This window comes from Urocitellus parryii, chromosome 2 (genome assembly GCF_045843805.1).
Source record: "Urocitellus parryii isolate mUroPar1 chromosome 2, mUroPar1.hap1, whole genome shotgun sequence".
Classification (NCBI taxonomy): Eukaryota; Metazoa; Chordata; class Mammalia; order Rodentia; family Sciuridae; genus Urocitellus; species Urocitellus parryii.
In genome coordinates this window covers 127738733-128027090 of record NC_135532.1, presented here as the reverse complement: position 1 = coordinate 128027090, position 288358 = coordinate 127738733, and the positions used below count along the sequence as shown (strand labels likewise).

The 288358-nt window shown below is 34.8% G+C and overlaps 2 protein-coding genes and 1 pseudogene across 2 annotated transcripts in view; 2 read left to right on the top strand and 1 right to left on the bottom strand.

Annotated features, from left to right (window-relative positions):
• Serpini2 (serpin family I member 2) overlaps positions 1-6952 on the top strand; it is a 27494-nt gene extending 20542 nt beyond the window's left edge. Inside the window, exons 6-8 of the mRNA XM_026403658.2 lie at positions 239-325; positions 2900-2989; positions 6876-6952. Coding sequence (XP_026259443.2) covers positions 239-325; positions 2900-2989; positions 6876-6952 — 254 coding nt within the window. The remainder of the gene's footprint in view (positions 1-238; positions 326-2899; positions 2990-6875) is intronic.
• A 57245-nt stretch (positions 6953-64197) lies between these two features.
• Zbbx (zinc finger B-box domain containing) lies at positions 64198-188757 on the top strand. Its single transcript, XM_026403647.2, has 19 exons — positions 64198-64265; positions 67369-67482; positions 69749-69839; positions 79482-79530; positions 80484-80593; positions 90738-90833; positions 114531-114689; positions 119560-119731; positions 127387-127507; positions 134382-134491; positions 134852-134952; positions 136348-136427; positions 138237-138379; positions 149930-150237; positions 158303-158456; positions 162993-163109; positions 169432-169689; positions 186756-186897; positions 188634-188757. Exons 1-19 carry the CDS (start codon positions 64198-64200, stop codon positions 188755-188757), a joined length of 2517 nt encoding a protein of 838 aa, XP_026259432.2.
• Positions 188758-221614: 32857 nt separating this feature from the next.
• Positions 221615-222335, bottom strand: LOC113193241 (14-3-3 protein beta/alpha pseudogene; annotated as a pseudogene).
• Between the last annotated feature and the right edge of the window lie 66023 nt (positions 222336-288358).

The window sequence follows — 288358 nt, the reverse complement described above, 5'->3', positions numbered from 1 at the left end:
TTGATGCTTATCTTCTTCAATCTTTACCTCATATATCAGGGAGAAACCTAAACTCCATCTGTGTCATGCCTATATGAGCTAAAGTCAAACCATTTTTATCTCTAGAAAATTGACTGAATAAAGAGGAATTCATTATGTTTGATTTCTGTTCTTTGTTCATTTGAAATAAAATTAATCTGGGACTTAATAGGTAATGACTCTTGATTTTAATCTTTAAATATTTAATGTGTTTCATCAGATTCATCTGAGCTGTATGTTTCTCATGTCGTGCAGAAAGTTTTCTTTGAGATAAATGAAGATGGCAGTGAGGCTGCAACATCAACTGGTAGGACAAATGGTCTCTCAGCAGACTGGGATGAAGGATGCTGGTCATTTGGTGGTGTTCTGATCTCTCTTTTCTTTGTATCATACTGCAGGGAACAAAAAAGGACAATTCTTTTATAAGTTGTTCATACGTCTGTTCACTAACAGGGTTATGCAAAAGGGAAGGGATTTGATTAGGACTTGAGGCTCATCTACTGATATTTGTTCATTTGCAAATTATATTACCTGCCAATTAGCAGATACGACTGATGGAGAAAACCTTAGGGCTCACATACAAAGTCATTATTATTTAAGAGTGCTCAGTCGTAAGTGCTTGTGTTTAATTTCATTCTTTTATTACACAAAGTTTGTCTTAATTTTTTTTCTAATTTGATTGTTGTTATTATATCCATGGCAGGGACTCTCAAACTTAGCTGAATATTAGAATCATCTGGGAACTGTAAAAAAATAAATCCTATGCCCAGACTACACTTCAAAATAATTGAATCATATGTCTGTAGGTAAGATCCAGCTTCTAATATTTTCTTGTTTCCCTAAGTGATTCCATTGTGCATCAAGGTTGAGAACTAGTTCTTTCTCCTTGTGGCTTGTGTCTGCCTTTACTGCTACAGATGCAGTGCATAGAATAAGGGCAATGGCATCACACAAGAGCCATTGTTAGAAAGGCAGAGTCGTAGGTTTAACTCCAGACCTACTGAATCAGAATCTGAGTTTTCCAAACTCACCATGTAGTTCTGTGTACATTCCAGGTTAAGAATCATTCCTCTATATTTCACTTCCTTGAACAAACAATATTTTGAATAATATTTATACTGAATATAAGTAATACTTGAAAAAAATGGGGAAAACTCTTAAAGTCAATTAAAAATGGGAAAGGAACTGGGCATTTTGATGCACACTTTAATCTTAGCCACTATGGACACTGAGAGAGGAAGATAGCAAGTTCAAGGCCAGCCTTGGCAATTTAGTCAGACCTGTCTCAAAATAAAAATTAAAAGGGCTGGGGGATGTAGCTCAGTAGCAGAGTACCCCTGGGCTCATTCAACTCCCAGTACTGAAAAAAAATTATATCCACTTAGTAATTTCTTGATTAAATTGTAAAGCTGCTTAGGGCCAATGGATTTTGGCATCTGGGTGGGACACACTGCACTCTTGCTTCCATTTTGTCATCTCCTAAAGGCTTTGCATTGCTGTGCTCAAGAAACTAAGATTGTAGGGGATGAGCTGTATCAATCCTTGGAGAGATCAGAAGAATGCATTTGGATGAAGTTGCTGGCCCATGTAAAAAAAAATTCTCCAGCTGCTTTTACATAGATCTGGAAAAGTTCTTCTAGGTCATTGTTGGATCCTCTCAAAATATTGGTGAAGACAAAGATCCAGCAATATGAAGTGATTTTCCTTGGGTCATGCTGTTGATTAATAACAGAGTTTGAACTAAAATCATGATTTTTGGCTTCAAATTCAGAGCTATTTCTCCTAGTTTCCATTGCTTCTCTTTAGGAGGATGCAGCGAGCATTAAGGGAAGACAATAAGAGCCCACAGTGATCCTGTTGAATTACACCTCAGCATAGTTGGCCTGAGTTTCCTGACTTTGGAAGAAGACTTGCTTACGGGCTGCTCAGGAAGCAAAGTCCAGACATTCATTGTAAATGAGAATGGGAGTCAAACTGACTTGACTTTTCTGATTCTTCTCACTAATTCAAACATTAGCCTATATTCACTGGTAATTTAGGCAGTACAGCCCTGATGTTCCAGATAGAAGAATGCCCTTGTTGTTATATTAGTAATGTTATATTTGACTTGTTTTCTGATTCTGGTTATACATGCTAATTTTGTTTTCCTTTGGGTCTGAAAAAAATTATACAAAACCCTTGCATTATTGGTAAAGAAAGTAACTGATTAAGTGCCAACATATTTCATCTGCAAGAAAAGCCATCCAACCATTTAATTTTTCCCATCCAAAATATTGACAAATGCCATAATGGATCAACATGATACAATTATCATTGTAAATAATTTTTAAGGTAGCAAATCTCTGCTTCTAATATTTTAACAAAAATCTCATGTACATTCACTACATGAATCCTAAAAGCTCTGAGCTCATGGAATAATTTTGAAAGAGTAAGCACAAAATAAATTTGAACTCAGATGTGATTACCACAAGCTTGTAGTATAAAAATGAATTGCAAACATATCTGGATCAAAATTAAAAATTGAAAACATTGTAAGAATAAATCATATAATGTAAATAAAAAGTGAGCAGAAAATTACTGTTTAAAAGATGACATTTTCTAACTGCTTCCACCAAATTGAATCTAGTATCTGACTTTCTTCTTCACTGAACATAAATGTGAAGCTAGGATTATTCGATGAATGATCTAATATTTATTCTTCTGCACTTTGGTTTTTAAATTTATTGCAGATTTCCCAGCATTTAGAAAATGGTTATTTTTTCCACATGTTAACTCCTTAACCAAAATGACCTTTCTTGTCTGTGAAAAGTGTTTTGGATTTATTTTCTTTCCTGAGCTTTTAAAAGTGAATATCTAAATAACTGCTGTCTCTATTTTGTAGGCATACATACCCCTGTGATCATGAGTCTGACTCCAAATCAATTTATAGCAAATCACCCATTTCTGTTCATTATGAAGAATAACCCAACAGGTATGTTTCTGGAAAATTCTTTGCGGTACTGCCTAAGTTAAGCTGCCAATTGGTGTCTACATATCTGAAATTATTTGTTCTTTCAATAGATGCTGTTAGGTATATATTAGGTACCAGGCATTATGTTTTTAGGGAGGATGAGGGCCTAAAATAGGGTAATGGTAATCATGGCTTCCACCCTAGTAATTTTATGGCTAAAATGGAATGGAGCCAGTTTATATTCCTATCTCCAAAGTTGACACCATGCTAGTAGGTAAGATAATTGACTAATAATGACATACAGGCTCAGAGAAAGGTATGTTTTGCCTAAGATCATGTAACTAGACAATGGCAGAGTAGGAACTGAGGTTAGCTCTCTTTCTATGATATCACAATGGAATGGAAATAGATAGTTGTGGAGTTGAGAGAATAAGTGAGGGGTTGAATATAATTTTATATTCGATCAATCTGGGCAATTGGTGAAAGATGAGTTGGTTACATACAAAGAACACAAAAGATTCTGTGGTGGAGTAGCTTGGCATTTGGCATACTGTTGACATATAAAAATCCAGAGGTTTTGGCCCTTGCTTTTATGAATGAGAAAGGCCAGGAATGTGAGTGCAGTGGGAAAATGGTCTCTAGGCATGTATGTAGGACTTCACAGCAGTCATAATAGCCATGTGAGAGTCATAAACCCCACGAGAGCAGAAAGTATATTTTAATCAGCTCAGTATTTGGCAAAATACCTTGCAGAAAACATCAGTGTCCCTAAAAGTTGAGAACATGGACTTACTTGGATGTCAAAAATTCCACCTCAATTAACTAGCAGTGGTTAGATATGTTGTTTACACTTTCTAAGCTACATTTTCTTTATTATCAATCTGAAAATAACATCAGCACTCATGGAATTAAATTTAGGGACACCTGAGGGGCTGGGAATGTAGCTCAGTGGTTGTCTGTCTTGCAAAAGCCTGTGGGTTTGCTCTCCAAAACCAGAAAAACAAACAAACAACAAACAGAAAAGAATATGTGAAGACTGTCATACTATGCCTGACACATACTAAATTTTCATAACAAATGAATCAATAAATTTAAATAAGTGAATGACTGAATGAATGAAGGAAGGAAAATTGAAAAAGTTTCTCTCTATAAACTGGTTTACAAGCAAAAGAGACATCGTTAATCTCAGAATCTGAATCTGTTAGATTAAATAGAGTCAGTGATACTGGTCCACTCAGGGATGTATTAATATCTCTTTCTAACTCAATGAAACTAGTGCTGACAGATCCTTTTGAAAGTTATATCTCAGAGATAATGGAACAGTCTGAGAATTGCTGAGATTGTATTAATACAACTCCGATTCTAGCGGTGGATGTCAGTGTTCAAATACATTCTGAGTATGTCATTTGATCTATCTATCTTTAACCTTTGGATAACTCTAATTTCTTACACTTACTATGTAATTATTGAGTATAAAGAAGAGAAAGAAATGAAGCTGCATTAAAGCACGTAAATAGTGACATTTAGAATAATTATGTTTGACTCTATTTTCCAAGTTGATGACTTATTGTATTCTAAGGCTATGTAATAGCTTTTAGTAAAACAGCACTGAAAGCCCAAAACCCAAAATAATCCACTAATTTATTTATTTGTGATAATGTTTAATTATCAAACCTTAATGACATTTTCCACTGTTTTATGATCTTTATTGTAATGAGAGTTTCTAGAGTTACTCCTTTAAAGTATTATTTAAAACAAATGGCCATGCATGTATTAACAGTTATAAATTGTTGTTATACAAAATGTAGATAGGCTATTATCTTAAAATAATATACACTTAGTGACTTATCTATTTTTTCTCACAAATGAACTCAAGAAACCAGTGAGATTAACGAAGATGGTGATTTAGCATCACTACAGTGGACTATTAAAGGGCTTCAGACTTTACATAAAATGCATTCAGTTGACTCTTTCTGAAGCTCGAGGATAAATGACTTTAGGAGGTTTAGTGCAACCAATTTTTATCTAGATTTAAATTTTTCTTTTGGCCGAACAGCCCTCTTGTGCAAACTCTATATATTATTTGGAGTTTCCTATCAGGCAAGTTGTACATTGCAGTATATTTATGTAAAGCTCTAAGTTAAACTTCCAGTAAAATGAAGAACTTTTTTTTTTCTTTTTCTAGGCTATGGAAGTAGGTTTGCTTTATAGACTTTGAGAAAATTGTGAAAGATGTTACATGAAATGTGCCATTTCTGAGAAAGCAGTGAATTATGATTTTGAAGTAGAACTTCACACATAATAAAAACTATTGCATTAAGAACTCTTTCAGGTCTTTGGTCAAAGGGAGAATGGACTATAGGATATGGAATTTTTTATTCTGATCATTAACTTTGGTTATGCTATGTATTTTAATATTACGAGATAAAAGGTGCCCACATTTGACACAGCTGCTGCATAAATATGTTGATTAAAATGTTTTAAATGCTTCCTATTTTAAAAGGAGGCATGGAGAGGAAAAGAAGAAAAAGATAGTGGTTTCTGCTTTGCCCTACCTCCCAAGTCCGTTGCTATTGTCAGGAGACATTTCAGTAATCTCCCCAATTTAGTGGTGACTGGATTGGTGACTGTGTGAAGATTTGATTCAAAATGTGGTCTCACTGGTGAAAGAAATGGATTGAGAAGGCTGGGACAAATGGCTGTGTGCAATGCCCTGCACTTCTGAATGTCTAAGTTTTTAAACTATGGCTTCAATTATACGACCAGTGTCTGTGAAAGTGACTTTAAAGAATTCCCAAACAATTCTGAAAAGCACTTCATGCCAAAGCATAATGAAGATACCAGAGTTACTGCTGGTTCCTAGTGTGACTAAATGTTATCATTCACCCTGCGAAAAGGGTATGTGTATCTTTATCTCTCTGAAAAATAGGAGTATTTACTTTCTTTTTCCCAGAATAATTTTAAGATTTTGAGGCAAGGCATGATTGAGTATAATTATTTATAAAAAGAAAAATAACACCTTGGATATTTTATGTCTATTTCCACATTATTGGCCCTTCTACAAGTGTGTCTTTTGACCGAACAGGGAAGAGTTAATTAAATAGGGCACTCCCACTATAATGTCAAATACATTTGAATATATCATTTTAATTAGCTTTCAAAGGATGCAAAATATATTTTATCTTTCTTGAAATTAATCTTTATTACATCCAACTATAAGGAATTTATTTGACATTGACCTCTAGCCACTTTCCTTTCCCCATTTTTTTAAAAAGAAAAAGGTGAATAGATTTGATACATCATTTATTTCTACTCTGCCCTCTACTTTTTTGTTCCTTTTCACTTGCAAACACAGAATGTCTGGAAACAGGTGTTTGCATTTATGCTCTATACTATATCATCTTTGTGAAGGTTTGAAAGTAGTTGCGATATGAAAATATTGTCTTTAGCAGGAAAGTAAGCTTTGATTCAGAGCTGAAGGGGGAGAACTGGTGAGATGCACTTTTAACCCTGAGGCTTACATTACGTGCATGAGAGATGACTGCTGATGCCTGCGATTTGAAACTCCACTGTGCTCATCACCATTTTATTATGCTATGTTTGCCTGACTGGGTCTCTATATTTAGAAGAGCACTTCTCTCTCACTTTATTTTTGCTTTCCTACATGAAAACCAGTGCTAACGCCATTTCCATGATGAGATGTGGTGGAAGTTAATTTTCTTCATAAATTACCAGAAAATGATTAATAATGATCTAGTTATGTATTTTAGACAAAGAAGAGGGTTCCGTTATTAGACATTGCCTATAGAGAAAAAGACTAAATGATTCTTAAAATATTAAAAAATATTTTTCTTCAGAAATACCTAAAGTGTGTGTATGTGTATGTATTTTTTTTTTCTTTTCCTAGAATCAATTTTGTTTATGGGAAGGGTGACAAATCCTGACACCCAAAACGTGAAGAGAAGAGACTTAGATTCATTGTAAATGAGAAGCACAGCCTCAGAATACAAGAGTGTTCCTGGAAAAGAGTTGATTTGCAAAATATCATCAATTTGAAAATATCTTCTTGGTATCATTTTTCTCTTTAAAGCTATGCCTGTATTAACCTGTATTAGTATAGCCCTGTATTAATGAATGAGTGAATTCAGATACGTGTCTGTTTCTTTTTTTTTTTCTTTAGGTTTTATAAAACCTATATGAATCAAAAGCAGAGAGCTTACATAAAAGATAACTGTTAATGCTAGAACAATCCTAAAATGGCTTAAATATCAAAGTCCTGTGTTGGATACCAAATTCCCCACATTCCTAGAAGACTGGTCTATCACATCCCCAAACATTATCCAGCCCAAGGGGAGGTAAAAATCAAGGAAGCCTGGGCTGGGGATGTGGCTCAAGCGGTAGCGCGCTCGCCTGGCATGCGTGCGGCCCGGGTTCGATCCTCAGCACCACATACCAACAAAGATGTTGTGTCTGCCAAGAACTAAAAAATAAATATTAAAAATTCTCTCTCTCTCTCTCTCTCTCTCTCTCTCTCTCTCTCTCTCTCTCTCTCTCTCTCTCCTATCTCTCTTTAAAAAAAAAAAAAATCAAGGAAGCCTGGGCATGGTGTATGTCTGAGATGCAGCTTAGGACACTAAGGCTCAGTATCTATGAGAGTTGACAAACTTTGGGTACTTTTAATCTTCACTTGTTCTTCCAGGTGTGGCATTTAATGTCAGCCTTGCTTCGATACCGCTTGGAACATATCATTTTTTTTTCCTGCTGATTTATACTTTAAACATGTACAGAAAGTGGAAATGCTAAGAACTTTTATAGAGCTTTTCTATTTGCTTAGGCAAAAGTGGCAGCCAAATTAGCGTGATTCAGGACGGTAACCTTCCACCATCCTATAATACCAAGCTAAGGAAGTGTTAGAGCCAAGCATGTACTATATAAAGATTAAAAGCAGAACCTTTCCTCTGAATACCTTGAAATATCTTATATGCACATCAAAAATAATACTGCATTACCATATGTCTTCATGTGACTTGCTTCATAGTTTTTTTTTTTTCTCCCCATTTTCTTGCTAACAGTGTAAAATGTTATTTTGTTTGTAATGGCAATTTTGGGCAGGGACCTTACTGATAATTTCTACCTCTTATTGAGCCCTCATTATGTATCTGGTACTTTATGGACATTATGCTAAATATGCCCTAAATTCAATGAAACAATTTACCTTTCTTTCAGATAAAGAAACTGAGACTCAAATAAGTTATTTAAATCAGTCAAGGACACAAAATAAATTACAGAAATACGGTGGGTAGATTTGAACTCGAGTCCATTTGATCTAGAAGACCCATTGTAGGGAAGGAAGAAAATAATTTTTCCTTTATTCTTCATAGTTCTTAGTTGGGACCTTCTGTAGCCAATTAGAGATTAACAATAGAAAAACAGAAATTTTTAACATTTATATTTCATACTTATGTGAGAGACACCCAGGGGAAAAAATTGAAAAACCTCAAAGATGAGGCTTACACAGCACCTTCCATAAAGAACAATACCATCTTTTGGAATTGACAAGACAAAAGAAAAGGACCTTTGCTTGGTAGGGGTGGAAAATTGTGGGAAGGCAAATATATCATAGATAAAGCCTAGTTAGTAAAGTTTTTTTAAATAGATGTCTGTGGTAATATCCCCCGTCTGATAAGTATCTGCAGTTGTCTTCAATGATCAACTTTTGTCATTCCTAATAGGAGAAGGGGGACACTTTTGTATATTTGTGTCCTGCTTTTAGGCAAATATAGGGAGGGCAGAGACGTTTCATTTTATCTACTTATTCTCAATTGCCTTTAGTTCAAAATAATACTCATGCCAGAGTGGCATATTTTGGGGTGGCACACTCTGCTACATTTCTCCTTCTATTTAAGTGTAGTCTTCAAAGTCTAGGTATCACATACATCAAAGCCTAGAATAATACTGTAAGATAGTATGAAGACAACTTTAAGATGGTGATTGCTTAAATCCATAACACAATTAAAAATAATGTCCATTCCTCTACTGTCAACTCAAGATAACTGACATATAGGAAAGGCTAATCTGTATGATAATGCTACACTAGACATTTGTGGCGTAAATATCTAGCTCTTCCTTATGAAGGAAGTGGTTTAAAAATACACTTTGTTGATTCAGAAGAAGAGAATGAGTTAAGACGAGAGTGATTTTATTCAGTATGGTACAAGTTCCTGTTTTCTTGGATTGCCCGAGTTCCTCTTCCATGTATCATTGGTCTTCTCTGGGGCTCCATTCATTCACCAAAATTATTAACATAGTAGTGAGAACATTAATTGAGCTTACAGGAGGTTCCAAGGCAGTGTTCTAGATACTGGAGATATGCCAGTGAATGTAACTTACAAGATCTGTGCTCTCACGGAGCTGACATCATGTTGGTGATAAGCCAGTGAAGAAACACAAAAACAAGTTAATTCAAAATCCTGATAAATGATGACATTAATAAAGCAAGATAGGAAAATAAAAGGAGTTTTAATAATTGAGATGACACAATTAGGTGATTCCTACGTTTCCATTTAAGAGCATGTTCTTACCATGTATTCCTAACATATTTGCTTTTCTTTAGTAAGGTTTGCTAAATGTCTGATTCAAATTTCCAACTATTGATTCTGACTGAATTATATGAAACTTTCGATTATTTTATTCTATGATTTCCACAGTCTTCATGTGGTCTGTTATTTAGCTGAAAAAAATGAGATTTTAAGTTTTTATGGAAGGAAGAGTAGTTTTCTGGTGTAGGATCAAGGTAAAAATCTCTAGAAACTTAGTTGCCCAAGCACTTCCCAAATTAACACCATTAATTTTAACCTCCAGTTGCAACTAACATTATATTTCCATATCATGAGGTTAAAATGCCTGGAATATATTTATAAAGCATATATCTAATGCTGGGCATAGTGGTACATGCCCATAATCCCAGCAATTCAGAAGACTGAGGCAGGAAGATGCAAATTAGAGGCCAGCCTCAACAATTTAGCAAGACTCTAAGCAATTTAGTGATACACTATCTCAAAACACAAATTAAGAAGGGCTGGGGATGTGGTTCAGTGGTCAAGGGCTCTGGTTTAATCCCTGGTACCAAACACACACACACACACACACACACACACACACACACACAAAACATATATCATTCAATGAAAGAAAGTAAGTATGAAATAATTTTCTTGGCAAAGAAATCTTTGCACAATTTTTAGGATATATTATCTATATGGGATAAAATGTTGAAAAATTCATATACATGTATCTCATATATATCTTTCTTCCTGAGGCAAAATGGTCATTCGGGGAGTAGAATTCCAATGGAAACTTTGGAATTGAATTTATTTGACATCATATATTTATAATTCATGACATATTTTAGAGGAGTCTGCTGTATGACATATTTTAGAGGCAGTGAGAATCAGGAGCTCCAAGGCCTGAGATAAGAAACAATTTCTTCTTTTGGGAGAGGTATATGAAATTCTCCTGAATTGAATAATAAAGAGCTAGAAACCTTGAAAGATACAGAGAAAACTTTAGGCAGGTTTCATTAGAATTCAGTGCTTTGGACCCTTGAAAATCAGACATTTCCCCACAATATGGCCTCCAACCACTTAAATTCATTCTCTGAGGGGCCCTGAGATGGGCTCCATACAGATGGTGGAGAGGTGGGTGTTCTTTAATCTGTTTGCTTGCTAGGAGCAATGTTTCCATCACATCTCTCTCCCTTTTTCTTCCCTGGTTTCTTATGTGATGATGTGTGAATCTGAAGCCTGATATTGAAGAGGTAAAAAAAAAAAAAAATCTAGTTTCTTTCTTCTTTTGATGCCTGAGGTGACCACCCTGATGGCGTAACATAAAGGAATTGAAAGAGGAGATACTTTTTACTGCCTAACATTATACCTCTGGGCTTGTCACCTCAGTTCTCTGGGGCTTCAGTGTCCTCACCTATACAATGAAAGGTTAGACAAATGCTATGTAAAGTCTTTATTCCAGATGCCCATCGTTGTAAATCTTTTGACTTCACAGTTAAGAGGCATCTTTGAAATAATGTCTTTTGAGCCATTACTGACATAAGCAGCACTTTCCCACAAAACAATATAAATTCCAGAATGTGCCTCTCACTAGGATCTTGGTCCAAAATACATTATTTATAGTTGTCTATGGGTTTGAGATTTAATTTTTAAAACCAATGCATGTAGGAACATTTTCACTATTGGGGTAGAGACCTCTGTCTCGTAAAGTTTTTTTGACTATGGATTCACCATGTAGGCCTGTGCTGGGCAGTGTCAGCCTAGCCAGGGACTTCGCTTCATCCATGCTTGCAATTTTCCAAGTGGAGCTTAGTAACTGGTTCTCATCAGCAGAATGTGAAGGCAGGCCAGTTCATCCCTTGTGAGCCCAAATGGTGAAGAAACAACCATAGCTCTCCACTTGCTCTCTTATCCAGCCATTTTGATGCCAACGTGACTCTCTAATTCATGTCTAGAAGATGACAGATCTTCTGTTAGCCCCAGTTCTTCTATGAATGTGTGCCACAGAGATCCTCTGCAGCCTGACCTCAAATCAGCCAGGAATTCCTGCATTGGACTATGACATGAGCAGAGATCTATTTTTGTGGTATTTGAGAGATTATTTGTGACAAGAGTTAGTGTTAACTTGGTACCTCTAATAGGGTACTTCTATAACACAAAGTATGTGGCGTTATTTGAAACTGGACAGCAAAAACAATACTACCAACCTAACACAGACTATAGCAGGTTGAAAGAGAGGAAAGCTTATTAAACTGGAAATATTTAAAAAAATGGTTGCCAATGATAAAGCAGACCATGTAAATACTGGCCCATTATCTACCCAAAGACTACATTTCGTGTCTCCCTAGAACTTGGCAGATTGCAGAACCAGTTTTTACCAGCAGAATATGAGAGGAAAGGATATGTGTTACCTGTGATTAGGAAAAACGTTTGCCTACTTTTCTTTCTCTTTTGCCCATTTGTTGACTAGATGTCAGCATTGCGAGCAACCACAGAAACCTTGTATGGAAAAGAGCAGAGATGCCATCAGCCATGATTCCTGAATGATGGCAAACATCACATTGATCCTATCTTCTGCACCACATGGGCTCTTCTAAGAGTGAGGAATACATTGTATGATACTAAAGCCATTGGAACTCGGTAGCCAGTACTCACCTAAATGATACAAGTATGTTCGTGTACATGTATCAGCACATAGTATATGTTTTCCAATCCTGGTGCCTGACACCTGGTAAAATGTTTTGGAATAATTTTTCAGCTTGCCTATTTCTGTGCAAAGTTCAGGAGTGACATTCTTGTACATTTTCCCATGCAAATTACTCAACTCCATGATAATAATTGAGAGATCAAAGACAAGAAAGAACAGAGAATGTCCACTAATGGGGTGCTTTGCTGACTGAATCACACAGCTTTTCTGGTGGTGAAAAGGACGCTTATTCTCTGAGTTTCTGAGTTATCTCTCTCTTTCTGGTTATACTGGAGGTGGAAGATATTTTGTATAAACAGTTGTCTCAGGTTTGGCTTTTTTTTTTTTTTTTTTGGTACTAGGGATTGAACACAGGTAAGCTTTAGCACTGCGCTACATCTCTAGTCCTTTATTATTATTATTATTATTTTTTTTTATTTTGAGACAGGGCCTCAGTAAATCGCTGATACTTGCCTCAAACATGTGATCCTCCTGTTTCAGCCTCCCCGTTGCTGGAATTACATGCATGTGTCACTGCACTTAACTCAAACAGATTTTTGATTAATAAAAATTATTCCCCCTTGCAAGGCATGAGGACATGGCCTTGCTAATAATATTTAAAAGCATATGCTTCAATGCTTCACAGAAAATTACAGAAGAAAAGCTGATCTGAGCAAGTTCTCAACAGGCATCTGCAGAGACCAAAACGGATTTTCCTCTGGATTATACACACTCATTGGTTTTGAATTATTTGGTTGTCATGATTCATGTCACACTATTCATATTCTTATATCCATCAAGGTATTCAGAGCAAAACTTCTCACAGGTTTCCTCTTTTGTAAATAACTATAGCTTATGTTTAGAAAGATCTTAACAATTTTGAGTGATATGTAGTGTCTTATATAATCCTCACATGTCTTTCACATCCATTATAAAAAGAGGAAATTGATTTTCCAAAAGGTTAAGGGGATTTGTTCAAGGGTCACATCTAGCAAATGGTAGAATTGTATTTAAACTCTAAAGCTTTGATTTTAAAGCTCACCTCTCAATCACAGAGACAGTAGTTCTTGCATTTGATGGAATCAGAATCACCTGTAGGGCTTGTTACAGCACAGGTGGCCGGCCCCAGCCCTAGATCTGGTGAGTCTGGGTTGGATTTGAGCACTTGCATTTCTGACAGGTTGACAGGTGATGCTGATGCTATTGGTCTGAAAACCACACCTTGAGCACTGCATTTTTTTCTTCTAAGATCTTTTTAATTTTTTTCTCTCTCTCTGGTATACTCAGAAAGATCTAATAATCAAGTAGAAAAAAAGCGCCACTGAATCCAATAAAGAAAGAGGACAATAAGAAAAGATAATCTTAAAAATCCAAATGAAAAAGCTACATAAATAATAAAGATTGGGCTGGGATTGTGGCTCAGCGGTAGAGCCTCACCTAGCATGGGAGGGACCCGGGTTCGAGACTCAGCACCACATTAAAAAAAAAAGGTATTGTATTGTATCCGTCTACATCTAAAAAATAAATATTAAAAAAATGATAATAAAGATGGTGATTCCTTACTGCACAGAAAAAAAAAAGCAAGACAAGACTCTTTAGTCAATATTCAAAGCCTTCCATAGTTTCATCCTCCATTTCCAATTCTCACTTACCTGTGCTTGATCTTCAAGTACAGACCCAGTCTCACCTGTTGGATGACTGCTTAAGCTGCTCCTTCTGCTTCTGCTGAATGTGTTTCTTTGCCCAGTGACATTTACCTTTTTTTTGACATTTTTTATTGGTTACTTTTAGTTATAATGACAGTAGAATCTGTTTTAACATAATCACAAAAGCATGGAATATATCATGTTCTAGTCCAGATCCCCATACTTCTCCTTTCCCCATCCCTTGCTCTCTTCCCTCTATTGATCTTTCTGCCATTTACCCAGTTATTTTTTAAAATTAATTTCTTGTGGATGTACATGATGGTGAGATTCACTGCGTTATATTCATGTATGTACGTAGGAAAGTTTTCTCAGGTTCATTCCACTGTCTTTCCTTTTCCCATCCTTCCTTTCCCTCAATCCCGATCGTCTACCCCACTGAATTTCTACTCCTCCTCCCCCAGAAGCTCTATAGACAGTATATGGTCTTTGCTTAAAGGCCAAGTTCAGATATATCATCTCCTGAAATGGCCATTTAAGGTGCTCTCAGTTTCTCCTTCTCATCAACGCTCTTCAACCATTTAATGATAGGTCTTTGTTTGAGGTACTCATAATAGAAGGAGTGCAGGATGAATTTGTGTTTTTTAAAAACTGTACCATATGGTCCTTATTCATCTTTTGTTTTCCCACAGGACCTAGGACTTTGCTGCTTCCTGGCAATTGCTCAGTGAAGGGTCACTGTATTGAAGTTGTCAAATTAGAAAAAATTTAAAAGCTTATTGTGATACAAAAATTATAGATCATGATCCTGGGGATTTCAAACCATGTTACAAAAAGCTTACCTCACAGTGGTTACAGCTCAGTTTACAAAGCAAAAAGAAGGAAGTGTTTTGACCTTTTCCCTTGCTGTTATACAATAACATTCTTTTCAAGTTAAAAAGGAGTCATGCATGTTGATTTGTCTGTAGCTGATTGGTTTAATTTCCCCGAATCATGCTGAAAAGAACATAAAGCTTATGATTTCTGTTTAGGATGAGGGATACCATTTCAGGAAATCAGAATGACTTCAGTTATAATTATATGAGCAACTTCCTAGAGGTATGTCTAATCTGTTGCCTCCATTTTTTTTTCTTTAACAAAGCAAATACAGAACTTTGTGTGAGTTGACAATTGCAGGAACATATTTGTATTTTTTGTCTGTTATGAGAACCTCAAAGTAATAAATATATAAAGTAGGGTGTGTTTCAAATGACTCCAAAAAGTGACTCAAAAAGTGATACTTTTTAATAAGTAAAATAAGTCTGCAGGTTGTCCGTATAGGATTGATTTTGTGGGTCCATAATAAACGTAGACTCAGTCTCTTACAACAACTCTATCCATGTGGCCTTATTTTTATCCTTGTGGTCTTGGGTGGTTGTGGAGAAACAGCCATCAAATCCACGCTCTACGGAGCAAGAAGGAAGCAGAAAGGAGAAAGATACTTTCCCTTCAGCAGGTTGCAGAAACCCTCAAAGGACACTTTGGCAGGGCTTAGTCACATTATCATTCCTAGCTTTGGGGGCTAAACAAGACCCAGGCTGAAAATAATCTGGGTTTAATTAACTGGAAGAGAAAGTGCAAAAATAGGTAATAGCTTGGCCACACACCAAGTCTCTGCCACAATATTCAAATCCATACCTCACCAAAGTAAAAAATAGACGTTTTCCAATATTCTGTTCAAAATAAAATGAAATTTGCAATATTTTGGCCACAATTTCACAAAATTTCTTTATATTTTCTGGTTTTCAGATACAATTATGGTAGATGGTATTATATCCCTCCACAGGACACTGTAGCTTTGTTAATGTTTTTCTCTGTGCATGAATTTGTATAGTTTCTATTGTAATATCTTCAGGTTTATTAATTTTTTTCTGTTGTATCTAACTTTTCATTTTAAATATATATTTTTGGAAATGTTATTTTAAAATGTCCTTTATTTCTAACTTTTATTCAGGTTTTCCTTTAAGTCTTTAAATATATAGTTGTAACTATTTTAAGTCCTTGTTGTCTAAATCCATTATCATTATATTTTTTTAAAGAGCGAGAGAGAGAGAGAGAGAGAGAGAGAGAGAGAGAGAATATTTTAATATTTATTTTTTAATTTTCGGTGGACACAACATTTTTATGTGGTGCTGAGGATCGAACCCAGAGCCCCGTGCATGCCAGACGAGCACATTACCACTTGAGCCACATCCCCAGCCCTCTCATTATAATTTTTGAAGTCTGTTTTTCTATTGATTGATTTTCTTTTATTTATGTATAACAATTTCTGCTTCTTCTTATAAGTAGTATTTTTTTAGGGTGCTGGACATTATCGTTAATATTATTTTGTGATTCTGGGTTTTGTTGTTTTCCTTTAAAGTAAATTGAATTTGTTTTAGTATCCAGTGAAATCATTTTCAGATGAGCTCGATCATTTTAAGACTAAAGACATAAAATTCACCTATGTACAGAAAAAAATGATAACGTGAGAAAGAAAGGAGTAATTTGGATGTAAAATTTTTATCTTGAGAGAACTTGGAAACCACTGACCCAAACTGCTTTTTCTGTTGGTTGTTACACTCAATATAAAGAATGATTTATTTAGTTTTGTATCCACATTTTCTCACTTTGTCTTTAAACTGTCACAACTCCTTGAGAGAAGAGAGCAGAACACTAGAACTCAGCAGGGAAAAAGGAGATACACGTGTCCCCAGTGCCCTTTGCCCTGCTTCCGTGAAGTCTATGCAGCTTGCTTTAGTGGCTTTCCCTGCCCTTAATGTCACCTTGGGGCTTGTGTGTGTCCAAAATGGAGAAAAGAGCAAGCAGATAGCTTTAGATGTGGTAAATACTGGATCTGACTTGGGACTAATCATCTAAGAGAAGGTAGACTATGATTAAGTGAGCTCTGCCCTGGTGCATTTTCAGAAGATTATAAGAGGAAATTTTTTCTTAATCATATTATCTAGAGATTATTAAAGAAAGATAATGTGGAACTCGAGGTATTTGAACTTTCTCAACTATTCCAAATCCTTGCATGCATTCATTTTTTTTTCTGGTTTGTAGACTTTGGCAATTTGATTTTGACTAAATTTTATTATACATGGAGTTCAGGATAAAAAAAATATACCAAGCCTGAAAAATACTAGTTTCATTCAATTATATATGTGGGTGTTCAAAGGGAAAAGCAATGTGAATAATCAGACATTTATGCAAAGTCAGTTACTGATTTATTTTCATTTTATCTACTTGGTGATGAAAACTTAAACTGGTATGCTATCCAGATCAATATGGAGGCAATTTCAGATTCAATTTAAAAATCACCAAAATATAGTCTGGCAATTTTAAAGTAGGAATGTGATTCTTCTTTCAGAAGTTTTGATAAAAGATGTCCCCAATACATAAATTTGGTGAGCTCAGTTAAAGGTCACAACAAAAATTTGTTTTAAAATATTTAACCTTTTACTGATTGATCATTAGGCTGATCTGATTAGATATATCACAGGAGCACTTGTGAAATTTTGGTCAGGAATTCCTGGGGATGCCTGAAACTCTATGATGTCAAACTATCTACTAAATAATATTAAGAAGTGTTTGCCCATTGAACCCTCAGTCTCTTATGAATGATAAGACATAAGATGTATGATATTGTGACAGATTAAATGCAGATATAGAAATGAGACTATAGCTTCCTTCTACTAACCAGGATGTTAAAGAAACAGGGTTCTAAAAAAATGTTATTTATGTTAACACGCAAAAGGTTTGTTATTATGACTTTAAAATAAATTAGTATAAATATATTTAAAGTCAGTTCTGTTTTCTAATATGACAAATATATCTTTGGCATGCTCAATGATTTTAAGAGTACAAATGTATCTTGAGACCAGAAATTTGCAAAACCACAATGTTTGTTTATATAGAGCACATTGACATAAGAGAGATAAAAATTACAAAAATGCCTAATAAAGGAAAAGAGAAGTGGAAGTGAGACTGCGCAACCAGGAGCGTGTGATGCTATGACATTAGCACATCGCAGACTTAAAGACATCTGCACAGTTTCAAGTAGCACAGTGCCAATGACTTTCTCTCAAACCAGAAAAGAAATCAGAATAGCTACAAAGTCTTTTACAAGATTGATGGGAGAGAGCAGAATACAGCCATAAAGAAGGTCACCGAGTATCAATGATGATTTTTTAAAACATCTTTTTCAATGGAAGAAAAAAATCATTTCTATCATATAAAAATTATAGAAATTATTTTTTAGAGAACATGCATTAGGAGAACAGTGAAACTCCTTTCATTTTTTTCAGTGTTCACAGAGATCTTTACAGGGTAAATTAGAAATTCTAGCCATATTTTGTCAAGGCTTTCTGACCATAGAGACAAACTCATGCTTATCGAAGAAAGAAGAATTTATCTGAACACACAAGAATATTTGATTACTAAGGAAGAAAGTGTAACTGAGGTTCTGGAGGACCAGAACCTGGAGAGGACCCACATTAAGTCCTCAGAAGGCTATAAGATATTGTAATTTTGGAAGATTGTGGTTTTCATTCTTTCTTCTCTATGGGGTACTGACAAGTTAATTTGTCTCTATAGATGAACTTTTTTGCTTCTCCATTTTTTTTTTTTAGTCAGCTTTTTTACTGCTGTGACCAAAAGACCTAACAAGAACAATTTTAGAGGAGGAAAATTTATTTGGCACTCACACTTTCAGTGGTCTCAGTCCAGAGATGGCTGACTGTATTCCTCAGGGCCTAAGGTGAGGCAGAACATCATGGAGGAAGAGTGTGGTGGAGGAAATCAGCTCAGAACATGGCCACTAGGAGAAAGAGAGAGAGAGAGAGAGAGAGAGAGAGAGAGAGAGAGAGAGAGAGAGAGAGAGAGAGAGAGCTTCCTTCATCAAAGACAAAATATAGATCCCAAAGACGCTCTTCCAATTACCAACCTCTTCCAGCCATACCCTACCTCTCTACAGTTACCACACAGTTAATCCCTATCAGTGGGTTAATGCAACAATTAGGTTAAAGCTCTCATAACCCAATTATTTCACTTGCATCGTCTTATACATGAGTTTTTTGGGGGTCACCTCATATCTTAACCATGACATCCATATATAGGACTTAATATGACCTATGTAAATTCTCTTATTTACAAGCCAACCTATCAACAGAGATTGACTAGCATCATTGAATTCCAACTTCAAATGCTCAGAATAATCTGGCATAATTTGGGGTACATGTCCAGTCCTGACCAAGACAGTTATTGCCTTGAGGTTTGGGGTAACTCACAAAGGAATATGTTAATTTTCAGAAAAGTGGCTTATGCATTGGAGAAGAAATATGATGTGTAAATACAACCCCCAAATTTTCATTTATTTCCAGATAACTTACTTCCCAACCCAGGTTTTAGCCAAATCAGATTTCAGCACAGAGTCACCCCAGCTTTAGTATATGGTTTCAACATCCTCTTTCATATTATTGTAGGTAACTGTCTTGGTAGTATTTCCCTGAACACTTCTTTTTATGAAGTCTGGGGTTTCCCAAGCAATTGCTGCTCTGAAATGAAATTTCTTTCTTTGGGGATCAGATGCTTACTTAAATTAATCCAAACCTATATATAAATGGGGACAGTTGCAATTTGAGAAAATAACTGTGGATGTATGAATGTATGTGATGGAAGTATGTAGTTGCATTGGGAACAATTAGCATTGGGAACAATTTAAAAATACTGGGTTCAGAAGGCTCTTTGTCCAAAGGCCTGATCACTCTTTGTGTATTAGACCTACCCAGTTACCCCCGTGGGATGCAACTAGACCATTCCTAGAACAGCCAAAAGATGGGCTTGTTTTCTTGGGAGTGGGATTTGCTTCCCTTGAACCCTGCTTAGGAAATGCTGAGAAAAATATAACATTTTGTTCTCATTTTTGGTGATGCACCTTGTCTTTTATTCCCCTAGTTAATGGGAGAGATTGGAAGCTTGCTTGTGCCTTATCCAGGTCTGTGAACCTGTACTGCTATGTAAATATTCATTTTATTTAGAGGGAAAAATCATTTGTATAGTCCTACAATTGAACGAGAGTTAGATATTAATCAGACTTATTTAACTAGGTCAATATGGTATAGGCTGCTGTGATGGTTCTTTTTATAAACAATTAAATTGAAATCCCTGTTGATCTCCTACAAACCCCCTAAGATAAACTAGGCTTATTAAAGCTGTGCCTAGAAATCATTTTTTCCATATCTTAGTGACTCAGTATGATGTGACGAATCTCCATGTCATCATACAGCACTGCAAACAGTTGGTATATTCAAAGATACTTTTTGAATGTTGAAATTGAATGGCAATCACAGGAAACAGGATCAAATCCCTACTCCAAATCTCCTGGCTGCCTACTGCTGTCCTGGATCCAGAGCCATCCTTAGACCTAGGTAAATGGGTTTGATCCCATATTATAAGCCTCCTCTCACCTTCCTCTAGCCATTTCTTCTCTCTAGAGAGCTAAAAGGCTGCAAAGTCAGCCGAATTCTATTCGGATGGACCATGGGCCTCTCTTTTTACACCATGTTTTAGATACATAAAGCCTTAGAATTCATTTCCCAAATAGCCCTCAAGCATTCTTCCAGGGTGTGCATAAGGGCACTTCCTGGACTGTAACATCTTTAGAACATATTACACTCATAGAGGGCCTATCCCAAGACCCAGAAAGAGACCAAAGAACTGTGTATACAGGGACAGATGGAGTTGGGACTTAAATGTTGAGATAGGCATGCAATCAGGCCGCTGGCAGTGTGGGATAGAGGTTAAGGTGAAAGAGAAAGAAGCAAGTTACTCATTTCTGGGGACTAAGAAGTGTTCTTCTCATGCTGCCATGTTTTACTGTAGGAATTCAGTGAATGCAAGAGTTCTTTTCTTTTCTTTCTTTCTTTTTTTTTTTTTTTTTGGAGGGGGACACCAGGGATGGAACTCAGGGGTTGTTAACCTCTGAGCCACATCCCCAGCCATATTTTGTATTTTATTTTGAGATAGGGTCTCACTGAGTTTCTTAGTGCCTCACTTTTGCTTAGGTTGGCTTTGAACTCAAGATCCTCCCATCTCAGCCTCCTGATTCATTGGGATTTCAGGCATGTGCCACTGTACCGGCTGGAATGCAAGAATTCTAATTGGCTTATTACAAAGACTTATTTACTGAAGAAGGAGGAGGTGGAAGAGGAAGAAGAGGAGAAGGAGAAGCAGGAAGAGGAGGAGCAGGAGAAGGAAGAGAAATTATTTCCTTTAAGTTTGTGTCATGATTTACAACTTTTAAATATTCATAGCATTTGAGCCTTTATTTGCACTCCTGTCTAGGGACCCACAAATGTTGCAGTCTTTGTCCAGATTCTAAAGAATTTCCAGAAAACTTTAAGTCTTTTATTAATACACAACTGTTTGCCCTAACCCTAAAATATTCGTTTCATAGGCTAAGTTGGACAGGAAGAGACAAAAACAAAATTTTTCCATCTTATGATAGGACAACTTAAACTAGAATGAAACCAGGTTGGGGAGCTTGTTTATGTCTCTTCTAAGCCCAGACCAATTTTTCATCTGGTTTTATTCAATCTTCAAAAGCAAAAGAAAGTAAATCTAAAGGAATGCCTGCTAACGGGGAGTGGAAAAGAAATGGTTCACTTTAAGACTTACAGAATAGCCGACACAATTCATCTATTCTAGAATGTTTTTCTCTGAGACCTAGTTCTGAGTTCCTAATAGGCATTGCTCTCTATGCACTTGGGTATGATTTCTTAGAGAAGAGGCATTGGATGTTATCATTGAGGCAGTATTTGCATTTGGCAGAAATATATTAGGTTAAAAAGCTATCGATTTCTTTCTTCCATGAGTTATTTTGCTGTTATGACTATGTTGAGAACAAAAATCCTTTGCAAGTATTGTTATGGATGGGCACTCAGACGTGGCAGACCAAACATAAAACTGTAGCTAAAATTACTGTGCATAGAGCAGTCTGAGTGATGCTGTTTAGCAGTGCCCCTTCCAGAGTGATGCTTCAGTAATGTCAGTGTCTCCCCTGGTGTGCCCTAACTTGCACAAACAGAGCCTTAGATGAGGCTTCAGGGACATCCAGGATTGCCATTACACAGTGTCCAGGTAGTACCAAGAATATTAACGATCTCAGTTCCTTATTATCCTTCATCTGAAAAATTAATCCCAGAATGTTCTTCTGGTTTGTTTTTAGTAAGCTTGGGCATCTCACTGTTCATGAAATTTTATGACACCTAATATTAAAGCACTGTTCAGATGTCAATAAAGTTAGTAATGTCAATATTATTCACTGCTGATCTTCTAATGAACTGCCACATTTTCTGGCAGGCCAGAATGTGGAAGCCAGTTAAACATTAGCCATACACTCTGTTTTCAAGGTCGATATTATATACAGGTATGCAGCCATGTTACAGCTTATAAAGATTAACATTTTCAGGGCTCATCCTCTGTGGAAACAGGTTAGTTAGCTTCCTATGTCTGCTGATTTTAGAAGCTGTGAGTATTTTTTATATCCGTTTTTAAATATCTGTGGTGCACCTAAGTTTATTCCTAAACCTGTGTTATGCTAGAACTAGAAAGACAGTGCTTGACTTCCAAGTCATTAGAGCTGTGAGAGTCGCAGACATAGCTGGCTTGCCAAGGTGTGGAGAATTCTTGCAGTCAAGGTGTGCCTTGTCATTAAGTAACTAGGTCTCCATGCTGATAGTGTTAAAAATGCAAACGTGGAAGAAGAAACTCACTAGTCTATTAACATCAGTAGTAGCTAGATAAAGGCTAGGCTGCTATTTTGGAAAGTAGGTCCCCAATACAATAGCTTCATAAGATTTGTAATTTCCTAGGAAATGTCTTCACCTACATGATTGAAGCTGAGCAAAAGAATAGAACAAAGTCCTCGGCCAGCAATTTTCTTTTAAAACCAATGAGGCAGAAATTTCACTTATCACTCCTGCTCATGTTCCCTTGGTAAAAACGAAGTCACATCCCAGAGAGAACTGCAAAGGGGTCTGGAAAATGTAGTCTCTAGCTGGATGATTGCCTATCTAGTTTGAACTCTTTTATTATAGAAGAGTAGAGCAAAGTATATTTGGATAGACAACTAACGATCTCTACCAAAGAATCATTCAAAACTTCAGGGTTTCCCACAGAGTCCATTCATCAAGGTAGCTATTACTCGAGTAAAATCTTTAAATTTGGGGACATCGAACAGGAATATTTTCAACGGGGCAATGGTAGATAGGCACTCTGCAGGATAGCTGTGCCTAATTGTGAGTAAATGTGAAGATGAGACAATGATTCCCTATAATAAGCTTGAAGGAGAATGTGAAAGCCAAAAGCAGACTCAAAAGCTCTATAGGGATCACCTGGGGGCACCTTGGAGCTCTCATCTGACAAGGGAAAGATCATCTCACAGTTGTCTACAAGGACATCAATAATGATAATGTCATATATTCTGTTTTTTGCAAATATTATTATCTTTGCTATCTGCTTTTCTATCTGGAAAAATCATACAGGTAGGGAGACTTGTTTGGGACATATAAAATATTTTAGAATTAATATCAGAAAAAGTCATTTTAAATTGTATTTATAGTCGAATTATCTCATACTATTTTAAATTCTTGGTATCTTTTTTTCTGGATTTTTGTTTAGAGAAATTTAAAATACATCGTGAAGGTCATGAGTATATATTTATTTATTTGAGGTTTTGTGAAAAGCTTGATGCTTCTGGGATCTATGGTTATGTTATGATCTGGCGCCACCCAGCAGAACAAATGAACATTTGTTTTTGCTGCCACTTGTAAAACCAGCTAAGAATGGAGAAAAGAGTATTTGCAGGGGTGGAAGAGATCTCAAAATGTAGCCTGTCCTCCTAGTTCTCGTAGGCAGTCAGGCTATTCAGAGCTACTAGGAGAAAACTGACTGTTTTAAATGGCTGTTTTACAAACAGAAAATCCTGCCCACAAAATTAAAAAAAAAATTTTTTTCCCTTATTTTCAAGACCAGAGTTAGGGTTAGGTTCTTCATTTGCCTCCCTGTGGTTCATTCCTCTATATTTCTAGAGGTTACAGTAGAGAACTGAGAAGACTTTCCAATTTGCAATGGAATTTGAGTTGTGTAGCTTGTGTAGTTTGTAGTTGTGTTGTGAAAATTATAAGTAGGCTTTTGTCTAGATTGCTTTATGTTTTTCACAATTTTCTTTATAGATGCCTTTCCTAGACCATTTGCACAGACAGCGCTACTCATAAAAACATGCTATTATTTATTTAGCTAGTTATCTCTGAAGATGTCATTTGAGTTGAAATCCAACAAAATATAAAAGAAGTAGAAAAATCAAATCTAGTGATTTATCTCTAGTTGGAAAGAATTTATTAGTTGCTTAAATTAAAACAAGTACCTACTTCATCTTCCTTACAATTCAAATAAATGACACCAAATCACTAGGAAAACCTTCTTCAATTAGTATATCCAGGTCAGGAGTTTCTATTTAATTTAAAAGCCATGTTCCCTAAGAATAACCTATAATAACTTTTTCTTCACGTTTATCTCTCATTCAGTTTTCAGTTCAATGAAATCAGGTTTCCATCCCACTTCTTAAAAACTGTTGGAGTTGGGAGCAACCTTTCACTTACCAAATGCAATGAAATTCTTTCAGACTTGGCTTTCTCTGCAGCACTTGCATGTTTGATCATTGATCCCGTTCTTGAGTTCCTGTTTCTCTTTGATTTTTATTATATACCTTTTCTGCTTACACTGTCTTTTTCTCATTTGCCTCTTAGTCTCCATGGTAGTTTCCTCTTCCTCTGCACTGTTTATGTCAGAGCTGACAGGTTGATTCTGTTTTTGACTTTCTATCTGTTCTCACTGGTGTATTTCAACCATTCCAATGACTTCAACCATTGCAACTATTTTTATTTGGATCTTTTCCTGACTCCACACTCTCATACTCAATTGCCCAACAATGCCCTGCAGAAGTACTGCAAAGGAAACTCATTACCTTTCTTCTCAGAGATGATTTTCTTCCTTCACATTGTTTTGATGAAAATCATCCATCCAGACTCTAGCTAGAAAACTTGCAGATTTGGGGTTGCTTCTTATTGCATCCTCTTGCCTGCGCCAAACATCTAATAAGTGAGGAGTTACCGTCAGTTTTAGATACTAAATATATCTCCTTGCCATTTCTCTGTCCCCAGGGTTTCCGCATTAATTAATTAATCCCCTCATCTTTTCATAATGACTGCTGTTTGGCAGTCTTTTTCTCTCTATACCCACACCTTTATTCCATCCCTTTCTTTCAAGACTTCTTGACAATTCCAGCAGAATGAAAAAATGGAAGCCTGATCACATTATTTCCATAGTAAGAGATTATTCAATTAATTATTGACTGAAGAGTATTGAAATTATCTACTACAATCATAAATTTGTTGATTTCTACTTCAAGGAATGTTTAAAGTCTCCTAGGGATTTGACTATGTGCATATATATATATTTTTTTTTTTTAAATAAAAATTTACTGTACTTACATTTAAACTCTTTTAGGAGCATGTGTTTTTGGAAATATCATGAATGAAATAACCTACTTATCATTATAAAGTACCCCTCTTTACTGCTGGTAACACTGCTTTATTTGAAGGACACTTTGTTTTATATTAATTAGCCATACCAGGTCTCCTGTGGTGGGGTTTGCATGGTATGCCTTTTATTTTTTATATTGTTTAAAATGTATTTTTTTAGTTTTAGATGAATATAATACCTTTATTTTATTTATTCATTTTTTTTATGTGGTGCTGAGGATCAAACCCACTGTCTCACACATGTGAGATAAGCACTCTACCACTGAGCCACAACCCCAACCCCTCATCCTTTTATTTTTAACCTATTGATTCTATATTTAAAATAAAATTTATGTGGTAAAGAGATTATTAGGTTTAATTTGTTTTTAATTCTTTGTGATAATATTCTTTTTTCTTTGGAATGCTTGGTCAATTTGCATTTGATTATTGATATGGTTTGCTTAATGTTTGACATCTTATTATTTTTTTTTAATTAATTTATTTAAAAATTTTTTTTAATTAGTTACACATGACAGTACAATGACCTTGACATATCATACATTTGAATCAGATGGGATATAATTTCTCATTTTTCTGAGTATACAGGTTGCAGAATCACATTGGTCATGCAGTCACATATGCACACACAGTAATAATAATGTCTGCTTCATTCTACTGTCCTTCCTATCTCCCCGTCCCCTCCCCTCCTATCACTTCTCTCTACCTAATCTAGGGTAACGCTATTCTTTTTTTCCCTCACATTTTCATACATCTATTTTGTATAAAAATGAGGGTCTCCTTCCACCATCCATGCAACTCTCTTTCTCCCTCCCTTTCTCTCCTACCCCTCTTCCCTATGTAGAGGTAATCTTCTTCCCATGCTCTTTCTCTCTTCCCCATTTTGAGTCACCCTCCTTATATCAGAGAAGACATTCGGCATTTGTTTTTTAGGGATTGGCTAACTCCACTTAGCATAATCTGCTCTAATACCATCCATTTCCCTGCAAATGCCACGACCTTATTATTTTTTAGTGCTGAGTAATATTCCATTGTGTATATTTGCCACATTTTTTATCCATTGACATCTTATTTTTATCTTTCAATTGTTTCCTCTGTTTGTTCCCTTGATCTTTTTTTACTGCTTTAATTAAAATTAATCTAAAATTTTTTACACTCTATTTTACATAAGTATTTGAATATATATTTTACCTTTTTATTTTATTTTTAAAGTGGAGTTGACCCTTGAATTACATGACTTTGAATTGTGTTGGCCCTTTTATGCATGAATTTATTTATTATTATTTCCTCCTCCTCCTCCTTCTCTTCTCCTTCTTCTCCTCTCCTTTTCTTCCTTCTCCTCCTTTTCCTCCTTCTCCTTCTCCTTCTTCTTCTTCCCCTCCTCCTTCTACTTAAGATTTGCAAAAAATTGAAAAAACTCACAAATGAACCATGTAGTCTAGAAATATTAAAAAACTGAAAAAAGGTATAGCATGAATGCAAGAAACATTACTTACATAATAGTCTATCTTATCATTTACTATCATAAAATATGTAGAAATCTATTTTAAAAGTTAAATATAATCTTAAATAAGGCACACACATAGGATGTGCATAGTGCCTTTTTTAGTGAGGAGAAATATAAATTAACATAAACAGGCAGTATACAAGCATAAGTGTATAAAATTAGCTGTACTATAGATATAATAATGTTAATAATTTTATAGCCACCTTTTGTTATTGTGGTGAGATCAAGTACCCACTTACAGCACTGTATAATACTTTGAATAAGTAGTTAAGTTTCCCAGTAAATTACTCATTGGGGTAAAAAGTTATCATTTTCTATAATTTTTATGATTCATAATACATATAAGACACAAAATATTGCATTTATAGACTGTTGTTGGTAAGGCTTCTGGTCAAAATCAAGCTATTAGTAGTTAAGTTTTCACAGAGTCAAAAGTCAAAAACAGATTTATAACAGGGGTAATTGTCAGTTCCCCGAAATTCCATATTGTTTAAAGGTCAACTCTAGTTGCCCTAGGGGCTAAAGCATGCACATTAACCCATCACATTGTAATTTTCTAATTTTGATCATTGAATTAATTACATATGTTAACTCTATAATACAGTTGTTTTTACTTTAGCAGAAAAATGGTTTCCAAGAAACTGGGAGGAAGTCTTTCATATTTACCTCCTTATTTACCTTTTTTTTTCCCCATTGTTTGGTTCTCCTTGTAGATTTACATTTTCAAGTGCTATCATTTCTCGTCAGACTAAAAAACTTCTTTTAAGTATTTGTTAAGGTGCAGATCTGAGGGTGAGAAATTCTCTCAATTTTCATTTATTATTCATTCACTTATCTAAAAATATAATATTTTGTCTTTGACTTCAATTAGGAAGGATATTTTTGCTGGATATATCTTTGATGGCATTATTTTTATGGTTTCCTTTTATTACTTTAAAATGCCGATCCATTGTGTTCTGGTTTGCATTTCTTATCTATCTATCTATCTATCTATCTATCTATCTATCATCTATCTATTTGAGATGGAGTCTTACTGTGTTGCTCTGACTAGTCTTGAACTTAGGAGCTCCAGTGATACTCTGGCTTCAGCCTCTGGAGTAGCTGGGACTAACTAGGCTTATGCCACCACATCTGGTTGGCTTCCATTTCTTTTGATAAGACTGGTCCTTCTTCATGTGTGAAGTACTTTTTATTCTGGCTACTTATAGTGCTTTTCATTTTTCCTTTGGATTTCAGTTGTTTTGACAATGACCTGCCAAGTGCATTTTCTATGAATGTATTCCACTTGAGTTTTACTGGGTTTCATAGATTTGTAGATTTATGTATTCTTAATCATAAAGATAAAATTTGCATTTACTGTTTCCCCAAGTTCAGTTTTCCTCTCAGTGCCCAGTTCTCTCTTATTGTTCTGGGGATTTACTTGAATATTTGAGTGCTTAGGTCAGCTAATGCTCTGTTTGATTTTTTTTTTTTTTTTTTTTGAAGAGGGTGTCTATTCTTTTTGCTTCATGCCTTATTTGGATAAATTCCCTTAACTTGTCTTCAAGGTCACCAATAATTTAATTGCTTTGTTAACTTTCCTGCACATCCCATTGAGTTTTTTATATACTGTATTTTTCAGATAAATAATATCTCTATATTTTTTCTAATATTTATCATTTCTTTTCTGAAATGACTCATCTACTTATCTATTCTTCCCATTTTTTTTCTATTTGAGATAATGTTTTTAATTTAAAAAAAATTTCTTAGTTGTAATTGGATACCATACCTTTATTTTATTTATTTTTATGTGGTGCTGAGGATCGAACCCAGCGCCTCACACATGCTAAGTGCTACCGCTGAGCCACAACCCCAGCCCCTTTTTTAATTCTTTTCTGATAATTTCAGTGCCTGGATCATTTGTGGTTTGTTTCAGGTGTTTTTCCTTCCTTGTAACTCTGATTCCTGACTCTTTTTAGGTCTTGTAGATTCTTTATTGCATCTTGGAAATTACATATGGAAGAAAAGCGGGGATTAAGGAATAATACCCCCCCCTCAAGAAATTTCCAATTCCTTCACCAAGGAGGTGATTGTTCAGAGTTCACTATGGGTTTATCTGAGCTGGGATCAGCTGATGCTCATATCTGATTAGCCTAGACTTCCCAATATCTAGTTTGCTGAAGAAGGGCTTGTCTCATTGCTCTTATCAGGACTGAGAATTTCATGTGTTCCTCAGTCCTTTGGGTTCCTCAATTTCAGGCACAAGGAGAAGACGGGAGATGGGGCAGACTGAATGATTTATTTGTTCTTATCAGTCAGCTTTCACTTTCATTTTTCTCAGCAAATTTAGGTGGAATAGAGTAGATTGCTGTGCTGAGCTTATTATTATTGTGCTTTCAGACTCCAGTGCATCTCACCCATCTCCACCCTTGCTGATAGCTCAGCTGGTGTCATCTCTACTCCGGAAAGTTTGGGGCTTGAGCAGCCTTCTGCCTTCCCTGCATCCATACCTGCCAATCTCACTGTTCACCTATAAAGGTCTCCTCTGCCTGGAAAGCAGTCCGTCAGGACTTTCGTTCATTATTCTTTGATTGTTCCATACAAGAATGATTTTGTATACCTACTTTTAAAATTTTTTATTTTATATATACATATATTTATTTGTTCTAGTTATACATGACAGTAGAATGCATTTTGAGACATTATACATAGATGGAGTATAATTTCTCATTCTTCTGGTTGTACATAATGTAGAATTACACTGGTGGTGTAATCATATATATACACATATGGTAATAATGTCTGGTTCATTCTACTATCATTCCTGCCCTCATACTCTCTCCCCTCTCTTCACTCCCTTCTCTAGTACAAAGTGCCCCCCCACACACATTGTGAATTAATATCTGCATATAGGAGAAAATATTTGGCTTTTGGTTCTTTGAGATTGGCTTATTTCATTTACATGATATTCTCCCGCTCCATCTATTTACCAGCAAATGCCATAATTCCATTCTTTTTTAAGGCTGAGTAATATTCCATTGTGTACATGTAACTGAAAACTTGGTCCGTGTCCCCAGTGCCAATCAATGCCAATTTAATAATGAGGACATGATTTTGAGGCAAAGGAAAAAGAAGGTTTATTGTTTTGCTAGCAAAGGAGAAACACAGGGGACTCTTGTCTCAAAGGCTGTGACTCTCCTGAACAGGAGGGATGGGGGGGTTTTAAGGAACCCTTCAAGGGCTGCATTCCAAGTGTACTCTGGTAGAGGGTCCCAGGGCACCCTATTGCCTGTGTGTTAAGGATTCGCTTGTTAATTTGGGAGATATTCACTTCCTGGATCCTCAGCAGGCATCTCCTTCCTGTAGTGGGTGTGTTCAAGGGCAGTTAACTAGAGAAAGAAAAGATAACACTGTCTTCCTAATCTTGTTATGGAGGGGGAGAGGGGAGAAGTCAGAAAAAAAATTTTTTGGAAAAAAATAAGCCTTAGAGCAAAGAGGATTACATTCAGAAGGTAAAGGGACCACTTTTACATACATATATCACAATTTCTTTATCCATTCATCTGTTGAAGGGCACTTAGGTTGGTTCCATAGTTTAGCTATCTGAATTGTGCTGCTATAAACATTGATGTGGCTGTGTCCCTGTAGTAAGCTGATTTTTAAGTCCTTTGGGTATAAACCAAGTAGTGGGATAGCTGGGTCAAATGATGGTTCCATCCCAAATTTTCTGAGGAATATCCATACTGCTTTCCATAGTGGTTGCACTGATTTGCCGTCCCACCAGCAATGTGTGAATGTTGCTTTCCTCCCACATCCTTGCCAACATTTATTGTTGCTTGTATTCTTGGTAATTGCTATTCTGACTGGAATGAGATGGAATCTCAAGGTAGTTTTGATTTGCATTTCTCTAATTGCTAGTGATGTTGAACATTTTTTCATATATTTGTTGATCGACTGTATTTCTTCTTCTGTGAAGTGTTTGTTCAGTTTCTTTGGCCTTTTTTTTTTTTTTTTTTTTTTTTTTATTGGTGTTTCTATGGGAGCTCAGGTATTCTATGTCCTAATTGGAAACAGAATGTTCCTAGTGAACTTATAAACAATGTTGGGAGAATCATAAAATTCTTCATAGAACTTTCCCTTTGAAACGAATTCTGTTGTGGTCCTTGTGTACAATCTTATACAATCTTAAAATATCGGCTATGCCACTTTGGAGTACATAGTTGAATAGGATTTATCTTTTTGCAAGGTAATAAGATATTTGAGTGCAGGGGCTGCATTTTATTTGCCCAATTAGTTCCAATGAAGTGTAGATTCCCCCTCACAAGAGACATATAGTGAACATTATTGAGCATCCAGTTTATTCTTGTGCCTCTAAGACCTCACATATGCTAGAATCGGCCCCCTACCGCCCTCCACACCTACTGCATGAAATTCTCTTTTATTCCTTTACCTGGGAAACTGCAGCTCATACTCCAGCATCTAGTTCAATCTCTTTTTAGTCACACTTTCATAATCCTCTTTCAAAATTATATAACCTTGGCAAAACTACATAATTCTAAAAGTTTACATAACCTTACCAACTTATGTAGTAATTTTAAGCATGACCAGAGTACAAGGTATGGGAGACTGATGAAGGGAAGCAGCTTAGAGTGATTTGAAAGATGATGTGTTTAATTTCTTTTTTTGTTTGTTTGTTTGTTTGTTTTGGTGCCAGGGTCTCAATAACTTGCTTAGGGCCTTGCTAAATTGCTGACGTAGGCTTTGAACCTGTGATTCTCCTGCCTCAGCCTCCCAAGCCACTGGGATTACAAGCATGTACCTCTGCTCCCAGCCCATATGTGTCAGTTTTAAATGGAGTGAGTTTGTACTTCATAGCTCTAAAATCTTTAGCCAGCTTCTCTATTTTTCAATAGCTGTAGTGAGCCGAATAAACTCCTGGAAGCTTTAGTTTTACCTGTATAATCGCTATAAACTACTTTTTTTTTGTATCTGAGATTTTTTTCATTATCATCAGTTTAATAACTGCTCTTTTAACTGCTCCTGTACAAAGTTTAAATGAGGTATGTTGATCTGTGATAATACCCTGCCTCTATAAGAACAAATTATTTCTAGTGTCCTATATGCATTCAAGTTTTGATAAGAGTTTAAGAATTTCAGGACTCTTAAGATTTTCTTTCATTTGCCATCATAATTCCTTAAACAAAATTAATAAATACTGATATACTGATAATAATAAATAAATACTGATAAAACTGATACTAATACATATTAAATCTTTTTGTAGTAGACTTATACATAATACATAATTTGTAGTAGATTATATTACATAATAAAATTCACTAGGTACAGAAAATATTTTCTAGCTAATAGTACATGCATATCACAATTTATGGGCTGGGATTCTAAAGTTCATAAAAATTCAGGCTGGATATTTTTCTGAAGGATTGAGGATTTTTTATTTTCCCTAGTAAAAACATATTATTATGATGGTGTTATCTAGTCCTTTAGAAAATCTTATTCCTTTTTTTTTTTTGCAGGCTGACAATAATATATTTGACACTTCAAGATAAAAATTTGCATTTCAGTTATAATCATCCTCTCTTTTTTTCTGTGATAAAATTTTGAAAGTGGGAAAAAGAAAACTCAGTAGGATATCCTGACACATCTACATATTTCTGAAACATAAACAAAGCGAAGAATTTGAGAGCCCACAAATCAATTCTCCATTGTAGAGATTCATTATCTGTTATCTTGCTTGTCTGAATAGTCCTATGACTGAACAAGAATTAGAGCTCATTCATTTTTTTTTTCTTTTTCCTTGTAGCACATTCATGAAACTAGTGCCAGGGAGATATGGGCACCCTCCCACTCTGACCATTTTTCTCTTTGGTGTCAGGATGCCGTCAGCCCAAATGTTCTTTGTTGCTTTCCCCATCTCCTCTGCCTGATTTTCTCTTCTGCAATTTGCTAAGCTTAAACTCATTTTACAAGCAAACACATGTAATCTATTTTTTTTTTTTTTGGCTTGTGAGTTTGTTTAGTATTTCAAAAATCACTTAAGCTTTTTTTTTCCCCTCTCCAAATGCTGCTGATTCAGCAGGACATTTTTCCTTTTGAAAGGCAAAGCTATTTCAAATGAAAGTTCTCCTAAAGATGATTTGTTTTTTCTTAGTCTTATAAGTTTTGTCACCCTCTGCATTTCTCTCAGCCTAAAAGGCTCCCTTCTGCCTTTCCCTTTTATTTATTGGCTTTTGTACTAACAATAGTTTTCCTGGAAGCAGAGAAATTTCTTACCCTCTGACTTCTTGCTGGTCAACACAACTCTCTATTCTGACATATTACATCGGGGAATGAAATATTAATACGCGAGACCAGGCAATGTTTCAAGAAAGATAAAGTAAGGAAATAACATCTGAGAATTTTCTCATAATATTGAAAAAGAAAAAGTGTGTGTATGGGCATGTACGTAGGGTGAAATGGGAGTGATTTATTTATTATTAAAATAGCATTGTGGGCCAACCATACTCTATGTGCATGGAGACATGTGTACCTTTGCTGATCCAAAGTGGTGCTACCTCATTCAAATGAAATTTAGCAATTCATTTGGGGGATACAGATTAACCCCTGTGACCCAAATGCAAAGAAATTGTAGCCTTGGAAGACAAGTGAGATGTGAGAGAAGGCATTTGTAAAAAGCTGCCCAATATCTGTCTACCCATAAGAATCTATAATTGGTAATTAATATCTCATCAATTCCTCAGTAATCAAATTCTTAATATGTATGAATGAAACACTCAGGAACTTGATGATTAGGAAAGGTAAGCAGTGTCATGCTTGCCATGTCAGACAAAAGCACAGGGACTTTCTCCCTGGTCTTTATTCTCTCATAGCAATAACCGGGTCTGACATTGTGGTGATGTTTTATTTAAGTACTATGAAAAACAGAAAAAGGGTAAGCATTTTCTTTTTGAAAAAGGTATCACAAATGGCCTTTGCTTTTGCAGGACTTAAATTAAATAAAATGTCCCTGAAGTAATTTTGCAATATCCCAGTCTGTCTTTATCACCCTTTGCTTTTTGAAAGAAAAGGGCAAGAAAAATTGCTAATGGAATTTTTTCCCATTGAAATGGTCTTAGACAAAACTTTAAACTGCATCAACTTCATTATGTTTAATGTGAAAGGGCTTTGTCATTTGTACACTCACATTCATGATCTATAACTATTATATGCTCAAACTTTCATGCTTAGTTTTCACAAAACAAAACAAAATGAGGTGCTCCTTTTAAGAAATAGGCCAAATCTGGGCATATCAATTAACAAAAATTCTCTCTTTGTAAACTCCAGTTTTGTCCACTGATTTTAAAGTATACAAGAGCCCATTTAAATATTATATTATACATATTTGTTGCTATGTAAATATAGGGTGTTTCCAATATGACCAAAGTAAGATTTTTTTCATGAACCTTAATAGCATGACTTTTAAAAATGCGGTTCATGGCTGGGCTCAAACAGCAAGTTTGTAATCCAACCAGTGGCTAAGGAGGCTGAGGCTCAGGAGGATGGCAAGTGCAAAGCCAGCCTCAGCAAAAGTGAGGTGCTAAGCAACTCAGTGAGGCCCTTTCTCTTATTTATTTATTTATTTATTAGTTGCACAATACAATGATCTTGACATATCATGCATTTGAATCAAATGGGGTATAATTTCTCATTTTTCTTAGTGTACAGGTTGCAGAATCATATTGGTTATATAGACACGTATATACATACAGCAATACTAGTGTCTATTTTATTCTGCTGCCCTTCCTGTTACCCCACCCTCTCCCCTCCCCTCCCATCACTTTTCTCTACCTAATCTAAGGTGACACACTTCTCCCCCCCCCCCCGCACGCACGCACATCATCATATATGTATTTTGTATAACGATGAGGGTCTCCTTCCATCTTCCATGCAATTCCCCTTCTCCCTCCCATTCCCTCCCACCTCTGTTCCCTATTTAGTGGTAATCTTCTCATGCTCTTCCCCCCTACCCCTTTTTGAGTCACCTCCCTTATATCAAAGAAGGCATTTGGCATTTGTTTTTTAGGGATTGGCTAACTTCACTTAGCATAATCTGCTCTAATGTCATCCATTTCCTGGCAAATGCCATGATCTTGTTACTTTTTATGCTGTGTAATATTCATTGTGTATAAATGCCACATTTTTTTATCCATTCATCTATTGAAGGACATCTAGGTTGGTTCCACAGTGTAGCTATTAAGAATTGTGCTTCTATAAACATTGATGTGGCTGTGTCCCTGTAGTATGCTCTTTTTATGTCTTTTGGGTATAGTCCAAGAAGGGGAATAGCTGGTCAAATGGTGGTTCCATTCCCAGCTTTCCAAGGAATTTCCATACTGCTTTCCAAATTGGCTGCACCAATTTGCTGTCCCACCAGCAATGTATGAGTATACCTTTCCCCCCATATCCTCGCCAACACTTATTGTTGTTTGTATTCTTGATAGCTGCCATTCTTACTGGAGTGAGATGGTATCTTAGAATAGTTTTAATTTGCATTTCTCTGATTGCTAGAGATGGTGAGCATTTTTTCATGTATTTGTTGATCAACAAATTGGCCAAAGACCTGAACAGACACTTCTCAGAGGCCCTTTCTCTAAATAAAAATACAAAATAGGGCTGGGGATGTGGCTCAGTGGTTGAGTGCCCCGGAATTCAATCCCCAGTACAATAAATTTAATTCATGAACCACCTGCTTCAGAATTATCTAGATTGGGCTTCCTAAACTTGGGGTGATGGAGATTTTTTTTTCTTAATCTGTGGAGTACCAAAAATTTATGTTCTACACTCTGTTCACTGGATGTTGCAGTCATTTCAGATTACTAAAAATATTTCTGTCCTGTATTCTTAATATCTGCACTTCTTTTTTCCAGGAATGATAAGAAATAGTTTCACAAGCTCACACTGGTCCTCAGTGCACACTTGGAGTACCACTGAATCAGGAGGCTTGTGAAAGCCTTCAATCAGAATTTTGTAAGATGGTTTAAGAGTGGCATTTTTAACAATTCCTTCAGGTGGTATTTATACACCCTACAGTATAAGAACCAATGCCTCCAGATAAATCTAAATATTGCTAATGTTAGCAATCACAAACTCATTGAACACAAGAGCAATTACAATACTTTGTAAAACAAAGTGATGTATACAAGCATATGCTCCACAGCCAAGTATATTGTGCCCCCCCTCATTGCCCCTGTCACTTTTCCTCCCTATTAGTCACTTTTAGCCATTGTTTTCATGCTGCATCACCAAAGTTCCCTATTATCTTTACACATTAGGTGCATTTGATCATTTATTTTTCTCCTTAACTTTCTAAGCAATGCACAAAGTGATCCATCTACATTTATTTTACTTGTATATATTTTTTCCTGCAGTTAGTTTTGCTTTAAATTCCAACTCATCTCTGTTCTGTATTTAGATTCAGACTTTCTCCCTCCGTGACTTAATCCATTGTGATGGCCTTCCTCTAGCACCTCTATAACAGCTCCAGATTTTCCAGTTCTAATCCAGCATTCATCCCATTGCTCCTCCTAAAAGACTACTGTCCTTAAAACACTTTCTTCCTCTCATTCCGGTCTACATCAGTGCAGATCGCCTTCCACTTCATGCATTGAAAGTGACCCACAAATCACATTCTGTACATGTACGCTATGCGCCACCAGGCATACCTTAGTGCTAATGTTGGGGACAAAGTTTTGCACCCCAGCAGAATCAGATCCTGATTCTGGGCTTACAAAGACACAAACTTTGATTCTATCGTCATTCATTTACACATTCAGCAACAGAATCTGGGTGGGGGCTGACTGCTGATATGAAACCAGGAAAATGCCTCCCACAGCAGTCAGCCCCATTGCCAGAGAGTGTAGAGTAGATGAAAAATAAGGGTGGATCTGAGTGCAGACAAATCCTCCACGTAACTTCAATCCATGCAGGAACTGTGTTTCTACATGAATCAGATTGGTCCTATTAAAGGAAAAATTTGTCAGGAGAAGAGTGAATTCTGAAATCATGACATGACAACTATCTTCTTTCTCAGGTGATCCCTACGTAACAGACAAAGGAGATGAAACAACAAAAAATAATATTTTTTAATAGCTGAGATTGGCATCAACTAAACTAGGGTAAACCACACAGAATTTTTCTTATTTACCTGGTAAGCCAAACCCTCAAACCAAACCAGGCCATGTGGCGCTCTCTCTCAATTCCATACTCTTGTATTATCTCTTTCAAATTTGTAGATTATGATATGTATGACAATAAAGGCTAAATGGGCCAAAATCTCAGAAGGAGAGAGAGATAAAGTAGAGCCCACCGAGAAAGAGAGAGCTACTGTTTGCTCTAGTATGGTAAGCCTGGCTTGAGCAACCTCCTTGGTCAGCCTCATATGTGAAAGGAGGAAGCCAACTTGATGTTTCCTGTTCCTTCTTACTGATGGAGTGTCTGACATGGATGTGGTTGGTACTTTAAAAATGCCATGGGTGGGTTAATTGTCATAAAGGCATTTAATTAAGAAGTTGTCTACTTCTTGATGTTTGTGATTATGGAAGCATATTTATATGTGTCATCATTAACCTGGAAATGGATATTATTATGGTTTAGATATGAGGTATCCCCCAAAACTCATGTGTGACAATGCAAGAAAGCTTAGAGGTGAAATGATTGGGTTATGAGAGCTTTAACCTAATTAGTGCATTAATCCCTTATAGGAATTAGCTGGGTGGTAACTATAGGCAGGTAGGGTATGTGACTGGAGGAGGTAAGTCATTGGGGGAAATGCCTTTGGGGTATTTATTTTGTTCCTGGTGAGCACAGCTCTCTTTCTGCTTCTTGGTGCTAAATTCTGAGCTGCTTTCCACTGCCACATGTTTCCACCATGATGTATACTTCACCTGAGGCTCCTAGGAATGGAAATGGTCCTCTGTGGACTGAGACCTCTGAAATTGAGCCTCCTGGAAAACTTTTTCTCCTCTATATTGTTCTTGTCTGGTGTTTTGGTCATTATGGCAAAAAGCTAACTGAAACTTATTTTTGAGTATTTTTTTGTAAATATTTCTTTGAATAAAGGTGTCTGTACATAGCATTGGTGTGTATTATATTAAAAATCATCAATCATAATGCTTGCTACTATTTCACGTGAGTAATCTATTTTCCTCTTTGTTGACTGTTATACCAATACCAAACTATATTGCCCCTGAACACATGATCATTACTACTATAAAAAGATATTTTTTTGATTAATACTTTAATATTTACACAGTGCAGAAATTTAGAATAAAGTCATGGAGAAACAGTCTTTTAGGTTTTTTTTTCCTTGTGCATAACAAAGACCTGGGAATATATTTAAAAATGGTGATTCTCAAAGCTCTCAGAGATTCTAACTCAGAAAATATGCTCGGAGGCCAAGAAATTGGATTTGTTAAAAATTACTTCAAGTGAATCTGGTGATCAGAAAACACCTGTAAAGAATCCTTAATCTCTAATATTGTATAATTGTAGTATCAAGCTGCTTTTCTAACATTGGGCCTTCTCCTTGTTTTTATTTTACACCCAGCAGAAGAAAAATTATTACCTCATTTCTACATTAAAAAAAAAAGCCTGTATTATGGGTGAAACCAACTGGTACTAAAACTGATTACTGTTGTTTAGAAAATTTGAGACTAAAATATAGAATATTAAGGACGACTATGTCTTTCTAAGAAAGAATTTTAGTAATTCTTAAAGAGTCAAATAAAATACCCATTTAGAGTAGAGGCTCTAAGATGGTGGTCAGGTGAATCCACAATGTTACAGCAGCTCTCCAAGAGTAAATAAAATAATTAGTTTCACAGCAGCAAAGGGGACTAAGCAAGTTAGTATCCAGGAGAAAACCAAAAATTTTGGTTTGTAGAATAGAAAAATAATTTTAAAAGGCAACAGATGATGGTAGTGTCAGAAATGCTGTGATTCAGTGCAGAGGTGAGGGGGAACATGTTTCTATCAAGAAGAAAGATACTTTCCCACCAAGCTTAGGTGGGAAACATATCCACATATTGGAACATATCCACAATTGGAACCAATAATAAACTCATAAGGATTAGGCTCAAAAGACTAGCAGAGTGGATTACAAAACAAGATAGACTGTGATGTTCACCAGAGACTCATTTTTAAGCAAAGACATCACAGGCAGGAAGTAAAAGAATGGAAAAAGATATTCCATGGAAATAAAGTACAAAAACAAGCAGAAGTATGTATTCTCATAGTCAAGAATGAAGATTTTCAGCACAAACTTATCTGAAAGACAAGGAAGGTCCCTCCATACTGGTAGAGGGAATAATTCAACAAGAAGATATGATGATGATAAATATTTATGCCCCAAATGCTTCTTGACTTTGTCAGATAAACCCCAATACAATAATACTGGGCAATTTCAACATATTCTTCTCACTGTAGATGGGGTTTTCAGAAAATACAATATAGGTATTTCTGATCTAAACTACTAAAAAACCAATGGATGAAATAGACATCTGTAGAATATTTCATCTAACAACACTTGAATTCACTCTCTTCTCAGCAGCCCATGGATCCTTCTACAAAATAGAGTATATTTTAAGTCACAAAACAAGACTTCGTAAATTAAAAAAATAATTGATGCAATCACTTGCATCTCATCAGATCATGTAACAATGAAATTAGAAGTCAAGAACAAAAAATAATAGAATCCACATAAATACATGCGAAATTTTCTTTTAAATGAGGAATGAATCATAGAACAAATGACAGGATAAATTAAATATTACTCTAATCAAACATGAATAGTGAAACAATGAACAAAATATCTGGGATACGATTAACATAGTCTTAGAAGAAAAGTTTATAGTATTAAGTGCTTATATTAAAGAGAGAGAGAGAGAGAGAGAGAGAGAGAGAGAGAGAGATTGATTGATTCCAAATAAGCAATATAATGTTACATCTGAAGACCCTAAAAAAGTAGAAGCAAACTAATTCCCAAACCAATGAAAGGGTGGAAAAATTAAGATCAGAGCTGAAATTAATGAAACGAAGACTAAAGAAATAAAGCACTGATGTAACAAAAAAGTTGGTTTTGTGAAGACATTAACAAAACTGATAAGCCCTTAGTGGAACTAAACAAAAGAAAAAGAGAAAGAGCCCAAATCAACAAATTGGGGGTAAAAATGAGATATCATCACAGATATTTCTGAAATTTAGAGGATCATTAGGGACTATTTTGAAAACATATTTTAATAAATAGGAAACTCTGTAAGATATTGACAAATTTCTAGACTCATATGACTTACCCAAAATAAAACAAGAAGATACAGAATACTTTAACAGGACAATATCAAGCAACAAGACTGAAGCAGTAATAAACCTTCCAACAAAGAAAAACTCAAGACAAGATGGATTCTCAGCTCAGTTGTACCAGATTTTTAAGGAAGGACTAATGTTAATCCTTCTCAAATTATTCCATGAAATAGTGAGAAATAAAACATTTCTAAATTCATTCTATGAAGCCAGTATCACCCTGATACCAACACTGGACAAAGACATATCAAGGAAAGAAAACTACAGATCAATAGCCCTGATGAACATAAATGCAAAAATCCTTTATTACATATTACCAATTTATACTTGATAACATGAGAAGATTTTATACCATGACAATATGGGTTTTATCCTAGAAATGCAAGGTAGGCTCAACATACACAAATCAATAAATGTAATTCTTCACAAAAAGTGGAATTAAGAACAAATATTACATTATCATCTCAGTAGATGGAGAAAAAGCCTTCAACAAAATTTGGTATCCATTCATGTTAAATACATTGAAGAAACTAGGGACAGAAGGAACTTGCAACATCATAATGGTTATATATGACAAACCCCAAATAGACATTATAACAAATAAAAGAAAACTGAGAACCTTTCCTCCAAAACCAAGAACAAAATATGACATTCAATCCCACCTCTATTCTATATATTCTTTGAAATTCTAGCCAAAGCAATCAGGCAAGAGAAATAAACTAAAGGAATGCAAATAGAAAAAGAAGAGTTAAAATAGTCTCTGCTGATAACATGATCTTGTACTAAGTCTCAGAAAACTATATCAGAAGACTTCTAGAGATAATAAACAAATTCAGTGAAGTAGCAGGATAAAAGATCACCATAAAAAGATCAATAGTTTTCCTATACTGCAATAATAAATCTGTCAAAAAAATTATGAAAACAATTTCACTCACAATACCCTAAAAAAGTAATTGGGATTAAATTTAACCAAGAAAATTAAAAACCTCTACAACAAAAATTTTTAAAAAGTAAAGAAAGAAATTAAGGAATTTAGAAGTTGGAAAATTCTTCCTTATTATTAAGTAGAAAGAATTAATATTGTTAAAATGGGTGTATTATCAAAAACAATTTACAGATTTAATGTAGTCCTCATCAAAATACCAAGTTCAGGTATTTTGATGAGGACTACATTAAATCTGTAAATTAGAAGAAAGACCTAAAATGCTTATGAAAGAATAAAAGACCCAGAATAGCCAAAACTATACTGAGAAATAAGAGGAATGATGGTGTTATCATAACACCTGATCTCAAATTATATTTCAAAGCTCTAATAACAAAAAAACCCCATAGTATTGGCTTACAAACAAGGTTGAAGACCAATGGAATAGAAGACACAGAGACAACCTCACAAAAACACAGTCATCTGATCCTTGACAATGGTTCCAAAAACACACATTGGAGAAAAGATAACCTTTTAAACAAATGGTGCCAGAGAAATAGGATATCCATTCATAGAAGAATGGAACTAAATCCCTATCTTACCCTGAACAAAAATTAACTTAAAGTGAATCAAAGACCTAGGATTTGGACCAGAAACACTGAAACCTCTAGAAGAAAACAGGATCAGCACTCTAATACACTGACATAGGCATTGACTTTCTTAATAAAACTCCTAAAGCTCAAGAAATAAAACCAAGAATCAATAAGTGGGATGGAATCAAATGAAAAAGCTTCTGCACAGCAAAGGAAATGATTAAGAACATAGAGAAATGTACAGAACGGGAGAAAATCTTTGCCAGCTACTCCTCTAACAGGTGACTAATATCCAGAATTACATAAAGAATTCAAAAAAAACCTTGACACCAGAGTTAACAAATAACCCAATCAATAAATGAGCTAGTGTACTGAAGAGACATTTCTCAAAAGAAGAAATTCAAATGGACAACAAATATATGAAAAACTGTTCAACAACCTTATCTGTTGGGGAAATGCAAATCAAAACTACACTTAAATTTCATCTCATTCCAGATAGAATGACAATAATTAAAAATACATATATAATAATTGCTGGCAATCAAAAAGTTACATTTGTACTTTGTTGGTAGGTCTGCAAATTAGCACAACCACTTTGGGAAGTGATATGGAAATTCCTCAAAATATTAGGAATGGAGCTACCAGACTACCCAGCTATCCCCCTCCCCAGTAATTATCCAAAAGAACCAAAATCAGTATACTATAGTGATACATATTTGAAATATATATAATCAATGTTTATAGTAGTGCAATTCACAATAGCCAAAGTGTGTTTCAAGACACAAATGGATAAACAAAATGTGGTGTGAATCTACAATGGAGTTCTACTCAGCCATAAAGAAGAGTGAATTTATGTCATTTGCTGGTATGTAGATGGATTTGGAGGACATCGTGTAAAGTGAAATAAGCCAGACTCAGAAAGTCAAAGGTTGACTATTTCTTCTAATATGTGGAAACTAGAGTAAGAGAGAGAGAAAAAAAGGGGGATCTTAGGAAAATAGAAGGGAGACCAATAGAGTAGAGAAAGGGGATTGAGAGAGAGGGAAGAAGAGAAGGTTCAGTGAAGGACTGGGGAACAAAATTTACCAAATTATGCTATGTCCATGTATAGACAATGAATCCCATTTGCATATATAATTATATTGCACTAACTGACATTGTAATAATAATGGGAGATTAATAATGTAGAGCATATGGACCTGGGAGAGAGAGGAAAGGAAAGGGAAGGTGCTGGGGAAATGAGATTGATCAAATTATGCTATGCGCACATATATGAATCGGGCATAATGAATCCCACGATTATGTTTGATTATAATGTTCTAAAAACAAATGGATAAATAAACAAACCCAGTATGAAGAAAATTTACTACAAAATATCCCAAGTAGATCAAATGTGAAGTTGCCAAAATGAAAGAAAATACCCATTTAGTCCACTGTATAGACTCCATATCTCCTTATTTTCTCACCATGATTTTGATCTTCATTTTGTACAAAGCATAATAACTTGTCCATTACTATGGGGACTGGGGAATGAGCAGTAGAGAGGAAGAAATAATTTTAGGCTTCTCTGAAGGAATGAATGTATTAGAATTAGAGGGATAATTTTAATAAGCCTCTATATCCTTCTATGGTTTGATATTGGGAACTTATTCATGGCAAAATTGCCCTCTCTTTGTCCTTTCATCAGGGTGGTGCTTCTACATGATCCTTGGCCCATCACATATGCTTGCAAAATGTATAGTTTCTTGAGATCCACCTCTAATCCATTAAGTTAGAATTTTCAGGATTGGGTCCTTAATATTTCTGGTATTCAGAAATACTACCAGAGAGAGATTAACCTGATTGTGTATGTAGGACAAAACTTTCTGTGAGGGGCTAAGTATATGTCAAACTTTGACAGGTTTCTATAGCACCTATTAGAATGGATCAATGATAATGAAGACTTGCTTTCTTTAGGCATATAGTATTTTGACTTATGGGGCTGGAATGTGATCAGATACTTACCTTGCTTCCTGATGGCAGAAATAAACAAACAGGCAAACATGAGTTGAGAGATGAAAGGACAGAACAGCGATTTTTATCAACCTATTTGTCATTTTTCTACGTAATCTCTTTAATTTGCACATTTTTGAGGAAAACAGGCAGCTAAATGTTTGACAGGATTATTATGTATGTGCAGGAGTCTTGCACTTGATGCAATCAGAAATAACAACTAAGTCCCAAATCTCTAAACAGTGTTCACTGGGAATAATAATTTTTTCAAAGTCTTGAAGTAGAAATAGTTCTTAGCCATTAGCTATGTAAAGATTGGACAAAAAGTACAAAAAAAAAAGTTGAGAAACATTTTAAAATGTTAAGTTATAGGACAACTCCACCCAATGGATTTTTGTTGAATTTCACTTTTGTTAAGAAACACTATTCTGTATATACTAAATGCAATCTGAACTTATATTTAACTGATCACAGTTATGGGAAGAGTAAATAATTAGTGCTATAGACAGAGAAAGGAATGGAAGAAAATATATTTAGATATAAACAGATTTTGATGTGTGTGTGGAAAATGTGGAGTGAATATATTTTCTGTTTTGAACATATTTTCCGTATCTAACTTTTTATCATCTATCACATATCTCTCTATTTATAACTATGCAAGATTAATGGAAATGGTCAATAAACTTTATTTTATAGGAAACATTCATGAAATGCTGAAGGACAGTTTGGGGGCTATGTACATGTTAAAAAGGTTATGCTGCTTTAGCTCTTGTATCATGTTTATAATTGGTTGTGACTTGTAATCCAATAGTTCAATAGGACCAGAAGTGAGATAATTGCATTTTACTTGCACCTTTTCCATTAACTTGGTTTGCTATTATGGGTAAGTAATTTAATATATCTACTTCAGTTTCCTCTTTAGTGAAATGCAGACAGCCATTTTTTTTTTAAACTCTAGCATCAAAAATTAATTGAGGCAATAACTAGCTGGGAAGAATGGCAAATACTTGAAGAATATATTCATTAATATTCTGCAAAGATAATATCAGTACTTTATTTCCTGAAGCAGTTTAGAAATATTAGCGATCTCTTTTGAAAAATAAACCCAAATAAGCAATGATAAAAAATAAACAAGATTATGATAAAGTCAATAAAAATGAGTAAAATAAGTGGAACTGGAGATTCGTTTGGTTGAGTATAAGAAATAATTGTATATGCTTTGTAATCATTTAAAGTAAGCTGTAAGCTATGATAAATAGATTGCAAATATATGGCTTAAATAAGATGAAGTTAATTTTTTTCTTTTATACAAGGGTCTGTTCGGAGAGGGCATTCATACAAGGCAGAGAGGCAATGTCTCATGACAATGTTAAGAATTTAATATTGTAAAATTACAGTACTTTGCTTAAGGGAAGTTGGGAAATATAAACCCTAAGTGGTTCACTGTATCAACAGAAAAAAATTAGTAAAGGTGGCTTTGTTTTGATGTAGGCAAGCTAGCATTCTTTTAGTTATATGGATAACTTGTTCTCAGAAATTGGTCTGTGAAATCATTGCATCAATATGCAATGGAAAGTGTATCCAATTTTTTTCCTCCCTCTTTGCTCTTATCTTACCCCATGGTTTTAAATTCCATCCATAAGCTTATGGTTCCCAAATTTTTATTAACAGCTTTGATCTCTATCTTAAACTCTATCCAGATTGGTATAGTGAGGAATTACTTACCCATCCAATGAATGTCAAATATCTCAAATTTAGAATGTCAAATTAGTTAATGGCCCCAGTATTCACCCCAAATCTGGATTTAATTACTCCACTCAAACGAAGACAGTCCTTGATAATTCCTTTTAGTATTTCTTCCTTGTATAATAGATGGCACCTGTCATCCCAGCCGCAGACTATATTTTCAGCGTTCCTTGTGATCAGGTATTGTCCGATGACTAAGGTTTGCCGTATGGGACATAGACCAAGTCAGGCAGGCATGACATTCCAAGTCATGTACATGAAAGAAATGGGTCAGTAATTTCCACTCGTATACATTGCTGGTGGGAATGGCATGAAAAACAGTCTGGCAATTTCTTATAAAGTTAAATATGAATTCACCATAGGACCCAGCAATTCTAATTTTAGATGTTTATCAAAAGCAATGAAAATATTTACCCAAATAGAAATATTTCTTCACACAAAGACTGGCACAAAAATATTTATAGCTGTTATCTTCATAATAGGGAAAAACTGGAAACAATTAACTGCCCATTAAAAAGTGAATATATAAATAAATATGTGGTATATCTGTCCAATGGAATAGTCTTCAGTAACAAAAGGGAACAGACTGCTCACACAATGACTAAGACAGTCCCTAAACCATTGTTCTGAATGAAGAAAGGAGTACATAGAAATGTGCAAACCATTTCATTCCACTTAGTATAAATGCTACAACAGGCAACGTTATTCCACAGTGGCAGAAAGCAGATTAGTGATTACCTGGAGTTTCCAAAGGGTAGGAGTAGTGACCTCAGAGAGGTAAGCAGAGAATTTTGGGGGGATGACACACACACACATACACCCCATAGACACACCTTAATATTAGTGGTACTTTAAAAGATTCATTGAAACTTACCAGCACAGACCAAAGAGTAATAAATAAGAAATCGATCATTTTGAAAACAGATAATTCTCAAAAGCAGAAATACAAATGGACATTAGAACTGTGTAAGCTAATTATCTCGAAAGAAAGTTTAAGGTATAATTTTCACGTATCAATTGTTTAAAAAACAAAGAACCAAGGGAGTGCCTTCATTTTTCTTTCCCTTCTTTCTCCTTGAAGTCTCATGGGCTTGACTGTCAGCTTGATGATAAGAGCTAGGTGAATCTTAGACCCAGAATGAATGTCAAGTACTCAAAAGGCAGTTTCATTCTGGATTGCTTACATTGAGAAACTCAGTGTTTCCCGTGTTTGTTCTACTGTTGAGCGGGGTCTTCTCCTAGTAGCTATCCTGTATCTGAATACAGTTATTCAATCCTTAACACAGTCAATTTGTGAGTATCTGATCTAGCCATGGCATTACCCTTCTCTCTTGACTTCCATTTGCCCATTGGCCCCCTATATCTTTATTTTTTTTTAATTTATTTTTTGGGGGGTGCTGGGGATTGAACCCATGGCCTTGTGCATTTGAGGCAAGCATTCTACCAACTGAGCTGTATCCCCAGCCACGCCCCCTATATCTAATCTACCCTGGTCATTAATGTAATCGCAAAGATCATATCAATCTTTTATACCTCCTCTATCTAAAACTTGCTCATGACTTCCAATATTATTAGAAAAGGATGTGAATCCCTTCTTTTGGCCTTGTTTCTATTTTCTTGCCTATCACCTCTCTTTTTTATTTACCACATTGAAACCACATCCTCATTCTTCCCAACCCAGGGCAGGCTCTATTTCTAATGTAGGCTCACTGTACAAGTCACTTCCACAGGAAGGTTTTTCTCTGACTACATTATCCAAAATAGGATCCCATTCCAGGAGAGCGTCTCCTGTGGACCTGTCTCATTCTCTTCTTGAAATGAACCAGAATTAGTGTGTAAGTATATCACAGTTTTCTTTCCAATAAAATGTAAACTCAATGAAAACAAAAAGTTTGTTGGTTTTATTTAATACTCAGCCTCCTAAAACCACACTTGGTATGCATTTGGCATTCTACATTGTGCATTGAAGGAAAAAGAATGCTCCCTAATTCTATGTAGTTTATATCATTGTTCATTCAATTAACTGTGCCCGAAAATACTGGGGCCACCCTTCATTCCTCAGCCTCTCATCAAATTAATTCTAAGCACCCTGATGAATTTTTATGTATAAAGACTGGCTCCTTTCACTTTCTTTCACCCTTGTCTCTCTACCTTGACCTAGGCCACGAATAACCTTACAACGTTACAATGCCCTCTTAATTTCCCTCCCTGTTGCCAGCATTGTATGATTTCCTTCTACCTTTTCTTTCCTTCTCCCTTGAAAGTTTCAGTAGTGCTGGAAATTTTTATATTTTTGACCCTTACCACAATTTAATTTTTTTTTTCCTTGTGGTGCCATGGATGGAACCCAGAGTCTTGCAGGTGTTTAGCTGTGCTCTATGGCAGAGCTTCACCCCCAGCCTAAACCAACCATACTCTAACTCAGGCCAGGGAAAATTGTGTAGGCTTTTTCTGAACCTAGAGTACTCACTGCTTTCATTCCTCCCTAAAAAAACAGTCTGGTTGGGGCTGGGATTGTGGCTCAGTGGTAGAGCGCTGGCCTAGCACCGGTGAGACCCAGGTTCGATCCTCAGCACCACATTAAAAAATAAATAAATAAATAAATAAATAAATAAATAGTGTTGTGTCCATCTACACCTAAAAAAATAAATATTTAAAAAAAAATAGTCTGGTGTTCCTACTCAACCACCTGTGCCATAGTTAGACATGCATCACTTAGGCCAAGAAGCCTCTCTAGAGCCCCAACTTTGAGATATCATCTTTCCTCTGATCATGTTCTCAAAATTTTAGCAGTTGTTATTCTGAATTCTGTCCTATATCCCCTATCTAGACCATATTTTCCCCCAGAAATGGAATATAAATCTGTCTTCTTCATTCTTATAGATATTATTGGTCAGAATACTTGGAACACAGTACGTCCTCAATAAGCATGAATTGAATGTCTGCATGAGCACCATCTTCACCAAAGCTAGCTGTATTAGCTGCTTTATAATATTTGGAATTAATGTGAAGATAGGTACATGATAACATTAACTTGCAGTGGATCTGAGAAGGGTAACTCTGGTGTGCTCTCTAGTGGTAAGAGTTGTGGAAGCCTCTTTGGAATGTTTTGGGAGTAACTTCTGCAAAGGTAAGGCTATTATTATACAACGTTTGTTTCATAAAATCTAATGAAAAATCTGCCCCTGGGGATCAGAACTGTAGGAGAATAAAGTTGATGAAAGGAAATTGCTGTTAGACATCTTATGTCAAATAAACCTTGTAACTCTTGTTTTGTGCCTCCCAGCTTGAGTGCGCAAGAGAAAAATGCAAATTTTCCAAATGAAGTACAGCTAGCAGTGCATAAATCTCAAGAAGACAGTAGGATACACTTATTAAAACTTGGCAAGGATCAAAATTGAATGACTTTTTTTCTTTGAAATGCCAGTTTTTTCTTTTTAAGATTAGGTTTTCCCTAAAGCTACATCAATTATAAATAATTGTCTGCTAGCAAAACTGGCACAGTTAAACTTAAAGCGAATAAACTAAGAAATTAAACTGATTAAAAAATAAACAAGAGGTTTTAGTTTTTTTTTTTAAGTTGATGACTTCAATAGCATGCCAAAATGAGTTTTCCACGTCTGTGTAAGAATATTAATATTATGGGAGTCATAGATTAATGCTCTTTTGTTGTTAGGGAAAAATTCTGGGAATCTGTTTGGACTTGCTGTATAAAGAAAGTTACTCTATTTTTACTTTACAATTTTTCTTGGAGGCATTTTACTCAAGATTCTTTGTACTGCACAACCCAAGCCAGCCCAAGCTAATTTAATTAATAAAGTGGATTTTTAAAAATATGTATTATATAGAATGTAGTTAGTCCTCAGAAAAGCCATCTCTCATCTTTGCTTTACTCCCCCATTTCTTCCTCCTTTTTTCTTCCTAGTTCCCTTTTGTTTTTCTTTCTGTGGTTCATGTGGCAGAATACTGATATCCTGAGAATCTCTCTCTCCACCTCAATTCCACATTTTCAGAAGACAGAATTGGACTGGTCATTATAGGAGTCGACTGGATCATGCAGTACGGCATGGCTGCCAAGATGCACAGCTTCTTCCTTGGCCCCCTCTCTGTGAACTTGTTTCTTTTCCTGCTGTTTCAGAGTTGGGCATCAGCACCATATCCTCAGTCAACCAAGCTATGAAATCCAGAGATCAGCAGATTTACTCTCTGCTCCTGGCCAATCACGTTTCTCTGATCTCCAAGTACTGATGGGAGTTTACAAAATCACATTGAGTCTATTATGCTTGGCCTGTGTCCTCTAGATTGATCTGTTGCAGACTTGCAGACTCATCAATATAAGCATATTTTAAATTTGTCTTCATCTTCTGCCTTTGCATCCATCTTGTCAACAGAATGCCATTTGGAATATGTTATTATAAATAAACTGATTCATCTTTAAAAATAATTTGGGGGTCCACCCACAGATGACCAGGATAACATCTGACTTGTTTCTAAATCTGACTTCAACACAGCTTTTTATCCTTATTTCTCTGCTACCTATACTGTATACTATCTTTGAACCACCTGCCAATTTTGGCCAGGTCACAAACAAGTGATACTCCCATGTATTTTGAACACAGTATATTACATATTAATTGCTTGTAGACTTTTGTTTGAGTTCCTCAAGGACAGAGATGGCATTTTTGTTTATCTTTATATACATCTTAGATCAGTGCCTGGAACAGAGCAGATGTAGACTAAATGTTGATTGAATAAAGCTATGCCCATTCAGGAAGTCTATGCATCTATTTTTCATTGGAAGACATAGCAAGCACATCACAAGAATAGAAAATTTATCATATGCCCTGATGATTCTCCTTCACTTGTGAAGCATCAGTAATAATTGCCTTGTGTTATGGAAATGTATTTGCTGAAGAATTCTGTGTCATGGATGACAGCTAGAAATTAAAATGCTGAGAAAAATTACAGAAGGGCAATGTTACTTCCTTATAGTAAGTTCCTTCTTTTTTTCTTCTCAAGTTTAGCCACTGATATGTGTTTAGATGTTTGTATCATACTAATTTAGGTTTTTGAGAACTATTATTTATAATTTTATGTTGTCCCTAAAGCTCAGCTATCCTTGACAAGTTTAAAAACCCATACATATGAAATAGGATGTAATACTTCTAAACAACAGAGAATACAGATGCTCCATGTACAAGTTAGACCACATTGCAGGACTTATACAAAAAGTAGATTGTAGAATACTGGTTTTTAAATTCTGAACTAACTGCCAATTTCTGACTTTTGCAGAGTTATAGAGGCCAGGGAGTAGAAGAAAATTGAAAGGATACTTTTGAAGCCACTGGCATGCTGAGTCCCCTTTCCCTCCAAAGAAGGAAGGGTTGGTGCTATTAAAATTATTTCAGTAGTAAAAAAATGTGATGTTCTATAAATATGGAATATAAATGTGCTACAATTTATTTCATTCATTAAGGAATGATCTGTTGTCTGATGGAAAGCTAGTTCAAGGAAATTTTGGTTAGCTGACTATATCTAGGCTTTGAGAAAAAATATTGGCATAAGATACCTAGATGAAATGCAAAATTGGTTAATGTTGAATAGGGTAATAAAACTATCACTTTTTAATTGTTTTATTTAAAAGACATATTTTTATGCCTAGGTACAAAGTATATGAAAGGCAACTTAAAATCTAAAATAAACATATAACTTTATAAAATCAAAGCTTTAAATGATAATAAAACAAAGGGACATTTTGTTAGAGACTAAGAGTTACCTTACAGTGATCCAGTATGGTATTGAAAAGACAAACAGTTGTTCATTAATCTTATTTGCAAGCTTTTGATAATGTTTGTTGGCAATTCTTGACCCTCTTTTCAAATCTGGTAATATGTGCATCAATGGGTCCCTGTAGCTCTGGCCAAAGGGAGCTGTTGTTTGAGTGGTCAGAAGTGTGTGTCAGGCTGGCTGGCTGGCTGATAGGGTATGAGCCAAATAGAGATGACCATGTTGGCTGTCCTACAATCCCACAGCATAGAAAGGCAAAGCATGCAAGAGGATTTTTGAAGGTCAGACATAGAACATGTAAGAATGTGAGAAAGAGGGCCATTATAAATTCTGCCTAGGGGAACCACTGAGACTTCATTCAGAGGAGCGAGAACAATCAGGTGATGCCTGGGACCTCAGTACGTAAAAGTCAGAGAAGAAAGTATTATCTGCATCTAAAGGAAGGCAGGGGAGAAGGTTCCAGTCGGTAGGGGAGGGCTGGTGTCTGGAGAATGAACTGCTTTGAGCACTTGTCAGCCAGAATAGGACTTTTATGACTTATTCCTTGTCCTGTTCTGTGATTATAATGTAGGCAATTAATAAAACTGAAGCACCAATGGATAATGAAAAACAGAAACACAAACCTTTCTTAACAGGTTCCTGATTTGAGGATTCCTTAAACTCTGTAGTTCCACCACTGCAAAAGGCAAAAATCTCAATGCTAAATCATACAGAGTTTTGACAATTATGTGGGAGGACGATTTTTATTATTCACATAAAAGCTTTTATTACCTGTGACTGACCAGAAAAATCCTAGGGTCTGCCATAATTTTCCTCCAGGCTGCACTTCTACCAAGTACAAAAAAATTACTTAATGAATTGGGCTTATTCAATGGAATTGTGTGTGTGTGTGTGTGTGTGTGTGTGTGTGTGAGAGAGAGAGAGAGAGAGAGAGAGAGAGAGAGAGAGAGAGAGAGAATGAGAATGTTTTTAAGCATGACCTTGCAGCTATCTTTTAAACTCAATAAGTCTGTGCTTTAATTTCTGCATTATGGGGAATTTTTTTCTCTTTAAATTAAATATTCCTAGCTCAGAAAACTTGTGTTCAAATCTTGTCTTCACAGTGGCACAAAGAAGCATGCTTTTTTGCAAAAACCCTCAGGAATACTGTGCTCCTGATATAGATGTGGTAAACTATTTGCAGAATTGCTGGTGTGTCAGTTAAATGCATTCTGCTTCAGTGGAGAGAGTATCATCTCTCTAGAGGTGTCATTGTTTTTACATGTTTCATTTCATTTTGTCACTAATCATAGTTCTGAAAGACAAGTACTTTATATTTTGTATTTTACTGTGTGACTTGGCATGGATTATATTTTGGCTTTGCTTTTGTCTTTCCTACTTGTACATAAGCTATTTTTCTAAACATAAGCAAGATAATGTTATTTTGATGCTTTCAAAAATATCAGAATATCTCACACATTAATTTTTATGAATTTAATACTATTATGCCAGTAAATGCATTGAAATTATTATTTTTTGTTGAAGTAGAACTGAGTCCTATATAGATGTGATAAGAAGCTTGATGCAGAATACAGCTTTACATTGGGCCAGAATTGAAGTTAATTTATTGTTCCCTTTCTCTGGAATGTTCTTTGTCATGACTGCCCTTGTCTTCTTCTTTCGGAGACTTCTCTGACCATCTAATCTAAAATAAAACTCTTAGTTATTTTCTATTTCTTTATTATGCTTTTTCTTTATAATACTTGGTACATACTTGTATTTGTTTATTGCCTTGAAGGACTTTATTTTCTTTACTGCATCACTTTTCAGACCTAGAACAATGAACTTTCAATAAATACTTGTTGGTAAATAAATGAATACTGAGGACATCTTTCCTGGTAATTTGATGATTATACCTGTCTAAGAAACATAGCCAGCACAAGAAAAGTAACAGTATTAGACATCCCCTTGAAATTTATCACTGTAGTGGCATTAAGGGAAGGATTTGGTGAAGTCATATCATGAGCACATGAGAGTAACCCTTATTGGTACACCATCACCACCATTTCTTACAGTTTAAGGGCATGGCTTATAGCTAAAGACAGTGCCCTTGTGTTATCCACCATTTTGCCCATTACTGAGTGTGGAGTAAACTTTCAACCATGAGACTGGGCTTTACGGTTCACTTAGGCCACGCAGGAGGCAAGTGTAGCATGACCAGGACTCTTATTCAAATCTGCCTGACATCAAAACCTGAATATCCCCCCAAACCCATTGTCTTATCTTATTCATGGTGGTTATACTCTTACACATTTGAGTCTGCCAAAAGAAGACATTGAATGTTTTCTTAAATGGACATCTGCAGGCACACTAATGTGGGAAGTAAGGGTGCAAAGCTTATTGTGTTAACTATAATAGTTAAATTTATTAGTTTTGTACTGATATGGATGCAATATGGTTATTATAATGTCGGGAGTGACTGCAGAACCAACCACCTATGCCTGCTGTATATAAAAACAGAAATATAAAAAAATCCAACAGCATATTAAGAAGCCGAAAAATGAAATTAAGTTCCCCACAGAGGCTCTATTCATGGGTTGATTATGTGTGTGCAGCTGCATAAGTATTTGTTTTTGGTGGTTGATGTTTTGTTTCATGCACACATACATTTTATATTCACACATCTTCATGGGTCATATATAAAGAAAAAGAAAGTTCTGGACTTGCCAAAAGTCCTAGATTCTTATCTTAAGTTTGTCTTTTGTACGTTTTGATGAGCAAGAAAACAAAGGATATATGTGTAAGATCTGAGGCAGAACTGCTTGGGTAGATTCTTGGGTTTGCTATTTGCTAGCTTTTGCAATTTGGGGTTTAGTAATATTTTCGGTGCCGCAGTTTTCTGTTTTTTGATACCAGGGATTGGACCCAGAGGGGCTTAACCACTTAGCCACACTTCCATCCCTTTTAAATATTTTATTTAGAGACAGGGTCTCACTGAGTTGCTTTAGAACGTCGCTAAGTTGCTGAGGCTGGCTTTGAACTCGCGATCCTCCTACCTCAGCCTCCAGAGCCTCTGGGATTACAGGAGTGAGGCACCACACCTCACGCAGGGCCTCAGTTTTCTTAAATATCCATTAGGTTGTTGTGATGATGAAGCAAATATTACATCTAAAGCTCTTAGACTAGCGCTTGCAATGATGAGGAATGAATGTTACATGCCTCATTTCTAAGACCTCTTCTGCTGGAAAGCCTCCTGGATCTGTTACAGTTCCTTACCCTTTTCTTCCAGTGACCGCCTCTTGTCTCAAAATCCGGGGGGCTCTTTTGCTCCCTCTGCCGGCGGACAGCGGCAGGACCAAGCGTTCTGGTTGCTATGGGTACCGAGGTACGCGGTAACCAAGGAGACCAAGGCGGAAACTCTGGACAGCCTTGGCCCGCTGAGGAGGAAGCGGCTGGGGTCTCCCAGAAAGTTGGCAGGCTGCGGATGGAGGTGGGAGACTGGATTCTTGGGGTTGTGAGTGGGTCTGGGTGATGCTGAGAGTGGGGCGGCAAGACTGGAAAGGAGATTCTTTGCGGGGTGGAGCTGGGGGGCGTCGTCCTAGCAGGTTTGTTAAACCCTGCCGTGTGCCCACACAGTATCAAGCCTGGGAGCAGAAGACAGAGCGCTGGCCCAGGAGTTGAACATCTTGTGCTTTAGTAAGCAAAAGACTTAGCCCATAATGCTAATGTATGAAGGGGAACCCTAGATGGAGGAATCAGAGCCTTTATCAATTGCACTATCTACTATTTTTTTTTAAGTGCTAGCCCTCCTTTGAAGTAATTTGTGCACTGTGAAAAATTTAGTCTGGAGAGAAAACATCACTTTCTCTTTTGTAGCTTTCTTTCTGCCTTCCTGGCCACATGCACCCACTTTACCCTTGAAGTCCACTCCTCTCAAGTAAAGTTTATGGTAAGGTGTAAATGATCCTGAGAAAATGGACACTCTGGAAGTCCCCCCGCCCCCCGCAATAAGCATTAAAAGCACTGAAGTATATAGGTTGTGTGTATGTGTATGGCATATTCTCAATATGCACATACATATATGTAAGTGTGTGTATATATGCATGGCTTGCCTTCAACATACATAGAAATATGTAGAATATATGTGTGTGTATACATGTGGCTTGCCTTTTAAATTTAGTAAATCTCATTTAAAAAATTCTTAAAGCTGAAAAAACTGTACAAGATATATGCCTAGGGTAATCTAACAACTCCCTCCACCTCTTTGAATACTTAGAGGCTTGTACTGACCTCCTATTACATTGCCAGCTGTATTGCAAATAAATTATCTGAAAATAACTGCTTTGTTTACTTCCTTCAGGACACATAATACTTCATGCAATTAATTTACTTGCTTTTTCATTTTTTTCCCATTTCTCTCACCAGAGTTTAAATTCAGTGAGAACTGGTTCACCATGTTCATTGGTACTTACTTAACTTGATACAAGGCACAGTTTTCAATTTATATTTATCAGTTGCTCATTGAGGTCTGGTAGGAGACATGGGGAAATAAACCCATTATTGTGGGAAGAAAGGTATGTTTGTTTATTTTTTTCTCATTAGGTAGACTGTGTAATTTTTCAAAAAGAAAAATTGAAATACTTAAAACTTAGCACATTGTCAACATTGCACTGTGTGGAGACACTGTACTAATTGCTGGGGATTCAAAGATCAATGAAGGACTGCTGTCAAATATTTGGGCTACTTAGGGAAACAACATTTATATGAGCAATGATGTAAAAAAATAAAACCAGGTAGCATATAATAGCAAATTAACTTAATACACATGATGTCATTACAGAAAGGGAAGCTCTTTTTTTTGGAGGAAATCTTCCTTAGAAAGGTGACCTTTGAACTGTGTGTTGTATAGAATAAAATTTGGTGAGCAGAGAAGTGGAACATAAATCAGAAGACTTTGGAATATTGGGATGCCTATAAAATAGCTTAAGTGCTAAGCAGAGTATCTGGCAATTATTTTTTTCTATGTGTTTAGGCAATGATTTAGAGACAAAAAAAATTAGCCACTTCATATTACTTGGGAGAAATTTGATACTCAAAAGGTTTTAAATGGTGTTTAGAGATATTGCTATAAAATTTGGAAAATACTTAATATAAAATGGTTTCTTTTTCTAAATTTCCTATTTATGTATGACAGGTGGAAAGTGTAAAAGAGGGAAGGATGTATGCCAACAAATCTCCTAAATGATATGGATTAATCATTTTGAGTGTGTAAAACCATATTTAGATTTAAGCCTTTAGAGGAGCCAAGAGGACTGGGAAGAATATAGCAAATTTTGTTTTTTCCCCCATCTTAGATGCTTTCATTTTCAGATGCCTAAAATATTGTGAAGAGATACCCAGGGTAATAGTGGATTGTATGAGAATGAGTAGTATAGATAACATATTAACCTAAACAGGTTTCTGAGAGGTGTGAATTGGAAATACGTTACTTTCATTGTTGTTTATAATAATATGAAATTTTTAGTCGGTGTGGAATTAGTAAAATTGTACTTTTTAAAAACTATTTTGCCATTCACACAGTTTTAAGATAACTATTGACAAGTCTTGCTAGTCTAACTATGACATGGAGAATATTGCGTGAATATGTGTGAGCAGAGATCATTCTTATACAAAGGTGTTCTTAAATCTGGTGGACTTTGGGCATCATTTAGGGTCTTCTGACCTTAAACACCCAATCTTTGAATTATCACATCATTTTTAATTTGAAAGTATTTTAAAATAGCATCTCACCTCTTGAAATCTAAAGTCATTCTTTCTCAGTTGTTCTAGAAGGAACTAGCATATAGAGGGTAAATTGAGCTAGTCTGGCATGATTAGTGCCCTGAAATAGTGTTTCATTATCAGGTATCTTGGTTGGCTGAAAGATTGAAAGAAGTTTTAAGTCAATATTACCTGACTTACTTCAGTGCTTGTGCTTGGAGAACATGGCATATATTTATTTAGCATGCCACTAAAGCACAAGATGTTACGTTAGAGATCATGTATTATCAATATGTTCTTTAAATTATTAAAAGGGTTTAGAAATATATACATGTATAGTTAGAAAGAGGTTACTATTGGATGGATTAAGTGTCAGAAAGTAACATTATTTTAATAGCTTAAATCAAGCTTTTTAAATTAAATTAATTTTCATTTAATATTTCTTGCTTATATCTCTGATTTCCAAATACTGTGGTAGTAAGTGGCCTAAACATGTTAATCCATCCAAAAGTGTTTGTTGATTAGCTGCTTTAAAATTTTGCCCTGAAATACTTATGGTTATTAAGTTTTGTGGCCTAAAATGATCTGAGTTAGAACAATCTACCAATATAAGGTAAGTTTTTGTTCTTTATTATGGGGAATTTAATTCAGGTGCATTTTATCACTGAGATACAATTCTAGCCCTTTTTGTGTTGTTTTGAGACAGGTCTCACCAAGTTGCCAAGGCTTACCTGCAACTTGTGATCCTCCTCTCTCAGCCACTGGAGTTCCTGGAATATTAGGTGTTTGCCACAGCATCTGGCTTGGAAATATTTTTTAATGATGTAAGATTTGAATTTTTCTGTTCACTTTCTTGACATGTGGTGCTGTGGTAGGAATGTGCCCTGCTGAAATTAATATGTTGAAATCCTTACTCTCAAGGTGATGATTAGGAGGTGGGGCCTTTAAAAGTTGTTTAGCTCACAAGGGTTCCCCCACATCATTGAACTCAGTGCTCTAACTAAAAGACTCAAGCCAGGTGCCATGGAACATGCTTATAATCCCAAATATTAGGGAGTCTGAGGAATTAAGAAGGCTAAGGCAGCAGGATCACTGGTCTGAGGCCAGATTGGGTAAATTAGCAAAACTTTATCTCAAAATAAAGTAAAAGTAAAAATGGGCTGGCACATGCACATAATCCCAGCAGCTCAGGAGGCTGAGGCAGGAGGATAAAAAGTTCAAAGCCAGCCTCAGCAATTTAGTGAGGCCATAATCAATTTAGCAAGACACTGTCTCTAAATAAAATATAAATTGTGCTGGGAATGTGGCTCAGTGGCTATAAATGTCCCTGGGTTTGATCCTCATTAAAAAAAAAAAAAAAAGAACTATCTTGGGGCTGGGGATGTGGCTTAGTGGTAGAGCACTTGCCTGTTATGTGGAGGACCTCACCTGGATCCCCAACACTGCAAACTACTCCTCTAGGAAACACAGGGGTGTCTTGGATACTAGGTGTATTAGACTGCCTGTTTTTCACTGTTTCCATTATATGTGAATTGGTTAATGTTGACCAGGGAAGGAGCTATAATCTGATAAAAGGCAAATACCCACAAAAAAAAAAAAAATAAGGTAAGTTTTTGGTTGTAAAAAGTGGCTCACAGTGGAAACAGCTGTTTCTAAACCTTCTATTCTTCCAGTGGTGTGATGGTAAATCCTCTGGGACCTGTAGCATCTCTTGTTGATTGCTCTGAGCTTCGAGTTGTACAGATCACCAGAAATGCCTTTTTCTGTGGAGCAGGCCTTGATGCTTGGGTTGCTCCCAAATGGGAACATGTGTAGAAGGATCATCAAACCATCATGGACAATTTTGGGTCATATTGGATCTATATATGTGGGCAGAAATGGAATTGGGGACAGAAAAATGATGCCATCTAATAAATTAGTTAACCAGAAAAATCTCCAAATCCTACTAACCTTTGCTATTCAATTGTTAGAAAAGGAGAGAGGGGTGGGGAGAGGGAGTGAGATGTGGTGAGATTTGCATAACAGAGTTCACCTATTTCCCTGGCTTCAATGGATGATCAAAGTTTTGTGGTTTGCTCTTCATGCTGCTGACATTGTTATAGCCTTGCTGTCCCAAGAAAGGGGATTGATTCTCTGTTGATTTTACCAAAGGAAACAGGAAGAACAGCATGACTCACAAATTATAACCGTCCTTCTTTTTTCATACAAGAAAATTGGCTTATTCAAGTGAATTGATAAAACATTTAATTGAGAAGAAACCTTACTAATTGCATTCAATGGAGTGAAAATGCCCCCTGAAGAAGATCATTTATTGGTTAAATTACATTATCAGTGTGGGCTCACTCAGTCCAGCCGAAGCCCACAGAACAGCTGAGGAGGTTGTGGCGACAGAGTCGAAAAGAGACCTCTGGAGACCAGTTTCGTAGAACTTGATCCACTTGATCACTGCATAGGCAAGCCTTTTATGCATAGTCTGTTACTGGGCCAATTTAGCTGAGGGCCTTAATAATCCAAGGAGCTAGCAACACCTTTAAGACTGGCAACCAATGGGCTAAAAGGTCAGCCACAAAAAGCAGAAGGAAGGAAACATGCTGTGCACCTGAGGGTGGCCAGATTACCATGGTGATGGGGCTGGTCATAGTCAGTGTGCCAAACGAAAAATATCCAGCCCCTCACAAATGCAATATAAGCTGCTTTCTAGCTCATAGGCCCAACATATCAGCAGAGTTTTGAATCTGAATCATCTCATTCTAATGAGATTTACAGACATTCTTTCATTCTCTGTATGGGTAAACTCAATCATTGGGTATCAGTTTGGCTTGATGCTTAGATATACACATATAAAATTGAATTGTGTTTCTCAATGTGTAAATAAAGTTAGGGCAATTTAAGTTACTTTAGTGTGACAGGTTAACTTTGAGGATTCTTTTGTTTCATCTTTTTGATGCTAATGATAATATGAGATTTGTGTGTGTGTGTTTGTGTGTATGTGAAGTTGTCAATGTTAGACAAGAGTCCAGTGCTGGATTTCCTGATTAGGATCAGAAAGGGATAGAGATTCATGTTATTGGGCAGGATCATTCCTATAGACTTTTTTTTTTTAGATGATACCTTTTATAGCCTTTGTTCAGTGAAAATATACAAAGGTATTTCCTATAAACATGATTCCTAAACGTGAGAGAGTAGAAGAGAGTTCCATTTGAAAATGTTGCCACCCTGCTACCAAAAGAAATATAAATCATAATTTTCCTGTAGTGTCTTTGGTTCTTTTTGCCACTTATTTTTGCTTTGAGAGACAAGACATGGTAGCTGAAAAGTGAGTCTGATTCAGGCGAGTTTCCTCGAGGTACCACAATGTTAAAATTGTGTGTTTGGCTTTCCCCTTGGTTGTGAATTCCGTGAGGGAAGACACCATGTCTTACTTGCCAATTTAAATTCATCACCTTAATTGAAGGAAGAGCTAAATAAATAATTGGTGACCCAATGATCAAATATGATTGATGCTATAATACAATCACTATTGTTTAAAATATGAAATTATTTTGTGTAATTTAATTGTGCAATTGTCTTTATAGAATAATTTTTTTTAGAAATTTCTCCAAGGAGGCAAAAATCTACCTGTTTAGTTTAGATTTGATTTTTATAGTCCAAATAATTTGTTGCTGTATTTAAATGAAAAAAGTACTTACTTCTGCTACACAATCATTTTTATTTTTACTTAATTTTCCTTGTCAGCACTATATTTAAATTGATATGTAATATTTGTACATATTTAGAGGGTACAATATGATCACTTGATACATGTATACAATGCAGGGTAATTAGCATTTCTGCCTCCTCAAATGCTTATCATTTCTATGTGTTGCAAACCTTCAGACTCTTCTAGTTATTTTGAAATTTAATTGTTGTAGACTATGATTATCCTACGGTGCTAGAGAATACTAAATCTAATTCCTCCTATCTATCTGTTTTGGTATCTTTCTCCTTCCTTCTCCCTTTTCCCCTTCTTAGTCTCTAGTGGCCACTATTCTACTCATTTCTTCTATGAGATCAAAATTTTTAGCTCTTACCAATGAGTGAGAACATGTGGGATTTGCCTTTCTGTGCCTGGCTTGTTTCACTTACCATAGTATTGTCCAGTTCTATCCACATTCCCCAAAATGCTATAATTTATTATTCTTATGACTAATATTCTATTGTACATTCCATATATGCATAATTTTTAATTATACATTCATCAATTAATGGATAACCTGGTTGATTCCTTGTCTTGGCTATTGTGAATTGCACTGAAAAAATATGGGAGTGCAGGTATCTTTTTAATATGATAAATAGTGTGATAATTTTATTTCTTTTGATTATATACCCAGTAGTGGACTTTCTGGATCCCATGATAGTTCTATTATTAAGCTTTTGAGGAACCTTTGTACTGTTATCCTACCAACTATATAGAGAAGTTCCTCTTTCTCTGCCTCTTTGCCAGTATTAGTTATATTTTGGATTGTTGATTACAGCCATTCTAAATGGGGTGAGAGGATATCACATTGTGGCTTCGATTTGTATTTCCCTGAGGATTAGTTATACTTAATATTATTTATGTTAACATGTATAATTCTACATTTCTATGGAATTTCATGTAATATTTTGATACATTTATATATTATATAATGTTCTAATCAGGTATCTATCTACTCAACATTTACAATTTCTTTTTTCTATGGGGGTGGTACTGGGGATTGAACTGAGAGGTACTCAACCACAGAGCCATATCCTCAGCCCTGTTTTGTATTTTACCTAGAGATAGGGTCTCACTGAGTTGCTTAGAGCCTTGCTTTTGCTGAGGCTGGCTTTGAATTCTTGATCCTCCTCCTCAGCCTCCTGAGCCACTGGAATACAGTCTGTGTTCCATGGCTCCTGGCCACTTACAATTTCTTTGTGTTGTAAACATTCAAAGTTCTCTAGCTTTTTTCAAAATATACAGTACATTACTATTATCTAGAATCATTGGATATTTCAATAGAGCAATGGAACTTATTTCTCCTAACTACAACTTGGTACTCATTGATTAACCTTTCTTCATTCCTCTGTCGGCCTCCCCAGCCACTGATAACCACTTGACTCCAAAATGAGTATTTTTTCATATACATGTTGGCAATTTGTATGACTTCCTGTGAAAAATGCATGTTAAAATCATTTGCCCATTTTAAAAATCAGATTGTTTATTTTTTTGTGGTTGAGTTGTTAATTATTAGTCCCTCTTGGAGGCAAATTTCACAAGTATTTTATCAAGTTTTTTGGTTTCAATGAAGACAACAGAATGGATTTCATGTTTGCTCTGTGTATAATAGATTCTGCAGAGAGTTTTAGGAGGCATTCCAAAAGTGTTTTGATCAGTTGTTGTACCATTGAAATTGTGAGGTATGCTTCCAAAAGAAAAAAATTGAAAAACTAATCATTTTATTGTGTAGACTTCCATTGGTTGTTCAAATTTTGGTTTTGTCTTTCATAAGTCTTGTAGCAGTTTCTAGACATATCTTCTGGTTTTTCCTCTAAAAAAAGTCACTGATTCTTATTAGTTTCAATATAAATTCCAAATGATTGAACTTGACATTTTTAAAGTCACCAATTACTGAGCCTCAGCCTCTTCGTAAGCCTATATTTACTTTTGTCCTCCATGTACCTTGTACATCAACTAAATTAAACTAGTCATTAGTCCCCTCTTACTAGCTGTTTTTCCCCTCAATATGGAATATTTATTTAATCAATATTATCACCTATAAGAACCTTTTCTTTCAAGTTTTGTTGAGATGCTAACCAGCTTGAATTCTCCTCCTCTTACTTATTATATCATTACATCTATAAATTTTAAGGCCTTTATAATTTCTATCCTGTTTTATACACAAGTATCATATGTCCTATTTGACCCTAAGCCGTTTAAGCCCAGAAAACAAATCTCCTTGGTTCTTGACTTCTCCGTGCCTTTTAGAATGGAGCCTTGCATTATAACAGCCTTAATAAACATTTTTTTTTTAGGGTTCTGAACACATAGGAACTTATATATAAACTGACAACAGGATTTGGGCACTTAAGATTATGACCACTGTGATATTTCTTTAAAAGCTTTTGGAATGTAGAAATTTATTTATATAAAATGTAATGGTTGTGCATGTGATACCGTAGTTTGCAATACAGAGTAAATTACTATAGAAGCATGAATAATTGGGATACTCAGGAAACAGGGTGTTCTGAATAATTTAATTTTCTGGTTAGCTCAGAGTTAAGCAGAAAATCTTTTTTATTTCATTTTTTCTTGAAAAATTCTTTTTGAAATATGCTAATTTCAGATCTTAGCTAAAGAGCATTATTAAAATTTTCTTTGATAAATGAGGATACTAGAATGCCTTTGGGTAATTATTACATACCTTAATTTTTCATTTTACATTGCTATATAAGTAAAAAACCAGGGATTTTTTTGCTTTGGATTGTATCTTAAAAGTTCTTTTCATTTTACATTATATTGAAGCTCTTTGCATATTATTTTTGAATGGGAACAAATACCTCCTATACAGTCATGTATTGTGTAACAGTGGGGATATGTCTTGAGTAATAGCACATTAGGTGATTTTGTCATGTGGAAACATAATAGAGTGTACTTAGAGTAAGATGATCCTGATGCAAATAGGCAATATAAAATTAAGGGACTATGTTATACATGTAGTCTGTGATTGACTGAAATGTTATGGGGCACATGATAGTAGATACTTTCACCCTTTATTAATAGAAGGATCTAGTATATGTGATTTAGCTTCATTTTTAGTTGAATATTTCCCATCTTTTGTTATATATAAATATTGATGAAATATCAGTTTCATTAGATGTGCAATATACTTACATAATATGTAATATATTTAACCTATGATAATTTTTGCTATTAACTCTTTTTAGCCTTTTTCCCCAAATGATTTCTGTTTTTAAAGTTTTCCTTAATTATATGTAATTTTGAATTTGCAGTTTATACTGCTTTACCTCTGGCATAATTCTTTTGTCTTTTTTTTTCAGAAGTTTTCACAACTAGAATAATTAAAAATAATAATCATGAACACCAAAGATTTTGTAGTTATTCCATGGGGAAAGCCTGGAAATTCTGTAAAGCTAAAATATAAGTAAGTACATATATATTTATTTCTTAGATAGAAATAGTTGTTAGTTTTTTGTATATTTTAATTTAAACTCAAATTTTGTTTTTATCTACAAGAGAATAGGTTTTAAATATTATAAATCTATTATAGTTTTGAAAACACAGACTGTGTATTCCACAAGAACCAAAGTGAAAGGTATAAATAAAGTTGGGGCTCATTAGCCATTGAAGCATTATAACAGAAAATTAAAAAAATTTGTAACCCTTATTTAAAAGTTAAAAACGACCATTATGAAATAGAAGGAGAAACTTCAAATAGGAGACTATTAATATTGGAGACTTTAAACAGAGAATAGAAAGCACTTATCTTAGCCCTCTAAATGACTTTTTGTTGACTGCATCTTCCCAGAAAGAGTACTGTCTGTCCAAGATTGACATGCATATGCCTATAGCAAGAGCCACACAATTCTAGGTATCTTGGGAATTTCAGGACATTTTAGGGGTACAGGAAGGGTCAACACATTGGTTCCCTTTGAGGTCCCTAGAGTTACTGGAAATCCTTAGGGGCTTCCTCTCAAATATCACTAAGAGCCAATTAGCCCAACGTGGAGACAGAATGCCAATTTTAATCTGGATTTCTGAGTCCTCTGATTCAGATTAATTTCCTGTGGTTATTCCATGTCTTTAGAGTTTTCATAATGTTCTCTCCATATTTAAGATACTGGTTGTAAAAGCATTGTGGAAAGTGATACACAAATATATGGCATTATCATTATTATATTTTACCTTCTGTGTTGGTGGTAACGGGGGCCATCTAATTACTAGTTCTCCTTTTTTTTCTAGTAAAAGAGAAATGTCCTTTATACATTTAAAAAATATTTTAGTGATATGTTTCAATTCTATGTGTCCATATCTGTAAATATTCATAAAACGGATATTTATTAAGTACATGTTATACACACTGTACTGAGTAGTTAATATAAAAAGAAGTCAGTCTTTGCCCTCAAATAGAGTGCAGAGGATACAAAGAAGTAAAATTACATTGACAATATAGTATGAAGCATGGTATGACAAATAAACACTGGGAGAACATGGCCCTAGATTCTGGGGCAAGGAGATATCAAACTTTTGTCTGAGAGATGTGGCTTGTTGGGTAGCTATTTGATGAAATTTGTAGAGGTACATATACTATATAGTTTTGGGACTTTTCAGACATATCTGATTGGTTTATAGACATATCCAAGTTGGAGCGGAGGTCAAGGTCTAGATAATGACTAACTTGTAGGCTATAGTGAGGAGATTTTTCTCACCCCTACCCCTACTCCATCAGATTAGCATAACCTTTCTACTCTCTGGATTATTGGAACAGCCTCTTAACTAGCTATTTTGCTTCTGGCCTTGCACCTTCTTTTTTTAAAAAATTTAATTCTAAATTCTTATATTTCTTTTTTTAATGTAAATTTTAAAAATTTATATATGACAGCAGAATGCATTACAATTCTTGTTACGTATATAATCACAGTTTTTCATCTCTCTGGTTGTATACATAGTATATTCACACCAATTCGGCACCTTCTAATTGACAGTCCATGATACAGTCAGAATGATCTTTCTAAATAAATGCAAGTCTTATCAGCTCTATTAAGATCCCTTAATGATCCTCATTGTATCTATGATACAAATCCCAATTCCTCTTTGCTTACAAGGTTCTTCAAGATCTGAACACTTTCCATTTCAGCAGGTCCATTTCTTGCCACTTTTCTAAACCTATACTTAATTCCTGGTCAGAAGGAACTTTTACTTCCTTGACTTACATATTACGTTTTCCTACCTATATTCGAACTCTACCTTCTTCCTGGACCACTGCTCTCACTCCCTCCCTTTAACTGGCTCAGTTCTTTCTTCCTTTATGTCTCAGCTTACACCAGGAAGTGTTTCCGCTGTCCAGGGCTGGGCACATGACCTTTCTGTGTGCTTAGGCAGCCCCCTGCTTTTCCCTGATGAGAGCACCATCACACTATATCACAATAACTCATACTTGGCTGAATTCCCTTCCATTCAGGAAACTCCATTGTGTCTTATCTCCTTTCACCTATCTCAGTGCTTGTGTTTAGTAGAAGCTGAATGTCTCCTTCTGAAATAGATATAATGAAAACAAAGACTTTACCTCTATATTGGCCAGCTTCTCTTAACTCTCTGGACAGACTGTTCCTCTCATCATTTTTGAGCTATCTCCCTGGATTGTGTCAACTTGGGGAAATACAGTTGACATACTTGTTCTTTGGTGATGGCTTACCACCTCTTTAAGTGAGTTCCTTTCTCTGATTTCCATTATTTTTTTTGCTTTGGTTCCATGCTATAGTGTGCATGTTTTCCCTTACCACTTGAACTGAGAACACAAATGTAATTATGAAGGGTTTTATCATGATGAATAATAAAAGCTAGAAAATTAGGTTGGCTTCTATCTCTAAAAGAGACTCAATGACCAATGCTGATAGGAATCCACAATTGGGAAGTGAGGAAAATGTCTTATGTTGAAAGCTTGATGAGCTTCAGGTAGTGTTATCAAAATTTCTTGCACAACAATATTCTGTTCAAAACCTCAATAGAGGCTTCTTCCTAAGAAGTCCCAAATCTACTCTGCTGTTATTCTCCTAAACATGATATAAAAGTAAAAAATTATTTAAGGTTTTCAATCTGTCAGTTCAGCACAAGTGTATATTTTCCCTAGATGGAATAAATAACAGTTTTAAACTTCTTGAATTCAACTAGAAGAAAGTGAGCATGGAAATTAGAAAATACTTTTCTGTTCATGTGTAATAGATATTTGAATATATAAAGCCATGGTTCAATCATAAAATGAATCATGATTTTAAATTTCTAGCAATGTAATAGAAAAAGCAAAGTGTTAAAGAGATACCTTGTTTAAGGAGAATATTAATGAATGTCAAATGCTAACTTTATAAAGATCATGTTTCAAGAAATCTAAAGGAATTAGTTGAAATATTTCATCCTTTAATTATTAAACCTCTTAATTTAAGAGCAAAAGATCATATGAAATTATCTCGTCTGGAGTTTTACTTATTTACTTCAATTGAATATTCTATATATAAATCTCATATTTCCAGAAATGTTCAAGAACTTCGAATGGAGAAAGTACAGTTAGAATTGGAGAACCAAGAAATGGAGAAGAAATTACAAGAATTCCAATCAACAAGGAAAAAAGAAAAGGAAGAGACAAAGTGGGTGAAAATTTTAGAGAATTTTAGAAGATTAAACTCAGTTATGTAAAGAACTATTTTACAGTGTTATGCTCCATTAAAAATGTTTAGTGGATGGATATTTTCTGATTTTTCCTAATAAGAATATTAAATTCCCTCTACTTTTTGTTTCTGTGCAAGTTATATGAGGAACATCGCTTTTTGAATTACCATGATTTTGTTTCTTCTGAACTTCATTTGGTTTTATCCTTTCATATTTCTCTTTGGATATCACACTCCTCAGTAACTTTTGGTCTGAAATGGTTAGGGCAGCAATGGAAACTTTGACCTTTGCTCTCAGAAGATTGGTATTAAGAGTTCATGAAGATCAGTTTATTTTTAAGGCCATGTTTATTTATGAAAAAAAAAATGGGGGACAGGAGTTTGCATGAGCATCTGTTAGAATCATTTAAACCCACAGGTATGTCTAAAATGTCTTCAGCTAATACTAGTAAGCTGATAGTTTATTAATAAGAACTCTCTAATATAGTGTTTATATGTATGTTTTACTTTAACTGATACTATTATTTTATTGTAAAAATAATAAATAAAAATGATAAGGGTCAGAGCTGATAGCTGTGTGATGGTAATAATTTTCTTAGCTTGAGGCTGAATCCCAATGCATTTTTCTCATACCACTTTAATGATTAAAAAAATTTCCCCCAAATTATTTTCTTTGTACTTACACAAGTGGATTAACTTTCCAGTATTATGTGATCATAAGTGCTGTCATGGATATATTTCAATGTGTATTTTTCTTACATGTAAGGGCATCTATGGGATAAATTCCTATCCCTGTCATTTGAGCTCAATGTGTAGACAGGTGCTGAGAGATTGTTTTCAAAGTAGTCTTCAGCAATTTATAACCATCTTCTAAAGAATGTGAGAGTTTATATTTCCTGTGCCTTTGCTGATATGAAATATTATCAAAAATTTTTACATTAAATTTACTTTTGCTTGGTCATCAAAATGATGACCATTGAATGCCTACAATGTACCTTCGGAAAGTATTGTTTTTAGAGTCCACCTCTGAGCTGCACTCATGACACACATATATGCTGTAAAAATCAAAGCATTGGTCAAATCCAGGCATCACATACTTTCTGTCATCCAGATGACAGCGTTTATTATGTGTTTTACTATTTCCTCTTTATGATCATTTTTAACCTCCATCAATTTGTACTTAATTTGGACTTCTTAATGGATCATGGTATTCATCTGGGAATTGGAATCCCTGGAATCAGTCTCCAAGAACCAGTTTTTCTTAGCTGTGGAACCTTTTTTGGATGATTTTTTAAAAAGGTTCTAAGACTTGATTCAGGTTTTGGAATGCTTACACTCTTTTCTTTTCTTTTCTTTCTTTCTTTCTTTTTTTTTTTTTTAGAGAGAGACAGAGAATCTTTTTTTTTTTTTTTTTTTTTTTTTTTTGTAGATGGACACAACACAATGCCTTTATTTTTTATGTGGTTCTGAGAATCAAACCCGGGTCCCACCTGTGCTAAGCGAGTGCTCTACCACTGAGTCACAACCCCAGCCTGCTTACACTCTTTTCTAAGGTTACACAAATAATAAATATTATAGCTAGAGTGAGAACATGTCACCCTCTGGTCAGGAAGATTCAAACTACTGTTCTTCTGTTTCTCTTTATTATTTGTTACCTGTGTGAAGTTAGGCAAAGTGTTATATCATTATATTTTAAATAATAATTAGACTCCCTGTCCTGGTAATTTTGATAAATTTTGACGAGGCACAACTAATAATGCTTTGAAAAATTGTAAAACTAAAATTTGTCTTAGCAATCTCTGTCACCTTACAATGTGGGAGTTCATTTGAAGTCTTAATAAGAAATTCACAATTTATTAGATCTGCTGAATATATGTGAGTCTTGTTTTGCTTCCTTTTCGTATTTACATTTGTGGATGCTTAGTTTTTAAAACTGTATGACAATCTGTAAAGCTTCCTATAAACCAGTAAAATTATCTTTTGTCATTGTAAATGTCAAAAATGAAATTCTTCAGCTCTGTTTGGACATTTCACATCTCCACAAAAGTCACAGTATGACAGAGCTATATTTTAAAATTAGTAAGAATATTGGGCCATTATTGATATTTCATTTTCATTTTGTAGTGGTTTGTTACATGTTAACAGATGAATTTCTATTTCCTGAAACAGTAAATATATATTTGTTTTCATTAAAAGGAGAAATGTTTTCAGTAATTACATTTTGTCTTGTTTATATATATTGAAGGTCAAGTGGATATCATTGGAAATCTGGAAAAGTGAGCAAATTGGGTTATCAATCACCTGTGATGTCACAAAATAAGGGAAATGCCATTAAGGTAAGACGATACTATTGGATTCTCAGGCAATTTGCTAGGCAAGAAGAAATAAGTTATTATTTTAGTTTTTGCATTCTATTCTTTACTCAGGCATCCAGTATTCTTGTTTTATCAATTTTTCTAATATTAGATTTTGATTCATGGAAAGTATGCAACTTTCAACATTTAGATATGTTTTGTTTTTAATGTAGACATTGTTTTTCAAAAATTTACCTTAAAGTGTATATTTCCATTCCAAATTTCTCTAAATTCCAAACAAAATTTTTTTCATTCTGTTCAGGTTCAGCTTAAAGTATGTGGAATATAGTCATGTAGTTCTATATCAAGGTGAAGGTTAATGTTATTTGATATAATGAATGATAAACTTTATTCCTGCCATTAGATAATTTCATATTAGTTTATTGATTTATACTTCAATAATAATTATTCTTATATCATTAATGCCATGCATGAAGATACCCAAGAAAAAATGTGTTTCAGTTTCATAGCTACAGATTTGCTTTATCTTTACTGTGTGTTGTAAAATATATCATTGCACTATGTTGCAGATTAAAACCTGGCAAGTATGCTTATATAAAGAAAATAGCTTTGTTTGTGGATTCTTTAGTACAAGGCTCATGACTTTGTAAGTTTTAACTTGTTCAATTTTTTATTTTTTTATGTACCAATCATTAAACTTTCATTGGGTCACTTGGCATCTACAAACATCTTACTCAGTACCTCTAAACTTTTTGACTTCAAAAAAGTGTTTGATTCTATAATGTCACTATCTTAGTGAGATATGCTTCTTTATTTTTTGGGGGGGACAGTCAAAGGTGTATAATATACTTGTAATGTTTCATTATCTTTCTGACGTGGTGTTTTTATTTCAGATGATATTGTAAATATAATATTTAAAAATGCTTACTATGATAACTGAATGTGATTATTGACTTAGTTATTTATTAGCATTTATGAAATAAATGCTTTTATGGTCTTATAGTTCATCTTTGTTCTCAAGGATGTCCTTATGTAATGTAAAAGATGAAGTGTGTTAAAAATATTTATAGTAAATTCAATATGTAACTTTTGTATAATCATTTAGTATATGAATACTGTATGCATGAAAAATAATAGCTTAGTCCTAGAAATATTTGAAGGTTTACTATATTTGTAAGGAAAATTATGGATAATTTATAATTTCTGTTCTCAAAAACATTATAATTAAGGAGGGTGAGAGCATAGAGGGCTGGGTATTGTGGAAGGAGAGCTTAGAACAAGACTGGGCAGGAGATGGGAAGCCTTGAGAATTGTTGAGAATTGTTGGTGTTTTACTTGGTGAATGGAATTACCTATTTTTTGACAGTTTTTGAATAGGAGGATAACAAGATTAAGGCAATGATTTATGATGGTTTATCATGTTCAAGTATCCATTGTGTTTGGAGTTAATAGTGCATACAACAACTAGACTCTTAAGTGTTTTAGCATGTAGCACATGAGATAAGAATATATTTCAAGCACAAATGTCTTACACATGTACTTCTATTGATTCACATACATAAAAACTTACCAACATCATGTTAATTATAAAATAAAATATGGAAATTAGTCAAGGGTGAGATAAATATAAATAGATGCATCTTTTATACTTCCTATTTTTTCTGAGATCTCTTGGTCATACAAGATCACTTGGCTCTGCTACTAATTATCCTTAAACTATTCCATGAAGTAGAAAAGGAGGGAACCCTTTCAAACTTATTCTTGTTTATCTGATAACAAACCAGATAAAGATACATCAAGAAAACTTCATATTAATATCCCTGGTGAACATAGATGCAAAAAATTCTCAATAAAATACTGGCAAATTGCATACAAAAACACATTAAAAAGATACTGCATCATAATCAAGTGGAGTTCATCCCAGGGATGCAAGGTGGATTCAACATATGGAAATTGATAAATGTAATTCATCACATAAATAGACTTGAAGACAATAATCACATGATTATCTCAATAGAAGCAGAAATTTACTTTACAAAATACAGCACCCATTCATGTTCAAAACACTAGAAAAACTAGGGATAGTGGAAAAATACCTCAATATTGTGAAAGCTATATATGTTAAACCCAAGGCCAATATTATTCTAAATGGAGAAAACTGAAAGCATTTCCTTTAAAAACTGGAACAAGTAACAAGCCCTCTGTTACTGTTTCTATTCAACATAGTCCTTGAAATTCTATCCAGAGCAATTAGACAAAAGAAATTAAAGGGATACAAGTAGGAAAAGAGGAGCTCAAACTATCTCTGTTTGCCAAGGATATGCTCTTATATATAGAAGACTCAAAAAAAAATACTCCACCAAAAAACTTCTAGAACTTATAAATGAATTCAGCAAAGTATCAGGATATGAAAATTACACCTGTAAATCAATTGTGTTCAGAAATTAGGAATACTATTTTATTCACAATACACTAAAACAAACAACAAACAAAAAACACTTGGGAAGCAATCTAACAAAAGAGGTGTTACTTTTCTACAATGAAAACGACAGAACACTAAAGAAAGTAACTGAATAAGACTTTAAAAGATGAGAAGGTTTCCCATGTTTTTTAATAGATAGAATTAATATTGTCAAAATGGCCGTACTACCAAAAGTGCTATTCAGATTTAATGCAATTCCTACTAAAAATTCCTATTACATATTTCTGTTACATAGCAGTAGAAAAAGCAGTCATGAAATTAATTTGGAAAACTAAGAGTCCCAGAATAGCCAAAGCAATCCTTAATTAGAAAAAAATGAATCAGGGGCATCACCTACCAGACATTTAATTTTGCTAAAGAGCTATAGTAACAAAAACAGGATGGTATTGGCACCAAAACAGACATGAAGACCAATGGAATAACATAGAAGACACAGAGACAAACCCACATAAATACTGTTATCTTATATAGACAAAGCATCACAAACATACGTTGGAGAAAAAAAGATAGGCTCTTCGATAAATGGTGCTGGGAAAACTGGAAATCCACATGTAGTAGAATGAAATTTAACCCCTCTCACCCTGCAAAAAACTCAACTCAAAGTAGATTAAAGACCTAAGTATTAGACCAAAATCCCTGTTAGAGGAAAATGTAGGCCTAACACTCCAACATGTTGGCTTAGGAGCCGACTTCCTTAGTAAGACTCCTAACATGTAAGAGTATAATGAAAAATCAATAAATGGGATGGTATCAAACTAAAAAGATTCTTCACAGCAAAGGAAACAATCAAAAACATAAAGAGAGAGCCTACAGAATGGGGGAAAATCTCTGTAACTCACACCTTCAATAAGGACAGAAAGAAATCAAAAAGCTTAATACTGAAAAAAACAAGTAAGCCAATCAATAAATGGGCAAAGGAACCATACTTCTAAAAAGAAGAAATATTAATGGTCAACATATATATGAAAAAAATGTTAAAAATCTCTAGTAACTGGAGAAATTCAGATTAAAATTAATCTGAGATTTTACCTCGCTCAAATCAGAATTGTAATTAATCAAGAATATAAGTAACAATAAATGTTGGTGAGTATGTGGGGAAAATGTACACTTACACATTGCTGGCAGAACTACAAATTGGTACAACTACTCTGTAAAACAATATGCAGATTCCTCAAAAACTAGGAACGAAACCATCATTTGACCCAGTTATATACCATTCATTGGCATATATCTAAAGGAGTTAAAGTCAGCATACTACAGTGATGCAGCCACATCAATGTTTGTGGCAGTGCAATTTGCAATAGTTAAGCTATGGAGCCAACCTAGAAGCCCATCAACAGATGAATGGATGAAAAAATTGTGCTATATATACACAATGGAATATTACTCAGCCATTACTCAAAGAAGAATGACTTTATAACATTTGCAGGTCAATGGATGGATCTGGAAACTATCATACTAAGGTAAATAAGCCAATTCCAAAAAATTAAAGGTTGAATGTTTTCTTTGACATGTGGATGCTAAACCCCCAACAAGAGCTAGGAGAAGAACAGAAGTTCATTGGATTAGACCAAGAAGAATGAAGGGAAGGGAGGCAGGAATGGGAAAGACAGTAGAATAAATTTGATATAACTTTACTGGGTATATGTATGTATGTATGTGTGTGTATAGATTTATATATATATATATATATATACCACAATGAATCTCAACATCATGTACATATAGAAGAATGTGATCCTAATTAGAATAAGATATATTCCATGCTTCTATAAATATATTCAAATAGATTCTACTGTTATATAGCTCATGTGTAAAACAATGCAAGAAGGTTTAGAGATGAAATTATTGGGTTATGAGATTATTAACATAATCAGTGAATTCGTCCCCTGACAGGGATTAATTGAGTGGTAACTATACGCAGGTAGTTTGTGGCTGGAAGAACTGGGTCCCTGGGAGTGGGGCTATGGGGTTTAATTTTGTCCTGGTAAGGAGAGTGCTCCCTTCCCTGCCACCCCTTGTTCTTCCTAGTGTAATGACTTGAGCTGCTTTCCTCCACCACATTCTTCCACCGTGATGTTCTGCCTCACCTCAAGCTGTAAGGAATGGAGCCAGCTGTCTATGGACTATGACCTCTGAAACTAGGAGCCCCCCAATAAACTTTCCTCCTAAAATTGTTGCTGTCAGGTCTTTTAGTGACAGCAGTGAAAAAGCTGACTAAACACTATCTGCAAGTTTATTCAAAGAATCTGGAAATCAGATGAAAGGTGTATGAATTAGAATGGAAGCAGAAGAACTATAAAGGGAAATATTGAACCAAAAATCAGTGAGAAGTCAAACATAATTAATGTCACAATCAGGGTTTAGTAGGAGATAGCATAAAGAGGGGAAGAAAAAGTCTAGACTAAAATTTTAGAAGCTTGTTTGAATTTTCATGTGATAGTTGAAGCTGGGGGAGTGATTGTGTCCCAAAGAAATTGTATAAATCAAAGAGGTGGGATGAATAGGGATCAAAGAAAACGAGTATGTGGCGTATGGTGGCAAAAACCTTAATGTTGTACTAAATATGTTTATAAGTCAATAGTTAAGCTGTTTTTCCTTTTTAGAGCCTCATTAAGTGCTTATATAATAGCAGTTTATTATTCTCATGCCACAGAGGAAGTAACTTAACTTCAAAGAAGTGAAATAACTTGCTCAATGTCAAGCGTCAGTGTTAAGATTTGGATTGCCAGTTCTTAGGCTTGTTCTAAAACAATTTACCAACATCCTGGTGAAGAAGGCCAGAGAAGAAAAAGAAAGGCAGGAGCAGAATCTTAGTAGTACAATTTCACAGAAGATGAAAGTGAACGAGCGCATTTTTAGAAAATATGTAGATATCAATGTTGTCTACTGTGTAGTGAAAACCAAAAAAAAAAACCACTGCAGAGTACCGACTTTGACCAATGTTTCTCAAGGGGGCAATTTTGCCTTCCTGGAGAGACTTGGCAATGACTGAGGACATTTTCAGGTGTTACCACTGAAAAGTTTTGTTTTGTTTTGTTGTTGTTGTTGATTTGCTAATGTATGTAGTTAATACAAGCCAGGGGTGTTTCAAAACATCCTACAATGAACTAATGAACTGCCCAGTCCCCAGAACAAAAAAATCGTTTGTCCTAAAATGTCAGTGGTGCTGAGGTTGAGAAATCTTGTATTAAACTCTATAGATTAAAATTCTGATTCGGATCATTGGCTCTGTGATCTCAGGCAGGTCATTTAATCTTATATACCTCTGTTACCACATTCATAAACATGCCACATTTGTAACTACTTCACAGAGCTTAGAGCAGTTTGTGAGGCGATGTATGTGAAATCATTTTGTAATATTACTTAAAAATCAAACTAAATGTCTATTTATGGAAAATGAAAATTTTCAAAATGTGAATTTAATGATTAAGTCATTACTAGATGTGAAAGTAGACTTCAAGTAGTTTGAAAAAGTGTGGGAGGCAGTGAATAAAAACTTGTTATGCTGAACATGAGAGCAGAGAACAAATTTTAAGGGTTCAACAAGTTCAAGGAAATGCTTTAATATATTGCTTTTTAGGATTGGGGAAATGATGTAGTCCAGTTTAGAGGCTGAGTTATATGCCACTGGAGGAAAGACTGAAGATACAGATGAGAAGTGTCTGTTCCTGGGGGTATAGTCTTTGAAAAGGGGATTCATTTAAGAAGCCTTCACTAAGGAAAGAGAACACATTTTCTCTGAAGAAAGAAAGAAGAAAAAAATAAATGGAAATAGAAATAAAATTTAGAGTTTGGGTTTGGCAGGTGATAAGAAAAAATTCTGTGGAGGATTGCAATTGGAAGCTACCATTCTTGAATGTTGAAGGCAATATTGTTTTCTCAGATGAAGGAAAGGAAATAGGATAACTTTGAGGTTTTAGGATTGGAAAAAGTTTGGAGTAGCCACTGTAGGAATTGTGATTAGAGTTTAGCAGCAAATGAATAAATGGTTGCTGACACACCATAAGGGTCTACTGGAGTTATTCAGCATGGATTTGTAGGAAACCCCATGATAGTGTTTCATCACAATAGTTGGTAGACCTAGGAAGTCTAACAGAGGTGATGAGGAGTTAAGGTGAGCACTGAGAAACTCTTGAGTTTGAGATTTTGAAGGCGTGGCCATTCAGAATGCTGCTTGGTGCAGGATTTGGTCATAATGGTGGGGCAGCTGAAAAGGCATTCAGATGTACACAGTAGTCAGCATGCTGGTGGGAGGTCTTCAGTACCAAGATGTCAAGTAAACATGGACACCAAAGTGCCCAACATTATCATCCAGAAATATGATGAATAGAAACACTGAGCAGGTTGCTGAAGTTTAGGTGGAAAGTAATGCTAGGTATTGGTAAAGTCGACAAGTGGACGATGGGACCTTCAGTAGAGGTGACGTTGCTGAATGATGGTGGAACAATATTCTGGAAATAGCACTCTGGAGAAATTTTTCTCCTTGTCTGGTGAGCGAAATAAAGTGAAAAAGGAGCTAGTTCCTGTGGAAGTGCTTTGGAGAAACTGGTATTGATCAAAAGGTGGGTTTCAGTCAATGTGACACTTGGAGGGAAATATTTTTCAGGAAGGATTAAAGCACAAGATAGTTAAATGACTATTAATAGGGGTTCGGTGGATTAGTAAGTGTTTTAGTCAGCTTTCTTGCTGCTGTGATTCAAGGACCTGATTATCACAATTGTAGGAGAGGAAAAGTTTATTAGAGGGCTCACAGTTTTACAGTTCTTAGTCCATAGAAGACCAGCTCCATTCCTTAGGGCTCTAGGTGAGGCAGAGTATCTTGGCAGAAGAGTGTGGCACAGGGACACAGCTCACATGTTGATCAGAGAGCAGAGAGAAAATCCACTGAGCAGATACAAGTATATACCTAATACTGTGCCCCAATTCCCACTTCTTCCAGCCACACCCTACCACTTAAATTACCACTCAGTTAATCCCTATTAGGGGATTAAATCACCAATTGGTTTAACACTCTCACAACCCAATCATTTCTCCTCTGAACCTTCTTGCATTGTCTCACACATGAGCTTTTGGGGGAAACCTCACATCCAAACCATAACAGTAGGGGAGCCTGGATGGAAAAATTATCAGTAGACAGTGATAAACCTTCAGTAGCAAATTGGGCTGGGAATAAGTGAAAAGAAGGTGAGGAACAGGGAGACGGGCAAGGGAGAAATTAAAAATGGAGACCAGGCAGAGATACACATAGGAGTTATTTGTCAGAGTAGACAAATCAAAGCACATCTCTCCATAGAAAGAGAGAGGCAAAACAGGCTTGGGATTCTGGACTTTTATTGGGCAGGCTCAGGGATTAGAGCCAGGAGGTCCTCATGTGGGTGGTGAATGGTACGGTTGGTATGAGGGAGTGGGGAGCCTTTCTCAGAAAGACCCTTGGGTGGGAAAGCAAAATTTTTCTTAAAATGGCAGCTGACACTTATGATGGCTGTCCAGATGCTAAGCAAGGACCTTACAGTGAGACTATCTGAAAATGTGGCTTGGAGTTTGGGTCTAGTTGGGGACATTTGTGACACTAGGAGAATGAGGTCAACAGCATGGCTTGACTCTACTGGCTCAAACAAAATGTCCAGTTGTGCTGCCCTGGCTCCTAAAAGCACTCCTTCAGCACCCAATAGTAGAGGCACAAGTGGGTTAACAAGACATAGGACTAGATCATTAAATTCTTAATGCTGAGTATGTACATATATGTATGCACATAATTGTAAGTGTATATATATATATGTATGTGTATAAGTATGTATGTGAGCATGTACATATGTATCCTTAGTCTAATCCTACTCCACCACCCAACTGGTTCCCAAACAAATAAAAAATCAGACTTGAAGGGAATGTATTTACCTAAAAATAGCAGCTAGCAGCTAGTTTAGTGAAATATTTTTATGCAACTTTAATAAATTAAAGTATATATGGCTACATTCATAGAACAGAAAATATTAAACAAAAGAAATTATACAATTTTCTTCTAATAATTGTTTCATTTTGCTTTGACACATCCTTTCATTCTGTCCAAGTTGCCTAAGACCATGCTGTTCATATTGTAATTCAGATGTATCATTAAGGCAATCATATTGGATAATTTAGTTATGAAAATGAGATTAAATTATCTGTAACTTATATAACTTTACCAACTTAAAAATAAAAGTGTGATTCATATAAAAATTGATTATTTCAATCCTATTTTCTTTTCTGCTGTATTTGGTACAGAAAACATCTGAGTAGCTACTTCAAAGAATATGAACAATAAATGCCTCTTCGAAGCAAAACCACAGAGAATAATTAGGCTTAAATTTTCAAAAATGACTGCAGTTTGTACAGCCATAGATATGGAGGCAGCCATTGTTCTCATATTCTCATGTACAAATTGGGCAATTGAGCATGCAAATTGCAAATTGAAAACTGGGCATGAATTGACAGTGTCTGTATAAATGCAAAACATCCTCCATGCTCATTTGTGTACTTTAAATGTTGGTTTTAGTAAGACCAAGGCAAATACACTCAATTGGCAAGTCTGTGTTGTTTCATAAAATGTTAAAAACCAAGGATTTCAAGTGATTACTTACTTGAAATAATCAATAGTGAATCTTATTTACTCCATTTTTGAGATAAATGTGATAGATAGATGATAGATAATATATTTTAAGGTTAAGATTATTTTACTAAAACATGTGGTTTCTTAATGTTGGGCAAATAAGATAGTAGTATCGGCTTCTACAGTTTTGTAAGCAGAATAGCTCAGTCAGAATTCAGTTTAGATTCAGACTATACAAATATTAGACTGTGTGTGCTTCAGAAAGCACAGAAATAGAAAAGACTTACTGCACCTTTATGATATTTGAATACTAGCACTTTCTTAAAATCATTTCATGATGAAATATAATGGTTTTTGTTTAAAAATAATTTCTGGTATGTTTTCTAAAAACTGATTTATATGTACAGTATTTGTAAAATTTCTTTGCTTGTTTATGCATTTTCTCTGAAATTAGTTAAAAGATCAATATATGCTTTGATGATGATCTTCTGTTTTTTTATTTATCCTTTCACTATTAATTTTTGTACAAATGTACCAAAATGTTATAGCTTTCAAATATACCTGACAAATAATATTTATTTTATTATTACAGCTTTCTACAGGAAACGTGAAATTAAAATTACTGAAGCAGCAGATTCAAGGTAAACAGTTTACCACTGTATTATTAGATGCTAAAGATAGTTTCCATTTTCCTTCACAGTTGAATTACATATAAAGTTCTAAAATTGTTCATTCAGTATAAAATTTCACATCCCCAAAATGATGACATTTTGATTTCAAAATAAATTTTATTCAGATTTTTTCATGGGGCTTTATTTTATGTCAAAAAATGTCAAGTTTGAATATGATTATAATAATAATACTTTTCAAAAGTGAGGACTTTCATAGCTCTGTTCCTTAAACTTTAATGAGGTGATCTTTTAACAGGAAAGATAATTTAGCAGTATAAAATTATAAATTAAAATATCACTCTAAGACATTACAAGAACATTTTTAAATTGCTTTATATTTTAATAATTTCTTTAAAAATAGTAAAAAACCAAAATGCATTTATAACGATTTCAAAGGAAATAAGATGTTTTCTAGAGGATAAACTAATTTTTAGTAGTTAACATAATTTGGTAGAATAAATTCTAAATTTATATATATATATATATATATATGTATACATATTACATTATTTATAAATATGTTTATATAAATATAACATTTATTATAAATGTACAATATTATGCATGTTTAGAAACTTGTTCATGTGGGCTTTGGTTTGACCCACAGGAATGGGGAAATGTCATAGGAATTCTGTTAAGGACACTTTTTTTTTAGTATTCTGCGATTCTGAGTGTTTAGTTCAATGAATTTTAAGCAGAGTGGACATGGGTGGATCTATAAAGCCCCGAGCTCACAGGTGTAGGCAGGGGCTCCTGTGAGCTCTACAGTCAACTAACATTATATTTGACTACATGTTATTCTTACAGATAATATCTAAGTACTTTTTGAGAATTTAGAAATGTGCACAGTTAATTACTTTATTAATCAGAAAACTAAACAATGTATTTTAAAGTGATTGGCCTGATATTTCTTTTTTTTCAAGAACCAGTGAAACAACCAGCTAAGTATATAATGGACGATTCCTCTGGAAGTGAAAAACCCAAGATAAAAGGGAAGATTTGTGGACAGTGTGAAAACAAATCTGCTCTACTAGTATGTACATTATTATAAAGAGTTGGAATAGAACTTTCTTGAGTCCTTCTACACCTCCCAACTTCACCTGCTGTGGTAGCCATGTACCTTCTTCCCATTAGCGTGCATGCTGGCAGATAAGGTCAACAGCTCTCCTTTTCCCTGAATTGTATCCTCTCATTCTTATTTAAGGACACCTTAAATTTTGCCTAATCAACACATAAGCATGCTATAGTAGCTCCCATCTAAAATCAAAACTGACATCAAACCTACAACAAAAATTCTTTTTGACCTCCAAATCTTTCTCTGTGTCCTATTAGAATAAAACTCTTCTAAAAAATTATCCATTCTTGCCAGGCATGGTGGTGCATGCCTGTAATACCCACAGTTTGAGAGGTGGAGGCAGGAGGATTCGAAGTTCAAAACCAGCCTTAGCAGCTTAGTGAGGTCCTAAGCAACTCAGCAAGACCCGGTCTCTAAATAAAATACAGAAAAGGGCTGGGGATGTGGCTAAGAGTTTAGTGCCCTGGGTTCAATTCCTAGTGCCCACCCGCCCTGCCAAAAAAAAAGTTTTCCATTCTTGGTCTCATCATATCTCCCCTTATATTCTTCATTATTTTTATGAGGCATAATTTATTTTTATCATGTAGACAGACCAATGTATGCCTGTTGGCAAGCTTATTACAGAACATTTCCTTAACCCTCTGAAAGTGCCCACGTTCCTTTTCTAATACATTCCTAGACAACCACTATTCTGCTTTTTAATCCCACAGAGTTAGTTCCTGAATTTAGGTAAATAAAATTATATAATGTATATATATTTCTTGGTTTCTTTAGCTCCACATGGAGATAAATGCATGCTGTTAAACCAATTAGTAGTTTGTTCAATTTATATTGCTAAGTAGTCTTTCATTGTATTTGTTCATCCATTGTCATCTTGAATAACCTTTGGGTTTTAGGTTTTTTTTTTCTTTTTCTTTTTTTTCTTTTATGTTTAAGTCTGCTATGGATATTTATGTGCTAGTCTTTTTATTTCTCTTTCAAATAACATAATTTCTCTTAAAATTTGTGACATGAAATGAAAAAAGTACAGATAATAGTGCTTTTTGATAGTTCTCTAGCTCTTCATTAATGCCAATTTCTTGAACATTTAAAATATATGATAATAAATCATAAAATTTCCCCTCTGTGATAAGTGTCAGGTTCAGCGGTGTTAAGTACATGTTGTGCTGTCGTCACCACCATCTATCCCCATAGTTCACGTCCATCTTGCAAAACTGAAATTCCATTCCTAGTCAATAATAGCTCACCACTTTCCAATCCCCCCAGTCCTAATAAATACCATTTTGCTTTCTGTTTGTATGAATTTGACTATTCTGGGTTCCTCATGTAACGGAATCAAATAGTATCTGTCATTTGTTAACTTAGCATAATGTCCTGAAGATTCAACCATTTTGCAGCATGGCTCAGAATTTCCTTTCTTTTTAAGGTTGAATGCCATTCTACTCTCTGTGTGTACCATATTTGATTTATTAATTCACTGATGGGTACTTGGGTTGCATCTAGCTTTTGGCAATCATGAGTAATGCCACTAAGAACATGGGTGTACAAATATCTCTTCAAAATAATGCTTTCATTTCTTTTGGATCTGTACCTAGAAGTATAATTGCTGGATTTCCATTGTCTCTGGAACTCTCTTCATTCAGTCTTGACTCTCTGCTCATATCCACCAACTGTACCTATCAAGTGCTCCAGTGACTTCCACATTCTTGTGTTCAATTCTCAGCTCTTACTTTACTAGGAATATTTGACATGGTATTATTCTCCTCATCTGTGACTTTCTTCCCATGGCTTCCTGAGACTCCAGGCTTTCTTGGTTTTATTTCATTTTATAGGTGTTTATATTCTCCATCTTTTCTGAGGTTTTGTGTCCTTCTTGATGTCTTAGTGTTGACATGCCATAGGATTCAGTTCTCAAACTTCTCCTTTATCTATTCATATTCTTTAGGTGATTTGTTCCAAAGTCTTGGCTTTAAAGACCATTTCTACATTGATGATTCCCAAATTTACACATTTATTCCATACCTTGTTCCTGAATGTGTGACTCAAACTACTTTCTGAACATTTATGCTTGGATTTTTAATAGGCTCAAAATTGAACCCCTGACTTCTCTCCAACAAATATTCTTCTCCCAGTCTCCTCAAATCCACAAATATCAACTCCTGTTATCTATTCTGCAGCCTTTTATAAGAGCAAAAGCTGAGTTTCAGTCTCTAGTTTTGCAAGTCTACTTAATTCATCTACATAACATTTATCACCACTTCATACACATTTGTTTATTTTTTACCCACTGTGTGAATTTCATTATGGTAGGCGTTTAGTTATGTTCACTGCTGGATATCAGCCACCTGGAACTACACTTGCAGTGTGATAGGAACTCAACAAATACTTGTGGAATGACCAGTTCTTTACAACTATCCCCTCATATAGACTTGCCCTTCATTTGGATGTATTTTCCTTTTGGTTAACATTGAGGATACTATAGGGATCCTTTGCAATTTATAATATTATATAATATTAGAAGCACTTTCCCCCTTCACCAATTCAATGACTATAGCTGTATTATAATGTACTTTTGCACTATGTTTTGGTTTCAGAGAACTTACACATAATTATTTCTGACTTAAAGTTTTATTCTTAGGTTTATTTAATGGCAGTTTTAACTGCGTTTAAAGTGTTAGAATGCTTTACATCTAATAAAAAGCTAATAACAACCTTAAGCTGAAAGTCCTGGCTCTTGTTATAATGTTCTTACTATTACATTGTGTTTTCTCATTTGATAATGATGTTAGGCAATAATTTAAGGAATTAGAGAACTATGTAGAAATGTGTGAAAATATAAACAAATGCTAGTATTTCTCAATTGGAAACATGAGAGCTAAAAGAGACTTACTTGTTGATGTTGGGGTCTGCTGTTGATTTTAAAAAAAGATTTATGTAGGAGCTGTGAGTCAGTATCTCATGAGAATATGATACACTGTTAAGCATTTCTTTTTTTTCCCTCCTCCTTCTCTTCTTCCTCCTTCTCCTTCCTTTTCCCCTCCTCTCCTATTCTTTCTGTACTGGGGATTGAACCCACAGGTGTTGTGCCTTGGAATTACATCCTTTTGTATCTTGAGAGGATTTTTGCTAAGTTGCAGAGGCTGATCTGGAACTTGTGATCCTTGCCTCAGCCTCCCAAGTCACTGAGATCATAGGCATGCACCATTGTGCACTTTTTTAAAAACTTAAATTTATTTTAAGATAGATTAAAATACATCAAAACATTTAAAATATAAAACAAAAAATCATAGATATTTATGGGATATGATGTGATATTTTTACACATGTAAACATTTACAGTGTTTAAATTAGGGTAAAAATATATATTTTTACAAGCATTTCTCATTTTTTTAAAGCAAAAACATACCAAGTACTTTCTTTTAGCTTTTTGAAATATCCAGTACATTGTCATTAACTGGAGTCCTCTTACTGTGCAATGTCACACCAAAACTTAGTCTACCTAACTATGTTTTAGTAATTATTGGTGAACTTCTCCACATATATACCTCTCTCCTATTCTTCCTAGTCTCTATGCTATTCTCAAACATTCTCTTCTTTGATAAGATCAAATTTTTTAGGTTCCACATATGAATGTTATAGTGTGGTGCTTATTTCACTTAGAATAGTGCCTGGCTTATTTCACTTAGAATAATGATCCTTCTGTGCCTGGCTTATTTCACTTAGACTAATGATCCTTAGTTCCATCTATGATATTTCAAAGGACAGGATTTCTTTTTTTATGACTGACTAGTATTCTGTTATGTATATGTATGACATTTTTAAAATATATTCTTCATTTGATGGCAACAGTGTTTCCACTTACCTATTGTTAATAGTGCTTCAGTAAATATGGAAGCACAGATGTCTATTATACAATAATTTAATTTCTTTAAATACATCACCAGTAGTGGAATTGCTAAATCATACAATAGTCCTATTTTTAATTTTTTTAGGAGTCTCCATGCTGTTTTCCATAAAGGTGTATTAATTTGCACCCCCACTATTAGTGTGAAAGGTTTCCCTTTTTTTCCACATGCTCACCAACATTTGTTCTGCTTAGTTTATTTGATAATAGCCATTCTTACTACAGTAAAATGGTATAATTTTGGTTTTAAAATGATATGCATTTTCCTTGAGGATTAACGATGTTAAAATTTTTTCATATATCTGTTGGTTATTTGCATGTCTTTTGAGAAATGTCTACTTGAGGAGAGTGGCCATTTTTAAATCAGATTATTTGGTTTCACTTTTTGTTTGTTTTTGTTATTATATATTTTCATTTCCTTAAATATTTCATTTCCTTAAATATTCTTAAATATTTCATTTCCTTAAATATTTCATTTCCTTAAATATTAACTCCCGGTCAGATGAATGGCTTTGCGAACATTTTCCCTCATTCTGTAGGTTGTCTCTGTACTCATTGATTATTTTCCTTTTGCTGTAGAGAAAAGTTTTAGTTTGATATAATCACATTTGTCTACTTTTGCTTTCATTTTCTGAGCTTTGGGTATCTTGCCCAAGGGGGAAAAAAAAAAGCTTTGGGTATCTTTCCTGGGTCCTGAAGTATTTCTTTTATGTATTCTTCATAGTTAGTTTATTAGTTAGTTCATAGATCATTAGGTCATAGTCTTATAGTTTTATATCTTACATTGAAATTTTAAATTCATTTTGAATGGCTTCTTATACCTGGTTAGAGACTGGAGCATAGCTTTGTTACTGCATATGGATACGTAGTGTTCCCAACACAATTGAGAAGACTGTCCTTTTTCCAATGCGTGTTCTAGTATCTTCATAAAGAGTCTTATGGCTGTACATGTGTGGCTGTACTGCTAGGCTCTCTTTTCTGTTCCAGTGGTTTGTGTCTGGATTTATGCCAACAACATGCTGTTTTGATTACTACAGCTGTTTAGCATATTTTGAGTCAGGTAGTATAATGCCTCCTGCCTGGTTGATGCTTTTAAGAAGGCTGTAACTTTGGTTCTTTTTGTGGTTCCATACAAACTTTAATGTTCCCCAAAACCTTATTTTTGCTAATTCTGTGAAGAAGGTCATTGGTATTTTGAAAGGGTTTGCATTGACTCTGTAATTTGCCTTGGGTAGTATGGATATTTAAAAAATATTGGTTCTTGTAATCTATTAGCATAGGATGTCTTACCAATTTTTGTGTCCTTTCCAATATTTTTCATTGATGAATTGTATTTTTTAATTGTAGAGATCATTCATGTTTTTGGTTAAATTGATTCCTAGGTATTGTTTTGTATCTTTTGTAAATGGAATTGTTCTCTGGGTTTCTATTTTGATTTATTTATTAGCCTAAAATTTTTTAAATTTGGGGGCCTTTGGGGAGTATTCTCTATATGAGATCATATCATTTGCCAACAGTGACACCTCAACTTTCTCTTTTCCAGTTTGATTGCTCTTCATTTCTCTCTGGCCTGATTGCACTTCCAGGACTATGTTGAATAAAAGTGGTGCAATTGGACATCTTTGTTTTGTTTCAGATTTTAGAGAGAAAGCTTTCAACTTCCCCTCATTTGATATGATGTTAGCTGTTGGCTTATTATATGTGGCTTTTATTATATGCAGGCACATTCCTTCTATACATAATTTGTTCAGAATTTTTTTGTCATGGAGGGATGTTGAATTTTATCAAATATATCTTATGCCTCTATTGAGAAGATCCAGAAGATCGTCATCCTTCTGATGTGTTGTATTATGCTTTTTATTTACATATGTTGAACCATATTTGCATCACTAAGACAAATTCCATTTGACCATGGAGAGCAAACTTTTTAAAATGGGCTGTTATAATTGTCTTGCTTAGTATTTTGTTGACATTGTTTACATCTGTATTCATCAAGGACTGGCCTATAGTTTACTTTTTTTGTTGTGTCCTTGTCTAGTTTTGGTATCAGGGTAATGCTGAGCCCACAGAATGAGTTTGGAAGAATTTCCCTCTCTTCATTTTTGTTTTTTCATTTAAAAAGAATTGGTTCTTTAAATGTTTGGTAAAACTCAGGAGTTCAGCTGCTTGGTCCTAGGCTTTTCTTTACTACTGATTGAATATCATTACTTTTTATGGGTCTCTTTATGTCTTAGATGCCTTCATGATTCAATCTTGGTAAGGTGTATGCACCCATGAATTTGTCTATTTCTTCTTTTTATCCAGTCCTTTCATGTATGGTTTTTGACAGTAACCTCCGATGATCCCTTGTGTGGCTCTGTTATTATTTGTAACATCTCCCTTTTCATCTCTGATTTCATTTATTTTAGTCTTTTCTCTATTTTTCTTAGTCTAGCTGAGAATGTCTTAAAGGCTATGGAACTTGAATGCGATGGCTTAAGTAGATAAGACTTGACCTGAAAATAAAGGATCTATATTTTTTAGAGAAAAGAAAAAGTAATAAGAAGGAAATCTCACACAGGATACATGGCATGGGGCCTTGACTAGAGCGTAGATGGGTGTGACAGTGTGTGCCCTGTCAAGAGTGGATTGGCCTAAAAACTGCTTTATATAGTAGACAGGATCGAGGACCTAAACATTCTTGAAAGAGTTCATTAAGATTTTTTTGTTTGTTTGTTTTTTAGTTCTTTAAAATGTGTTGTTATAATTATCTTGCTAGTATTTTGTTGATGTTGTTTACATCTGTATTCATCAAGGACTGGCCTATAGTTTACTTTTTTTGTTGTGTCCTTGTCTAGTTTTGGTATCAGGGTAATGCTGCACCCATTGTTTTTTATGGGTCTCTTTATGTTTTAAGATTTTAAGAAGAATTTCCTCTTATTTGAAATGAAAACAATATTCCATGCTAAAAACCCAATTTACACATTCATATGAGGCTGGTATAATGAATAGTAGTGTTAAATTCTGAGGTTGTCTTATGTTATTAGCTTCTATCATATATAATTATGCATATCATTATGACTGAATACACACACACAAATGCATACACACATACACACAGGCAAAATCGTGTATGAGAGATAGGAGTTAAATAAGGTTTTGCATTTTGGAAGTTCAAATCTCAATCCTGTCATTAGCTATGGGCTCTTTAGCAAATGACTTCATCTCTCTAGCTCTGTATTCTCGTTTGTAAAAGCCCCCAGATAGGGATAACAGCACTTTACACAGTTACTGATGATTATGAGTTAGCATGTACAGCGTTTAGTGTTATGTCTGAAACACAGGGAAGAGAAAATGAATTGTGTGTTTTTATTATTGGCCCATTTTCTTATGATTTGATTTATTCACAAATACTGACAATGAAAAAAAAATCCAAAATTTCCAAATTGCTTGCTGTACAAGAAATTCCAATGGTTTTAGGCTATTTCTATACACCAAGAGTAAAGTGGACAGTTTTACAATTATATATTTGTTTGGCAAATGTGAGTCACTTAATTAAACTCAAATGGATTCTGAAGGCTTTGCCCAACAGATCTGTTGTTCATCGAATCAACAAGAGATTTGTTAAAATCACACTTGGGTATTCCATCACCGAAGAAGCATCTGTGGTGGAATGGAGTTCTTATCTATATTTTTTAGTATGTTACTGCCAGATACACAAACTGCCTGAAAAGATTTTCCAGTTGGCGGTCATTTTAATCCAATTTAAATCCAAATATGCTTGTATAACAAAATATATAAGCTTACTCTGCAATTCTAGATTTGATTTCTAGTCTACAAATATCTGTTTGGTTACTTTCATTAAAAGTCTGTTAACAAATACTTAGTTTAGAATCAATTATGTGCCGAAACTGATTTTTTAATTCCTATATTATTATGTTGTAGAAACTTACAACTACTTGTAATAAATGTATTAAAATATTAACAGGTATATTAAATAAAAATTATGCAGGATACATTTAGAAACATCATAATACTATCATATATTTATAGGAAATTATAGTTTTAAACTTTATTTTGTATTTAAAAAGATAGAATTATGATAATGTTTTTTTTTTAATATTTATTTTTTTAGTTGTTTTGGACACAATACCTTTATTTCACTCATTTATTTTTATGTGGTGTTGAGGATCGAACCCAGGGTCTTGCACTTGCGAGGTGAGCGCTCTACCGCTGAGCCACAACCCCAGCCCATAATCATGTTTTTTATCCTCATTTTCCTAAGAGATTGTAGTTCTTGAAGAAAGAGTAGAAAGGTAGGACTGGTCCCCATGCTAGAGACAGTGTTTATGTTTCTCCTTCATTAAGTAAAAACTCTAGTTCTGATGCACTAATAAAAAACAATGAAAATGAATAATAATAATTCAGTCTGTACAGCTAATCACATTTGAAAAAATGCATTAAGGACTTTGATAAATACCAGACCATACAGTGATTTGAAATACAGATTTATTTGATTGCAGATTTTATCAAGTTTTTTCAGTGCGATAGTACTGGAAATTAATGGTCAGTGATTGGCTAAACTGTTATTGATGAGTATCATATTTAAGAACTTGAGCTTTAAGCTGGATATTGAGGGTGAAATTCTGGCTCTACCTATGTTAGTTTACATGACTGAGGGAAAGTTCTAATCACTGTTCCTCTGTCACTTTTTCTTCATAATGGAGATTCATTAGAGTTGCTGTGAGAATTAATTGTTTTTGAACATCTGAAGCTCCTAGAACAGTAAGTGCCCATTAAAAGTTTTGGATAATTATTGTTATTTAACTGTAGCTTCCCCTTTCAACCCTTGAAAGTTTCATTTTAGTTATATAGAATTTTTTATACCTTTAACCTTTTGTTTGGAGAGGGGTTGTCCTAATAATTTTATATTAAATAAACCTGGCTATATTATTACATATAAGCATGTCATCATAAGGGGACTTAGAAATCTCCTGTTGGGATTATCATAGGGTTTAGCTTACTTTTCGTTGTCATATGCATCTCCTAGTGCTTTGTTACTCAATGTGTGGGCTCCCAGCAACAGCAGGAGCATCTGGAACTTGCTAGAACACAGAATCTCAGGTCTTACTCTAAACCTATGGAACCAGAGCCTGTACTGTCACAAAATCCCAGGTGTTTTTTGTGCATATTACAGTTGGAGATCTATAATTGCACCCTTCAGTCTGCTATTGACCAGGGAAAGATACTGACTTGCTAGCCTAATCCAGATGCTTTAATACTTACTGTTCCTTGAGAGAGAAGTAGGGTGGAGGGTACTGGACACTCTAAGGGCTCAAAGAAGGACTAGCTCCTTCACATAGATTTCCTGACCCCCTCCCCCAAGGTTTCATGCTATCTTTTGTGCTATTAGTTTATGAGGGACCTTAGCCATGTGCACTTCTGTTTATCATGTTGTCACTTATGTCCAAGCAGCACTACAACTGCACCATAGTAATTGCATTTATGGAAAAAAAAATCCGTTTGCTTTTCTCATTACTTTCAGTCTTGTTTGGGGCCACCATAGCTACAGGTATATTACATTGTTGGATGTATCTATACATACTACACATTACATTTTAAATATCAAAAAATTTTAACATTATGGTGCTGTTTCATTCATGTTCTTTTCCCCTTATTATTCTTTGCTTTGGGGAATCTTCTAAGAACATTTTCAAATATTTATTTTGAGAATCACTACTACCTTTCATGGAGAATATGGGGATTTTTGAGGGGAATAGTATACAGATTGTTTGAAACTAATTATGCCATGCATATATATACACACAGAAGAAAAAGTCAAAAAATGAAAACGATTTGATGTGGAGATATTTTTTAATCATGTCAAGAAGTTTTATCTTAGACTACTAGCTCTTTTGTGATTTATTCAGAAAAAAGCCTACACGCACATACATCTTAACATATAGACTTAATACCTAAATTAAAACTATTAAAATTAATTTTGACATGAAAATTATTAGCATTTACAGCTAGTTTTCTTTAAATGGTTAAATATTAAGATTTATCTTTTTGGTGGGGGAGTGGGCTTCTCAATTCAGATGACATGTAAGTATGTAATTTGAGGAATAGTGTGAAAACAGTGATTTCTTTATTCAAGCATTTTCTCAAATCCTACTATAATAAGATTGTGTGGTTTTTAATACATGTATGTATTTTAAGGTATGCCTTGAATGTGGTGAAGATTATTGTTCAGGATGCTTTGCTAAAATCCACCAGAAGGGGGCACTGAAGCTCCACAGAACAACACTTTTGCAGGTATGACCTTTTTCTAATGCTTTACTTGCAATGTATTTATAAAATGTTTCAATGTAAAGACATTTAAAACATGCTTAAATTAGAACTCAGAATGATTTACCTTAATTTCTAAAATTGTATTATGTACAGACAATCTTGACATATATCTTAAAATTATTTTACTGAACACTAATCTAGATTCTATTTTGCTATTTAAACTATGTTTTAATATAGTTCCTGAAACACTTAGCTTGATTGGAATCTTTAGATTATGCATTCAGTCCATGAACTTGACATTTTAAATTAGACAATATTTTTACCTATTGTAGTTTTAAATGAACACATGGTTTATTTTAAGTACTAATTGTAGCTAGTTTATGAGTAGAAATCTCTTATGTTTTCTTTTCATATTTATTTTTAAAATTTTATTTGTTATCACTTATAATTATTTAGATAAATTCAGCTCTCAGGTTTCTACATTTCCTTCAACATTGGAAATTTTTATTTATATAAACATTTATATATAAATAAATTTTTATTAATATGTTAGTATATTTATTAATATTATATTCATGTTTATTTATATGAATATATGAAAGCTAAATGAATGTATATGTGTATAATCATTGTCCCTTATTTTTAAATAAAATACCTCAACAGAAGCCCTGTCAAATGGCTTTAAAATTCAAATTACTTAAACGATAAATATGGTCAGATATATACATGACATCATTACTAGTTATATATAATAATGTGTGAATTCGTTATAGATTTAATTCAATTTACAGTAACTTATTTAATGCATATTAATAAATGCCCTCTAGAAAATAAGATATGTGCTAGGCAGGTACATTATATGGTTAATATTGATAGCATTTTGTTCCGAAGGACCTGGACATAAAAATGAGAACCAAAGACCTCATGTAATGGGTTAAGAATTTTAACATCTTGTAGACAAAGGGAAGGAGGGGATCTGATCTATATTTTAAAATATTACTGTTAAGATTTCAATTTTTACATTACGTCAATATAAATATTGGTAACTCTCAAAATGCTGTGACCTAAGTTATGATTATCACAAATTATCAAGTAGACTTAACTTACATTTATCAAAGTCAGTTATTTTTGAATTACCAATGTTTAGAATTCTCAAACAAAAGTAATCGAGGGAGAACAAAAACTAACCTGATTCTTCTCTCCCTCAGTATATTATAATTATATCATATTATTCTCTATAAAAGTGAGTCATTAAGATTCAAGGAGGAGGATTAGGGGCAACATGTCTTCACAAGTTAAAATCAAAGCAACAGAAGTATAGCTGCTTGATAGGGTGGATGTCCATGGGAGAGTGCTGGAATGTAATAGTCAAGAGACAGAGACTTGGAGACAACCAGAGTTTTTGGATAGTGGAAGCGTGGGAGAAACCAAGCATCCAGCTGGAGGGAAGGCACCCGTCATCTGTGGGGGTTGGATGTGTAAGTGAGGTTCTCCCTCTAGCACAGAATTTGCCATCCTACAGAAGAATAAACAGAGTTTGCATGGTGAGCTGGCTCTGGAGAGAGTTTCAGTACTTCCTGATATTTTCTCACAGTGCTATATCTGGCAGTCATCTGGAGAAGGGTCTTATTGTGTAAGTTATAGCCCTGAGGTTCAAGAGTTCCCTGCATTTTCCTATCTCCCGCCATCTGCCCCCTCCCCAGCAATATGTGGCAATATGTGGCTCAGCAGGTGGCCACTCTAAGAGTCAGTTCGCCCTGGAGGAGGGACTGTAACTTAGACCAACTGAGAATCCTATGTGATGAAAAATGAGGGGGAATGGAAGGCACTTTCTTTTAAAATCAGCAGTTTGGGCGTCCTGCTGTCAAGAGCCTGGGGTTGTGAATAGTCTTCTGTGATTTTCTGAGGGAACCAAGTCTGGTAGCACCAGTCATGCAAAGTGAATCTTGCAGATCCCACCTTTCCTTCTCCCAGTGCAGTTCTTTTGCCATTCCCTTGGCTGGTGGGGTTGGTGAGAGATTTGCTGCAGAGCCAGAGCTGGCCCCACTTTCAGAGAAAGCAGCCCACAAAGTTCTGGAGAGAATCCTAGGGGGATTCCTCATTCCAAGACAGTTGACAAAAGCTGCAGCACTGATGTGAACCTTGCCCTTGAAGACTGCAGCTCTAAAACCCCCAGAGTTTTTGCCAGGTGAGTTCAGCCTTCCGCTGGACCACTGACATACTGTGATATTGGCATTTTTCCCACCCCAGGAGTGTGCAGCTCAAAAAGTTCCAGAAGGAATCTTTATTCACTCTCTAAGTTAGCTTATTCCAGGAAGCAGATCAGCTGAGAGGAGTTGCAACTGGTTCAGCTACAAATCACTTCTGCTAGTCACCAGGCAAGAAAGAAAAGGGGGGTGAATAACTCCCAAATTTCACTCTGTCTATGGAATGAATGCACAGCCCAAGAAGACACAGAGAGAAGCTTTGATCTGCATAGGTGCCCAGGGTCCTTTCAAGTACCTGGATGGAGAGGAAGTTTTTGTTTTCTATTAATATTTTTATTCTTAATGTTGAAGCTGTTTTTGTTTGTTTGTTTGCTTGTTGTGTCTCTTTTTTCTCTCTAGTTTTTTTTTTAAATTTTTACTCCTTCATTATTTTTCTTTCCCTTTTATTCTTTGTTCCTAGTTCAGTTTCTCATCTGCTTTTCGTTTCTCTCTTTTTTTTTTCTTGGAAAATTTTAATTATTTTTTCTTTTTTCCCTTTAACAAATTTTTTTCTGTTATCATTTTAAATTTATTTTATTCTACATCACATTTTCCCCTGTATTTTCTATTTGTTTTTCTGTTGCTTTTTATTTATTTGTTTTTTCTTTTGCCGGGAATTGAGTCTGGGACTTTGGACCCATTGGGTGGGTCCTCTGCCACTGAACTACAATCCTGGCTCAACTGAGAGGAAGTACACTTTGTTGCAGGCACAACCTAGTCCTGCTCAAAACTTGGTGATACTTCAACTTAAAGAAAAGGTGTGTGTGGGCGGGGTGGGAAGTTCCCAGCCAATGACCTGTCCCTAAGCAGGCATAACAAGTGGAATCTTATGGCTTGCTTCTGGGCACTCATCCCCATAGCAATAACAGAAATATAACACAAAAACTGTCTGGACACTGAACTTATGAAGATCGTCACCATTGGTAACTGTTTCACCCTATTAGATTGCACATTTTTTAAAAGACTAGAGATAAGTGCCACAGAGGGGAGCGGTGACCCTGGACTCTGCATCTCCCCATGACACACCAGGGCACTAGTGTCTGTACAGAGAATAAAAGATTCAGGACCTTCATCATGACTGGAAAAGCCAGTACCAGAACTGTTTTCAAGTAACTCAATCAGTATCAACTGTATCTGAGAAACCCCTATCACCTGCTAGGTGCTTCCACTCCCAGAGTATCAAAGACAGGTTCACCCCACTTATTCCACTGCCTATACCACACCTGCCTGAATTACCAGAAGGACTCTCTCTTGTGAGACTGACAGAAAAAGGAGGCTTCTCATACCCTGACATTGTATATATTATGCCAAAAGACTCTCAATACAGCCTCAGAAGCCATAGGGAGACTGTACTACGAAGTCCAATTGGAGTAAAACTCAAAACTACACAGAAAACTGATACCCAAAGACACTTTCTCAAGAGAACATTGCTTACCAAGAGGATCCTCCCATAAAGGTGGAAGAGATAGCCATACCAACAGATGCACAAATTTCAACATAGGATCTAAAAAATATGAAAAAAACAGCATAAAATGACATGTCCTAAAGTTAAATAACACCATAGTAACAGATTTCAGAGGTACCAAAGTGGATGAAATGCTGGATAAAGAATTCAAATAATGATTTTGGAAAAGCTCAATGAAATCCAAGAGAAGAAAACAGCTGAATGACCTAAGAAAGACAGTGTAGAATGTGAATGAGCATTTCAATAGAAATTTTGAAAAGAGAAATTGAAGTCTTGGAAATGAAAAACTCAAGTCAGATTTAAAAAAAACAAACAAACTCAGTTGAAAGCCCCAACAATAGACTAAATCAATCAAAGGAATAGTGGAGCTTGAAAACTACTGAACACTAAATTTGCATTCAGATAGCAATAAAGAATAAAAACAAGAATGAAGAGAGCACTCAAGATATCTGAGCACCATTAAAGCCAAAGATCTGCTCTATTGGCATACTGGAGGGAGAAGAGCCACAGGCTGAGACAGAGATAACCTGCAGTGAAATAATAGTAGAATACTTCCCAAATTTTAAGAAAGATCTGGGCATCAAGAACTCTGGAAGAGATGACCAGAAAATAACCTGCCCATGACATATTATAGCTAAATTGCTAAAAGTATAGGACAAAGAAAAAATATTAAAAGGTACAAGAGGACCAAATCACATTTAAAAGCAAGACCATTAGATTAAAAACAGATTTCTTAGAAGAAACCCTAAAGGCAGGAAGGACATAGAAAATGTATTTCATGTCTTAAAAGAAAATAGTTGCAACCCAAGAGTAATATATCCAGCAATATTACCCTTCAGAAATAAGGACCTTCTAAGGTAAGCATAAATTAAGGGAATTCATGACCACTAACTCAGTATTTCAGAAGATACCATAGTGAACTCTACACGCTGATAAGGGGGGAAAAATAATGTACATAATCATGACAGCATGAGAACGAATAAATCTCACTAAAACAATGGACATGCAAATGGAATATAGGAGAGAAGCAAACATTACTAATATAGTCAGTCATCAAATGTAAAAGATGAATAAGAGAGAAACATATATAGAATATTCAAAACAACCAGAAAAAAAAATCAGTCAAGTGCTCAGAAGTCCACACCTTTCCATAATACTCCTGAATGTAAATCATCTCAATTTACCAATTAAAAGAGATTGATTGGATAAATCAGTCACAATGGGTTTAAAAAAACAAGAACCAACAATATGCTGTGTCTTAGTTACCTTTTTCAGCATTGTGATTAAACTACCCAACAAGAGCAACTCAGAGAAGGAAAAGTTTATTTTGGCTCAAGGTTTTAGAGGTTGAGTCCATGATTAACTGACCCCACTGGGTCTGAGATGAGGCAGAACCTCATGGTAGAAGGGAGTATTGGAAGATTACCTCTAGATAGGGGTGGGAGAGAAAGGTAGGGAGAAGGGGAATAGCATGGATGGTGGAAGGAGATCCTCATCATTATACAAAATACATGTATGAAGATGTGAATCTGGTGTCAACATACCTTATATACAAACAAAGATATGATAAATTGTAGTATAAAGATGTATTAAGAATTGTAATGCAAAAAAAGAGGGCTCATGTATAATGGCATAATTTGGTGTGAACATACTTTATATACAGAGTTACAAAAAATTGTGATGTGAATGGATAATTATGATTGTAATGCATTCCACTATTGTCATGTATGTAAGAAGTAAAAATAAATAGAGAACAAGGTGGGAAAAAAAAGGAAGCAATCAGCTCAGAACACGGCAACTGGGAAACAGAGAGCTCCACTCAGCAGGGACAAAATATAAACCCCAAAGGCATCCCCCAGTGACCTATTCCCCCCAGCCACATTTTACCTCCCTGTGTTTACCACCCAGTATAGTCCATATTTATTATATCAGTTGATATCCATTGGTTGATCCACTAATTAGGTTAAAATGTTCATAATCTAATCATTTCATCTCTGAACATTCTTGCATTGTCTCACACGTAAGTTTTTGGTGGACATCTCATATCTAAAGCATAACATGAAGCATGCAAGTTCACCTCAACTGCGAAGACAAATGCAGATTGAAAGTGAAATGATGTAAATGATATTTCAAGAAAATAAAATAAATGCACTGACAAAATAGATTTTATGAAAAAATCAGGAGGCAAAGGTGACTACATACCAATCATGAGAACAATTGGTCAAGAAGATATTTAATGACTATATACAATGAATGGCAGAGCACCCAATTTTCTGTAATAAGTACAACTTGACATAAAGAGAGATAGAACTGTATATAATGATTGTGAATGACTTCAATACACCACTTTTTAAAATATATTTTTTAGTTGTTGATAGACCTTTATTTTGTTTTTTTATATGTGGTGCTGAGAATTGAACCCAATGCCTTATATATGCCAGGCGAGTGTGCTACTGCTGAGCCCCAGCCCCAGCCCTCAGTATGCCACTTTTACCAATAGATAGGTCATCTAGACCCCCCCCCCCCAAAAAAAAATCAACAAACATCAGAATTAATTTGTACTATAGATCAAATGGACTTAATAGAAATCTACAGATTATTCGATTCAAATGATCCAGAATAATCCTTTATTTAAAATCAACATATGGAACTTCTTCCAAATGAGATTATACATTAGGCTGTATAAAAAGTTTTTAACAAATTAAAAAAATATAAATAATGTCTTATATTCCATCATATCAAAAGAGAATGAAGTGAGAAATCAACAGCAAGAGAAAAGTACAGAAATTCTGCAATCATATAGAGATTGAACAACATGCATTTTGAGCAAACAGTGTGTCATTGAAGAAACCAGAGAGGAAATTCAGAAATTTCTAAAATCAAACGAAATGGAATCTCAACATACTAAATGAAACCTGTGGTTTAGAGCAAAAGCAGTAATGAGAGGGAGGTTTATTGAAATGAATGCTTACATTAAAACAAAAACAAAAACCCCAAACCAAACAATAAGTAAATAAAGGCAGATGGTTTTATTTTATTTTATTTTTTTAGGATCATCAGCCAGATATATCATTTATTCATCAGAAAATACACACTGAGTTCAACCTGTGCCTCAGGTATGGCATCCTGTGCCAGGCACTTGGGAGGATGGTGGACAGGCATGGTTTCTTCTTCTTCTTTTAAACATTTAATTGATTTTATTATTTTAAATACATGACAGCAGATGCATTACAATTCTTATTACACATATAGAGCATGATTTTTCATATCTTTGTATATAAAGAATGTTCACACCAATTCATGTCTTTGTACATGTACTTTGTTGTTGTTGTTGGGTTTTTTTTTTTTTTTTGCATTACAAGGCAGAATTATTTTAAATAAACAGCTTAATAATGCATCTCAAGGTCTTAGCAAAAGAAGGACAAATTAAACCCAAAGTAGTAGATGGAAAGAGATAGCAAAGATCAGAGCATAAAATCAAATGGGGACTAAAAGAATAATGCAAGGGATCAATGAAAGAGTTGGTTCTTTGAAAAGATAAACAAAACTGACAAACTTTTAGCTTACGTAACCAAAAGAAAGGGGGAAAATAAAAATTTAAATCAAAGATGAAGAAGGAGATATTGCAATAGATGCCACTGAAATTCAAAAAATCATTAGAGAATATTTTGGAAAACTGTATTCCAGTAAATTGAAAAATCTAAAAGAAATGGGCAAATTTCTGGACATGTATGACCTACTAAAACTGAACCAAGAAAATTAAAAAAAAAAAAAAACAACAAAAAATCCACCAATAGCCAGAAACGAGACAGAATTAATAACAAAAATCTCTCAGCAAAGAAAATGCCAGGATTTCCCTGGACTTTCAAAGAACTAACAGCAAGCACACCAGTCTATCCTATGAAATAGAAAGGGAAGAAAGCCTTTTAAAGCCATTCCTATGAAACTATTATTAGCCTGCAACCAAAACCAGAACTACAGATCAATATCCCTGGTAAACTTAGATACAAAATTCCTCAATATCTTGGCTATTGGTATATACCTATAATTCAAAATACTTGGGAAGCTGAAGTAGAAGGATTACAAAATTGAGGCCAGCCTGGGCTACTTAATCAGACTGTGTCTCAAAGTTAAAAATTAATGAAAAGGGCTACATCACTCTATGGTATTGTGCTTGCTTTACATGCATGAATCCTTGTATTCAGTTATCAGTACTGAAAAACAAACCAACCTCAATAAAATACTTGGAAATCAAATTCAACAGCCCACTAAGGAGCATATGCTAGAATCAAATTGGTTTCACTCCAGGCAAGTAAAGATGGTTCAACCTACAAAAAATCAATAAATATAGCACATAAATAATATCAAGAATAAAATCTTGTGAACACTGTAGTAGATATACAATAAGCTTTGGGTGATATTCCACATCCCTTCATGATAAAAATTGTGATAAAATTAGTTACAGAAGGATCATACCTCAACAACAACAAAAAAGACTATATGTGACAAACCCATATCTAATACTGAAAGCCAGGGTGCCTACTCTCATCATTTATATGTATTAGAAATTTTAATACACATAAGAATTAAAGAACCAAATCATGTCATTTGCAGGATGGAGAGAACTAAGCAAAATAAACCAGACCTGGGAAAACAAAAAATTTCACATATGTTTTCTCTCATATGTGAAAACTAAAACCATAAAAATTAAAAATGAGACCTGAAAGTAGAAGAGGGACTATTAGTAAACAGGAAGAGGACTGGGAGAAGGTGGGGGAGATGGGAAGACATGGGAGGGTAGAAGCGATGGTGAACATGACTGATGCATGATATATACATATATGGAAACTTCACAATGAAATCTGTTGATTTGCACAATTTATATGTGTTAATTTCATAAAAGTTCAGTAGAGAAAAATTAAAACCTTAAAATTAAAACACAAATGCATCTTACTAATTAAAAAAGCGAGTCTAATATATAAATAATATAGAATTTAACTAAATGCCCTCAGCTTTGAAGGTAAATAGTAGGAGTACTCCACTGTATGATTTTACTGGGAATTTTTCATTTAACAATATATTTATTCAGCACATTTTCTGAGTTACCACTAGTAAATTGAAGTATTGTGCTTGCTTGTATGGAAGATTAAGAATAATGAGAACTGGCTCATTCCCTTAACTTCAGGATTTGAGCTTCAGAATATATCTGAGTTTGATTCTCCTTTCCCTTGTCTTCTTCCTCCCTTTCCTTTCTCTTTGCTCACCTCGTCACACACATACAACTGGACTTTGCTGTGATATTGCTTACTGTTATCCAGATGTAGATATAGTATGAGTCATACAACACTTACTAAAAGCAACATGACATAGAGGATGCTTTCTAAATATTTTTGAACATTTTTCTCTTTTATATTAGAATCACTAAAATGGGATGTTGTATATTACAATCTTATACAATTCTAAACATAAAATTGACTGGAAAGGTGAGAAAATGTTTCCTAAATGTGTATTAAGTGTCATTTGCTATGTAATTAAAATATGTAATTAAAAATATTCTTTCCTCCATAAAGTTTCTTTGGGTTAGGAAGTGTCTTTGCAGAATGTTTGTAGCAACCTGTAAACTATTTTTGCTCTCTTTATTGAGCAATAATTGACAGATACCAATTATATACAATTGGTGTGCAGGTATGCAATAGCATGTTTTGATATACATAAACTTTGTGAAACAATCTTCAAAGGCAAGCTAATGAGCATATCAATCACTTCACACCACCAATTTCTTTTTCTTTCTTTTTTTAAAGTTTTGTGGTAAGAACACTTGTAATTCTGTCAGCATCACATTTCCTAGTTTTGATTGCAGAAGAGGAAAGGTTGGCAAGCCACAAATAGTAAGATGATCTTTAAGTTCCCAGTGAATCTCAGATTATAGAACAAACATTCATCTCTAAAAGTTAGTATGAATGAATTACATAAGTATACAACTCAATGAGCATATAGCCTACGTGGATTCTGGACAGGTTTCTCCAAATATAGGGGTTCTTCTCTTACTTAATGTTATATATATGTACATAACATTATATAAATCATACATACATATATACGTATATATACATAATACATATATATATATATATATAAACATTAAGTAAGAATTTTAAAAAATGTCTATTTGATGTTTGTGTTGCTTTTTTATATTGCCCTCCTCTTAGTGGACAATACTCTCTTTGGGCAAGTCATGGGAAGTACATTTTCTACTAGGAAAGTGGAATGGTGTTATTGGTACTTGGCAAAACATGCACAGACCACCTGTACCAGAAACTAAACCTACGTTGCTCTTACTCTGTTTTTATATAACCATATTTCACCCACTAAGATAGCTAGGGAATGAAGGACTTTGAAGGAGACAATATTTTCCAGATAATTTAAGTAAGTTTGTCTATTCAGGAAACAAAGTTACAAATCAATAAGTTATTTTTTTTTAAGATTCCACATGTTAGTGAAATCAGGCAGTTTTTTTCTGTCTGTGCCTGGCTTATTTCACTTGCATAATGTCCTCTAGGTTTATCCCTGTCGTTGAGAATTACATTATCTCCTTTTTACGCTGAATGATATTCCACTATATGTATATTGTTGCTGTTACTACAAGTAAACATAAGAGTGTTAACTATATGAGGTAATGAGCATGTTGACACGATTGGCACCAGTATTCATTGCACTATGAATATATCTATTATATGTACACGTTTATATATTAAATCATGTATTCCTTAAATACAGGTAATGTTGAATGAATGAAATTTGTTTTTTGGAAAAATTATTTCAAAATGTTTGACATACTCTTATCTTAGTAGACAAAGTGCCGTGAATATAGTTCCACTCTTTATTAGTTAGCCATGCCCATGATTTTGATTTCCTGTGATTATAACAGTTAATAAGAAGAGGTCTCAACTAGCTGATGTCAATTGTATAACCCAACATCCCCCCTAAAAAGGTCACTGTTCTGGTTAGTGCTTCCCTGTTGTTTAATGTCATGGCCTTGCTTGTTCCCTGCCATCGCATCTTGGTTTCTGTTGTCCCTTTGGCTTTGTGTCCTTCTCCTCCTGTTACTGTTTGTCATTTAGCCTTGTAGTTTTTTTCAGTCACCTTGCCTTTATTCTCCCCTTATTTCTGTTATCTCCCCACCCACTACCTGCCTTGGCCTTGACAGTCACTTGGCTAGTCAACAAGGGGCCATTTATTTCAGCCTAGCTCTCTTTTGGCCAGTGATACTGTATTTGTGGTTTTCACCATTTTGGTAACTATTAAAGTCACGAGGCTTTGTTAACTTCTGAAACCTTACATAATTTGAGAAGTCAGGGCAGCTATCTTATGGGTGCATAGTAAGTATTACTGTATAAAAAGCAAGTTTTCTTGGCTAACGGCTGTTATACTTCTTTAACCTATGATGCCACTTCTAGTTATTATAAAATGTAGCTAAATTTGATAGTTGCAAACCTACAAACCATTTCAGCTACTATTCTATGGCCCAGTTAGTCTTGTGATTCAGTCACTACTGACCATTTTTTTTTTTTTGGTACCAGCATATCTTGTTTTACTTAAGAGATAAATCCCTGAAAAATTGAAAGCAAACAGTTACTATATCCATGTTGACTCACACTATAATTTCAAAGGGTGTTTCTTTTGACTTATGATTGATTTGTACTTGGCAGTGATCCAGAGCATTTCAAATTTATTTGCCTTCTCCAACCTCTGTTAAATAGTTAATTATCTGCAAAACAAAGCATAGATGCATGAGAGGAATTACTTAGTAAAAAAATTAACTTCTGTATTTAGAAAATCGTCAACACTGAGGGTTGAGATGAAGATTTTTTTTTCCCAGATGATAAATAAGTTCTTAATATGTGAGGCAATCCTATTTCCTTCTAACAACATATAATCATACAGAAGAGACAAAGTTAATCAGAGGGAAAAGAAGATTGGGAAAAACAAACAAAAGGCATTCTATTGTGAAAAGTATGGTATGCACAAGGGAGGTTAGGTTGGGAAATCATTAGTAGATTGTGGTATCTTTTCTTAATTGAAATGAAGATGTTCTTGACTGGATAAAGAAACCTTGAAAAAGGGGATGATTAGTAATGAGAGAGAAAATCAAGGTCAAATTCCCATGTTTTCGGGTATGAGCCCTTTTTTCTCAAAGGAATGCCTGTATAAATATGATCATAATTGGGAATGTTGGGAATGTATATTGAGCAAACTTGTAAGAATGTAATCACTGGACTCAGCCTCAGTTAATGTCAGAATACAGTTTACACATGGTAACTTTATAGATTTTTTTTTAACTGACAATGACCAATGTTGGCTTTTAGGCATCACATTATTAGTATCTTGTTAATATTAAGAACAACACAGCATTTTCAGATCATCACTAATCACTTGGGATAATATCATAATTACCTGGATGATCTTACCAGGACCAGTTTTAAATGCTATGTATATGCATCTGTAGATTTGATAGCAGACCCCAGGGCCTCAAGTACATTAAGTCCTCACTCCTCTGCTGCCAGAACATTGTCTGCTGATGGGCTACCATTGAAGACCTTCCCAGGAGTCTCCCTTTCCCAGAGGGAACTGCCTGCTGCTTCTTACATCATATCCCTCCTAGAGGCAGTCTTGTCTTTATTTTCTTTTACTATAACTTAATTCCATCGACTGGATAATTTGTAAAGAATAAAAATTTACTCAGCTCATGGTTTGGAGGCTGGATACTTGAAGGGGCTGCATCTGATGGGGGCTTTCTTGCTGACATGAACTCTCTCTAGAGTCCTGAGGTCATACAGGGCATTGTGTAGTAAGAGTGGTGCATGGAAGAGAGCCTCACCTGTTTTTATACTAAATCCAGACACAAGATACACCTGTTAGTGCATTAATCTTTTAATCAATGAATAGATTATTTCACCCATAAAGTCTCTGTCCTCAGGACCCAATCACCTCTTAAAGATCTCACAGGGTCCCACCTATTAATATTTCACAATGGGGATTAAGTTGCAACTTGAGTTTCAGTAGGAACACCCAAATCATAGTTCAGCCCAGTAGAATCCCAATAGCTCCCTCGCCTCCATTTGGCACAACTCTGATGGGCCTTTACAATTCCTCTTTTGTGATTGGCTTTGGAGTTCATCTTTCTCTTTGTCCAATACCCCTTCCTTTACTTGCTTACAAGTGTGGTTCTCAGAGCACTCTCTAGTAAAACTCAGGGAGGCAAATCTCAGCAGTTATTTTCTGTGAAAACTGGACACATGATGATACAGAGTTCAGAGTGAAATTACAGGTAATTGTTAGCATAATTTTAGAGTTCACTGGGATTTTTGAAGGTTAGTACATAGTATATTTTCCTTTGCTTTCCAAATCATGAACCAATTGAGAAATACATATTGGAGTCAGAAGGTAGAAATGAAAATATTTACTTTATTATTATTGACACAATCAGAATTGGTGTTTGACACATGGATATTAAAACAAATTTAACTTCCTGATGTTTTCTTGTATTGAATGTGTTTTCTCCAAGCTGTAGACATTTTCTATAGAAAGAGCCTACCCCAAATGTCATGGCTATCCAGATGATAATATCCTTGGCATGCAGCACTTAAGAGAACCCAGAAGGGGCGGAGCTGAGAATGCTCATTTCTTCTCTTAAAGTCATCAATAAAATAGAAATATGCAAATATTCCTCTCCAATTGAATTGTTATAATTCACATGATTTAAGAGTCCAGGTTACAAAAAATTTCTGAAAAAATGTAAAGCTGCTATTTATAAATACTAGATAATACTGTAATAAGAGCAAGTTAACATGTATACGAACTACTGAGGCTTCTCATTTTCAAACTGGTTTCTTTAATATGAATGAGGCTTATTCATTTCACTTTAGTCTGTGTGCACTGTCCTTCAGTATGATTGCTATCACTTTGTACTTCCTCTATCCAAGGATTTTTTGAAAGTATATTCCTACCGATTTCATTCTTTTGTACTTCTGATAAATTTTAAATCATGTTAGAAGGATTATTTCTGTCTTGTTCACCACTGTATTCTCAGTGTCTGTACCTGATCTACATAAATCAGTTTTTAAGTGAATTAAAATATGATTGAATCTCTAATGATATGATCAACCTCCTGAAAAAATTAAAATTATATTTTAGGTTGCAAAGTTTGGTTTTCTCTGAATTTTGAAATTTTTAGAATTCATTGACCAAATATTAATTAATATAATTTATGCTAATGTGCCATGTTGATGAAGGGTTTAAAACAAAATACATTCTCTTAAGGTTCAGAATTTGATCTTTAGTTGACTTTCTTATTCTTTTTCTGGGAAGCAGAAAAAGGTTCCTAGGTAATATACTTAATGTGAATAAAACTTCCGATTGAAAAATTTTGTCTGAACAGAAAAACTATGCATACATCCAAATGAGAGCTCCCTGAGTGTGATTAGCTTTGTAACTGGCACATCCACTGTGGGATTCTGGAAGCCATGAGATTGAGATGAACTCTAGTGGGAAGTGAGAATCATAAGCCTCATATATGCCTCTCATATATTACCTCATATATACCTCTCACTGTATGAGCTTTTCCTCTTCTTTATCTCCTGCAAGACTCCCACTAGAAATGAACAAGGGCTACTTTTCTGCTGGCCAGCTGATACTCCTGCCCTTATTCTTCAGAGTAGATAGATGCCAATAGAGGTTTGATGGTAGCTTTGAGAATTTGAAAGTTAGTTAACTGGGGCAGCAGTGCCTTTAAGTTTTTGATTGATTAGAATTTCAAAAGATAGATTGGGACACTCAAAAGATCAATGAAAAACAATTGTCCAGGATTCCCTACAAGATTTCTTTTAAAAAATGCTTTGGTAAGATATAATTTATATGCCATAAATTTATTCAAATTAAAGTAGGTTTTAGCATATTCACAGATATGTGAACTATCAGCACAAATCATTTTTGAACATTGTCACCTCAAAAAAAAAAAAAAAACACTTCATATCCTTTTGCTACTATCCTCATCCTCCCATTATCTGACCCTTCTGACATCCCACTTATCTAGTTTCTATCTCTATAGATTAACCTATATTGAACATTTTTGGGGGTGGGTGGATGAGTACTGAGGATTGAACTCAGGGGCACTCGACCACAATATACATCCCTAGCCCTATTGTATTTTATTTAGAGACAGGGTCTCACCGAGTTGCTTAGCATCTCGCCTTTGCTGAGGCTGGCTTTGAACTCAAGATCCTCCTGTCTCAAGCTCCCATACTGCTGGGATTACAGGTGTATGCCACCACCCCTGGCTATATATATTGAACATTTTATAAGAAAGGAATAATATATATGTAGTCTTTTATGATTGTTTTCTTTTACTTGCATAATGTTTTCTAGGTTTATTCATGTTGTAGCACATTTCAGTTTTACATTTATTTTTTGTGTCAAATGACATTCCATTGTATGGATATAACCATAATTCATTGATTCATCATATAATAGATATTTAGGTTGTTTCTACCTTTGAACTACTAGGAATATGCTGTTATGAATATGTGTAAAACAACGTTTTGCATGTACTTGTATTTCAAATTTTTCTTGACTACATCACTGGTAGTAGAAATACTGAATTATATGGTTGCTCGTTTTTTGACTGAGGAACTGTCAGACTATTTTCCAAAGTGACTACAACATTGGTAAAGAGTTGGGAGAACTTAAATGGCTTAGGGAATATATTATAGAAGCAAGTGACAGACAGACTAACTGATAAACCAGAGTGTAGCTAAAGTGTAAGGCCTGAATCAGTCAGAGATGACCTAACTTAATCTCAAAAGGAAAGGAGGGTGTCCCTGTGTTGTTTGTGTTAAGGGGAATCTTAGTAGATAGAACTCATATATGTATCTCAGAGCTCTGAAGGGCTACTATAAGGAACAGATTAAACAGCAACAGACATACAAGGATTCTGCTCATAGCAGGTGCTACTTATATCAAGCTTTATTAATCAGGATGAAGTAATAATAGAAATTCAACCCTTCACCTACACCATTTACATTAAATGCCTAGAAAACTAAATTACATTAGTGACCATGAATCCAAAGAATTACTAGTTTAAGGATTTTTCCCCCACAGTCTTACTGGATATAATTGAAATAAAAAATTTCATTTAATATATAAAAATAATATTTTGACATATGCATACACCCATGATATCATCACAATTATGAAATTAAACATATCTATTACCTCTACATGTTCTCTGTGTCCCCTTGTTGTGTGTGTGAACATGTGTGCATGTGGTAAGAACACAATGTGAACCTAGAAGGTGTGCTAAGTGGAATAAGTAAGGAACAAAAGAACAAATGTTGTATAATTCCACTTATGTGAGGTATCTAAAATAGATACCTTAGGGTGATATATCTAAATAAAACCTTACAGAAGCAGAATAAAATAGTGTTACTAATGAATAGGAGGGAGAAGAAATGGGAAGATTTTGTTCAATGGGAATGAAATTAAAGTTAACAAGATGAATAAGTCCTAGGGATCTGTTGGTCAACACAGTGCATGTAATTAACAATATAGCATTGTTGAAAACAACTTAGGGCTATTTTCAATAATGGTATAGTAATATACACATTGGAAGACTTTTGATATAAAACAGTGAATTAAAGTTTTAGAGCTCAATTTATCAGAGCATGTTTGGAAATAGTGACTTCCTCCTAATCCAAATAGAGGATAGTAGAATATCAAATTTGGAGGAGACTGTAAAGGTCATTAGTCTAACCAAATGTCTGAACTTTACTCAATCATATTGATGCTGGATATTTGAGGATCCTTTATAATTTGCAGGTGCTACCTATTTCGGCACTTGATATTTTTCCATGGAGTTTGGAAAGTTTTACAGGAGTTTTGTTTGCTATATTTTATGTTCATTGGTCTTTATGGAGTAAAAATTGTCCAATTGTGATGCATGAGCAATACTATATTTAAAAGCCAAATATGGCAAATTTTTGATTGCTATTTGTTAGTGAGTTTTCCCATCTATGTTGAAAAATCTGTTATTCAAATCATTGCATACAAAATCATTTGTTCCTCATGTAGCTCAAATATGAGTAATTGCTGAGAACAGCTAACTCATCTGGATGAATTATACATGTAATATTAGTTGAAAACAACAGTAAGTACTTTGGTAAGATAATTAATATAGTGCATAATTACATGGCATCAAAACTGCAAATAAAAGCAAGATTGCAGGTGTGAATTTCCTGCATGGCTTTTTTTTGCTATACTGACTTGATTTTAAGATCGGTAAGTAGAATTTTTTATTATTATAATCAAATTTAAAAGGCACAATTATTTATCTCTAAATCATGCTATTTTCCTTGATACGAGGTAATTAAAAATTTTGACAATACATTACTTTACAAGCTATTACATATTGTTAACTTGTCTTAATTTAAAATGTTTTAACTGGATTGTATGTGTTTTATTTCATTATTTTCTGGTATTATTTTATGATTGTACTAAATTGTAATAATGATTATACTTAATAGTTCAGATTAGTTATATTTGGCATCATTTATTGAATAATAAATTATATTTGTAGTAAAATGTATACATCCAAATCCTTGCTCATTTTCATTATCTCTTTTTGTGTCAAGGATGCATAATAATATGTAAATCATTGATTAATAAAACCTGATAAAAATCAGACCTTTACAGGAAAGGTAAATCTAAGGATCTTAAGTTCTGCTTCAACATAACTATGTTTCTGGAATAAGCAATAAACTTCAGCCACATGAATTTTACACTTCCAGGATATGATTCCTGTCTAGCTTGCCATAAGTTATTTCTATACCATTGATTTGTTGTACTATTCATGCAAATACCATATCTATTTTTATAAATATGATGAGCAGAACTAGATTTAAAAACATGATTCTGCTGTGAGTCCCCCCATCACAATTTTCTTTCACCATATAAATATTTAGTTTTCTCTTGTTTCTTTGTGAATTTATATAGAAAAATTTCCTCAACTTCTGTCTTTCTTTTTCAGCTTTCTGCTTTATGGAAATCCCCTCTTTTTGCTTTTCAACTTTTTACTTCTCTTCCTGGACCAAAGTTAACTTTTTCTTTTTTTTCCTTCTGTTCCTAATAGTAGATGAAACCTTTTATGGATATCTCTCTTTTTAAGCTTCATAGAATATTCAGAGTTGATTATGGGAAATCTATTTTTAGAGAATAAATTTATGCTAAGATTATCTGTAGAGTTTTTTTAAGATAAATAAGTCTTGAACACTGTTTTGGTGAGTTTTAATTTTTTAAAAAGTTTATTTTACTAAAAACTAAAATATAATTCTTCATTACATGTGTGTAGTTGGTTAACACAGCACTATTCCTAAACATCCTTTCATTCTGGAAACATCTTTTCATTCCCCACCTAATTAACAAGATTTGAAAGAAAATTAAGGTTCAGGGAAGGTCACTCAAATCCTGTGGTACTTTGTTCCTGGAACCCCAATAAAACAGGTTGGCAATACTAGTTAAAACATTAGCATACACCCTCAGGACTTCCTTCTCTGTGATGTAGATACTGTAGGACTTGCCTTCTAACAGATTATAACAACCTAAATTTTAAAAGAAAACATGTATCAAGATTTAATCTCCTTTATTAATCCATTATTTTGAATAGGGTGAGGTGTCTGCAATTTCTTATCTGCACTCATCTTTGCTAGATATCTCAACTTCATGGAAGCCATTAAAACAATCAGAACTTGTATTAAGAGTAGACTTTGCCATTTTCATCTTTTTAAAACTGTCTCCATATGTTGCTAAGGTTTTGGTTTAATTGTAAGAAAGCTTGTTCCTGATTATTTCAAAATAGTGAATTGCTGGAAAGGAAAAACTTAAGAACCAATAAGGACTCCAGAGTTTCGTAGTTATAATCCCCCTATTCCCCACTTGCGTGTGAAGTAATGCCCATCAAAGAAACCAGAACAAACTGTGGTTGGGAAAATATTTCCAACAAGAAGGAATATTTTCTCAAAAGTCTTGTTTTATTTTTTGTTGTTGTTGTTTAAGAATTATGTGTACATAATTTTTAAAATTTAAGTCAAGAATGGATAAAAATGTGGCATATATACACATGGAATATTACTCAGCAATAAAAGAGAATAAAATCATGGCATTTGCAAGTAAATGGATGGCATTGGAGAAGATAATGCTAAGTGAAGTTACCCAATCCCCCAAAAAACAAATGCCAAATTGCTGAGGGCCATTGCCAAGTAGGAATGAATGGGCTTGCCTTTGGACCCAGGTCATTTGCAGTGACATTGCTTGTATGCTTGAGTAAGGTGACCTTGCCCAAGGACCAGGGGGATCCAGGTTTAGGGTGTATTCTGCTGGGATTAGGGAGTATCCTGCTCCTTGGGTTTAGGGAGGTTCTAGGTTTAAGGTGTACCCTGCTGGGAATAGGGCATATCCTGCTGCCTCAGGCACGCCCGCTCCTTGAGTTCCAGTTGAGTTCTCGTGGGATTCAAAAAGTATTTGGGATTCGGAGCCTGGTTTTGCCCAGAACCTGTGTGTAGAGTGCAGGTGACAGTTCGAGAATAAAGAGTTGCTGTTTGAATCTACAAGGTGTGAGTGGCTCCTGATTTTGTGCCCAGCCAGACTGCGGCACCAAATGTTTTCTCTGATATAAGATGACTGACTCATAGTGGGGTAGGGAGGTGGGGAGCATGGGAGGAATAGATGAACTCTAGATAGGGCTGGGGGTGGGAGGGCAGGGGAGGGGGCAGCGGGTTAGAAAGGATGGTGGAATGTGATGGACATCATTATCCAAAGTACATGTATGAAGACATGAATTGGTGTGAACATATTTTATAAATAACCAGAGATATGAAAAATTGTGCTGTATATGTGTAACAAGAATTGTAATGCATCCTGCTGACATTTGTTTAAAAAAAAAAACAAGAAAAAGATTTAAATCAAGTAATTTTTTAAAGTCAAGTTTTAAATTTTAAATTTATTTTCACCTATACATAACATATAAAAGTTGTACTGATTTTTTTAAGTTTTACTTATTAATAGGTAAATTTAATATGTAACTTGATCTTCTTCAAATGATTTCATCTATTAAAGTCCCAACCATATTCAACAGTCACTGCCACCAATAGGTTTATAATGTTTTTCAAGTTCTTCTGTGACAATTTGTTTCTCTCTCTCTCTCTCTCTCTCTCTCTCTCTCTCTCTCTCTCTCTGTGTGTGTGTGTGTGTGTGTGTGTATGGGTGTATCTTTATAGTTATTTGCCAAGAAAAGTCAAATGATATAATAGTTCTTCTGCAGACTCTAGAATCTTCAGTTTTTAATGCAAGACTGTGTTTGCAATAAATCTTTCCTAAAATTTTACAACTAGAAAGTAGGTGAAAGTTAGCAATATAAAAGGAGAGATTCTCACTTTTCTTCAAACTTGCAAAGTAACATAGGTGTAAACTATGTGTGAACTTCTTTGAGCTGAAACTTCTGGATCACATAAGAAGGTATGGCTATGTCAACAGGATCATTAATATTTATTGCTGAATTGCTAGCAATTTGGATGATGATGGTAGTTACAGTTCTGAAACACTGACACGACCATAAAGTACATCATTTTTCTAACCAAACTGAAACTTTTGCTCTTGGACCTTAACTTTTACAAGGTGCCATCCATTCCAAAATGCTATACTCTTTACTTTGATTAATGATACATTGTCAGAGTGATGAATTCTTCTAGAGTGTAATTTGAAAGATAATATCATTCTAGGGGAAAAAAAGTTCAGGTAAGAATTTTAGAACAGTTACCAGATGAAATCCTACCATCACACAGTGTAGTGAAGGATGTGGGGAAATCTGGAAATACTTGCAGTAAATCATATTCTTTGGCTCTAGTTTAAGTTTCTATCCTACAGTGAAATACATGATTTACTATATGCCCTGAAACCTGTTTTGGTTTGATTTTAAAACACTTTTTTTAATATGTAGAGCAGTTGCACAGTTAATTTTATATACTTTCAGTATATAATCCTCCTATTGCTGCCTAGTAGTATTGCTATATTTAAATTTTCACATTTAGAAGATGAGAAGAAAAATGTCTTTGAGTTGAGTTTTAAAATTCAAAAGCATTTTGTTAATATATGGCATTGTGTTATACTTAATATAGTCTTTTATCTATTTTAAATATTGCAATAATATCTTTACATTCTTGTTCATTGGTTACTTATTACTTAAAATGATAGTTATATTACTGAGTGAAAGGTATTGTGTTTTGTAAATTTGTATGTGTCCTTTTAAATAGAGACAAAAACTTTTGGGACAGTGTCCCCAATGGCTGACAGTAATTCACCATGGGAATTACCTTTTATAAATTGGGAGAAACATCTATTTCCTACATTTTAATATGGGGGACTATAATTTATTTTTTATATCTGGTCAAATATAAAAATGGACAGGTGAAAATAAATTAAGAAGAACCCAAACTGTCTAATTTTTGCATAGGCTATCACATACAGAATAACAGTTTTATGAAGTTTTATTTTTTTAAAGTACTGAACAAGGTTTAAATATGTTAGACAAAAAATGTAACATGTCTGGTTTCAGGAAACCAAAGGTAAACTACATTTTTCTGTGTCATGAAAGTTAATGAAAATGCTAAAGAAAAAGTTAGGTTAGAAGATTTATTCTAATTCAAGCCCCAAGATTCTGCAGCCATTTGACATTGACCTAGGTCTTCTGAACTTCCCAGTCCTTGTGTATTTAATAGGGATCATAAATGTCAGCCCCCTCTCCTTGTATGAATATTTTAAAATTAAGAGAAAAAAGTATGCATACACAGTCTTCGAAGGAGAAAATTACATTTAAATGTATATGATGTTCTAGGAAAGAATATTCCCATTTACTGGATTTTATTTTTTTAGTTATTTGCCAAATTATAAGACTTTCAGATATTCAGATATAAAACTAAATTTTACCAATTACCCATATGTTTATCCTCTTTTTAGCAGGAGAACTGACTTAAAAGCCTTTGCTACTTCTGAGTTTTTTAACATGTTACCTAAAAATTATTAGAGTATTGAGAGCAGGATTCACTTTAAGACAGGACCAATCTTTTGGTTTGTGCTATTTAAAAATATATATTTGATAATTTTATCTTGGTAATTTTATGTAACATTAATACTATTGCTTTTGGTTTTATAACTAAAATGAAATTTAGACATCTTAAATATTTTTGAAATTGACAGATCTTTATTTTAGGCGATTTAAAATTAAGCTTATATGGATTACTGTGTTTTAAAAATATTGGTTAATATGTAGATATTTCTGGAAGCCTGGAGCATTAGCACTGGATTGAAATCCTGTTAAAAATGAGGACTGTATAGATCTATATATATATTTTTTTATAATCACTGGAACATTTTTGAGCAAATACCACAATACTGAGAGCAGTATATGTGAATAGGTCAAATTTTTCAGATTTTCATAGGTAATTCATTAATTCAGTGTGAAATAACACCAGTTAATTTGATGTTCACCAAATTTATTCCAGAATTAGATGGCATGAATCCTAATAGAGTTACAGAAGGTTATAACTGGATAGTTTCAGTGTAATTGTAGCTATTTAAATTGGTAACTAGATGAAAATTTTGAGAGTATTTCTATGGGAGAGTACAAAATAATTATTTCTGATCCCTGATGAATTTTTCCTCTGCCTTGCAGACATTTGCTAAGAAGTAAGATGTATTTCTTGTCTTCCTAATGCCAGGTTCTCTTAGAGCCTCTGAACAGCCTCAATCTTCCCCTGGGAATTTAGTTTGAGATCAGAAGGGGTCTGGAGGTCTGCAGACTAGCATAATTGCCGAGAGGAGACCTTTCAGAGAAAAAGACCTTTCCAAGAATTTCCTTTTCCTGGTCAGCCTCTCTGGAAGCATTCCCAAAGTCTCTTTTTTTTTTTAAAATTTTTTTTCTCAATTATTTTTTTTAATTCTATAGTTCTCCTTCTGTCCACACCATACTTTTTACTATTTTGTGATACACATATAAAGTTTTAAAAAACATTGCTTTTCTTTTTGTGAACTTATATATGAACTTATATGGTGTGACATACCAAAAGATGATGGAAAGGCACATCATGAGGGTTGGTACAGAGCTGTTCAGGGATTTACAGCTATAATGAGGGTGGAAACCTAAAACTGGGGAGGAGGAACATTCAGGGAAAGGTTTCTAGACCTGTGGGAGGCACTTGAAATGATTTCAGAAGGAGAAGTAAGAGTCTTCCAGGCAAAGATGAGGATGGAGGAGAGAAAGCTTTTCTGTAAGTGAACCTCATGAGCAGAGGCACAAAATGAGGAACAATTTGGAGTTAACTAGGAAACTGCAGATAGAGGCACTTCATGATGTGCACTTTTGAATAGTGTATAATTTCTAAAGATATTTTATCACCAAGGAAAACTCATTACTGCTTATTCAGGCTCCTACTAGATAAGATATATTTAGTTCTCTAGCTGTGATATGCACAAAATAACACACCTTATCTATTTGGGATTGGCATAGTGGAAAGGCTATGAGTCATTAGAATTATAGACACCTGGGGTCATTTCCCAGCTCTGCCACCCACTCACCATGTGACCAAGGGCTGGTTATTAAAACTCTCTGAGCTCTAGTTTCTTTGTCCCTAAATAGATAAAAATAGTTATGGTTTAGAGTTGCCTCAAGGATTAAATAATATAGTTTTAAAAATGTTAGAATAGGATGAGTCCACATCTGCGCCCTCAGTATATGGCAGCTGTCACTATTATAATGATTGCTAAAAATGTCAGTTTGTCTTTTAAAATATTAATTAAAACTTACTGGGTATTATGAATCATAATGCAGAAATTTTGATTTAGTGTTAAAAAGTTACTTATGCTGACATATTAGTCTCTTTAAGTCATATTTTGTTCCTTTTTAAATAGGCAAAATCTCAGATATTATCCAGTGTATTGGATGTTGCTCATCGATTTATAAAGGAAGTTAATCCAGATGAACCCAAAGTGGGAAATAATTCTATAAAAGACACGAGTAAAAGTCATCAGAAATCCAAGTCTCTAGCCCTGCAGGGGAGCAACTCTGAGGTAAGCCAAAGAAAAGATAATAGGACATTTTTGTCCCGCATAACCATGGAGACTGCCACTCATATATTAACTAGAGTTGTGGAGTTTTGGAGATTGTATCACATTGTTATTTAATATGGTTTTGCTTTTAATTAATTAAATGCATCTTGACAATAAAAACATTCTCAAGGAGATTTCTTGGATTCGTTTTGGAAATTGATCCAAACATTTCTACCATATTAGGAATTGAATATGTATTTGGAGAAAACAAAAACCACAATGCAGTATAACATTTTTATATTAGTCAGGATTTCAGAGACGCTAACAACATAAAACCTTGCCAAGCACTTTAGGTGTCAGGTAATTTTAGTTATTGAAAACTAGATTTATGCCAATTCTCACAGTTACTCAGAAAGACTATGGATCCTATGATATACTAGGCAAGCTTTTATCAACTCCTGTCTACATTTTTATAATAGATTATATTGACTCTTTAGCAAGAAACACACTTCAAATTTTGATCTGTGTTACATAAGACTTCTTCTTTTAGATGTCACTCACTCCTTTCCTATAGTGCAGAAACTGTAACTTGGCCAGTCACACAGTTTGTGATCTGGTAACCAGGTCTGTGTTGAACTTAAGTCTGTGAAATTTCAAATGCATGTTCATAGAATATAAGAGGAAATGCACTCTGTGCTGGTAGGACCATTTCTATCAGGGGAACTATTCTTGAATTTTCCGAGAAAATTGGGGTGTTTCCATAGATTTTGCTTTCTGATAGAACTGCCAAGGATACTTGTTAGAGAATCGCTGAATGAGTTACAACCTAATAATAATATTGTGTTGTAGACTAGATGCTGCCCTAAATACCTTATATATATATATATATATATATATATATATATATATATATATATATATATATATATATTTGCCTTTTTGTAATTATTCCCTTTTTCAAATAGAAAGATAGTGGCAAAGAAGAAGTTTTATAACTTGCCCCAGGTATCACTGATAAGGGGAACTCAGGTTCAGCTCAGAGCTTCTGACTCCAAATTACCTGTTTTCAATCACTCCATAGAGGCTATAGTTTAAAGAGTTTCTCCTTTGTTCTTGCCATTTTATTTAATTTTTCCTATCAAGCACAATAGTGACAGTTAAGTCAGCAGCTAACATTTTTTGATCACTTTGTGTTAGGCATGCTACTTAATGCTTTATGTAATCATCAGAATCACCATATCTCTTCTGTGATAATATTATCTCTGTTCATCAGAGGATAAATTTTAGAGACAGGTTAAGTAACTAGGTCTATAAGAAAGCTGGGAAGTGGACTGCTTTGTGTTCATAATCATTATGGTAAATGTTGCTTCATGTCTCCGTAGGTAATTATATATGCCCTATAGACTCTCTGCCTCTTGTCTTAGCTTACAAACCATCAACTCAGTGTTTTCCCGCACCTCCCCCCCCCCCAGGGGTGTATAATAAAAATCAACTGGAAAAACATTAAAGAAATACACATGGCTGAGTTCAGCATTTTTGTGGGAGAGTCGTATGTGTTGTCTTAGTAGCTCCTCAGTTATCTGGTGAGCATGATTCATTGGAAGCTGCTGCTAAAGACATTCAGGTGTGCACCTGTGTACAACACTTACACTGAAAGGTAACCCTCTCTGAGGCTTGACATTTCTTTTTGCTGAAGAGCAGTATTTTCAAATTGTAGTAAGCATCAGGAGCATTGCATGAGTTTGTTAAAAAAAATTTTTTTTTATCTGCTGCCCCAGTTTTTATTAACTTATTACTTATGGGTTAGGGATCAGTAATCTGATTTTTAATTAGCACTCCTAAGCAATTCTAATGGCTGGAAGAATCAAACTATTGCCAAGGTCTGCTGTTTCATAGCTTTCTAAATGGATTCAAGTCAATGGTGTATATTTGGAAAGGGATGACCTCATGAAATACATTTTAGAGGCTGAAACCTGAGTTCAAGATACTGATGCTTGTTTTCTTTTAGATTTTAAATATTAGGCAATTTACTTAGTTTATTTTGATCCTTTGTTTTCTCTTCTGAAATGTGGGAATATTAAAATATATTACAGAAATACCTTGATGTAATGAATGTATAGCATTAGATATCCATTTGTTCCTTCAAATTTCCTAGCCTTTTAGAATTGGGCAGGGTCTCAGTGGAAGTGATGTAGGACAGTTCTAAGCTGAAGCATTGAAGAGCCAATGTACAAAGCTCCTGCTATGTGGAAGACAGGTATTCCAGTGACATAGCTCAGAGATGCAATTAATTTATTGATTCATTGTCTTACATCTCTGATATCTTACATATCTTATTCATTGCTTGGGAGGGAGCTGCTCTGGAGAGCCACAAGAATCACTATATACTCAAACCATTTCATATCATGCCACTGAGTCTTCAGGGCCTCTTTATTAGAGCACCAGACTAATAGATTGTTTATTGGGTACCTATAAGCACCTTCCCACAGATTCCTGAAACTCAGTATCTCCAGGCTAAACTCATACCCTTTATTGGCAAATCTATAGATGTTACTAATTGATGGTACCATATCTAGATTTCTAAGGTAAAAAAGAAATGATATTCAGCAGTCCTTTCTCTTTTTCCTTATATATCCAATCAGTTACTATTGTAGTCTATTCAGGATGCTATAAAAATATCACAGGCTGAATGACTTATGCAACAAAATTTGTTTTCTCACAGTTCTGGTAGTCCTGGTAAGGACTTTCTTCCTGGCTTGCAGATGTCTGCCCTCTAAAAACTATTTGTTGCCATTACAGATACTGAAATTAGCTTTTTCTAAAAGGAACAAAAGTTTCATAGATTAGAAAATACATATTATTTTCTTCCTTTCTAGAGTCAATCAATATTCTTATGTTTTTTTGGTGTGTGTGTGTTCCTTTATACCAATGTTAATATATTTGCATATTGCTCTGCAAACGTGTTTTTATTCATTTAACAGTATAGCTTTTGTATGCATATAAATATTCTGTTGCTTTCTCATTTTATGTAGTAGCCATAAAATGCTTAAATGGCATTCTAAAATCTATCTTCTACTGATCAACATTTATTGAATTTCAGTTTTTTCCAGTATAACCTAAAATATAAAATACAATTTTGAAAATGTTTTTTGCTTGTATGCATATGTCAATATAATAAAGTCCTTATATTCCTTGGTAAAGAGGTTTCTGCAGTTATAATGTTCATTGATATGACCACATGGCTGTAACATTTTAAGTGGTTTCCCTGCATCCAAACTTACCATTCCCCAATTCTACACTACTGTGTGGACCTTTTCTGTGGTTTTTACATGTGTAACACATTTACCTCCAAGTTTGTACTGTAGGAAGGATTTTCATGATCTGCTCCTGCTCATATTTCTACCCTTGATATTTTTTCTCATCCTCCATTTTTGCCATATCAACACAAACTACTTCTAGTTCTATGCCACAATGCTGTTTGAATCCATTTCTTTGCAAATATACCTTTCCCTCTTTCTGAAATACTGCCCTTGAGTCTTTGATAACGTAATTCTTATTTTATTTTTGGAAACCCAGTTCAGATGTCACTTCCTCTAAGTTATTCTTTACCCTTGCACTTATTTCTATTGTGGACTTATTAACTTGTGTTTTTGTGGTCTAGCGTCTAGTGTCTGATGGATTCTCAGATGGTTTTTGCTTATATTTAAAAGTTCTTGTGAACATCTTTAATAATATACTTTTAGTTGTACTCCAATAGTTTGAGTGCTTGTTTTTCAATTAAGGGTTGAACATAGAGATTTCCACTTTTGTGTCTAAAAGATGAACAATGGAGATTTAACAATTTGATTAGCGTGGGCAATCCATATTTGGTAATTCAGCTGTTTTGTGATTTTATTTTGCTTAAATTTCCTAATTTGGCTATTAGGAAATTTATTTTTTTTTTCAGCTCACTAGATAACTGCAAAATTCTACTTTCATTTCTTCTGAGTTCAGAGTAGATCTGTGTTTTATACTGAATTAATCTCCCTACCATCATTAAGCTGAGAAGCACACAGTGTTTCATATACAGTGATGAACTTATTTATTCATTTCATTAACTTTTAATGAGCACCTATTTATTTCCAGGTACCATACCCTTGACACCGAGGAAAAGACAATCCTCAGTCTGATTATACTCTAATGGAGAGAAATAAGCACTAAATATGCAGAATGAATTCACACACAGATAAGTTGTGAGGAGAAAATTAAAACAGTTAAGCATTATGAAGTGAGGGGGGAAGATGGTCATTATTTGGGAATTATCAGGGAAGAACTCTCTGAGGGTGATATTTGAGCAAACTGAAAGGAAATGAGGGGAAAGCCTGTGTGGAGATGTGAGGAGTCTCATTCCTACTTTCCCAGGACTGCAAGAAGAGGTTAGCTGGAGCAGTATGAAAAAAGAACACAAGGAAGCAGGGAAGTCCAAGGTCATGTAGGGCCTTATGCATAGAAAGTCAACAGAAGGGTTTTGAGCTGAGGAGTGATGTGATCGAATTTACACCCAAGCTAACAAATTTGCAAACAAGCCTGCTCTTTCTGATGTGGGAAGGTTGCAGGGAGATTGGAGAAGTCATACAAGGCTGTTGCAGATTGGGAGGGAGGGCAACGGCAAATGGGGCATAATAATGACAAGTCATAGAGTCTGCAGGTTTTTGTTTTAATAATTTCAGAAGAGAACTTTTATAATTGTTAGTAGAGCTTAAAAATAGCAATAAGACTTATATATAAGCATGACTTAAAACCATTTTGTCCCCAGTTAAAATGTCTTATTGAGTAATAATTAGTATTACCTGTCTTTTAAGATTAAGGAAATTTAATAAAGCAACCTTGGATTCATTTTTAATTGGTTTAGGTAGAAATTACAACAAAAAGAGCTGAGTGCACAAATCCGAGAGATAGGCTCTTGTGTGAAGGGTCATTCGATGAAGAGGCTTCTGCCCAGTCCTTTCAGGAAGTGTTAAGTCAATGGAGAACTGGAGATCCTGATGATAAGACGAAACAGAACTTAAATGCAGCAAAACCAGGTACGGCTATTATTATGACATGCATATTCAAAAATAAAGATGACTTCATCTCCATTCTTTGTGAATAAAAAAGCAATGTTTAAAGTCTATAAACAAAGGAGTTTGCTATAATTCTTCAAGGGAATAGGCATTGTGTGATCATTGGTGAGTGCTTAGCTATTTATAGACTCTGAATTAGGCACTGGGGGTGATTTGCATGTGTTTTCTGTGTAAATTCAGACTGTCAAATGAATGGAGTATTGGATTCTTTCAGCTTTTTATCTCCTAGCAGGATATTGTTTTAGGACAACTATTCCATTTTTCAACTACAATTGCAACATGTAAAATGAAAGAATCTGTAAAATAGAGAATAATTTTTATATGTATATCAAAAATATGAGTACTAGATTGATTGTAAACTTAAGGGGAAAAGTTTGATTTTTTTTCTTTTTAAAGAACTATATTGTTTTTATGTTTTCTTAATGATCTCCAATTCCATATTCTAGACATTAAAGATTTATATAAATGAAGCATATAGTATCTCTGCTTTGTGTTTTTCAATGTCACTTAATAAAAATCATATGCTTAAATATTCAATTGATTAATTTTATTACTCAGAATTTTGCGGTATCTGATAGCTGATTTTTTCATTGAATGTAAAATGTTAGGCAATAAATTTCACTCCTATATCTTTCTTGATAGAGACATTCAGTTTACTGTTTGTATTTCATTCTTTTCCTGATTATTCCCCTTTATTCTGTAATGTAATTCCTAATTCCCATGCGTCACACACCATCTTCTCACTCATGATTGGAGTTTTCACTAATGCTTTCCCCTTCAAACATTTTTTCTACATTTCCTCAATTTAATTACTATTTTAAGACTTCATTTGTATGCTTTCTTCTTAGTAGTATGTACCTTGATTCCCTTGAGCATGTTAATTTTGTGCTTTATTTTTGTAAATAGAAATACCTTTTCATTTATTGAAAGACATAGTGTTTAAAATAACATCAGGATGGAGTTGAAAAATTTCCAGATCAGAAGCAAAACTATGAACAAATGTTGATTTCCATAATGGAAATAACTGCATGATTACAATAAAACAATAATTAATTTCAAAAATTTGATTATAACAAAAATTTACCAAAACTAAATGAAATTAGCTCAATCCTCCTCCACCTACAGAGAATCAAAAAGAACTTTGGGCACATGATTTTTTAATAGACACAGTTGTGCACTCATACACATGCACACACTCAGGAGAAAAAATATGGGTTAACTATATATGCTATTAGTTAGCTTGCCATGAAGTTATATCACAATTAGTGATTATGTCATGGGTAACTTCATAGAGATACTCATCATCATTCATAACTATTGCATAATACTTTATATGTCATGATTTATCCAGATCTTTGCTGATAAATATTTTGTTTCTCTCAGTATTATAAAAGAAGTTATGATGGTCATCTTAGCTATTTGTGCACTTACAAAATTACTTAAAATAAATTTGTAAATGTACAAATGTCATTTCAGTGGTGACCTGTTTTATTAAATTTTGACAATTCTTGTCATATTCTCCTCTAAAAGATTACTGTTAGTTATAGTCTCACTGAGAGTATATGGCTATCTCTTTCTCTGTATTTTTGAAATTCTTTAACTTTATTCAGTTTGATAGACAATAGGTGATCACTTCTCTGGCTCCCATTATCATTTGTGAAATAATTATTAGTCATTTTTTTGTCAATAACTATTTTTTATTCTTTGTTTTTAAATTACTTTTGAGTATTCTTTGTGTTTTTATTGCTTTTGAGTATTCTTTGTTTTTTATTATTTTGAGTACAGTAATGTTTTAAATTTTAGAGCAAAGATTGAGTATAAACCATATACTGGGGGAAAAGTAGTATCCACACTCAGTCACTTCCTATTCTGGAACATATGGCATACAGGGAAGTCAAAGAATCCATCAAATGATCAGCATAACTTGGAAGGAGAAGTGCTCTGCCATTGCCTTCACTGAGTGAAAGAAGCACAACTTCTGAAGATGATAAAAAGTATGATTTTATCAGGTTGGATTTATCAAATATAGATGTGCTTACACAGGATTTGGGTTTAATATGTTGGCACTTAAGGAGTGACATTGATAATCTACCAGGTTGGTCAGTTGATGTCTGGACTTGATTTTACAATAGAAATTTGGGTAGGGGAAGGAAGACTTTTAGCTCTGGGAGATGGAATGTTGCAGTTGATAATGTACAACCTTCTCAGGTGTCCCTTAACTAAACCCTATGAAAATGAGAGGACCATCTTTCGATTAACAGGTCAGTAAGCACCACGATCCCCTAGGAAAGTTTGCTGTGGCTTACCTCCGTAGGCTGAAGATGAGTGGGGAGGGATATGCTTCTATGGAATTGTGTTGCCTGGTTGCAAAGACATAATGGACATGGAAAATGGTAGAGACCAGGTGTTGTCATAAAGTTATGTAAATTCTGCTGGAAATTATCAAAACATTGGGCAGCAAACCATAATTATTAGAATATTTCAATTCAAAGAGATTTCAGTTGCCAATTGGGGCATATTAAAATGGAAAAGTCATATAGCCTACAGTTTTATACTGTAAAGAAGAAAATTTCTTTCTGATACGCAGAGATCTAACTTGGGTCACCATATTAGTTCAATTTTATGATGCCACCAGGCCTAAACCAGTCCACAGATCTGTAACCCCTTAACTGAGGAAGAAGCTGGGTCCCTAAGGTAGCCTGAAATGTAGCCATAATGTATGCTCTATATCTTACTCTAAGATCCCACTAGTTGAACTTATGGCTACTTACCAGGATTAGTGTGCAGTAAAGAAAGGTAATGCACAGAAAATCAAAGGGATCATTTTGAATTGACACTTTCTCCTGAGGACCTAAGTGCTACCATAGTCCACCTGTTGGTGTTGAAGGCTTAAGAAGAGGAGGTGGTAGAGGAGTTTTATCCTGATTCTATCTCATAGAGGATATGTTAGGAGTGTGAACCTATTATATAGCTATTTTTCTAGAACTGAATATATATTGGAGGTGGATAGTAATGGAAAGAATCCCTACATTGACCTGTGGCTTGAACATTGTTATAGTAGTATATAAGCAGAAAATCCTAGAATCTCTTCCCCACCCCAATATTCCATACTAAATTCCTGAAGCAATACTAGGTTTCTGGGAATTGCAGAGTTTAATGTCATCATCAGATATTTGGAAGATGCATAAATTCTGCTTTATAGCAATTTTTCACATGTAACTTGCTTACTTGGTGCAAAAGCCAAAGGTTTGGGTAAATGCTAACTTGGTCAGATGATGAGAATACCAATCACAATTGCTTTTTGGATTCTGTGCCTTTACTGGAGAAAAACAGCATATTCTCTGACAGGGGAATAGCTACTGAACTTCCTCAGAGCATAAACTCTTCCTGTGAGCAGGGCAGTCAGTTACTTAACTACTCAACCTTGCCATTGAGTAGCTAAGTAACGCATGAATGAACAAGTGTGGCTGTGTTCCAGTCAAACTCTATTTATGAACACAGACGTTTTGCTACAAGAAAACAGTAGGGTCTCCTTTGCTGATTCCTGACCTAGTAAATGTATTGTTTTCTATTTATAACTAAATAGATAATCAGAAATAAAATTTTTTCCCATGTGGCAGAGGTAACAGTATGTCCTTTGAATCTCACTCCCACCCACATAACTCTCCTGCTTTCTAGCATTATATAGTCTGAAAAGACCTTGATAGTGCACACAGATGATGCTTGCATGTTAGATTGGTGGCATGGTGCTAAGAGGAGCTATTGAGTGGGAAGTGTCTGTTATAGGATGATCAGTCATGACAGGTCAGTGATTTGTCCTCATGTGAAAACTGCATATTTTAGATATGGATTTGCTTTCTCTGATTACAATGTGTCTATCAGCAGGAGGCTTCTTTATCACCATGGTATCCCCATACAACATTGCCTCAGACTATGGGATTGATTCTATTATAAGAGTTCTAGTTAATACCCATGAACTTGCCAAGTGTCACATTATTCAGAAGCAGCTGGCTTGATAGTTTCATGGAATGGCCTATTGAAGGTTCATTATAGTTCCGGCTGGGAGACCACATCTCATGAGGTCGGGTAGGTTTTCCTATAGGGGGTGTATATTCCATAAATCTCATCATGCTTCTATTAAATCAGAAGCTGAGACTACTCCTGGTCTTTGGGGCTAGTCATCACTGAATTTAAAATCACTATACTGGTCACTAAAAGGGTCACTATACTGGGCTTGTCTGTTGAGCACAATTACCAAAGAAACCACTGTGCTGCTGCTACACAACCAAGAGAAAATGAACTGTACCTGGAACCCAGGAGTTCGCTGTGGCATGGATTAGGGTTCTATGTACAATAAGAAGGTTCAATGGGAAACTGTAAACCCAGTGAAGAGAGGGCTTATATGGCCTTGTGTCCTTTGAGAATAAATATTTGGGTTACTATACCAAGCTTTAAAATAGTAAGATGAACTTGGAAAAGGTGATGGAGGAAAGAAGCTATTATAATTAAATCAATTTGGTCTTCAAAATCACCTACAAAAATGGCGACCATAGTAGCTCAGTATTGTGTTGAATAATTGTCTTTTTCATCACCCCTTTTCTTGCTACTTATATAAAGTATATTAGTGGTGCCAAACATAATGTAGGATTTAGTTAGGAGCATTAACTAAATTGAGATCTCCTTATGATGCCCAATAGTTATAGAACTTGTTTTCTCTAGGTTTCAATGGATATTTTTCTTTAAAAAAAAAGTGTGGAGAGACAAATGTATGCTTAAATGGAAAAGAGGTAGACTATGTGGCCATTCTGAGAAAGTCCCTCAAATCCATTCTTGGCCTTTCCTGCTTTACTCTGTGCTCCAGAAGCTGGCCTTGCTCTCTGGCTTCCAGTTGGGTTTGGCCAATTGGAGACACTAAGAGGATATTGGAGGGTGGGAACAGAGAGGGGAAAGTATTGGTTCACCCTCTTGTGGGTGTGCTGTGGCTTTATAGCGGTTACATCCTGTCCTTGTAAACACTTCTCAGATGGTCTTTTACATAGGCATTGCTCTCAATGTTTGTTTGTTTCCTAATGGTTCTCTTTCTTTTTCCCTTCAAACATAGAGTTGATACCAGATCGCCACTATATTTTTAGTATCTGAGTCTTTCAACATCACTTATCCCCTTAACTTTACCACTTAATTGTAAGTTGGTCCCTTCATTTGATCCTCTAAATGACCCTTTTAAGTATTCTTTTTCTAGCCATGCTCCAGTCCTGGTACAAATAGATATAAAAATGCTTTCTAAGAGAGCAAGAAAATGGGCTGAAAAAATGGGGACAGAAAATAGCTTGGACAAGGGATATGTGATGGAGTATCTGGTGCTCATGGAGCTGAAAGAAAGTGTGCACAGCTGACCTTACAGAGGAAGGGAGAGTATTGTAGCACAAGACTCAGAGAGGAATTGCATCAGGGGAGAGAAAGACAAGCCCTTGAAGAAGATGAAGCATGGTGCACGTATAGGAAGAAGACTGGTATGTGTTAGAAACACCAGTGAAGGATAATGCCTTCACTAAGAAAATGAAATCAGCAGTATGGTTTCTGTGGAGAAATCAAGATGAGGGCTTGTTTTGATACAACATAATTTTTTTTGGCCCCAGAATATTATGTATATGTGATTGATGAAAGAGTGTATGTGTTAAGTGTATACGTAGTTGTTTTTCTTCTCATGATAGGTTTTATATATCAAATAGATAAAAAAGAGCCTACATAAAATTTATAGTTGATGAACAAAAAATTGTGACTGCCTGTGAATCTTCCACGAGGTTAAAAAACCATGATCATTCCCCTGGACTACCCTTTTCTTTCCCCATCCTCTTCCTTCATTTCTAATGTCATCACTAACATAAGTTTTGTGATTTCTGATTGCTTCCACTCCCCAGAAGTTAATTACAAATATGTTAATCTTGCCTATCTTTGAACATTAGGTAAAAGGAATTATGGTGTAAGTGTTCTTTTGATTTTCTTATTTCACTCAATCTTGTGCTACCGAGATTATCAACCATGACAATGTGCATAGTTGTATTTCTTTCATTTTCACTGCTTTAGTGTGTACCATGACATGAATATACAGTGCTCTTTCCTGTTTCAATGTTGATGATTATTTGGGACTTTTCCTGTTTTTTTCCAGGACAAATGGTGCTGTTATGAATTTTCTTGCACAGTTCTTCTCTGCACAGACATCTAGGGATGTCCATCCCTGGGAGGAAAATAATGGGGCCATCACTGTGCATGCCCGCCAACTTTGCTACAGCTAAAGCTGAATGATTTTGCAAAGTATTGTGCTCCCACCTGAAATGTTTTGATCACTTTCCATTATTAACAACATGGGGAGTTGCTGGATTAAAACATTTTTGCCAATCTGATAGAGACAATATCGTTTGCTTCATTTGTGTAGCTCTCACTATAGATGACACTGTGCATCTTTTTATGTGTTCCTTCGCTATTCAACTTAGTAGTGAGCTTTAAATATCCAAGTTTTCGTGTTATTGATTTCTAGCTTGATTTTATTTCAAAAGCTTATTCCCTCCCTTTCTTTCTTCTTTCACTCCCCCTCTCTCTGTCTTGCTTTCTTTTTATTTTGGCTCTCAGGCTCTCAGGCCAAAAATCCTTTTGCTTTACCATGGAAACGGGGCCTCACAGTGAGGCATCTCCTTTCCCCTGACTGGCTCATATTCTTCTTAACTCTTGCTCTTTAAGTTTTGTGGATTCTGATTGGTGTTTTTCAGAACTTCCTTCATGGGTTTCTTTAACACTGCTGTACTCCTTGGGAAAAAAAAAGTAGAATTTGGATAGCTTACATTCTTTTGGTCTATTTCTATTGCTGGCATTTGGCTATTTCTGGAAACTAATGATTATAATCTATAGTATGAGATTGGGACTACCCTCTAGTTTTAGAAGAAATATATTTAGAAATATATTTTCTTCCATCTCACTATTTCCCTTTCTTCTTTTCCTACGTTTTACCCCATATAATATTCAAGCCTGGAGAGAGGCAATCGCTAGGAGGATGGAGAGACTAGTAATCTTGGACTTCTACACCATTTTCATCCCCAGAAAACTTCTTCAGTTTTCAAAAGCTCTGAATAGTAATTTTTGGTTTAGTACTACTTCAGAAATAAGTTAAGCATCTGAAAGTAAATTACTGTGTAGTATAAATTCACGAGGATGGTTGTCTCCTCCAGGTGTCGTCGTGAATTATTTATTTCCTATTTCTCATAATATGTAAATATTATTGACAGTGACTATAATATATTTAGTGTGTGTAGAATGTACAATGTATCTGTGTTTATCTTCCTCATTTTAAAGAGTTAGTTTCTTTTAAAAGTCTTCTGATCAAGATTCTTTCTTTTTAAGGGATTATTGAAGAAAATAGTCTGTACGTAATTTTTTTAAATAACAATGTTTAACACTTTCACACCATATGCCTTAAACTATTGACTATGTAGATAAATATCAAAGCAGATCAGGTAAGGTCATTTTTCCCTAAAAATGATGAATTTACATCCTAAGAGAGGGAAAGATATAGTGATTTAAAAATTTAGTTGCATTAATTATGCACATTGCTTTTATTTTTGTAGATTCATTGGAAGAATGTGAAGTACAAACTACTCTAAAAATTTGGAGAGAACCACTTAATATTGAATTTAAAGAAGATAGTCTATCCTATATGGAAAAATTATGGCTCAAAAAGCACAGGAGGTATTTTCTAAATTTTTAATATTGCTGTTAGGATATACAAAGGTTATTTATGTTTCTTGCTTGTTACATGTCTTTCTGTAGCAATTTTATATGTGTGTTTTATATTTGCATAAATAATTTTAAAATAGTATTAGATCATAATGAAGTTTCTACTGTTCCAATAAAATTCTAATTATATGTATGTATATAATGAATTTTTTATTTAGAATTTACCTTGAGAAATGGAAATGCATATTTGCGAAAAAGGCACAAATACAGCATAGAGTTTAAGAATAATAGCAATAATAATAAGTAGTGCAGTAAGTACAAGATTACTTTGAAAAGATGTTGCTGTTAGGTTTTTTTTAACATTAGCATAAATATCTGAAGCTCTTTTCAGAGTACACTATTAAGTTATTTGGACTTTAATTCTATAATTTTATTAATATTAACCAAAGGCAATTATTTCAAAGACTATTTTCAAATACACCATTTCATAAATTGTTTAAAAATTAAACTATTAAAATGTTAAACCAAAATGATGAATGAGTGCATGTTATAGTCACTTGTAATTTTGCCATCATATGAAGATCATCAGATTTTGGAAGTTCATTTAAAGGTTGTAAGGTCATTTTTCCCTAGAACAGAGCTATTCATACTTCATTGTTCGTACCAATTGCCTAGACACTGTGAGAAAATATAAATTCTTCTTTAGTAGGTCTGAAGGTGGGGCCTGAGATTCTGCACTTCTGAATTTCTGCTTGCTCCCAAATGATGCCGATGTGGATGATGTGTGGGTATCTAGGCCACATTTTGAGGAGCGAGGTGATGGAGGAGCTCTCTAGAATGCAGCAGAGGTGTGCTGATCAAATCCATGGTTCATCTTCAAACACTGTTGCCCGTATTTGAAATATTCTGCCTGTTGTATTTCCTAGTGAGTCATAATCTGTCTCCAGCTAGTTTTGTTACCTTTCTTTCTTTCTTTCTTTTTTTCTTTCTTTCTTTCTTTCTTTCTTTCTTTCTTTCTTTCTTTCTTTTTCTTTTTCTCTTTCTCTCTTACTCTCTTTCTTTCTTTCTATACTGAGAACTGAATTTAGGGACACTCAACCACTAAGTTACATACCTCAGCCCTATTTTGTATTTTTGTAGACTTAAATTAGTCTTCCATTAATAGAGTGATATTTGTAACACACTTACCCTTCAACTCTTTCTAATGTTGCAGGTGTTTCCTCTTTTAATTTTGAATTAAGACATACAGATGAAGTATATAGTACATCTTAGCTATCTTTCATTTAGCTTCCTTAATGGTAACACATCTTACATAACCATGTGAATTTATTAAAAAGAATAAACAAACATTGGTGCAATATTATTGAGTACAGTATAGATTTTACTTGGATTTTATTCTTATTTTCACTGATCCTGCTCTCGTATCCAATCACAGTGCTTACATTTTACTTTTTGTCATATCCTCTTATGCATATCCTCTCTAGAATGCAGCAGAGGTGTGCTGATCAACTCCATGCTTCACCGTCTTTCCCAGTGTTCCCTGTCTTTTGTGATCTTGATTCATTTGAAGAGTACTTGTCATTTGTTTCAGAATGTTCTCCATAGGAGTTCTAGTCATGGTACTTGTTTTGTAGATTTATATCTAATACAGTTATTATTTATTTTGTGACTCCAATTATTTCTACTTTGGACATTAAGGGCTCTCTCAAGTCTACTCCTCTATCCTTTAGACATGACCTCATCCTTTCTTGTTTGTTCTTGGTTAATTTGCTTTGAGTATCTCTTTCTTTTTCTGGCACTAGATTTTCCTGTCATAGCCCAGGAGCCACTTAGCCAAAGAACTGTCATTCCTTTTATTGGAGAATGGGTTCAGAAACCAAGATCTGGACTCTGGGCTTATTACTGCTCAGGTGTCACAAATTCTAGACCTTCTCTGAGAAAGGCCTTTCCAAGCTAGGACACACTAATACAGTATACACACACATCTAAATTAATCTCTGTACCTGTCTATTTGGATGTCTATTAAACTAGACTGACTTCACACTCTTCTACCACTGACTTCAAATCAGCATTGCATAGTTCATTTATCATTTTTCCTTCACTTTCTTGAAATTCCTTTTACCTATAATGAGAAACCTGGCTTTAGTTATGTATAATGTAAATTAATTTATTTCTCAAAATTGTTGATATCACTGTGAGAAACAAATTTACTGAATGCAGTCTTGTAAAGAATGCTTTTCATCTTTAGCCTGCATTGTCCACTAGGATGCTGTTTCCCAGCAGTGCTTAAACTCATTTCTTTCTTACCACCTTTTGGGTGTTTATGCCTTTCCTTGGGTCTGCCAATATTCTGGTTGACTTTTAAAATTTGGATAGATGGGCTGGGGATGTGGCTCAAGTGGTAGCGCGCTCGCCTGGCATGAATGCTGTCCAGGTTTGATCCTCAGCACCACATACAAACAAAGGTGTTGTGTCCGCCGAAAAATACAAAATAAATATTAAAAAAATAAAATTTGGATAGATTAAATTTAGAGTGTATAGTACTATTTTTTAAAAAATCAATGCATAGAGTCAGGTGCCTATGAAAATAACAAACTGAGCCAGACCATCATCTCCCAAATTACAATATGCTCTTCCTTTAAGTCAAAGTTCCTTCATCTTCAATCTTTGCCAATCATTGGTCTGTTTTCCATTCTTACAAATTTATATTTTTCCAAAGGTCATATAAATGAAATCATATACTATGTCACCTTTGTGTTCTTCATTTAGCAAAATGCAATTAAAATTCATCCATGTTCTTGTGTAAATCAATGTTTGTTCCTTTCTATTGTGGAGTAGTTGTACATCATTGTGATTTAGCAGAATTTATCTATTCATGTGTTAAAGAACACCTTGCTGGCTTCCAGTTTGGGGTAATTATGACTAGATTTTAAAATAAATATGTATACACATTTTTGTGGGTATATGTTTTTAATTCCCTGGATAAACACCTGAGACTGGGATGACTGGATTCTATGTTAAGTACCTGTTTATCTTTGTGAGAAACTACTAAACTTTTCTAATGTGAATGGTAATTCACATTTCATATAGAAATGTATAAGAGTTTGCAGTAGCCCCCAATTTTTTCCAGCATCTGGTATTTTCAGTTTTCTTTTGGTTACCATTTTAAGATATGTAGTTGATCTTGTTATGGTTTGTATGCTAGATTTTTAAATCCATTTATTTACTATTCTAGTTATTCCTAGTTATGTTATAATGTATAATGTAAATGTTCAGGCTGTCTTTAACATTTTTAAGTGTAATATTCACAGCAGCTATTCAGATGTGATATTCAATAGTCCGGATTAGCAATTAGTATAATACTAAGAAGTAATTTCAAAGTGACCTATTTTTTTTTGTAGTTACCTTGTAATATCAGGTCATATTGAATTTTTTATGAAATAAATAAAAGCAAAATTCTATTATTAAATGACCAATTATTTTTTTCTTAGATACATATGGGAATCCTTAATCATAGGTATATCATATACTGAATATTGAATGTTGGCCATTTTCCTTAGCAAAAAAGCACATTTAGTGAGCCTATTCAGCCTATCCATTGGGGTCTTAGTTATTTACTTGTTGTTGTTATTGTTGTTTTGATCTGGATTGTTACCTTGATGTTCAGACTGGTCTCAAATGCCTGAGCTCAAGAGCATCTCTAGCCTCAACCTTCTGAGTAGCTGGGATTGATTATAAGTGCATGTCACCACACCAATTGATTCTTGAGCAAATGCCTTAGGTATTAGTTATGGATGTCAGTGTAAGTGGTCCATGTGGAATTCACAAGTTTACAAGGCATTTTTGATGATGTGTTTCAGAAGTTTCCCATTTTTATAGCAATAACCATGGTTTCAACTTTACTTTTACCTATTTTTATGTTTTATAATAGGCTTGTAAATACATGTTCTATTGCATTTTGTTTTCATATTTCTTTTCTGACCTGGATAATAGCATAGTTTTGAATTTTATATCCAAATAATACATGCATGATGATAGATATCCCCCTTCTCAGTTTTAGTGAAGTATAATTAGCAAGTAAAAGTTAATATTTAAAGTGTACACCATGATATTTTGGCATATGTACACACTGTACAATCAAGCTAATTAGCATACTTGTCACTCAACATAGTTATCATTTTTGTGTGCGTGCTGAGAATACCTAAAATCTACTATTAACTATACTCATTATGGTCTGTATTAGATCTTCAGAACTTTCTTATCCTGTGCAATGGAAACTTTGTATGCTTTGATGGAGATCTTCCCAGGTCTCCCAAATCTCCGCCCCTGGTAACCACCATTGCACCCTCTGCTTTTATGATTACATTTTTTGAGATTCCACATTGCTGAACTGAAATAAATTCGTCTTAAACCAGCTATTGTACATAGTGAACTGTACACTAGCTTGATGAGTAAACTAACAGTACCCTATACAAAAGTTACTGTCTCAGCCAATCATGGCAATTGAACCTCCAGTCAGAGAATGAAAGCTGCCCAAATATTACCATACCAGGTAAATATCATATAAATGCTAACTATAGCTAATCAGGGTGTTTCTGAAGGTCACTTCTTCTTCTCTGTCTGTAAGTATAACAGGGTTATACTTCTACCAGAATGTGGTAGAAGGTATATTCTGAACCATCTTTGATCTAGAATGCCTCCTGGTTATATAAACATTTTTTTCTTGCTTAAGTTAACTTTGTTAAATTTAATTGATCCCAGTTTTTCTTTTAACAAAATATAAGTGAGGTATAGTATTAGTCTTTCCAATTCTGGGCTTATTCACTTATCCTACTATCCTCCAAGATATGGATAAAACTCAAGTGTCCATCATGGTGAATGAATAAGGAAAATAGCACACATACACACACACACACACACACACAGAGGAATGTTACATAGACTTAAAACAGAAACACAACCATTTGTGATAACAGGATAACCATTTGTGTTTCTAATAGATTTTCAAATCTGTAAAACCTTCATGAAAGAGTGCAGAATTTTTGGTTTTTACTACTGATTCTAGGACCCAGCCCTGGAATCTAAAAAAGCAGTGTCTTTAAGAGAGGGTATGAGACTCAGCATTACCAAAAAAAAGGTTCCTGGATGCATCATCTGAAAGTTCTATTTGGCTATTTATATTCTTGGCTAAAAAATGACCTCTCACTCAGTAACCTAGGAATATCCTCCAGAAAAGAATCCATACTCCTGACCTCTGATATAAACAGCCTTAATGGATTCACAAATGTTTACCTAACTGAATTGGTCAATGCTCAGTATTTACTAAATTTTAAAATTTTAAAATATGGTGAGGTGAGTTCTATTCTGAAGAATATTTCATACTTTATATGGCCCAACTTTCTTAAAAATGCATTATTGGTATGATCTGAATATTGAGAATTCAGACTTTCTGGCTGTCTAGTTGTTTGTTCAGCAACAAATCACTTAAATTTCCATGATCCAGGTTTTCTCATTTGTAAATATTGAGTTCAGAATAAATTTATATGACCCATTCAGCTCTAATACATCATAAGTTTCTATAAATCCTTGATTTAGGTCGTTATTCAGAATTAGAGAAGTTTTCACTTGATGAGAAAGTACCAGGATAACAGTATATTTTTGTGTATGTATGATGAGTTATTAGTGCAGTAGACTAATATCAAACTAGAGAGCAGTTTCCGGGAATCAAATGCTGCTTTAACTTTACTATTACGGATGTAAGAGACGTCACCCTCACAGAATCTGTTAAAACACAAAGCTGAGTTAACATAAATATTTTGTATTTATCTGATAGGCATATTACATATATTAGAAAATGCATGTAAACATACACTACCAAAAGATTATAAAAATTTTAGTTCCTCTGCAAGTTGAAAAAGAGGCAATAAAGCTATGAGCATGGCTAGGAACTTGGGCATGAGGAAGCTGGTTGTTTGCAATCAAATTCCTCCTGTATATGTTCTCCCTGGGTAACTCTGAACAGTGAGATCACCATATTTTTCTTGATTTCATCATCTGTAAAATAAAAATAATACAAGTGTTTATTTAATATAATACCAACCAAAATTTAATGTGTCAAAATCAGAACAGAGACTGGTATATTTTAAGTTTGGTATTGGTACTAATTATCATTGGCTTGGTCCTGCCTTTTCCATGGGGTCCCCATGAACTTGCATCATCTGAAAGTGCTATTTGGCTATTTATATTCTTGGCTAAAAAAATGACCTCTCACTCAATAACCTAGGGATATCCTCCAGAAAAGAATCCATACTCCTGACCTCTGAGACTTCTGTGCCTCGTTTCCATTCATTTGGTATGGGCTTCGTCAATCCTTGTTGTTAATTAGGTAATAGATGCCACAGCCAGAGCACCTCACATTTGTATCACAGGAGCCTTACAGGTGTGGTGGGAATTTAGACAAATGCCCTCTCGTTTGCTCAGAACTCATCAACATAATGCCAAGGTTGTGAGATAAAAGATACACTTGTAAATTAACTTTGTAAAGAGCATGATATGTTTCGTGGACTCCATGTGGCTCTTGAGAAAATACTGACTTCCATCATAACTTTAATTTTCATCATGAACAACAACAACAAAAAAAACCAAAACAGTGGGATATGCAATTTAAAAATGCTGTGTGGTGTCCTTTCAACTTACAAAGTTAAGATTTTGCTACACAGTCTTAATTTTCTTCTGTGAATTAAAGGTTATGAACTAAAGGTTATTACCATTCTGGTTTTGTCATTATGGTTGTATACTCATGTGACAAAAAAAGTCATCATCTTGTCTGGGGATGTTTTCACTGATGCATTTTAATCTTTCAGTGGCATCTTTTTTTGTTTTGCAGAACTCCACAAGACCAGCAAAACACACTTCCGGATACAATCCTACATCCATGTGGAACCTCTAGTGAAGTAGAGTGCTCTCGGAATGAAAATGATGAAGATAGTGATGATGGTCAGTTCAGCCTCAACGAGATCTTTTTAAAGTTATTATTTAACTATACTTACAGTGAGCATTAATTATAGCATCTGCTTTTGGTTCTCTTTGAGGTGTCATTTATATGTAACCTTTGCTCTCCAGATCAAAATCACACACTGTCTTCTTCCCATTCTCTAGATTTACTTAGCTGTCATTTAAATAGCTACGTTTAAAAATTGAATGCTGAGAAAATATTGTTTCACATAAGCTGGGAAAATTGACAGTATATGCCTTTGTGTGTCTAGTATTTTTATTGTTGATAATATTATTTCAAAAAAGAGATTATCATATGAGATATATTATTTGATAATATTATTTACGGATCTTATTTTCTAGTTGAAGAGAATGAAGTACAACACTCAACTTTTTTTTTGCCAGTGGAAGAAGAAAACCTAGAGAGAGCTGAATCCTCTCTAAAGATAATAGAGTTGGATGATGTAAGTGCATAATGATCATTCACATTCCTTAACAAACAAAATCCACAGCATAAAGTTACATTGACATTATTATTTAAAAAAATTTCTTTCATAGCACAGTTTATAAAGAAGTTCACATGAGTTTGAATTTAATCTTGCTGATAAAAATGAAACAGTATAGTTTTAAATGCAGAAAGTAAGTTTGTGAGCTAAATTGGCATTGCCATTTCTTTTTTTTTTTTTTTTTTTTTAAGCCTGCAGAATGGGAAGTGAGAAAATACTTCACTATGTTAATTTACATAATGGAGTTTGGTGTTTGGTTAGCTTAATTCTTTATGTTTATTAGACATTTAAACAAAGATCAGTTTTGTTCCATGGCATGTATTTAACCAAATTTAAGTTCAAATGTAGTTTGTAAAGAGTCATTTAAAATTATTTTCAATTTTAAGGGGCTTATCATATAACTTGCATACAACCTCTGGAATGCACCAGTAGAATTAAATACAGCCAGTGCTAGTCAAAGCTATAGCTCTAGACTGAAGGTTTAGAACGTGATGACGTCTCTGTATTTCTGACTCTGGTTATCCAGAAGCTGAGTATACCACTTATTCTTCATATTTTCTTGCTATGGTTGGCACAGAAAATGAATGAATAGAATGAAGAAACATTACCTCTTTAAATACTGCTTTCTTCTTTAGGCAGTGGGATGAGAGTTTTGTGTTTTATTTTTTAAATTATTTTCTTTCCTGCCTAACAATATTTTAATTTCTCCTCAGATTAAGTTTAAGATATTGGACACACACACACACACACACACACACACACTCAGAGAGAGAGAGAAACACACACGTACTATTTACTAAATTGTTGCTGTACACAATAAGCTATGACATGCCAGAGTCAGAAAACTAAAAACCTCTTAGCCACTAATCTACTTAGAAGTTGCTAGTTGCATAATAAAAAAATAGTTGTTATTGTTAGTTGAAGTGAATGACACTTCAAATGAGCTTAATAAAAAACAGTTGAGGCAGCTTGTTGGTGCATGACTATAATATCAGAGGCTTGGGAGGCTGAGGCAGGAGGACCATGAGTTCAAAGTCAGCCTCAGCAAAAAGCAAGGTGCTAAGCAACTCAGTAGACCCTGTTTCTAAATAAAATATTAAAAAGGGCTGGAGATGTGGCTCAGTGGTCGAGTGCTCCCGAGTTCAATCCCTGGTACCCAAAATAACAAAAACAAAACAAAAACATTTAAATTTGTTTAGTCCTAAAATTCACAAGATACAGGATATAATTAGAGGGCTAAGTATATAATTTGTAGAGTAATAATACTCCAAATATAACTTGTACTTAGCTGACTAATGTGTAAATAAAATTACTGAATATACTAATATTGTATTAATATTATTATTTAATAAGACTTATGAAGAGGAACTTGAAGAATCAGGAGACATTGTGCCTTACAAAGTTGAGTTAGCTAATTCAGACAGTCAACCAAGGTAAGATCTCCATAATTTGCTTTGGATGCTTATTAAAAAACAAACACACACAATAATCTATCTTTTGAGATGATAAATGCATGGTGATAAACATTACATAAATGTTAATTTTCCTAAGCCATGTTTAAATTTGTATACAATAATGCTAGTATTTATCAACATTCAGCAGTAGAAAAGGGTCTGAAGGGTTGAGTTTGCACTCTTGCCTAACATGTGGACTATTTAATAGATTTTTCTGAATTCAGGAATTGTTATTCAAAATCAGACCAAGCCTGATATAATTCAAGTAAGACAGTCTTTTCTCCAAAGATACTCTTTGGATTTCTTTATTTTATTTTGTTATGAATACTAAATAAAAGTTAGGTAAAGTATTATATTGAGTCTAAAAGAATTCCCATACTGTAGACTATTTCCTACAAGCCTTTAAAATATGATAAATTAATAAAGTATAATGGTTTAGTAATTGTTTTGTAGAATTTTATCACTTCCAAATGAAAAGTAATATCTTCTTTTGTTCATTAATAATGTTAAAAATAACCCTTAATTCCCTTTGCTGTTGATAGTAGAATGAATCAGACATAACTTTCCTATGTTCATATGTGAATATATGACCAGTGTAATTCCACATCATGTACAACTACAAGAATTGGAAGTTATACTCTATTTACGTATGATATGTTAAAATACATTCCACTGTCATGTATAACTAAAAAAAAAGATTCAAAAGAATTACCCCTTTGCTGTTGAAGCTTTAGGATTTCACATATTTTTACTATGAAGTATTATCTTTAGTATGATGTTATTACTTAGCAGTTCCTATAGCTATTCTTTGTTCAGATCAACTTAAAGACTCCTGAGAGTGTTTCACAACAGTTAGATAGCTAAGGGATTCCCCACTGCCCCCCATTGCCCCCAGAAAGCTCCTTATTCAGCTATATAGACCCAGATGTCTAAGAATAAATATGCTTTTATCAGGAGAAATCTTTTCTGGTCACTAGATAAGAGGTTTCTGTCCATTACTTTGTTGCTAAGGAAATGAATGGTATTTCTGCTTTCTAATTTGATTATTTTATATATGTTATCACATGTCTTTGCTTTGACCCCTGTGTGTAGTATTAGAGGTGGGGGAGAGAAGATTCCTGGTCATGGTTTGGTAGTTTTACAGCTTTGGTTTGAAGGTGCTCATAAAATTACCTTAACTTTATCTCCCTCCTAGGGATCCTAAGTGATAAAATGGGATCAAAAAAAAGGGGGGGGGATCTTTTGCAATCTGTGAATTTTATGATGGTACATGTAGAGCTTATATAAACATCAGGTATTATTAAATATATTATTCAAGTCATAGTTAATGCTATTTAAATTATAATTAGGTTTATAGATAGTAACCATTATCAAAAATTAAAAACCTAAATACCATTTACTACCTTTTAACTCTTATAAATACCAAAATATGGTTAGCTAGTAATAAAACCAACCTGGATTTCATCAGATTTCAATGAGTTGAAAGATAACTTTTTATCTTTAGAAGACAGAATGTAAGAAATCAAATTATTTCAAAATGTTTTGAAACAGGAAATTTCAATTAAAAATTTGTAATTAAATTGAATTTGATCCAGTTAACTGCTTAATAGTAGTTAACTAGTAGTTAGAATATATCCCAAAAAAGGCTAAAACAAATATTAAATTTACATAAATATCCTGTATCATTAAGGCTTTACTATATTTACTGTTAAAGTAACTGTTGTAAACTGGGGCTCTTAAATATCTTTTCTTTTCCTTTATTTTTGTGTTTCTCCCTAAACATGAAAGTTGTACGTTTCATGATCATCAGCAGAATAGGTTTCCACATGAAAATGACATCCATCAAAATCATGTTTTCAACGAGGAGAAAACAGACCTCTTAAATCTTGGTCAGAAAAACAACTCCATGTATTGTGAAGATAACCTAAAAGGTAATTTTTTTATTGTTGCTTAATATTATTAACAATGAATGTTAATAAAACCAAAGATACTGTAGTATATAAAAGTTTTGCTGATTATTCTGTTCATTTTAAAACCATAAAATTTAGCACTTAGAAGATAATTGGTTGAGAACATATAATTTTCTAGCAAATATAAGTCTTCTTAGACAATGGGCAACAGTGTTTGTGTTCATAAGAAAAATAAGCCAATTTAGGATTCTCTAAAAGTTATTCTGGACTGAACTAACATTTCAGAAATTACATGAAAAACGCTTTAGTGACAACAGCTTGATTGACACCCTGTGGTTCTCATATTAAGTATATCCTCACAATATTTTCATTTAGTGTAAAACTTTATGTAAGAGATAAACCTAAACAAATCATCTTATTTATATTTCAGTGTTATTATTACTAGTAGTTCCTTTGGATTCTAGAATGCTGTGTGCAAGTGTCTGGATTCACTTTTTTGATTGTGAGATCATCATTTAGAGGATCACAGGAAAGTATCCTAGCCTGTGAGTCAGAATTTGCTTTCCTATCTTCTTTCCAGATAGGAAATCAGGGTTTCACCTTGAAACCATCATTTACATTCTTAGATTTCACTTTTCTAAGTTAACATGTAAGAATCGGATAATTCTGAGGTTTCCTTTTCAACATTATATTTTATCTACCTAGAATTTTCATAAAAAACAATGAATATAACTTACATGAAATCTTTGAGAGTTACTGAAGGATATTATTTAAAGTAACTGTTGTAAAACTAATGATTACTTTCCAATTGACAGGAAAGAGTACAGAATAGAAGTAGACTTGTGTCAATCTTACTGGTCTTACTATTTCAACTACCAAGCCTCTGAATCGTTATGGCTGAGTATAAACTGTATCTACTTTGGAACTTAAAAATTATAGGGCTCCGAATTTGGTCCAGAAAATAAATGTTATTTGACTGAGAATAGCACATGATGTTTCAATTGCCTTTGTGAAAAAAGTGAAGATAAAAGTTGGAATAAGTGTTACTTTGAAGATTTTTTAAAAATTTATGTATTTATTTATTCTAATTTGTTATACATGACAGCAGAATGCATTTCAATTCATAATACACATATAGAGCACAATTTTTCATGTCTCTGGTTGTATACAAAGTGTAGAGTCACACTATTTGTGTCTTCATACATGTACTTAGGGTATGATATCGATCTCATTACACCATCTTTCCTACCCCCATACCCCCACTCCCTTCTCCTCCCACCCCTTGACCTATCTAAAGTTCCTCCAGTCCTCCTATCCTCCCTGTTATTATTATGTTATTATGGGTTAGCATCTACATATCAGAGAAAACATTTATCCTTTGGGTTTTTGGATTGGCTTATTTCATTTAGCATAATATTCTCCAGCTCCATCCATTTACCTGCAAATGCCATAATTTTATTCTCTTCTATTGCTGAATAATATTCCATTGTGTATATATACCACATTTTCTTTATTCATTCATCTACTGAAGGACATCTAGGTTGGTTCCACAGTTTAGCTATTGTGAATTGTGCTGCTATAAACATTGATGTGGCTGTGTCCCTGTAATATGCTGTTTGTAAGTCCTTTGAGTATAGACTGAGGAGTGGGATATCTGGTGGTTCCATTCCCAGCTTTCCAAGATTCTCCATACTGCTTTCCATATTGGCTGCACCAATTTGCAGCCCCACCAGCAATGTATGAGTGTACTTTTTCACCCACATCCTTGCCAACATTTATTGTTGCTTGTATTCTTAATAACTACCATTCTGACTGTAGTGAGATGAAATCTTAGAGTAGTTTTGATTTGCATTTCTGTAATTGCTAGAGATGTTGAACAGTTTTTCATATATTTGTTGATTGAGTGTATATCTTGTTCTGAGAAGTGTCTATTCAGTTCCTTGGCTCATTTATTGATTGGGTTATTTGACTTTTTGATGTTAAGATTTTTGAGTTCTTTATATATTCTAGAGACTAGTGCTCTATCTGACGTGCATGTGGTAAGTATTTGTTTCCAATTAGTAGGCTCTCTATTCACCTCACTGATTGTTTCTTTTGCTGAGAAGAAGCTTTTTAGTTTGAATCCATCCCATTTATTGATTCTTGATATTAATTCTTGTGCTATAACAGTCTTTTTCTTTTAATTTTTAAAATAGTTTGTTTTTCATAGACAGTCCATGCACATGGTACAAAATTTATCAGTTAAATCATTGAAATATAGTGAAAGTAAGTTTTCTTCTTCAGAGGCAGTCATTGTTTCTAATTTTGAAAGTATCTTTCTGGAAATACTCTTCACATAAATAAACATATATGCAATTACTGTATATACCTCCCCACCCCTTCATACTGTGCATAAAGCTCTACATCTTGTCACTTGGCAGTGTATTTTGTAGATATTTCCATATTAATATATGTAGAGCTATTCATTCTTTTCAATAGCCTGTAGTATTCCATTATGGAAGTACCTCACTGGCTTACCTAGCTTGCTACCAATGTACACTTAGGTTGTTTTACAATCTTTTGATGGATATATGTTTTTTAAAATTAATTTTAAAAAAAATTATATGTGACAGAGGAATGCATTACAATTCATATTACACATATAGGGCACATTTTTTCATATCTCTGGTTGTATATAAAGTAGTTTCACACTAATTTGTGTCTTCATAGATGTACTTTGGATATAGGAATCTTATTAAGAAAGTTGTGGCCTAATATGACATAATAGGAATTTGGGCCTCTTTTTCTTCTATTAGACACAGGGTCTCTGGTTTAATTTTTAGGTCCTTGATCTACTTTGAGTTGAGTTTTGTGCATGGTGAGAGATAGGGGTTTAATTTCATTTTGTTCCATTGGGATTTCCAATTTTCACAGCACCATTTATTGAAGAGGCTATCTTTTCTCCAATGTGGATTTTTGGCGCCTTTGTCAAATATAAGATAAGTGTAATTATGTGGGTTAGTCTCTCTATGCTCTATTCTGTACCATTGGTCTACCAGTCTGTTTTGGTGCCAATACCATGCTGTTTTTTTGTTACTATTGCTCTGTAGTATAGTTTAAGGTCTGGTATAGTGATGCCACCTACTTCACTCTTCCTGCTAATGATTGCTTTAGCTATTCTGGGTCTCTTATTTTTCCTGATGAATTCCATGAGTGCTTTTTCTTTTTCTTTGAGGAATATCATTGGGATTTTGATCGGAATTGCATTAAATCTGTATAGTGCTTTTGGTAGTATGGTCATTTTGACAATATTAATTCTGCCTATTCAAGAACAAGGTAGATCTTTTCATCTTCTAAGGAGTTCTCTAATTTCTTTCTTTAGCGTTCTGTAGTTTTCATTGTAGAAGACTTTCACCTTTTTCATTAAGTTGATTCCCAAGTATTTTATTTTATTTGATGCTATTGTAAATGGGGTAGTTTTCCTTGTTCCCTTTCTGAGGATTTGTCACTTATATACAGAACTGCCTCTGATTTATGGGTGTTGATTTTGTATCCTGCTACTTTGTTGAATGCATTTACTAGTTCTAGAAGTTTTCTGGTGGAATTTCTTGGGTCTTCGAGGTATAGAATCATATCATCAGCAATAGTGCCAATTTGAGTTATTCTTTTTCTATGCATATGCCTTTAAATTCTTTCTTCTGTCTAATTGCTTTAGCCAGTGTTTCAAGGTCTATGTTAAATAGAAGTGGTGAAAGAGGGCATCCCTGTCTTATTCCAGTTTTTAGAGGGAATGCCTTCAATTTTTCTCCATTTAGAATGATGTTGGCCTGGGCATAGCATATAGATGGCTTTTATGATGTTGAGATATGTTTGTATTATCCCTATTTCTCTAGTGTTTTGAAAATGAAGGGGTGCTATATTTTGTTGAATGCTTTTGCTGCATCTATGAGATGATCATATAATTCTTATCTTTAAGTTTATGATGTGATGAATTATATTTATTGATTTCCATATATTGAATCAACCTTACATCCCTGCAATGAACCCCTTTTGATTATGGTGTACTATCTTTTTGATATGTTTTTGTACTCAATTTGCAAGAATTTTATTGAGAATGTATGTTCATTAGAGATATTGGTCTGAAGTTTTCTTTTCTTTTTTTTTTTTTTGATGTGTCTTTGTCTGGTTTTGGAATCAGGATGATATTGGCCTCATAGAATGAATTTAGAAGTGTTCCCTCTTTTTTATTTCATTAAATAATTTGAGAAATATTGATATTAATTCTTCTTTGAAGGTTGCCGCAGGCTAGCTGGGCACAATTCAGGAGCCACTTGTCAAAAGAAACAAACTTTATTTTTAGAACACACACGCCAAACCACACAGCTCTTCAGGAAAACCTTCAGAGCCCAACTTCCACCACTGGCTTCCCACAAACCTCTCAACCTCCCCCACTCCTCCTGCTCTTGAGGCCCATTGGCTGGGTCGCATGGGCGGAGCCAAAAAAGTCCCCCAATGAGCAGCTCCGTGGTCTGAAAGGGCAGGTGTGGCTCTCAACATCTCCCCCTCTCTGTTTAAACAACAAGCATATGGCTTAGGGACCGTGCTTGCCTTAGGTTGTCCAATAGTACATATGGTCCTTACCCATTATCGGATGAGCTGACCTCAAGGCGTCAGCCTCCTGTCTTAGGTTGGTACCATTGCAATTGGATCTTACCCGTCATTGACTACCAGTCCAGCATACAGTCACACCTGTGGATAGGTCTTTGTACCAGTGGAGGGGTGAGGTTCTTTGCCTCACCTCTGTTGGCCCCCAAATTTTTGTTGAACAACCATGACAAGCAGAAGGGAGGAAGATACACCAAGCCAATTGACAGCTCCTTTTGGAAAAATTGTACCACTGATGACACCATCAGCAAAAATACCCCAACACTCCCACAAGTCGCTGCACCAACGGATAGTTCACAATGCATATTAAGTGAGTTCACAATGCATACAAGTGATACATAGTCCAGGCAAGTTCTGCAAGCAGTTCAGTGATGGCTCCTTTTGGAAAAATTGTACCACCTATGACACCATCAGCAAAAATACTTATCTTGTTGGGTTGTATTGTAGTTATAGTAGAAATATTCAAGTAAAAGAGAAGGTCTCTCGAGCTAGTCAGACAGAGGAAAAAATTCAAGTAAAAGAGAAGGTCTCTCAAGTTAGTCAGACAGAGGAAAAAATTCAAGTAAAAAAGGTCTCTCGAGCTAGTCAGAAAGAGGAAAAAATTCAAGTAAAAGAGAAGGTCTCTCAAGCTAGTCAGAAAGAGGAAAAAATTCAAGTAAAAAAGAAGGTCTCTCAAGCTAGTCAGAGAAAGAAAGTTTAGAGCAGAAAAAGCCATCAGGGGGAAACAGCCCAATGAGCATCACCTCAGAGGAGCCAATCAGTTGGCAGCTAGAAGTTTGCTGGGGCCGCTGTGAGCCAATCATCAGCTGGCAGCTGGAAGTTTGCTGGGGCCCCTTTAGCTGTGGCTCTCAACAGAAGGTCTTGTAGAACTCAGTTGTTTATCCATCCAGTCCTGAGCTTTTCTTTGTTGGTAGGCTTCTGGTGGCATCTTCTATTTCATTGCTTGAAATTATCTGTTTAACTTATGTATATTATCCTGACTCTGGGCAAATAATATGACTTTAGAAAATTTGTCACTGCCTTCAATATTTTCTATTTTATTGGAGTACAAATTTTGAAAATAATTTCTAGTTATCTTCTGTATTTCTGTAGTATCTGTTGTGATATTTCCTTTTTCAACACAGATATTAGTAATTAGAGTTTTCTTTCTCCTATTTGTTAGCATGCCTAAAGATCTGTCAATTTTATTTATTTTTTCAAAGAACCATCTTTTTGTTTTGTAAATTTTTCAATTGTTTCTTTTCTTTCAATTTCATTGATTTTAGCTCTTATTTTAACTATTTCCTGTCTACCACAGCTTTTGGTGTTGATTTGTTCTTCTTTTTCTAGGATTTTGAGATGTAGTGTTAAGTCATTTATTTCTTGACTTTTTCTTCTTTCTTCATAAACTTCATGCAATGAACTTTCCTCTTAGTTCTGCCTTCATAGTATCCCAGACATTTTGATATGTTGTATAAATATTCTCTTACCTCTAAGAATTTTTTTAATCTTCTCTTTGATGTCTTTTGGAACCCATTATTCATTCAATAGCATATTAGTTAGTCTCCAGTTATTAGAATAGCTTCTATTTTTTAATTTTATCATTGATTTCTAATTTTATTCCATTATGATCTGATAGAATGCAGGGTAGTATTTCTACTTTTTTGTATATGATACGCATTGCTTTGTGACATAACATATGGTCTATTTTAGAGAAGAATCCATGTATTGCTGCGAAGAAAGTGTATTTACTTGTTGATCAATGAACTATTCTCTATATGTCTGTTAAGTCTAAGTTATTGATTGTATTATTTAGTTCTATAGTTTCTTTGTTTAGCTTTTGTTTATAAGATATATCCAGTGGTGTAAGAGGTGTTCTGAAGTCACCCAGAATTATTGTGTTGTGGTCTATTTGACTCTTGAACTTGAGAAGTTTATTTGATATATGTAGATGCTCCATTGTTTGGGGCATATATATTTATAATTGTTATGTCTTGTTGATGTATGGTTCCCTTAAACAGTATGAAATATCCCTCTTTATCCCTTTTAAATAACTTTGGCTTGATCTTTACTTTATTTGATATAAGGATGGAAACCCCTGCTTTTTGCTGTAGACCATGTCAGTGGTATGTTTTTCCCAATCTTTCACCTTTCAACCACAGACTTGTGGATGTCTTTTCCTATGAGATAAGTTGCTTCAGCGTGTTGTTGAGTATTTTTTAATCCAGTCTTCCAGTCTGTGCCTTTTATTGGTGAGTTTAGGCCATTAATCTTCAGGGTTATTACTGAGATATTTCCTGGTCATTTTTGTTTATTTTTGGTATTTAACTTGACACTTGGTCTCTCCTTCGATTGGATTTTCCTTTAGTGTAATATTTTTATTTGCTGATTTTCATTGTTGTTTTTCAATTTCTCTTCATGGAATATTTTGCTGAGTATGTTCTGTAGTGCAGGCTTTCTAGTTGTAAATTCTTTTAATTTTTGTTTCTCATGGAAGGTTTTTATTTTATCATCAAATCTAAAGTTTAATTTTGCTGGATATAAAATTCTTGGTTGATATCCATTTTCTTTCAGAGCTTGGTATATGTTGTTCCAGGATCTTCTAGCTTTCAGGGTTTGGGTTAAAAAATCTGCAGATATCCTAGCTGGTTTTCCCCTATATGTAATCTGATTTCTCTCTCTTACGGCTTTTAAAATTCTCTCCTTATTCTGTATGCTAGACATTTTTATTATTATGTGTCTTAGTGTGGATCTGTTGTGATTTTGTACATTTGGTGTCCTATAAGCCTCTTGTATTTGATTTTCCAATTCATTCTTTATGTTTGGAAAATTTTCAGATATTATTTCATTGAAGAGAGTGTTCATTTCTTTGGTTTGGAACTCCGTGCCTTCCTCTATCCCAATAATTCTTAAATTTGGTCTTTTTATGTTATCCTATAATTCTTGAATGTTCTGCTCAGGGTTTCTTACTATGTTCACTCTGTGGTCTGCTGAGAGCCACAGCCCAGTCAGAATGATGCCTGGCACTTGCCAGAGGGAATGATTGAAAGGTGACACCAGCGAACCATTGAAATGATGATTTGAGTTAAGCTATATATAATTGCTGTAATGCTGGATTGAGTGTATTGTATATTTGACCTTTATTGTCTGGCAGCTCTTGCTGCCTTGGAGCACCCGCTACTGTGGAGTTCCCGTGAGTTCTCGTGGGGGTTCGGAGAGATTGGATGGAGCCCAGTGGAGGGAGTGTGTTCCCGTGTGGTGTGTGCAGTGCGGGGGAGAGTTGGGGAATAAAGAGTTGCTGTTTGAATCTACAAGGCTTTATGGCGGTTCGGTTATTTGTGCCCAGCCAGACTGCGGCAGTGGTCAACATTATTTTCAAGATTATATATTTTGTCTTCATTGTCTGAAGTTCTGTTTTTCAAGTGATCTAATCTGTTGGTGGTGCTTTCTGTTGAGTTTTTAACTTGGTTTATTGTTTCATTTCAAGAATGTGTGTATGTGTGTGTGTGTGTGTGTGTGTGTGTGTGTGTGTGTGTTTTCAGGACTTCTATCTCCTTACTGAAGAAATCTTTTGCTTCCTGTATTTGTTTATGTAGCTCATTGTCAAAATGGCCTTTCGCTGCTGTATTTGCTCTCTCATATCATCCTTTAATTCACGTCCTTTAATTATGTGTATCCTTGAACTCCTTCTCTGTACTTTCTTTTGTTATGCTGGCCATGAATTCTAATAATATAGTATCTTTGTTTGTATGAGGCACTTTCTTCCCTTGTTTTTTTCATGTTGTTCATGTGTTTTCCCTTCTAGAACTGCAGATCCAAGGCATTACAGTTTTTACTCTCTAGGCTTACAGTGTTCTTGCAAGTTTCCAATATATCTCCATTAAGGGGCAGAACAATATTAACAGATCACCAAATTAAACTAGGAGTTTTGTTGAGATGACATGAAATATACAGATCAAATTGGGCAGAATTGACATCTTTAAATATTGAATCTTCTTATCCAGAAACATGACATATTTGTCTAATTAGTTATTTGATATCTTTCATTAGAACCTTATATTTTTCTTCATATAGACCTTATACATATTTTATTAGATTTATACCTAGGTATTTTATTTTGGGGGGTGGTTGCTAATATAAATGTTCTTGAGTTTTCAGTTTTAAATCCAGTTATTCATTACTAGTTTATAGGAAAGAGATAGACTTTCATACTTTAATCTCATATTCTGTAGCATTGCTATAATTGGTTATAAATTCAAGCCTGATTTTGGGTGATGTTTTCAGAATTTTCTACATGGACAATCAAGTCATCAGGGAATAAAGACAGATATCCTTATCATTTAGTACCTTCATTTCCTTTCCCCATCTTATTGGATTAACTAGAACTTCTAGTACAATGTTGAAAAGGAATGGAAGGAAGGGATATTATTTTCTTATTCCTGATCTTAGCAGAAAAGCTCTTGTTTCTTACTATTAAGCATAAGGTTAGTGGTTAAGACATTTGGAGATGTTCTTTATCAAATTAAGGAAGTTTTCTTCTCTTTTCAGATGGCTGAGAGTTTTTATCACGCATAGGTGTTAGATTTTGTCAAATGCTTTTAACAGAATGCTTCACTATGATCATATGATTTTTCTTCTTCAACCCAAGTGATTCATAAGAATAATTGGTTGTTGAGTATTGAATTAAGACACATAATATTTATAATACAATAGGGCTTTTTTTTAGGGGAGGGGATACCAAGAATTGAACTCGGGGCACTTGATCGCTGAGCCACATCCCAGTCCTATTTTTTTATACTTTATTTAGAGACAGGGTCTCACTGAGTTGCTTAGCACCTCACTTTTGCTGAGGCTGGCTTAGAACTCATGATCCTGCTGCCTCAGATTCCAGAGCTGCTGGAATTGCAGGCATGCACCAGTGCATCAGGCTTTCCATGAATAGACTAAGTTAAATATTTAAAAGACTTCCTACATTGCATTTTAAACATTATTAAAATACTATTTTTTCAATTTTTCAATTTCAATGACTGTAGTAGAATATTACAACCTTAAAATATTATCGAAGGTAGTTGTAGAAAATTCAACATAAGAAATGGCTTATTTTTCTAATGAAAAAATCAGATAATTTCTATAAAAATCAGATAATTTTAACAGAGAAGTATAGTACTACCGTAGAAGCCTTAAGAATGTTTTTATAAAAGTATTTTTCTGATGTACAGATTATTTATTTCTCATAATATTTAAGAACTGTGGTAGTCAGAAGTTAAAGTTCTACATACCATGTGTAACTACCATGAATGTAAACATTTGAGCATAACAACGAAATCTTTTGGGATATAAAGCAGAATTCACATTATTGGAGAGATAAGTCTAGTCAAAGCCTCTACTATTTTAGGTAGTCTATTTATAGAGATATTTGTTTTGTAAAGAGAGTAAGGGATAATCAGATAAAGCTCTATTCAATACCAAAATAGCATATGTACTTTTATTTATAATAAAAACAAAGGGATGCAAAAATCATTAAAGAATTGTCTTTCTTCAGAAAGTCTTAACCAGTATTTCACCACTCTGTCTGTGCTTTATAATCACTAGAAGAATTTGGTAGGGGAAGGGGGGAAAAAAGGCCAGTGCTTGCTTGAGTTTCACCTCCAGTGTCTGATTTAATTGGTTTGGGGTCAGGCCCATACACAGTCAATTTTAAAGAGCACCTTCACATGATTCCATTGTGCAGTAGATTGAAAACCAATTATCTACACCAAGTGATTTATTTAAAGCAGACTTAATGAGGTGGGTGACTAATATGATCTCGCTCATTTTGTAGCTTTCTAGAGGCAGGTGTCCCAGCTACACATTTTCTGTGCCTCCAACTGCTGCTGTTCTTTCACTGGGTAGATTTCCCTTTTCCCTCTCCTTATCACTAAGCATGCTAGGGAAAGGAGGTAAATTGTGGACTGTGGGAGGCCGACTAGCACGTAACTTCATCTGTCTCCCCTTCTAATTGGTGTGTCATCATCTTCATAGGTCACTCTGTGATCTGATTGCCTAGGTAACCCAGTCAATTGCCTGGATCTTTTAGGGTGTGAGCGACTGTGTCTTCCTGCATGGGCATGCCTTCCTACAGCCCCATGGGTGGAGCTATGCTCACCTGTTCCTTTGTAATATTACCCCTTGCCCTGTTTGGGATACAATGTTCCATGGAAACACACTTTGTGTGTCCCCTTCTCTTACTGTGCCCTTGGGTGGTCAGTCAACCTGCTGACAGCAGACATCATGAAGCTAGACTCAGCCCCTTGAAACCTGACCCCTTGCCTCATTTGAATAGCTTCTCCTCAGTAAAGGGGGTCAGCATGTGTGCTCTCTGTTTCTCTCTGTGGATCCTTAAGGTCAGAGGAGCAGTCACAGCACCCCCTCAAAAAAAAGGTATTTCTGTCTCTTGTGTGGTTATTTCGCGCAGCCCAATTAGCCCACTTTCCCTGGAGTGACCCCTGAGTGTTTTAGTCACGTGCAACCCGGCAAATGGTGTCCCTGAATGGGCAAAAGGTCTGATTGTTTAGGTCGATGGGACAAAGCAACAGTGGACAATGGTTTCATTTGCTTTGCTTCTTATGAATTGCAGTTGGAAATCTGAGAAGAGATGGAGAAATGGGATCTGAACTGCAGACCAAAATAAAACTTTGCATTAATTTCAAGATTTCATTGCAAAATAACATCTTGCCTCCTTCTATTAGTCCCATTACTAATGTTTGCCTGTATAAGTAAATTATGATTGCCATTTATGAACATAAATATAGTAAAAGTATTTTGATGCTGAACCAATCAGGAAAGAAATTTGGATAAAATAAGGCTTAATTGGTAAAATTTTTATCACAAAATTTCTATTTTATTAACATTTAAATTAATTAATTTATTTGAATCTCTTTACCTTTTGTAAATATGTGTTTTTAACAGCAGGAACTTCATATGTAGATTTTGACAACGTTATGGATCCTGATGTTTATTATCTCAACATTGGAAAAATAGGGGAAAACAGCTCTTTTAAAGGAAATTTCAAAGACAAACAGATAGATACAGAAAGTAACCAAAAGTCTGATGATTCCTGTACATCTCTTGAGAGGAAGGATTCCTTGCTAAATATAGATTTAGATAAACCTTCTGTTGAGGAGAAATTATCTCAACACACCAAAGAATCCTTGGAATCTAGCAATCTTCATGAAAGACCAAACTCTGAAGCATCTAAAACTACAGAATCACCACTGGTAAATTTTTATTATGTTTATTATATTAACATTAGTATAAGGAATTTTCATAGGAAAATGTCACTTTGACATAACATGTTTTCAAATGTTATTTTCTATTGAAGTTAAAATGTGCTGCCTTTTATTATCATGTGGTAGCTGAAGAGTAACTCATATGAAGAATAAAGCTCAATGACTTACAGGTCAGAATCTAATATGGTGAATGCCATTTTAACAAATTGTTTTCTGTAACAAATAATACTTTAAGGCCCACCTCCTATACCATAGTAAGAGTGCCATTGCTTTTACAAATGAAATTCATTCTTACAATTAATATAATAAATCCTACAGGTTTTTGTTATATCTTGGTCAAAATGAAATAATGTAGATACATAGATAGAACTAATTTCTGTGGTATAATATAAGGGAAAGAAATTAATTCTTTCAGAATTAGGACTAATAAGGAAATGGTGGTGGATTTTTTTTTTTTTTGGTCTGTTTCTTTTCAGAGGAGATAAACATAATGTAGCTCATTATTTTATTGTTGCCAGATTTTAAGACTAAAATTTATTCCTTAATGATATATAGTAGAGGTTTTCAGTAATTGTGATTATTAATAGTAAATTCTTTGGAAGTTGGGTTGTCAAACATTTTCATAATCTTTAATAATTATTTAAGATGTATCTCCAGAAACCTAGATTGAAATAATAACCCTAAGTACAGAAGAATGACTGTTTGGGTTGCTGTTACTTTTCTTGGGGGATTGGCTTTCTCTGCCCACTTTGTAACTTATGTTGTATCTTTGTAAAATGAGAAATTGAAACCTCTGAAAAAACTTAGATCCCATTGAAATAAAATTCCACATGTGTATGATTTTGTCAAAATGGACCCAACTACTTATGTATAACTATAATGCTCTAATAAAAAATGCTTAGATCCCTAAAAGAATGCATTAGAAGAAATAATCACATGTAAAACAAGATGAAGGGAAACTGATTTATATAGGATTTTGGGGTAGTTCAATCAATACAACTTCTATCGTGAAAAATGAAAATCTCAGGCATTCATTTAGTGTAGGTCTTTTTAAAATATATTTTAAAATTTTTATTTGTTCTTTTTAGATATACATAACAGTAGATTGTATTCTCTCATATTATACATACATGGAATATAACTTATTCTAATTAGGATCCCATCTTTTTTTTTTTTTACATTTAAATCAGATGGGGTATAATTTCTCATTTTTCTGAGTGTACAGGTTGCAGAATCACATAGTGTAGGTCTTTATATACCTATTCAATATATTTGAATAAGCATTTCTTATTTGAAATCTCCAAGTTAAGAGATTAATGTCATTGTCAAACCATTTCTATTAATAATAGCCTTATGTATCTGATAGAAGTAAATCCCAATCTCTTCTAGAAAGACCTTCCCATAGTTTATCCAACATTAGAATTCCCCAAATAAAGTTCCACCTCAGAAGAGCTTATGTTTCCAATTTCCAAGTGAAAACAAATGATCCCAGCATGAATTTCAGCAAATAAAACACAAGAAAACCAATTTCCCAATTACCACAGGGTATTATGAAGGTGACTTGGTAAAACCTGCTCGTACGGCACTGGGTTATAGGAAAAGCATCCTAGCATACAGAGCCTATTCTTTAGTTCTGAGTAGTAAGTCTGCCTAACCTTACCAAGTTGTTGTCACATTGTTCTGGAAATTGGGTCCTTGGAATACCAATTTCAAATTAGTGATACTTAGACAACTGCTTTAGCTCTGAATAATAATCTCCATCGTCTCTGACCAAGAAGTCTTGTATCCTTTGCCAGAAGATAGGGTAAAGATTTGCTAAGAGGATAAATTTCAGACCTTTCACGGTTCTTGAAGACAAATAGAAAGAATAAGTTGACAGAAATAAGTCTAGGCATATAAGCAATTAGAATAGGTGTGAACAGATTAAAGTGTGAACAGATTAAATTGTATAATCTGTAGTTAGATACAGATTCTAAGTTTGGATATAAAAACAATCTAGATGGTTTTTTAAACTATAAACTTATTTAAAATTAAACATGAGGAAAAGTTTGAAAGTAAAGACAAGTACTAACTTAAAAAAAATAATGAGAACTTTAAGATAATAAAGAATTACCAGGCAAAGGGGATTACAATGTATATAAAATGAATTATTTATCAGGAAAATTAAATGAAATCTGAACTTGTAAGTATCTATTAATATAACCTCAGATATATTATAGCAAAAATGGACAAAATTACATGATATTACTGACAGACCCATCAAATCAAAAGGATTTTTTAACTTGTGAAAATAGAGAATATTTGAACAATGTAAATCAGTTTACAGGACAAAGTATTAGCCCTGTAATAATTAGAAAATGTGTATTCTTTGCAGAAACACATGGAACATTTACAAAATACAGTTTTATAACTCATTGCCAAAACAAAGACACAAAGAAAGTCTCAACAAATCCTAAAGAAATTATATCAGACACTGTGTTTTCCAACCACAGTAAAATAAATTATAAATTGATAACAAAATGGTAAGAAAATTAAACACAATTCAAATAAGTTTGGATTAAGTAATAAATAATAAAATAAATTTTAAATATTTGACATTAAATGTGACCCCAAACTATATGCAATTAGCAGAAACCATACTTCAATTTTTGCATTTTGTCCTTTTTCTGGATATTTGATATGATATTTGCTCACAATACTGGGTAGTGACCTTGAGCTGTAGCTCAAAGTTAGTTACTTTACATTGTGATGTGTTGCTAAGCTATGATGTTTGTCAGGTTACATGTATTAAATGCATTTTCAAATTTACAATATTTTCATTTTAATGGTGGGTTTCTTGGGATGTAACTATTATAGTTTATGAAGCACATGTAACCATAAATGCAAGAAAATATAGAGTGAAAATTAATGAGTTATGAACCTGACTCATAAATAATAAAACAATGATAATTAACCAAACTCAAAGATATAGAAAAAAATAATGATGTTAAGTACAGAAATTACTAAAACAAAAAGTGATAAATAGATCAATGCAATTAGAAGCTGTTTTTAAAAAGGCTAAAGTCTACCATATTAAGACTACATATTAAGTTTGGACATGTTGACCAAAAAAAAAAAAAATGAAGAAATTACAAATAAACAGTATATGTTAAGTCAGAACAGTGAATGATATAATGTTCAAATTGTTAGTTACTTATAGCATTAAAACAGTACTTTCAAAAATTTTGAAAAAAAAAACTAGATTTTTTATAAATATGACTTAAGTGCTCAAGTTTGGAGCTCAGTATTCATAGGACTAGAGTGGGGAAGTAGGACATTTGAAGTGGTTAGGTAATCATACAACGTGAAATTTCTCACTAGATGACTTTCTAGCCTCCACAATTTTAAGAAATAAAATTATTTTCTTTAAATATTGCATGTTTTATGATATTCTATTGTTGTAACACAAAATGGACTAGATACCATAAAAGCATTTCAACTAGCAGACATGCATCTATTGTCTTCTTAACTCCCTTCCTTTCATAAAAAAAACAAAAATTAAAAAAAAAAGGAAGACACAGTCAAGTTAAGTTTTGGAGGTAAATTTTAATAAGCCATTAAAGAATTGATAATTTAAATTATTCAACCTCTTATAAAGAATAGACAAGAAGAGAAAATTCCCCAATTATTTTCTGAGGCTAGTATAACATTAATAGAGAAACTGGGAAAAGACTATTTTCCAAAATACAAATTTAGATGTCATAAAATAATAGCAAATCAAATCCAGTAACTTATGTGAAAAAGGAACCCAATTAGCTTTTTCTCAAAAATTCAGTAGCTCAATGGATGTGATAAAGCTTTTGATAAATGAAAAAAAATCAAATCATTAGTAAAGTATATCTCCCATCATGCTAATAAAAGACATTTTACAAAATACCACAGGTAATATAATCATTGGTAGTCTATATAAAATGCAAACCAATGTACCAGTTAAAATGAAAGAAAGGGAACTTCTATCATACAGATCAAAAATGGATACAGATCAAAAATATAATGTAAACATTTAACTGTGAAAAAATACATAGAGTGTAAGTGTGACATTTTTTTTCTTTCTGTACTTGGGTTGAACCCAGGGACACTAATACTAAGCTACATCCTCAACCCTTTTTAAAATTTTCTGTGTTTAAACTGGGTCTCAAATAAATTGCAGACCTGGCCTTGAAGTAGTGATCCTCTTGCCTCAGCCTCCTGAGTAGCTAGGATTGTAGGAGTGCCAGAGAACCTAGCTCAGTTTTTGCAAACATTTAAGATAATTGTAACTTTTATGAACACACTCAGAAATTATAGTAATCAGAAACATGCATTGGAATAGGATATGTTAATGTCAACATAAATATCTACAAATCTAAAAGGTTTTTTGTGGTACAAATATCTGGAGCATATTAATTTGACAAAATTATGTGTCATATTTACATTTTAAAAGTACTTCACAATTAAAACAAAAATTTTACAATGTTGCTGTCATTTGATTTCTGAAATTACTAATATAAAAATGTGCTTTTTGTTAAGGTGGTGAGTGATTACATAATTAAGTACAGTGATTTACACAGAGTAAGTGTTCAGGAAGTCATTATTGAAATTTATGAAAACATCCTCAACAGATTTATTCGAGAGCCTAAAGAGAATTTTTTAATATTATCCATCTGGTTGTTAAAATGATTCAGTGTAGCCTAACTATCTTGATCTTGGCTTAGTACAACATGTTTGTTCCTTAGCTATTTTTCTGGAAGACAGTGGTTACCCACAATTTTAGGTGAGGACAGTCCCAAGTCCATGTCATCAATAGTCAGGTGATGTTTTGGAGAGGATTACATATTCCTTTGCCTTCATATTTCCAAGGGGAGAGAATAAGCTTCACCTGCAGGAGACTGCAGTTTTCCAATGAACCATGCCAGTGAGTTTCTCCAGTCTTGTAGTCAGTTCTCTCCATGGAAAAAAGAATAACTTTACTGTTTAGGGATACTAGAGTTTGATATCATCAGGACAGGGATATTGCCTTAAAATAATTTAACTCATTATTCTGCTAAGGTATTTCCTTCTCTCTGTACATGTATATCAGTCTCCTTTTGTGTAGGTATTCGCATCTGTTTTGACCTCTTCTTTACCAGTAGGTTCTAAATGGTGTCTCATCCTTCCCTGCTTCTGTTATCCAAGTCTTCCTGGATAAATTCACTGTAAAAAGCTTTCCCTGTCATTCCTTTCTATTCAATAGAACAGGAATAAGGAAACATGCATGCCTATTAGGCCCTGCCCATTTTCCAATCCAGTTTCCAAGGGAAATGGGTTATTAATCCATTAGGTAGTTAATTCAGTAACTTGTATCTCATCTTCACTTCCTGCAATTAATCATGTTCTGTCAAGAAAGCCTATGACTTATATTGCATCCCCAATTCCCAGCAGTGTTCTTTTACTTCTTTTATATGAGCATACCATCCTATTTGATTGATTTGGTTAGTTTTTTTATTACTGTGATCAAAAAGACCTGAGAAGATCAATGTAGAGGAGGAAAAGTTTATTTGGGACTCATGGTTTCAGAGGTCTCAGTCCATGATCAGCCAATCCATTGCTCTGGGCCCAAGATGAGGCAGAACATCATGGTGGGAGGGCATGTTGGAGGACAGCAGCTCAGGACTTGGCAACTAGAAAGCAGAAAGAACTCCACTCACCAGTGATAAAATATATAACCTGAAAGCCGCTTCCCTGTAAGCTTCCCCCTCCATCCACACCCTACCTGCTTACAGTTACCATCCAGTTAATTCATATCAGTGGATTAATCCACCAATTAGGTCACAACTCTAACAATCTAATCATTTCATCTCTGAGTGTTCTTGTATTGTCTCACACATGAGCTTTTGGGGGATACCTCATATCTAAACCACAACATCAGTTTATAAGGTTTATCACTAAGGTTAGATATTTAGTAAAAGGTATATATTGTTTGTGTACATTCTAGTTTTATTCCATTTAACATTTTAAATTGTTCAGAATATAATATATTCTGACAAAACCTAGATCACTTAACAATCTAGAAAAGCATTTAAACATCTAGAATACATAAAGTTCTTACCAGCTTGAACCTGCTGAAATTATCAAACACAGTGACTGTGGTAAAATGGATTATGTGGTGCTTGTTTATTTCAATTAGGTCAGTCTGAACTTAGTTCTGGACTGTAGCAAAGTAGTTGTATGTAAAGCCTGACTTTTTCTCATGGGGGATATTGGATTGAAAGGTTTATACTTTGTTGGAAGAATCTGTCAAAGAATTGTAAAAGAGTCTTCAACAGATTTAAGGGTCTGCAACTTGATAATTGCTCTTCTATAAATAAAATAAATATTTTAATGCACTCCAACATAATTTTAAGTGAGGAATTAAAAAAGTGTAAATAGTTTCATAGAAATTGTCTTACACTTAAATAGGATTCAGTCTGAGTGGCCCAGATTCTGTCTGAGCATCTTCCAGAAGATGGCTGATTTCTACAATGAGTTAAAGTGTTGGGTCACAGCAACAGAGAGCTCAAAGCTGTAGACATACAAAACAGAAAGTGACCAAGAGGGGAGCTGTAAAGTAAGGAGAGCTTTCTAAAGTTGACATCAGAAAAATTGATACTTTATAGTTTGCAGACAAAATTCTTGCCCTTGAATATATTTACTTTCTTTTCAACCCTAATGATGAGACCTGGAGTGTTTTTTTAAAATCTCCTTTTATCCTAGGAGAGGCCATTCCCTAGGCAGAAATTACATAGGTATCTATTGTGTCCAGAAGAAAATTCATGTTCTTGCTTAGCATTTCCTGACATCCAAATTGAGTTGTAAGGATCTTAATTTCCCTCTTCAATTTTCATGAGGTAGAATTTTCCTGAGGAATGAAGGACTAACTGGTAGCTTTGGGAAAAACATGAACCCGTCAGAGGTCCTTGGTTCTGGATTCATGGCTATTAATAGTTAGCTTTGTGAGTTTGGACAAAACAAAACATAACCTTGTATAACTTTCCCTATATGTAAAGCAAGACTTTTTAAATCTTCCAGATTTTCAATTGCATAGATCTGAAGGAATTCTGTTCTGATCAATATCTGAGAGTCACAAAGATGTTCTGAAAAGAATGGATTTAGATTTGTCTTTGAATGGCATGTTTTATTGGTCACTAGCTTCGTTTTATATTTTCTCATTTATATGATTTGTAAATTTGCAAAGAGTTATAGCATTTGCTTTGTATTCTTTAATCCCTTGAAATGGGCTATATTGGGGCATTAATTAGATTCATCAGGGAATTTTTAAATATGGAAAGTCACTGTGATTATATCTTAAGCCATCTATAGCTCTCACTTCTGATTTGCTAATATGCTTCCTACTATATTCATGTGTTGAATTCCATCACAGTTGTATCCTATCCAAGAATAAGAACATATACAAAAACAGAATAATATGGTGATGGAATAAGCCTTGGTTTCAAATTAGCAAGGCCCATGTTTAAAGCCTAATTCTGCTAGTTTGTAGCTACATAAACTTTGTTAATTACTTCTCATTTTCTTGCTTGTATATTTGCCTCAAGATGAGTGTTTTGTTAACTTGGATTTTATCCCTGACCATTGTCAGATCAGACTTATTTTCCCTGGTATTTTACTTGCTTCTTTGAAATGATTGTATGTATAAAAAAATACACTAGGTCAATGGCACCACATATGAAAGGAACTCTGTATTCCAGACAATTTAGGTATGAAGACATGGAGAGAATAAAGTAAAGAAGGGAGAAAGGAAATTTTAATTTTATTTTATGATATTCATTCTCCTTGCATTGATGACAGCATTCAGATAATTACTATGATTGTGGTTTATACACTCTTCAGAACTTATTATCTATTAATATTGTGTTATTTATGTCTCCACTGTTAGAACTTAATGAGAGCATAATTTATGCCACATAGTACATGGTAAGATGTTTGATGAATGAATGCAGTTCTTTGTTATAATAAAGAAGAAAATAAACTTAATTTTGTTGAATATTTTGTTTCCTAGTTGTTACAAGAAATAGCCCTCAGAAGTAAACCTATAACTGAACCATATCAAGGACTTGAGAGATTCTTTACTTTTGATAAAAATGAAAAACTCAACTTAATTCCTTCTTATAGCTTAGAATGCAACCATTCCAGTACTAGGATTACACTTCCAGGTAAATTTGGACATGAAATCAGATGACGTATGGACCAACCTAACAAATCTCTAACACACTTTTTAAAAACAGTCTCTTGTCATTGATGGAAATACTGGACAATTCTATGCAATGAATAAAATAACTTCCTTTTTGTCTCCCTAAAATAATTAGTTCAGTGTGAGTTACTGTATGTTTACACCTAATACTGCTATCAAAATTTGAAAAAAAAAAAAACACATGACTATCATGAAATTGGGGAAAGAGTCTTTTCAGAGTTTAGAGTGTGGTCTTCACTATATTATAAAATAATGTAAACCCTCTGAATTACTTCATCAGCTAAGTATTATAGGAAGATCCTTAAATTTAATCCTAAAAACAAGTCTTAAAATCTTAGGATCTGTGAAATTACTGAGACATAGCTATAATTTCCTTTTTTTCTTTAATCTTCTATATCTCGGTAAAATACACATCACTTAAAATTTAGCATCTTAATCATCTTTTAGCTTACAGATCATTGGTTGTAAATGCATCCATAATGTTTTACAACCTTCATCACCATCCATCTCCAGAACCCTTTTCTTCTTGTAAAGTGAAACTCTACTCTCATTAAACAATAACTCCCCATCTTCTCCTTCCCTCAATCCTTGACAATCATCCTTCTACTGTTTTTATTGTTTTGATTATTCTACATCCCTCATTCACATAAGTGGAATCATGCAGTATTTTTTTTTGTGTGTGTGTGATTGGCTTATTTCACCTCGCATAACATCCTCTAGTTTCATGCATGTTGTTGCATGTATCTGAGTTTTCTTTCTTTAAATAAAATAAAATATACAAAAGTGAGGATAGAAGGTCTGAATTAAGCATTCTCATTCCAGCTTTTTTATTCATTCCTCCAAACCTCCAAGACTCTATGGAACATAGTTTGAAAGTCACTATTAAGGTAGAGAAAAAGGTTTTAAAAAATTCTGTTTTATGGCTGGATAATATCCCATTGTATAGTTTACCACTTTTTTCTACCCATTCATCCATCAGTGTACTTTGTGCTGTTCCTGCCTTCCACTGTGGTAAGTAATGCTGCTGTGAACATGTATGTGTACAAGTATCTCCTTAAGATACTGCTGTCATTTCTTTGGGGGATAAACCCAAAAGTAGAATGGCTGGATCATATGGTAATTTGATTTTTAGATTTTTGAGGAATTACTATACTATTTGCCACAGTGGCTATACTATTTTAATTATGTAGAAAATAAGCTTAATGTTGTTGATTTTATTGATTCTTCGTTATTTACATTTCCATCTACAGTATTCAAGAGTTCTAATTGTTCCATATCCTTGACAACTAGTATTATTTTTGGTTTTATGGATGATAGTAATCTTCCTGAGTCTTAGGTGGTATGTCTTTGTAGTTACTTGTAGTTTAGATTTACATTTCCCAAATGATTCATGATACTAAGAATCTTTCCACATGCATATTAGTCATTTGGATGGCATCTATGAGGTGACATCTATTCAAGTCTCTTGCTCATATTTTTGGTCAGGTTGGGTTTTTTTTTTTTTTTTGAGTAATTCTTTTTTGAATTCTGGATAGTAATATTATTTGCAAGTTATTTTCTCTATCATTCTGTGACTTGATTTTTTTGAGGAGGTGGGGATTACTGGGGATTGAATCCAGGGTGTTAATCCACTAAGCTACATCCCCAGCCTTTTTAGTTTTTATTTTGTGACATGTTCTCACCAAGTTCCTTAGGGCCTTGCTAAGTTGCTGAGGGTAGCTTCAAACTTGTACACTCCTGCCTCAGTCTCTTGAGTTCCTAGGACTATGGATATGCTTCATCATGCCCAGCTGGTAGTGTATTTTTTGGTGAAGAATTTTTTTTTCTTAAAGTTCTTTTTGTCTATTTTTTTCTTTTGTTTCATGTGTCTTTTTATACCAAGTCCATGAAATCATTTCCAGATCCAATATTTTGAAACTTTGGTCCTTGTTTTTTCCTAAGAGTTCTATAGTTTTATTTCTTAGATTTATATCTTCATCCATTTTTAGTTAATTTTTGTAGTTGATATTAGATAAAAGTCCACATTCACTCATTTGCATATGGATTTAAGGTTTTTTAGCACCCTTTGTTGAATAGACTGCTTTTTTCTCCATTTAATGATCTAAGCATTGGTGTCAAAAATTATTTGACTAAAAGAATAGATTTTAAGTGTTTTTACCAGACATAAAAGTACAAGTTGTGTTAGGGATGTTAGCTGCTTAATGATGAAGTGCTTGCCTGGCATGTTTGAGACCCTGGGTTCAATTCCCAGTTTAGGAAAAAAAAATGTATGTATTGTGAAGTAAGGCATATGTTAATTAGCTTAATTTTATCTATTTCACAATTTATTCAACTTCAAAGAATCATATTTTGTACCCTAAATGTATTCAATTTTTGTCAACTAACAACAATCATTTTGCCTTATTTCTGGATTCTATATTCTCTTCCATTGGTCAGTACAACACTGTTTTGATTACTGTGTCATTATAGTACATTATAAGATCAGGAGGTATCTTTCAGCTTTGTTCTTGTGTTTCAAGATTGTTTTGACTATTCAGGGTCATTTGTGATTCTTTATGAATCGTAGGATAGGTTTTTCTACTTCTGCAAAAAATATCATTGAGCTTTTGATAGGGATAATATTTAGTCTATAAATATCTTTTGGTACTTTTGGCATCTTAGCACTACTAGGTCATGTCCATGACTATGTATTTATGTTTTCTTTTATTTCTTTCATCAATGTTTTCATTTTTCATTGTGTAAAGGTTTTATCTCCTTGGTTGACTCCTAGATATTTTATTACTTGTTATGGTAGTATAAACAAAATTATTTTCTTAATTTCTATTTTAGGGTGTTCATTGCTAGTATAAAGAAATGTAGTTGATTTTTTAGCCTATTTTGCTGAGTTACTTTATTATCTCTATTTAAATTTGTGTGTGTGTGTGTGTGTGTGTGTGTGTGTGTGTGTAAATTCTAGGGTTTTCTAACAAATAAGATCATATTTTTGAACAGAGAAGATTGTATGTCTTAGTTTCTGATGTGGGTGCCCCCCCCCCGCCTTTTTCTTTTTCTTGCCTAATTTCACTGGATATATTTTACTATATTGAATAGAAGTGATGAAAGCAGCTCTCCTTTTCTTGTTCCAGAGCTTGAAAAAAAAAGCTTTCAGTATTTCACTATTACACATCATGCTTTCTTTGGGTTTTCATATGGAATGGATTATGCTGTTTTGCTGAGAGCTTTTATTGAAAGATGGTGTTGAATTTTGTGAAGTATATTTTACACATCAATTATTCAGTTAAGGTTTGGTGTATTACACTGATCAATGTGATCGATGTTCATATGTTAAACATTCCTTATATTCTAGGAACAAATCCCGGTCGTGTAGTATATTCCTTTTAGTGTGCTGCTGAGTTTTGTTTGCTAGTATTTTGTGGACGATTTCTTTCATCACTGCTTGTAAGAGATATTGGTCAAAATCTTTCTTTTCTTGTAGTATCTTTGTGTGGCTTTGGTATCAGGGTAATGCTGGCATTATAGAATGAGTTAAGAAGTATTCCCTCCTAAAATCTTTGAAAAAAATTAAGAAGGATTGTTATTTGTTCTTCTTTAAATGTTTGTCTGACCTCACCATAAAGCCATTAGGTCTGGGACTTTTTTGTGTGTGAGAAACTTTTTTTTTTAAATTACTGACTCAATATGCATGTATATATTTAAATTTCTCATTTCTTTCTTTCTCTCTCTCTCTCTTTTTTTTTTTTTTTTTTTTGGTACTAGGGATTGAACTCAGGGCCTCACATATGAGTGCTCTGCCACTAAGCTACACACTCAGCCATTTTTTATTTTTTTCCAGCCATTTTTTAAAAATATATTTATTTGGTTGAAAATGAACACACAGTACACAGTATCTTTATTTATTTTTATGTGGTGCTAAGGATTGAATCCAGTATCTCACACATGCAAGGCAAGCACTTTACCACTGAGCTACAGCTTCAGCCCACACACCCAGCCTTTTTAATTTTTTTTTTTTTTTTTTTTTTTTGAGATACGGTCTTGCTAAATTGCCCAGGCTTTTTTCAAGTTGTGCAATTCTCCTGCCTCAGCTTCCTGAGTTTCTGGAATTACAGATGTCTATCATCAGGCCTTACTTCTTGATTTTGTAATTTTGTTTATAAAGCTGGGTCTTGGTGTTTTTTATATTATTCCGTTTTCTATGTGTTTAAACATGTGTATTCATGTGTAAAGTATTATACCTTATGTTGTATTTTTTATCTGTCAAAAATATTTGTTTCTCTTCAATATGCATGATTATATTTGCAATTTTAGTTTGCTTTTTCTTTTTAATCCAGATTTATGAATTTAATGGTTTTTATGAGATTCTTTATTTCATAATACATCTTTTTAAATATATATTCCTTAATTCAGATGAATATCATTCAGTAATATAATATAATAAACTAATTACATTGATTTGCTTAATTCTATACTTTATATTATTTCAACCATTTTTCCATTTCAGGAGACAGAGAATGGATCCCAGAAAGTAGCTTAAGTGTACATGCTGATAATGCAGTTGCCTGTGGTCTTGTGCAGAGTTTCCAGTCTCTTTCATCAAGTGTATACAAGCAAAAAAAGGGTAAGGCTGGATACAATGTAGCGATGCCATCTTTGTGGGTCATTTTATTTAGTATTTTTTTTCTCAGCAGTTTACTGGGCACCTGAATATTAGATTGTGCAATTACAATTATTTTAAATAAATGTCCTAGAATTTTTCTTCCAAAAAAACCAAACCAGACCAAACCAAACCAAACTAAAATACTGAGTAAGTAAGTATACATATTATTTCTCTCAAAATCATGAATTCTAGAGTCTTAGCTGTTTTCTACAACAATATGTTAGATAACACTATTTGCAACTTGCAGCTTAAGATAGTCTATCCTGAGTGATCCTTATAAAATACACACTGAATTTCATTATGCACTCAGGAAGCAGTATATTCATACCAGATTTCTTGTACTCTTGATTGGATTTAGCCATTTGTAAAACAAATGTCCTAGATTAAGATTATTCCTTAGAACTGGTTTTGCAAGTTGTTTGGTTCTAATAATTGCTGTGTGCGTTATCCATGGGATTTGATTTCAAAACGATTTCATGGTTTTTACATAAGATAATTTTGACATATCGAATGATCGTTGTAATATTTTCCTAATGTGTGCATCACTAGCATCATTATGTCATTTCTGTTATTCATTACACCTGCTTAAAGTATGTTTGCTTTACTCTGTACTTGGCATAAAGTTACAGTAGATAACTCATGAATTAAGGCAATTCAATGCACTGGTGTTGAGTATGTGAACACTATGCTAGGCCCTGGGAATTAAGGGATACCTAAGTCCTCCTGCTAGACCTTAGGGAGCTCACAATTGAGGAGGAATCCTTGACACAGTGAGCTAATTGCCTTGGTCTACAGACTCTCTTAAAACCTGAAATTTAATTACATATGATTTGTTCATGTATATAAGATTTATATGGCTCTCTTGCTCGAAACCCTATGATTAAATCTCTTGGCTAGCTGAGATTCCTTCAATATGCATTTATGTTGAGAATCTGTCAGTTATAAATGTTTTTTAGAAGAAAAACCATCCAGTTATGATAAAAAAAATTTGGCTCTATAATTAGGTACCTATTCTCACATCAAATTCCAAAGAAGCTTCAAAAATTCTGGTAACTTCTATCTGAGGCAATCAGAAGGAACTGTTTTAAGTCACTATATATTGATAAAAATAAATTCATAATGCATGCTATGAAAAATTTGTTACTAAGACAAATTTTTAATAAATAGCCAAATACTTTTAAGTATTTAAAAGTATTTAAGTATCAATTTGGGCAGATCAGTGTGTGTCAATAATTTGCTATGAAAATCCTGGTGATACCCTTGTCTCTATGGCCTGAGAATCTCCAACCTCAAAGTGAGCATAATCAACTGGGAAACAGATCTAATGCTGATTTCTGTATCTCACTCTTAGAGATTCTGATTCATTTAGGCTGAGGTAAGGCTCTCAAATTTGAATTTATCAACAATTAATTGTAATGCTGATATAGATACTTCAAAATTTATATTTTGAGAAATAGTTGTATAAATATGTAAATGCATAAGTAATAAATTTATAAAAAGTATGAATAATGTAATTTTTGGAAATTGATAGGTAATTAATGATAGCACATACTGTCAGTAATAATATATATTTGCATTTTATTTAGGAATAGAGATGATGAATAATGACTGTCACTGAAAATATAGATATGCAAGATGTTAGAGAGTATGTGACATTTTAGTTAAGTCTTTAAAAAGTAATAACATTTATCAGTGAGGGGAGTTGCAAAATGCCTTTCTGGACAGAGGTAGTAGCCTGAAATAAAATGTTCCGGAAATATTGCAAGTTATAGAAATCTCATATTCTGAACTGATGCCAGCATAGAAAGGGATTCCAATTTTTCTAAGATTTTAAAATTTGTGACTATATATACATTGTAATACTTATGTGATTAGCAACAAGTACATTGATACTCTCCACCCCCTGCTAAAAGTTATTCCTCTTCCACCCCTTCTTCCTGTCTCTGTATATAGCAAGGGCACCCAAACCTTGATCAGGCCTGAAACCTAGGAGTCACCTTGACTGGCTGCAGCTTATTCATAGGCAAATCCTGCTGATTTCAGCTCCAAAAGCCAACCCAAACCTAAACACTTCCATCTTCACTGCTTAAGATAAGCCCAAGCCAGTTGCCTGTCATCTCTCACTTGTATCCCAGTTTCATTTTTACCCCTCGCCAAACCATGTTACTATGATTACTTCTCATCAAATTCTACTGATGAGTGAGTAAATTGTTTATCCTTATAGTCATAAAATTATTTATATTTATAGTTTGTAGGAAGTGAAACATACTTTCAATAAATTTAAAACTTAAGTAGCATCGCATGATTTTCCTGCCTAAAAGTATTCCAAAACTTCCCAAGAAAGGTAGAAAAAAAATTATATTTGTTCTACGCATCACACAGCAATATATGAGTTGGTTACCATCTCTCCTAACTGCATATTTTCTACCCTGTTGCCAAGTGGATCCTCTCTGTTCTTAGGTAGGTCATGCCTTTCTTAGTATATTCTAAAATATGCTTGTCCAGGATGCTCTGCTGCAACCTTTCACTCCATCCTTGGATCTTTTCTTCATATGACTGGTTCTTTCACCAGTCTTAGTCCCAATTTTACCTCCTTAGATAGAGCTTTCAGTATGCTATTTAACTCTAGTCTCTTGAGTCCTTCTATTCTTTCTCATAGAACATATCACAGACATTATCTTATTTGTAGGGTTTTCTGCTATCCCCACCTTGCTTAGAAAAAAAGCAAGGACTAGCTAGTCTTCTTGTTAGTGTGCCTTCAGTGTAGAATGGGGGCTAGAACCTTGTAAGTCCTCACTGTGTGTTTCTGAAAGAGGGAAATAGGATAGAAAGCTTGAGTCTTCATTTGGAATGAAATTTGAGGGTAAGGGTAATATCTCATTCACTTTGAATACCCTGAATTAATTAACTCAAAGAATTAACGATTTTATAATTGACTCAGGCTGAGCATTAATTCACAAGTTCTCAGAGTTTAAGGACATTTAAGACATTATACTCTTTTATTCCTTAATTTTACAGGTGTGATATGGATTACTATCTGTGTCTAGGTCATAAGCTGACTTCTAATTCAGTGAGATGTGACAATGATGTTCTTGGCTCCCCAGCTTAGCATTTTTTTTTTCAACTAAGCCAATACTACTCAATAAAATTTCCTTATATTTTGTAGAACTCTTAGAAATTGTATTTCTGTTTGTTTGTTTGTTTTTTAATGTATGAATGCTCAGCAGTTTACATAATGGAACAAGAATGTCAGTGGACAATAATGTTTTGCCAACTTTATTCAGGATTAAAATAATGTGTCCTTTGACATATTTAGTAACATATTTTAGTAGCATATTTAGTAACATATAATTATTTATTACTAAAATGCTACCCCAAAAGCCTGTTGCTATGTGTTTTATCAAGTTCTAATGTTATATTTAGAATAGCAATAATAAAGTGCCATATTAAATACTATTCAAGGAGTGATTCATATTTTTATATCCTATCTGTATTTTTATGCCCATTAACTAATACCACTGTATTTCATCTCATCAATATTCAGCATAGTTTAATTGGTAATCATGGGAGATATATTCTTTAGCTAACACCTAGAAAAATTAATTTTGTTTTATTTGTGGTCTAGCTGAGATTGGCATGAATCATTTTTTAAGATTATATTGCCCATGATGGCACAAGTTTCTCTAAAAGTAATTTCTTATGTTTATAATCTACAAAGTAGGATATTTTTTATTATGGAGTGATTGCCTCACCAGTGGCATTTTTCATTAGTGCCAGTCAATGTGTCAATCCTTAACCATAGCAATAATATTAATAAGCTTGCAAATTAAATACTAGAAAGAATGACATGTTTTCCTAAATGAACAATAAGTAAGCAAAATCAACAACCAAATTGGGACTTCTTCTATCTCATCCTGTGATTTGGTTACTTTAAATTACCCTTGAACATATTTCCAGTAAGAAAGATGGTCTGTCTATTTGCTGTGTGTTAAGCATAAGTCAGACCCATCCCCTGTGTACCTTTTCTCTCTTTTGGGAACAATTAGCTTCAAATACTGTGGCAACCAGATGTTGTTGTAAGAATTCAGCAAGTGTTGTGCTCTCCTGAGTTTTCTGAAGGGCATCTACATTATTTTAAATTATTCTAATTTCATATTTTTCTGGGTTGGCCAAAGTCCAATTCTTACTAATAGTATCACCTTTTTGTTTGTTTTATTTTAATAAGAGTACTAAATTTCTTCAAGTTTTACCTTGACTGAGAAATATTATAATACAGGAGAAGAGTGTGGTTTACCCATACTCCCAGGTCCTCTGAGTTCTGTATAAATTTCCTGTGGTACCCACTGGCTTCCAATACTTCTGCTGTTCTTCTATGGTGGCTTCATTATATAAGAGTGACAAGCTTGCTTGATGGCTGTGAATGAAATATCCATTCTTTGCAATATAGCACATAAAAGGGAAACTATTTCTAAATTCAAGTCATTAAAATAATTCTTTATAATATTTATATACATACATATATTTTAAACATATACACACATTTTTATTAGTTATTTTTCTTCAGAATTGTTTCTGAGCACAAATAGACACAAAAGGGCCAGAAGCTTATTTTAATTTATTCCTAATTTTATTCCCACAAAAAATATATTAAAAATTAATTTCTTCAATGTTCATTAAAATTGGTGCCCTTTGGAACTTAACCTCCCTCAACTTTAATTGCTTAAACAATTACATACTGCAACCAAATGCTTCTTAAGGTTAGCTACATTCAAAGTAAGTTTTTCTAGCTAAGGAAAAAGAAGATGAACTCAATAGTCATTAAATGTTTTATATAGGAGGACTGAATGTAGCCACTTCTTTGAATTTTGCATTTTCCTTTGAATCAACAAGAGTGGGCGTAATGTTACACAGCATATGTTCAGACAAATCATGTTTTTCACGAGAATGACAATTGCACTTCTTTAAAAAATCTAACATTTTACACAAAGCTAGTTTGTGTTAAGAGAATGCAAAATGATTACCATAAATATGTTAATAAATAAATGTATTTATGTTTATTATGAATATATTTCTAAATCAGAAAAATAATTTAGTACATTTAAAAATTTACTGATGCTGTGAATTTTTAAGTCTGTTCTTGAAAATTCCCTTGGCCTTTATTAAAGAGTATTTTGTGAGAAATACAAAATTGTAAATTAGTTATGTTGCATAGGATTTGAAAGGATTCTTTTCCCTACTATTAAAAACAAAAGCAAAACAACATCAACAAAAAATCCTTAGTGTTGAAGTAAACAACTAAACCAAACTTTTAAACAGATAAAAGAGTAGCCATCTTAGTTGAATAAAGTAGTAACCTGACTTAGTCTGTGCTTCTGGAATTTGTAAACTAAAGTACCCTATAAGGCAATGGAAAGTGAACTGTCAGAATACAGAGAAAAAAACACACAGGTCAGACTTAGTACACAACAAACAGATGAGACTTCTTATAGGAAAATTATAGATGTGATCTCACTTAGTTTAAAAACTGTGTTTTTCTAAAATTTCACACAGATCTTGTATATTAGACTGTTCAATCTCCATATTTTTAAATAAAATAATAGATTACACACTGTCAATAAAATTGATTCATTAGGAAGTGGCCGCATGTTCATCGTAGAGGTTGTTTTCTCTTGTGATATACATACTTGAATTTGGGATGGACTAGAAGATTGTGTGTAGTGCTGGTCTGAAGTTGATTTTGTTTTATAAATATTTTGCTTTAGTGATATTGAAATCAATTTGCTTCTAAATATTAAAAAATAGGGAAAATACTCAGAAGGTTTTTTTTTTGTCTTTGTGACAGGAGATGAAAATCAAAAGTCAGTTTTCTCATAATCTTTGAAATTCATTTTTTTTATTGGTTGTTCACAACATTACAAAGCTCTTGATATATCATATTTCATACATTAGATTCAAGTGGGTTATGAACTCCCAATTTTTACCCCAAATGCAGATTGCAGAATCACGTCGGTTACACATCCACAATTTTACATAATGCCCTATTAGTAACTGTTGTATTCTAATTTTTTGTTTGTTCGTTTTGTTTTGGTCGTGGGTTTGAGCACAGGGCCTTGCCTCGTGCCAGGCAAGTGTTCTACCATTGAGCTATATCCTGAGCCTGATTTTCTCATAAAATTTGTTGCATCATATTCACTGTTCTATCTTCAGGAAGCTGGTATTTTATATTACGAAATACTCAGAATTTTAAAAACAGTTGATTGGATTCTTTTTCTTTTTGTTCTAGGCCAGAAGTCACAGAGACCTTCAACAGCAAATTTACCACTTTCCAACTCTGTTAAAAACAGCTCCAACTGCCTTTCATCCTCTCAGCCTCGACCAAGAAGTGCAGCTGTTCGATCATTATCTAGAGCTGCTTCGGAAATTTTAGAAATTGAATATATTGATATTACTGGCCAGAATGAACCTTTCTTAGATAACACAGCTGATCAACAAACTTTAGAAAGTTTGGAAAAAGAATTAGATGTGCTGAGAAATCATGCAGGTAATGCTTTTTTTTTTTTTCTTCACTCTAGATAATGTTAACTTTGTCCTCTATCACATTCTTCACCTTATTCTTAAAAACAAGCAAGCAAAACAGGTCTTTCCTTTCTTTCTTCAGCTATCAACTTTGGATACATCTTGCTAACACCCTGAAAAAGTTCTAAAATGCATTGCTGTCCAGTCACAACAGAGATGGTCCCCTAGCAAACCAAGTGCACAGCCAAATTGTGGCATAAGGATCTCTGTGTATTCAGAAAAATCAAAACCAATACTAGACATATTTCTCTTTCTACAAACCCAGTGAAGGTTTAATCACTCTAGCTTTAAGTAAAACTGTTGTCCAATACCCTTGTTGAAAAATTGAGCCTGTTAGAACTTTTAAAGCAGTGCTTCTGTAGCTTTAAAGTATTCATAGATGCCCCAGGGGATCTTGTTAAAATGCAGATTCTGATTGAGTCCTCATTTCTGGGATGGGACCTGAGATTTTGCACATCTAACAAGTACCCAGATGATGCTAGTTTTGCTCTTTGAGGAGAAATTATACTTGTGCTCTCTGTTTGCAACCTCAATGGGATTAGTCTGGCCAATGGTGACCACATTCTTGAATGTACAAAGGTCTGGTTGAATAACAAAATATCAAAGGAAGTAATCCTCTTATTTTCATCAGAAGGTCATTCACACAATTTGAAGGAAGTCAACCGCAGGTCCACAAGGTAGGCTAAAATATTCTGTGGTCCTGTGTGTTCTACATTTGCTCTTCTATTTGTTTCTATTTTTGTTTTATCCTATTTAATGATCTCTTTCCTTACTTACCTTTGAAAAACAACCTTGCTGTTTTTCTGAAAAAGATATATCAGCATTTGAAAAATGTAAGCAATAAAAAATACAAAAAGAAAGCTAAAACACCCACAAAACTCACTACTCTTTATTATAATTAATACATACTAATTGTGCAAATTGATAGGATTTGCTGTCATAATATTTCCTTACATGCATATATCACCCATTGATTGTACCCATTGATTGAACCCCATCTGAGGTTCCTCTATCCTCCCTACACTCCTATTTTACCATCTTTCCCCACTTCCTTAGCCCTCTTCCCAGTACCTTGTAGTACCTCTTCTGCTTTTAGGACTTTTTGTTTGTTTGTTTCTGTGTATGAAAGAAAACATGCAATACTTGTCTTTTCAGTGTCTGGCTTCTTTTGCTTAACATGATATTTTCCTCTTCCACTTAAATGTCCAGATATCATTCTTCATATGAGGGAGTAATTCCTAGGTGCTGTTGTAAATGGTGCTATAGTAAACATGGTTGTTCAGGAATTTTTGTTTGTGGTGATTTCATTTTCTTTGGATATCCATCCAGAAATGGAATAGCTGGATCATATATGGTAGCTCTGTTTTTAGTTTTTTGAGAAACCTTCATATGTTTTTAGTAATGGCTGTACTGAATTACAGTCCCAACAGAGTGTATAAGCATTCTTTTTCCTCACATCCTGGCCAGTATTTGTTATTTGTTACTTTTTTATATAATAATCATTTTAACTGGGGTAAGATGGAATCTCATTGTAGTTCCATTTGCATTTCCCTGGTGGCTAAAGATATTGAGCCATGCTTTCATGTGTTTTTCATTGGTATCTCTTCTTTTGAGATGTATCTGTATCATTTGGGATTGTCTTGTTTTTTATTTTGATATTAAGTATTTTGAGTTCTTAATATATTATAGATATTAATCTTCTGCCAGACAAAGAGTTGGCAAAGATTTACTCATATTCTGTAGGTTGTCTCTTCAATCTGTGGATTATTTCCTTTGCTATACAGTAGTTTTAAAATTTGATATAATACCATTTGACAACCTTTGCCAAAGAGTTCTAGCCAGGAAACAATAGCCTGAACCAGTATCTAGAAATTTATTCCCTAGTATGTTCCTCTAGAAGTTTCAGAACTCAGATCTTACATTTTGATTGATCTTTGTACAGGGTGAGAGATTGACCCCATAGGTCAATTTTCAATCTTCTGCATATGGGTATCCAGTTTTCCCCATACCATTATTAGCTTTGTCAAGATTAAGTTAGTTGGTTGTGGATATGTGAGTTTATTTCTGAGTTCTCTGCTGAGTTTCATTGGTCCATGTATCTGCTTTTTGGGCCAGTATCATGTTGTTTTTGTTACTGTGGTTTGTGAATCAGGTGTTGTGATGCTTCCAGTATTACAATTTTTACTAAAGATTGCTTTGGCTATTCATTTATTTCTGCTTCCATATGAACTTATGATTGTGTTTTTCTAGTTCTAAAAAATTCCCTTTGAAATTTTTATAGGGTTTGCATTGAATCTGTAGAGCACTTTGGGTGGTGTGGATGTTTTAACAGTATTAATTCTCTCAACCCATGAACATGGGAGGTCTTTCAGTCTTTTAATATCTTCAATTTCTCTTCAGTATTTTAAAATTTTCACTGTAAAGGTCTTTCACATCCTTAAGTTTATTCTGAAATAAGTGTGTGTGTGTGTGTGTGTGTGTGTGTATGTGTGTGTGTATATATATATATATATACACATACATATACATACATATATGTATGTATGTATGTATGTATGTATGTATTTTGCAGAGATTGAACCCAGGAGCGCTCTAGTATTGAGCTACACCATCAGCACTTTTTATTTTTTATTTTGAGACCAGGTCTTACTAAATTGCTGAAACTGGCCTCCAGCTAGATAATGTTAATAATAGATGTTAGCCTTATGAATCACTAGGATTATAGGTGTGCCCCACTATGCCTGGCTTATTTATTTATTTGTGGTTATTTTGAATATGATTGCTTTCCTGATTTCTTTCTCAGTGAGTTCATTATTGGTATATAGGTAAGATATTGGTTGTGTATGTTGATATTGTATCCTGATAGTTTACCAATTTGTTTCTCATTTCTGAGAGTATTTGGTATAGAGTATTTAGGTTTTCCTAAAACCTAATATAAAGTCACATTATCTCAAACAGGGATAATATAACTTCCTCTGTATGTATGCCTTCTTTTCTTTCTTTTAAGTGATTATTTTGGCTAAAATTTCTAGTACTCTATTGAATAAGAGTGCTGAAAATGGACACCACTATCTCATTCTTGGTTTTAGTGGAAATGGTTTCAGTTTTTCCCTGTTGAGTATGATATTGGCTATGTGTTTGCCGTGCATAGCATTTATTATGCAGAGGTATTTTCCTTCTACATCTAATTCATTCAGGACTTTTGTCATGAAGAAATGTTGAATTTTATCAAATGCTTTTTCTGTATCTATTGGGAAAATGAGGTGATTATATCATTAATTCAATTCATGTGCTGCATTAAGTTTATTGATTTGCGTTAAACCATCCTTGAAGTCCTGGAATAAAAAACAATTGATCACGGTGTATGGTCTTTTAATGTGCTATGAATTCAACTTACAAATATTTTGTTGAAGATTTTTGCATTTATGTTTATTGGAAATATCATTTTACAATTAATTCCTTTTTTAAAAAAAAAATTCTTTTCCCTTACTTTCTTCTTTTCTTTTGTTTGCCTTGTCAGGTTTGAGTCACACTTTTATAACATTGAATTTGGTTTCTTACCTTCCTATTTAATGTAGTAGTTTGAGAGACATTGATATTTGTTCTTATTTAAAAGTTTGGTAATATTCAGCAAAGAGGAAATTCAATCTTGGTTGGGGGACTTTTATTACTGATTCTATCTCATTACTTGTTAGTGGTCTATTTATTTAGCCGTTTAAACATTCTTTCACTCAATTTTGGGGGATTATGTATGTCCAGAAATTTGTCTATTTTTTTATTTTACAATTTATTAGAATATAGTTTTTCAAAATATTCTTTGTTGATCCTTTGAATTTCAGTGATATCCATAGTAATGTCTCTTTTTTCACCTCTAATTTTATTTATTTGACTATTTTTTTCTTTTTGTTTGTTTAGCTAAAAGTCTGTAAATTTTATCTTTTCAAAGATTTAACACAGTTTCATTTTTATTGTTCTCTTAGTCTCCATTTCATTTATTTGTGCTCTGATTTTTATAATTGTTTTTTCTTCTACTGATATGGGGGTTTTATTTTATCTTGTTTTCCTAAAACCTTGAGAGTCATCATTGGGTTATGTACTCAAAATATTTTTTTTTAATGTAAACACTCATTGTCATAAACTTTCCACTTAGTGTAGCTGCTTATATTGTATCCCACAGATATTTGTATGTTGTTTCCATTGTCAGTTGATTCAAAGAATTTTTAAATTTCCCCTCTGACTTCCTCCGTGACCCATTGTTCAAAAGTGTGTTGTCCAATTTTAATATGTTTGTATAATTTGTTCTTGATTTCTACTTTAATTTCATTGTGATCAGAGAAAACACAGGATATTTTTCAATATTTTTGGAGGTTGTTAAAACTTGCTTTGTCCCTTAATATATGGCCTATTCTGGAAAAAATTTCTGTGTTCCTATGAAAAGAATATGTATTTTCTAGTTATTGGGTGATATATTCTATAAATGTCTGTTAAGTCCATTTTATTTATAGTATAATTAACTCTTGTTACTTTGTTGATTTTTGTTTGGATGATCTATCCATTGCTCATAGTAAGTTATTGAATTCACACATTATTATTGTATTGAGGCCTATCTCTTCTTGGTAGCATTTATAATTTACAAAATTTGGTGCTCCAAACTTTGGCATAAATAAATTTATAATTATTATATCTTCTTGATTAATTGATCCCTTGATCAATTGCATTTATGTTTATCAGAAATATCATTTTACAATTCATTTTTACTTATTCATTTTATTAATTTATTAATTAATTTTTATTAATTTATTATATATGGTATATATAGTTTTAGTTTATATATATACATATAGTTTATATATAATCATTTGGACATAATAAGAAAAACATGATATATAGTCTGCTCTAGTTTAGTCCCTAGTATTTCCCTTTTCCCAGTCCTCACCCTCCTATATATTCCCTTTAGTGGGATTGATTTTTTAACATGTTCTTATTTTGGTGAATATCTCTCTTGTCTCTTTAGGTTTAGGATTTCCTTAAGCATCTTTTGCAATTCTTGTCTAGTGGTCTTGAATTCTACTTGTTTATGCTTATCACAGAAGTCTTTTATTTCATCGTCAATTCTGAAGGATAACCTTGCTGGGTATAATAGTAATTTTGGTTTACAATTATTTTCTTTCAGGACATGAAATACATTATTCCTTGTTCTACTGGCCTTTAAGGTTCCTACTAAGAAAACTTCTGTTAATTTAATGGGTTTATTTTATTTTTACTTGATGTTTCTATCTTTTAGCTTTTCTTTGTCCTGTACAATTGGCAATTTAATTATGATATGTTTTGGAGAGGTTCTTTTTCTAGTCTTATCTATTTAGAATTCCAACCTATATGTTCTTTTCTTTCCCAAATTGTGGGAAATTTTCTCTTTATTCGATTGACTTTCTATGCCTCTGTTATTATTCTTCTACAGATATGCCCATGAGCTAGAATTTTGATCTTTTAATGGTGTCCTGAGATCTCACAGGCTCTTTTCATTCTTTGTTATTTTTTCTTTATTACTGTCTAATTAAATTTTTTTTTTTTTTTAGAGAGAGAGAGGGGGACAGAGAGAGAGAGAATTTTAACATTTATTTATTTTTTCCTTAGTTCTCGGCGGACACAACATCTTTGTTGGTATGTGGTGCTGAGGATCGAACCCGGGCCGCACGCATGCCAGGCGAGCGCGCTACCGCTTGAGCCACATCCCCAGCCCCTAATTAAAATATTTTAAAAGACTTTTCTTCAAACTTCCCTTGATTTATTCTGTTTTTGAGGATTTTAATTGAGATTTTTATCTGATTTATTGAAATTTTCATTCCAAGATTTCTTTTTGATTACAAAATCTCTTTCTCTTTACTGAAGTTCACATTCATCCCCCACATTGTCTTTCTTGTATCATCCAATTCTCTATTTGCATTCTCTTGGATTTTTCTTGGAGTGTTTTAAAATCATCTTTTGAATTTGTTATCTGACACTTTATCCACTTTGATATCTTTGGAATCTTTTCCTAGAGAATTATGAGTTTCATATTACCTTGCTTTTTATACTTCATGTGTTTCTATGTTGATTTTTGTTCAACTGTTTGGATATATTTCTCTTTAATTTTTATGTAATAGCTTTCTTGGTATGCAGCTTTCTATTGATGATATGTCTTAGGGTTTGACTCATTGAATTTATTTTCAACTAAACACCTTAGTTAATCTCCCTGTAACTTCTTCAATTGCGACTCATGTGTTTTGACCAAGTATTTTTCTTGTCAGAGTTGGAGAGACATACTTTCTTTACAGGCCTTGCAAGAGTAAGGAAACTGGTAATTCAGGAAAGTATTATGTATGAAAAAGTAATTATGGGTTGCATTCTCAATAGTTGCTCCAAAAACGGGAGAGGTAGCCACTATCATATGTTGGAGGTTTCCCCAGGCAACTATTAATACAGATTTTGTTACTTGAAAGTTAATTTTTTAAAATCATTGTATTTTTTTGTTTTGCAGTACTAATGATTAAACACAGGGCCTTACACATGCTAAAGCAAGTGCTCTATCTCTGAATCTTATCCTCAACCCACTTGAAAGCAATTCTGATAATAGATGCCCTACTTGTAGTGATGGGCATGAAGCTCTTGTTTTCTAATTATGCATTGGTATAACTTAAGTGCTTCTCAAGAAGTAGGACCAAAATCACAACCCCTGTTATCTGATATAGTTTGGAAAGTAAGGCTGCAATAGCTGTAGAGGACCCAGGTGTGTCCTGAGTCAGTAATTCTTATGTTTATTCTCTCTTCTGCTACTGCCGAGATGTCTCTCAGGAGTAAGAAGTCAGATCCCTACTAGCTTTGCCCAACTGGAATGAGTCAATGGCTGGAAGTTTTCTCCCCTGTTCTTCACTTAGAAGTGTCTTACAGGATTCAAGCAGAACTGGGTCATGACTGGGGCTATGCACAATTCCTTTCAATAGGGCTGGGACTGTAGATCTATGGCAGAGCATTGTCCCAATGTGTGCAAATCTCTGGGTTTCATTCTCACCATAAAAAAAAAGTTTAAAAAATAAAAATAAAAAGTGATGTAAAAAAGAATGACAAAAAATGAAAAAAAACCTGAAACCTAAAAAAATTAAAAATATATAAAGAAAAAAGTTACAGAATAAAAATATAGGAGGTAAAAAATAAAGGAGAAAGAAAAAATTATATAAAATATAATATAATAAAAAACAAATAAATAATTCTTCCTATTCAAGGTACTCAGAATCCAAATGGAGGATGGACTATCACATGCTTTGCCAATCTAACTTTTTCACTCTGCCTTCTTAGACTGTGCGCCCCTAAGGCCAGAAGTCATCCAGGGATTTTTTCAGTGCCATTTCTTTCAGTACCTGCTAAGTGTTGTGCTGGAGTGAGTTCTATCTGTAATTGGTTAAAATTACTCCTCCCTAGGTCTCCTGCATGATTAAGATAGTGTTGAACACAGGCTCCTCCAGACGGGTATTCTCTCTGGAGGTTCTTAAAGTCTGTGCCCTGGTTTATTGAAGGGCATAAGCTGGTGGTGGATGACTCTGAGAGAAGGATGCAATTAAAGCACAAAGATCTGAGCTGGAAGGTTAGTGGTGAGAATTGTATGACTCGGCCTTGATCTTGGCCCCTTTACATCAGGGAACTCAGCCACAGATAAACCACTTAACTGGTATTCATTCTGATCTCAGAAGGCAAATTTACCAGTTAACTTCTTCCAGAGGGCTGTCTCTTCCCATCTCCTACACATCTCACCCCAACTCCCTGCATCACTGAACTCTCCCTAAGCCAAGACTGTCTCTGAAGCTAATACTCATTTGGCAGTGCAGCAGATTGTCTATGGGTTCCTAGAGATGGAAGTATACTGGGATTTATAACCCTCAGAGTAGTAGACTCAAGCAATGCAAGCTTTTTTAAGATGACTCCTGGCAACAGGAGCCTGAGAATTTACTTGGAAATGCAGTGAATTCCTCTAAAGATTGCAGTCTGTGCAGACTCTAGGTCTCTTATTTATTTAGGATGTATGTCTGTAATGTGTAGGTTTCTGAGCCAAATTGGAACCTCTCTCTTAACCTTTATCCTCTCTCTTCACCTTTATCCTCCACACCCCATCCACATACCAACCCTAGTTCTGGGTGACAAGTGCTGGCTATTCTGTTTCTTTTCTATGCTTATATGCCCAGCCTCTAAAATTTCAGGTCTCCTCTGGCTGTTGAGTTACAGGCTCACCCACAGCTACTCACCTCTATACACATGCCACTGTACACACACTGCATTGGTTCTATCCCATGGAGAAGTCGGAGAGTGCTGGGTGCCTCTATTCTGCCATTTTGTGCTTCTCTCCATCTTACTACTGTTAAAGCAACCATTATTAACTATTAAATATGTATACATTATAACTACAAAAAGATTAAATGTTTAGAAGGATGAATATAGATTGAAGGAAAAAAGTGATAATTTTATAAAAACAGACGCTTCTCTACATGATTTTTTAAATCCATGAAATGTGTCATTGAATAGAAAAAAAAAAGGAAAGGGAATTGAATATTTTGATATGGGTGGAGTGCCCAGTTGGAGTCCAGGTTCTAGGCATCCCAAACAAAGAATTGAACAAGACACAAAAAAGTAACAGAGCATTGATTTATTGAAAGTGAAGGTAATAGTAAAGTAGAGCAGAGGGGACCCAGTGAGAGAGAACATCAGGGCCCATGTTTGGGCAGTCTTGTCTTATAGTCTGAGCTGTGCCTCTGTCTCCTCCTTGCAGAACTGATTGAAGACATTTCCCTATTTGTTTCCAAAGGTTATTTTCACCTAATTGGAATATAGAACTGTTGGTAGGAGTTGGCATGTCAATGGAACTATTTAGGAGTTGGCATGTCAATGGAACTACACAGACCTTGTGGCAGGAGGTGGCATGGTGATAAGCTCTCCATTGTGGGAGTTGCCATGGTAATGAAACGTACCATAAACAGAGTCATGATGACTCATCTCCCTGTCTTGTACTCTGGCTGGCGTTTTTCTTGCACCTAGTCTTTGCCATCTTGATGTCCTTAAACTCCTACCTCAACTTCAGACAAGTATTTTTTCATCACAAGAAAATTATTTGAGCTGTATAAAAATTACCCTTTTGTAGACAAAAAGACTGGGATATTGACAGTTTTCTATAGTTCAGTTTAATTTTTGCCAATATTTCTTTAAAATTAAGGAAAAATGTGAAAAGAAGCAGTGAGCACCCAAGGCCACTTCCTAACTATGTTTTAGTTTTGATAGTAACTATCAAGTCTCTAAAATAAAAGATGAAGATCTTTAGTTTGTTCCTTTATTTTAAAAGCACATTCTAATCTAGATGGTATTGAATGTACCTCTGTGATAGTTTATTATGTTATCAAGGTTTCTTTTCACTTTCTTTTTTTTTAGGGAAAATTTATATGGATTAAATCCTTAGTACCAGCAGTTTTTTCTCCATGGCATCCCTATCTTGAGCCTTTTATTTTGATTCATCTCTGGAAGGCTTGATTTGGAGTCCTTGATAAGGTCTGTCTTTTATCTTTATGGCTGATTGGCATGTTAGCTAGATTTATTTAGTGACTCACAATTTCTTTTCCTTTGAACTTGGTAGACAGTTCTTCCCTATCTTCTGACCCTAAGTGTGGTGCTAATTAGTTTTTTGTTTGTTTGTTTGTTTTTTTTTTTTGGTATGGGGATTGAGCTCAGGGGCACTTAACCACTGAGCCACATCCCCAGCTGAATTTTTATTTAGAGACAGGGTCTCCTGAGTTGTTTAGTGCCTCGCAGTTGCTGAGGCTGGCTTTGAACTCACAATCCTCCAGCCTCAACTGCCTGAGCATCTAGGACTACAGATGTGTACCACCCCACCCAGCCCTAATTAGTCCTCAATCAAGGTATTTCCCCTTTAAAGTTTGTTTGGGCAAATATAACTCTGTTTTTTCTCTGTAGGTAGGGTTCCTGGTAGCTCTATTACCTAAAATTTTCCTGTTTGAAAATGCCTGCTACCTTTATATTTGAATTTCGAACCAGATAAGGGTAGTGACCTAGGGCCATTTTAAACCTTGTGCATACTCATTTACCATTTTCTGACTCTGAATTCTTCTGTGAAGTAATCTACAGACAATTTACTTCCCCCCTTTTTTAATCTACCCTCTGTCCTGAATGTGACAGATGTCTTTCCTGCCTCAGTGTTTGCAGAATTTTCCTCAGTAACTGGAGAAGGACTGATTCAATGTCAATAATTCAGCATTTCTTAAAATGCCAGCCTTCTCTTTCTATCTTCAGAATAAATTTATTTTTATTTTCAGATAAATTTTCTGCTTTTGTATCTTTGAATTGCTTTTCTGTTCCATTTGGCTTTTTCCTGCTGAGAAACTTGTTTTCTTTTTTTAATGTTGGATCCTCTTTAAACAATATATATATCTATTTATTTATTTATTTATTTATTTATATTTATATAGATATGTATATATATATATATATATTTGTTTCAGCTAGTTTGTATTTTTCTTTTTTTATTTACTATGATTTATCTCAAGCTTGTCTTCTGTGTTATGGCTTTACTTTTTACCTGGCTGTGGTTCATTCTTTACCATTTGACTTTTTAAAAAAAATATTCTCAAGGTATTGCTTTAACTTTTTCTTTTGATAGTTTTGGTAACTTTTAATTCTGATATAATTTCAAGCTTATAGAAAATTTGCAAAAACGCAAGAATAATACAAGAAATTCTTATATATGTATATACTTTACCCACTTCAAAACACATACACACACACACACACACACACACACACACATTTATTTTTCCAAACCATTTGAGAGGAACTATAAACAGTGTGACTCTATCAGAAAAGATTTCAGTGTATATTTACCCCAAACAAGGAAACCACTTACTGTGGTACAATGATCAAAATAAGGAAAGTTAACAAAACATGATTTTTTATTCCACAGTGGCATATATAGTTTTTTTAAAATGATGATGTTTATTACAGCTTAATTTTTTCTGGCACAGGATTTAATCCAGGAATAAAAGCCATTTAATTATTTCCCTTTTGATGCTTGATGTACCATTCATTGCTTGATATTTGGGATTAGCTTTGTTCTTTTTCAAAGATTGATGGTTGATTTTCAGTCCTTATTCTGTAGCAAAAAGACTTGGGAGGGGTTTTCTTATGGTCCTAATCTCCATTTTCTACCATCTTTTGCATGCTATGGGTTCTTGATTCAGTTTATTGGCATAGGTAGTTGCTGTGCCAATTCTTTGTATCTTGTCCATGCTTATCGTCAATGGCTTTGTTCACATCTTCTATCTTTTCTGTTAACAATGAGACAAATCTTCCCTTGAAATCCTCTGCGACTGTACTGATATCAGTCGGTCTTTCTTGGAGCTACTGTTTGGGGTTGAATATTGCTTTATTCTCTGTATCCAGCCAGCTCAAAGCATGGGGAAGAAGATAGGATCAGGAAGCTCAGCCTCCTTTGTTGGAGCATCTGGGCTTTGCTTTTCTTCAATTTTATTAAATGTCAAATATCATTTGACCTGGCTTCAAGTATATTCTGTCCCTAAGGGGATGTTTGCAGGTTTATAATTTTTCTTGCTTTTCCTAAGATCTTGTGGTGGGTGTTACAGAGACTTTAAAACTATTTAAAGCATTTTCTCCTCACTTCTCTTCACTTTTCTCTGAATTGGGTATTATTGGTGAGACTTTTCAGTTCTCTGATGACTTGTGCTTTCCTATTTAATCTGGTGTCTCTGTCCTGGGTGCAAAGACAGAGTGGACAGGAATGGTACCGAGCCACACCTCAGTAAATCTTGTTTATTTTCTTGGCTATCACTTTTCAGACTTTATTATGTGAACTTGTATCCATGTTTCTGTTGTTGTTTGATTGATTTTATGAATTTATTTTGTATTTTTTGCTTTTTGTATTGATTTCACTCGTGGTTTAGGGAAAAAATATTCATCATCCTTCTTTACCTTCATTTATTTGCCTTTCTCTAAGTTACTAAAAAATAAATATAAATCTTCTGGTAGGTAAATCTCACATTAAATGCCAATTTTGAATTGAAGCATGTCAAATCTGGACTGAATATAAAAAGATAACCATATAGTTTTAATCAGAAATTAAAGGGTTTTTTGTTTTCATAAGCTTATCAATTCCTTTATAAAATATATTAGTTGACACACAGCATTCTTCTTTTTTACCATTCCATATTTTCCTTTTTCCTTATCATTTCGGTTCTGATGTGAGACACTATTTTCCCTGTGGCCCTCACTTATACTAATAACAGTAGTATTTTTACTGAAACCCAAAACTATTTATATATGAAAGCAAACACACCCAGAGCAGCCTGGGTCCCCCCCCCCCAACCAGGGCTTTTCTGAATGTCCAGCAGTATTATACAAGCACACTCACACACTAAACCCAGGACTGGCCTTCTTTGCATTGGGGAGTTGACTTTGGATGAACACACAGTTTTTGAAGAGGTTCACCTGAAGCTCTGAGGAAGAAATGATGACACATCAGCTGAGTCAACCCAATATTCAGTGAGGTGACAGATGCTACTGTGTGACGAAACCTCACTCTAGAAAATTCACTGATTCTGCACAAGGTCTTTGTATTCTGCTTAGCATCAATGTGCAGAAAAAATTCCATCCTCATTTCGCTACCCAGGAAGCAGTCTAGGAGAACTCCTCAGGACATCTGGCTTCACCCATACCCAGCTACGCATTTTGACCCTTCTGCAAATGTGAATGTGTTTCCATCCCTGTGAATGCTGCATTATTGTGAGCAGCAGCCCTTCTAACTTGTTTTCTGTCAGCTCTTGGACACATCCTCTTCCTTTTTCTAAGCTCTATGAAATAACAATTGTGCCAAGGAGCTGGGAGAATAAAAGACAGAAAATGACTACATTTAATAATCTGTTTCTATTTCTTTTGATTCAGATTGTTATGGCTCTCAGAGAGCCATTTCAGAAGTAGCTAGGGTAAGCAGAAGAGTGAGTGTGTGTGTGTGTGTGTGTGTGTGTGTGTGTGTGTGTATTTACACATTGCCAATCAACTTCCTGATGAATCGGGACATTGGAGACAGTAAACCAGGGTGATTGAAAGCCCAGCTCAGGATCAGGAAATCTGGTTTTCAGACTTGATCCCATTACTTGCTAGCTTCATGATACTGGGCAAATTGCTTTCTTACTATCTCTTTACCTCAGATTCAGTGGATGAAATATGTGTAAAAGTCGTGTTTAATAAAAATTGATGATCAAACAACATTACATATGAAATATTACGTTTAGGAAAATGTATCTCCATCTCCACAGCGCCTAATACATAATAAGTTCTCAAAAAGCTGGTGACTTACGTAAGAGACTAGTGGGTGGTACTTGCTCAATACAACAAATTTTAATCAACTCTTAAAGCTGTTCCATTTAAAAACTATGATTTCTTATGGGCTACTTTGAGGATTATGGTTAATGTATAGTTCATGCCATTTATTATCCCTTCCACAAGTGTATAAATAACACTATGGTCACTTCCTTAATGAGCTCAACTTATCGACATAATTTATTTACTAAGGCATCTTGTTAATTTTTGGACCCGATGGACTGAAGAAATTTGGAAAATATAAGAAAATGTGCATTATGAAAAAGGATCAGTAATGATATACTTCATAACATTTACTTCTTTAATAGTTAAAAATGATTCATTTGTTTCAAACTCATTCTAAGTTATGGTTTAAGCATTTGTGGACCTTATATTCCCACAGCAATTTTATGTTTGTCTAAGTTGCAGGTAGTTAACTGAACCAAGTAATTAAAGAGAGGAAAGTACTTATTCCTAAAGAAGATATAATAAGAATCTATCTGATACCAGCAGATGTAGCCATTCTGTCCGTGAAATAAAGCAAGGTAGCAATGGCTTTTTGAGTCACTGGGGTCTCTGTTCATAGGTCGAAAATCAAGTAATATATTAAGCTGTAAAACCCAATAGATTTTTAGTTAGCCAATAAGCTAGATAAACCTTGTGAAGACAGCTAGATTATAATGAGCTACAATGGCAGTCTTATTGCTTTAGGGTGATTTTTAAATTACAGAAAAGAAATTGAGTGCACACACAAGTGAAAATCGGCATATTAAAAAATTGGTAAAGGGAATATGAAGCGGTGGATGAGTAATAATAACCACTAGTGAATTTTATATGTTACACGTGTCACCTGTTCTTTAATAGCTGCTCCATGAAGCAGTTGAGGCAGGTGCTTAATTTGTCTCTTTCAGGTTCAGTACCTGATGCTCAGGGCAATGTGGTAGCTTTACATTGTCTCCCGTGCATTTGCAGCAGAGGCAAGGTACAAACCCAGCCAATCTGTCCCCCTGTCACAGGACAGTGATCCAAAATAATGTGAAATCCTCTCTTCAAATTAAGGTTGTAACCACATTAGAGGGAAATGGTGTGGACAGAGTGAAAGTGAAGGGGTGAAAATACGGAAAGCATAAGAAAAGGAGAGAGAAAGGCAAGACGTAGTCAGGGAAGGCGAGAGATGGGGGCTGACACACTAGGAATGGGGCTCACAGGTTACAGGGCGCATGTTCTTGTCTCATAGTAAATATTGGTGTGGGGATGTGTAGTATTTTAAGAGAGTTATTTTCTTCTTTTTCTGTTCCTTGATAAGAAATAGCCTGATTGTTTTCTATTCTTCAAAATTTTTATTTTTTTTTTGATCCTTTTGTCCTTATTTGTTCCCTTTTTAAAATTCAGATGAATGTGTGCTTACCTATGGAACATAGTTTTATGTGTTTTAAATGAGTTTCAGAAGTGCACCCTGGAACTCTCTTTACTGAGATTTCCCTCTTTTGTTTAGTTGCTTATTATTGTGATTAAGCGATTTCTAAGAACCAGAGATAGATAGGGAAGGTTTACTGTCAATCCATTCCCCATCAGCTGAATTCTAAGTTTAAAGTAGATTTTTCAGTATAGATGTCAATCCAACCTTAGTTGGCTCTCTATTAGAACAATCAGGATACTGAGATTTTTGTATAGTCGACTTATATGTTTAACACCAACTTGTAATAGGGTTTTTGTAAACAGTTTTGATTTTCTCTGTCTTGATTTTTCCATTTCTTAAAATCAAGTGATGTCAACTTTGCTCCTGTTAACTTCCCAAGGTATTCTAAAACATAATTTTGAAAATTAATAATTCAACAAGGCAGGCTCTTTCTATTTGCACAATATGAATTAGCTGTATACTCATTCAATTAGAACTCAGACATCTAATAGAGTTTGAATACCTGTCCTGCTGGAATTCCTTAGAACCAAACCTCACTGTGGGATTCAGAATTTGAATTTTACCTATTCCCATACCTGAACTGATTGCTCTTTTGGGGGAGCAGTCCCTTCATTGGAGCATAAAAACATGCATTGGGGCACTATCTTGTTTCACCTTGTGGGAAACAGGAGAGAAAAACAATACCTTGAAACTGAAAGCTTAGATTCTAGAACACAGTGATTTACAATGCTGGTGACCTAAAAGAACTCAGATCTAGTTCCAACTCTTCCTCTATGCATGTATGACTTTCAATAGGTTATTACTTTTCTGTGGGCCCCCACTTTCCTAATCTCTAAGTAAGGATGTGAGTAGTTAGGTTGTTTCAAAATATTTAGTGCAAGAATCTTTTGGATTTTTTCCCAGATATTATTATTATATAGAATTTTAACTAGATCAAATAAATCGGTCCTGATTGTTTCTATAATGGTGGAGATAGGAACTTCATCATCCTAAACCTACTGAATTTAAACATGTATCATAATTTGAAAGTCACAGGGTTGAATGATTTTAAGGACCCTTCCATTTGTAAATGTAGGGAAATTTGTCTTTCAACAAGAGCAATGTAATTTATTTACATTCAGTTTGGAGAATCTCTGCTTGCTCAAAATTGTGAGTTACTACCTACCACAAAGAAAGAAAAACAAACAAACAAACAAAAAGAATGAAGAAAAGATAGAGAAGAAGGAAGGAAGGAAAAAAATCTGTTGAGTCCAGTGTGGAAAGTGTGTAGCTTGGTGTTAGGGCTTCTGATCAGGGGTGAACGCTTGGCTTTCTGGTAAGAGTGAAGGGAAAAAAAAAATCACACCTAGCAATTTTGATAGCTTTAAAAAGCCAACTTAGTAAAACTTTATGTACAAGTTAGATGGCTTTTACAACTTAATCAATGTTGAAAAAGGTATTAAAGCCTTTTCATTGCAGTTGTATTTATGTCTGTGTTTGAATTTATGATAGTTTTTATAAGGTATATTTGCTTAAACATTTTATTTATTTAATTTGTACTATTTGTCCATACTTCAGCTGAATCATAAGCCAGCTTGATAAAAAGGCTGTGTCTCCTTCAAATATAAACAGTTATTTACCCGAACAAAGCACAAAAGCAAAAAAAAAAAAGAGCAACTTTGCCAAGGCTCACCTTTTATTTAGAAGGTGGAGTGAAGCTTTTATTTCTTAGAAGAAAAGAATTCATAATGAAGTGTCTAACACGCAGGCAAGTCAAGGAGCTGCAGGGTATTCCAACTTTATAGATAATTTCTTTTGAAATTTTGTGAATTCATAGGACATTTGACACATTTCATGAGCATAATATACATTAAAAAATCAATAGGATTAAGATGACTTGATACTCCTGCCCTAATTTATTTGGTTTTCTTTTCTTTTTTCTCTTTGTTACTTGTGCTAGGGATTGAACCCAGGCCTGGCACATTCTAAGAATAAGGTCTGCCACTGAGCCCCACCCCCAAAAACCACATCCTCTGATTTGGAATCTCAGATTAAATTTACCTCACACTCCATCAGCTAACAAACATTAGAAAACTGAGGGATGATTAAAAATCTGTGCTGATCCTCTTTGTTCTGCTTGTAGTTTATTCTGGGTAAACTTCCAGCACCATATGCTGAGCATTTGTTTCTTGAATTTATGTGTTGACAATGCATGAAATAAAATATTTCAGATCCTTCAGAAAAGCTTTACAGCCTAACCTCAGAAGAGTTACCAGCCTTCAACAACCATTCTCTGAGTATAAGTCAGACTTCCACAGAATCCCTTGGAAAGAGCTCACAGATGTGGGATCCCTGTGGAGTTGAAGAATTAAGGTAAGTTAATACTGCAATTTGTATATAAATATAGTAAGTAGTAAAATTTGGACAAGCCCCAACTTAATATCTTCATAAATAAAAAGTGCCTTCATGTGTGTAATTTATATGACCATTCTTAGTAAAATATTTGCCTCCTTTGCTGAGCTCTTATCAGGATTGAGTAAAAGGCTTATAAAGTTGTTACTTTCATGTCAAAAGATAGTTCTTTCCTGAACAATGTGTATCATAAAAATGGAGAGACATCTGGAATTTAGTAATCCTTCAGCATTTCAATTTCTTATATTGAAAAAAAAAAATGTTCTACCCAAGTTAATTAACTCCATAAATTTCAATATTTTGCATCAGTAGAATCTTACCTAATGGAAGTAAAGTTTTTAGAATAGAACATTGTTAAGTTTCTTTCTTGAAATGTATTCTAAATTATTAATGATACGATGTTTTTATTTGTATCATTTCCTTATTTCCTCATATAAGGAAATAAAAGCGATGGTGATCAGTTTATAAGGACTATAGTTTACACTAACAAATTCTTCATAAAAGAAGTTTATCTTATCAATCTATAATTGATATATTGGAATTTTTGGAAATGGAGCATTGTTCCATTTAGAAAGACTAAGATAAGTACAAAATAAAAGTCCCTTTGAATTGGAAACTCCTTTGATTGGTTTGAAGTTCAAAATTGCAGTAAAAGGTTATCGAAGTTGTTTACTCTTTCTCAAGGAGGAAATCAAGAACCTTGGTTCTTGGATTTTTGCATTTTTTTACACTCTTGCATTAAAATAAAAGGATCAATTTAAGGTTACTATTTTTCATTAAAAAGATCGTTAAAGAAAAGTAAACCTATGTGTACACCCACCATCATTTCATAAAAGAAATGGCATTTAATACTAACAATACAAGGGGACCATTAAAACGCAGTTCTTTGAAATCAAGAATGTTATGAAAAAGTCTTTACCTTTTCTTTATATTCTCTCTTCTTTGATAAGTGAACATTTTGTCACAGTTGCTCCTGTGCTGGTTCACTGGCCATAGTTTATGATCTGTTTAGCCTGTGTTGGACATGAAAATAATAATAATGATAATAAAAACCATTGTATCCATCACAGGGGGAAGTATTTCCTATTTGGAGGCATATATAAGGAGAAAATCTAGATAACTTTGGAACAAAATATATGCAATATGCTAATCCTAATCCTAATACATCTATGTGCTAAAGCTTCTGTCAGTCTCTGCCCCTCCCACAATAAAATGCAACCAAATAAAATAACATATAATTGCTTTCATTAATTTTGGCTTTGGCATGTCTTGACTGGCTATCCACATAGTCCTAATTTACTGTACACAAAAGAGGTGATTTATCTGGCAGTCTATTCATTGGAATTCTATTAAGCAGCCAATGTAATGATGAATGTTCTTAATGATGACCCTGAGGCTCTGCAAGTTGCTGAGGTGCTTTCTGAATCATCAATGAAAGACAACCAGAGACCATAAAATTATCTCTCCTTGGTTCCATTGTGGTTTTATTTCTTGGGAGAGGGAGACTGATGAGAATTTCTCATTAAAGCAAGACTTGCTAAATTGGGCACATTGAAAATTATGGCCCCAATCTGATACAGTCCCCTCATATCTGCTTGCTTTCAATGACTTCAACACATGTAGTATTGATCAGAAGATAAATGAAAGTTGAAACTAGGTTCTGTATATTGTGTATTGATCTTTTAATGTATTTCCAGCTCTTATGGAAAAGATACTGAAATGCAATCTTTGCTGCCACTTTCTGAGAGCAGTACAGATGAGGAGGAAGATTTCCTTGACAAGCAACATGTCATCACACTACCGTGGTCAAAGAGTTTTTAATGGTCATTTGTTCATTACTTTTCCATTTGTTACCCAGAATAAAGCACACAACCAAAAAAAAAAAAAAAAAAAAAGCAACTAAGTGATTACCTGATTACCTGTCCAGGTGCTGAAGATTTTTATTATTAATATCTTTGATGTTCCAAGGATTGTAAACTAATAAAAGTTAGTGAAATTTTAACTTTAAGGTCTTTTACTCCCAAATGCTATATGTCAAATACCAATCTCTATTGCAGATTATATTAGTAAAATTTGGTAAGTTTTAAGAAATAAGAGTGATAACTATGTCTATAAAATTTACCATAGGACAGGTAGGTTTATATTTAAGGTAATATTTAAATATTTTGATTATATTTAAAGTAATATTTAAATATTCAGTTAAATTTTAAGTAATAGTCATTAAAAATAGAGTACATTTGATGACCATGTCATAGTAGTCAAGGTCATCAATTGAGCCTGTAATTGCAGTGCGTTGTTTCCCCCTTGAGTATTTTTGACATTTATAGAAGTCTGGTAGCTTCAAAAATTGATGCTAGGAAAGAAAAAAGAGTTTAAAAAAAAAGAGGAAAAAAAGACACAAAATAAAGCTGACATATTTGTCATACTTTTTTTTCCTAGTAAATCACTGAAAACACCTAAAGCATCATATTTGGGTAAGGCCAATGTTATGGTTAGTTTCATATATTAACTGGGCTAGTTTATGGTACTCAATTTTTTTTTGTTCAAACATTATTGTAGATGTTTCTGTAAAGATTTTTTTGGATGAGATTAACATATTAAAACTGATTATTCTCCACAATGTAGATGAGCTTTATTCAAACATTGTATGAATATGTGAAACAACTGAGATACTCTGTTTAGGGAATTCTGCCTTCACTTTGCCTTTGGACAAAGAGATGCAACAACAGTTCTCCTCTGGATCTTTAGCCTGACATCCTGCCTTACAAATTTTGGACTTGCTAGTGCCATAACTGTGTGAGCCAATTTCTTAGAATGGATCTCTCTTTCTCCACAGTACCCCTTACCCACACAAATTCACTGCAGGTTCTTTGTGTGAAGAATGCTAATCTAGGCAGTTTGAAGGACCTCCAGAAGTCTGGTTTTATATAACTGTAAGCAAAATATCCAACCAGAAAAATTTAGAGGAGGAAAAGTTTAATTCGGACTCATGGTTTCAGATGTCTCAGTTCATACATGGCCATCTTCATTGCTCTGGGCCCAAGCTGAGGCAGCACATCACTGCAGAAGGGTCCAGCAGAGGAAAGCAGCTCAGTTCATGGCAGGTTCAAGAAGCAGAGAGGGGGAGGGAGAAGCGGGTACAGGGCAGATGCAGTCTTCTAGGGCATGTCCTTAGTGACCCACCTCCTCCAGCCAGACCTCATCTGCCTACAGTTACCTACCAGTCAGTCAGTTCATACTGGAACAACCTGATTAGGTTACAGCACTCCCAATCCAATCATTTCACTTCTGAATATAACTGCATTAATGTAGGAGTTTGGGGGTATACCACCTATGCAAAGCATAACATAGTCAAAGGAAATTAACCCATCGGAAGCGTTTTATTGGTGATGCTGAGTAGCAGAGGGTGGGGTTCAGGTTTTACTTAAGGAAGAGCAAAAAAGCACAAGAGAATTCATGTGGGATAGTTTTGTGGTTGTAACCTTGGGCCATTTTAAGACTGTTTTCCCTTGTGAAATTTGTTGACATCAGAAAAAATATTCTGAAGGCTTGCTGTGTACTTTCACCAAAACAGCCATGTCTCAGGGTTCAAACTCTTTTGTCATCTGTGTGTTTCTGAGCAGTAACCCATTATACAAGACAGATGACCGTTAGTGAAAATTTATCTTTGATACTTTTCTCAGGGCATCAATAAATTGCACTGGAACCTGAACCTATCACTTACTGACAGGTTAGAAAATGATGAGACTTACAGCTGTTTCTATGTCTTTTACTATAACAATCCCCTTTATTGAACATGATATAAGTGGATAATAAGCAAAAGCAAGCTAGTCATATTGTTAGAATAAAATGTTGCAAAAAATAAGTGTCTTCAGAAAGACTGTGACTCCTAAAGTAACTTTTACTTTCCTCATGACACTTCCTCTATCACAATCCCATAGACACAACAGTGAGTCACTCTTGAATCTTCACCACCTGTATGAAAAGCCCTCCTGGCATCTCATCCCGAGGCTGCTGGCTCTCTGAGTTTCAGTATCTGTGGTTAAAGGGGGTTGAATGTTCATCTTTTAATATAGGAAAAGTGTGGGGTTTTTTCCTTTTACTGTATCTGCTCAGGTTTTAAATTTCTTGACTTCTCGGTTGCTCTGAGACAACTTTTTTTTTCTTTTCTCAAGAAGGAGCAAATTGTTCCTTGAAATGCCATTTATAAAACTCAAGTGCTTTTCTCAATGTGAAGGAAGTGTTGTCTTATTTTTGTTAGAGAACAATTGGACCACTATGATTCCTTCTATGTATTCAGCCACAGCTTCTATCTTTTATGAACTAGCTCAGAAGATTTTATATGATGTCATTATCTTTTACAATATAAGAATGTTGAAATGAATATTAAGATGATGATTAATCAGCATTAATGCATCTCTGGCCAAAATCTGAGGTAAGAAAAGTGCCATACAGACTTTCTAATTTGACTTCCAATACAATATTGAAATCATACATGAGGGTCCTCTATGGCAGAGAAGAGAGCAGACTTCCCCTGCTTTTATTTGAATCCCATAACCACACATTTAGGAAAGTTCCTTAATTCCATTGCTATTAGTCTAATGAGGAAATAAAAACTAAATAAGATTAGAGCCTTTGCCTGAAGCAGCTTCAATGTGTTCTCTCATTTTGGAGTTTGAGCTTAAAATTGCTGTTAAAGGCCTATACCTAACTCTGACTATGGAACTGAAAGTGAGATCAATATTCCAGAAGAACGCTAGCTAACCATATTTCTAATACTGTAGTTAATACAGTGGACCTGTAAAAACTATTATATAACTACATGAATTTATAAATATGTTGATATTTGGAAGTTTGAACCCAGATTCTCCTAATTTTCTATTAGCCATATTAAATTCCATAATTTTACAGCTCTGTATATCCATACAATGGAGACAAATGTTATTTTGTTGTATTTGGTGGTTTGAGTATAGTGTTTGATATCCATTGAAGCCATTCACCTCTACTTCACTCTAGGGGACACAACACAGGTCAGTTTTTTTCTGATGCCCTTTAGATTGTTTCACAATGTACCCGATATGTGAGGTTCACAGACAGCATTCTTCAATGAATAAGTGTTTAAAAATGACTTAACCTCTGTAATAAGACACTCAGATATTTTAAACACTGCACCGATTCAGAAAAAGCAGTTCCTTCTGTCTCTGATTCAGTTTTTGGAAAGATTTTAGACATGCTCATGTCATCCAGGTTTTGACTCTTGCTATTTCTGATCTTTTAGGTTTAAAATATACCCTGTAAAAGAACTTTCTCTAATCTCTATGCAAACTGATTTCCCTTGTCCTTTTATTCTTTCTTTATCACTTATCAATACAGTTGTATGCTTTTCAAGATATTATGACTACATTAAAAATTTCAATAGAGCATTACTGTGTCCATTTAGTTCACCACTGTGCATAGCCCCACCCAATGCCTAACTCAGATTAGAAGGTGAATGAATTTGCAGGATTCAAGTGATAAGCCTTTTCAGTCCCCAACTTTGCCAAGGGAGACAATATCATATATATAGTGAGAGAAATGTGGGATCTATCTCAGGTTGTTATTCATGTTGTGAGAATAAGATGAAGTTAGGAATGCAAAAACACATTGGAGCCAGAAAAGGCTGTGCCATGCTAATTATTATCACTTTTCATGAGTTTATGCCATAATTTCTGAGTATATGGATGAATTAAGGGTGGATTGGTATGTGAATTTAGGGTCACATAGACATAAATAATGGACAAAGCCCACTGAACATCAAAAATGGGAAGTTCTCTCTCAGTGAACTGAATAATTAGACTGAATTATGCATAATGCCAGTGTTTACATTAAAAGCTAGATACTTAAAATTGTTCTATTAAAATTATTTCTGAAACATTGATACATACACCCATAACTTTCTTCTACAGTATATATTATAAGCTTTTAAATACTAAAATTTTACTAACACTTTATAAACATTCTTTACATCATACTTCCAGAGAAAAGTCAAAACATACTATTTATACATTCCCAAATCTGTTTTTATAGGATATTCTGTTTCATCATAATTTTTACCCCTAGTTATTTATTACTAGCCACATTTGCATGAAAACAATGTTTATTTCCTTTGAGTTCATCTGTGCCTGTAGTTTATCCCCTACCTAAAGTCATAATTCTTTGTTAGTGACACCCTGATTGTTCACTGGGTAAATGATTATGATGTTGCAAACAAGATTATGACTTGAGCTGGGGAATAACCAGCAGGCATAGATGAACTCTCAGGAAATAAAGATCCTCCTCTTTTAACACAAGTGCCTTCCATATTTAAGGCAAAGGAGAGGATATTCTCAACATTCTCCATAAGGTGACAGTTATGTTTAAAATGTGGAGAATTAATTGATTGATAATGTTTCTTCTTCAAATGCATATAGAACACAGTAACAGTAATAGAGACATAGTTCTGAAAGGAGTCTTTTTGCTCTTCTGCTACAAGGAAGCAATATGTGTATTGTTTTCTATCCAGAAAAAAAATACACTTTATTCCAGATACAAATGTTTATAACGATTTCCAAAGAAGGAATTAGTCTTCATCCCTATTTTACAATTAATTAAACCTTATATAGTCAACATAAATGTGAAAGAAATGTTTTGATAAATTTTTATATAATTTCACCTTTTTCACTTACTTGTCTGTTTTTATAAGATGTTATTTTGTTGTTCACTCAAATGATGATGGTGTTCCCAAATAGATCTGTACTTTAAAAAGAAGACCTGGAAACACAGGCAGAAGATGAAGATACAGGTTTTATTTTTTAGAAGTATTCAGGGCATTTATTTTTCTACTCTGACTACCTATATCATAGGCCTAGAAGAATGTCTTTTAGGTTAGGCTATTGAATCAGGTAGGATTTGGTTTAATTTTATTTAAAAACACCCAGTAAAAGTGTAATAAAATAAGTTTATTTCCCTTTTATGGAAATGGAGTCTGGTAGGCAGTCAGGGGCTACTAAGGCAACTACCTGGAACTATTCTGTTTCACCCTCAAGGTCACCTCACCAGCCCAGTTGGTTAGAGGTGTCTAGTCATCATAATCTGAGATCTAGCTTTTAGAAGGGAGAAATGAAAGAACCAATTAGGCATCTTCCTCACTGAGGCTTCTCTTCCTGCAAGTTGTACATAACATTTCTGCTTGCGTATCTCAGCCAGAACATAGCCATATTTAGATGCAAGAGAATCAGAAATGTGGTTGAAATATGTGGGTAAATTGCTGCCCTGATAAAATTAGGGTTGTGTTCAGAGGGAAGATGAGAAGAGAGAACACAGAAGGCAACTCTGTATTTTTTAATTTTAAAAAATTCTCTAATATTATCCTCATTACTGACCTACAGTTGATTGTTTTCTTCATATATGGATTTTGCAGCTAATGTTTGTAATAAGTGGTAGAAACCAATATTTGGAGATTTAAATAAGTCACATTTGGAGGCACTACAATACTTAAATAATTCAATTTCTTACATAATCCATACCTCTAGTTCATGTTTTTATGCTTCCACAAAGGCATACTATACACAAACAGAGAGCTCATCATTATTCAGCTTCAAGTTTTCACCTTAGGACTTCTTGAAACACATTCCACATCTCTTTAAAGTTCAGACTTTGGGCTAATGCCCAAATCCAATCTGCTTTGGCAAAGATTTGCAATGCACTGTGCTAAAATGCTATGATATGAAATATTGTTTCAAATGAATGTTCTAATATTAGGAGTTCAGAAAACTATGATATTATAAATTTCACAAATTTAAAATAATATGTAAAAGAATATCCTAAAGAAATGTTGGAATTTAGTATACTAGAGCCAAAGATTTGAGGTGGTCCCACAGATAAAAGTCTCACTATTTTGTTCCAATGAAGCAAGATTTAAATCCTTTATATTCAACATATATGTACAATAAGAATGTGTTTAAACTGAGTTCTGGCTATCTTGATTTGGAAAGGATAATCAAGAGCAACCAAAATGTTCAACAAATATATGTTTGCTGGGATATATTTTATATAAGGAATTATAAGTAAGATTGAAAAAAAAGACTACGAATCCCAAATTTTGAGATCTATGGTTAGAGTTTTTGATGATCTCTGAGCCCCAATCTCATGGTTATCATCTGGGATTTATGTTGTCACAAGTTTTAAGATATGGGGCTGAATTTATATCCTTCTGCTGTAAAACCAGACTCTAGAGGACTATGGGTAGAAGATAGTTCTTCACTGAAATCCATCCAAATATTACCCAAGTGCCTATATCACTTCACTGACTTCAAGTAAGATTTGTTTCTTCAAATATGTGTGTGTGTGTGTGTGTGTGTGTATTCCTCAAGATATTGAGAGTAAAGTCAATTTATTTTAGCAATAAATAAAAGTCTCTGAAAATCTGAGAACAAGAACTATTAAAAAGTTGGTTTCAAGCTGGAACCTGAGTCAGTTCTCCCTCAGGGTGGTCATGGATGCTCACCAGCACTTTTCTTGGTCAGGTAGCTGTATTTTTCTCAACTGTCAGTCTTCTTATACTTACTCTTGCTTTCTGCTCATGCTCAAGGATTTAACTTATCTGGGTACATTCAGTTCTCTCACTCTACTTTATAGCTCCTCTAAGATAGCTACTTAATCCGCTGAATCAGTTTTTCAGTTCTTAATCCAAAGGGAGAAGTTGTATTGGTGAGGCTTGGGTGTTTTCAAACTATTAAGACAATATGGTAGTCTAAGAATCCAAAGCTGGTTAAATCCAAATTGTTGCCAGACCATGGCGAATAATTTGGTAGAGGGAGGGGAGAAACATGGCCTCTACAACATAACAAGCCAAGAATTATGAGTTAAGACAGTCTTGAAAAAGTGAAGTGGTTTTGATAAGCCATAAGTGTTTCTTAAAGGATTTTCTGGGAAGTCAGTCAATATCAAAGGTGGAGGTTTTCAGGAGAGATTTCTGAGTGACATGAGGAAGTAAGGAGGAGGATCATGGAGAAACAGGTATTACATGATGGCAACGAGTCAGGCTTATCCTGTCTGTGTCATAATTGTGTAGATAGTACCTCTTGTCTCAATGTAATCTCATCAACCTAAGACGACGGCAGTGTTAATAGATCTAGTCAAGGCCAACCTCTCACACAGGATTCAGGTGTCAATTTCACTCCATTCTCAAAGAGCCATTGCTGCAAGTGAGTAACCTAAAGCTTCATTTTAATTTTGTTCTCTGTGTCCTCATCATAGACATTTCTTCATTTCCAGGACTGATCTACTTGACAAGCTATGAAGTGAAATTTCACACTGAATTGCCCTCTGGGCAGTACTCTGTGGAGGTCCCAGCAGACTTTCCTGGGTGACATTACAAATGTAGCAGGTGCCTTCCCTCAGCTAGTCTGGTATGCAGGGCCAGATGATTCTGGGGGGAGCTCAAGCCTGTCTCACACGATTCCCTTTTATTGATTCTTGAAATAGCCCAATTTTCTTCTTTATAGAGGAAGAACTAAACCCCAAGCAGATGCTTGTGATTAAAGTCAGAGATAATGATAGTAGAACTTTTACCAAGGATGTGTCTCCTCCTGCTCTCAGATAAATGCCAAGGTGAAAACAAGCCATTTATCTGCAAATAAACATTGTGCTGGGGATAAATGCTTTATTTTCCAAGTTTGAAACAATTATGCTTTGACAGCATCACTCCTTTCAAGATTTTAGGTTTATTATAACATCATTAAAAACACATTTAGTTGATATTAGTAAAACACAGTTCATTGCACTGTTATATAAAAGACAATTTTGACATAAAACTAGTAAAAAGGCAGTCTTCAATTTAATTGTCAATATTTCTAAAAATATATTCTATCATTTTATGCTTTAAAGTATTTGATGCACTGAAACAACTTTGAATGAATGAAATTTTATTTTCTTGTATGAAGAAGAACGAGAGACTATAATTATACCTCATGGCAAATTTTTCATTATATGGTATTTATCTGTAATGTAGAAAATGCCTTTATTATTAAAATTAAATCAGGAGATGTTATTTTACTTTATTCTACAACACCAGTCACAAATGCTATCTCAGAAGAAGAAAAGTGTTTTACAATTTTTTGTTAAAGAATCTCAACTGTACAAAGTTTAAATTCAGGTTAAACATCCTTTCTTGGAAGAACTACACTTTAGAATATGCCTCAAAGATTTGGGGTGATTCATTCATAAGGCAAACATAATTCCTACTAATGTTCAGTCTAAAATATCCTTCTTAGAGAAGGGACAGCATGCAGCCATAACTTCTGGTGCAAAGTAGCTTTTCTGAGTCCACATCCTCTTTATGTTCTTCTCACAATCTTTTTTTTTTTTTCTCCTTCACTAGTAAAATTCCTCAGTAAATATGTCTGCATGTTTTTGTTCTCTCATCTTCTGAGTTCTCTTGGATCCATTCAAATTAGGATCTTGTTCCAACCACTTGATTGTAACATTCCTGTCAACAATGACCTCCAAATTTCTATGACATCATCAAAGGCTCTCAGCATCATTTGATTTCATTGACCTGTTATCTTTGAAACTGTGCTTCATATTTCATTAGGGCACTATGTTCTCATGATTTCCTTTTCACGCACTTTATTGCTCCCTTACAGTGCTGTCTGAAAGTTCTTCTTTCACCAGCCCTGGAATTTTGGTATGCTTACAGCAGAGTCTTTGCCCTTTATATATATATCTAAGTTCTCTCTAGGTGCTCCTACCCAACCCCAAATGCATAATTTTACCTTAAACATCACTACTGAACTTTGGATTTTCAAAACAATTGAGATTTGGCTTCGAATTGGCTTCTCTTTGAGTTCCCATTTGATAAATAACAATGTTATTCATATAATTGTTCAGGCCAAGAAATCTAGGAATTATCTCATTTTCTCACATGCATTAGAGAGTCTTTAACTCAGTCTTAAAATATGCCTACATCACTCCCATGTAAATAATTTCATTCCTGACCTAACATCTTTACAAAACACCCCGAATTATCAACTAAACATTAGCTCACATTCCTCCCTACTGCTAACAAGGCTCAAGGCAATGTAAAAATTATTTTTTAATGAAATACATTTTTAAAAATAAAAGACTATGAATAACATCTAATAAAGCTCTATTCAGATATTTTACTAAGAAAACCCTAAGTTCATTCCTAGCACCTAAATTGAGATTCTACTCTTTAAATCAGTAGTAAATTTTTTGTTTTGAAAGCTCATTGCAGTGGGAAATAATGTTGCATTATTCTTAGAATTGAAGCTAACTTTTTCCCAGTGGCCACCAAGGTCCTACATGATCAAGTCCCTACCAACTCTGGGGTCTCATCCTCTTTAATCTAAACTCACCCTTCTCTGAACTCAATGGTCTAGTTTATGTTGCTTAAATTTATGATGTTTCTAATTTTCAGGAACTTCATATTCTCTCTTCTTTCTTTAATATTGTCCCCCTAGATCCTTGCATGGATTCTCCTTTACATTGTTCAGATCTTAAATATTTTTCAGAGTTCTTCACACGCCACCATGTATTAAGGAATCATTTTTCTCTGTATTATGTGTTATTTTTTTAACCATATTACTTCAGAAAACATTTCCTGTAGGAAGAGTGTCCTCCACTAGAATATAATATTTTTCTTTTACGGTACTTGGGATGGAATCCCAGACCTCATGCATGCAAGGCAAGTCCATGACCCTTGAGCTACATTCTCAGTGAATATTAAGTTCTTGATGGGTCAGACTTTCTTGTTCATGAGTATGTACCAGTGTGTGTCTGGCACAGAGAAGATGTTTAGTAACTATTCACTTAATAAAGAAATTTTTTTTCTTTGCAAAGATCTGTAGAGAGAAAAGTTGACAGACAAGCTTTCCTCGGTAACTTCATAACGTATACTAAGCAGCTACAACATGTTAGCATTTCTCATGAACCTCACAACAACTCCATAAGAAAGATACAACTATTAGTTCCCATATTACCTACGAAGAAATTAAGGCTGAAAATTGTTAAATAATGTTCCAATGTTACCAAGTCAGTAAGCAGAAATGGTAGATTACAAATATAGGAAGTCTGGTTCCCGATTCTATACTTGTCCATGTGTGATGTTTATTTCCCACTGCAATGAGCTTTCAAAACAAAAAATTTACTACTGATTTAAAGAGTAGATTTCAATTTAGGTGCTAGGAATGAACTTAGGGTTTTCTTAATAAAATATCTGAATAGAGCTTTATTAGATGTTATTCATAGTCTTATTCTTTAAAATGTATTTCATTAAAAATAAAAAATAATAATTTTTACATTGCCTTGAGCCTTGTATGTATCCAATAAATTTTGTTTTCCTAAATTATCAAAAGCAGAATCTAGATTTGTGATAATTTTTATACTGTTAGCATTGGGGTGGTCATTTCATCCCAAAGGTAGAAAGTATAGTTTTGTTGACAGCTGAGAGGTGGCTGGTAAGAAGGTTAAATCTAGCTTGCAGCCTTTGGGTCCTTCCAGTTGGCTCAGGTAATATTTGATTATCAGATTTCCTAAGTATGCTTACCCACACAATAATTTTATGAGACACTTCATTTATACTAATAGTCATTGTTAGCTGCCTAATAAACATTTTTGACAATCCATTATGTGCTAGGCCCTGAAGAAGGCTTTGGGGCATAAATGAATAAAATATGAATCCTGACTCAAGGACTTTGTGGTCTGATAGGGAGGGTAGCCACATAAATAAATGCACTAATGAATATAGATTGACCTCATCTCTGTGATACTTGCGTTAAGAAAAGCTTTACCAGAGAAGTAGTGTTCAAAGTGGGTCTTAAAAATGAATGCGATTTTGTTTTCTCAACTGAGATAGTAGGGTGGGGATGAAAAGCATTCCTGTCAAAACTTACATGGCAGAAATAGCTCAAATGTTCAGGGACACTTGTCTTTTGGCTCTTTCTCATCTGCAAGTTCACTAATGATTATTTGGTTGTTATTCAGGCGGTTTTTAGCCCAAAGAGAAAAGATTCTGAATTTCCATGTGCTAAGGTTATCTTAAGATTTGCCATCAGGGATCAGTATATCCTTCTAAGCTCTAGAGATTTGATATTCTGTCTTAAATGGGGCAGGAAAGAAAAAAAGGTCCATTTTTCAAGTTATATTTCAGGTAGTGATGACAGGATATAAAAAGAGCAAAGGGGACTTCCATTGATATACAGGGACAAGCTGAATTCAGCTACACATGGCAGGGGGATGTCAGTCAAAGCAATAGCAATGAGCTTATTTGCTTTCTGCAATTTCTGGGGGAAAAAACATCACCAGGAACCTCTAGCAAAATGAATGATGGGGTCATGTGCTGTCCTACTTTCTGATGTTATAGAAGATAGGAGGCATTATCTGAACAGTATCTGAGACATTTATCGACTGCATTGTCATATGCTGTTTAGAATTCAATACAGAGAAAAATGTTTTGTCAAAGCTTTTCAAACTATATGCTCCACAGGGCTCTGGTTTCAAGAAGGTCCTTTAGGGTGGAAGGAGTCAAGGAGCAGGGTTCTCAACTTCTACCCAAGTTGCAGTCAGAAATGTCATTTTCATCTCTTGGTGTCATATTTTTCTCCAGTAAAGATTTGTCATTTAAATTTTTTGAACAGCACTGTCCCCAGTCCACTATAATGTGAGATAGGCCCTTCTTGTGATTGCTGTTTTAATTGAGTGGAATAGAACTGTGCACATGCTCCGAGTAGCAGCATGACAAACACCTAATACAGACTGCACAGCACTTTGTGCTGGGAACACTCTGCTTGACTCAGAGCTGAGTCATTGTTCTGATGCTGTATTTTTACCAATTTAAAAAGCACTTAACTATTCGATTTCTGATGAAAAGAAATTCAAGAGGAAGCCCATAGAGGTTTGAAGTGATTCTGCAACCTATTTTCATTCCCTCATAGCTATAAGAAGCTGAAGAAGTGAGATTTCAAAGTCTTTATTTTAAGAAGTATAAATACTAGAGAATTTTTCTATTTTTAGAGTACATGTTTGAAGATATTTTCGGGGGGAACTGTACAGAGTGAGTGTACCTAGGACCTAGACCTAAAACATATTCCCTTGAGTGGATCAGTCACTAAGGCTCAGGGACAGAGTTGTTATCAGTCATGGGCTAGGAAAGTGCTGTGGCCACAGGTGACACAGTGTAGTAGAGATGGTAAGGATGACTTGGCAGAGCCCCTACCATGCACCAGTTAATCAGGACAGTAAATAGGGTAAGATCAGGGCAAGACCACGTCAAGATCAGGTACTGAACAGAGTATCAAAACAGGGCTCAGAAATAAGGAGATACCTGGAGGTTTTGACAGAGAATTAGGTTGCTGTCTATTTATCAACTCCAGGAATTTGACAAATGGAGAAATGAGTCCCTGAATAAATATCAAGAAGTTCATAAATCCCATGATAATCCAAACTTATGTGAGTTTGTATTGTGGAAAAGAGGCTATGGCTTTGTTCAGACTCTTAAAGGAATCCACACATGATAAAATCTCAAAATTGTTGTATGAGACCTAAGATGATATTGAATTAAGGCCAAGATGAACTTGATTCAGGAATATCTGAATTGTAAATGTCTTCTCAAAGAGGGACAAAGAGAGACCCAGAATATGTATATAAGTCAGCCTACCCATAGGGTTACGTGGTCTCTTCTTTGGGAAAGGTAGAGAACATCAGGCAAAAAAGTAGCTCTCTGTCCTTTCTGGGGGTGGGAAGGGGGTTCCCTCTCTAGCCAGAGGTAGAGCAATTAACAAATATTTCATAACCAGCCTCATTGGTGGGGATTTGCAGGCTTCATTCCCACTGAATAGAATCGATATTAGTATAGGACTTGCATTTATTCCTACATTGATCAAATGTTATTTATCATATAAAATATCACTGGACCCTGTGCAGGCATATACAGGGTCCGTCTCATGAAACTTACATTCTAGTTGAATAGTCAGACTATGGAAAATGTAGTGATTATAGTTAGAGATATAAAAGAAATAAGCAGGATTCTGAGATTGTATTGGGATGGACAGGTTTACATGGCAGAAGTAATGTCTCTCTGAAATTAGTGGACAAAAGAATTGGTAGGATATTCCATTGCTGGTTTTGGGGTGTGCTTGGCTCCACAAGATCACCACTCAAAGATGTAGACTGCTTAAGTCTCTCCCATTTCTAACATTATTGGTTAACAAAGCACAGAATGAGAATAAGGCCATTCACACGCTATGTCCATAAACTTCTGACAAATGACATATCACTTCCATTTTTATTTCTTTGTTTAAAGAAAAAGTATGGTTGCTGGGAATATTTTAAATCAGGTCGTCAAGAAAGTCTTTCATGAAGAGGTGATATTTAAGCAGAAATCTGAAAATGAGAAAATACTAGTCATTTGAATAGGGAGATGAGGTGAAGAAGAAAATAATTTATGAAGAACAGCATATGTCATCAGTAATACACTTGGAAGTCTTTAGGAATGTAAGAATGATGTCACTCAAAATGGTAGTAAGGAGAGTGGTTGAAAATGAGGCTGAAAAGGTAGCCTGGTATTTGAATTATAAAAAAACACATTTAGTCAATAATAATAATGATGTAAGTGTTGGAGTCATATTGCTGAAAATGCCGTTGAATTTTCAGTGTAAGATGTCTTTCTACAAGTCCAGTATCTGAACCAGGTTAGTTCTGGACATACAGCATACATATAAACTTACAGATGATAATGGAATTATCATGGATTCTTGGGAATAATCAAATGATAACATCATGCTCATTTCCTCATTATTAGGTAAGGAGTAGTTAATCTGGAGAGTTGTGCTAAAGATCATCTTCTGAGACCCATAAGATCCAAGGACAGCTGGATAGGAATGCTCTTATACTTTACCAGTAAAGACAATTTGGCAGATCTAGCATGTACCACTGTAATCCCTCTACAAATTATTAGAAAAATCTGCCGAGGACAATAAAACTAAACTTGAAATATTTGTCATTTTAGTTTTATTGTCACTCTTTCCCTCTCAAACACTGGACTACAAAATCTCTGAGAACAGGAAAGTATTAATTATTGATTATCTGTGTCTAGCATGGTACCTGGGACATCCTAGGCATTTGGAACCTAAAAGGTAAATGAGAGACTGAATTAAAAAGCCATGATATCATTGTGACTATTACCATTACCATTATTGACATCTAATAGGCTCAGCCCCTCCAGCTGGTTTTTCATTATGTTTACCAGTACATCCTCAATTTATGGTTGGGTAGTTTGTCCTGGACTGAGGAAAAAAATGACACAAAATCCATCATGTATACTGACATGTCCTCTTGAAGGCTCTATATCTGTCTTTTATTATTTATAATTTAATGATGTCCCACAGACAACTGGGATCTTGTTCACTGAATTCAGGTTACAGGAAGAATACCTAGTACTGGTAATAAAAAACCTAAAAAAACTGGTGACTCGTGTAATCTCCGATAGCTTTTTACATCCTCAATCACCTGAGGAACATCCCAGCAGAAGGAATGCCATGGTAGCATAAAAGAATGACTAAATTAGCATAGGTTTTAAGTCTTTTCAGGGTACCAGTGGCCTTGATGACTCTGGTTTTCAACTGAGGCAGTAGTTTGAGTAGGAAAATGCATGGCATATATTCTGTACCACCTTACATTAGTAAAACAGTCTTACTGGCCAGTGGAATGATTTTGGTCCCAATCAGATTAACATCTGTTCTGTGCACCATTTATGAAGGGCTTAGTCTGTGCATTTCATCGACTGCAAAACAAATAAGAGCCTATCAGCAAGTGCCTTCAAGGTCTGGGTATGAGCTGGACATAGGGATGTTTTAGAGCCATTTTCTTCTCTCATATTCTTTAATGTCAAAATAGGAATATTTTTTGCTAACATTTGTGAAGATGATGTGAACAAGATAAACTATTTCCCTATCACTTTGCAAATCACTTAAAATGCATCAGGCATTAAAAAAAAATCAAGAAGTTATGGTAGAAACAGTAGAGAGGAAAGCAAGCAATAATGGGAGCAGCAGTAATCACATCCCAACATAAAACTTATCTTTAAACTGGGACCCCCTTTTCTTTTTATATCTGGTTAAACTTGGCTTAAGCCTTAGTCCCTTATTTTTATGAGATTCCAGAGTTTTCCAAATTTCCTGGGGTTTATTGTCTCTTGTGTTTCTTTGTGTCTATTTCATATCAATATATACTCCTTCTATTTTTCTTACTCACTTGCAATTATGGAAGAACCATGCTGTTTTCCACAAGGAGTCTTCTTGAAACCAGACACATCGTGAAGGCTGTCATTTGGAGGAACATTGTTTGGGGAGTGTATAGTAATGGGAGACAAGTTTGTGGAGGACATCATATCTCTGGTGGTGGGTAGAAAAAGATATTAGGTTAGGCTGACAACAACTTGGATATGGAAGATGATACTCAAGGTTTAAGACAAACTGGGAGATGATGCAGCCATTTAAGGACTGGGATAAGGGACAAACATGAAAATAAATATTTCATATGCTTCCATGTTTTAATTTATGCCACAATATTTCCAAAATATATTTTTGCCAGAGTTAAATCTGCCTACTCTCATCATTTGAATGATGATTTTTAACTTGTTATTATTAACTATGAAATTAGATTAATATGAAATTCATACTGCTTTCTTTTGTGGCTTAGAGTGATCCAGAAAGACTTTCTATCATGTCTGGAGAACAACAAAGTCTTTAGCATGTCAATTTATCAAAAATACATGGAATTAAGCAAATATAAATCAATTTACTTGTGAGAGCTCTGAAAATCAAACAGTAAAATGTCTTTAATTGATATGCATTGGAATGTGATGGCTGGTTAATTCAGAAGCTTATTCAGAAACCAATCTAGCCCTGATGTGGGGATAATGGACTGCTAATTGCCATTCATTTGAGCCTACTAATATCTTGTTTCCCACCCGTTATGTTCTCTCCTCTTGGCATGTCTGCCAAGCAGATCAACCTGAGCTATTGGATAAGGTTAAAGTGCTTGAGGCAGTGAAGTCTCCAGTCATTCCATTCTCATATATTGCTAATTTTAAAAAATATTTCAAAAAGGAAAAGTTGGAATAGCTAGCTATGATGGAGAAATCATTCTTTTTTGATACCACACAAGTTATATTTGAAGCAATAAGGACATACAAGTTGGATTTAGGGGCTGGGTAAGAACACAAGGAGCAAGAACATAGCTAAGAAATTATGAATTCCCAAGGACTGCAAATATTTGAACTTGGACCAAGAAAAAACAAAATAATGGTTTTAAGCCAGAAATTTTGCTTGAATTTTCAAGTTAACTAATGGGTCATAAGGGCTGTTTGTTCATTAATCATACTTCTGACAGAGGAGAAAACACAGTTAATAGAAAGTTAAGAGGTAGTTTTCTTGAAAGATCAATTTAACCCAACTCAATGATTTTTATAAAGGAAACTACAGGGCCAGGAAGGTTAAGTGACTGGCCCAAGTCATGGATCTGATGTCAGAGCTAAAACTAATTTTCAACTCATGGAATTTTCACACAAAATCTTTCCTGAGCATGTTTGGTTTATGGTTTTCTAAAATGTCTCTTTGAAGAAAAATATATTTACCTCTTTATTCCTCTACTGATTTTTTTTTCATGTGGAGCTAACTGTGTTTCTAACCCCGTCCTAATGATTTTATACTTAAGAGCATATGAGGAGGGAAGATGATGGATTAGAGGAAGGACACACTCTCCAATAGCTCTTCAGTTCAAGATTTAAAAAGTGGAAAGACTGCTTCTCAGTCAGGTAGAGGACTAAGAAATTCACTGAAATTCAACAATGGACAGTAAAAAAATCATCGGGACACAGGAAGTCAGAAATGTTGAATATAATGTAAGAAATAATAAATTAGAGATGTGCCAGCTTGACTGGAGGTGATTTCGGTTGAGGGTTGGAAGAACACAGACAAGGACAAAGGAAAACACAGTGAATAAAATTGGCTTGGGGGGAACCTATGGAATAGAGAGGGAGACGGATCTTAGCTGATCCAGAGATCAGAGATCAGAGGGGGAAGTTGTTGAGTGAAAAGAGATCCAAAATCACTCAACGGAGGGGCAAAGAGTCCCATGGGAATCGGAGTTGGCATGGTTGGGTCCATTCTTAAATGGCCACATGGCAGTGAGCAGAGGCATGAGACTGGGAACTCATAAAGAAGTTGTCAGCTGACCTAGCCATTGTTTAAATCCCAGGGTTCAGAGGGTGTCTGATCTATACTAATTGAAATAGGAACAGAAAGTACTGTGGCTAGGGTCATCCAGGCTTAGAAAACCAGGGAAAGAGAGTCCCTTTTGACTCCCTATGGAGTTTTATGCAAGCAACTATGAAGACATCAGTCACTTGTCAGACAGGAGTGTCTGCCCTTCAGGTCTGATCCTAGATAATTCACATCCATGGTGGTGGAGTATGTGAAGCCTGTGGAGGACTAGATTTCTCACCCTAAAAGTAGAATTTTGGGGAGGGCCTTTATACCCAGATACTCCGCAAAGGTTGGCATTACCCAGAAATAGGAGGTTTGGATCAAATCTCAGATAGTCACCAACAGAGTTCCAAAGTTCACCCAAGACTAAATTCCAACTGCTGGAACTTCCAATTTAGAACTCTGCACCATCCCCACAGAGGAGAATATCATCTGTTAGCACTTCTAAGTCTATTCCATCCCATATTGGGAAGTAAAAGCTACTACAACCAGCTTTGGCTTTTGGCCACAACAGCTGGCAGCTTGGTGGGAAACACAAAGAAGTGGGCCTTAACAACTTTGAACTCTTGAACCAAGTGTCACAGAGTCCAAAAATAAATATGAAGAATGGCACAACAGGATAATTAATGAAAATCCATACGTGCCAACAGTTTTGAACACTCAGTGAAAAGATCCCTTTATTTATTTCTCATTAAGGATTTTTTTCCTATTGCCCCCCTGCCTTTTTTTCTATTTAAAATATTTTAATTTAATTTTTAAATTTTGCTTTTTTTTTTTTTGCTTTTTTTCCATTCTGTATGATTTTGTGTATGTGTGTGTGTGTGTGTGTGTGTGTGTGTATTCTCATTGTGCAGGTAGATTCAAATAATTGTTCTTTCATTTTAATTTCTATCTTCATTTATTATTTTTAGCCTTGGTTCAAGTTTGGTGTTGTAAAGTTTTACACAAGATTGAGTTGTTTTTTGGTGTGTGCTCCCTTTTTCAGTCTCTTTCCCAACTAATAACCATTTTTTTCTGTTCCTTTTAGCTATTTTTTTTACTCCTCCTTCTTTATAGTCATCATCTGCTATCTATCTTTTCCTTCTCTTCTGTTTACTTTTTAAATATTTCAAAATTTAATTTGCCTTCCTATCCTATTTTTATCTTCACTTAAGAAATGATAATTCCACTATCTGGTAGAATTTATGGTTTATGAAATTCCTATATCATTTCCTGTTTTGATTATCAACGCAGTGTATGAAATAGTAGACACCTACCTGTTGTTTAATGTCTGATCTAATTCATAGTTATTTAACTGTTGATCTGGCCTTTCAGTTACAGGTGGTCATTAGTGTTACAGATATCAAAGTAGACACCAGACATTTATTTTAAGGCTGTACATCAGTTGATATTCTTATTGCTATTATTGCTTCCCATTTCTCTAAAAGGGGCTGGGAAGTGATCAGTACACTTCAAGTTTACAGAGTAGAAATCCTGCTGTCTAACAATACTCACAATTTGGCAAAGCAACAGCAAACCTCACTCCACCTATGAACTAGCCACACTCAAGCCCCAATAATACTTCAACACATAGAATAGGGGAGATAAAACCCCCAAACCAATGACCAGGCCCAAAGTAGTAACAATTAGAGGAGGAGCTCAGGTCTCATGCCTGGTCAACTACATATAGCAAAAAGGTAGTCCCTTTTTGAATAGACTAAAAAACAATATACAACCATATATGCATATTTATTTATGAAACATAAATAATTAGGTACACCTTGTGTTCACAATTCGCCAATGAACCCACAAATATGGAATTAGATGAAATTCTAGCTAAAGAATAAAAAACTGATTATTAAAATGTTCAGTGGACTAAAAGAAAATCTAAGGACTTTATTAAGAAAGCAAATACAGGGCTGGGTTGTTGCTCAGTGGTGGAACCCTTGCCTAGCATGTGTGGGGTACTGGGTTTGATCCTCAGCACCACATAAAAATAAAATAAAGGTATTGTTTCCACTTACAACTATATATATTCCCCCCCCCCAAGGAGGAGAAATAAATAAGTAAATAAATAAATAAATAAATCTCACATATATTATATATAAAATTCTCCTCCTTGGAAATGAGATAGACATCAACATACAGCATACATATTGGACCCAAAATAGACAAGATCGAAACAGAGTTTCTCCTATACACATCATAATCAAAATGCCTACCCTAGAAATTAAGAAAAGAATATTGAGATCTGCAAGATTTAATATCAGGTCTCATTTAGAGGCAAATCAGTAAAGCTCACTTTTGTCATGTCAACTCAGACCCTAATATTAAAGAGGCCCTGGAATGAGATATTTCAAACCCTAAAAGAAAATAATTGTCAGCCAAGATTGCTATATCCAGAAAAGCTATCTTTCAGAATTGATGCAGAAATTAAAAACATTCTGTGATAATAATAAACTAAAAGAATTCATGACCACTAAGTTAGTACTTCAAGAAAACATAAAGATATACCACACAGAGAAGAATTCATAAAACAAACCCCAAAGATTTCAAATAGATGAAGATCATTAGAAAAGTAACTAACTAAATTAAAATCAAGACAGAATTAAATATAGCAAACAAATCAAAATGACATGAACCAATACACATCTACCCACAATAATACTGAGTGAAAATTGTCTCAGTTCCTCAGTTGAAGACACAGTTGGCAGAATAGACTAAAAAACAAGATACAACCATATATGGTGTTTTTAAGAGACTCATCTCATAGGCAAACATACCCAAAGAAAAAAAGTGGAAGAAGGAAAAATTGTTTTATACAAATGGGATTTGAAAACAAGCAGGAGTTAATATTTTCTATCTGAAAAAGCAGATCTCAATCAAAAATTAATCAAAGGAAACAAAGAAGATAATTAAATACTGGTAAAGGGAATAGTCTACTAAGAAGATATAACAATAATATCTATGACCCAAATGTCAGTGCACGTAACTATATTTTAAAAATACTCCTGGAAAATGAATGAAAATAGACCCTATCATGCTAAGTAAAAAAAAAAAAAAAAAAAAAAAAATCCAAGCCCCTAAAATAAAAGATTAAATGTTTTCTTTGATATTCATAAGCTATCCAGAATAAAGGGGTGTGTGGGGGGAGGAGGGAGAGGAGATTCCATCAAAATAGATCAGTGGAATAGACGACAGGGAATGAAAGGGAGGGAGGGGGAGAGGGAAAGGGAAGAACAGTGGCATGAGTCTCACCTAACTTTAGTGTTTTTTTTTTTATTCAAAACTTAAAATTTAATCTTAAATTTAAATGAAATCAACAAGACAACAGCCAGGTGCCGTGGCACACATCTGTAATCCCAGTGGCTCAACAGGCTGAAGCAGGAGGATTGACAGTTCAAAGACAGGCAAATACAAATAAAAAAAAAGAAGATATAATTCTATGCATCCTATCAGATTATAATGGAATGAAACTAGAAATTATAGAAACCACATAAGCACATAGAGAATAAATAATATCCTTTTAAATGAAGAGTGGATCATAAAAGAGTTGAGAGAAGAAATTCTTAGAAACAAATGAGAAAAGAGAAACAACATATCAAAATCTCTGGGACAGCATAAAGACAGTTCAAAGAGAAGTCTGTAGCCTTGAGTGTGTATATTTAAAAAAATTAGAAAGATCTCAAATATATAATCTAATGCTACATCTCAAGGCCTTAAAAAATGAAGAACAAACTAATACCAAAATAAGTAGAAGATAGGAAATAATTATGATTAGAGCTGAAATTTAAAAAAATTTAGAATAAAAAATGAAAAGAGAGCAATTAAAGACTTAGTCCTTTGAAAAGATAAACAACATTAGTGAATCCTTGGATAAACTAACAAAAACAAGAAGAGAGAAGACTCAAATTAATGCAATTAGTGATGAAAAAGATGATATCACCCGAGGGCTGGAGATGTGGCTTAGTGGTAGCGCGCTCGCCTGGCATGCGTGCGGCCCAGGTTCGATCCTCAGCACCACATACCAACAAAGATGTTGTGTCCACCGAGAACTTAAAAATAAATATTAAAAATTCTCTCTCTCCCTCTCCTCTCTCACTCTCTCTAAAAAAAAAAAAAAAAAAAAAAAAAGATGATATCACCCGACACTCCTGAAATTCAGAGGATCATTGGAAACTTTTTGAAAATTCATGCTCCAATAAAACGGAAAAGCAAAAGACACTGACAAATTTCTAGACACGTACAACTTACCCAAATGGAACCATGACGATATAAAGAATCCAAACAGACCAATATTAAACAATGAAATTGAAACAGCAATTAAAAGCCTTGTAACAAAAATAAGCCCAGGATTGAATGGATTCTCAGCTGACTTCTACCAGACCTTTCAAGAAGACCTGCCCCTAGTTTTCTTCAAATTACTACATGAAATTGAGAGAAAGAGAACACACCCCAATACATTATATGAAACTAGCATAACTCTGATACACAAACCATACAAAAACATCAAAGAAAGGAAAATAGAGACTGATATACCTAATGAACACTGATGCAAAAATCCTTAATAAAATCTTAACAAACTGCATTAAAAAATACAAGAAGATAGCACGACATGATCAATAGATTTCCTTCTAAGGATAAAAGTTTGTTTTAACATAAGCAAATCAATAAATGTAATTGACCACATAAATAGAATTAAGGACAAGAATCAGATCATTATCTCAATAGATTTAGGAAGTGCAGGTGAAATGGTACACTTCGACATTGTTGATGTGACTGCAAACTAGCACAATCACTCTGGAAGTATGAAGATCCCTTAAAATCTAGGAATGAACCTAACATATGTCCCACTTTCCCATTTTTTTTTTTTTTTGGTATTTATCCAAAGAACTAAAATCAACATGCTATAGTGATATGGCCACACCAATGTTTAAAGCAGCACATCTCATAATGAAGCTATGAAACCAGCCAATTGTCCATCAATAGTGAATAGATTAAGAAAACGTAGTATATAAACACAATGGAGCTTTACTCAGTCATAGAGAAGAATGAAATTATGATATTTGCAAGGAAATGGAGAACATCATGCTAAGTGAAATAAGCCAGACATCGAAATTCAACGGTCAAATGTTTTCTCTGATATGTGGAAGCAACAGGAAAGTAAAGGGGAAAAAGGTGGGCAGTCAGATTCCATAAAGATAGTGGGAAGATCAATGGAGTAGTTTTAAGAGAGTAGAGAAGGAAATTCAGGGGCTGGGATGAGGAACAGACAGAAAAGAAGACTAAATACCATATGAATTTAATAAAATTATGCTATATGCAGGCATAAATATACTGTGGGGAGCCACCCCTGAGCTGTGTGAGCATCTTCCCTGGGACTTGGAGCCAAGGAGATTTTGGTTTGGCATTTCAAGCTATTTTGTGGCTCCTCCCACTTAATGGATTGTACAATGCACATGACCTCTGTCTCTGCTGGGCTAGGAAGACTGATCTCCCAGCTCTGGAGGGAGGCATGACCCATTGGGAACTGGACAGCCCTCCTCCTACCTTAATTGGCTAAGAACAGTCTGTAGAAAGCCTTTGAAGTTCAGGTGGGCTCTCGCTCTCTCTTTCCAGCGTGGAAGCTCCACCCTTAAGGTCAAAGAGCTGTCCTGCCCCCACTCTTTAAAACTGTTTTCTGTGTCAGGTGATTTTTCCCTGTATATTTCTCAGCCAGCCTACTCCACACAGGGGAACCCAGCTTCTGTCACCTGCGCGGGCCACAGGCAAGAATATACCTACATTTATGTTTATCTATAAAGCACCAAGTAAAGAAAATAAATGAGTGGAAAGAAGACCAATAGAATATAGGAAGGAGAATAGGGGGAGGAAGTATAGGGGGGAATAGGCGGGCTGACATGCATTCCATGCATATATGATTATGTCAAGAAGACATAATAATAATTATATACATAATTATATACAAATTGTCATGCACTGATAAAAGCATAAAATAATAAAATAATAAAAAGTCTTTGGGAAGAGCCGCGGGCGCTTTGCGCCCATCTGCTGCCTCTTTCACTTCGCTCCCGGCAGAGAAGCTGCGGATTGTAAGTACCTGAGACAAGAAAGCTCAGTACACTCCCTCCTTTTTTTCCTTTTTTTTTGTTTTTGAATATTTTCTATACAGGGAGAGTTAGTGGATGGGTATTGTGGGCTGGGCTGTGGTTTCGGGGCTGAAAATCCACTCCGCGGGAGCCGCCATTTGCTTGATGCATGCTGTCTTAATGGCTCTGACTACATAGTCCAGCTGCCGCACCTAGAGACTGGAACTGGGCTGCCTGCCGAGTCCTGTCCTCCGAAGGCGGGACCACGACCGAGCGCCGCCGCGAGAGACCACGGTCGCTCGTTCCCTGCTGCACCTTTGAGCAGAGCCTGTTCTGGGGTCGTTCGGCATTCCCCTGCGAGGGGACCCGTGCTCCGGAGGTGGGAACTGGAGAGCCGCGGCGGCAGCAGCTCGGACTCCGGGAGCCAGGAGCCGCGGCGGCAGCAGCTTGGACCCCGGGAACCAGGCACCTAGCCAAGGAGCGGCGGAGGTCACGGCGGCCGGCGCTGCTAAGGCCGCGGACAAGCGCGGCCCAGAGGTGGAGGCGATGACAGCAGGGTTTCAGTTCTAGAAAACTGGACGGGAAACAGAAGCAGCAGTTTGTATAATCCCAAGATCTTGCTTATGCCAGGAAACTGTAAGGGCAACATGAATGTCACTGAGGTGGTCTAACATGGCGGCAGACGCAGAGAGATCAAGTCTCTGACCTCTTCAATTGTGCGGATATAGGGAGCTGTAAATTATCTAAAGTCTGCTTGCTCAGGATCACTAGGCAAAGTTGAGCTGACGTGGAGCTAGGGCGCACAGCCTGGGCCCCTCAGAAAACGCACACTGAGCACGAATCAGCTGCATTCAAGCTCTGGTTTGCCTCCTTCTAGTGACTCAGCACTAACGATCCAACTGAAATAACTAGTCGGCCCACCTGAACTCACAGAGGTAAAAGCCAACTGAGCACCATAGCCGGACCCAGGGAATCAGGAGAGACGTGGGACCTGCAGTGCAGATCTCCCGGCTATTACTTCCACCAGTGCTGACAACAGAGGTCCCTTGCACCAGCTACCAGGGGAGTTGCTACCTGAGGGCAAACAAGTTCGCTGGGGGCCCTCAGCCCCAAACCCTACAAACTTGGGGTCTGAGGGAGGCAAACAGAAAGGGTGTGCCCAGGCACCCATGAAAACAGGGCTCCCAGGAGCAGCAGACCTGGCGTGTAGTCAGTATTGTGGTGAGTGTCACAGGTGAGCGGGGCCTGGCTTGAGGAACCACAAGAGAAGGTCCTAGGCACTCAGGATTGGAGACCCGCACAGTCTGGGAAGAAGAGCTGAGGCACAGTGATTGGCTCCCACCTATCAAGAAGAGAAGCCTGGCCCAGTGGGCATAGCCCCACCAACTGGAAGAGAAGCTAATCGAGCTATATGACTGCATTTATTATTATTATTTTTTTTTTAATGATTATTATTAGTATTTTTTTTTTCACTTTTTGTTGTTGTAGTTGTTGTTCTTTAACTTTCTTATTAATGGTTTCAATTTTTTTAAACTCTTTTTATTTTATTAGTATTACTATTATTTTTTAAACTTTAATTTCCATTTTTTATTATCATTATAAAAATTTTTTTTTTTTTTTTTTGGTTTTAAAGTTTTATTTTTTTCGTTTCTTCTTTCTTTCTTTTCACTTTTTTTTTTCTTTTGTCTTCTCACTTCTTCTCAATTTTCCTATTCCCCCTTCCTTGAATTCTACCTGCCTATACTCATTCTCTTTAGTGACTTCTTCCCTCCCCTTCTAATATCTCTCCTCCCCAGTGCCTACAAGCTAGGCAAACCTGCAACCCACGGGCGGGTCAGGTCCAGCAACCTGCCGAGTGACAGAATAGCTACACGTGCCTGCAGGGAACGCGGACAGGACCCACAAGTAGGACAGGGCCGGTGGCTCGCTGAGGGGCAGGCCCGTCCCCTCCCCCAGTGTTTGCAGGTAGGCGGGACTGTGACCACCGGCAGATGGGCCGAGCGGCCTGCTGAGGGGCGGAACCGGCCCCTCCCCCAGTGACTGCAAGCTAGGCGAACCTTCGACCCATCGGGAGGTTAGGCCCAGCAACCTGCGGAGTGACAGAGGTGCTCCTCGTGCCTGGTGGGTAGGCGGACCTTTGACCGACCAGCAGAGCAGAACTAGGGCCTGCCAGCGTGGTAGACGGATCACACCAATTGGAGGAGGATCACAGCCACTACCTGCCCTGCAAGGGTGATTTTTCAACTATTCAAGAGCAATATAAATAAATAGAGAGAAAATTTCAAAACACAACAGCTTCACCAAGCAGAAAGAAACGCCAGCAGTATGAAAAGACAAGGAAAGAAAGGATCACAGGCAATGCAGGTCAACTCAACTTTAGAAGAGGTAGTAGGTGCAACAGATGGAATGTCAGATAGAGAGGTCAGGATATACATGCTTCAGATGATCTGGAATCTCAAGGAAGACATGAGACAGCAAAATCAGATAATGAAAGATCACATTGACAAACAAATCCAGGAAGTAAAAGATCAATTTCACAGGGAGATAGAGGTAATAAAAAACAAACAAATAGAAATCCTAGAAATGCAGGAAAAAATAAACCAACTTAAAAACTCAATTGAGAATACTACCAGCAGAGTGGATCACTTAGAAGATAGAACATCAGACAATGAAGACAGAGTATTTCAACTTGAAAAGAACATAGATAGCTCAGCAAGTCTACTAAGAAACCATGAGCAGAACATCCAAGAGCTATGGGATAATATCAAAAGACCAAACTTAAGAGTCATTGGGATACAGGAAGGCACAGAGCTCCAAACCAAAGGATTAAGCAATCTATTCAGTGAAATAATACGAGAAAACTTCCCAGACTTGAAGAATGAGACAGAATCCCAAATCCTAGAAGCCTACAGGACGCCGAATGTGCAAAATCATAAGAGATCCACACCTAGACACATTATAATGAAGATGTCCAACATACAGAATAAGGAGAGAATTTTAAAAGCTACAAGGGAAAGGAAGCAGATTACATTTAGGGGTAAACCAATCAGGATAACAGCTGATCTCTCAACACAGACTCTAAAAGCTAGAAGATCCTGGAATAACATATTTCAAACGCTTAAAGAAAATGGATTCCAACCAAGAATCGTGTATCCGGCGAAATTAAGCTTCAGGTTAGAAGATGAAATTAAAACCTTCCACGACAAACAAAAGTTAAAGGAATTCGCAGCTAGAAAACCATCTCTTCAAAAAATACTAGGCAAAACATTACAGGAAGAGGAAATGGAAAATAACATTGATAACCAACAATGGGAGGTAGGACAGTAAAGGGGGGAAAGTAGTCAAAGAGGATAACAAATCAGGTTCAGTAACATCAATAAACAAATATGGACAGAAGAACAAACCATATCTCAATAATAACCCTAAATGTTAATGGCTTAAACTCACCAATTAAGAGACACAGGCTAGTAGAATGGATCACAAAACAAGACCCAACAATATGCTGTTTACAGGAGACGCACTTGATAGGAAAAGATGTACATAGACTGAAGGTGAAAGGTTGGGAAAAATCATATCACTCATATGGACCACGGAAACAAGCAGGAGTGTCCATACTCATATCTAATAAAATAGATTTCAAGCCAAAGCTAATCAAAAGGGATAAAGAAGGACACTTCATACTGCTCAAGGGAACCATACACCAACAAGACATAACAATCATAAATATATATGCCCCAAATAATGGTGCAGCCGTGTTCATCAAGCAAACTCTTCTCAAGTTCAAGAGTCTAATAGACCACCATACAATAATCATGGGAGACTTCAACACACCTCTCTCACCACTGGACAGATCTTCCAAACAAAAGTTAAATAAGGAAACTATAGAACTGAATAACACAATTAACAACCTAGACTTAATTGACATATATAGACTATACCACCCAACATCAAGTAGCTACACTTTTTTCTCAGCAGCACATGGAACCTTCTCAAAAATAGACCATATACTATGTCACAGGGCAACTCTTAGACAATACAAAGAGGTAGAGATAATACCATGCATCTTGTCTGATCATAATGGAATGAAACTGAAAATCAATGATAAAAGAAGAAAGGAAAAATCAAGCATCACCTGGAGAATGAACAATAGGTTGCTGAGTGATCAATGGGTTTTAGAAGACATCAAGGAGGAAATTAAAAAATTCCTAGAGTTAAATGAAAACACAGACACAACATATCGGAATCTATGGGACACATTGAAAGCAGTTCTAAGAGGAAAATTCATTGCTTGGAGTTCATTCCTCAAAAAAAGAAAAAACCAACAAATAAATGATCTCATACTTCATCTCAAAATCCTAGAAAAAGAAGAGCAAAACGACAGCAAAAGAAGTAGAAGGCAAGAAATAATTAAAATCAGAGCTGAAATTAATGAAATTGAAACAAAAGAAACAATTGAAAAAATTGACAAAACTAAAAGCTGGTTCTTTGAAAAAATAAATAAAATTGACAGACCCTTAGCCATGCTAACGAAGAGAAAAAGAGAGAGAACCCAAATTACTAGCATACGGGATGAAAAAGGCAATATCACAACAGACACTTCAGAAATACAGAAGATAATCAGAAATTACTTTGAATCCTTATACTCCAATAAAATAGAAGATAGTGAAGGCATAGATAAATTCCTTGAGTCTTATGATCTGCCCAGATTGAGCCAGGAGGATATAGACAACCTAAACAGACCAATAACAATAGAGGAAATAGAAGAAACCATCAAAAGACTACCATCTAAGAAAAGCCCAGGACCGGATGGGTATACAGCAGAGTTTTACAAAACCTTTAAAGAGGAACTAACACCAATACTTTTCAAGCTATTTCAGGAAATAGAAAAAGAGGGAGAACTTCCAAATTCATTCTACGAGGCCAACATCACCCTGATTCCGAAACCAGACAAAGACACTTCAAAGAAAGAAAACTACAGACCAATATCTCTAATGAACCTTGATGCAAAAATCCTCAATAAAATTCTGGCGAATCGGATTCAAATACATATCAAAAAAATTATACACCATGACCAAGTAGGATTCATCCCTGGTATGCAAGGTTGGTTCAATATACGGAAATCAATAAATGTTATCCACCACATCAATAGACTTAAAAATAAGAACCATATGATCATCTCGATAGATGCAGAAAAAGCTTTCGACAAAGTACAGCATCCCTTTATGTTCAAAACTCTAGAAAAATTAGGGATAACTGGATCATACCTCAACATTGTAAAAGCAATCTATGATAAGCCACAGGCCAGCATCATTCTGAATGGAGAAAAATTGAAGGCATTCCCTCTAAGATCTGGTACAAGACAGGGATGCCCTCTCTCACCACTTCTGTTCAACATAGTCCTCGAAACACTGGCCAGAGCAATCAGGCAGACGAAAGAAATTAAAGGCATAAAAATAGGAAAAGAAGAACTTAAATTATCACTATTTGCAGATGATATGATTCTATACCTAGCAGACCCAAAAGGGTCTACAAAGAAGCTATTAGAGCTAATAAATGAATTCAGCAAAGTGGCAGGATATAAGATCAACACGCATAAATCAAAGGCATTCCTGTATATCAGCGACAAATCCTCTGAAACGGAAATGAGGACAACTACTCCATTCACAATATCCCCCAAAAAAATAAAATACTTGGGAATCAACCTAACAAAAGAGGTGAAAGATTTATACAATGAAAATTACAGAACCCTAAAGAAAGACATAGAAGAAGACCTTAGAAGATGGAAAAATATACCCTGCTCATGGATAGGCAGAACTAACATCATCAAAATGGCGATATTACCAAAAGTCCTATATAAGTTCAATGCAATGCCAATCAAAATCCCAACAGCATATCTTGTAGAAATCGATAAAAGAATCATGAAATTCATATGGAATAATAAAAGACCCAGAATAGCAAAAACAATACTAAGCAGGAAGTGTGAATCAGGCGGTATAGCGATACCAGACTTCAAACTATACTACAGAGCAATAGTAACAAAAACAGCATGGTACTGGTACCAAAACAGGCGGGTGGACCAATGGTACAGAATAGAGGACTCAGTAACCAATCCACAAAACTACAACTATCTTATTTTTGATAAAGGGGCTAAAAGCATGCAATGGAGGAAGGATAGCATCTTCAACAAATGGTGCTGGGAAAACTGGAAATCCATTTGCACCAAAATGAATCTGAATCCCTATCTCTCGCCGCGCACAAAAGTCAACTCAAAATGGATCAAGGAGCTTGATATTAAATCAGAGACATGGCATCTGATAGAAGAAAAAGTTGGTTATGATCTACACGCTGTGGGATCGGGCTCCAAATTCCTCAATAGGACACCCATAGCGCTAGAGTTAACAAATAGAATCAACAAATGGGACTTACTCAAACTAAAAAGTTTTTTCTCAGCAAAAGAAACAATAAGAGAGATAAACAGGGAACCTACATCCTGGGAACAAATCTTTACTCCACACACTTCAGATAGAGCCCTAATAACCAGAATATACAAAGAACTCAAAAAATTAGACAATAAGATAACAAATAACCCAATCAATAAATGGGCCAAGGACCTGAACAGACACTTCTCAGAGGAGGACATACAATCAATCAACAAGTACATGAAAAAATGCTCACCATCGCTAGCAGTCAGAGAAATGCAAATCAAAACTACCCTAAGATACCATCTCACTCCAGTAAGACTGGCAGCCATTAGGAAGTCAAACAACAATAAGTGCTGGAGAGGATGCGGGGAAAAGGGCACTCTTGTTCATTGCTGGTGGGACTGCAAATTAGTGCAGCCAATTTGGAAAGCAGTATGGAGATTTCTCGGAAAGCTGGGAATGGAACCACCATTCGTCCCAGCTATTCCCCTTCTCGGTCTATTCCCTAAAGCCCTAACAAGAGCATGCTACAGGGACACTGCAACATCGATGTTCATAGCAGCTCAATTCACGATAGCAAGACTGTGGAACCAGCCTAGATGCCCTTCAATAGATGAATGGATAAAAAAAATGTGGCATTTATATACTATGGAGTATTATTCTGCATTAAAAAATGACAAAATCATAGAATTTGGAGGGAAATGGATGGCATTAGAGCAGATTATGCTAAGTGAAGCTAGTCAATCTTTAAAAAACAAATACCAAATGACTCCTTTGATATAAGGGGAGTAAACAAGGACAGGGTAGGGACGAAGAGCTTGAGAAGAAGATTTACATTAAACAGGGATGAGAGGTGGGAGGGAAAGGGAGTGAGAAGGGAAATCGCATGGTAATGGAAGGCGATCCTCAGGGTTATACAAAAATGACATATAAGAGGAAAGGAGGGGTAAGACAAGATAATACAAATGGAAGAAATGATCTACAGTAGAAGGGGTAGAGAGAGAAAAGGGGAAGGGAGGGGAGGGGAGGGGAGGGGGGATAGTAGAGAATAGGACAGACAGCAGAATACATCAGACACTAGAAAGGCAATTTGTCAATCAATGGAAGGGTAACTGATGTGATACAGCAATCTGTATACGGGGTAAAATTGGGAGTTCATAACCCACTTGAATCAAACTGTGAAATATGATGTATTAAGAACTATGTAATGTTTTGAATGACCAACAATAAAAAAAAAAAAAGAAAAAAAAAAAAAAAAGTCTTTGGGAGAAAAAAAAAGAGCAAATGGGCCCTTGACTTCAAGGGGTTACATTAAAGAGGCTTGGGTAAGACATAATATGATAGTTAACTCAAGAAGAAAGCCAGGATGGGTACAGGGTGAGGAGCCTGAGGACAAGGCCAGGTTGGTGGATGGGCAGGAGAACCAAGGAATTTTTAATGGTAAGTAGATGATTGCCAGGTGAACAAGGATAGAATCAGGACCCTTTACTGAGCTGTAAGATTTTAAAATGGGAGTTTTAAATAGGTGTTCCTTTGCGTAGATGTAGCCACATGGATCCATTGCTTTGATAATGAAGACAGAGCTAGGTTTCAGTCTGAATCGTTCCCTGACCTTTATTTCTTGTGCCAGGTATAAGCTCTATAAACTCAGTAGAAGAGTGTTGCAAGCTGAAGGACCACACTTGAAATAAACACATGGCCTTCACTCTGTGAGATCATTATTAATTTAAGAAACATGGAGAAATGATTATTCAGGTCTTTTGTTCATTTTTAAATTGAGTTTTGTCTTTGGTTTCCTATTGAGTTGGGTGAATTCCTTATACATTTTGGATATTAACCCTTATCAGAAATACAATTTGTAAATATTTTCTCTCAACTCATGGGATGCCTGTTCATTTTCCTTTGCTGTGAAGAAACGTTTTGACTGTATGTAGTTTCTATTATTCATTTTCATTGTGTTGCCTGAATTTTTAGTGTGATGTCAAAGAGCTTGACTCCTATGTTTCCTTTTAAGTGTCTTATGGTTTCAGGTCTTATATTTGGGTCTTTAAACGGTTTTGAGTTGATTTTTGTTGATGGTGTAATTTATAAGTTTCAATTTCATTCCTTTGTATATAGATATCCTGTTTTGTGAAAAACATTTATAATGAAGAGTCTGTCTTTCCCCCATAGTGCTGTCTTGGTGGTCTTGTTGAAAGTTAGTTGACTGTGTTTGCTGGGATTTATTTCTGGGCTCTTGTGTTTCATTGCTCTGTGTTTGATTTTAGGCTAGTTCCATGCTGTTTTGATTACTATGTAGTTTGAAATCCATAAGTGTGATGCTTCTAACTTTGTTTTTCTTTTTTTTTTCCCCCTCAAGATTGTTTTTGCTATTCAGGAACTTTTATAGTTTCATTTGACTTTTAGAATCGCTCTTTTCTATTTCTGTGAAAAGTGCCATTGGAATTTTGATAGGGATTCCATTGAATCTATATACTGCCATAGGTAGTGTGAACATTTTAACAGTATTAATTCTTTCAACTCACAAAGTCAAACTTTCTATATATTTGTGTCTTTTTCGCTTTTCTTGTGTAATTAAGTCATTACTTCATATGTTCCCGTGTTCATTGCAACTTTACTCATTATCCCATATGAATAAATTAATATTAATATGGATGATTTGCATGTAAATGGCACTATCCCTGCTTTTTTAAGGGCTGAATGATATATTTCATAATATTTCATTATATAAGTAAATACATAACACATTAACACCATTTTATTGAATGAAATAGATAATATCCAGCTTTCAAAAAGCAGGGAATACTACCTTTTTTTTAATTGCACATGGATAAATATGGTGGATGCAGAGTGACAGTGAATAGATCACAAAGCATGATAGACATTAGTCCTCCCCCTCCCCAGCATTTCCTTCATCTCCCTGGCTTTCTAGTGTCCACACAGTGAGATCGTCCCTAAGTAACTGCAAGATCAGGGTGCTGTCTTTGTAAGACTCTTCATTTGGTCTATGCAATTCAGCAAAAATTTTATCAAATGCTGTTTTGCCAGGCTGCAAGCCTTTTCAGGAGGGTTGAAAATCTCATAGTCAAAGACTGAGAAATACAATGACAGTCCAAGTCCAACTGGGTGTGAAGGCTGCTGCGTTTCTTTCTCTGTAATTTTATTTGGTTCCTAGTAAGCCTGCTGGGAGTGCACGACTGGGGTTTGTTTATCATCTCCAGATGTCACCTCAGAAAAACACCAAAATAATCTTTCATTTTCAAGATCATTGTACTTCCTGGTTGTGCAGCATCGGGAATAAGGTATTTGTCCAACAGCTCTGGAACATCACTGCAAACGTCCTGCAGACCCTCCTCTATCTTCTCAAGGTCCTCTTTGCTCATCTGCTGCTTCTCATTGCTCTCTGTTTTTGGTTCCCTGTTGAGGAATGCCAGGAAGAACTGCGAGCACCTACCACATTTTTGGAGGCAATAGAGCAGATTTCTGGCATCACTGGAGAGTTGGTGACCTCGTCCTGGGCCTGCCTACATGGCTGCAGACATCATCACCATAATACCCGCCTGCTCAGTGAGTTTGATTTTCTGTACCTGCTGGCTTTTGTCCATGGTTATTACTGTGAGACAGCTGCAGAAGGAAAAAGTTCTTTCAACGAAGCTCTGGAAGACTCACTTCCTCCCACACCACTCCGAAGGTGGCCACGTGGCTGTGGGGGCATTGATGGAAAGGGGGGTTGTGGCAGTTGAACTTCTGCTCCTGCCCAGAAGCTGCCATTTGTGACAACATAGAAGAAACTGTTAGAGTAGGTAGATAGACATGAAGGTGGTGGTGGTGGGGAATAGGGCTCAATCCATCTTAAGTGGCAAAAAAATCATCCAAACTCAAGTGACAAGATACCCTGCTCATGCATTTGCCTCCTTCACCCCCAGACACTCCCTTCTTAAACTGAAAAGATAGGAGTAGCCAACTTAAGGGACTTCCCATGTGCAGAGCAGCAAGGCACTAAGCCATGGCAGGAAACAGTGGTGAGCATCTGGAGTACATGAAATAGAAGAGAGTTTTCCAGACCAAATAGAAAAACCCACCACGAGGAAAACACCACTCCATTTCCATCTCCACTCCAACCTACTTTAAAGTGTAATTTCATAAAAGTGTTTATACTTTCTAAGTCTCTTGACTGAAAAATTTCTTTGAAGAAGATAAGAACCAAGTTGTGACATTGCCAGTGATAAAAGTAGAGGCTGTTACGGTAAGTGAAATAAACCAGACATAGAAGGAAATAACTACCGAACGATCTCACTCATATGCAAGGTGCAAACAAAACAAAACAAAACAAAACACCATACAGAAACTGAGTAAAACTGGTTGACAGGGGCCAGTGGTGGGGAGGTGTGGGAAGAGGTAGGTCAAAAGGTACAAAATTGCAGTTTCAGTGCGGAGTCTGAGGACCTGATTAACAGCATGAGGTTCTATAGTTAAAGATACTGTACTGTACACTGGAAATTTGCTTAGAGTAGATTCTCGGCTCTTAACACACACACACAGGTGATGGATAGGTTAAGTAATCATTTTACTATGTATATGTACATTAAAACAGCATATCATGTGCCTTAATATATACGAGAAAGAGACTGAACAATTTCTACCTACTTCTCCCACTGTCTCTTTCAAACTCTTACTGCTCAATCTGTGAAACCTTGCATTACTTTACAATATGCTTTAATTTTCACAAATTACTATTTCATTCTGCAATATAATAGTGTAGTTATTATCGGTTTTGAAATCCTGCTTCCCACCAACTACCTGTCAGCTATGTGAACAAGGGAAAGTTTCTGCTCTATGTTTTTCCTCTCCTATAAAACGCAGCCAAAACATAGAGTAGGAACCTTATGACATTCTTGTAAAGGCTAGAAGAATAAGAAGATCTAAAGTGTTTCCAATAGTGCTTTGCATATAGTAAGTACTGTAGGAATTTTAGCTGTTCTTATCTCATTTGACGGATACAGTAACTCTATAAAATCGGCAGCAAAAAAGTAAATATTCCATCTAACATCTTACTCAGATATACCCTGATTTCTCAAAATCACCTCTGATCTTTACAAGATCCATCATGGATTACAGAAGGGCCTTCATAGATTTTCCAAAGTCTTCATGGATTACAATCTCAGCTCCTTCACCAATTCTGAGAAGGATTTACTGTTTCCCATTAAGTCATCCCCCCCTCCTTTCACATCATCCCTAATTACCATCAACCATTGATAGGAACATATTTTTACAATATAAAGCTCTTCAGTAGAACAGTACTTCTATCAAACACTTGAGAGATTTGCTGAGTGATCAAATTGTACCATTTCTAGTAAACAGCTTGAAATTTAATATGAAGGCTTTCTGCTGCCCTGCCACAGAAATTTCTAATACCTATATCATCTTGCTGCCCTCTGTACGCCCACTATTTTGCTATCTTTTCTCTCACTTTGTTTTGTCTTTCTCTTCCTACCTTTCCAAGTAATAATAATAATCACATTTATATCTTTCCCTCACTCATATATGCAAAGAAACTCAGCTTCCACCTTCTTCTTTTCCTCCTCCTCCTCCTCCTGCACCTCCTTCCCTTGGCTCCTGTTCTCAGTATCTTTTCTTTTATCCCAAGTATCTTATCACAGACTTTCTTAAATATAGATAATTCTTTCCTTGGACATGGGCCAACTGTTAAGAAAATTGATATTTCCTCTGCATTATAAACACATGATTAAATCAAAGTACAGAGAATTTATGTGGATTGTTGAAAGTTACCCATGTGATATTCAGGGGTAAAAGGACTTATATAAAATTGCTTGGACTCCAATCCTTTGTCCTCTTATTTAAGGAATAGTTATGAGATATTTTAGCATCTTGTCTTTTTGACATATTTATTGAATACATTTCAATTGAAGGCACTTTGCTAGAAATTAAAAGTTTTAAAGATGATTAAGACTTACGGAGTCCATGCCCCCAAAGTACTTAAAAACTCCCATATACCTTAATGTTTTATAGGTTGCAAGGAAAATGACTTTCCATCAACTAGAGCAGTTCTTTTCTTGCCAATGTTATAGTTCAGGATATGGTATAAGATTTTTGTTGAAGAAATGGTTTATAGTTTAAAAAGCAAAAGAGATGAAAGGAAAAAAAAGGAAGATATTATTTGATATGGATAGATTACTGTAGAATTTCTTTGATTCATCATTATACATTTTCTTAATATTTCCCTGAGATGTTATGACTAATAATTTTATTTATTCTTACTTAAACAAAATTATGCTCACTCACCCTGTTCATTTATTTATGTTAACTTTTGTCATATTTTCTTTCAATTTGTCAAAACACACATACACATACAGCCAGAGAAAAATCTTTCTTCTTATAATTGGTTCTAAGTCCATCCTCAAAATTCATGTGTTAAAATCTCAATCCCCAGTACCTTAAATGAAAGCATATTTGGAGATAAGGTTTTTTTTGTTTGTTTGTTTTGTTTTGTTTTTTGGTACTGGGGATTGAACTAGGGGCACTCAACCACTGAGCCACATCCCCAGCCCTATTTTGTATTTTGTTTAGATACAGGGTCTCACTGAGTTGCTTAGCAAGTAGCAGTTGCTGAGGCTGGTATGAACTTTGGATCCTCCTGCCTCAGCCTTCTGAGCCACTGGGGGATTAAAAGTGTGTGCCACTTAACCAGTGGAGATAAGGTTTTTAAAGAGGTAATTAAAGTAAAATGGGTCTGTTGAGGCCCTAATTCAATGTGACCAGTATCCTTATTAAAAAAAAAAAAAAGTGACAGCAGGAGTGAGCACACACAGGTTATTTGAGGACATTGCAGAAAGGTGGCTCTCTGCAAGCCAGAGAGCAAATCCTCAGGAGCAACCAGATGGACCGATACCTTGTTCTTGGACTTCTATCCTATGAAATTTTGAGGAAAAAAAAAAATGTCTGTTGCTTGAGCCACTCTGTCTGCATTATTCTATTATGGCAGCCCTAGTAAAATAATACAATTGGTGTTATGCTTTTCCCACATTTCCTCTTAGATCATGAATATTTTTCAATGTCAATAAAAATCCTTCATGAAACAATATGCAGCTATGGGGAAACATCCCTATCTTATGACATTCAGCTTTTGTTCTTGTTCACTGAAAGAACCATCAAAATTGAGAATTAATGGAACCATGGGTCCCTTAAGATTGTCTGAATAGGAAACTATTAGGGTGATGATTATCTGGGATATCATCATGCTGATGCTTTATTTCGACCAAGATGGCAATATAGGCATCATATTTTCTATTGCAATCAACACTCCTTCATGGCAATGTTACCTCATTATTGCTACCACAGTTAAAGGCCTTTCAGCATGTCCATTATGAACTTCCATTATCAGAGTTTTAAAACACAGCCATTAAGACTTGATTTGAAATGAAACTCTGCAGAACCAATTTTCACATTTTCTTCTTTAAACCTTTCATTTCTGAACTTCCATTGTGACTTGGTTTGAATTTCATTAAAATGGTAAAGGGGATTACTAACAGGAGCTTACTAGTTTCTGATTTTGTGTTTGGGTTCTTTAAATAGAACAGCTTTACTTTAAAACAGAATTTCATAGCCCATCGCTTGATCATATCGATTAACTCGGTCTTCTAAGTTATTTCAAAACAAACCTATGAAGATATTAAATCCTAATAAAGGTTGCATATCTCCAATGCCCATTTTTTTTCAGCTGTTTAACCCACATCACAATAATGTTTCTCAGAGATCTGAGGCAAAGAGAACAATTGCATAGCACTTTGCTTTGATATACTAATTTGTTTGAGAATAAGCTTTTCGTAATACAAAAGAACTTTGTGCCGTGGTAGGAAGACCACTGGATTGTTTATTAGGAACTGGGGGGCTCACACCCTGTTTATCCAATCTAGGAGACCCTGTGATCCTGGGTATCTTCAATGACATCATAATACCTCAGATTGACTACCTGTAGGTATTTTTAATTGCAGCCTCTCCTCATCCCACCCACCAGAACTCTTAGGGGCCAAATGAGACAGAGAAATCCCCTGTGCTCACAGAACCTGAAATGGCAGTTATCTCTTACTTCTTGTATAGGTGAGAGTTACATTAACCTTTTCAAAAAGATAAAGCATATATTGGTACTCTGTTTACATGAACATAGGGCTTGGCATGAAAAGGTTGTGAGCTTTTCCTAAAATAAAGATGACAAGAAATTTCTAGCTAAAGACCTTGACTATTTTCCATTGCATCAAGGAATATCTCTCTAAAAGTTCACATTCCTACTTTGTCTGTTTTGGTATTTTTTTAAACATTATTTGAAATGCAGAGACACAACAAGCAGCAATCTACATTTCCTGGAGTTTGACTCACACTTTTATTTTTAGTTATTTAAATTGTTATTTTTAGACACTTTATTTTTTGGCAATTTACATGAAAAGTTCCTCTATCTTAATGCAATTTACCTCATGTGCTCCTCATTCGTTTATCTTAGTAACCGAAAATAAATAACCAATTAGTGTAGATTTGGTCATTTCTTAGAACAGGGAACATTTAGTCTTCTTCATTTTAGTTTACTAATTGGAAGCTATCAGTAATGGGGCATGTACAAATTAGTTTGGACAAAGGAATTATTTCTTGACTTTTTAACTCTTTAATGAGGAATAATTAACAAGACAAACATTTTAATATTTGTAAAAGGAAGGATAGAAAAACTTGGGTTAATGGAAAAGCTTGAAGATAAAATTTTCAGATATTCAATTGATCTGAAAATAATTTTCATTATGGGAATACAAGACAGATTACCTGTCAACCTACTCCTACCTAGGATAACACATAGATAGGATAACACATAGATCTTGTTCTGTTACATGAACAACATAAAAAATTAAGTTGTGTTCGAGCCATTGTACATTTGGGTTTATATTTAATTTTGCAATACCTGGGGAGCTTTTCTGAAAGCTAACGATCCTAGACCTACTGAACCAATACCCTTTGGGATGAACTACAGGAATTCAACATACAGGGATACTAAAGGCAATAGAATTTCATAAAAACCAATGGAGGTGCCTAAACTGAGGCAGGTCAAATTATTGCCTAACTAGTTGTTGGCAAACCCATTTTCAAATTTTCATCCTCTTCAGCTTCTCAGGTCCAATTCAAAGCTACCTCTCCATGAGCACTGATCCGAATCTTCTTGGAATGGGTGGGATGGCAACTAGCTGAGGCTCCTTCCACTCTCACAGCACACTTTGGTGGCATACATTCTTTCTCAGAACAATTATTTTGGGAGATAGCTTCCTCATTACTACAATTGACTTGTGGACTCTCTCTGGATAGGGACCATATTTAATTCTCTTTTTCTACCATCAGACTGAGTACTCACTAATCTCACATATTCTCATATTGTGAATAATTCAATAAATATTTATCAAGCAGAATTCAAATCACAACTTCAGACTCAAAGAAGAAATGGGGCAAAGAGGAAGGTTTATTCCAGATACTTATGAAATTATTTAGAGAATGTGGATCCAAATTTAAGTCCCAGGATGATCTGAGAGTCTTTGACGCTTTTCTTTAATTTCAGTCTCCAATTTCAGTACTTACACATCTTCAAAAGGCATGCAAAAGTGAGATTGTGCTGAACTTTGAACAGCCTCTAGGAGTAAGTTTTCTCAAGACACTCAAATATTAATTTCAAGTAAAAATATTTAGTATGCCCCATGCAGCATTTGGTGCAATACTCATTTTTAATCTGATATTCAAAATTAACCAGTGTTCTGGGTTGAATTGTGTTCCTAGCCACCCCACGCTAAATTTTTGCTACTCTGAACTTGTACATGTAAGCCTTATTTGGAAATTAGAGCTTTCCAAATTTAATGAAACAGATGTAATCAAGTTAAAATAAAGTCAAAGTGGGTAATCATAGGCAATAAATCCAAACCAGAATGTCCTTAGAATAGTCAGAGACACACAGGGAATAGTTCGTTTTAAGAACAAAGGCAGGGCTGGGGATATAGCTCAGTTGGTAGCGTGCTTGCCTTGCATGCACAAGGCCCTGGGTTCAATCCCCAGCACCATACACACACACACACACACACACAAAAAAAAAAAAAAAAAAAAAAAAAAAAAACCAAAGGCAGAGATTAGAATGATAAATCTAGTAAACCAAGAAGCATGGGGATTGCTAGTAGTCATAGAAGCTGGAAAAATTAAGGAAGGATCTATTCTAGATGCTTCAGAGAAAGCATGACCCTGCTGACATGTGGATCCCAAGTTTTAGCCTCTGGAGCTATGAGAAAATATATTTCTCTTATTCCACGTCACCCAGTTTGTGGTAATTTTTAATAGTAATATGTGGGAACTTATATATTTGGTAGCATATATTTTTATTTCCAGATTTGGCAGCTCTATGGAAGATTACTTCACTCTCCTAAGAATATTCATCTAGCCAGATTATTAAGCATCTGCAACTCTTTAAAGCAAATAATTCAAAGACTATGATTTCATAGACTTTTGATTTGACTGTGGGAAGAGAGAGCTTTCTGATAGAATCCAACATCAAACAAAAACCCAATGCAATTTTACATATCTATATGTATGTAACAAAGGAGCATTTTTAGAACACTGCCAGCTTTCCTCTACTCTCTGAGAGAAATGTGATGAAAGAATAAGTCCATATATATGCTGTCCTGGGTCATATGCACACAATTGCATGTATGCACCAGCATGTCATTTCCAGGAGGGTTATTGTTGTGATCAAAAGACCCGACAAGAGCAATTTTAGAGGAGGAGAAGTTTATTTTTCGCTCCTTGTTTCAGAGGTCTCTGTCTTTAGACAGCCAACTACATTACTCTGTGCCCAAGGTGAGGCAGCACATCATGGTGGAAGGATGTGATGGAGGAAAGCATCTGGGAACAAGGCACCAGCAAGGAGAGGGAGAGCTCCCCTTACTACAGACAAAATTTAAACCCCCAGGGCACTTCCCCAGGGACCCACATCCTCCTGCCACACTCAGTTATCATCCAGTTAATCCTATCAGTGGATAAATGAACTGATTAGGTTAAGACTGTCACAACCCAATCATTTCACCTCTGAACCTTCTTGCATTGTCTCACACTTGAGCTTTTTAGGGACCTCTTACATCAAAACCATAACAGAGGTCACCTGTCATCCCCATGCAGTCAAATGTTTCCATGCCTGAATGTTTGTCTGACAGTATGCTCTGGGATGCTGTAGTTTGGCATACTTGTTCAATTGTAGGGCCAGAGGAAACATAACTCCACATCTTGTCGTGACCCTCAAACAAGAACGGATGAGATAGATACATTTGCTAACTCTATAACCCCACCCCCCACCCCCACATAGTGCTAGAGATCTTACTCAGGGCCTCACACTTGCCAGGAAAGTCCTCTACCACTGAGCCACGTCCCCAGCCTTTCCATCAGCTCTCTGTTATACAGTTGTGAGGCCCGTTTCACATTCTCTTGGATGTCCTCAACAGGATTGAGCCCCCAGTTTCTCAGACAAGTGGCTTGCTCATCAGTTCATCCTTTATTGGCTCTCCCTGCTTTCCTGGCTCCCTTCCTCATTCCTTTATGTGCTTCCTGAAATTACCTACCAAATAAGATTTCCCTCCTTTCTTTTCGTCCTCCTTTCCTCCCTTTTCTCTCTTAATGTCTCTGCCTCTCTTCTCTCTTTCTTCTTTTGGGAGAACCCAAACCAAAAAAAAAAAAAAAAAGTGAATACACATTTCAAAGGCTTTACCTTTTAAAATAAATATCATTAAATAGCTTTCCAGAAAGGTTAGATCTACATGCACTCTTACAAAATGACTGCTATTTTCATTTTTTAAAAACGAATTAAAAAATTGCCCCCAAATTCTGAATCCTGTGTGACAAAGATAACCCTCAGAGGCCTGATAGGAGCAGGCCACTTTTGAAGCTACATATTGTCATTAACAAATGCAGTGACTGAAGTTTTAATGAAATTCTCAAAATGTCTAACTCAAAAACCAGTTATGCTTTCACACAGTGTTTTTTTTTTTTAAGATTAGTATTTCCATTTAGATCTGATAAGTATTTTCATCTCTTTTATCTTTCTGGAAACCAGGCACAATTGTAACTGGGATCATTTAGGGAAGACTCTTTCCATTTAATCTTTCAATTCCCTAAACATAACCAGTTCTAATATATGACTTCCATTTTTTTTTAACATTACCCTTTGAAATAGCCACAGGACCTATTATAACTAACAAATGCTTAACTGATTATAAAAGAGCTAAAACATCTTTACATCTAATAGGTGAAAGTTCTGTTGATTTTCTTGTGTCTATTCCTCTAAATATGTTTCAAGAATACTGCAAATGTTTTTGCATTGTCATATAAGAATATTTATATGTCTGTGACAATAAAATGAGGAAAAAAGAGGTGATTTTAAGTTTAATAAAGTACTTCTAACAACTCTATCCAAATTCAATTAAGCATATAAAAATGATAGCAAGTCAAAAGGGGGAAGAGAAAGCACAGGTATGAGTCTGAGATGTTTTTTCTGTCATACCTGATAGATTATTGCCAGGATGTATGTACCTCTTCATGAGATGCCTGGAAAAGTGTTATTATGTTTCCTTTACTTTTGGGTTTCAGCTAATTCTCAAATGACATTATTAAAAAAATCAATGTTAAATCCTTTAAGAGATCTTTCAAATGCCTCTGTTTTTGTTAAGGACTGAATCCTGAGCGTAACAAGGAATAAATTATGTGGTTTCATTTATATGTGGAATCTAAAGCAGTTGATCTCATTGAAGCAGAGAGAGAATGGTGGTTACCAGGGTCTAGTGTGAATGGGGGAAAAGTTGGAGATGTATTGGTCAAGGATACAGAATTTTTGTTTAATAGGAGAAATAAATTTAACAGATCTATTGTACAACATGTGACTGATCATAGATAATAATATACATTACTCTTAAAAAATGCTAAGGGTGGATGTAAAGTGGATGATAGCTATCTAAGGAACTCCTTATGTTAAGTAGCTATATTTAGTCATGTATATTTACTTCAAAGTGTGTGTGTGTATATATATATATATATATTTCAAAGCATCCAGTTGTATGTGGTAAATGAATATAATTTTATCTTTCAATTTTAAAAAACTCAAAAGGAAAGAATCTGGAAAAAAATTCCACACTGGTACATTGATACAGCAAGCCTTGTGTTATGGATACAAGCATTTAACTCTGTCCAGCTCCATCAGTCCTAGAGATCTGGAAAAAAGTTGCTCTATGGTAAAAGTGATTATGAACAGCAGGTAAAACCAGAAACTGTGTGTGTGTGGGGGGGTGGGTGGGTGTGTGTGTATGTGGGTGTGGGTGTGGGTGTCTTTGAGAGGCAGCTCATACTGGATAAAGATTATGAGAGCAAATATTGAGGTATTACCCAATGAGTAATTCAGTATAACTGATTAGGGTAATTGAATAAAGAAATGGTGAAAGATGGGAAAATGATAATTCTTGACTACTTACTCATCCAACAACCTGTCTTTCCCTTGTAGACTGCTTTAGGCAAATGAGACTTGATAGTAATGGTCCAGGAAAGATATTTTTATGTTTTATGGTATAAAAGTTCTTATTTTAATTGTAGAAAAAGCAGTAATTTAAAAATCAATTAAATATCAGTATTACTTCGTAAAATTTTTGTGCAGACAATATTAGAATGTATATAATTTTACATATATTAAAACAAGTATGGTGAAATTTAATGGATTATTTTAAATACTTTTTCAAAAAAAAAGAAGCAACTTTTGAAATATGGTTCATTTTGAAAGTTTGCCCATAACACATTTAATTTCTTTTTCTTACTGAATGTATTCTGTTATGGTTTGGCTGTAAGGTGTCCCCCAGAAGCTCACATGTGAGATAATGTTAGAGGGTTCAGAGGGGAAATGATTAGGTTGTGAGAGCCTTAAACCCAATCAGTGAATTAATCACGTGATGGGATTAATTGAGTGATAATTGAAGGCAGGTAGGATGAGGCTCAAGGAGGAGGGGCATTGGGGCATGGCTTTTGGGTATATATTTGTGTCTGGCAAGTGAAGATCTCTCTCTCTCTCTCTCTCTCTCTCTCTCTCTCTCTCTCTCTCTCTCTCTTCTCTCTGATCATGATGTGAACCGCTTCCTCTGCCACACTCTTTTGCCATGATGTTTTACCTCACCTTGAGCCCTGAGGAATGGAGCTGACCTTCTATGGACTAAGAACTCTGAAACCATGAGCTCTCAAATAAACTTTTCCTCCTCTACAATTGCTCTGGCAGGGTCTTTTAGTCACAGCAGTGAAATAGCTGAATAAAACATATTCTCAATGATACCTTTCAATCTTGGGTTCCAGGCGGTGAACTCTCTAATCTGTAATAGGCAGAGGTGATTAATGAAAACTTCTAAGAAGGTTGTAACAACATAACCTGGAAATAGTCATGATAGAAAAATCATGATTCAGCATTTGAGATTGTTCTTCCAAGTACAGGGAAAAGGACGTGAGCAGCTGATACACAGGTGGTGACATAATTAAGAGATCAGAACTAAATCACAAAGAAGTTTGCTTCCCAGACTGATTGCAAAGTCTTTTATGGATCTGCCTGAAAATTCTTTGTTCCTGAAGAAAGAGAACTCTTGTCAATTTTGGCATAATTCTCATCTGTGGATTTCATTTTTCTTGAGTGGCATACCCCTTATATAATCAAGACAATCTTTGGTAGACTTTCCCTCTTACACCAAAAGGAAAACATATAGACTGCTGTATTGCATTAATTTGAATATACCTGTAGTCTGTGGTCAGATCCTGTGTGTCAGTGCCTGTTTGTTGTTTTGGCATTTTTGTCATAATATCTATAGTCAATGAAACAGCTTTGCTATGATTCTTCTCAAAGGAAGATCAGAGTATAAAACATATAACCTTAGGAGAGCTTAGAAGCTATTTAATCAGAGATTCTTTTGTTGGGTGAATCCAATAACATCTCTGTGTTAGCATTAGAGAGAAACAATGAAAGATATATGTACCAATTTTTAAAAAATTTCAAACAACCAAACATAATTATATTTTTAAATGCCCTCTCTTAAGCAAGAAATGAAGATATCATAACATACATGTGAAATCCTGATACACTAGGATATTTTTGTTGTTGTGAATAGAATTAGCAAATAGATGTTGCCAAGTATGATGTATTACTGAATGAGTTAAGTGTCATTTTCCCCTCTATGTTATTGCCAGCCTAGTAAATATCAATTGTTGATATGCCTGGTCTGCTAACAGTCCACTTAAGTTGTAAATTTCTTTGGAATATCTTGCTTAAATAAAAAACATAATGGGCTGGAGTTGCAGCTCAGTGGAAGAGCACTTGCCTAGCATATGTGAGGCACTACGTTCAATTCTCAGCACCACATATAATAAATAAAATAAAAGTCCATCGACAACTAAAAAAATATTTTTTAAAAAACATGGGAGATAGAAATCATAATCATCTATATTTCTGAAAGCTTTATATATGATTTTGAATACAGTTCGGATGAAATCATATCAAAGGAGAGTGTCTAATAACAGAAAACTGGTAAATTTTACCATTTAAGTAATAAAGGGTTTGTTGGTAAGATGATTAGACTAATTTTAAATTTTCTTTCTTGCTCCACAAGTTAGATTTATGACTTTTCTATTCATTATGGTGTCTGAATCTTGGTGGAATAAAATAGAGTTTCCAGATTCTTGTCTGGAATGTTGGTGAACCAGTCCTCAGTTTATTCTAATGGATGGTTGTCTTTATTATACCATAGACTTTCAGGAACCATTTTCAAAGGGGGCATTTTTAATGGTGTGGGAATGTAGCACTTATCATTAGGATTTTCAGTGACGCTGCAAAGACCGCTATCATGCAGAAGAATGTATAGTAGTTATAGCAATGTTAGTAATTACTGAAGTGAGAAAATATTTTTGAACAACTTCACTGATTTCAAACATAATCAAGTGTTGCAGTGTGTATGATTTATATTTTACTATTGGATATGCTGTGGAATCCCCGGATGATTGAATGCAGAGTGCATGAAACTCCTGAACTCCAATACTCAGTGGAAACTTGGGTTGATGTGATGCCAGATGGTATACCTCCCGTGACAGTTCTTGATTAGTTTATATTAGGAACTACTGCTTTAGACTCTTTGGCATGTGGAGATAGCTTGGGGCTTTCTTTAGGCCATTACAGACATCAGATTTGATGCATTTAAAGTCTACCATTGGCTTCAGTTTTAACAGAATATACAATTTTGTAAATATGTTCTCTAAGAAATTCCGAAAATGTTTATGTGGCAACAGATGGTGTGACTCTGTAATATAAGAATTACCATATCTACCAGGAAGAAAAATTGTTTTATTAAATTTTAGTGTGATGAGGGCTGATGCTGATTAAAGTCTGCTTTCAACAGAGCCACAAATCTTAAATTTCTATGTAAAAATTTTTTGAATAGTGTTAGTTTGGCATATGTTTTTTTTTCCTGGTTATTAAGAATATTATATGTTGCTTTTTTCGGACTTTTTTTCTTATTTTATTCTAGATAGGAAGAAAGCCTCTCAATTCATAATTACACAAAAATTATATCAACTTCTCATTGCCAGAGTTGAAGACTAATTTGAATGGTTAACCTAAGAGTTAATAATGAATTGATGCTCGATGATGTGATTGTCTTTATTTTGAAGCTATTTCTTATTAGGGAAAAATGCAGAATTGCACAGTCGACATGAATGTTAGGAAGTTAACCATTCATCAAGTTGTTCTTTAGAACAAGGAAATCTGGCTGGATGTGGTGGCACTCCCCTATAATCCCAATGACTCAGGCTGAATCAGGAGGATCATAAGTTTAAAATAAGTCTCATCAATTAAGCAAGGCCCAAAGCAACTTAAAGCTATCTCAAAATAAAAAATTTAAAAGGGCTATGGACATGACTTGATGGTAAAGTGCTTCAGGGTTCAGTCCCCAGTACTAAAAAAAATACGAACAAGGAAATATACTATGATTTAATCCATCTCAAGATAGATCATGCAATTTCAGGCAGAACTCAGACAAATGTATGAAAGCTAAAAAACAGTAAATCAAATACTAGTGACTTTATATAACAAGTACTATCTGAGACCATAATGGTGAATTCTTGGGAAGCAGATTTTTGTGAGAGTCAAAGGTTTTACAAACTTCTTGGAGTAGCTTTTCAAAAATGAAAATTTGTGAATATAAAGTTTGGTTGGAAAATGAAAATGTATTAGAATAAGATAAGAAATCAAAGCAAACTACAATTTTTATTTGTTAAGATTTTATTTTTAATGTTATAAAATCTTTATTTTACCTTTTCCAAATTACATTTCTAGCCACATCTCTCAAAATTTGATTCTATAATTTTTAAAAGGTAAATAAATAATACTCTACCACAATTCCAGTGAAATGAAGCTTGAGCTTCATTAGCTCCTTGATGAACTGTCCTCTGGCGCTGTGTGTTAGACTCAGGTTCCTTTGAAATCTTCCTACCTGCTGGTGGCTCTAAGAAGCCCAAGGTAGAAGTTGGAATCATAAAAAAAAAAAAAAAAAAAAAAAAAAAAATGACTAGCATTTTTCTAAGGAGCCTAAGCTAGCAGCTAGAGTGGAAACCAGGCAAATCTGATTAAGTCATTTTTCAGTTTTTAGCCTTAAACTGTTTAGTCATTGACAGCTCTTTAGCTGGTCATTGCCACCTACTTTATATCTGCTCAGTTTCACATACATTTCACTTTCAAAATGTACGTAAGAGTCCAAGACCAAAAAAACACTTAGAGCCAGACAAATGGTTTGGGGAATGAACTTTGGACTTGAGATCAAAATGTGTTCTTTTTCCTTCTGCATGAGTTGATTCACTTCCCCAGTTACAGGCAGAAAGTTCCCAGGCAGGTCTCCCTTCCCACCCTGGCACAGTCTACTTTTCATGTGAAGAACCAGAATCCCAGGGGAAGCTTATGTGTCCTTCTGATGTCTCCCTGCTCCATGCACCAGTTCCACCAATCAACAACATCATCAACACCCTTCTGTCTTAGAGAGAGGTAAATGCGGTACTACTTCACAATAAGATCATGAGATCTTTTGCTAATTCTCCAGAGATGAAGGAAGATGCCGAACAGTGGCAATGGAGAGGGTGAAGCCTAGGGAGGGTCTTAATTTGTGAACTCTGTCTCCTTGGCAATGATGTACACATTTCCTGAATTAGTATGTGTGTGCTCCTGTCTGCAGAAGTATTCCGTTTCTCTTGATTTTTCACAGACTGGATGGATGAGACTTGTTTCAAGTTTTCCCAATCCTTATTTTAAGGGGACACACTGCTAGATTCCCAGAATGGGTTTTTCTGCTTTAATAAATTGCTTGAAATTGAAAAGAAATGAAAGTTTCTACTAGTCTCCTGCCCTTTCATCATGGAGCCAAAGTAGCCTATGTCCACCTTGATAGATATTGCTTCCGGGAAAATGCTGGCAGCTGTCCTAATGCTTCCTGTGGCTTACTGTGCTTTCAGGCTAGGATCATGTAATTCCTTCATGAAGAGAGGCACAAACCCTAAGTCATGTATCCAATTTAACAACCCCAATGGCCTTTGTACCAGCATGTTCTGAAGCTCACTTTGAAGGCTGTTGTCCCTCATTCTATCAATCTCCTTTCCATGCTCTGTGCCTCCACAGCAGTCCTTTTTGATGTGAATATCAATGAATGGTCCTGATTCAGAGTAGTGATAACTGCTGACCAAAAGGATAATCTGTGGATTGCTCAAAATCTCTAGCAATAAGAACATTGACACAAATTTTAGGTTTTTCAAAATAATTGTATATGTTTTGTTTTATTACGTCTTTGCAATCATGTGAAGGAATTAACTCATTGACGATGAAACTATGGTTCCACTTTCCCAAAGCTGCTTAAATCACAAGCAATGTAATTATAATTGAATATTTTTTTATGATTCCAAAAACTTTCTCCTATATTGTTCAGATTTTATAGATGTGATCTATAAAATATATCTACAAGATATATATATATATATCCACAAGATATATGAACAAGAATGTTTACTGGATCCTTGTTTACAATGATTTAAAAAGTAAAACAGATAGCTAAATGTTTATCAATAATGTGTTTCTAAATTAATTAAGTTCGGTGTATTCATGTAGACGTAGCTACTTGGAAGGCTGAAGTAGGAGGATCACTTAAGCCCACAAATTTGAGAACAGCCTGGAAACATAGACCCTGTCTCAAAAATAAATAAATGAATGAAAATAAGCATATGTTTGTGAAACCCTATTACATTATCAAAATTAAAGTTGGCGGGGCTGGGGCTATAGCTCAGCGGTATAGTGCTTGCCTTATAAGTGTGAGGCTCTGGGTTTGATCCTCAGCACCACATAAAAATAAACGAAGATATTGTGTCCATCTGTAACTAAAAAATAAATTTAAAAAAATTAAAGTTGGTTCAGATCTTATGGATCTGAACCATAAGATATTTAGTGAAAAATGTAAATATTTATTAAAGTGTGTGCTTTCTATTCTGATGGATATATGTCAACTTACACTTGTCTGAAATCCATGGAATTCACAACATTGAGATTAAAACTATTGCAAACTCTAGACTTGGAGTGATAAGATGTCAATGAGGTTCATCAATTGTAACAAATGTATAGTTCCTGTGCAGAATGTTGTTGATGTTGTTGTCTATTCATATGTAGGAGTAAGGGATAAATGGAAAATTCTGTATTTTCCTTTCCATTTTGTTGTAAGCATAAAACTTCTCTAAAACATAAAGTCTATTTTTGAAAACATGTTTGCATGTATGAAGTGGACAATATTTTGAAATGATTTGCACTTAACTATAAATCCTTGACTTAGAATGGTTTTACTTGCAAGTTTTCAACCTTTCAATCATCAAAAAAGCAATATGCATTCAGTAGAAACCTTACTTTGAATTTTGTTTTCTCAAGCTACCTCTGTGCAGTAAAATACTCTATTTTGATCCTGGGCAGCAGCAGTGAACCACGGTTCCCAATTGGCCATGTGATCATGAGGGTGAACAACCCATATTTTGTGATATATAGTAGTCTCATCTCAATTTCACTTTCTGTGGTTTCAACTACCCTTGGTCAACCATGCTCCAAAAATATTAAATGGAAAATTCCAGAAATAAAAAAAATTAATACATTTTAAATTGAGTGCCATTCTGAGCAGTGATAAAATCTTCTACCATCCCATTTCATCCCACCCAAGACCCAAATCTTTGTCTAGTGTACCCACACTGAATAAACTGCCCAATCTGAGTCATTTATTTCTCCTTTACAGTTATCATATTGACTATCACAGCATCAGAATGCTAATATTCAAGTAAACCTTATTTTACTTAAGGATTCTCCCAAAGAACAAGAGTAGTTATGCAAAAGTGATACTACAGGGCATAAAACAAGAAAAGACCAGTTAGTGCTGGTAATTTGTGGCAATGCTTTTGGACTGTATAGGAAAAAAAAAAAAAAACAGTATGTATAGGGTTTGATACTTTTTGCAGTTTCAGGCATATGCTGGGGATACTGTAATGTAAAATCCACAAATAAAGGGAGACTACCATATTATGTGGCGAATCTGTGACATTTAGTAGATTAGGTATACTAAATATATCTTTGACATTTTTTCAACTTAGGATGAATTTGTTGGCATGTAACTCCATTGTAAGTCAAAGAACATTGTATTGATAGTTATTATTTTGTAGTCTGGAATTCAGGCTGATCTGGTGAATATGTGTGTGTACGTGTGTGTGTGTGTGTGTGTGTGTGTGTGTGTGTGTGCCTGGCATTCACTTATTAGCATACTTCAAACTTCAAACTTTGGGGTAATGGGTGACTTTCCTCCTGGGCTTGTTAACATCCCTGATAGTTATATATTTACATATTAACTAGGGCAAGTATAAGACACTCTAGATGCTGAAATGGAGAAAGAAATATTCTAAGGTGGTTTTAGTGCTTGAGTAACAAAAATCTATTTTCCTTTTTAAAACCTGAGGACTTTATATGTCTTTCAGTTACTGGAACATGATACTTTGAGAATATAAGAGGCAGAGACTTTGTTCTGACAGAATTTTTGGCAATTTAATTGGGCTGGCAATATGACTTCCAAATCAGATGATTTCTTGGACAAAACTTAACTCTGGGAAAGAGTCATTCCCACATATTTTATTGTTTCCTAAACTGTGTTAATTTTCCAAATTCACTCACACTTATTTGATATATCTATCAGTCAGCAAAAGTAACCAAATTACCCTCATAAGATTGGGAAAGTGTGAAAATGACCTATAGCCTGGGTCTGGTAGATTTTTTATTTTGATTTTGAAGATCTTAAGGGTTCCTCAATAATATCCTTTGAAGTCTTTTGTCACAACTCAACAGCCTTTACATTCCGGGATAGACCATGAAGACACAGGTAAAGGCTATATTTTCACCTTTTCCTCCTGGTCCTGTGTTCCTGGGTGCTTTAACCTAGGCCTGGGTCTAGAATCAGACTTATTTATTGGGCCATTCTAACATTAGTAACTGGTCTGTAAATGAACAAAAGAAAGCCATTATATGTTAGGGTCCGTTAACAAGTCAAGATGGCGCCTGGCATTTTGCCAGAGGGAGTGGTTTGTGAAGTAACGCCAGCGAGCCATTAAGATGATAGAGATTCCTTAATGACTGCTGTGTCTAGATTATGTCAATTAAGTTAAGCTGTGTGTAATCATTAAGATGATGAGGATTCCTTATTGGTTGACTGCTGTATCTAGTTTATGTTAATTAAGATAAACTGTGTGTAATTAGTTAAGTATATATACTTCTGCTGTCCTACAATAAACGGCTCCCGCTGTATCAGCCTTCACAAGTTGCTCGTCACTCACTCCACCCCCAGGTTATTTTGGCCAGCCAGACTGCGGCAATTATAAGCAAGTGAAAAGTCAGTTAATGCCATCAGCAGTTCAGAGTCCCCAAACGATGAGGAAGTGAAAGTGTTTATATGCTAATACCTCCTATCATCAATATTAGTTGTGTTTCTGACTCTCTCCATCACAAGAATGAAGTCTTCAAATTGCATTGATGAATTTTTTCTTATGCTGATCACAAACTCATCACAGTCATAACATTGGTTCTTCCTTTATGATTTAGTTGAGACCTCACAGCATACCAGAAAAGTTTAGTGATGCTCTTAGAGTGTTATAAATGTTCCTCTGTGTATGATTCTGTTACTGGACCTTCACATTGTTTTATACCTTCCCAATCTCACATTTTTGTGGTGCTGGGGATTGAACCTAGGGCCTTGTGTAAGCAAGGCAAGCACTCTACCAACTGAGCTATATCTCCAACCCAGACCTGTGAGATCCTTTAAAAGTGCTTGTTTTATGTTTATTTTAAATCTCAATATCTTTCCAAAGGGCTCAGAAGCAAGAGATAGAAGAAGTAGTAGTTACTGAATGAGGGTTTGATAATTGAATTTGTTAATGCATGAATAAATGAAATCTCCCTTCAACATCTGCTACTTTCTTATATCAAAAAATTCTTAGTCTCCTCCCTATATTTTCCCTCCAAATAATTGTTTTAATGACCATTCCCACAGAGTTCCAATACTTTGCTTTTATTCTTAACCAGATATTTTCCTCCATTATGACTTATTTCCTACAATCCCAAATTGTCTTGTCTTTGATGTAGACTTTGAAAAATATGTTTTTCTGGGGATTCCAAGTATTTCAAGTTTTGCCTTTTGAGCCATTCTACCCAATATTATAACCAGAGAATGTATTGACAATATTAAATAAACTTTTTTCTGGTAAATTCCTGTTGTGTTACTCAATTCAGGAAATGCAAATCATAAATCATTTGTAAATTTTCATAAATGTTGATGAATCAAATACTAAACAGTTTTAGGTTCAACTTCATCATGCATTTGTATCCCTTCCACCATGGATAGTAATATCCTTAAGTATATGTTTTCACTAGTTGCCTGCTTCAGACATGATATTTATTGGGCTCCTTTCAATTTAGTATTGAAATGTTAATTGCTGCTGCTGAATTTTGCATGACTTATGGCTAATGTTCCAAATGATGTTTGCTTTCATTTTACTAAGCCACTGCACAAGGAAATTTAGTGTGACAATGGAATGCTGAGCTCTGTCATTCACAGTAAAAAGAAAAATGTTGTTTGATTCTGGTCTCTCTGAAAACCTTCAATATCAGTAACCAGCTTACCTCTTCCCAACTTGTTAGAATTATTCCAGCTCTGCACTGGTGCACACACCATCATCTGGCATGAGCAAAATTGGCTCTGAGCACTCCAGATGGGCCACCAACATCCCATGAGCTATTATTTCCGGGGTCGGGTAGGGAAGATTTTGGGTAGTAAAATTTTCACATAAAATCACCAATCTGTGATTTTTGCTACTCCTTGTCAGAGATGGATTTCTCACTAATGCTGCCAGAAATGTACTTGTTACTTTTGCCATTTCACTTGACAAACAAAAACTTCTCATCTGAATAAGGCTGGTGTCTGATGCGGTATGACAGGAGAGGGGGAGTAAAAAAACTAAATAAAACAAAGCTGAGAAGTTTGGTTCTTTAATAGCAAAACTTCCCTTTGTACTTTTTTCTCTCTGCAAAATAAACAATCACAATCCCCCACACCAAATACCTTCAGACATGTCACTTTTTGCTCAATTCATCTTCACATTAGAAATAAAAGTACCTTCCAAAGTTAAGTTGGAAAAGTTTTAAAGGGGAAATATGGTAAACATCCTAATAATTGTACCAAAACTCAACAGAATATGACATGCAAGAGGATGTTTTGTGATAGTGGCAACTTATTAAATATGACTTCACTCCTCTATCTTCTCAGCAATATATTTGAAGATGGGTGCTTGTTTTTGATTCTCCAGCTCAAAATTATCTGTTTCATTTAATTGATACTGTTCACTGAAATTGATACTGTTCAACAGTACTTGACTGTTAGAATGCAAATTTACTGAAGCCAATAATTTATTTTGAATCCCTGTTCATTTTTAAACTGTCCTTCTGAGGCAAAAGGAGGGAGGATGTAGTTGTAGCTGCATTATCTGGTTCAAACCAATGAGACCCAAGAGAGAATTAAGACCACAGAATTATGAATGTGTTGGGCATGGTGGCACACACTTATAATACCAGTGGCTCAGGAGGCTGGGACAGGAGGATCATGAGTTCAAAGCCTAATCATTGGTGAGGTGCTTAGCAACTCAGTTAGACCCTGTCTCTAAATAAAATACAAAATAGGACTGGGAATGTGGTTCAGTGGTCAAGTGCCCCTGAGTTCAACTCCTGGTACCCAACAAAGAAAGAAAGAAACAAACAAACAAAACCACTATGAATGTTGGGAAGCCTATTAAGATTGTAACTCTTTGTCTATAACTGCCTTTCCCATGGAGACTGCTTCTATCCCTTTCTCCTCTACCTATCTCTCCTTTCCCTCCCTTTCTTTCTTCTATATTTTCTTTCTCCAACAAATATTTTTTTGAGTACCAGTTACTGCTATGTGGTGACCATGATGCTGGTTCTGATGAATGACACACAGGTCCTACCTGTATTTTACTTAACAATATTTCCCAGCCTAATTTGTCATAAATCTAGTGGGGAACATTTAGTGAAAGAATAATTATGCATGAAACTTTTGTTGCATTATACATTAAAATTGGGGAAAAGGACATGGATAGATCACACTTCAAGTACAAATGAAATGGGCAAACAAATTTTGAAATAATATGATTAGTGATACACAAAAAAATGGAATTAAAGCTAAATACTCTATTTCTCAAATATTAAATTAAAATACCATGTGCCATGTAATATTTACTTATACCAGTGAATATATGAGATCCTGGAATTATTAAAAGTCCCACTGTGGACAGACACAAACAAAAGTCTTTCAGGGAAAACATGAGAAATATTTATAAAGGAAGATTAACACTTATCCCTTTTCCATAGTTTGATATATTGGCATTACCCCAAGGGGAAAAAATCAAAATATTGGCTTCATGCCATCAAGATTATCAATAGAGTTTTGTCAACAATAATAATATATTATAGACTAAATATCCACTAATGAGTAAAGGTTAAGCAAATTATATCTTAACTAGATATAAAAAATCCATATGCAAGATAGTAATTATAAATATTTTGCTATTAAAATATTTATTAGTGTATGTAGACATAAGTTATATAATTATAGTATATATATATACATAAGTTATATAATTATAATATATATATATATAAAACTATAGTATATATAGTTTTTATATAGGTAGAACATGGGAATGTGAAAGAACATAGAATTTTGGGATGGTAGGGTTGTAGGTGATATTAAAGAATGCTTACAATTGCAGTTTTAATGTTTTTATGGGCTATAGGAAAGGAGAGATATAATCTACTTTTTATGATCATAAGCATCTTAAGTATTCAGGGAGAAAACCAATATGATTTATTTTCTTTTTTCTACTTTCTTTAATTAAGGTAAATTTTACATATAATGAAACCCACACTTTTTATTGTATAGTTATGAAATCTTTGAAAAGAACACAAGGCTATATAATCACAACCAACCAAAATGTAGAACAAAATATAGTAAAAATTCCCTAACCCAAATTCTGTGGTGGCTCTAATAGTCAATTAATTAATGCCCTCCTTCCAGCCTTGGTTTTTCTTTTGCCATAGTTTTGGCTTTGAAAATATGTAATATGGCATTGCTCAATATAATATAATTAAAAGAGTATAATATAAAAAATGTAATATAGCATTGCTTTGGGGGCCTGACTACTTTCACTTAAAATTATACATGTGAGATTTAAAAATGCTACTCCATGTATCAGAGTTTTCCTTTTTATTTTTGATTTTTTTCCCCATTATTAAAAAAGTACCACAATTTATTTATCCATTCTGCGGTCACAGAATATTTGGTTTGTTCTATTTTGGGGCATTAACTACTAAAGTTTCTACATAAATGTTTATGTATAGAAGTATTTTTGCCTTTTATTTGTAAGAAACAACACAGAGAGATCACGTATACAGTTCATGCACAGCATTTACCTAGCTTCCCCAAGGGTAGCATTTAAAAAAACCATAGTATGACACTGCAACCAGTAATACTGACAGTGATTCTGGGTGCTGTTTAAATCTTTTATTTTAGTAGGCAGTCATTCTGTTTATGTTTAGCAGGATGTTCTGGCCTAGTTTTGTGGGCTGTAACACTTAATTTTTAGAGTCTTTTCTGTGGGTCTGCCCAGTCAGTGGGGTTCCCAGGAGTTCCTGATAGTGCTGGTTCTTGAAGTGAAAGAGGTTTTCCCACCCTATGTCACCAGGTGTCTCTGGATTAGAGAGAGAGATTACAAGGCCTCCTGCACATTTTTGTCTCTTGATTATTCTTCCCTCCCACCCCATTGTGTACTGGTTTTCATGTGGCTAAAAAATGTTTCTCATTCTTTTTGAGTAAATATCAAGGAATAGATTGCTTAGTCATATGGCAAAGTATGTTTAATTTTATAAGGAACTACCAAAATGTTTTCCAAAGTCATGTTGGGTTAGTCAACTTTTCGTTACTGTAACAAGATACCTGAGGTTTCCTTCTAGGGCTGGAAGACTTCCATTAGCCCCCACCCCTTAAAGGTTCTACCACCACCCAATAGTGGCATGTGCTGAGAATCAAGCCTTTAATGCAAGGCTTTTGGAGGAACATTAAAACCATAGCAGGTGTACAGTTTTTCATTTTTATCAGAAATATCTGAGAGTCCAGTGGTTCTACATCTTCACCAGCACTTTGTATACATTTAAATTTAGTTGTTATAGTAATATTGTCATGCTATCTCACTTCTGGTTAAATTTGCATTTTTCCAATTAATAATTGTTTTAAGTATCATGTAAATTGTGCATTTATCTTCCTTATTTCTTCTTCGGTGAATTTTTTTTTAGTATTTGATCCATTTTGTTCACTTATTTTTTACTTCAGGAGTTCTGAATACATTTTGCTTATATATGCTTTAAATATTGATGAAGTCAAATTAGTTTGATTTTTATATATGATAAAATGCATGAATAAAAATTCTTTATTGTTTTTTCTATGACTATGCAATTTTTTGGTATCTTATGCTGAAGAGATTATTGCTTCTCCAGTGAATTTCCTCATATGTCTATTGATAATAAATTGAAAACATAGTTCTGAGCTCATCAATTAGTTCCAATGGTCTATAGGCAAAATTCTTTTTCCAACACAGAACTGTCTTAATTACTGAAGACTAATGATAAATCTAGGAATCAATTAGCATGATGTTTCAGACTTTATTTTTCTTTTTTCAAATTAGGCTAATTTAGTTTGTCTTTATATATAAATTTTAAAATACCTTGTTAGTTTTCACAAAAGAGTAAACAGTTTGCTGAGATACCAAATGAGATCACACAAGGACAGAGTCCCAAGAAATTATTTTTCCATTCCCTCTCCCTAATTACAGTCATTATTCACCAAAACCCTAAAGAGAATATGATTTTTGCTGCCCCAACTCAGATGTTTATCTTCCCTAACTCTTTCACAGGGGAGAGAAGTAAGAAGAGTTGGAGTAGTACTTTGTGAACTTTTGATAGCATTGTTGTTTTTCTCCCTTCCACACTTACACAACACAACGAGGGAGGCTTACTCAGAACAAATGGTCCTTACCCAGTCTTTCTTGTAAATATCATTTGAGTCTTTGGAGAAAAGTCCGACAGTAGGTGTGAATTCACCTTGTATCAGTGGTTCTCAGGGACTCTATATTCTCATTCCTGCTCACACCTGAGTTAAAAATTGTACCTGAATTGTTCATACCATCTTTGTCTATAATAAGATTACCCTCGAGGTATGCAGGTAATCATATCCTTTTTCCTCTTGGTGGTGACTTTTCTCAGATTTTAGATTGCTTTTTCAGAGTCTTCAGCTCTCTAATGGGTTCAAGAAAATTTGTGATTTGTTGCTGTTATAACAGAGTAATGCATTTTCAAGCTTTCTGTTTCTTTAAGCAGAAATCGCAAGTTTCTCTGGTTTCTTCTACAATATGGCAAAATATGAGGGAAATGTGAGGTAACTTTCACTAGAATTGAGTTTTGGTTTAACCTGTCTAGACCAAACTGATTTGAATCATGGATAAAGTCATAAACACTCACATAAAAATGAAGAAAATGTCACACTTGGTCTGCACTTACCTAATGATTGTGAAGGGAGGAGGTGATGGTTGTACGGTAATCAGGTTTATCTTAATGTTCGTGATTCTCACTCAGGTTTAAATTAATACTTAATTTTTTGCTTATGATAAAACTTTATTTTTTCAGCACCACCTTGGTAGTACTTAGCCTATTTCCATCTTGGAACTGACTTTAATTCTCTGTTTTCAAGCTGTCAAGGTAGAACATTTTTTATGATTTGGTCATTTTATCTTCTCTAAAACAAATACACAAATATGCTTTTAGTGGACATTGAGAGTGAATTTGCCATAAAGCTAAAGCATATTAAACTTCAGGGTCCTTCACTGATTCCTGTTTTTGCCTAATATTGTATTTGCAATGTCATGAAAGCTTCATCTCCCTAAATTAGATAAATTTTAGGCTGTGCAATATTACTTTCTTTGTCCTAATCACTATTTTTATTCTTTAAATGTTTTAGATATTTTGCTAACAGTTTGACTAAGAAAAATTTGAGGTACAGTTTTATTTTACTTATGCTTATCATAAAATCAAAAGAAAATAGTATTTCAAAAGACTCATTTGCAACCACAAAGTATTTCTAAAAGATGACTTTGGGCAAACAAATGAAAACATATCTTTTAATTACCTATTTTTACTTACTATTGAAAATTTGTGCTGCTGAAATTACATAAACCATCAAGAAACATTCAAGTGTATTGTTTTAATGACAACATAGAAATAAAGTCAAGAAAACCATCTGTATATAGTGGAATGAAAAAAATTGGTGAGCTACTTTGCATATTTCTGACGAAATGTGAATGCAGTAGACTATTTTTAAGTTTCATGTTTGCTCAAAATTTTTCTTTACAACTGATAATCATGGGAAAATATGCTGTACTATGGATCAAAAACTAATATAACAGTAATTGTTGCTCATTACTTTAAGTAATTGCCAAGAAGGACTTTTCTGACCATTTATAAGGCAGTTATGGGCTGGGGTTGTGGCTTAGTGGTAGAGCGCTTGCCTAGCATGTGGGAAGCACTGGGTTTGATCCTTAGCACCACATAAAAATAAATAAATAAAATAAAGATATTGTGTTCATCTGCAACTAAAAAGAAATTATTTTTAAAAAAAGACAGTTATGATTTACAAGACTTGAATATACAATTGTTTGAAAATGCAATTCATTTGAATATAAATTAAAAAATTCTTTTAACTGTGTTAGAATTACCAACTTAAATTTCATGTGCTTAATGGCATGTATCTGTCTGGAAGTCAGAATCACTTAGTTGCTGTGTAGTTTGATAGATGATCTTCTCCACCTGGAACATATTTCATTCTTTAATATCAAAGATTTTGATAATATTTAGAGTATTATTCTTCCTTTGGTCAAATCATATGATTTATTAAACAACTGTATTATTCTGTGCATTTTTATGTATAAATCATTGCAACAGTCACTAGACTTTGAGACTAAATAGCAAAAAAGTAAAATAGATATTCCATGAAGCAAAAACATTCCTGAATTTAAACATATATTACTACTCTTATTATAGGCCTCTGATAGGTTTGTCTGTAATAGATAAAAATAGTCACCCTCAAAAGTGGGTGGGAGGGCTGGGGATGTGGCTCAAGCGGTAGCGCGCTCGCCTGGCATGCATGCGGCCCAGGTTCGATCCTCAGCACCACATACAAACAAAGATGTTGTGTCCGCCGAAAACTAAAAAAAAAAATAATAATTATTAAAATTCTCTCTCTCTCTCTCTCTTTATAAAAAAAAAAGTGGGTGGGAGACTGATCCTGCTTCAGATATTTTAGCACATAAAGACCTTATTTAAAATTAACATTATTCAAATAATTAAATTAAGAAGATTACTTTATAGATAAAAGTATCATTATAAATGGTAATTACTAAAAATTTTAAGACAACAACTTATGGACCATATTAATGCATTTCCATTTGCCTGATGGAGCCAGGGTGTGTGTTTCAGAGTAACTCCCATAGGAATCTTTGTTTTGCTGACTCTTCTAAGAAGTGGGTTCCATGATTTTTAGAAACAAAATGTAAATTTGAAATTTACTTCCTTCAATTTGGCTGAATTTCAGTAGAAATATCAGTTTAACATACTTCATTTCATGCAATGCTTTTTATAGGCAGGTTAGCATGGAAGGTATATAAATCCTTTGAGTTCTTTGGTTGATTTAAAAATATTTATATTCCAATGAAAAGCAAATAAATTAGTTGTTGACTCCTTGTCTTCCCTATCTCTGAAATTATATAGAATACCATGCTTGTTAATTTACTTAGTTTAGCTTTCAAGAACACTTGTCAAAATAAGTTAATCTCTAGGGTTTTCAGTATCTAGGTCACAGCCCTATGAAAACTCTCTCTATAATGTAGGGTACACTCTTAGAGAACAACACTCCACATGCAAAAGACACAGCTCCATAACATTTCTTAAAACAATGGAGGTAAGTATATTTTCATAAAACTGTATATATTCTATTGACAGGTATCTTGTTCTATTTAATATCATGGTATTTTCTTGGGACTATTTGTCAGGAGAAAGGGACTGTTATGATGATAGGCATGCTTCAAATGTTTACAAAATCAAAAAGAAAAATATACTAAGTAGAAGCCAAAAATAAGGAAAGAAGCCTATCACTGCGGGAAGAAAAACCTACATAGTTTATCAAAGCATAAACTAGGATTAACTAGGTGAATAATGGAGAAACTCCATGGAGGGTGCAAATGTTGGAATGATACTTTTCCCTGCTGGTCTTCCTACTAATGGATGACAACTGGATGCAGCTTTCTTTATTTTTAAACTTCTTTTCCAACTGAGTTATTCGCTATTAGGAAATTGGTGATTTAAAAAAAAAAGTGATCAGTGTTGAATTGCCAGTCTGTTTTAGTAATTTCAGCACACTATGTTAACAGTTTCCTCTTTTAATTTTGGTATGAAATAGAGAAATATGTGCATGACAAAATCTTTCTTTAAAAAAAATTCTGTACTTGGAACTTGTCTGACTTTTGTTTCTAGTTTCTGAGAAGTCACTTATAATTCCTTGGAATAAAAAGTTTTTCTAGACTTTGTCCTCATGAGAACTATAACCTTGGAGTAGCCTGACTGGTAGGAATATCTTTGTTATCACAGATTACTGGTAGGATTCTCATTCTCTCTCTCTCTCTCTCTCTCTCTCTCTCTCTCTCTCTCTCTCTCTCTCTCTCTCTCCACACACACCCTTTCTCCCAGTTCTTCTTCTTCCTCTTCTTCCCCCTCCCTCCTCCTCCTCCTCCTCCTCCTCCTCCTCCTCCTACTCCTACTCCTCCTCCTCCTCTTCTTCCTCCTCCTCCTCCTCTTCTTTTCCTTCTCCTTGAATGAAAAGGCTTTACCACTATTACAACCCAGCCCTTTTTACTTTTTGAGATAGGGTCTCCCTAAGTTTCTGAAGCTGGCCTTGAACTTATCATCCTCTTGCCTCAGCCTCTCAAGTTGCTGGAATTATAGGTATGCCCCTCAGAGCGCAGGTCCTGTTCGGCTTTTTGAACCATATTTAAAAGCTTGGTCTAATGAAGTGACTCATGGTGACCCTCCTTTGAAAGTTTACGCTAGTGAGATGGCTCAAGAAAACAGATCTGTCTAAGCCAAAAGGACCAATCATGTGATTAGAGAATCGATAGTTTAAATTATGTTCTATCAGCATAGACTTTGAGGCTCTATCAGCACAACATCTCTGTGGAACAGATGATTGAGTTCAACCAAGTGGTTAGTGGTTCAATCAATTATTCCTGCATAATGAAAACCTGATAAAAAGTGTGGATAGCAAATGCAGGTAAACCTTTGTAGCCCGAAATATTCTGCATATTGTCATGTATCCATGTACCAGGAAGGTAATGTGTCTCTGGAGACAATGAAAGATTCATGGTTAAAAGCTCCTTAGCCCTTATTCTGTGCATCTCTCCTAATAGTTGCTTCTGATTTCTATTCTTTTTCAATAATGAAAGTGTAATAATTAAACACAGTGTTTTGCTAAGTTCTGTGAGTTATTCTAGTAAATTTGGAAACTGAGGTAGCAGTGGAAACCCAGAAATTTGTAATTAGAAGGTCAAAAGTGAGGAAGTCCTGGGGAACCACAAACTTGCATCTGGTGTGTGAAATGAGGGCAATCCTATGTAGGATTTGACCTTTAACCTGTGAAGATTAGCTTAATTTTGGGTGATGGATATCAGAAGTCATTGTATGCCCTGAACATAATTGATAAGACTCTAAAGCACCATTGAACAGTTTTGGAAAAAGTCTGCAAAATTGAATAAGTTTCTTTTTATTTTAAAACATAAAATTGAATTGTGACACAAGTCATAATTTGTCAGCAGGACTTTAAATTACGAATAAAATAAATGGTTGTCTTCCTGACATATTCTCATCTACTTACCATTTAGACCCTTGATTGAAGTCAAGTCCACTATCCTAATCTAGCTGTTGATTACTGTTAATGTCCGAGGAACAAACGTGGCTTTCATTTGTTTTTTCTTTTCTCTTCCTTTTTTTTTAGCAGAAAGCTGGTCAAACTTTATAAGGAATATTTTTGTATTTGCATGACAATTTATAGCTGATATATAATGAATACATCAACAGGGAGAATAAAAAGAAACAAACATAGCATTTTAGATTTGAAAGATGGCCATAGTACAGAATAAATCTAATGGTTGGATTTTAAATTAATAAGCCAGTAATGAAGAAACTGTTCAATAGCTTTTGTAGCTTAGAAAAGTGAAGGGCAGTGAGAGAACATAATAGTTGGTATTTACTGCTTTGTAAATAAATTGGATATTGAGGTTTTATAAATAGGTGTTTCAATCTGCTTCTGCTTTGTCATCAATATTGAAGCTCTGGAAACCATCTCTACAGGTTTGGTAATAGTAGGTAATGTAAAAGTCAGTGGGCGGATCATTAGCACAGGTAAAATGGACCAATTCTAAGAAGGCCTTTATAAATTGCAGTGGTATAATCACTAGCTCCTAAATCCTTCTTCTCAGTGGACATGAATTGGACATAATAATGAGCTCCTTATTCTTAGAAGCCTTAGTAGATAATGGTGACAGAAAGGAATTTTCGGAGCACATAGAGAAACAGCAGAGTCTGGGAATATTGTACTGAATTGTAAAGATGAAAATCTAAAATAATAGCAAGACAAAAAAGTTCTAGAGATCTGTTGTACAATGTTGTACCTCTAGTTAACAATACTGTATTTTGCACTTAAAATTTTGGTAAAAGGGTAGATCTCCTGTCAAGTGTTCTTATCACAGTAATTTCTTTCGATGAGATTATGTTTTATTGCTCAGAGTATAATAACAGCATATTTAAGTGAGTATTTAAAAAACTACATAGGAAGTCCGTAGTGATTTTTTAAATTTCCAAATGACTTTGTAAGTATTCAAAATAATGTTTCTTTATCTTGAGTTTAACACCACTAACTAATATAGTCGGATTGGTAGACAGGTATAGTATTTTGGTTCAATGATGATACATAACCTGTTTTATTTTTTTTTTCTAGATGGATAAACTGACTTCACATTTTGAAATCTGGTTACTGAAACATAAGGCTGTATTTTGCTTCTCTGATAATACTGAGTGATTGCTTCTCCTGAGTAAATTAGGGTTATTTGTGCAGGTACTTGGTGAATACAGTATCTTACCCTTGAAATGGCTTTTACATGTGTTTAGTTCCTATAGTGTCACTTGTGGCTACCTCCCTTACACATTGGCTGACAGCAAACAGGTGGAGGTTATTCTTGATGAAGCGCAACCAGTGATGCCTGAAAAATGACCCCTCCTTCTCTTCATCCTGGCCTTTAACAATTCCATGAAAGTATAGGATTGTTGGGGTCATTTTGCAATTATGGGTGAAAAACAAAATAATCATACAAAGCCAGCTGAATTCCCCTATCCAGAAAGTGCCTGCTATTGCTATTTGTTATATCAGAAGTTTGTTTAAGCAACTGGGTCTGCTGTTTTCAAGCTAACATCCTCCTAAATGAAGTGTTTACTCTTGATTATCTTACTCTTGAGTCAGACTGATTAATTTCCCTCATGAAATATAACACCCTGAAATCGAACATTTTCCCTATACAAAATCCTGACCAGCACCGTCTGATAGGATTCTTGTCAGTGCTATAAAATTACAACAGCATTCTGGCAAGGGTTTTCAAGTTATTTACTCCAATGTATTTGTGAAATAAAAAGAATAAACAAACATAAACCACGACACATCAGGTCTCCAATTATACAATCCACACTGTGAGGCTGAGATTGTTTTAAATAAGTAGATAGCATGTGACCATTCTTTATGAAGGAATTCAAACAACACAAAGATAAAATGAGTACAAAAAAAGGAGAATTTATTATCCCCTTTGCACAAACAAGAAATAATACTGTATGGCAAAAATTTTCAATGTATTAGTTTCTATTAAATCTCATATTAGGGATTGGGGTTGTGGCTCAGTGGTAGAGTGCTTTCCTGGCATGCACAAGGCACTGGGTTCAATTCTTAGCACCACATAAATATAAAATAAAGATATTGTGTCCACCTAAAACTAAAAAATAAATATTTAAAAAATCTCATATTACATTTTGTGTATTTTTGCAACTTGCTATATTTCATTTACAACATATATTGACAAAATTTCAATATCAATGACTACCTTTGACAGCGTTAGACATACTTTTGATTACTACATAGTATCCCATGGTATAAGAATATTTTAAAATATATTCATCACTGTGTTATTGATTGATGTTCAGTGTTTTCTGATTTTTGTAATTACAATATTGTAATATTGAGCAATGGCATTTATTTTCTTGGATGCATTTTTTAAAGTAGATAAATAAAAAGGAAATAATTTGGTTAAATGATATGTGTTTTTAAACTGTGAATGTCTTACCAGTCCTGGAAAAACAAAGCCACCTCAGACATTATGGAAAGAAAAAACTTATAGTGATTAAAGCCTCTGTGAATGTGAGCTGGGATTTTTATTTTATAGCCAGTCAGGATGATAATTATATTTTAGCAGAGTACTGAGTTTATTTGATGGAGAATATAAATAGGAAATAATTCAAGGTGTTTGAAAAATAGAACGAGGAGTTGATATGTTAAAATTAGTGAAATTATGAGGGTAAATCACACTTACCACAAAGGCGAATAGTGAAAATATTGATTTTGGACAAAGGATCATGTGAAGATGTGAAGGATGCAGAGATTATGAGCAAAGTGGCACAGAGCCTGGAATTCAATGAGAATAACCAGGAAGCAAAAAGCATGTCAGATTGAATGGAACATTGACCCTGAAGAGGGAAATACACAATATCAAGCTGAAGATGAACTCATATCATGAAGGATGAGGAAGGCTACTTTCATTTTCAGGCTGGAGAAAGGATAGTAGCAATGGCAATGAAGAGGCTGGAGCTGACTTAAGATCACAGAGATGGAATCTACAAAGTTTAGCTTGGAAAAGGAGTGGGAGCAAAGGAGGATGGGCACACGTGCAGCTGCTGATGTAGCCCACCAAGTACGGGCAGCCATAAGCGAACATCTTTAAACATATAAGCCATTGCCTTCTGTTTATACGTCTGCAAGGCACTATTAAAATAGTTCAGCAGTAACCAAATGAGAAATAAGGGTTAAGAACTTTATCTGTTGTCCAGACATCTGTACCCTCAGCAAGCTGTCAAAAGAAATGCTGCTTTCAAAGCCAAAGTCACCCAAGGGGCTAATCAGCTTAAACACATGACAAAAGTCATAGACAATTCCAAAGTGCTAACAATGTTAACTAACAGTGCTGCCTGCCAAGGAGCTGTGCATCACTGCCAAAATAAAAGAATAGTTCTCTGTGCCCAGCATTTGGAATTTTTTTTATCTCTCTCTCTTTCTTTTTTTTTTTTTCCTTTTAAAACCATACTTGGAGAAGATAGTAGAGAGGAACTTGAGAACACTCCATCAGGTGAGAGAGCCAAGTTCACAAAGTTGGGCTGGTTTGGATGCCAAGGGAAGGTGGTTAAAAACAAGCATATGAGTACTTGGGAATATAAAGCTTATTCAAAAGCCTTTTTTCACCCCAGTTCACTTTTTGTTTGCCTTTTTTTTTTTTTTCCATTTGTGGCAGTGGGAAGAATTAATGACCATGCGGAATTATGTGTCATTCTTCTTTCTGACTTCTGATTTCTCTGATGTTCATGTTGAAAGATCATACAGGTCTGTGTGACTTAATTTCACTCTTATCTTTCTCTATCAGATTTTCATGTGAAATGGGTGAAGAGCAAGCATGGATTAAAATGTGTATGACTCACTCCTGTGAAGCTATTGTTCCCCTGTCTTCTTGTCACTCTGTTCAGGGGTGTCACTGGTTACGTTTTACTTCAGTTCCTACACTTCTTAGTCAACAGGACCCGTGAAACCATAGAACATAACCTTGATTTTTCTGAATATGACATTTTTATTTTATTTTATAACCAGTATATATAATTTTGTGTTGGTAACATTATTAATTACTTTATTTGCAGCACTTTGTATTTCAGGTGTCTAGTTGGTCGATCTAATATCTGCTTTTTTTGTAAACTTTCAATGAGTCTTTTTGTTAATAATTTTAAAAATGTGCTTGTTGGAGTTGGGATTGTGGCTTAGCAGTAGAGCGCTTGCCTAGCATAGGCGGGACACCGGTTGGATCCTCAGCACCACATAAAAATAAAATAAAAATAAAAGATCTTGTGTCCACCGAAAACTAAAAATAAATATTTAAAAAAAAAAAAACATGTGCTTGTGAGTTCTTCCTGTGTTTTTTATTCAAAATTGCCTTGAAGCTGGTCTTCATTTTCGCACAGATCTGTAGATCACACTTCCAATTTAGAGCATATAAATAAATAAATAAATATACATATATATTTCAGTTTATTGATAGAATATACTCAGTATTGGTATTACAATGTGTATTTTGGTCTTTTGAGCACCAGTCTGCTATTAGTCTCTCCTATTTAAGTATTCATTTAGCACCTACCATAATGCTATATACTATTCTAGGCACTAGGGATTCAACAATAAACTCTCTCATGGATCTCAATTCTAAATAGAGACAAATAGTAAATGGAATACAATCTTAGATGTTTGTAGGGGCTATGGAAGAAGGCCAAGACAAGTCAGAGTGGGTTCTAGGTATGGTGGCACACGCCTGTATAATCCCAGTAACTCAAGAGGCTGAGGGAGGAGAATTACAAATTGGAGGCCAGCCTCAGCAAGTTACTGAGACCCTCAAGAACCTCCAAGACCCTGTCTCAAAAAATAATAAAAAAGGTAGAGATGTAATTCAGTGGTAAAGCACCCCTGAATTCAATCCCCAGTACCCAAAACAAACAATCATCAAAAGAGTCAGAGGTGTGTTGTAATTTAAACAGGAAGCCGGAGATGCTCTCATTGGGAAAAAAAAATAATTTGTGATCAAAACATCAAGGATTTGAAAGATCAAACAAATTCAAAGACACTGAGGAAGGAGAATGTGTTCAAGGACAACAAGGAGGCCAGTAAGTCTGAGTGGAGTGAAGGAAGAAGCATGTTGAGAACGAGATCAAGGAGAGTGATAGGAGGCAGGGAGTAGTCTGCACAGAGCACTTTAGGATATTGTAAAGCTTTTGACATTTTTTTCTAAAGATGACATTGGAAGTATTTGAGCCAGAGGAATGACATGATCAAACTTGCATCTGGTGGTTGAGTTGAAAATATCTATAGGTTTGCAATTGAGAAATTAAGGGGAACACCTAGGAGAATTTCTATTCTCTCTCTCTAGTGGGATCTGAATTTGAGAAATTAGTTTCATTCTAATATTTTTGTAAATGTCACAAAATTTAAATGTGCATTTTATTTGAAAAGGGGATACAGAATAGCAACTTACTGCTTGGGATATACAATGTGAGAGCCAGTGCTTGAATCATAATTCCACCTAGGACCCATATATTTGATCTTGGGCAAGTTACCTAAATTTCCTCATTCTGGATTCTTCTATCTGAAAAACTGGGTAAGCAGCAATCTATCTCCAGTATACATTATGACAATTAAATGAGATGAAGCATGCAAAGTTCTTTGTGTAGAGCCTGACAAACAACAAGCACTCTTTAAATGATGGTTATTTTTTCATTGCTAGGTACCTTTATTATTACTTTTTTATATAATAATTTATGATACAATGTTATTTTGGCATTACAAGCATATTACATCTTTTATAAATTGCTGATTATTGAAATCACAGACCTTAATTTTAACCAGTTATATAAGGACTGCATTTTTTTTATCAGAGGGTATAAATGAGACACAAAGGAATCCCTTTGGTTGGAAGTTTTAAAAGCAGAATAGATTCTGACCTGTCAGGTGGTAGCCCTTTAACATTCTTAATGCTCTCATTCTTCTTGAAAACAGACCACTATAAAAGATTAACTTTGCAAAGCAGTTTTACTTCTCACTGAGAAATGGGTGAGAACCTGAATCCATTGCCACTGTCGATCACTTCTACTCATTTGGCACTTTGCCTGGCCATAATAGGGATAATTAAACTCAGGGTTAGGTGGGAAATGTTTTTATATTTATTAACATGGTTGTCTTTGTCCATTTGGGCTGCTATAAGAGCATAGCAAAAACCGGGGTAACTTACAAATACAGAATGTAAATTTCTCCTAGTCCTGGAGGCTGGACAAACCAAGATCAACACTGACAGATGCAGACAGAAAGGGCCCACTCTCTTGTTTACAGAAGGAGCCTTCTAAATGTGTCCTTGAGTGGTGGAAGAAGAAGGGGTCTCTTTTAGGCTTCTTTTATAAGTGCACTCATTTAATTAATGAGAACATTGTCCTGTGACCTCATGATCTTCCAAACTGATCTTCTAAGATATCAATTCTTAATATCAGGATCTGATATTCCAACATAAGAAGTTTCAGGGAAAACACACTTTCAGACCATAGCAATGGCTTTGACATATGAGAGTTTAGGATCCCTATCAGCCTGATAATATTTGGGAGAAAAAAGATTTAGATTCAATTCTGTTTTCTAAGCAAGATAATAGTTAGAAATATGTCTATCTGATTAACTCATGCAAAAATTTTAAAAGTCTTGAACCATCCAGGAAACTTGACAACATTATTGTTATTCCAATCTGTAAACTGATAGAAGGCATAGAAGCAATGTTTTTCTTGTAGTACAAGGAGGATAAGCAGTGCTCCTTAGATTTAGTGCATGCTACTAGCAAAAAGTACATGTATTCAGAAGTAAGTTACCAGAGAAAACCAAGCATTTTTTAATTTTTAATTTTAGAATTATTTTCTTGGGTCTTCTGAGCTCTTTTGATTGAGAACAGCGATTTGTTGGATCCTCATTTGGAGAACTATGACTGTATTTTCTTTTGAGACTAAGTTTGAAAGTTTACTAATGTACAAAGGGATAAAAGTAAGACCTAGGAGAAAAGCTAGAGACCATTTTTCTTCTTATAGAGTGCTTTGATTTAAAAGCATCCCTCACAATTTATGTGTTGGAAACTTAATCCTCAATGAAATAGTGTTGGAAAAGGAGGGGACCTTTTAAGAGATTATTGGGATATGATGTCTCATGAATTAATGCCCTTATAAAATATACTGGTAGTAGGAGGTTGGCCTTTTATGTCCTCTGGCTTTTTCCATGAGAGGGCAAAGCTTTCCTTACCTCAATAAATTGCAGTATTCAAAGTGCCACCTTGAAGCAAAGAGAAGTCTCACCAGATATTGGTGCCTTGATCTTGAACTTCTGGCCTTAAGGACTGAGAGAAGTGACATTTTGTTCTTTGAAAATTTCCAGGCTTATGGAATTCTGTTATCATAGCACAAATGGACAAAGACACAGAGCTTGCTTAGGTTAAAGGCTTTATGACTTAAAAACTTCTGCCTTGGATTATCCTAAGGAATCTTAATTTCATATTCCACCACATGTGATTTCAACCTGGAAAGTTCAGTGCAGCTAAGTAGAGTTGCTGACTCAGTGCAGGAGCTGAGTCATGAGGAAAGAGCACGCATGGGGTAAGGTGTATGGGTCAGTATGTGGCTGTGATGAACGTACAGATTAGAGTTAAGAACCTTGTGCTTAGTGTCATACTCCCTGGACTCAGTGCTGCTGAGCCTCTTACTACAAGTCTGACCTTGGAGAATTTTATTCATTTTTCTAAGCTACAGACATAAAGTACAGCAAATAACAGCACTTCATAATTTTAGTAAGGATTAAGTGAGATAATATATTTTACATATTTAAAACAATATACAGCATGTTGTAAGTAATGAACAAATGTTAGATTGTCATATCATTATTATTATCTGTGAGTAAGGATTTACTAGGGGATTATCTGTCTAGAAAAGAAATCTGGGGCTGAGGATATAGCTCAGTTGGTAGAGTGCTTGCCTCACATGCAAAAGGCTGTGGGTTCAATCCCCAGTACCAACATACATACAAAAAAATAATAATTAAAAAAAATAAAATCTGAACTCTTCAACAATGTGAAATATACTTAGTATCTGGACATTTCAATGGGATCTTTCAGTGTGAAAAAGTTATTTTGATCCCTATTCATTTCTCAGTCAGTTCCTTCATCCTCCATGGATGACCTAATAGTACATGTTGCTTTTTTTCAAATTTTGAAAAAGCTTCATTCTGATATTTGAATTTCATAGATAATTTCCCCAATATATAAGTTACTGTATTTCTTATCTTATATTGATTAGATAAATGGTGTTTTCCAAATTGATCACCTGTTTTTCTCTAAGAATGCAAACAGTCAGGTCCTCTGAAAAGGGTCTTATGCTCTTGATGAGAGACAGATTAAATAAAAATCCACTTCAGTACACCAAGAACTAAAACAGAATTGTGAACAAAAGACTTTGGAAACATTCAGTGAACACACCAAGTAACTTTGCTTGGACAGATAGAAACAGAACTATAAAACAATTAAATTTGTGCCAGTCTATGAATTTCTGCTTCTTTCATTAGGTGAGCAGAGCCAGGAGAGTTTTTGCCATTTAAAAAAATTTACATTAACCATAATAGTATGGTGATGAGCGAGGGATTCTAGCAAACACATTAGTAGAGAAAAGGAAAAAACACCCATTTGGGATCAAATATCTAAAATGTACATAAGGCTTTGATGTAACTTGTTTCATTACTTTGTAAGAAATAATAGTTAATACCTGCTATCTAAATCAAATTAATGTCTATGAGTCTATTCTCTCAATATATTTTATAATTATTTCTTGCCTAATTTCAAGATTCTTGCTATAAGGATCAAACTGAGGTCATAGTCAGAAATCAGAAGATAAACCTGAAATCTCAGGGTTACATATCCACAACTAGCACTCCTTAGTGGAGGCTGTGCTCCACACAGCCTCCAGGAGTCTTCAAGAGCTGAGCTGACAGTGGCTGTTTTGTTTTGTAGACAAAACTTTTCAGTAGGTGTGGCAGACAGCTTGTGCAATGGCCTAATAGGGGTCCTGTTATCTGGTATTTACAGCCTTGTATAATTCTTTCCCCTTGATTAACTTGACTCTAAGCAATCTACACAACACTGAAAGCAAGCTGCATTTGTTATTGGGTTCTCAAAGTTGTGACTTTTGTCTCAGGGGTCACTGTTTTGGACTTTGATGAAGCCATGTTGAGATCCATGTGGTAAGGGACTGATGTAGGTCTCTAGCTAAGGACCAGCTAGGAACTGAGGCTTTCTATGGCATGACCTATAAGACAACTTCGTCAATGAGTACATTCTGGGACCAAAACCAACTCCACATGCAACCCTCTAAATAGGAACTGATATAATCCTTAGCCAATTATTATTATTTTTTAGCTTCTCTATTTTTAGCAACACCAAAAAGTTAATCTAGTTTAAGAACTTATCATCAGCATATGGCAAAGTATTTTCATATCAATTAACACATTATCATTTAAATTTTATTCTCTGGCAACTCTAATTCAAATTACATAGTACTATTTTTGCTAGTTTTATAGATGTTGAACAACCCTGTAGGGGTTCAAGATCCTGATCAGATAATAGAGCCAGGTAATGGCAGAGATGGGTTTTAATTTAGGCCTTCTTCCTCAAAATCCTGTGCTTTCTGCTTTGTGAAGGGAACATTCTGCCAATTTTTTTCAGTGGTAGATTACATAGTGAGGTCTTCCAAGCAGGATGTATGCTTAACAAAGAAAAACATGCTGCTGAATATTAAAACTGCTAACTTGGATACATGATGTGGCAGATGCTCTAAAATGATGGCTATTATGACCACAATCTTTAGTCAAATGTACAATTTTAACAACGGCAGTGCTGAAATAATCCATGCCTTAAAATGGAATCAGTAAAATAATATAGATATATAAAGATGGCTTATAGTAAGGTGCTTAGAAGGACAACTCTTGGATTTTATTCCTGGACCAAACTCCGTCTTGCTGTGAGACCTTTGGCTCCACACTTGATTGACTTGTACCTCAGTCAATCCAGATGGAAAAATGGGGAAAAAGCCAGAACTCACTGAAAACCAGATGCTGCATCTGAGCTGTGATTTCCTAAGTAAATGAATTACAAAACATTGTTCAAGAATGTATTCATTTGAAATACCTTGGCAAGACAGATTCTTGTCCCACATTTCAAAAGAAAAAAAAACAGAAACAGAGATTGTCAATTCTATGTGGCAATGGTTTACCTTAATGTCAATTGAACACATAAAAATGAAATTATTTTGTTTGTTGAACTCCCTGGTAACACAAATAATGTTATCATTCCCCCATACACACACCTTTTGTACCAGAAATTGAACCCAGGGGCAATTTACCACTGAGTTACATCCCCAGTTCTTTTTATTTTTTATTTTTAGATAGTGTATCACAAAATTGTGGAGGTTGGCCTTGAAACTTTGAAATCCTTTCCCCACAACATCCTGAGTTTCTGGAATTGAGATGTACACCATAGCTTCCAATTTTATCATTTACTTTTTGTGAAGGGGCATAGTTTGAGCTATTGGAAATTGCCTAAGGGAGATGTTTGGCATGTGTTAATATATATCTTATAAATAAAATAAAAATTTAACACTTAAAAATGAATTATGTAATATAAATAGTTAAATGGAAATATATTTCCTAATGAGATTAAAAAAAGAAGAAGCAAGTAAAACTTAGACAAAACTGTATGTAGGAGATTTTTGAAACTTCATATCACAGAGATGACAAGAATAAACACAATTTGTGGAAAAGTCTTAGCATGTAGCACTAAAAATTAGCTACTCTCATTTTTTTTTCAATATCTATTTTTGGAAATACTAAAATGTCTAGTAAATGGAATTAGAGGAAAATTATTGATGGTATTAGAAATTCAAATCTCATGCATTTCCAGATGATTTTTGCCTGATTCAAGAAACATGCTGGTTTTCTGGGTGGCACATTGGAGACTCTTTATTTTGTATGATTGTTCCTTGGCTACACAGTGATCAGCATTCCCTGTGGTGACACAAGTGATCTGTGCCTTCCTAAAGCCACAAAGCCAAAGAGAGAAGCAAAGGCTGAGAACGAGGGATGGACTGTTATAGATGTTCCAGGGCCAAGAAGCTCTGCAAAGAAACCCTGACTGATTTCAGTAAATAATACTATTCTCTTCTCTTTTCATTTTTTTATACCACTAACAATTTAAAAAGAAAATTAGGATTGGGAAATATCATTGAGGCTTGAGTATTTTTAAGCAGATAGTTTAAGTCAGGAGACAACTAATTGGGCTAGAACAGAAATTCTTATGCATTTGAACTTCAGAGGAAAACATTAAAATAATAGGAGGCTGTCAAAAAGTTGACTGTATTTTATTTTGTCATAAAAGAATCCTTTATAATATCCCACAACAAACCAACCACTGCTTTTATCATCTTACTTTTATGACATTTTTTATTATCTTTATTTTTCACATTTTTCTTTGTGTTGGCTGGAACTTTCCCAGTAATGCATATTAGTATGCACAGAAGATTTTGTAAATTAGTAATAAGCAGATTTAGTGATTATTTTAAAAAGCACCTTCCCATTTTGTTGTATGTGACATGGAATTAATTTCAGTTTACTTGAAGAATTATGACTACTTAATGGGCAAAGGCTGAGGAGCTTTGATAGTGAAATCACAGAGTAGACTGAAATAGTAATTGTGCCCACAGTTTGAAATGCACAATTCCAGCTGAGATTGTCTAAGGGGAACAGCTAGAGAAAATTTGTCATCAGAGCAGCTACCTTTTTTGGACTGAAAGTTCCAAAGCCTGCTACTGTGGACATGGGAAGGTGGGGTAGCTGAGGAAAACACTCAAGAGTTCCTGAGAGATCACACAATTTACTAGTTGACAGTAACACGATAGAGAAATTCTTAAATTACCAAAATCTAATACTGTTAATTTCATTCTTTCACCTCAGGAAGAATCATACCTGCTATTTCTGTTCTTCTTACATATGTTCTGTCCTGTATCTAATTTATATTCCACATGCAGTACATTAAATTTGGAAAAATGAAGATCTGCTGGTCATTCCTGTGTTTCCGACAGGCCAGGTTTAATTCTGTTAACCTAAATTACAACTCTACCTAGTATCCTCCCACGTGCTCATCTGTCACAAGGCCATCCCACCTCTTCCTCTTTCTTTTTCCTTTTCCTTTCCAACCACTCTGATTTCTTGGTCTTTGATAATCTCCCTTTGCTTTTCTTCTGCAGGGTGTTCAGACTGGCCATTTCCTCCACCAAAAGCATTTTCTCCTCTGCCCTTGCCCAGCAGGAACTGCAACCACCCTTCCCTGTCCTTCTCAAGAAAGACAATCCCCTCTCTCAAAATTCCTTATCCTAATGCTTGGAAATGCTCGTCATGTTTGTGGTTTGATATTTACTTGCATAATTACTCCGTTAACTTATCATCTCTAGTCCTCCTCTAGATTCTAAGCTCTATAACAACTGTCTGTTGTCTACTCGATGTTACTCAACTATATTAGCTGGAAAACAAATGAATAGATAGAACCAAATGTCTTAAGGCATGTTTGCAAAATGCTAACGGGATCATAGAATAGTAATTATAGAAGTGATTCCGTGAGCATAAGATTTGGGAAGAACCTCTTTAAAAATAGCTATTTTCTACTTTCTGTGTGGCTAATTAGCTGGCCCATAAGAGGAAGCTAAATTGTTTACTTATCAGCTAAGATCTACAGATAGTGGCAGGGAACATTACCTGCCTTTAAATTTTTTTTTTTCTTATTTATTTATTTTAAAAAGCAAAACCTTCTTTTCTTCCAGTGTTTCATGTAGGTGTCATGACAAGATTATAGCCCAAGTTGTTCTTCTCTGCAGTGTGTGGAACTCTATTGCTGAATATATCTCAAATGCACATGACAATTGAAGTGCTTAATTGTGTAATACATTTGAAATATTTTTATTCAACAGAAGATGTGTTTTCTTGCTAGGTCATCAAGTGCAATGTGACTTACCTTGGTTAGAGATCAGATGACACTGATATCCTTTCTATATCCATCTCAGATTACAAGCAAGCAAACAAACAAAGAAAGTCACCACAAAATATGTGTGTTATTTAGCTTGACTTCATCTTTTTTCAGTATAGTCATATATCAAAATGTCACATTCTACCCCTTAAATATATATAAATATTATTTGTGAATTCACAATAAAAATTTAATAAAAGTTTTAAAAAATAGCCAGTAGTAACAGAATTCTGGTGTCCTTGAAGAGAGAAGAATTATTTGGAGGAATCAACCACCTTAGCTGAAGTTCTCCTAAACAACTTACTCTGAAGTACGTGTACATTGTTAGGTTTATTGAATAAATATTTAGTCCTGAATAAAGATTTTTTTCTTCCCTTTCCAAAAGGAACATATATTTTTTGAAAGGCTTGGGATTCTGAGAGAAATTGAACAGTTCAATTTTATTTTTCAAAGGATGCCTTATTTTTTGTCCTAGAGTATCCCTGTTCACTAGTCCTAACCATAGCATCCAATGACCAGTAGCCCTATCCCAGGGAATCTTCCTTATCAGGAAGTCTTGTTCTTGTGACACTCTGCTTTATATCTGACATTCCCTCAGTAGGTACTAAAGAAATTGCTAGGTCTAGTACATGTTCCTGCTCTACAACATACATGTGCGTATCTCACAGTGGTTATTGGCAGAGAGAGGAGCAAAGTGTACCAATAAAATTACTGGATAAACTTTACAAAACTTGGATTTCTATTGTGGACTTGGGACAGACACTAAGATAATATACTAATCACAGTCCTGACACCAAGTTAAGCAATGGATAATCTCTGGCCATTATAATTGGGTCACTTTATGTGACTGTAAAACGACAGACTTTGCTTCAGTGATTAAAATGCTGAAAGTCTTGCCAATAAACCAAAGAGTCTATGGGGAATAAGTGGACTTATGTGGATTTTATTATCAAGTAGTAAACAGATGAATTATTCTATAATCTCTTCAAGGTGATTTTGAAAATCAGTAATAGAATGAGAAAATAAATTTATTTTGCTTACAAACAAGTTAAATTAGGTGATACAATCTGATCTGGTGAATAGCTAAGTTTTAGAAAAGAAGTGATAAGAGAAACAGTAACCATTCAGATGGTCACCAGGAATTCACAAATGGGTTTTTTTTTTTTTATCACTTAATCATTTTTTGTAGATGTTCTGACTGGGACTTTGTAGCCATCATGAAACATTCTCTCTGCCTTTGCTGTTCCATTCACAGTGGTCTTTCAGTTTCTCAAAGCCTGTTTTCCGTCAATGCCTTTGTCTTTATACACAGACTAATCTCCCCTGCCAGGAAAAAATCTCCTGCCTACAATTATTTTCCCTACCTAATTAAATCCTACCTAAGAGAATCCTACCTTTTAAATCTCAGCAAAAATGTCACTTTCCCTCAATAGCCTTTTCAGGTGACCTCAGACAAGGTCAGGTCCCCTTATGCTGGGCATAGGGCTCCATATAATCTTCCTTCATAGTGATTATCTTTTCTTAAATTATCTGTCTGATGATTATTTTATCAGAATCTATTTTGCATTCCTCAGTGTGAGATGGAAAACTGCGTGGGGCAGGGTTCAAGTCTGTCCTGCTCACTTGGTTATCCAGGACTCCTGACATGGGGTCTGGCAGATCATTGGTGTTAAATAAGTATCTGTTATATAACTATATGAATGAGTTCCAGAATACACACTATAATGATTTCTGCATATCTTAATATGCTAGTGTTATAACTACACTGCCACATTGTATCAAGCATTTTAAACCTCAAACTGAGCAATAACAAGTGAAGACAGAGGCTATAATTGTTCCACAAATCAAATCAGAAACTCTCTAGGAGTTCAATTGTGGCTTTCTACACAATACTTGGTAATTTGTGTTTTCTTTCTGTGCCTTTCAAAGCTCTTCTCTTATACTTCAAATATGTATGAAATGGGTTTGTGAGGTTGCAAGTGAAGATCTGATATTCAACGGGGTTTTCGAACTGCAGGTAAATGCACACTTTGTGAAGACCTCCCAGTTTTCATTTGTGATTTATGCAACCTTCATCAGGGAGATCATTTGTCACAACCTTACCACTGTATCTTGAGCTGAGATTGGGAGCCAATCAGAATATAAGGCTCTGTACCAGAGAAATGCCAAAGGAGGATATTCAGAAAAGGAGGCGCCAGGGATCCCTGAAGAAGTACAAATCTAAGTTTTAGGCAAAGATGCAGGGTCAGACCAACATATTAGACATAAAATAGGAGGTTCAAGGTTAAGAAAAATTGAACAACTGGGGTGCCCAATAGGCAGATTTATAATTTGCTAATAGATAGTGAAGTGGGTCAACTGTCAACTAGCTGGAATTTTTTTGTGAAGTTAATATTCCTTTAAAAATTTAATAGTACAATGTAATAATATGTATATATTTTAGTACTTATCAGCATCTTGCCATTCTTGCCTCATTTACTATTTTTATTAGTATTTTCCTTTGCACACTGGGTTCTTTGCTATGACCAATGCTAAATGTGCAGTGGAGAAGCGCTCTGAATGTGGAACTTCTTTCTGTGTTGTGCAGAATTTTCCAGAGGGGTTTATAGGAATGAGCACATAGCCTCTTAGATGAAGGCAGGATTAAGGGATTTTCTTCAAAAGAAAAAGGCTCTGACATATGGAATCCTGTCCTTTTGAAATGTGTGATGCCAGGGGCAAAAAAGCAAGGATAGCTTTGGTAAAACAATATCTTCCCCAAGAAATACCAGTTCTGTGCATTTAAAATAAAACAATATGAAACATTCCTGTTTCTAAGAGTTAAATCCATTCCTGAATGCTAAACACAAAATATAAATCACATTTTGGCGGAGGAAAAAATGCTCTATCATCTATCTATCTGCCCATCTATCATCTATCTGTAAGACAATCTGTATTGAGTCCTGAAGTACATCACCATGTCCTAGGACACATTTCATGCTTCCAAATATCACATTTCCGCTTTGGTTTGTACTTTTGCCAGTGTACACAGTGCTTAGTACATAACAGGTGTTTCATTAATGTCTGTTGAATTAATTTAATTTGTTTTTTGAACCAAAGTTCCTTTCTCAACTAGTTCTCTGAACACTTACCAGCTTCCTCACTACCCTATTCTACTTTTAGAGGAATAAGTCACTACCTTAACTGTGGTTATATTCCTGACCATAGGGAATACCATAATGCTGCTGCTGCTGCTTTCCTGGCATTATCCTCTTCCCTTTCCATTTGGTTTGTAAATAAAACACTGTCAATGGGAATTTACCCATGCAGTGAATTCTCTGAGAAAGATTCCTTTCCACTAATACAAAGACTCTGTCATACTGCTTTGCATAACTTTGCATAACTTAGAAGTCCTGTGGAGATCTGTCAATGTGGTACAGGTTGAAGGCTTGTAGGAAGGGGAAGGAAAGTGAAATGCTTCAATAAGTTTTATTCAACGTCTCATTTTTCTCTTAAAAGTCTCCATAGTAGTAGCGACCTTGACAGAAAAAAAGAGGATTCTTTTCATTTTTGTTCTTTTCTTTTTGGAACCAGATGGAACCCAGAGGTTATTTAACTAACCACTGAGCCATATCCCCAGTCCTTCTCTCTCTCTCTCTCTCTCTCTCTCTCTCTCTCTCTCTCATTGCTAAATCTTTAGGGTCTTGTTAAATTGCTGAGTTTGGTGTCACACTGAGACCCTTCCGCTTCAAGTTGCTGGAATTACAGTTGTGCAGCACAGTTCTTGTTTTTTTTTTAATGGGGTAGAAATGGAATAGCTTAAGGATGCTAGAACATAGGAGTTAATATCTTTTTCCTTGATCAATCTTTATAATCAAAGAGAAGATATTAATTGATGAATTAGAAATGAAAGTTTTCAGTTTTAATTTATTTGATACAAAGATTGGCAGATGTATTTTGAAATTTGTATTGTTTCCCTAATGCAACACAACAACATAGCCTAGTTTAAAAACTCTATAGAAATTTATAGGAATGAGTTGCAAAATGTCTTATTAAACCCTTTAAAATAAAAGAAGCTATGAAGATATGTAATTATTCATACTTAAGCACAAGTACTGATTCTTTAAAAATACAAGTGTATACTAATCATCATGAAGGAAATAATGACTTCTTTTTGGAACTATTGATACCTCCAGTTACCTGTGAGCTCTGCTCCCTCAAATGCTGAAGTTTGAACATTAGAGAAGCACGCTGAGGCAAGCATATAAAGCAGGGTTTATTTAAAAGGGGTAACATAGTCTTCTCCCAGGAGGAAGAAGGGGGCCATAGCTGGAAGCCTGGTATCCCTAGAAGCAAGGTGTTGTGCCTTTTTATATATTTTAGGCTTCCTTTGTTTTCCTGCCTTCCTACCCTTATCTTTCTCCATCCTGTGAATGTGACTAGGCCCAGGAATACTCAGTGGGATGGCAAAAGATGGGAAACAGGTGGGCTGGAGGGGGAAGGGCAGGATGGTGCAGCCCAGGACACATTAATTAACAACTTTATAGCTCCCTGTAGAGAGGGGCAATTCCTGGGACAGGTTACCTTAGCAACAGATTTGATAAGTGTGGCAGAAGGGCTCTGAAGGAATTTACATTTCATTCCCTCAGGGGACAGTCTCCAACTTCCTGGGGCTCACTCAAAATTGGCCTGACTCCATTCTGACCTGACTTGATTTACCTATGTATTCTGACTGCCTAATTCTGCTTCACTATCATGACTAACTTGCTTGGAAAGTTACTAGATTTCAGGAAGCACAAGTTAGAAGATCCTATAAATTAGGTCCTCGGAGATTTTTAGGATATTTATTAAAAAAAAAAAAAATTCTGTAGGAAAAGTATTTTCAACTATTTTGTAAAGCCAGGAGTTTGAGTGCACTTTATATTTGAGAATTTTTTTAAAATGAAGAAAATGATTTTTTTCCTCTCAATTTTTCTTCTCTCCTTTCTGTAGATGTCACTGTAGCATAGGGAAAAGAAAGAAGACTTCTTTTCCTCTAGAAATATATGACTTCTATATGCAGATGAAAGAAGGTGGTGGGTTGATTTATTATGCCAGGGTTGTCATATCAACAATAAGGTTTCCAAGCAACTAGCAGAATAAATTATTTTATAGATTTATTTGCTTAGCCTCGTAAAATGGACCAAATGGAAGACACTTTTTTTCCACCCATGATTATGTGGTAATTAAAAAAAGTCATTATGCAGAAATTATGCATTAAATTCACATTACTAAGAAGAGTTCAAAATGAATCATGTGAATATAATCAATGCCAAAAGACTTAATGATGATTTGCTGCTTACAAGGAAGCATTGTTGTTTTATGTTTATATATTTTCAATAATTGGTTTCCAAGGTCTATACCAATGATTTGCATAGAGTTGTTCCAATTTTACTCATCAAAGAGGCTAACATATGTAGCTCTCACTGCTCTGCCCTTTAAACACTCTTCAAAATGACCTCCTTACAGACCCTGTGCTCATTCTATTAGACAAAGTACTTGGAATCTTCTACTTAAGGTAAGCAGCTTGTGCCAGTTACTGAACATATCAGAAAAGAAAGCATTTATTTTTTATACTATTGCCCTAGGGATGTAAGAGACTTGTTAGACATTCACAGTCCATATTCCCCAAATATCCTTGCATAGTTTTAACATTCCTATTGCTATTTTTGAGGTGCTGCTGATGTATCTCTGACCCGAATGTTAACAGAGCTTTTTTGTATTTTCCTCTCTATTTATTCAAACTTTCTTCATGCTTTTTCCTGATGATATGAAAAATATGATTTGCTCAGACTGCTGATGTTATACAATGTAATGTAAGGGTCCAGCAAAGCACCGGAGGAAGAGACCACCAAGAGACTGACTCATGCAATTGCAGAAGGGGATTTATTGAGGATCCAATTCAGCACGCTGAGGCTCCAGGCTCACTCAAGAAGGGAGAGCAGCCCAGAGCCCGGAGCAGAGGTTAAGCAGTGCTTAAGTACACTTTTTGGGGAGGGAGGAGGCTTTGCATACATCAGGACAAATCATCATGAGGCATGGGGAAAATCAAACAACAATTCTTAAACTTGATTAGTACATTCATTGGCGGGAACAGGTCGGGCGGGGGTGATTGGTCACTCCTAAGCAGGGTACACATTCAAACTGATTGGTTCGGGCCCTGTATGCTTAGTGACAAGCTGCACAGGGCCCTAGGCTATTAATCAACTAAATGGCCAGTAGGGCGTTGTCTTAACTACCTCAGGAATTTCAGGTTCTGGGTGTAGCAGAGGAACTTAACAATACCTGGTCCTTCACTTTTTAACTCAGGCCTTGCAGCTTAGAAACTTTACAATGCCCAGTCTTTTACATTTTAACTCAGGCTTTGCAGCTTAGAAACTTTACCCTTTCAGTAACAAACTTCTCAATTTAGGCAAAAGAAACAATAATCTATGTACAGTCCTGGGACAAAATATTTTATATCCATCCCCCATAGATATATTTGTCAATGGAAAAAAATCACTACTGCCTACAGAAAGCTATTAGACAAAGTGCTTGGAATCTTCCACTTAATGTAAGTGGCTTGTGCCCCCTTTTCCTTTGTTTTGCCAAGGACACTTTTCCCTCTCACTTTGGTTGTATCTAGAAGTTTATTTACTTATTTATTTTACAGAGGTCCACTATACACTAAACATAGCCAAAGAATGGGGGGTGGGGTGGGAGGGGAAGGCATGTTGAAGAATTACTAAGAATTAATAAATTCAACTGCATTTTCCTGTTTGCAGTAGTGTATAAAAAGTAGTTATAATTTTCCAGGCTATTTTCTCTAACTTATTCAGATGCATCTGCATTAAAATCAACGTCTCTTCTATCCCTATAGGCACCTCAGCAAGTGAAAGGCAAATACTTTTTCCTTCAAATGCCATTGTCCTAATATTATGCTTGCAACATAATTTCAAGTGGTATTGCTTCTGGGCTTTCGTACCACTCTAGTACTTTAGTTTATGAGTATTTTCTTCCTTTTTATTTTATTTATTTATTTATTTATTTTCAGGTCACCATTGTTTCAGAAGGAAGGAAAATCAGTTTTGAGATTCACGACATTGCTGCCTATTCCTCAGCATCACAGTAAACATCTTTCCTACACTGTATTTGTTTTCTTGTTACCTGTCGATGCTCTACTTCATTGCTTCTGTATCTTATTTTCAACAGCATTCTCTTAGGCAAATTTTCTCTATTATCTTTCCGGAGAAGTCAATCTATTTTCATCTTCCCTTGTCATAGGAAACAAATGGACAAATTTTCAAAGAATGTTAGTCTGTCTTGCCTTTATATTTTCTTTTAATATTTCATAGAAAAACTTTCTCTGTAAAACAAAGCCTTCAATTTTTTTTTTTAAATTCAACTCACAAGTGAGCAGGATGTGCTCTCCTGTAAACAGAGAATTCAATATGTAATTGTTTTGGAAAAATAGTCGGGAGATTTGCAAATGCAAGAATTTCTTCCTTTTTATTTTGTTTTGTTTGTTTTTCAATTATTTCCTTTAGTACCTAAGGGATCTATTTTCCTGAGGTTCTGGTGAAATCATTTTGAACAGTACTTGTCAGGGAAGGAAGGATGGGAAAAGAGAAGACAGTGAAATGTCTGACATAACTTTCCTTTATACATATGTGAATATACCACAAAGAATCTCACCATCATGGACATCCACAAGAAATTAATTTGAAAAAATAACTATGGGTAAATGGCAAAAAAGATCAATTGAGGGAACGGAGAGGGGTTAAGGAGAGGGAAGGGGAAGGAGAGGTACTGGGGTCTGAATTAGAGCAAGATATATTCCATGTTCATATAATTATGTCAAAATAGATTCTCCGGTTATGTACAATTAAGAACCAATTTAAAAAAAAAAAAACTTGAATGTAGATACAAATCACATCTTGTGGATCCCATTTCAGGGTATTTTCTGATTCTGTAGTTCAGTGAGGCAGTGGGGCCTCAAATACCCTATTTCTACCAGCTGTAAGATGTTATCCCTGGTGCTTATCTGGAGATTGTACTTTCTGTAGCAAGCTGAAGAACATTTCTGTTTCACAGGTGAAAAATTTGAATTCTAGAGTTCTGGATGAGCATACCAAATGTTTTTTATTGGTTTATTACATTATCTAGAATTTCAGTGTTCCAAAACAAGAAAGAACATTTGTTTTCCTCTGCAGGTCTATGAAGGGATGGATGGTGCAGGTTTTCTGCTTCTTGAATTTACCATTCTCTGTGTGAGTGGATTAAGATTCTTTCCTCATCATAAAACTTTCCATCAATTATTCATCAATGAAATTGACATTGAAGAAAACTGAAATACAATGATTTTGAAATTCAAGTCTATAGTTTTCCTTCATCTCAGGGAGATTTATGAAAAATGCACAAATTAATCTCAGAGTAATCACAAACTATTTGATAGCAAAGGCAGGAATATTTTAATACCAAAAGTTCATTGTTATATTTAAATTCGAGTATGTTTTAAAAAAAAATGAGCTTTGCGGTGGCAAATAACATACATATAATAAAACAGATGGGATTAGACACTGATGGTGCAGAAATTAATTTTCCTTGATGATTCATTTTGCTGGCAGGGAAAACCTAGCAATTTAAAAACATGAATATTGTTCTCAGTGTCTTAAAGGAAAGTTGCCATTTTAAAAGTGAAAAGTTCATGAGCTGAAAATAATTTCCTGTTGACTGATTCCTTGCCCAAGCTCTAAGTTTTCTAATGTTTTGTTTTGTTTTTGTGTGTGCATGTGGTTAGGCAAAGGCCTGCTAACTCCCTTGTTACTAAATGTGCATCCCTTTAGAATATTTTGGCTGCTCAGTGGGGATAATTTCATCAATTGAAGTAGATTGATGTCCTCTGGCTATACTACATGGAATTGATAGTACTTCACACTCAAGGAAACTTGTTTGTTGGCATTTGTGCATTCACCAGTAAATGACACATAGTCTTAGTTATAAAACATGAAGGTTAAGAGATGGGCATTTCTAAGAGAGACAATTAATTTGTCATAGAGAATACAAATATTTCTGCCCCTGGGTCAGTGTGGTATCATGAGTGATGTTGGAAGGAAGAAATGATTTTGGTGAGTGAGAACTGAGACATTCAGATAAATATAACGAATGAGGTGTAGTTCAAAGATGAGAAGGCAACCTTGAAGCAAAGGTAAAGTAGGGCAGTTCAGTAAGAACAGGGAAACAAAGAAAATCTTCAGAAAAGGACTACAGGCAGGAACATGTTAGAACCATGGTTATTCAGCTATTATAAGTGAATGGCTTTGCTAAGGATGAATGAGGGATCTTAACCTGAGTGTCAGAGAGATCAGAAAATGCCTCTGAATTTTATATCAAAACTTGTGTTTATAGGCGTATTTTGCTATGGAGTCAGTCTATAATTTTTAAGATTTTTCTTTTGAGATGGGGTGTAGTTATGTTGTTCAGACTGGTGTCAAAATGCTGGGTTCAAGTGATTGTCCCACCTCAGCCTCCTAGGTAGCTGGGAATACAGGTGAGCACTGTCACACTCAGCTCTTATAGATTCTTAAAGGCGCTTATGACTACAAAAAATTGAGACCCAGTGCTTTTCAGTAAAATTCAGTAATTCAGAGGGTTTGGTGAAGAAATATTCACTGGTCTCATATGCACTTGGATTTTAATTTGTGAAATTATCCTAATGTGCTAAAATGTACAGATATCAACATGTCTTGCTCTTTTACAGAAAATAGAGTTGAGTTTGTGCCTAAAACTTTAGGGTTTTTTACTTAAGACAAACCAGTTTAGCTCTTAAGATAATTTGTATAAATGTGATTTCTGTGAATATGGCACAATTATGAATTTCAGAAATGAGAAGAGCATTCATTATCACCATGATCAAGGTCCATGAATACGAGGCATGTTACATGTTTTCACTATAAATTTGCTGCAGTCCAGAAGTAGGAGTTTTAGTGACATAGTGTTGACACAGAAAAACTATAACACAGGGTAAAATATTGTTCATAATAGATAGAGGGGTTTTTTTTGCCTTATTAAAATTAACTTGCTTAATTTATTTGAATAACTTAATAGCGAGCAAATACAAATTTATACCATTTTAAAAAGTTCTTCTTCTGGCCAAACCTAATCCACTAAAGTATACTTTATTAATTTATATGTTCAAATATTTCTTGAAAGCTAACTTACCATTGTTTTTTTCTCTAGTGGGTTGAGAAAGGAGCACTTCAGTAAGGAAAATTCACTGCTTCTCCCAGAAGCAGCTTACAGTCTACTTGTGGAGAACATTGTGTATGTTAATTAACAATATGTGGCAGGAAGGAAGTGATTGTCATCTTGGTACAATAGAAAGCAAGTGTAATGGCCTTTCATGCAGTGCTGAGACTCTATGGAAAGATTCTATAAATCTCTAGCTTTTAGTTAGAAAAGACTTGATGCTGGGTGCTATGGTTCTTGCCTGTAATCTCAGTGTTTTGGGATGATGTGAAGCAGGAGGATTGTAACTTCTGCAAATTTGAAGCCAGCCCCAGCAACTTAGTAAGGCCCTGTTTCAAAAAAATAGAATAAAATAAAAAGTGCTGGTCATGTAGTGCAATGATATAAGCAACTCTGATTTTAATCCCCAGGATTAAAAAAAAAAAAAAAAAAAAAAGACTTGTTAAGAATAACTGCTGTACCGGAAGAAAAACAGAATACTGGGTTAGACAGCCAGGTGTGGAGATCAAGTTGGGTGTTTGGTTTACATAGTTCATTAAAAAGAGGTGCTATTAAAATTGTACTGTCCTAAAACAGAGTGTAGTTTCTCTATTTTCATAGGTAGACCCATGGACTGGGTAAATACTAATTTTTTAGCTAAAAGGTAACAAAAAATCATCTGATAATCTGGTTAACATAGCAGGCTCCTGGGTTTCTTCCTTGGTAAACCTTATTTTATTTTATTTTATTTTTTCAGTGCTGGGAGTTGGATTCAGGGCCTTGCACATGATAGGCAAGGGCTCTGTCACTAAACTACATTCCCAACCCTGGGTAAACTAACTTTCTGGGGATGAGGTCTCAGACTCTGCACATTGAGAGATTCTCATGCAAGTGGTTCACTTGCTTGTAAACATAAATTTTCTTATTGACATTTCTTGTACCATTCTACAAGTCAGTGACCCTTTGAATAATTAAGGTAGTTTTTGGTACAATTAGTTGGTGACTTTTCATAAATTATTTTTGCAGAATTCACAAATTAAAAAGTCCTTTGGGGATGGGCATGTAGTTCAGTGATAGATGGCTTGTTTATCACGTTCCAGGCCCTGGGTTCTATCCCAGCACAAGAAAGGAAATAATAAAAATTCCTTTAAATATAATTTGCAGATTTTTTGTTTGTTTGCTTTCTTCTTTGGGGGTATATGCAGGATACTATTTTCTTCTCTTTGCTTCCTTTGAATGGCAGATCCTACATTTTGAAGTAGCATGCAGTCAGTCCTGTTATCTACTCATAGCAATAATGTCATGGATTTAGGGAATATACAAAACAAAAGAATTTGAACATGACCGAATCCACAGGATGCATATTTTATTAAAAGTTAGTACTTGTACCATGAAAGATTTAAATAGAACACATTAAAAATGGCACCTTGTGAAGTTCTATTTAATTTAATAGAAACTTCTATTCCATTAAATGGACTACTTTGAATATTTATGGTCTTGGTTAAGAAACTCATGATCTCACTTAATCTAAAAACAGAATTTTTTACTTGTTATCCTGGTAATCTTTTACTTTTTATCCTTGTTTCTCTCATACAATCTATGATTTTCTGGCAAGATTATGTATTCTTGTCTGAAAGGATGGAGGTTTTCTAGTGAGAAGTCATGTGGGGAATCACTGATTCAAGGTCCCAGTAGATGAAACATAAGGAAGCAAAAGTCTTCTTATTGAATACATGCTTATCTTTCCCTAAATGGTAGGATGTTCTTTTGCCTTTCAAACCAATGTCTTTGGGTAGTTATTCTTTCCTTCCTCCAAATTATCTCTTTCCTTCCCACCCCTCCATAGTTACCCAACCATAGACAGATTACAAGGAAACTGATTGGTTTGTTGACAAAGAAATAGGGGAGCAGGAAAGAGATTAATATATTTACCAAAGACATTATAATTATGAACCAATAAAAAACAGAAAGAAAAATGTGCTGAAAGTCTGAGAAACTGAACGTGATAGGCAATCAAAGTCCTAAGGAATAACAGCACACTCATTTTTTACACCTATGAATTTGTGCATGTATCTTTGTAAAGAATGGAGGATTAAATATAACCTTGCCTTAGTGAAATCTGTTGATCTTGATGCAGTGTAACAATATTAGAGAATAATCTAAGAAATGATAAAAAAATTATAATTTGAGTTTGGCTTTTATGCTAATTCAGAATGAGAGAGAGTATTTTCAGAAAATGATAATGGAATAAATAAATCTGCCCACATGTACAAGAATTTCCTTTTGTACACTGGTAAAACTATGTCAATATAAAATCTATTTACTCTTTTTCAAAATGTCAATGTATGTTAATTATCTTTGAGTTTGATTTGATTTTACCACCCATGCTTTCTTTAGACTCAGATTATAGTGATCATGTGACACCTTTACCTACTAATGCAAGAAGGGTTAGTGCACCTTGCTTCATTGCAATGGACTATGATCAACAAATGAAATTACAACAGACCTCAAGGGGCAGATGATCTTTAAAGCTCTTGAGCAGACTTTTTTCTTCTCACTAAATCAGAAATTTTCCTGTTGTGGAACTTGGGCAGAAAGAAACAGAACTCTGCTTTTCAGGCACATATTGAGATATTTATAGGAATTATATTTGCACATGACAATAAAAAGTCAATCTCTTCTGGATTATCCTATATTTTATAGGTAACGATATGTCTGAAGTATTAGAAAATAAGTAACATTAAAAAATTAAATTATGTACTGAATTTGTACTAGAACTATATTTAGAGAAGTGATTCAAGTAACCTGAATTTTCTACTTCTTTAGAAACAAGAGTAATTAATAATTATACATGATTATTTTATCTCTGCTCATCCCACTAAGGCATTAAATACTAATCAGCTTAGAGTCATTAATCAGAAATATGAGTATGTTCTTTGAAAAATCAAACTTACTATCAATCCTAGTGTTTTACTGCACATTAACATATTTAGTGTTTGTATTAAAAGCTTTTCCCATGTGACAGAATAAAATACTATAATTACTAATAGCTTCCTGGAAACAGATGAAACAGTTTTGGAAATAAAGGTAGGATATTCATTTAAAAGATTATCTGCCTGCTTAGGATCAATATAGGTAATATCTCTCTGTTCTCATAGATAACAAACTATTTACAATGACAAAAGCAAAAAGATACCATTAGGACCATAACTGCTTTGTTTAGTCAGATATAACACTGAATCGTGCATTTTAATTGTGAGTTTCTATTGAATGGTTGAAATTTAGCCACAGGAGTAAGTCTATTTTGATCATTTCAGGAAGACAATTCTTTATTTTGAGGCAGTGAGAATTGAACATCTTTATCTGAACATTTCCTCAGGACAGATAGGGTTTTTCATTGCTGTGTGAATTCTCACTAGATTAGAACATCACACTGAATTCTTTCGTTTAGCAGAATGTCTCTGATTTTTCATTTAACTTCTCTGGGATTCAGTTTTTTCCTTACTTTAAGATGAGAAAGTTTAAACATCATACTCTTTAAGGAACATAGTTGTCCAAATTTTTAGGTAATCTATAGACATCAAAAGCAAGATTTGCCAAATAGGTTAGTATATGAAAGTGTGTGTTTTCTGGTTAGCACAATCATTCTTAGAAATGTTGCCAGGAAGAATTTCTAAGTATTTTAAAAATGCACATATCTCATATGCTTCTGAAGAAATCATAGAAATAAACAATAAGAGAACATGTAGTTTTTAGATAAAAGTGTTTTCCTAAATAGCATTTCCCATGGACCCTAAGTAATTATGAGGATTGTTCTAAGTTATTATAAAAATCAGTGTATAATCTTGACTGATGAAATGTACGATTTTAAATTTTAGTAATATGTCTAGCATAATGGCTGTTTGATTTTTATGATCTCGAATATCAAAAACACAATTTCGAATTTTAGTAACATACATAGTGTTGCAGCTGCTTGAAAATATCCCTAACAAATCATCTGCTTTAGCAATCCTTCTGACAAGAATTAATGTCCTTATTGTCTAGTATGCAACTGATGCTCAGAAGAGGTTAAAGGGCTGTCCATGTTTGCTTATTTAATAAACAGAGGTGAGGAAACAAAGACTCCTGGTTGCCTGATATGGTGTGCCAAGGTCTCGGCTTGGCACAGAATCACGAGCCACCACACACCTTGTAGATTCAAACAGCAATCCTTTATTCCCGAACTCACACCGGCCTCTACAAACATGTTCTGGTCAAAATAAAAAATCTGCCCGCACAATTCACCTACTCCAAGAGGCTTTTTTTCCAAATCCCATTTGAATCTCACGAGAACTCAACGGGAACAAGCAGCAGGAACACCCTAATCCCAGCAGCAATAATCTTCAACCTCCAACTTCCCTAAAACCCCTATTGTCTTAAACCGGGAACGCCCTCAACTTGTCTTAAACCGGGAACGCCTTAAACTCAAGGAGCAGGAAACTTCCTCAAACCTGATCAGCTCTAAACCCCGATCCACCCTGGTCTTTGAGCAAGGTCACCTTACTAAAGCATACATGCAATGTCCAAGGCAAGTCCATTTAACATGGGGTACGCTGGCAAGGAAATATCGATGCGTCATTCCTACTTGGCAATGGCCCTCAGCAATGGTGTGTTCATTCTGTTAACCCAGCCTGTTTCTCAGAGAGAATAATTAATTCCCACTATAAGCAAGAGTAGACAGTTGGTATAAATGTTGAGAAAAGAGACTGAAGGGACCAGTAATGATATTCTCAGTCCAAATATTTAATGTACAGACAGTGGGTAGGAAGACAATATTTTGACTTAGTATAGCTCTAAATGAGAAGGGAAGCTACTCAAAACTATTTGAAGAAGAGTACAACTAAAAAATAGGAACATTATTTTTTTTTGTAACTGAACATATAGTCTTAGCAGATATGTATAAAGAAGTAGACATTTTTTCCCAGATAAACAAATCAACCCTAGAGAATGTAGATGCATATGCTACATAAATATAACTCAGTTACAAAATCTGTTTTAATTGAGGCATAATTGGCATATGCAAAACTGTGCATGTTCAAACTATACAATTTAATGTTTGGCATGTGCATACATCCATAAAACCATTACCATCACAAGGACAATAAAAAGATTGTTCATCACCAAAGTTTTTCCTTCTTCATTCTCTCTGCAAATAGGCAAAGGCTTATCTGCTTTTTTGTCATGTTTGTATTTCCTAGAATATCATATAAATTGTATATTGGAATAGGTTATCTTTTTGTCTTTAATTTACAGAGCATAACTATTTGAGATCATTTATGTTGTATATATTTATAGTTCATTTTTGTAATCAGTGAGTTACATTCCATGTTGTGAATTGAATGTAATAGTTTAATTCTTCCCCTGTTTATGGATATTTGGTTTGTAGTTTCATGTTTCTACAAGTAAAACTGCTGTGAACATTTGCATATAAGTTTTATATATATGGTTTTGTTTTCCTTTGGCAAGTAAATGCCTGGGAGAGGAATGATTGACTCATGAGGTAAGTATATTTTTAACTTTCTGAGAAAGTATTGAATTCTTCCAAAGCAGTTGTAGCAATGTGCATTCTCTGAGCAATGCATGAGAGTTCCAGTAGTTACACACACACATACAAACACACACACACACACACACACACACACACACACACCAATGCTTTTAATATTAGTCATTCTAGGAGGTATGTAGTGGCAGCTCATAGTTTGAATTTGCATTACCCTAATCACTTATGATTTTCAACATTTTTTTCATGTGCACATTTGCAAATAATATATTTTCTTTCCTAAGTATCTTTAATTTTAAAAAAATGACTTTTCTTTAGATTGAAATTTTAAAAGTCCTATAATATGTCTAGAAACAAGTCATTTGCTAAATGTATGCTTTGAAGATTGTTTCCCTTATGGCTTGTCATTTTAGACAATTAAAGTGTCTTTCTAAGAGATGTTTCAAATTTCATCAAAGTTATTATTTTTTTTAGGGAAAAAATAAATGGGCAAATTTTCTGAATAGACACTTCACAAAAGAGGAAGGATAGACAATAAATATGTGAAAAAATCCTTAGTATCTTTAGCCGTCAGAGAAATATAAATCAACATTACATTATATTTCCTTTTTACCCTATTTAGAATGGCTATTAAGACTTATGGATTCTAACCCAAGTTCATGGTTTTCTATTAAAATTTCTAGATTTTATTTTCACACTTAGAGTTAGGATCATATTAAGCTAATGTTTATGTGATGTAAGGTACATGCATTTATACATAAAATTTCTCTAGAATTATTTGTTGGAATAAAATTCTTTTCTCCATTGAATTGTCTCTTTTTAAAAATCAATTGGTATGTATATATAGGTGTCTTTCTTCTAATTATTATACTTATTAACACATATTAATTTCACAAATTAACGTATTTATGGGACATTACATTCATGCATATGCAGAGTTCGTTCATGCCCACTCTCCTATCTCCTTCCCATTCTTTCCTCTGACTTCCTTCTCTTTCCTCCCTTCCCAGTCTATTAAAAGCCTTACTTTCAGGTTTTTATTTTTGTTTGTTTATTTAGTTAGTTTTTTCACATAAGAGGAAAAATGTTATATCTGTCTTTAGGTGTTTGGCATATATTGGTTAGCATGTCTTCCAGTACCATATATTTTCCTGCAAGTAACAGAATATCATTCTTCCTTATGATTGAATAATGTATCCATTTACATGTTGTTGGCCACATAGGCTGATACCAGATCTTGCCTATTGTGAATAGTGCCCCAGTAACAATGGGTGTGCATTGTTACATGCTGACTTCATTTCTTTTGATAAACGTTCAGGAGTAGTCAGTGTCTGGATCATTTGTTCAGATCTATAGCATAATGGCTATGCTCTTTTACATATCTATCAACAGTGTATATGTGTTCATTTTTCTCCACCATATCACCATCATGGTTTTTTTTTTTTTCTTGGTAATAGCCATTCTAAATAGGGTAAAATGGAAACATAACGTAGTGTTGATTTATATTTTCCTGATGGCTACAAAGATTTTTTTCATATAGTTATTGTCTGTCCTTCCTCTTTTGTGAAGAGTCTATTCAGAAAATTTGCTCACTTATTAATTATAATTTTTTTCTTCATATATTCCTGGTATTAATTCTCCTTCAGATAAATAATTGGCATTGATTTTCTATCATTATGTAGTTTGTATCTTCATTATTTTGATTCTTTCCTTTGCTGTGCAGAAGCTTTTTAATTTGATGTAATTCCATTTGTGAATTATTGCTTTTCTTTCATGGGCTATTTGAGTTCTACTCAGGAAATAATTTCCTGTGCCAATATCTTAAAGTGTTTCCCTTATATTTTCTTCTAGTAGTTTCAAACTTTCCAAATCTTTTTTTTTTTTTTTTTTTAATATTTATTTATTTATTTTTTTTAGTTCTCGGCGGACACAACATCTTTGTTGGTATGTGGTGCTGAGGATCGAACCCGGGTCGCACGCATGCGAGACGAGCGCGCTACCGCTTGAGCCACATCCCCAGCCCCTCCAAATCTTATAATGAGGTCTGTAACACATTTTTAGTTTATTTTTTTGCGGGGTGAGGAAGAGTGGTTAAACATTCATTTTCTAGGAACATCCAGTGTTCCCCACATCATTTATTGGGGGGAATAAATAAGACTGTTTTTTCCTCCAAAGTATGATTTTGACACTTTTGTCAAGAATTGCTTGACTAGACATGTGGATTTATTTTTGGATCCTCTATTCTGTTCCATTGTTCTTTGTGTCTTTTAATGCCAATTCCATGTGCTTCTTATAGCTCTGAAGTATGTTTTGAAGTCACGTATTGTGATGATTCCAGCATTTCTCTTATTGTTCAGAATTATTTCGCTATTCAGGGTCATTTGTGTTGTCATTTGAATTTTAACATTATTTTTCTCTAGGTCTGTGACAAATGTCATTGTTATTTAGATGGGCATTGCATTAACTCTGTAGATGGTCTTGGGTGGTTGGTTCAATTTATTAATGTGGGAGGTCTTTTCACCGTGTAGTGTCTTTAATTATTTTCTTCAGTGATGTGTAGTTTTTATTTAGAGGGTTTTCACATTCTTAATTTTATTCCTATGTATCATATTTTGTGGCTATTATAAATGGGATTATTTTTCTGGTTTCTTGTCAAGATTATTATTTATGTATGGATAGGTTACTGTTTTTGTATGTTGATTTTGTATCCTCTACCAAATTTATCAGTTCTGAAAGTCTTTGGTGGAGTCTTTTGAATTTTCTATGTGTAGAGTCCAATAAACTGATAATTTTACTTTTTCTTTTCCTATTTGTAAGCCTTTTATTTATTTCTCCTATGTGGTTGCTCTGGCTAAAATTCTCTAGTACTATATTGAATAAGAGTGATGAAAGTGGATATATATGCTTTGTTCTTGATCTTAAAGGAAATAATCTTCAGTTTTTTTCCCCATTCATTATGATGTTGGCTGTGGGTTTGTCTGTAATATGTAACCTTTATAATGTTGAAGTATGATCCTTCTATAACTAATTTATTCAGGGCTTTTGTCATGAAAGGATGTGGAAATTATTAAATGCTTTTTTGTATCTATGTTAAAATGTAATTTTTAAATCTTTGATTCTATTTATGGCTTTTTAAAAATTTATTGATATGTGTATGTGGAACCATTCTTCCATCCCTGGAATGAAACCCATTTATCATGATGTATGATAGTTTTAGTGTGTTAATGAGCTCAATTTGCAAGCATTTTGTTGAGAATTTTTGCATATCAGGGATATTGTTCTATGATTTTTTTTTCTTCTTTCCTTTTTTGTTCAATCCTTTATCATTATCAGATTTTGAAACCAGTGTAACACTGGTTTTCTAGACTGAATTTGGGAGTGTACCTTCCCTTTGAATTTAATGGAGTAGAGTGAGATGCATTGGTGTTAATTATTCCTTAAAATTCAGCAATAAATTCATCTGATCCTGAGGTTCTTCTTTTTTGGACGGCATTTTGTTCTGCTTCATTTTCATTTTTCTTTATTGACATATTTAGACTTAAAAAAATATTCTCTTGGTTCAATTTGGTAGGTCTTCTGCGTCTAGAAATTTGTTCATTTCTTCTATAGTTTCCAAATGACTAGCATTATTTTTCAAAATATTCCCTAATGATTCTTGGATTTCAGTGGCATCTGTTGTATTGTCTTCTTTTTTAAAATCTCTAATTGCTCATTTACATCCTGCTTGTCTTTCTTAATTCATTAAACTGTTTATGTATATTCTCTTGAATTTCATTGAGCTTTCTTTTTTTAGTTCTTTGTTCAGAAAGTTATTCATTTCTATCACTTTGGAATCTGTTACTATGAAGTTATAAACTTTTGGAGGGGACATTACTTTGGTTTTTAATATATCTTCCTGTATTGAGATTGGCTGATATGTAGGGAGGGATATCTTTTCCACATTTTTGTGGTATCCTTGTCAGTGCATGGCTATCTTATGTCAATATGACTTTGAGTACTGGTTTCTTGTGTAATGTTGAATTTATGTCCAACTGGACTCTGTAATCTCCCTGAAACTTCTTTTTGTTATTCATGGGTTTGAGAACCGAGTGTACTATATTAGAATCAGAAATCACTCTCTCTGCAAGTTTTATAAGACTGAGGATACTCTGGTACTTCAGGCAGATATGATGTTGGCAGCAGAATATATGGAGGATGTCTTCTGTGGTCACTCTAATTATGCAAGTGGTAGCCTTTATCAGGAATAAGGGATTTCCACAGACACTGATGATGGTGGCTCTTTCACTTGAAAGTGATTCTGATGCTAATTGCCCCAGTTGTTTTGAAAGGTCCTCTGCTCTTGTGCTCTAATTGGAGATTATTGAATATCTGGGTACTTCATTGAGAGGGGCAGGGTCTAGGATCACAGCTCCTCCTTTCTGAACGTCACCTTCAGTCTTATGAGGTCTATGCAATTAGACCAGGTGCAGCTAAACTGATGCAGAGGATATGTGCAGATGTGCTGTCAAAACCCATTGTGTTTTATCTGTCTTCAATTTTTATAGTGTGTAGTAATATGAGCTTGGCTTCAGCATAAGCCTCTATGTGCCTGCATAGGGATGGGTAAAGATCTGGTGGCTTATGTCTCCCCTTTTCTTTAAGTGGAAGTGTCCACCAGGTTTTAAGCAGGATTGGATTGTGACCAGAGTTGGGCTTAATATTTCTTAGCTGAGGTGGGACTGTAACCTGAAGGCTGAGCACCCTGTCAGTGTGAATAATGCTCCAGGCTTGATCCCAAGCACTGGAAAAAATTAAAGATACTATATTACAACATTAAAAATAATTTTAGAAGTAAGAAGAATAAACATGAAAACAGTAAAGGTAGAAAAGAAAAGGAACAAATAAGAGAAGAAATCAAATTGGAATATATAAAATATAATAAAATAAAAATAAGAAAGAGAAACATATGCAATTTTTTAAAATATTGAAAGTTGGAAGAAAAGAATGAGTACAAAATTCTTCTTAGCTAAGATACTCAGAAATGCAAGTGAGTGTGGCTGGTTGTGGGCTGTGAGAATCTCATATTCTCCCCATATTTTCTGAGGTCAGGAAAAGCTGTCTGTTGGGTAGTAGATCACAGCTACAGCTTATTGATATTTCTCTCCATTCTAGTGAAACTGTTTGGGGTAGAATGGAGGTTGTGCCAGTCATTTCTTGCGTGGTAGGTTAAGGTGGGACAGTGTCTGCACCAGAGGTATATTCTATTTTAATTTTTTTTAATTGTAGATGGACACAATACCTTTATTTTATTTGCTTATTTTTATGTGGTGCTGGGAATTGAACCCAGTACCTCTTGCATCCTAAGCAAGCAGTTTGTCACAACCCCAGCTCCCCAGTGGCATATTCTTTCTGGAAATTTTTAGTCTGCACACCTGGAGACATGGTAAATGTGTAGGTTACAGTATGTGATATTTTTTAAGTTTGGGTGGAATGCAACTGGCTCCAGGCCTATATTTGCTCTGGAGGTTTTTAATCTGTGGAGTTGAGGTATAGCAAATGCCAAACCCTCTGGAGACACAAGAACATTTGAACCACCAAGTTCTGTGCTGGAAGGGGAGTTGTGGAAACTAACTGATCTGCTACCCTAAACTTTAGTGACTTTGAATCTGGTTCCCCAGAGAAACTGCATACAATTGATGTCCTTGCCAATCACATAGGGTAGGTTCACTGAAGCCACGGATTTCAGAGGGCATTGCCCCTCTACTTCCCAATCTGTGCTTTCTGCAGCATAAAATCCTCAGTGAGATTGAGTGAAAGACACTGTTTCATGCCAAGAATGCAACGTGTCTCTGTGTTTCTAACCATAACTGTAACCCTAACCTTAACCCTGCCCAGTCAAGACAGTGGAGAATGAACAGGGACCTTGGGATATGTTTTTGCCTGATTTTATGACCCCTAAAACAGTATAATCTGATAAAACCCTTATCAGGATGGCTCCTGGCTGTAGCACTCTAGTTCTTTGAGAGACGCAGTGAAGTTTCTTCTCCAAAAGTAGCTTTCAGTGCAGACTCCAGGTCACTTACTTATTTAAGCAGTTTTCCTGCAGGTTCATAGCCTTTTGTAACATGCTGTGACACTGTTTTAGTCAACTTTTTTTTGCTGCTGTGACTAAAAGACCCAACCAGTACAATTGTATAGAGAGGAAAAGTTTATTTGTGGGCTCAGGGTTTCAGAGGTCTCAGTCCATGGACAGCCAGATTCATTCCTTGGGGCTCAAGGTAAGGCAGGATATAAGGCAGGATGAAGAAAGCAGCTCACATGGTGATCAGGAGGCAGAGAGAGAAAATCTCCACTGGCCAGATACAATATATACCCCCCAAACCATGCCCTAATTTCCATCTTCCAGCCACACTTTACCACTTCAATTCAACTCAATGAATCCCTGTCAGGGGATTAATTCACTGATTGTATTAAGATTCTTACAACTCAATTATTTCTCCTCTTAATCTTCTTTTTTTTTTCAAATAGAGAGAGGAGAGAGAGAGAGAGAGAGAGAGAATGAGAATTTTTTAATATTTATTTTTCAGTTTTCAGTGGACACAACATCTTTATTTTATTTTTTATGTGGTGCTGAGGATGGAACTCAGCACCCCGTGCATGCCAGGCTTGAGCCACATTCCCAACCCTCCTCTTAACCTTCTTGCATTATCTCACACATAAATTTTTTGGGGACAACTCACATCCAAACTATAACAGACTCTTTCTCTTTCAAATTTATTCCTTGGAGAGGAGAACCCTCTTCTTTCAACTGTGGTGCTTAATGGAAGGTGCTGGGATATTCTGCTTCTCTTGTCTTATTTTTCTCCCTAGTCTCTGGATTTCACCAGGATTTGTTTTCTTTGTTGTCAGTTTCCTGTGGACCCCCACTGCCCCTCACATCCTCAAAGAGTGAAATGTTTATTTCTTTGTTTCTCAAAATCAGACAAGTGCTGGGTGCCTCTATTCTGCCATCTTCCCAATTATGTGGGCCTGTTTTTATAACATTCAATATTGTTCCTTTGACCTATTTGATATCAAACATCTAGACTGATATCAATACAGCTCTTCTATTTTTAGAATAGAAGAGCTCACCATCCCCAATGTTTTTTGAGCACAGGTGACAAGTAAAAAAAAAAAAAAGTCAAATATATTTAAGGTCTACAAGATTCTGTGATCTAAATAGACATTGTGAAATGACTACCAAAATCAAGTCCATCAACACATCTATCTGTTCACATAACTACCATTTGTGTGTGTGTGTGTACATGTGTGTGTGAGTGTGTGAGTGTGTGTGTGTGTGTGTGTGTGTGATGAGAACAATTAATATGTACTCTCAGCAAATGTGAAGTATATAATACGATGTTAACTATAATCATCTTACTATATACACTATCTCTCTAGATGCTTTGTACCTTTGAATCAACATGTCTCCAGGCCCTGGAAAATACTAGTCTGTTGTCTGCTTCTATGTGTTTGATTTTTTTTTTCAGTTTTCATATGTAAGTATTTGTCTTTCTGCCCACTTATTTTACTTAACATAATGGTGCTCAGATTCATCCATACTGTAGCAGTGGCAAGATCTTCTTCTTTTATGGCTGAAAAAATTCCATTATGTGTATATGTATGTGTTATTACACAGACACAACAGAGACACATATTTACATCACCTTTGATTTATCTATTCATTTATAAACAGATGTTTAGGTTATTTTTACACCTTGAATTGAATAATGCTGCAGTGAATGTAGAGATACAGCTATTTCTTCAAGATACTGATTTCATTTCCTTCGGGTATATATACAGGAGTAGGATTTCTGAATCATGATAGAAATATTTTAATATCTTGAGGAAACTCCATGCTGTTTTATGTAATGCTTATATGTGACACTTCTCAATGCCTATAGTTTTTGATAACCCCCCAAATCAGACAATGATCACCCTCCATGTTTTTTCTTCTTCTTTATTTTTTAAAATCAAAGTTGCTTTGGCTAATTCTCAGTCTTTAAT

Bases quoted from the DNA above. Each gene is read 5' to 3' on its own strand.
- Zbbx (XM_026403647.2), top strand. From the start codon at position 64,198: ATGAACACCAAAGATTTTGTAGTTATTCCATGGGGAAAGCCTGGAAAT. The intron at 64,266-67,368 runs GTAAGTACATAT...TCATATTTCCAG, and splicing joins TCTGTAAAGCTAAAATATAA to AAATGTTCAAGAACTTCGAA. The intron at 163,110-169,431 runs GTAAGGCTGGAT...TTTTTGTTCTAG, and splicing joins TGTATACAAGCAAAAAAAGG to GCCAGAAGTCACAGAGACCT.